At 34.1% G+C, this 220,043-nt stretch overlaps 4 protein-coding genes, 2 long non-coding RNA genes and 4 pseudogenes across 7 annotated transcripts; 9 read left to right on the top strand and 1 right to left on the bottom strand.

Moving 5' to 3' along the window:
• The first annotated feature begins 9,080 nt into the window (after nucleotides 1-9,080).
• On the top strand, nucleotides 9,081-10,161 carry LOC146723488 (uncharacterized). Its single transcript, XR_014924541.1, has 3 exons — nucleotides 9,081-9,351; nucleotides 9,479-9,813; nucleotides 9,887-10,161. It is a non-coding gene; the product is annotated as an uncharacterized LOC146723488 (long non-coding RNA).
• Nucleotides 10,162-17,886: 7,725 nt separating this feature from the next.
• On the top strand, nucleotides 17,887-18,951 carry LOC146723487 (uncharacterized; annotated as a pseudogene).
• A 21,579-nt stretch (nucleotides 18,952-40,530) lies between these two features.
• LOC146723486 (dynein light chain roadblock-type 2-like) lies at nucleotides 40,531-42,427 on the top strand. Its single transcript, XM_085481871.1, has 4 exons — nucleotides 40,531-41,004; nucleotides 41,383-41,538; nucleotides 41,666-42,000; nucleotides 42,074-42,427. Exons 3-4 carry the CDS (start codon nucleotides 41,943-41,945, stop codon nucleotides 42,283-42,285), a joined length of 270 nt encoding a protein of 89 aa, XP_085337997.1. The 5' UTR covers nucleotides 40,531-41,004; nucleotides 41,383-41,538; nucleotides 41,666-41,942; the 3' UTR covers nucleotides 42,286-42,427.
• Nucleotides 42,428-46,389: 3,962 nt separating this feature from the next.
• Nucleotides 46,390-194,809, top strand: LOC114944746 (dynein axonemal heavy chain 12-like). The gene is made up of 10 exons (XM_085481870.1): nucleotides 46,390-46,482; nucleotides 46,680-46,862; nucleotides 47,622-47,995; nucleotides 63,993-64,239; nucleotides 82,247-82,702; nucleotides 118,420-118,630; nucleotides 130,580-130,853; nucleotides 160,985-161,365; nucleotides 168,159-168,252; nucleotides 194,651-194,809. The coding sequence occupies exons 1-10, from the start codon at nucleotides 46,390-46,392 to the stop codon at nucleotides 194,807-194,809; spliced, it is 2,472 nt and encodes an 823-aa protein (XP_085337996.1).
• Nucleotides 83,275-86,368, top strand: LOC146723485 (uncharacterized; annotated as a pseudogene).
• On the top strand, nucleotides 97,468-99,364 carry LOC146723484 (dynein light chain roadblock-type 2-like). Its single transcript, XM_085481873.1, has 4 exons — nucleotides 97,468-97,941; nucleotides 98,320-98,475; nucleotides 98,603-98,937; nucleotides 99,011-99,364. The coding sequence occupies exons 3-4, from the start codon at nucleotides 98,880-98,882 to the stop codon at nucleotides 99,220-99,222; spliced, it is 270 nt and encodes an 89-aa protein (XP_085337999.1). The 5' UTR covers nucleotides 97,468-97,941; nucleotides 98,320-98,475; nucleotides 98,603-98,879; the 3' UTR covers nucleotides 99,223-99,364.
• LOC146723483 (uncharacterized) lies at nucleotides 110,621-111,444 on the bottom strand (annotated as a pseudogene).
• LOC114944747 (uncharacterized) lies at nucleotides 119,671-125,017 on the top strand. Of its 2 annotated transcripts, XR_003822263.2 has the most exons (4): nucleotides 119,671-120,224; nucleotides 120,353-120,561; nucleotides 123,187-123,376; nucleotides 124,357-125,017. It is a non-coding gene; the product is annotated as an uncharacterized LOC114944747 (long non-coding RNA). The 2 variants fall into 2 exon arrangements; XR_003822262.2 differs by having other exon boundaries at nucleotides 123,187-125,017.
• On the top strand, nucleotides 135,571-136,621 carry LOC146723482 (uncharacterized; annotated as a pseudogene).
• On the top strand, nucleotides 189,477-191,557 carry LOC146723481 (uncharacterized). The gene is made up of 2 exons (XM_085481872.1): nucleotides 189,477-190,628; nucleotides 190,732-191,557. Exons 1-2 carry the CDS (start codon nucleotides 189,557-189,559, stop codon nucleotides 190,914-190,916), a joined length of 1,257 nt encoding a protein of 418 aa, XP_085337998.1. The 5' UTR covers nucleotides 189,477-189,556; the 3' UTR covers nucleotides 190,917-191,557.
• Nucleotides 194,810-220,043: the final 25,234 nt, after the last annotated feature.

Here is a 220,043-nt window from a genome sequence, read left to right as displayed (position 1 = left end):
TTCTGTAATAGTTACGTAATTTTATGTCTAAATTTTACGTATCTATTACGTTTAAATTTTATGTATCTATTACATATCATATACAGGCATAATGTTGCTGACATTTCCATCTAAACGTTACTTAATAGTTGACATAACGGTTACCAAAACAGGGAACAACCGTTTTGTATATGATCTGTAAAAGGTACAGAACAGTGTTTATTGGGGTTAACTTGTAATTATAGCCTTTCGGGCTATAACAGGTACACAACCATCTGTTTGCCAGGAATCTTCGGTAAAATAAGGAAAACAAACAAGAGACGTCGGATTGTTCTTCATCATGACAATGCAAGCTCTCACACATCGGCTCAAACAAGAGACTATTTGAGCACTCAAAACATCGAATTGATGGGTCATCCGCCGTACAGCCCTGATTTGGCACCCGATGATTTCTTTTTGTTCCTATCCGTGAAGAATAAACTGCGTAGTCAACGATTTTTATTGCCCGAAGAAGCTATTAAAGCGTTCAAAAATCATGTTTTGGAGATACCTCATTCGAAATGGAATAAATGCTTTGAAAATTGGTTTAATCGTATGCAAAAGTGTATCAATCATTGTGGCGAGTACTTTGAAAAACAATAAAAATATATAAAAAAACTATTAATCTCGGCTCGAATTATTGTGTTACAATAAAAATAAAATCTCGACGGCAATCGGAGCCTATGCGGATGACATGCACAAAATTAATAAATTAAAATGAGATCTCAAGTCAAACTCATTTATTAAATTCTAAACGTTTCGACCCACTTCGGGTCTTCTTCAGTAGCTGCAAAATACAAAGAAACAAAAATAGAAGATAATCGGTACAATCAGAAAATTAAAAAACTCGTATACATACAATCCGCAAATAAATTAAATATCATTCTCCTCCCTATTCAAACCGTCCGGCCGTCGGAGTGTCTCCCTAACGGTGACCATCGTCAGGAAGGAAGCGGAGCAGTGACTCCCTTACCAACACTAATCAACATGGTATAAATTAAACGTAGAACAATTCACAAGAATTAAAAATTAAGAACCGGGAAGAACACTCACCCCGACAGCAAAAACAGAGAGAAGACGATGCTACACGTGACACATCACTCTAACGACTGTGCGGTATTCTACCTCGACACAGTCGATACATATATACGCAAAAAACAAATATAAAAATAAAATATGAAAATAAAAATAAAAATAAAAACAACTAAACTAATCGGCACTCATGTCAAAAGTTTAACAAAAAAACCCGGCTATGTAAAATCACAAAGCTAGATTTTGGTAAATTTTTCTATTAACAGATCAAGATTCTCGTTTAATTTATCAGTGTCGCTATGTAAATTTAAACTATTCCTCTGACGTTTTATGTGGATCATTTCGGATATCAAACGTTTACCTAAAAAAGGCTCCTCGTCTAAGACTTTTACATCCTCCCAATTAAATTCATGGTTCAATAATCTATGTTCCGATATGACTGATAATTGTGACGCGTTTCTTTTTATGTTGTTGCGATGTTCTTTCATCCTAGTTTTCAACAATCTACCCGTCTGCCCTACGTACGACGCATCACAATCCATACAATCAATTTTATAAACTACATTATTATGGAGTTCTCTTGGTAACTTATCCTTGTGTACTTTAATGAATTTACGGAGACTGTTAATTGCTGTATATGATGGAATGACATCCAAATCACGTGTAATGTCCTCGATTCTCTTCGATACATTATTAATATACGGAATATTAAAGTACGAAACTTTTTTCTGCGTTAGAATCTTGTCATTGCATACATTTGCTCTATTGTTATGCAACTTATTATTATAGCGGAAGAACAACTTTTTTAACCGCGCTTGTAATGTATGAAATATCAAATTGAGAGGATAATTATTAGACAAAAGAACTCCAATCGTAGACTCAAAGTTAATTTTATGGAATTTCGGATGAGATAGCCAAAAAACTCTATCTATGAGGCTGATAATGGTGCCTTTTTTATGACAGAGAGGATGCTGCGATTCAAAATTTAAATATCTACCTGAATACGTCGGCTTATGAAACAAATCAAACTCAATGCTCCCATTATTTATAATAATGGTGACATCTAAAAAATTCAATCGGTTGTCAACCCCCTCCTCCATGGTGAACTGCAATCTAGGATGGAAAGAATTGAAAGTGTTTAAAACTATTTTAAGCATGGAGGGTGGGGCCGCCAACGCGATATCGTCAACATATCTAAAATAAAATGGAAATGACAATGGAATCGCAGCAATCGCTCTACTCTCCAAATCTTGCAACGTGATATCCGCAATAATCGGTGAGAGGGGGGAACCCATAGGCGTGCCAAAAGTCTGTTGATAACATACATTATTAAACATAAAATAAGTCGAGTTCATAATAAAACGAATTGCCAATAAAAATTCATCTCGTGGAATAATACACTCTTTTTCAATATACCCCCATCTGTTAATTAAACTATCAATAGCCATATCCAATGGTACGTTGGTGAACAATGATGTAACATCTAGTGAAACTAGCTTCACATCACTATCCACACATAAACCATTTAATTTGTTCACTAATTGGAAACTATCAGAAATAGCCGAATCAGGTTTCGGAATTGCCTTATATATTATCTTATGTAAAAATTTTGCCAAGTAATAAAGAGGTGTATTCCTAGATGACACGATGACACGTAAAGGGCAATTCGGTTTATGCACCTTCGGCAGACCATACGCTCTCGGTAAAACCCCGTCCGTGCAGTTCAGGGATTTATATGTTGTTGAAGAAATAAAATTCTTCGTTTTCCATCTCATTAAAATTCCGTGTAATTGATTAATTAGGTTCCTAGTCGGATCTTTTTTAACAACAGTATAAGTATCCCGGTCAGCCAGCAAATCACACATTTTGTCCATGTACATATCTCTGTTCATTGCAACCGTGATATTACCCTTATCCGCCTTCATAAATAAAATATCGGGATTGTCTTGGATGAATTTACCCATCAATTTGTAAGCCTTACAAAAACTATTTTTTGTGTGAGCTTTTTCTGACATGGAAATATGGAATTTATTTATTATGGGAAAGGCTCTACTTCTGATTGCAGATCGTTTTTCCACAGGGAGTTTAAAAATATTTTGTTCCATATTTTTCAACAACTCTATGGTGGTTTTATCTTTGTCAAATACTGGCAGACAGAAATTCTCTCCTAACCGCAACAAATCTCGAATTTCATACGGTATCGATACGGATGATAAATTTAAAAACCATTTATCTCTTTTGTCAGCAACATCAGGATTTAAAGAAACAAAGGAAGTCGGGCTCAAGGAAACGCTGAGAGACTGAGACGGCCCTGACTCACATGGCCTTGAAGAAAATTCTTTCGTACACGTGTAATAATATTGAATAGGACGGATATTTCTATTATTGAATTTATTTTGTTTATCTAAGAGCCATCTAAATTTATCATCCAGTCGAACCCGCTCCTTATTATAAAAATAATGTAATAATTTGCTTTGCTCACCGAAAAACCCATCACAATAAAACACTGGGAGATCTCTCATGATGTAACGAACGAGTTCGTAAATATCTAATCTGACTTTGTGCTTCTGTCTATGAGCATCATAAATTTCATTTCTTAAAATGTCTTTAATAGTACGTCTTATAATAAATTTGTGTTTCAATAAAAATATATTCACAGCTTAATTATTTGTTTTTGTTCCTATTCCCAAAATATAAATAGTAACCCTCGTATAATCTAAAAATCTCTAAAAACTCACCTTTAAAAAAAGGTAAAAAAGGCGACCAGTTAAGGGCACGCCATTAACAAAAATTATTTATTGCAAACCCATGTAGAATCCTATCCTATTGCAAACCCATGTAGAATTCTATCCTATTGCAAACCCATGTAGAATCCTATAAAAAATTAATCATTGCAAACCCATGTAGAATCCTAGGCAAAATTAACCATTGCAAACCCATGTAGAATCGTACCCATTGCAAACCTATGTGGAATCCTATGAAAAATTAACCATTGCAAACCCATGTAGAATCCTATGAAAAATTAACCATTGCAAACCCATGTAGAATTGTATTAAAAATTATCCATTGCAAACTTATGTAGAATCCTACATTGCAAACCCATGTACAATAGAATTGTATGAAAAATTATCGATTATAAACCCATGTACAATCGTAACAAAAGTAATGAAATAAAAAAAAAATTGCGACAAGTGAAAGTAGAAACTTGTACCAGTGGAAAATTAAAGTTGCAGACATATATATAGTCGTATAATGAATCAGTAAAAATTTAAATTTGCAAATGTAGAATCGTACTATAAAAAAACTTATCTTTTAAAAAAAAAGATAAACAAGATGCCAAGTCCATTAATATAAAATAAAAAGAAATAAAAAAATTGTAGTTAAAAAAACTGGGCGCGCTGCTAAGTTTCAAAATTACAATGCATCTTAAAGTAACATTAATTAATTTAAACACAATACATATTTTAACTGCAATGAGTTTAAAAATAACAATTTAATTTTAATATCATTAGAATATTATTTAGCACCTTAAAGTAACATTAATTAATTTAAACACAAAACATATTTTAACTGCAATGAGTTTAAAAATAACAATTTAATTTTAATATCATTAGAATATTATTTAGCAGCGCGCCCAGTTTTTTTAACTACAATTTTTTTATTTCTTTTTATTTTATATTAATGGACTTGGCATCTTGTTTATCTTTTTTTTTAAAAGATAAGTTTTTTTATAGTACGATTCTACATTTGCAAATTTAAATTTTTACTGATTCATTATACGACTATATATATGTCTGCAACTTTAATTTTCCACTGGTACAAGTTTCTACTTTCACTTGTCGCAATTTTTTTTTTATTTCATTACTTTTGTTACGATTGTACATGGGTTTATAATCGATAATTTTTCATACAATTCTATTGTACATGGGTTTGCAATGTAGGATTCTACATAAGTTTGCAATGGATAATTTTTAATACAATTCTACATGGGTTTGCAATGGTTAATTTTTCATAGGATTCTACATGGGTTTGCAATGGTTAATTTTTCATAGGATTCCACATAGGTTTGCAATGGGTACGATTCTACATGGGTTTGCAATGGTTAATTTTGCCTAGGATTCTACATGAGTTTGCAATGATTAATTTTTCATAGGATTCTACATGGGTTTGCAATAGGATAGGATTCTACATGGGTTTGCAATAAATAATTTTTGTTAATGGCGTGCCCTTAACCGGTCGCCTTTTTTTACCTTTTTTTAAAGGTGAGTTTTTAGAGATTATATCATTCATTTTTGTATATGATATAATAACATTACCGCAATGCCATGACTCTGTGTATGTTTTACTGTTTAGACGTTTTGATGCTTTAATCAAAGATACTTGATTCTATATATATGTTTATACATAATTTAAGAAATATTTTCCATATCTTAAATCATTTCTTTCCTTATTTGCAAACATGTTTCAAATAATATTTGATATCATAGCTTTAAAAGATATGTATTAGAACACGTATTATCATATTAGCACAAATGCGTAATATCATATACGATAAATATAAAATATATTTTATTACTGCATATATTACTTTAATGCAGTTTACTTTATAAAGTAAAGTACTCGTTCAAGTACTCGTTATTTGGATCATATTATTGCTTTATATGATAATATAATTGTGTAAATGATATTTTATTGTACCGTATGATCATATAATTTTAATTGATCAAGTAAAATATAAAAAATATTAATTTAACGTATAAGACGGGCAATAAGAGCCAAATCGCGGATGACAATGCGTTATCCTAACGAAACTAAACTATTTTTTTCGTTAGAATTAAATCCCGGTGCACAAGGCACCACAAATTTTACTTGGACACGGCCAAGATTTTAAAATATGAAATAATCTCATATTTGAGATTTAATTTCAATACCCCTTTAACCTCCCTACGGAGATAAATGAATGCAAGAGAAAAATATAGATCCGAAAGTCGCTGAATCGGGAATCGAACCCGAGACCTTTTGCTTGCCGGGCGACTGCTCTTCCAACTGAGCTATTCAGATCCCTTCCATTCTATACTTTTCTCTGTTATATATATTAATGTTGGTAAACAAACGCCTTTAAGCCAGCGTATATAAATTAAGAGTTTAACAAGACTCTGTAATATAAATATAAATTTAACATATAAGACAGGCAATAAGAGCCAAATCGCGGATGACAATGCGTTATCCTAACGAAACTAAACTATTTTTTTCGTTAGAATTTATATTTAATTATTAAATTTATATTTATATTACAGAGCCTTGTTAAACTCTTAATTTATACACGCTGGCTTAAAGGCGTTTGTTTACCAACATTAATATATATAACAGAGAAAAGTATAGAATCGAAGGGATCTGAATAGCTCAGATGGAAGAGCAGTCGCCCGGCAAGCGAAAGGTCTTGGGTTTGATTCCCGATTTAGCGACTTTCGGATCTATATTTTTCTCTTGCATTCATTTATTTCCGTAGGGGGGTTAAAGGGGTATTGAAATTAAATCTCAAATATGAGATTATTTCATATTTTAAAATCTTGGCCGTGTCCAAGTAAAATTTGTGGTGCCTTGTGCACCGGGATTTAATTCTAACGAAAAAAATAGTTTAGTTTCGTTAGGATAACGCATTGTCATCCGCGATTTGGCTCTTATTGCCCGTCTTATACGTTAAATTTATATTTATATTACAGAGCATTGTTAAACTCTTAATAAAAAATATTTTTCTTATTAAATATATATATATATATATATATATATATATAATTAGACTTAAAAGCTTGATTTGATTTACTAATATTTATCACGAACATCTGTTTAAAAGAGTTATGCCGGAATATAATTCTGTGATATGATCTATATTAATTTGATCAATTTTTTTTAAATAATATAGTAATAAATATTAATAAATATAATAAATATTAATTAATAAATATTAATAGATATTAATAAATTTATAATTTTATAGTATATAAAACTGAAGATATAAAGAAAATGGAATACAAATAAATATTTTTTTCCGTCAAGCTATCACTACATTTTGCACATGTCTAGTGGATTTAGTAATTATCTTAATTATTTCATATCATATTAATATAATCATTTTTGTTATTATATTGACTTTTAATTTAATCATCCCTTTTATGAATCAAAATTTTGCAATGTAAAAAGACGAACATAACGTTGAATAGTAAATCGTAAAAAAATTAAATGTGAACTTGTGTGCATGTATGTGTATTGCTATTTTTCATAAATATTAAAGTGATCACAAATTTTGTTTGTAACAGCTCTTTTCTCAAAACTCGACACATAAGCCTGAATAATACCTTTTTTCAACAATAGAAACTATATTATAGTGAATAAAGAAATACGCAAAAATTTTGTATAATGATATGTATTATGTATTATACATAATTATTCAAAAACGTTTGTTACAACATTTTATACTTTTCCGTCTTAAGAGAATATATATATTTATTAAACAAAGTTGTATATTGTACGTCCTGTTTCCCTTAAAATATCATAGAGATTAATTTAATAATTTTGTCACATTCTGTTGTAATTAAATATTCGTTATTATTAAGTCAATTACAATCGTGGTCATTTTAATATAATTAATTTTCAATTCTCACTCCTTTACAATTGATGCTGATTTTCGTTGGCCTACTGAAATTCTTCATTTCTAAGTGCAGCCAAAAATTTGCCACATATATGCTAGCATGGTTCGGTGATAGCAGAGTGTATACATATTTACTAGTAAAACCTGTAAGTTTTCCCGCATATTTATATTTTGTAGCAATCAAGCAAATATGATCAAATTTCTCAGCAGACAAATTATATTCCTTCAACAATCGTTGATTATTTGCAATGCATGACGTGACCTGATCACGCTGAAAAAATATTAGTTATAAAACAGATGTAGTTCCTATTAGTTAATTATGTATTGCAGAATCATGCAAACGCAGCAAGACTAAAGAATATAATATAATAAATTGAATAATATAATTGTTCAATAAAAAAAAGATACCACTGAATTAATGTTAGCAGAAGGCTCTTGATGTAATTGGACTTGTCTGATGATATTACTTAGTGAATAAAGTTTATTATACATATCTACTGTCGCGAGTTCTAATCTATTTAATATAGAATTAAAATCGAGAGCATTATCGTTTAGCTTTTGCATTTGCTTTATTTGCTTATATACATCTTGGCAAAAATTTGAGTCGATTAGTAGAATATCCATTTCTTCCATACGCGTGGATTCTATATAATTACAACTAATATGTAACATGACATTGTAGGGAATGTAACCTACATACATGTTATATGCAAAGAGGTTACATGTCATCAAATCTGACATCTGATCTGACACATCAAGAGACACGGTAGTGTCTCGCGACCAGTTAAGGGCGTAGCCGAGACACCGTGTATCAAGAGACACGGTAGTGTCTCGCGACCAGTTAAGGGCGTAGCCGAGACACCGTGTATCTTAACGCGAGTCGGACATTTGAGTCTTTATAATATTTCGAATTCTCAATAACGGCTGAAGCAATCGAGTTTATACTAGACTTAATCGATAGATTGAGTTTGAATTATATAATAAAAGTGTCTTTATTTCTGCTCTACGTGATTTGTAAGCAGAGATATATAATTGCAAAGTCGAAATATGAAAAATTTCTTTTAAGAAACGTCCCCGTCATCATTATCATCATCGACCACGCATACATAGTAGTATCGTGCTACACGTATTCACACGTATACAACACATGCGCACACATATATCACACGTACACAACACATGAATAGATGCATGTATTGGAAATGTCCATCTCGCACGTTTTACAACAGACGGCGATAGTTGCCCTCCGCTATATTGACAGCGTGCGGGGTTAGATATTTTCAATTTCAATTTTCAATTTCAATTTTTACATTCAATTTTAATGTTATTATTTGCAAATTTATTGTCATAATAATTTATGTGCAAGTTTACAGTCTGTGATACAAAATCAGATATTTTGCTATTATTTCAATAATATTTCAATTATATAAATGCCTATGTATGAGTATGCATATATTTTTAATAATTTTCTTAATTAGCTTCTATATTTTTTTTAGTTGTACATCAAGCAGGTAGCATTATCAGCTCACTTGTGAGCATGGGTTGGGCAATGGCTAGTTATCATCGCAGCATTCGATTAGCTTAACAAGATAAATCTAATATCAGTGCTATAGGAACTATTTTACAATTTTTCTGGCATTTTCTTATTGCAGGTACATATATATCCAATAATTAATATACAAAATTAAATATTATTCATCACACACTTTGTATCAAAATAATATATTTTTTAAAATTTATTTTAAATTTATTTAATCATTTTTATCATTGTGATTGTAGTGGCAAGGATCTTATTGCTCAGTGTCATTGCAAGCATCTGGCCTGTATATACCATAATATATTGTGTAATACATTGGCTAAGTATGACAATATAGATTTTGATAGATTCCCATGGAATATTGGAATTTTGTCGGACTTACAGTCATCCACCACATATGCAGCCTACAATTAAAGAACGCATTTATTCCATATGATTTGCTTCCGTTATTGGAATATTTAAAATAAAAATTTTATTAATAAATTTCGATGAAATAATTTATAAGAGGTTGAAGAAACTATGAAACAAATTCAGTCTCATAAAAGGGTAGTTGGAACAATAGTGGTGAATGCAGAAGGTATTACATGAGATCATTGACATGATTTACTTGTAGTTGTAAACAAAAATTTATAAAATTATATTTGTTTTAGGTATTCCTATAAAGTCAACATTAGATAATACGACAACAGTTCAATACGCAGGTTTGATAAGTCAATTGTCAGATAAAGCTCGTTCTGTCGTACGTGATTTGAATCCAACAAATGATTTAACTTTCTTGCGCATACGTAGCAAAAAACATAAAATTATGATGGCACCAGATAAAGAATTCATATTAATAGTAGTACAAAATCCAGTTGATTGATATTTAAAAGAAACAAAAATATATTTCAAAGTTAAGATTTATTTTTTTGGTTGTTAATTTAATCTGTATGCTACATTGGATGTTAATATCTATTCAATTAAATAAAGAAAAATAAAAGAATAAAGTTTAAAAATTATACAAAATGCAGTATTTAATTACTAATTTAACAAATTATGAACTTTTAGAGTTTTTTAATAGTGCTTTCTTCTTTGGTAACAATATTATATTTTTAAGTTTGATAATTATGAAAATATGTATATATAATAATTCATGGGATGTTTATTTTTGTATTTAATACAATTATAAATGTACATTTCTCATCAATAAAATATCACAGTATCTTTTTTATAATTTAATTTTAATATTGAGATTGTTTTTATTCAGTGGAAAAAAAAATGTGTAGTTGGTCCCTATTAATTATACATACATATAAGAGTGTCGCACAAATAATTCTATGCAGTCTTTTTAAGATAATATAAAAATACTTATAAATATAATCAATTAAAATACATATAATCAAAATTGTATGTATTAAAATTCAATAGCATATAAAAAAGATTTTTTAAAATTATATATATATAATAAAAATCCAACATTTTATATATATATATATATATATATATAAATATAAATATATATTTATTTATTGTATATCATAAATATATATTTATTTATTTATATTTACCTATCTTTTTTTTATATATATGGTAGAAATACAATGTATGAGTTATTTTATTTTGCAAAATTTTTGAAAGTTAAACTATTAATTACAATGAAATTATTTCATATAATACCGAGATTCTTTTCATAATAAAGATTAAGAGAGAGTTAGATTTTATCATAAGATTTATAAAAGTCATAAGATAAGGTTAATTGCATATTGTATAGTTTATCTCTCATTTTTTAAAGTAAATAAATATCAAAGTTACATTGCTTGAACTGGTGCGTTTGAAGTATGTTGTCTTTTTGAGGGATGCAAGACAATATAGTACAAAAGCATTGCTGTAATTCCCAAGAAAAAGGAAATGATACAAATAATAAAGATTATATTAAAGTACTAAGCCTCTTTAACTGCAGGAGGACAAGCATATTGCCATAATAAATTTGCTGCAATATTTTCAAAAAAGCAGATAACATAGAAAGATAGATGTTTTCAAAATGTTTTGCTATCTACAGCATTGAGATATATAAAAATGTGCACTATGCCAATAACGGAAGCAAATAATATGGAATAAATGCGTTCTTTAATTGTAGGCTGCATATGTGGTGGATGACTGCAAGTCCGACAAAATTCCAATATTCCATGGGAATCTATCAAAATCCATATTGTCATACTTAGCCAATGTATTACACAATATATTATGGTATATACAGGCCAGATGCTTGCAATGACACTGAGCAATAAAATCCTTGCCACTACAATCACAATGATAAAAATGATTAAATAAATTTAAAATAAATTTTTAAAAATATATTATTTTGATACAAATTGTGTGATGAATAATATTTAATTTTGTATATTAATTATTGGATATATATGTACCTAAAATAAGAAAATGCCAGAAAAATTGAATTTGCTTATTTATTTAAAGATGCTTATCATATACAAAAATGAATGATATAATCTCTAAAAACTCACCTTTAAAAAAAGGTAAAAAAAGGCGACCAGTTAAGGGCACGCCATTAACAAAAATTATCCATTGCAAACCCATGTACAATAGAATTGTATGAAAAATTATCGATTATAAACCCATGTACAATCGTAACAAAAGTAATGAAATAAAAAAAAAATTGCGCCAAGTGAAAGTAGAAACTTGTACCAGTGGAAAATTAAAGTTGCAGACATATATAGAGTCGTACAATGAATCAATAAAAATTTAAATTTGCAAATGTAGAATTGTACCATAAAAAAACTTATCTTTTAAAAAAAAAAGATAAACAAGATGCCAAGTCCATGCGCCATGTGAAAAAGTGTTAAACAAAAAAGTATTTTTAAGTAAAAAAATCTATCAATTGACAAAAATTTATGTTCTAAAATTAATATCTCTACAAAAAGTAATGTCCAATTATTGCGCGAATAAATAAACATTTTTATAAAAAATTAAAATTTAAAAACTTATGCATATTTAAAATTAATATAAAATAAAAAGAAATAAAAAATTTTAGTTAAAAAAACTGGGCGCGCTGCAATGAGTTTAAAAGTAACAATTTAATTTTAATATCATTAGAATATTATTTAGCAGCGCGCCCAGTTTTTTTAACTAAAATTTTTTATTTCTTTTTATTTTATATTAATTTTAAATTTGCATAAGTTTTTAAATTTTAATTTTTTATAAAAATGTTTATTTATTCGCGCAATAATTGGACATTACTTTTTGTAGAGATATTAATTTTAGAACATAAATTTTTGTCAATTGATAGATTTTTTTACTTAAAAATACTTTTTTGTTTAACACTTTTTCACATGGCGCATGGACTTGGCATCTTGTTTATCTTTTTTTTTAAAAGATAAGTTTTTTTATGGTACAATTCTACATTTGCAAATTTAAATTTTTATTGTATACCTAACATCATGGATCATGGAGCGACATACTATGGCCGTCTGTTGTAAAACGTGCGAGATGGACATTTCCAATACATGCATCTATTCATGTGTTGTGTACGTGTGATATATGTGTGCGCATGTGTTGTATACGTGTGAATACGTGTAGCACGATACTACTATATTTGCGTGGTCGATGATGACGGGGACGTTTCTTAAAAGAAATTTTTCATATTTCGACTTTGCAATTATATATCTCTGCTTACAAATCACGTAGAGCAGAAATAAAGACACTTTTATTATATAATTCAAACTCAATCTATCGATTAAGTCTAGTATAAACTCGATTGCTTCAGCCGTTATTGAGAATTCGAAATATTATAAAGACTCAAATGTCCGACTCGCGTTAAGATACACGGTGTCTCGGCTACGCCCTTAACTGGTCGCGAGACACTACCGTGTCTCTTGATATCGCCTATTCGCCGACGTGTGTATAATTGTATAAACAACTAAGATTCGATAACGGCTCTGTAATATAAATATAAATTCTAAATCACAAAAAGGCGTAAAGAGCCAAACGCGGATGTTGAAAATAAACCGTGCACAAGGCAACGTATTATTCTCGGTGTACTAACCAAGACTTGAAAATTGAAATAATCTCTTACTTGAGATTTCAATTTGATTATTTCTATATTTCTATAATTCTATATTCTATAATTTTTATATTTTTCTCTTACATTTATTTATTTCCATAGAGGGGTTAAAGGTTTTTGAAATTAAATCTCAAGTAAGAGATGATATCAAATTAAAATCGCAAATAAGAGATTATTTCAATTTTCAAGTCTTGGTTAGTACACCGAGAATAATACGTTGCCTTGTGCACGGTTTATTTTCAACATCCGCGTTTGGCTCTTTACGCCTTCTTGTGATTTAGGATTTATATTTATATTACAGAGCCGTTATCGAATCTTAGTTGTTTATAAAATATAATTTTCAATAAATTTATAATTTTATGTGCATTTCTATTGCAATTCATCAAAATTAGATTAGTACACAACACCCTCACACACACACACACACGCACACACACACGCACGCACGCACACACGACGCACGCACGCACGCACACACGACGCACGCACGCACGCACACGCACGCACACACACACACACACACACACACACACACACACACACACACAATATTGCTTTATCAAATATTAATTAAAAATTTTTGTACAATTAAAATGTTATAATTTTTTCATTACGTTTCCAAAAGAAGTATTTTATATACAGGGTGTCCCGCAATGTAAAGTTCACTGAAACTGTGTTTTCTTAGTGTCATTCTAAGTCGAAAAGTCTTAACACACATATGTTCTAAATTTGATCGTTAAAGTTATAGCAAAAAAAACAAAATTGCATAAAATAAGAACAGTATTATTTATTAAAGATAATATTATTTATTGAACAATAATATTAAATAACTACTACTATAATTAACTACTTTATAAATTGTTCAAAATGACATGATAACTTTTTTTCTCGCACTAGTGCAGTAAAGTAAGGCATATATTGAATCGTTGAGAAATAAGTCACTTTCTGCAAGTTAATTAGTAATCGGAAATCTTTTGCGACAAGCATTACAAAAAATAATTGCTTGCGTTGTTATAGTAAAACGTAAATAATAAATAAATAAGTAATTAATAATTCGATCACAATTTTGACTGGACTTCACCCGTTATCTTGCATAGTGAAAAACACGTAAGAAAAAGAGAAATCGCTGAAATGTTCTTTATTAAGGGAAATAATAACGCTATTAATTTACAAAAGGATACTAACAATCTAAGTAATATCTACGACAAAATAATAAAGGTCGTTTAGTCTCCAATAACTCGTCTAAGAGTCTTGACGTGTTGTCAAACCGACACTATGTTCGTTCTTGACATCTCAGAATTATAATTTTATTTTTAATTTTACAAGTAAGTCTCGCTTCTTTTTCTTTTTATAATTTTGTAATATTGTTAGTAAAGTAATTTAATTTTTTTTTAAATGTATTAATCTCGGTCTATGTATTTCTAGATCACTTGATAAGGACTCAAAGAAAAGTCGAAACGTTGTGATTGAATAAATAATATTTGCCAGTACGGTCGAGAGAAGATTTTTACCTTTTTTAAATTTTGTCTGGCGATTTTCAAATATCTACGTTCTTATTAAATAATATATAAAAATTGTAAATAAATAAGTAAATAATTACTTTTGCATTTTTTTGCTATAACTTTAAAACAACTTTAGGGCAAATGTCTATTAAGATTTTTTGACTTTTAGAATGATACCAAGAATACACAGTTTCAGTATGGACATCACGTTGCGACTACCTATATAGCATTATATAATTTGTCTAAAAAAAGACATCACAGTAAAAAAGCGCTAAGTATACCCAGAAAGCAAAATGTATGGAAATTGCCAACAAATCGGCAACAGATTTCCACAAAAGTTGCTACCAACTTGGCATCTGTTATGTCCGCATTAGGCTTATGATTTGCTAACAAAGCCTGCTGACAGACTCTGACAGCAGATCGACGACAGAAACCGAGCAGGATCTGCTTGGTTTCTGCTGCTAATCTGCCGTCAAATTGTGCGCCGTCAGATCTTGCTCGGTTTCTGTCGCAAATCTGACGTCAAGTCATGTTAGCAGATTCTGCTCGGTATCTGCTGTGGGAGGCTGTTAGCAGGGTCTGCTCGATTTTCAGCACCAATTTGTTGACTTAATCGGTCATAACAACTTCTGTACAAAATTTGTGACTTTTTTGCTGATATAAATTGACAGCAGACGTTTGCATATAATCTGTTTCGACAAACTTGGCTATCTGGGTATCTTTCGCCAACAAGTTCTTTACAAAAATAAATCGGCATAAAAAATATCTCCCCAAAAATTATGTTTATAGCACAGACGTCTATATATAAACTAGACTGCTAACTCCCTCAGTTTTGTTTATGTAAATTGACCACAAAAAGTACGTACAAAAGTCATTCATTTCGCGCATGCGCACTTAATGATTGCGTCATTTTTGCATATGGCAAATACATGTGAAAATCTTAATCTTACTAATTCAATTTGTAGTAATAATTTGTGACAAAAATGTTCTAAAAATTAGAAAAATCAAAGCCATCATGGTATATAATTGTGCTATTTGTATGCGCGACAACATTAAAAATAAAATCGTCTTTTTCAAGTAAGTATTATCGAGTAAAAAAGTACTTATATTGCAATACTTTTGAGAATAAATATAAATATGAATATTTCACCATAAATTGTGAAATAAAATGTTGTAAAATAATATAGATTTCCCACAACTGAACCCATAATACTACCACAATGGATTAAGGCGATTGTTGAAGATTCGTTCTTTAGAGCGAATCCTCGAGGTCGATCGAATCCTCGAGAATGTTTGAAATTCCTCAATGTTTACGCTTAAGAAACATGTGAAACCTGCGTGTACACTAGCCGCTAATTGGCGTGTGTTCATCGCCTGATTTTCTATAATCCAATCGCGACACCGATCGGCAGCCGCCCTACGCGCGCTCCGAAATTCGCGCTGCCCTAGAGTCAGTCTTCGAGAGAGCGAGCGCCGAGCGACATCATTCTCTGTTACGCGACGTACTTAGTTCAAAGCGAAATAAAGAGATTCTTAGCCGATTCAAAACGCGTACATTTATTCGATCTGTGAAACCGGCATCCTTCAACAATCCCTTGTTAAAACTTGTACAGCGGTTAATAAAGAAAATTGGACACCGACAATATCAAGCCGTGTCTGTCAATTACATTTCAAAAATACTGATTTTACAAATGCATCAAAAATATTGAGATTAAAAAAGATGTTATACTATCTCAGAATTTAAATAATGAAAGTATTAATTATTGAGAATAATCGTAAATATATATATACACATATTGCATAATCAATTGCATAAATAAATTAAATTATGAGTAAAATATGTTTCTCTTTCTTTAGATGTTTTAGATTTATATGCAGAGTAATGTACATATATACAGACAGTAACGTAGAGAATCCAACATTGCAAACAGATAAAAAGATTATATATACAGGGTGTCCCAGAATTAATAGTAAAAAAAAATATATTCTACAAGTCAAAATAAGGTAAAATTGTCCTATAAACATATGTCCGGAAATGCACTCCCTCTGAGCTACACCCCCCAAAATTTCCCCAAAAAACTCGAATTTTGCGTACATAGTTTGCGCAAAACTTGCCCATAGGTTGAAGCATAGGGTACAGGTACAGACGTCTTTATTGTTAGGTCGATTATCTCGAAAACGGTTTGTCGTATGAAAAAATCAGAGTCAAAAAATGCTTATTTTTGTATTTTGATAAAAAGTAATAAAAAAAGTGCTAATAATCATATAAAAACACATAAACTAATGATATATTTTGTGCAACCGGCGCGCAAAAAGTCGCCCTTTACGTACATGATGGGATTTTAGAAAAGGCTCCCTTTCCACGCACCGGTCACGCAAAATATCGTAGCCAACATGTGCGGGTCATAAATTTATGAAAAAATCAAAGAATCAAAAAATGCTTATTTTTGTATTTTCCGTCATAAACTGTTAATGTATTTCAAAATTGCATCTACACATAAGTTTTGTCATATTGAAAAGTAGCCCCCACCCCCCAAAAATCCCCTTCGAAATTTTGTTAGAAAATTTTTGACAATAAAAATGAATAAAACGCACAAAAAAATGTGTATGTACCAATTTTCATAAAATTCTAAGTCCAAGTTTAGACAATATACGGAACATTCGAATTTTTGGGAAAACTTGAGGAAGGGGTGTAGCTCAGAAGGGGTGCATTTCCGGACATATGTTTATAGGACAATTTTACCTTATTTTGACTTGTAGAATATACCTATTTTTTTCTACTATCAATTCTGAAACTCTGTATAAGTAAATATACTAAAATAAAATATAAGTAGCTTTACTTATAAAAGCAATGATTTATTTATCTCTATATCTTTTGCCCAATATAATCAGTCTTTGACTATATACCTCTGGACTGCTAATGCCTCATTTTTTCATATAAAAATCGTGATCTAAGATCTCAGCGCCCCCAGGTACCAAATGGCTACGCCAAAAACTAATCGCATGTCCTGAATTTTGTCTGGTTTTGTCTGTGTATTATTTGCACAAGAGAATTTTCAGAGTAAAAAAAAATATAAGTAAAAATAAAAAAATGGTTCGTTATTGTTTTGTTAAATTATGTAATAACACAAGATATAAAGCAAAAGGAGTACAAAATTTTACTTCTGTGCCATTATATAGATAAGTTTTTACTTTTTATTAACCTAACTTTTAAAAAATAATTTTTTTTTAACTCCTATATAATATATGTTTGCATGAAACTCTAGTCTTATATTCATATTTAATTTATATTTATTATTATTATAATTATCTACACAAATAAATATATATTTTTACAAATTTCCAAATAATCCTGAAATTCGAAAGAAATGGCAAGCCTTAATTACTTTGAATGGTCAGGAAAACACTTTAAATGTGCCAAAAACAGCAACAATATGTGCGAAACATTTTGAAGAAAATTGTTTTAAGAAGATTGGTTTATCTTGTGTACGCCTAAAGCCACATTCAATTCTAACAATATTCCCATGTGCAGAAAATAAAAAGTAAATTGAAGAAAAATAAAATAAAATAAAATACAATGAATCCCTTAAAATACAATAAAAGATGTCAAAAAATGTATATGTTATTATTTATATGTGCAGACTAGAAGAAATACAGTCAATTGACAACTGCCATGAAAATAGCGAGCAAGAACAATCGTTACAAATGATGGACGGATCAAACATATCAAAGTAAGAAAAATATTTTGTGAATTGTTCATATAAAATTAAAACAGAAAGTTATATTTTATTTAGCTGTAATACTTATTAAATTATTAAATTTTTTTCAGTGAAGTGCTTGTTCAAACAGTAAATGAACAACATGATACCACAATCACGCTTTTGCCAAAGAGTTTCTCCACTCCAAAAAAGGAAAAAAAATTTGATATCTTGGTGATATTTCCAATAATTTAGTTGAAGAAATGACGCCAACAAAATTAAGACATTCGATTTATTTGCTTAGAAAGACTTGCCAAAAAAAGGATCACAAGATAAAGCGATTGCAATCTCTTGAAAATTGACATAAGAAAAAAATTAAATCGTTGAAAAATTTATTATCAGATTTAAGAAAAAATAATTTACTTTCTTAAAATACCTGTGATGTTATGCAGGTATAAGATTTTTTATTTTAAAAATTAATTGTATATATTTTTTTTATATATTTAATATTATATATAATGAATCTTGTATTTTTGATGTATTTGTAATGGATCATTTTTTATATATTTGTAATCGATTATATTTTTGTATGTATTTTTAATTATATATCTGATTGATTTGTAATGAATTTTTGTGGATTCTTGATTTGTAATAAATATCGTAGAGTTTTTCTGAAGAAAAATTAATTATTAAAGAAATTGAAAAAGGGAAAGTTAATGGACGGTATTCTTCAGAGTTACGGGCGTTTGCGTTAACGTTAAACTTTTATAGTCCGAAAGCATACAATTATGTACGAGAAGTCTATAGAAATAAATTACCAGCTCCGTCTACGATACGATCTTGGTATGCTAACACGAATGGATCTCCTGGTTTTACATAAGAAGCTTTTAATATTTTGAAGAAAAAAGCGAAACTGCTGGAGATAAAAAATATATGCTACTTTGATGATGGACGAAATAGCTATAAGAAAGCAACTTGAATGGAGTCATTCAGAAAAAAGTTTGTTGGTTATATGGATTGCGGAATTGTAATACCAGAACCTGATAATATGCTTTTGGCTAAAAAAAGCATTGGTCTATTTACTAACAGGTCTTAATGAAAAATGGAAAATACCAGTTGCCTACTTTTACATAGATAGTCTAACATCACAAGAACAAACTGAAATTACTCAAAAAATTTAAAATTTTTTAGCTCTGTCAGGAATTTAAGCATTATTGCATTAACATTTAATGGACTTCCAGCAAACATTAAAATGTGCACTGAGTTAAATGCAGATGCATACAACAATAGGCCATACTTCCGACATCCAACGTGTGATCATGACATAGTCATATTTTTTGATGCTGCACATACAAGCTGATACGAGCAGCTTGGGTCACTAAAGGAATTTTATATGATAGCAATTTATGAAAACCCTATAAAATGGGAGTTCATTGAAAACCTAGACCGTTTACAAGAAAATGGCTATTTTCATTTAGCAAATAAAATTAATAATAAACATATCTAATGGCAAAAAAATAAAATGAGCGTAAAGTTAACTGCCCAAACATTAAGTGAAAGCTGTGCAACTGCCTTAGAATTATTAATTAAAGAAGAACACCCGGACTTTTTAGAGTGTGCTCCGACTATTACATTTTCAAGAATGGTCAATAATACATTCAATTGCTTAAATTCTTGAAGCAAGTTTTCGCATGGTTTTAAACGACCATTAAGATCAGACACAGCTTTCGAAAGATTTAATTTTTTTGATAAAGCTATACAATATTTTTCCGATATTAAAATTCATCCTAATGGACAATTGATAACGGAAACTAAATCAAAGACCGGATTTTTAGATTTTATTATTGATTTACAAAATTTGAAAAAAATATATCTAGATTATGTCGAGACAGAATATTTAAAATATATTTTATTATATAAATTCTTTCAAGATCATCTAGAGATATTTTTTCATGCATCTGAGCTATGGGAGGATATAATAATAATCCCAATTGTATCCAATTTACATCAGCTTACAAGCGCCTTTTACATCATAATAAAGTCAAATCGTCAGCAGTGGCAAACTGTATCCCGCTTGATAATACCAGTTTATTGACGATATCTTCAACAAAAATTAAAAAGAGCCCTATTGAACTGAAAGAGGAAGATATTGAAGAAATTGATAATATTGAAAAAATTGATAATATTCCACTTCAATATATTGATTCAAAATGTTGAACAATAATAGAATTATATTTAAAAGTAAAATTGTATTACTTTGGAAAAGAATTAACAAGAAATTTGCATTTAACATATGTAAGAAAAGATTTTACGAAAATTATATTGGTATAGTCTCACTTTTTACTAACGTACCTATCGATTTGGCTCTCGAGAGTGTTTCCAGTAGATGGCAATATATTGAGAATAAGTACAATCTTCCTAAGTCTGAATTTTTTAATGGAGTAAGCCTCGTATTAAATTCTACGTTTTTTACATTCAACAATGTTTTTTATCAATAGTCCTTCGGCACACCAATGGGTTCTCCTTTATCTCCTATCATAGCTGATATAGTACTACAGGACTTGGAAAATAAAGCTCTACAACTATTAAAGTTTAATCCACCCATATACTTTAGATATGTTGATGATATAATAATGGCTGCTCCGTCGGATTCTATAGATCACACTTTGAATGTATTTAATTCCTTTCATGAAAGAATCCAGTTTACTCTTGAGATTCAAGATAATAATAAAATTAATTTTCTCGACTTAACATTGATATTAAAAAATAATTACATTATATACGATTGGTACCATAAAAAAACGTTTTCTGGTAGATATCTGAATTTTCTTTCTTAACATCCGATGAGTCAAAAAAGAGGTACAATAATGGGACTGGTTGATCGAGCCTTTTTATTGTCAGATCCAGAATTTCATAAGAAAAATTTAGAGTTAGTAATTAATTTATTACTTGAAAATAATTATCCTCTGAAATTAATCTTTGACACAATGAATCATAGACTAAAATATTTAATTGAACAACGTAATAATCTTACAAAAAATAATGACCACATTGAAAAAGTCTCGTATTTCTGCATCCCATTCTTACCGACGCTTAGTGAACAATACAGAAACATCGTTAAAGACATGAACGTTAAACTCTCTTTTTACAGTCTTAACAAATTGAATAAATACATAAAAGTACATAAAGATTTTATTCCTAAGTGCTCAAACACCAATGTGATATATAAAATAGATTGTAAAGAGTGTAATGCGTCGTATGTTGGTCAGACTAGTAGGAAATTATCTACTAGAATATCTGAACATCGATCTAATATACACAGGAATGTAAAAAAATCTGTAATCACTGACCATAGATTAAAATATAATCATGAATTTTGTTGGGACGATGTAAAAATACTTGATAAAGAATCACAATATAACAAAAAATTGATTTCAGAAATGATATTTATAAAAAGGCAAAATAACAGCCTCAATTTAAAAACAGATATTGATGGCTTGCCAGTAATATATGACGATATTATGCATAGACTACCTAAGATTTGAAAGTTAAAAAACATAAACAACGAACTATTTTTCTCACTTTGCGGCCGTCTTTTTGAGAGTTTAGAACCATTCGTTATAGCAAGCTTGAGCAATCAACATCTGAAAGCCTTCACGTCAAAGATTTCATCTCACTTGATTCAACTGTAAGTCTATTTTTTATTTCTAATTATCCGCATTGTTAATTTTCGTACATAATGATTTTATAGACATATTAACAATGGCAGTCGAAAATCGCAACCGTCTTCCTAACAGAACAATTAGTGAGAGATCCGTTTCGCGACAATAACATATAATGACGTTTTGAAGAATATTTTATATATAAATAATGCTCATGCTTCACAAATGCGTTGTTTTCGCTTAATTAAAATAAAATATCTTGACACTGTATAGTTTTAGTATAATGACATTTATAAATAATTTATTGTTAAATTTTATTAAATCTCTAATTTTTACTTGTATGCGCTGAAGAAGATTAGAAAAGACAACCGAAACGTTCGAACAAATTTATTTCCGTCTGATATTTAATATTTATGTTATACATCGTTTCACAAATAAATTACTAATTGATAGAATTTAATTAACTCTTATTGCCTTTTAGTTATTGATTAATTTATTAAAGAGCTGTTACAAATTATATTAAAAAAATAAAATTGCAAAAAAAAAAATAAAAAATTTAAGATAAAAATATAATAATCCATAATAAAAATACAAAAATTAAAATATTAAAAATTAAAATTTATAATAAAAATACAAAAATAAATATTCAAAATATAAGAATTATTAAAATTAAAAATAAAGAAAATAAAAATTTCCAATAAAAAAGATATAAAAATAAAAAAATAAATAAGGAACAAGTTAGAGAAAAAAGTGCAAAAATACACCATTTATTTAAATATAAAGTCTATCAATTTTACGAAAAATGTTTACATGAACAATGCAGTTTATCTACTTCGATTACGAAAAGTGTGTTAATTTTAATTAAAAATATTTTATTGTATAATATTCGATTTGACAATGAAATTCTTTTAATTCTTTTAATTCCCAATTTAATATAGACCAATGCCTGATTAATTTATAATATATATTGTAATATAAATTACTTATGGGAAATAGAATTATTAAATATATATATATATATATATATATATATATATATATATATATACATATATATATATATGTATATTATATTATTTAAAAACTGAAATTATAAACGACAAATTGAAATAAATGTAAATACCAATATAATATAATAATAAATAAATTAATTTAAATTTAAAAAAAAAGAGCATATTTATTATTATTTATCATTGTAGAAACATTGTAGAAATTATGACATATTTAATTTGGTAATAACGTTCGAAAAAAACATTAATTCTCGATATCTATAAATTAAACAAGCATATACAATTTGTTATAGAATAACAAATTAAAAAATTTTTTACAGAAACCTAAATGTTTTTAAATAAATTATGTAGAGAATAAAGATAATTGTTGAAATAAAAAGTATCATTTTTTCTTAGAAACTAAATAAAATATTTTTTAAAAAATAATTGAATCACAGGCGTGATTTTAACCAACAGTGTGTTGCTCAATCTTAATCTTGCTTTCTCGAGAGATTATCGAAGACTGATAACGTTTGCGATAGAATATGAAATACATAATAATTGAATCACAGACGTGATTTTAACCAAAAGTGTGTTGCTCAATCTTAATCTTGCTTTCTCGAGAGACTATCGAAGACTGACAACGTTTGCGATACAATATGAAATACGTAAATAAACCTACAAGGTTACATATATCAATTTTTGGCACAATGTATTAACTAAACAAAACTAGTTATTATATTTGTACGTGAGAAATAAAAAATGAAAATAAAAACACGAATGTGTACAGGCCACAATTCTCACATACATATGTATGGTCTTTTTTTTTTTTTTTTTAAGTCAGGAAATTTGCCTAAACCAAACTTCGCGTCCTGACCCTTGAGGGAGAGCCAGGAGGCTTCGTGGTGGATTCCCGTCCGTAGTATCCCGAAGGACTATCGGACGGGGTACCGACCTAAAACCTGACTGAAGCCCCTGGTCATATGGGTATTGTCCACCGCGGAACCGCGTTAGCATTACTTCACGGTGGACACCCGACCGGCGTCCTTTAGGAAGGACACATCCCCCGAGAGGATACTACAGGTATCCCCCCGGAGAGGACATCCCTTGCCCCGAAAGGGCATCGAGGGGAGCCGGGCTACTAGCTCCCCCCGGACTTCCCAGGGTCGACGTGCAATGAGATCGGGGCCCCCACCCCTTTCTCTGCCAACCCGGTAAGTGAGGTGACCGCAGTCACCCACCCACACACAAATAACGTCACAAGACGTTACAAAAGACTAACAGTGCACGACATGTACACAACCACAATCAAAACATAGTAGAGGCCACAGGCCCAGCCCTCTAGGGGCCCACAATAAGGCACTATGGCCAACCACAGTAAAGGTGGGAGGGTTATTACTCCCACCTGTAACAAAAGACAACAAGACAAGGACGACATAAACTTGGCGCGGGTGAAGAGGCCGCGGAGTCACCTCTCGGCAACCTCCCCGGCACTCAATCACCCATCGCCGCAACCTACAACATAAAACTTGGCGGGGCAGGGAGACCACGGAGTCACCTTTCGGCAACCTCCCCAAAACTCCCCGCACCCACCGCTACACTTTACTACAAACAGAGGACAAAACCAACACTAAACATCGGGGGCAGAACTGCAGCCCGGCACGGGGGAGCCACCTCTCCGCGACTTCCCCCGCCCCCGGCTACAGTCTACCCTCGTCCATTCCGGGCTCGCAAGCCCCCCATCGGGGCGCCCCGGAGACTGCGCGCGCTCGGCAGCAGGAGTGCCCCCCCCTGTTCCTCTTAGGAGGGACACGCACACGAGCACAAGCCTTCGACCCACAGCGATGTCCAGAGGGTTTCCCCCTGGACGCACACGAAAGACATCGGGGCGGCGCCACGCAGTTGGCCGCCTTGTGCCCCGAGCCACCACATCGATAACACAAACCGCTGCGATCAGCATCGGCACCACAAACATTGGCCGAGTGGCCAAACTCGTGGCACCGATAACATTGCAAGGGGCGGCGGGCCAGATGAACGACATCTAGCCTTTCCCACCCCCCCGACATCACAATTTTCCCAGCAACAGCGAGCTTTCGCGCCACTCCAGCAGGGCAGCGGACCCACAAAGTACCGAAACCCGACCCAGGGAAGAGTCGGATCTCCCCGGCCCTGAGCTCTTCAGTGCTGCAGCCTCCGTCCAAAGCAACCCTGTTGAGGACCTCCTGACGACTGACAAAAGCCATCATCCCCTTTATACGGATGTCCTCCATCCGTGAGGGGCGGGCAACCCTAATTGTTCCAGATGTCGGGAACACTTCTTCTATTTTACTCGCCAGCACGTCCGCCTTCGCTGACGAGTCTTTACCTCGAACTGACAGCAAAATGCTGCCAGTTATCCCTCTGCGCATGCGCATAGATTTGATCCCTAATTCCTTGACATTAATTTTGGCCTTAGCCTCGGACAAAACCGAGGCATAAGTCCGCTCTTGTTCCCCCCTCCCGACCGTCAGTGAGATCACCGACGCAGAAGGAGGGCGGGGAATTTGACTCCTCTTCTGAGCAGGAGTGCCCGAAGAAAAGATCCTCTTAATAGAGGACCCCCCACGCCTACGATGACGCCTCTTCTTCTTGTTGGAGTCCCCAGGTCCAGAGGCATCCGCCGAAACCTCCACATTAGCGGAGGCAGCGGAGCCCCCAGGCAAGAGGTCACCCGTCTGCACAATTGCGCTTCCACCTCGACTCGCTGCAGGCGCACGCATAGCAACCACTCCCCCCAAAAAAGGAGCAGTCCCAGCCTGCTCCGCAAGTTCCGACCTAATTGAGGTCATCACTGAGATCGATATGTCGTCCCTCAAGTCACTTAAGCGACGGTCCAGAAGGGACGACAAATCGGAAAGCATAATTGGTCGGTCCTCGACCAAAGGACTCGCCAACACCGCAGCCGAGACAGGCGGTGATCCCTCCGAAGAGGGTGGGCGAGGTCTCTTTTTAGCACCCTTATCTTCAAGATAAAACCCTTCAATCTGAGGGATTGCCGAATGAAGAAAACCTATTTTCTCCGTCAATCTATCGACCTCCCGTTCCAGGGCTGAAACACGACCTCTCAGACCCTGGTTTTCACTTCTTAGTGAGTCCATCCTTGGATCCGCCTCCGCAGTTGTTCGGGAAACAGCCTCACTAATAACTCCTCCAAGTTTCCTTGAGGAAATCCGGAGCTCCTCAGCCATGACCTCGCCAAGGCCAGGGAGTCCAGCCACCTTCTCAACTTGGGACACGAACCTTTCACCTAACCTACGAAGCTCAAGAGCGGTGATTCCCCTGAGTTTCTCCGCAAACGCCGCATCCGAAGGGATATTACTCGGGCCCATCGCTGTTAGAGTTGGACCAAAAGAAGGGTCCAGCACTCTTTTTGCGTATTCTAATTTTAACGCCTCATTCATGGCGACATTTAAGCGCTCCCTTTCAGCCGCAAGATTAACGTAATCCCCAGTTGTTTTGGGGCGACCTCTTTTACGTGCAGTGCACTTACCTGCATTTTTCTTCCGCGGGTATTGTTTCCTTCCCGTAAGTGCTCTCTTGTCCTTGGGAGCCCACAATGCATCCCTGTCAGCTCTGCTCACCCTAGCTTCCGGGGAGCTACCCGACAAGACAGAGATAAACGATGGCTCACCAACTTCCAGTTTATCACCGCTACTAACCCCTCTCAGCTTTTCAGGAGAGGGGAGAGGCTGAGAACAGTCACTCTCAATTACTGAGTCACTCACCGACTCAGTGCCCACTTCCTCTGTCGAGCCACTCAGCACGATAGGCTCAAAAGACCGTACGCACTTGTGATAACGACAGAAAGGTGTTCTGTCGCGCACACACTCCCGCAAGAACCCCTCGGCATAATTGGCCAACGTAGTATATTGGCCAATAAACCGAAACCCACGGATCTCTTCATCCAGGAGGAAGCGATAAATATCCTCAGCTAACTCTCTTGGGTCATCGTTCTGCCCCAGGTCTTCCCATATAATGGACAGCTCAATAAGCTGGTCCTCCACCTCGTCGACTAGCTGTTTCGACACTGTAACTTTCCAATCTGCGGACCCAGTCGACAAATCCGCAGACGACCCGTTGCTCAATGACGACGAGGAGGGAGCCAGGCCTACACCCCCCCCACGCCGGTTCCTGGTATCCGATCCCAGGACGATCGCTTCTTTTCCGAAACTATCCATGATACTGAAAAAGAAATTGGTTTTTTCTGTCGGGGGTTTTCCTTCCCCTTAGGAGGTTGCCTTACTCAGCTAACGGGGCCTCCCCCCGGGTGTTATCTTCGGTGTTTTCCTTCACCTAGTGCAGTGGACAAGTCCTTTTTAGGGCCTGCACGCCCATCACGCCCCATTCATCCTTCGCACGCACTCCAGCTCGGGTACCTCGGGATTGCGAAACCCGTACACTACAGGGATGAGTCTGTAGTGCCCCTGAGGGAACATATGTATGGTCTGGCCTATACACATTTGTCTTTTTATTTTTATTTTTTATTTTTCACGTACAAATATAATAACTAGTTTTATTTAATTATCGATACATATATGTATAGAGATGCCAAAGGTCAGAATATCTTTATGACGAGATTCACTATCTTCTTCCCTGAGCACGTTTTATGCATCGAAGACCATCAATTTAGTTTAGTTTTCCACCTCTTCCTCGTCCTCTTCTTGGTCCCCAATAATAATAAGGAGACAATTTGTATAAAAAAATGCATAAAGTTTTCTTCTTGTTGCCTCACTCCTGCTCTTTTTCCTCTTCGTCTAAAATTATTGTCTTTATATATATATATATATATATATATAAATTGTATTACATATATGAATTGAATTATATATAATATATATATGTATTTATATATATAATTCAATTCATATATGTAATTCAATTATATGTATATATATTTAAATATATAATTCAATTCATATATGTAATTCAATTTATATATATATATATATATATACATTTCTTTATCTGATTTTATTTGAAATTTTTATTTTATTTGTTGTATATATTTATTATAAATTAGAAACGTTAATTATCTCTAATTATATCTGCAAATGTCATGTCTTTAAGAGGTACGGAGTCTTTCATTCCTGTCCATGACAGTTTGCGGCATACTTCATCCGTAAGTATTTATTTTAATATATTTTTTATTTTTTGTTGAAATATCGCACCACCTATTGTTGTAATTTTAGTTTTCTGCAATAAAATATTATATATAGTTATATATATATATATATATATAACTATATAATATTTTATATATATATATATATAACTATTTATTATATATATATATATATATATATATATATATATATATATATATATATATACATTTCCGTCTGCAAAAGTCACAAATAATAATATGAAGTATATAAGTGATATATATAAGTGATATATCAGGAGACGCGGTAGTGTCTCCGGCCATGTTCAAATCCTAAAAGACCTTAAAAAAGACACTACAAGTCTCTTATCCTGCACCATCAAAGTCCATCTTTTGGGGGTGTAGAACTATTAAAATATAAAAAATTTTGAATTGCACGTAATATAACCTGAAAGGCGGCATCGCCACGAGTAATTTGAGCCAAGAAGGAATAAAATCGGTCAAGCCGTTCTGGAGATACAAGCGGTCAAAAAGTGACGTTTTTCATAAAAAATGAAGTAACGTCGTCTTCTTCTTCTTCTTCTTCTCTGTCCGCGTCCGCTGACGTCATCAGGATTATATATATATATAATATATATATATAAATCTCTTCTCACCTTTTACTCACACCTCCCTCAACTTCTACCCACCTCTTTCCCTCCCACATCCCGACCCCCGCCCCCACCACCACCCCCACTCCTCTTTCGCCCTAACTCACCCTCTTTCGTCCTATTTTTTCAGTTTTTTCGTTCTCTCTCACCCTCTGTTGTCCTCTTTCACCCTCTTTCGTCCTCTTTTACCATTTTTCGCCTCTTTCGTCCTTTTTCATCCTCTTTCACCCTCTTTTGTCCTCTTTCACCATCTTTCATTCTCTCTCACCCTCTTTCATTCCCTCTCACCCTCTTTCGTCCTCTTTCACTCTCACTCTCTTTCATTCTCTCTCACCCTCTTTCGACCTCTCTCACCCTCTTTCGTCCTCTTTCACTCTCCTTTGTCCTCTCTCACTCTCTTTCATTCTCTCTCACTCTCTCTCACCCTCTTTCACCCTCTTTCGTCCTCTTTCACCCTCTTTCGTCCTCTTTCGTCCTCGTCCTCTTTCGCCCTCTTTCACCCAATTTCGTCCTCTTTCACCCTCTTTCGCCTATCTCGTCTTCTCTGACCCTCATTCGTTCTCTCTCACCCTATCTCCAAAAAATCATAAAAACCTAGATACGATCTTTGATACGACAGATACAGATGATGGTTTCTTTGGCAGAAAACACATTCTCCTGTTTGGGGACTTGTTGCAGCTTCCTCCTGTAAAAGGACAACTTTCGTTTGTTAAAATGTCTCGATCAGAGATTCAGAAGTATTTAGGTACCATGGGTGGATGTGATTTGTGGAGATTGTTCAAGTACGACGAACTTTTTATTAATATGCGACAAAGATGCGACAATACATATCGTAATATACTTTCTAGAATACGAATAGGTTTAGTAACGGATTCTGACATCAATGTTCTTCAGTCTAGAAAAATCAATTTTAAAGAAAGTAGTTGCAACGAAAGATTGAATGAACTTTGCACTTATATGAATCAATTATCAATTGATACAATTTGTTTATTGCCCACGTGTTATTTGTGCAAGGTTTTGAACACAGCAATGCTCGATAAAATCGACAGTGATGAAATTCTACTGATAGCAGAAGATGATGTCGACTGTGCTCCAGCAATGAAAAAAAGGTGCATAAAATTTTAGAAGACAAAGATGATAAAGTGTCTGAAACAGCTGGCATTGAAAGAGTAATAGCGATTAAAATTGGCGCTAAAGTGATGATTCGACGAAACATTGACGTAACTTTGGGACTTGTCAATGGAACGATAGGCAATGTAGTTGCAGTTAATCGCTCTGCTGACGGCAATCGTATTAATTCCATCAAAATAGTTATTCGGATAACAAAGAAATCGCAATAACGAAAGTAGATATTAAATTTGAAGTATTCCACAAATTAGTGGTACATCGGAAACAATTTCTATTGACTCTCAGTTATGGAATAATTATACACAAAAGTCAAGGAATTACATGTAACAATGCAATGATGGATTTAGGAATATGTAGGTTTGTCACGAGTAAGTAAATTGGAAGGCCTACATTTGATAAATTTCAATCCAGCATCAGTTAAAGCAAACTCGAGAGCCATTGTAGAATATAATCGACTGAGATCTATATTCAAATCTGAACTGCCACAAATCAATCCGTCCGAGAAAATGTACGATCGTCGATGGGCTATCCCTAATATCATTGATGATGTGCAGAATTATGATTGTGAGAAACCAGAAAGTATAGTTGGAAAATATATGGCCTTTGCAATAACGATGCTGTTTCGTGTTACGCTAATGTGATATTACAATGTGCGTTTCATTGCGTACGTATTAGGCAACAAATACTGAAAAATAAAGCATCGAATGCATTGACTGATGCCATCTGCGCGTATGGTGAACCCTAAATATTGCAACATTCAAGCGGTTAGAAGATCTGTCGGAAAACGCTTCAAAGAACGAACACAACAAGATGTTTCGGAATTTTTTACGGCTCTAATGTCGACGTATTCCGACATCAATGATGTATTAGAACTCGAATTAAAGCACGTAACATGTTGCTCGAATGTCAAATGTAATTACAATGTAACTAAGCTGGAAAGCAGTAGTTTGCTAATATTACCTATACATTCGACATTAAAAAGGAAAAAAGGTGTCACTCTACAAAGTTTGATTAATGTAGAATTTTCTAAATGGGAAACGATAAACGGCAATTGTAACGAATGTAAGGGTACCGTGTTGAAAAGGAAAACCGTAATCGAATCAACTTTATCCGTCGTAGTAATACAGCTCAATTTATATACTTTTGTAAACGGTGCTTCTAAAAAAATTATCAACAATCGGATTACCGCCGTGCCGACGAGTAATATCACGATTAATGAAAAAAAGTACAAGGTAATAAGCGCTATATTTCACGAAGGTGAAGAAATGAATCGTGGTCACTACACGTGTATGTTGAGAGTTGACACAAAATCGGAATGGTATTACTCTAATGATATGGAAGTGTTCAAGAAAGCATATATATTGTTCTTAGAACAGATTAAATAATGGCGCTGTATAAAGGCTGCCGTAAGCGCCGAAATAAAACATCGGCTGCTCTGGCGCTGTATAAAGGCTGCCGTAAACGCTACATTAAAACATCAACTGTTTTAGTGCTGTATAAAAGTTGCCGTAAGCGCCAAAATAAAATATCGGCTGCTCTGGCGCTTTATAAGAGCTGCTGTAAGCGCTGCATTAAAACGAGTGCAATAAGTTTCTTATTTGACCTAGGCTTCATTTCAAAAAGTATCATCAAGAAAAAAATTATCAGACAGAAATATGTATGTCGTGTTAAAATCGGAGAGACGAAAAAAAATATATGGTTGCGTTCTCACGAGAATGGGCGATGGAGGGGCCCATTCTTTATTTTCAATATTTATACAAGAATATAAATTCATTCTGTTGCAATTGAAATAAATGTGCAATGTATCGTTAAAAGTTATTACAATTATACAAACATTTACATATATGATTAAATATAATTATATATTTTATATATGTACATATATACTATATATATTTCAATTATTTTGAACTGTATTGCATAAATTGTTACTTATACAAAGTTATGTGATAAGAATCGAAAATACATATATTTGTGATACTTGAATTACTAAAAAGTTGCTCTATATATTTGTACTTCAAAAAGTAACTGATATCCTAAAAAAATCATAAAACTGAAAAGGTCAGGCCATGTTCAAAAGAAGGTACTCAAAAATTTAAACCTTTAAAAATTTAAACGATCTAATAATAAATTATCACAAAAAGTAACTGATATGTTATTCAAGGTGCCAGTTCAAAGTGAACATACGTAAAGTGTATATTATCTAAATTTAGTAATAATATATTACAATGAAAAGTAACTGTGATATTTTATTCAAGGTGCAAGTTCAAAGTGTGAACATACGTAAAGTGTATATTATCTAAATTTAGTAATAATATATTACCATGAAAAGTAACTGTGATATTTTATTCAAGGTGCAAGTTTACATTGAACATACATACATATAAGTAAAACTGATTACAATTTGATTCTAGAAAATAAGTGCGATATGTTATTCTTAGTGCACAAAATATAATAGTCGTTTATAGAGATTTGATTTGAAATTCATACTAGCCCGTACAATAAAAAATAATTGCTCGTAATTCCAGAGTACCAATTTGTTAATGACTCAGAAAAATAACATGGCGGCCTGCTCTCAAAAAACTTTCGATGGATAGAATAAATAATTGAAATAAGAGTTGTGAAAATTGTATAAATTAAAAATCTCCAATCTTTTTTTAGTAAAATTTCCTGTTAATGACCATCATTAACCTAGGCAAGGTGGCATATGTGATTGGGATTTAACATTATCAGTAATTTATTGAATAGACAGAGGAAAGTTTTGTTGTATGCATCGGTTCAGTGTTTGAAATAACCATGTACTATCCATATACTGTAAAGCACAAATTCTTCATTTCTATCATAAATAATATTTATTTATTTTAAATAGAAAATAGTGTCTTGCGATCATAAAGAATAGGTTTTGAATAGCAAGGTTTCATTTAACTTACAATTTTCTTCAGAAACACAGAAGAAAAAGGTATTTGTATATAGTTTTGTATATTCACTTCGTTGTGTGTAGAGCTTTTAAAAATACGTTGAATCCTTATTCGAATCTAATCTTCTTCTAATGTAATACATTTCGTACTTCAAATGTTGTAGTAATTATTCTGTAAGAGCTTCGACATTATTTCTAAATGGACATCGAGAAACATCATAGTTTTTTGAGAGCAGGCCGCCATGTTATTTTTCTGAGTCATTAACAAATTGGTACTCTGGAATTACGAGCAATTATTTTTCATTGTACGGGCTAGTATGAATTTCAAATCAAATCTCTATAAACGACTATTATATTTTGTGCACTAAGAATAACATATCGCACTTATTTTCTAGAATCAAATTGTAATCAGTTTTACTTATATGTATGTATGTTTAATGTGAACTTGCACCTTGAATAAAATATCACAGTTACTTTTCATGGTAATATATTATTACTAAATTTAGATAATATACACTTTACGTATGTTCACACTTTGAACTTGCACCTTGAATAAAATATCACAGTTACTTTTCATGGTAATATATTATTACTAAATTTAGATAATATACACTTTACGTATGTTCACTTTGAACTGGCACCTTCAATAACATATCAGTTACTTTTCGTGATAATGTATTATTAGATCGTTTAAATTTTTGAGTACCTTCTTTTGAACATGGCCTGACCTTTTCATTTTTATGATTTTTTTAGGATATATAATATACATATATATTTTTTATATTTTAATCTATATATATATATATATACATATAATTAAATATATATATATAAATAATATATTTTTTTAATATTATATATACATATATATTTCCCAATGTCTATTTGGATCAATAAGACCGCCACATAAAATGAACAAATGTATAAATGAACAAATTAGTGACTATATATATTTTATTTTGCAATTTTTCTGGAATGTTGCTGTAATATTCTCATAAAATAATACAATTATATGTTCTTGTAATGTCTCTAAAATGTTACATTGCAACTTGAAAGATTATAACATTGCTGCAATGTAACTGGAATGTTCAGTGCTGTATGGGTGTATATATATATATATCCTAAAAAAATCATAAAAATGAAAAGGTCAGGCCATGTTCAAAAGAAGGTACTCAAAAATTTAAACGATCTAATAATAAATTATCACGAAAGTAACTGATATGTTATTCAAGGTGCCAGTTCAAAGTGAAACATACGTAAAGTGTATATTATCTAAATTTAGTAATAATATATTATCATGAAAAGTAACTGTAATATTTTATTCAAGGTGCAAGTTCACATTGAATATACATACATATAAGTAAAACTGATTACAATTTGATTCTAGAAAATAAGTGCGATATGTTATTCTTAGTGCACAAAATATAATAGTCGTTTATAGATATTCAATGAAAAATAATTGCTCGTAATTCCAGAGTACTAATTTGTTAATGACTCAGAAAAATAACATGGCGGCCTGCTCTCAAAAAACTTTCGATGGGTAGAATAATAATTAAAATAAAAGTTGTGAAAATTGTATAAATTAAAAACCTCCAATCTTTCTTTAGTAAAATTTCGAATTTTCGTATCAACTTCCGATTTGTGTTATACCGTATTTTCAGGTTGTAAGTTATTGATCAGAAAACTTTGCCTTGTTGCTCGAAACGGGTGTATATTAAGTAAAATTTATAAATGTACAGTTCTCAGGTCAACTACAATAAAGCTATACGCTTAAAAAGTTTACTGATTATTTGTCGTAATATACAATAAAAAATTACATATTAATTATTCAAGATACAAGTGAGAAATAAATATCATTAAAATATACAAAAAAAATTTATCAATTTGACTCTGAAAAGTAAGTGACATGGTTCTCAAGTGCAAGGTTTCATTCGACTTACAATTTTAAACAACAGAAGAAAAAGGTATTTGTATATAGTTTTATATATTTACTTCGTTGTGTGTGTAGAGCTTTTAAAAAATACGTTGAATCCTTATTCTAATCTAATCTTCTTCTAATGTAATACTTTTCGTATTTCAAATGTTGTAGTAATTATTTTGTAAGAGCTTCGACATTATTTCTAAATGGACATCGAGAAACATCATAGTTCTTTGAGAGCAGGCCGCCATGTTATTTTTCTGAGTCATTAACAAATTAGTACTCTGGAATTACGAGCAATTATTTTTCATTGTACGGGCTAGTATGAATTTCAAATCAAATATCTATAAACGACTATTATATTTTGTGCACTAAGAATAACATATCGCACTTATTTTCTAGAATCAAATTGTAATCAGTTTTACTTATATGTATGTATATTCAATGTGAACTTGCACCTTGAATAAAATAGTACAGTTACTTTTCATGATAATATATTATTACTAAATTTAGATAATATACACTTTAATGTTCACTTTGAACTGGCACCTTGAATAACATATCAGTTACTTTTCGTGATAATTTATTATTAGATCGTTTAAATTTTTGAGTACCTTCTTTTGAACATGGCCTGACCTTTTCATTTTTATGATTTTTTTAGGATATCACTTACTTTTTAAAGTACAGATATATAAAGCAGCTTTCTAGTAATTCAAGTATACAAATATATGTATTTTCGATTCTTATCACATAACTTTGTATAAGTAACAATTGTATGCAATACAGTTCAAAATAATTGAAATATATGGTATATATGTACATATATAAAATATATAATTCTTATAGTATACATATAATATTTTATTTAATCATATATGTAAATGTTTGTATAATTGTAATAACTTTTAACGATACATTGCACATTTATTTCAATTGCAACAGAATGAATTTATATTCTTGTATGAATATTGAAAATAAGGAATGGGCCCCTCCATCGCCCATTCTCATTCTCGTGAGAACGCAACCATAATTTTTTCTTCGTCTCTCCGATTTTTAACACGACATACATATTTCTGTCTGATAATTTTTTTCTTGATGATACTTTCTTGAAATGTCATGAAGCCTAGGTCGAATTAGAAACTTATTGCACTCGTTTTAATGCAGCGCTTACAGCAGCTTTTATAAAGCGCCAGAGCAGCCGATATTTTATTTTGGCGCTTACGGCAAACTTTTATACAGCGCTAGACAGTTGAATGTTTTAATGTAGCGTTTACGGCAGTCTTTATACAGCGCCATTATTTAATCTGTTCTAAGAACAATATGTATGCTCCTTGTGCTCCTTTGGGCCATTTTTTTCTTGAACACCTTCCATATCATTAGAGTAATACCATTCCGATTTTGTGTACAAAAGTATATAATTGAGCTGTATATCTACGACGGATAAAGTTGATTCGATTACGGTTTTCTTTTTCAACACGGTGCCCTTACATTCGTTTACAATTGCCGCGTTTCCCATTTAGAAAATTCTACATTAATCAAACTTGGTAGAGTGACACCTTTTTTCCTTTTTAATGTCGAATGTATAGGTAATATTAACAAACTACTGCTTTCCAGCTTAGTTACATTGTAATTACATTTGACATTCGAGCAACATGTTACGTGCTTTAATTCGGAGTTTTAATACATTATTGAGTGTCGGAATACGTCGACATTAGAGCCGTAAAAATTCCGAAACATCTTGTTGTGTTCGTTCTTCGAAGCGTTTTCCGACAGATCTTCTAACCGCTTGAATGTTGCAATATTTACGTTCACCATACGCGCAGATAGCATCAATCAATGCATTCGATGCTTTATTTTTCGTATTTGTGCCTAATGCGTACGCAATTGAAACGCACATTGTAATATTACATTTAGCGTAACACGAAACAGCATATTATTGCAAAGGCCATATATTTCCACGTAACTATACTTTCTGGTTCCTTACATCATAATTCTGCATATCATCATCAATGATATTAGAGATATCCCATCGACGATCGTACATTTCACACCTTTTTCTCGGACGGATTGGATTTGTGGCAGTTTCAGATTTGAATATAGATCTCAGTCGATATATTCTACAATGGCTCTCGTTTGCTTTAAACTGATGCTGGGATTGAAATTTATCAAATGTAGGCCTTCCAATTTACTTAAGTCGTGACAAACCTACATAGGCTGACCATCACTGAATACAGTCGTTCCTAAATCCATCCATTGCATTGTTGCATGTAATTCCTTCGATTATAAATAATTCGACATTCTTTAATTTGTCTCTCAAAGTTTTCAAGACCATGTCTGACAATGGCGTATATTTTGGTGTAGATTCATGACTAACCGGTAGTTGAAAACATTCTATGGATTGTCAGCCATCGATATTGAATGCTGCGATACCCGTGGGGAGCAGATATGGCAGTCGTTTTTTCCAAATTTATTCTGATCCAATGTTAATCGTTTCAATTAGAAAACTACACCCTCGCCACTTACGTACAGTCGCAGAATCTGATTTTTATCTTGTAAAACTTGGCATACTCCATCAAAGACTCTTTTCTGGTCTTTGTTTCAATTGCGACATCATTTGCGATAAATCAATCGGGTCGTCAATCTTACCAAAATCTTCCAGATCTTTCATCACGTCGTCAGCTTCTATCGGATTACAATCAGTTCATCGTCATCGGATTTGTCTCTGTCTGCTGTTTTCAGATCATTTTCCGCGCTTCTCGATTGAGATTCAGCACGTTCTCAAAAAGCTTTCTGTATTGCTTCGAGCCTTTCGTGATATTTCATTGCCTTCGTTAAAACAGACATCTGAATTCGTTAAAGGCATCCCGTGTAAGGTCTCGGAAGGTAACCTGTGAGTTCAACTCAAATCTCTCAATGGTTTGGAAACAGAAGAAGCGAGCGAGCTAAAAGTAATTTTTCGGGCCTCAGTTTTTATATTCAAGTCGATAAAATGGTTAATTAATAACCGTTTTTTTAAAAATAACCCGATGGCCAGATTTGGTAACACTGACTTCGTCATTATTTTGACATCTGTTTGTAATTTTCCCAATCGGCAAATCGTACAATTCAATGATCTAATTCCTGAGGTCTATTTGATAGTAATCATCGATCGTTGACGAACTAAATAATTCGTAGATTTTCCATCGGAGCCTTAAATTTCAATTAATGTTTTAATTTCTATTTCTCACCTCATTACCACGATCCATTTGACCATGGTAATATTCTCGCGTACCGTCAAGGGATTCCCTAATAGTGTATCACGCAGCTTTCTAAAGTACACCGCATTCTCTGTTTTAATGAATGCAATTGCCTGTTTACTTACTTGCCTTTACTGTACCAACTCTTGTTCTTTCCACGTAATCATGTTTTTACAGTTATCGTTTGCTGTATATCTTCCAGCAAACTTTATTTCGTGTGAAGTGTATTTAATTAATTAAATCTCTGCGAAAGATTGAGAAGATGAAGGGATAATTCAAACTATGAAGACATGGTTACATGGAAAAGACAAGAGTTGATACAATAATAAAGACATACATGTATTTGTATCCTGCTGGCATAAGGTTATAGAAGTTGATTGAGATTGAAAAATAATAATGAAAATAATAAAAAAAATAAAGACACATGTATTTGTATCGTGCTGGCATAAAGTTATAAAAGTTGATTGAGATTGAAAAATAATAATAAAAATAATTAAAAAAAGGAAATATTCAATCATCATTTAAAAGCATATTTGAAATCTGTAGAATAAACAGTTTTTGCAAAAAATGTGGAGCATTTGAGCTCTAGTAAGTCTAAAAATAAATGTAAACATCAATTAATAATAACTGATGTTATATATATATTATATATATAAACCAATTTGTTGCAATATTCACTATAAAAGGTTGTAAGGGTAAGATGGCTAAAAGTGAATAATTTAAAAGATAGTTAACATAATTTTACATAAACTGAAATATTTCATAAAATAAAATATTTGCAATATTTCGAAGTTTATGTATGATTATGTAAAAATTATACCTTTACAACTTTTTATAGTAAATATTGCGAGTTAAATCGATTTATATGAGAAAAATTAAGGTAATTCTATTTTGAAAATATAAGTGACCTTTAAATAACCTTGAAAATCGCCGTTTAGGAAAAAGTCTGTGTCAACTTTTTCTTTTTCAAAATCCTGCAACTTTTATCTAAATTTAATAGAAAATGTATAAAAAATGCTCGACATTAGTACACACACACACACACACATATATACACACACACACACACATATGGGTAAATTTATATAAATAGGGTGCTTTAGGAGGAATGATCAGGATTCTAGGATATGATTGTACACATCATTTTAAGCAAAGAAGTTTAGATAAACATGTTTAATAATTGTTCTATTCCGGTCATAAAAATATACAAAAATGAATGATATAATCTCTAAAAACTTACCTTTAAAAAAAGGTAAAAAAAGGCGACCAGTTAAGGGCACGCCATTAACAAAAATTATCCATTGCAAACCCATGTAGAATCCTATCCTATTGCAAACTCATGTAGAATCCTATGAAAAATTAATTATTGCAAACCCATGTAGAATCCTAGGCAAAATTAACCATTGCAAACCCATGTAGAATCGTACCCATTGCAAACCTATGTAGAATCCTATGAAAAATTAACCATTGCAAACTCATGTAGAATTCTATGAAAAATTAACCATTGCAAACCCATGTAGAATTGTATTAAAAATTATCCATTGCAAACTTATGTAGAATCCTACATTGCAAACCCATGTACAATAGAATTGTATAAAAAATTATCGATTATAAACCCATGTACAATCGTAACAAAAGTAATGAAATAAAAAAAAATTGCGCCAAGTGAAAGTAGAAACTTGTACCAGTGGAAAATTAAAGTTGCAGACATATATAGAGTCGTATAATGAATCAGTAAAAATTTAAATTTGCAAATGTAGAATCGTACTATAAAAAAACTTATCTTTTAAAAAAAAAGATAAACAAGATGCCAAGTCCATGCGCCATGTGAAAAAGAAATAAAAAAATTTTAGTTAAAAAAACTGGGAGCGCTGTTAAATAATATTCTAACAATATTAAAATTAAATTGTTACTTTTAAACTCATTACAGTTAAAATATGTTTTGTGTTTAAATTAATTAATGTTACTTTAAGGTGCATTGTAATTTTGAAACTTAGCAGCGCGCCCAGTTTTTTTAACTAAAATTTTTTTATTTCTTTTTCACATGGCGCATGGACTTGGCATCTTGTTTATCTTTTTTTTTAAAAGATAAGTTTTTTTATGGTACGATTCTACATTTGCAAATTTAAATTTTTACTGATTCATTATACGACTCTATATATGTCTGCAACTTTAATTTTCCACTGGTACAAGTTTCTACTTTCACTTGGCGCAATTTTTTTTTTATTTCATTACTTTTGTTACGATTGTACATGGGTTTATAATCGATAATTTTTCATACATTTCTATTGTACATGGGTTTGCAATGTAGGATTCTACATAAGTTTGCAATGGATAATTTTTAATACAATTCTACATGGGTTTGCAATGGTTAATTTTTCATCAAGAGACACGGTAGTGTCTCGCGACCAGTTAAGGGCGTAGCCGAGACACCGTGTATCTTAACGCGAGTCGGACATTTGAGTCTTTATAATATTTCGAATTCTCAATAACGGCTGAAGCAATCGAGTTTATACTAGACTTAATCGATAGATTGAGTTTGAATTATATAATAAAAGTGTCTTTATTTCTGCTCTACGTGATTTGTAAGCAGAGATATATAATTGCAAAGTCGAAATATGAAAAATTTCTTTTAAGAAACGTCCCCGTCATCATTGTCATCATCGACCACGCAAACATAGTAGTATCGTGCTACACGTATTCACACGTATACAACACATGCGCACACATATATCACACGTACACAACACATAAATAGATGCATGTATTGGAAATGTCCATCTCGCACGTTTTACAACAGACGGCGATAGTTGCCCTCCGCTATATTGACAGCGTGCGGGGTTAGATATTTTCAATCAATCAACGTGCGGGGTTAGATATTTTCAATTTCAATTTTTACATTCAATTTTAATGTTATTATTTGCAAATTTATGGTCATAATATTTCAATAATATTTCAATTATATAAATGCCTATGTATGAGTATGCATATATTTTTAATAATAGTTGCCCTCCGCTATATTGACAGCGTGCGGGGTTAGATATTTTCAATTTCAATTTTTACATTCAATTTTAATGTTATTATTTGCAAATTTATTGTCATAATAATTTATGTGCAAGTTTACAGTCTGTGATACAAAATCAGATATTTTGCTATTATTTCAATAATATTTCAATTATATAAATGCCTATGTATGAGTATGCATATATTTTTAATAATTTTCTTAATTAGCTTCTATATTTTTTTCAGTTGTACATCAAGCAGGTAGCATTATCAGCTCACTTGTGAGCATGGGTTGGGCAATGGCTAGTTATCATCGCAGCATTCGATTAGCTTAACAAGATAAATCTAATATCAGTGCTATAGGAACTATTTTACAATTTTTCTGGCATTTTCTTATTGCAGGTACATATATATCCAATAATTAATATACAAAATTAAATATTATTCATCACACACTTTGTATCAAAATAATATATTTTTTTAAATTTATTTTAAATTTATTTAATCATTTTTATCATTGTGATTGTAGTGGCAAGGATCTTATTGCTCAGTGTCATTGCAAGCATCTGGCCTATATATACCATAATATATTGTGTAATACATTGGCTAAGTATGACAATATAGATTTTGATAGATTCCCATGGAATATTGGAATTTTGTCGGACTTACAGTCATCCACCACATATGCAGCCTACAATTAAAGAACGCATTTATTCCATATGATTTGCTTCCGTTATTGGAATATTTAAAATAAAAATTTTATTAATAAATTTCGATGAAATAATTTATAAGAGGTTGAAGAAACTATGAAACAAATTCAGTCTCATAAAAGGGTAGTTGGAACAATAGTGGTGAATGCAGAAGGTATTACATGAGATCATTGACATGATTTACTTGTAGTTGTAAACAAAAATTTATAAAATTATATTTGTTTTAGGTATTCCTATAAAGTCAACATTAGATAATACGACAACAGTTCAATACGCAGGTTTGATAAGTCAATTGTCAGATAAAGCTCGTTCTGTCGTACGTGATTTGAATCCAACAAATGATTTAACTTTCTTGCGCATACGTAGCAAAAAACATAAAATTATGATGGCACCAGATAAAGAATTCATATTAATAGTAGTACAAAATCCAGTTGATTGATATTTAAAAGAAACAAAAATATATTTCAAAGTTAAGATTTATTTTTTTGGTTGTTAATTTAATCTGTATGCTACATTGGATGTTAATATCTATTCAATTAAATAAAGAAAAATAAAAGAATAAAGCTTAAAAATTATACAAAATGCAGTATTTAATTACTAATTTAACAAATTATGAACTTTTAGAGTTTTTTAATAGTGCTTTCTTCTTTGGTAACAATATTATATTTTTAAGTTTGATAATTATGAAAATATGTATATATAGTAATTCATGGCATGTTTATTTTTGTATTTAATACAATTATAAATGTACATTTCTCATCAATAAAATATCACAGTATCTTTTTTATAATTTAATTTTAATATTGAGATTGTTTTTATTCAGTGGAAAAAAAAATGTGTAGTTGGTCCCTATTAATTATACATACATATAAGAGTGTCGCACAAATAATTCTATGCAGTCTTTTTAAGATAATATAAAAATACTTATAAATATAATCAATTAAAATACATATAATCAAAATTGTATGTATTAAAATTCAATAGCATATAAAAAAGATTTTTTAAAATTATATATATATAATAAAAATCCAACATTTTATATATATATATATATATATATATATATATATATAAATATATATTTATTTATTGTATATCATAAATATATATTTATTTATTTATATTTACCTATCTTTTTTTTATATATATGGTAGAAATACAATGTATGAGTTATTTTATTTTGCAAAATTTTTGAAAGTTAAACTATTAATTACAATGAAATTATTTCATATAATACCGAGATTCTTTTCATAATAAAGATTAAGAGAGAGTTAGATTTTATCATAAGATTTATAAAAGTCATAAGATAAGGTTAATTGCATATTGTATAGTTTATCTCTCATTTTTTAAAGTAAATAAATATCAAAGTTACATTGCTTGAACTGGTGCGTTTGAAGTATGTTGTCTTTTTGAGGGATGCAAGACAATATAGTACAAAAGCATTGCTGTAATTCCCAAGAAAAAGGAAATGATACAAATAATAAAGATTATATTAAAGTACTAAGCCTCTTTAACTGCAGGAGGACAAGCATATTGCCATAATAAATTTGCTGCAATATTTTCAAAAAAGCAGATAACATAGAAAGATAGATGTTTTCAAAATGTTTTGCTATCTACAGCATTGAGATATATAAAAATGTGCACTATGCCAATAACGGAAGCAAATAATATGGAATAAATGCGTTCTTTAATTGTAGGCTGCATATGTGGTGGATGACTGCAAGTCCGACAAAATTCCAATATTCCATGGGAATCTATCAAAATCCATATTGTCATACTTAGCCAATGTATTACACAATATATTATGGTATATACAGGCCAGATGCTTGCAATGACACTGAGCAATAAAATCCTTGCCACTACAATCACAATGATAAAAATGATTAAATAAATTTAAAATAAATTTTTAAAAATATATTATTTTGATACAAATTGTGTGATGAATAATATTTAATTTTGTATATTAATTATTGGATATATATGTACCTAAAATAAGAAAATGCCAGAAAAATTGAATTTGCTTATTTATTTAAAGATGCTTATCATATACAAAAATGAATGATATAATCTCTAAAAACTCACCTTTAAAAAAAGGTAAAAAAAGGCGACCAGTTAAGGGCACGCCATTAACAAAAATTATCCATTGCAAACCCATGTACAATAGAATTGTATGAAAAATTATCGATTATAAACCCATGTACAATCGTAACAAAAGTAATGAAATAAAAAAAAAATTGCGCCAAGTGAAAGTAGAAACTTGTACCAGTGGAAAATTAAAGTTGCAGACATATATAGAGTCGTATAATGAATCAATAAAAATTTAAATCTGCAAATGTAGAATTGTACCATAAAAAAACTTATCTTTTAAAAAAAAAGATAAACAAGATGCCAAGTCCATGCGCCATGTGAAAAAGAAATAAAAAAATTTTAGTTAAAAAAACTGGGCGCGCTGCTAAGTTTCAAAATTACAATGCACCTTAAAGTAACATTAATTAATTTAAACACAAAACATATTTTAACTGTAATGAGTTTAAAAGTAACAATTTAATTTTAATATTGTTAGAATATTATTTAGCAGCGCTCCCAGTTTTTTTAACTAAAATTTTTTTATTTCTTTTTCACATGGCGCATGGACTTGGCATCTTGTTTATCTTTTTTTTTAAAAGATAAGTTTTTTTATGGTACGATTCTACATTTGCAAATTTAAATTTTTACTGATTCATTATACGACTCTATATATGTCTGCAACTTTAATTTTCCACTGGTACAAGTTTCTACTTTCACTTGTCGCAATTTTTTTTTTATTTCATTACTTTTGTTACGATTGTACATGGGTTTATAATCGATAATTTTTCATACAATTCTATTGTACATGGGTTTGCAATGGTAGGATTCTACATGAGTTTGCAATGGTTAATTTTTCATAGGATTCTACATAGGTTTGCAATGGGTACGATTCTACATGGGTTTGCAATGGTTAATTTTGCCTAGGATTCTACATGGGTTTGCAATGATTAATTTTTCATAGGATTCTACATGGGTTTGCAATAGGATAGGATTCTACATGGGTTTGCAATGGATAATTTTTGTTAATGGCGTGCCCTTAACTGGTACGGTTCTACATGAGTTTGCAATTTCTAACGTGAAGAGAGATCTCTATAATTATGTATTATTCTACATGTAAGTTTGCAAATTTAAATGTTAATTAGTTTATTACACAATTCTATATATAATCAAACTGAATGCTTAAAACGTCGCTAGTGATATTTAAAATAGGAACAATATATTAAATTTGACCTAAACTAGCCGAAGAAAATTTTTATTCTATTTCCACAACGTTTCGACCATCTGTTTTTGGTCCTTTTCAAGTGAGAAACTAGAATGATACAATTAATTAAGATTAATAAAAATAAACATTTTGATGTAAACGCAAGAAATTAGGATTTACATAACTTCCTTAATAAATTAAGAATTTAACAAGGCTCTGTAATATAAATATAAATATAAATTTAAAGTGTCAAACAGGCAATAAGAGTCAAATCGCGGATGATAGTGCGTTATCCCAACGAAACTAAATTTTTTTGTTAGAATTAAAAACCTGTGCACAAGGCACTAAATTTTACTTGGTCACGGCCTTTTACACGGTTATTGCCTGTTTGACACTTTAAATTTATATTCCTTAATAAAAGTGCAGTTACTTGACACTGTTGTCATTATTAAACAATGTGATTATATCGGAATTTTTGAAACATTTGAAAAAACTTTTGAAAGAAAGAAACCGCATCTTATCGTTATGATAAAATTTTCTTTGGCTAGTTTGGGTCGAATTTATATCGTTCCGATTCTATATATGTTTGCAATTTTAATTTTCCACTGGTACAAGTTTCTACTTTCACTTGGCGCAATTTTTTTATATCATTACTTTGGTAGTAAGATTCTACATGGGTTTGCAATGGGTAATTTTTTGTTATTGGTATGCCGTTAACTGGGCACCTTTTTTACCTTTTTTTTAAAGGTAAGTTTTTAGAGATTTTTATATTATACATTATAAAAGTTTTTAATATATTAATTATACTAATATATATATTAGTTATACTAGTAGTATATAACTTTTTTATTATATCATTTTATTTATTTAATAATAATGTCATTATTACCAAATATATTTGAAGATAAAATAAAAGTATAAAGTATATGAGATCTCAATAGCTCAATGATAAAAGCAGTGATTTCTTTAATTGTAAGCATTTTATTTTATTTTATTTTTTTAGTTTTAATTCAATTATTTATAATCTGAAAAGTATTGGCGAACTCAAGCATTTTATTAAGAATTACTTCTGAATTAGCCAAAGACTGTTGAGATTTTAAAGTACCTTATATATATAATATTTAATAATTATATAAATGAAATCTGCTATGATAAACTGACTGACGAAAAACAATGGAAATTCATCACTATCAATTTTACTAATATAACCCAAAATAGTGTGTAGTATCCAAATACTAAAGATATTACATCCGTAATATCTTTCTCTAAAGTAATATGATAAAGAAATGGTCTTCCATACCAGATATTACGAAGATTGTTTCAGAAGATACAAAATGCTCATCATTACGTGGTTTTACACTTAACAAGGTAAACTAATCATATATATAAACGGCTACATATACATTTGATACCGATATATTTATTGATACATATATGTTTATTGATACATATATTTAAAAATTATATTAATTATTATAAAATAATTACATTTTTTACATGCTACATCTTTTTTATTTTATATTGACATATATAATTTATTCTCTCTCAATGTTTCGGCTTTCAAGTTATGTATTGCGGAGATACAAGATGCTTTGGAAACAGCATCGATAAAAGCTAAAATATGCCATTACGAGAGGTTTAATATCCATTTAATTGACAATGTGTGCAAATTAACAGGATCGCAGAATTTTTATTTCTGTAGAATGAAAAATGCTGCTGAAAAAGTACCTGTTACTGGTTTACTTCCGGTAAAATTATGTTTTAAAGTTTATTATTATTGATTATTTATGATAATTCTATAGTCAAATTATTTGAAATATTATTATATATTGAAAAAGTATAATAATCAATAATTTTAATTAAGTTACAATAATTTTTCTTCTATTCTTTTGGTTTAAAATTAAGATTATTAAATAGAGTTGTTCTACCATCCTTTTAAGAAAAAAAATTTTGTTTTATATTACGGATGTGTGTTATCTATTATATGTAAAAAATTCTTTAACAATTTTTAAAATTATTTAATCAAAATACAAATATATCGTTGTTATAAAATTGACATATAATAATAACACTAAATAGTGAAGAATTTTAAAAAAAGCTTTTAAACAATGTTTGCGTTAATTCTTAAGAAAAAAAATGAAACCTCTTTTTTGTCTATCTATATTTTTTAATGTAAAATATGCCGTAATACAAATATTTTGTTGTTTTAAAAGAATTATTTATTACTCTCTCTAATATAATTATTTTCATATAAAGGTTACTTTCTAAATTATATATTTATATATGTATATTTTTTTGTTATATACAGAATTATTTGAATTATGGAAAATATCTCTCACAATATTTATTTATTTCTTTAATTTTTTTTATTAGCATATTATTTTTATAATATAATTATTCTTGTGAAAAATTCTCATTTATATGATTAATTTATTAAAACTTGAAATTTCTGTCTAAAAACAGCAAACATTAGTTGGTTATTAATAAACACATTTAATATACAATAGGAATGGGAACAAAACATTCGTGAATTGACAAGTCGATTGCAAATATATGGTAAATACAAAGATATTTATGAAGAACAAATGCGAGAGACAAAGGAAAGATATTACAATACAATTCGCGACATGGAGATACGTCGAATAATAGTTATTGAATGTGAAGAAACATGTAATGAAAATTTCGCTATTTTGCCATACAAATATCCCAGTCGCACCGAATTTGCCGTAAGATTTTGTAAGAATCGCTGTGTGTTCTCTAAACAATATTATTTGTCGCATCGACTTATCAGAAGCATTGTTGCAAAGGCGCACCTTCTTCTACCGAAAATATTTTGCAATCTTGGACATTATCGCAGCCTCAATTTCCTCGAAACTGACAAGTATATCAATATATCATATTAATAAAACAAGATGCAAAATTTATTATTTTAATGAACATCTAAATATATACACAGTACAATATAGATTGAAACTCTCAAAAATTTTTTAATATACAGCACAAAAAATACCGGACTATCCAATATTTTAGAAAAGAAGCGTTTCATAAAAAAATGTTTTAAAAATAACATTTAAAAACAATTAATTAAAAAAATTAATTTACTGTTTTGAACGGTTTGACCTTAGATGGCATTACCAAAATTATATCAAGGTTTTCTTGAAATTTTTAAATGGTAACTATCATATTTTTTTAAATAAATCAATTCCTCACAATATTCTGCATAAAAAGTTATAAAGATAGGATGGTCAAAAAGTGAATAGTTTACGAGATATTTTATACTTTAATTTGACATAATCTTACATAAACATATGAAATTTTTTAATGTTGTAAAATATTCATTTTCCGATGATCTTACCTCAATATTTTTATGCACAAAATTATAAAAAGAATCGATTAGTGTAAAGAAAACACATAGTTATTTTTATAAAAAAATATGTAGCTAGTTGCAAATTATACAAATTTTTCGTATAAACAACTATTTGTTTCTTTACATCAATTAATTCCTTTTATTATTTTATGTTTAAAAAAATAAGATCGTCAAAAAATTAATATTTTCTGAGGTATTTTATTTATGTAAAATTAGTGTCAAAATAAAATATCTATAAATTATTTAATTGACTATTTAATCTTTTATAACCCTTATAAATATGGCGAAAAATCAATTTATATAAAAAATTAAATTAATTCAATTTAAAAAAATTTAAATGATCTTCGAAAAGTACTCTTCAGAATAAAGCTAACACTATTATTTGCCCCTCTTCAAATCAAACAACTTTTATTTAAAGTATTTTGTTGTACAATCAAAAATTAAAAAATTTTTGGGAATAGTCAATTAAAATAAGATACCATATTACATATAATTTAGTATATTCCATTTTAATGGAGACAATTACGTGTCTTCTAAACATTATGTCGTACAATAAATTATTTCACACACTAGAGATTTAAGAAAAAAAAAATTATAGTTTTATTATAGTTTAAATTATAGTTTAAAAGTCTATAAATTTTTAAAAATATTTTCTCATAAATAATAATGTTTAGAAGATATAATGTTGTTTCTTTTAATGGAATATCCTGTATACATAATTTTTTGATTATTTAAAATATTTAAAATATTTATCTCTGTAATTGTAAGATTATTAAAATAAAAATATTTATTAATATTAATTATAAAATTTTATAAAAAAATTAATGAATTGTTTTAGCCTCTACATTAATAGCTTCTACATTATTATAGTCTCAACATCGTTTTTAAAAACATTATAATGTAGATTATATATTTTATCTACAAATTTATCTTTTTATGTTTAAATATAACATATATATATATATATATATATATATTATATATGAGGCATTTCATACCAAACCAATGACCTTTTTACCCGACCATTTCTTATTTGCTTAATTTTTTTATCTTTTTGAATCTATTAAAAATAGCTTCCATGAATTTTTTTTTATTTTTATCTTTATTAATTGCCGAGTTATATAAATGTTTCAAATATTTATAACTTGAAGAAAAATAAATATTGATTGATATTTATTCCGGACTCCCCTAAAGGGGCGAGGCATTTTCATAGGGCCGCCAAACCTATTACAATCTTCTTCCCTTCTCTCCTCTCTGTACATATTTACACTATTTACAATCAATACAATTCCTATACAAAAATACATCTCCAGACTCTCTTCCTTTCCTCTCTCTCCCATCCTCCACGACATTTATTCTCATCCTCACTCCTTCTTTTCCTCTGCTATTACTCTCCCAGTTTCCTCCTTTTCCTTTCCTCAGAATGAGATTACCCAGTTGTCGTCTCTCCTTTTTATCCCTCTAACCTCTCTTCTATCTTTTCTCCTTCCACAACTGAAACATACAACCAAACCCTCGTCTCTTCCTCCTTCTCCCACTTTTCCCTGACCTTATCTTTCCCTTCCTCTTTCTATCCCTGCCCTCTATTCCCATTCTCCTACGTACATACATAATCTCTCTCCTCTTTCCATCTCATCTGGCCATTTTGCGACCTCAGAATTTTTCTAAACACCCTACTCCCCTCACTCTCTTTCCTTCCCCTTAACTTTTCTCTTTTTCCCTTAACCTCTTTACCTCTCCTTTCACTTCCTCCTCTTCTTCCCTTTCTCCTTACTCTTCTCGCTCCCATTTCTTCCTTATCCTTTCCTCCTCTCCTTTTTCTCCTCTATATCCCTGTACTCTGACCTATTCTCTTCCACTTCTCCTACTCACCTCCTATTTCTTTTTTCCATTCTCCTCTATCCCTTTTTTCCTCTAGCCTCCCCCTCTCTCTCTCTTCCCCCCTCCCTCACTTCTTCCCTCCCTCTCCCTCTTCTCCCTCCTTCCCTCTCTCCCCCTCTCTCTTTCCTTTTCCTTCTTTTCCTCGGCCGTGCGTCTTTCCCGTGCCATTTGCCACGTGTCCGACTGTTCCACAGCCTATCTCCACATTTACTTTTCTTCCTCCTTTTCCTTTTCTCGTTTCCATCTTCCTTCATTTTCTTCTTTTCTCCTTTTCTTCCATTCTACATCCTTTTCCTTCTCTTGCCGTGCATCTTCCCGTGCCATCTGCCACGTGTCAATTGTTCCACAGCTGAGCCTACCATCTTCACTTTCCTCCTTTTCCTTTATCTACTCGCCTTTTCCTCCACTTTCTCTTTCCTCTTTTCACTCTCTATTATTTCCTTCCACTCACCGCCCACACTCCACCTCATTCACATAAATAAACCTTAACTCTAACTTTTCTCGGAGCACCTCTTGCATCGTCCTTTCCACACGCCGCCATCTTTCCTTCTCTCGAAAAGAAAATATATTGTCATTAATAGAGTGATCATTTTTTATGTCTTTAAATGTATTTTTCAAACAAAATGTTGAAATAATTAAAAAAATAAAATTTAATGGTGTTTTAGTCCATTTTATCCGAAATTTTTTTTTCCTCAATGAGATCCTTTTGATTTTTTTTATAAAAATGTATAACATTTTAGACTTAAAAAAATTTTTTTGAGTTATTGGCGAAAAAGAGATTCAAATATTTTCAATTTTTTGAGATCATTTTTTCGATTTTTTTTCATAAATTGCATTTTTTTGTTGTTTATTCACTATTTTAATTTAAAAAAATTAATATTTACAAAATTAATAAGTACTCATTCCGAAAAAAGTCAGGAAAAAATTCCAATATTTAAAATTTTTAGAGATTTTTGCTATTTTTTCGAAAATAGTGTTTGTCAGATGTTTAGGCTACTCCAATTAAGGAGAATATTCTTAAAATAAAAAGATATTAATACAATCAAACGTCTTATATATATATATATATATTATGTATATACAGGGTGTTTCAAAAAGATCGGAACACTGAAAAGTCTCGAAAAATATACGGTTTACAGAAAAAGATTTCAGACAAAAGTTGTAGAGCTTACAAAAATCTATTTATTGATCTTATGTGTTTGACCTTGGGTGCCGCGGTCAGAATAAGAGCACCTTAAATTTTTTAAATGGAACCCTATATTTTTTATTAGATATTCTTGTAGCTTACCTCGAGAACTTTTCAAAACACTACAATTAAGTTATTTTTTATAAGGTACTTTTCGAGTTACAAAGCTTGAAAGTTACACTTCTGAAAGGCTTGCCGTAATTACAATTCTAACAAATTTAAAAAATGAAGACAAATGGAAAAAAGAATCTGTATGTAAGAGGATGTTGAAGAATATGGAAAAACATTCAGTAATTCAAAAGATCACAACCATGAACAATAATGAAGTTTACGACAAGATTTTTCAGTTGCGATAAATAATTAATTTGTACTGATATCATACAAAACATACAACATTTTTGTACGTCTAATTAGAACTAAATTGTAGAAGCACTTTGAATTTTCAAATGTGACCCCTAACTAATAGGCTTTTATTAGATTTTCGTCTTAATAATATAGTGATTTATTCAGCAACTCATCTTAAACAATATGAGTTCGATTTTTAAATGAACCTTAGGAATACTTGACTCGTAACACGAGATTACACGTCGAAACGTAAAATTATTCCTTTATCCGATTTTTGGAGTAAAAAATAGAGTTTCCCATTTAAATAACGCTAATGTCGGCGGTAAGGTAGTATAATTTTCAAGTCTTGTAACTCGGAAAGTACCTTATAAAATAGTATATTATGTATCAAGTGCGGAAAGTTGACAATTGATCACGAGTGCGGGGGATGGACGCACGAGCCGAAGGCGAGTGCGACCACCCCACACAAGTGAACAATTGGCAATCTGCACGTGATACACATACTATTTTGTATTACAAGTGCAGGCAAAGTGGCTTTGTGCGCGTTTTCTGTGCGCGAGGTGGCCGATCGCACGCCGCCATCTTGCGGCGGCACGGTGCGGGAATAGTCGTGTTCAAAGTCATTGCCCACGGCTTCAGCCGTGGCTCAGCCGTAGGCAATGGCTTTGAACGCGGCTTATTTACTCACCGCGTCGCCGCTAGATGGCGGCGTGGGAAATCGGCCGTTTTCCGCACAGAAAACACGCTCACAAAGTGCTACTTTGCCTGCACGTGTAATACAAAATAACTTAATTATAGTGTTTTAAAAAGCTCTCGAAGTAAGCTATAAGAATATGTAATAAAAAATATAGGGTTATATTTAAGAAATTCAAGATGACCTTAGTCTGACCTTGGTAATTTCGTCCAAAGTCAAACTGATAAGATCAATAAATAGATTTTCTTAAACTACAACTTTTGTTGGAAACTTTTTTCTGTATAATTGTAAACAAAGAAGGGCTATAAGAGCTATTAAACAAAATGCAGTTGTCAGATAATATTAATAAAATTCATTTAAAACGAGAAAATAAAAACATAAGAAATAAACATTTATGCGTAGATAATATTAATAAAATGCATTTAAAACGAGAAAATAAATACATAAGAAATAAACAATTATGCAAACGTTTCGGCTGACATTTCAAGCCTTCTTCAGCGCAATACAAATATTTTAATTATAAATTGAAAAGTAATAATAAATAATAAAGACGGTAATTAACAAAGTCAAGATAATAAATATATGAAGTCAGTTTTTTGTTTCAATACATATGTTGTTAAACAAGTCATGTATAACAACCACCGTTTCTGATACATACTTTGTTCGAGCGAACGCACCATGCAATCACCCATGAGAATAGACTTCCTGATTTACTGATCAAGGGAGATATCTTGATTGAATCCTCTTGATGAAATGTTGTTAAACATTAAATTAAGATCTAAATAAACAATATCCGATTATTCGTTACAGTCTGATAAGTAAAATGCACTGTACACTCACTCAAACAAATCAATTAATGTTTAACAACATTTCATCAAGAGGATTCAATCAAGATATCTCCCTTGATCAGTAAATCAGGAAGTCTATTCTCATGGGTGATTGCATGGTGCGTTCGCTCGAACAAAGTATGTATCAGAAACAGTGGTTGTTATACATGACTTGTTTAACAACATGTGATAATTTCACAAAAGTTTCACGTATCAGATCCGACATCCTTTTAACAAGGTTTTTTTGCAGAGGACAAAACAGAATGTTAAACCATCACAACTCTCAGATCTCAAATGAGAAAATACCTCAGTGTTTTACCCTTCTTATATCAAGATTTGTTTATAAACCCTGATAATTTTGGCAGAGACTCTATAATGTTGTTATATATGTCAGGCAAAAATTCCGTATCAGTTTGTAGATTCAATCCATTAGCTTGTCTTTTTATAAATAACATTTCCGATATTAGTCTTTTATTATAATAAGGTTCTTTATCTAAAATTTTTACTTTACCCCAGTCAAAATCATGGAAGAACTCTAATCTATGATCCGTAACAACCGATTTATTAGAACACTTTCTGTTGATGTGTTTTTTATGTTCCGTTATCCTAGTATTCAATTTTCTGCCAATCTGACCCACATATGAGGCATCACAATTTTTACAGTTAATTTTATATACTACATTAGTATTCGCTCCTTTAGGTATTTTATCTTTATGTGTTTTTATAAATTTCCCTAATTTATTCATGTTTACATACGAGAGTCTAGTGTGAGCTTTTTTTGTAATACCTATCAGTTGTTCTGTAATATTCGGTAAATAAGGTACAGTAAAAAACAAAGAAGAGTTATTTGACTGATTTAGACTGTTGTTTTTAATATTATTTTTAGTATAAAATAGAGTTTTTAGTCTATCGTTAATTATGTCAAATATGAATTTTACAGGATAATTATCATTTATTAAGATAATAATTAATCATTTCTATATTTTTTTGGTAAAATGAAGGATGTGATAATAAAATTACCCTATCAATCAGACCGATGATTGTGCCTCTTTTTTGACATATAGGGTGTTGCGAAAGAAAATTCAAGTACCTTCCAGAGAACGTTGGCTTTCTAAACCAATCACATATAATTTTATTATCTGTAGATATTAACTTGATGTCCAAGAAACTTAAACTATGGTTTTTTCTTCTTTTTCAATAGTGAATTGTATACGTGGGTGTAATGAATTAAAAGTATGTAACGTATGTTCAATATAGTTATTCGGTATTGACAAAATAAGGTCATCTACATATCTATGGAAAAAAACCGGTTTATAGTTAAGTAAACTTAGAGCCTTGGATTCCAAATCTTGTAACACTATATCGGCGACTATGGGGGAAAGAGAGGAACTCATCGGAGTTCCGTAAGTTTGCTTGTATATAGTATCATTAAAAGTAAAAAATGTAAAGTTTAATATTAGACTAATGCCATTCAAAAACTCCGATTTATTGAAATTGCAGTTATCACTAATGAATTGCCATCTCTCCGATAAACCTTCCAGTACTAAGTCTACCGGTATATTAGTGAAAAGTGACACAACATCCAATGAAATTAAACTTGAATTATTTGTTAACTGTAAAGTAGAAAATTTTTCCACTAATTTAAAGCTGTTTTCTGTATAACTACTAGTCTTTGGAATACTTTTTATTAATATCTTGTGTAAAAAAATCTGCTAAATTATACAGTGGTGTGTCAATAGACGAGACGATAACCCTATAGGGACAATTGATTTTGTGCACTTTCGGTAATTCATAAGCTCTAGGAAGATTACCATCACTACACGATAAATACTTGTAAGTATTAAAAGATATAAAACCTTTATTTTTCCATCTCCCTAAAAGATCACGTAGATTGGAAACTATACTATTAGTAGGGTTTTTTCTTATCAAAATGTAAGTGTCTCTGTCTTTAAAAATGTTTTCAACCTCCTCTATATACTTATCTCTGTCCAACGCCACCGTAATATTTCTCTTGTCAGCCTTCGTGATAATAAGATTTGGATTTTCATCTAAAAATTTTTTAGTGTTTATACTCAACTCTAATAATGTTTTATTAAAACCGTTGTCCGGGTATTGGTACTGATTAATCGCATTCACAACATTCCTAGATTTTTCTCTAACAAAAACTCTTTTATCCGGAGGCAGTTTTTTTAGATTATTTTCAAAATATTTTATAAAATCAATAGTTAATTGTACCTTATTATTATTCGGAAGACTAAAGTTCTCACCCAATTGAAGAAGACTAATTATATTGTCCGGTATCGTAGTGTTTGATAAATTAATGAACCAATTATTATTAATTTTAGAAAGATTTGGATTAGAATCTAGAAAAGAATTAGGATCTACATTTACTACAAATTCTTCTCCTTTATCCGTTAAATTCTGTTGTTTATTTACAAAGTTATTTTTCAAACTAGGATTAAAATTGTAACTATTATTTCCTATCTGGTAATAATATTCTATTGTGTTTTTATTATTGTTATTTATATTTTTAGCTTTAGTGGTACAATGATAATTAATTGGTTTAATGAGGAATCTTTTTTGAATTTTTTTAACATAAATTCAAGTTTCTTCTCAAATACATTGCGTCTGTTCATAAAAAAATGAAACAATGATTTGTTTTGACGGTTAAAAAACTCAATGCATACCATCTCTAGAATATAATAATGTATCGAGCTCAATATGCTAATAATATGTGTCTGTGATTTCCTAATAGTGTCATATGTGTCGTCAATTTCTAATTTTAACAGTTTATTACAGAAAATCTCCCTAATGCGATCAAATCTACAAAAAGACCTGTGACTTGTTATACTGTGTTCATAATTTTTAAATATTGAGTATACCCAGCAAACACCGATATATTTTTGTTACATTGCTACAATAAAACGGAATATAACAGGTAATATAACGTGTATGTTACATGTAACATCCATGTTAGTTGTAATTTCCCACTCATAGATGTAACATTTTAATATAACATATATTACATTGTAGTTATATTGTAATTATATACCAAATAGCACATTGATGTATTGATAAGTCAGTGCTATCATGGGATATAATGACAATATAACTACAATGTAATATATGTAATATTAAAAATGTTACATCTATGAGTGGGAAATTACAACTAACATATACGTTACATGTAACATGCTTGAGTATATAACATTTATATATTGTGTTTGCTGGGTATATAATGAGAGTATATGTGTCGGAAAAACATCATGCTTTTTACAATTACGTAAGAAACCAATCATCAATTTACCAACAATAATGGTTTTTTTCATACTTTAACCATAATTTTAACATGTTCATCGCCTCTTGTCCATAAAAATAACTAATATGTGCAAAAAATGAATATTGATAGTCACGCATCTTTCAGCCTAGCGTATATTAAATAAAAATAGTAATTGTAATATTCGGGTATTCTCAATAATCACACAAGTTTCAGGCACAAGTATATACTTTATTTATTGTCCTTCCTGCTTTATGCGTACTGTTGTGCGTTACCCACACTCGCTCGCTCTGCTGCGCATGCGCGTACACTACATCCCTTCTTTATTTTTATTTTTGATAGTACATATGTTTTTAATAGTAGACAATTAAATAATTGAATTGAAATGAGTTTAAGTAAGATAGAATCAACCAATATAAAATTAAATAAGATAAAATAAAATTACATTGCAATAAAGTTATAGTAAGATAGAATAGATTCGTACATTATAATTAGTTCATCTGTATTTCATTTATTATCTCCCATTCTCCATTTACTTTTTTTAGGTGCATAATATTTCTTCTAAACTCTTTACCCGTAGAGTCGTTTTTTATTTTGATATCTCCTCCATTTACTTCTGTTACCGTGTGGGTGGTAGGATTAAAGTTCGAAGTTAGTTTATTCTCTTTATTGATATTTCTTGCATATACCTTTTCTCCTACTTCCAAGTTGTTATCTGCAGCTCTTCTCTTCCGGTCTCCGTATTCTTTTCCTATTTCTTTCATCTCTCTATCCTTGTCTCTTACTTCTTGGTCTGTTATTTTATTTTCAATGTCCATCTTAGCTGGTATTTTGTCTCGAAATTGTCTTTGATAAAATAATTCCGACGGCGATTTCCCTGTTGTAAGATGAGGTGTGCTATTGTACATCATTAAGTATGTAAATATCTGTTCCTTCCAGTCTTTTTTCTCTAGTTGACTAATCTTGAGTCTTTTTAGTATATCTCTATTTTGTCTCTCTACCTCTCCATTCATTTGAGGCCAATATGGTATGGTGTGATATAGCTTAATCCCGCATTCAGTGCAGTATTTTTTAAATGTTTCGCTTGTGAGTTGGTTTCCATTGTCACAAGTTAGAGTCGCGGGAAACCCCAACCGTGAGAAAATTTCTTTCAGGATTTTGATCGTGTCTATTGCCGTTATATTTCTTGTAACTTTTATCTCTTTATATCTACTGTAATAATCTACGATGACTAGTAAGTAATCATTACTGGGCAAGGGGCCCAAAAAATCTAATGCTACATCTATCCATGGCATGCTCGGAAGTTCCCTTCTTCTCATGGGGTTTGGTGGATTAGGGGCAGAGACTAGTGTACACCCTTTGCATGATTTAACCATGTTCTCCGCGTCCTTATCTATTTTCGGCCACCATACTTTCGTTCTAAGTCGATTCTTTATTGCAACTATTCCCGGGTGTCCTTTATGAGCGGCTTCTAATACTCTTTGTCGTAATGGTGGTGGGATGACTATTTTATTGCCTCGTAAAAGAATGTCTTCATTGAAGCATAACTCCGCTTGAAAAATTTTATAGTTTCTAACCGATTCGTCCAGCTGTTGTTATATACGCCATTTTTTACTTTTAGGATTTCTCCGTCGATTGAAGAAGCGGCTTCGATTTCTTTCAGCGGTACTGCGATTGGTGTGCTATATTCGACAATCTGATTTATATAATTTTCGTTTTCAAATGGTTTTAGTGTGTTTGTCTTGCATAATCTTGATAATGGATCCGCGATGTTGGATTTGCCTGGTTGATAAATGACTTTATATTTAAACGCCTGTAGTCTCAAAACCCACCTTTCTATTCTGGCACATGGTTTGGATCTCTGTCCAAATATTATCTCCAGGGGTTTGTGGTCACTAATGAGTTCAAATTCTTTCCTGAAGAGATATATTTTAAAGTGTTCCACTGCCCACACGAGAGCTAGTGCTTCTTTCTCTGTTTGGCAATATCTTTTTTCGCAGTCCGTAAGACTTTTGCTCCCGTATGCTATTATTCTGGGGCCATTGGAATCGATCTGAATGAGTACTGTTCCCAAACCGACTGGGGAAGCATCTGCTATTACTTGCGTTTTATCGTCCGGGTTGTAATAACCAAGCGTTTTTATTTTTGATAGGCTTTCTTTTAGGTCTTGGAACGCTATATTTTGATCTGATGTCCAGTATTTTTGAATATTTGTTGTTTTGTTTAATTTTAAGCGTAGTAATTTCCTGAACGGTTCTGTTAAGGTAGTCAGGTTCGGTATCCATTTACCTACGAAATTCACCAAACCTAAGAAACTCTGGAGCTCTTCGATGGTTGTAGGGCATCGACTGGTTTGTATTACTTTTATGTATTTTCCTAGGGCTTTTATACCTTCCTCCGATAATTCATGTCCTAGAAATTCTACCTTTTTGGTTTTATAAATGCCCTTCCTCTCGTTCAGCAGAACGTCATTTTCCTTCAGGACTTCCAATACTTTTTTCAGCCTTTTATCATGGGAAAGTTCATCTTGTCCGTACACAATTATATCGTCGATGAAGTTTGATGTGCCTTCGCATCCTAGAAGCATTATTTCAAGAACCTTTTGAAATATCTCTGGGGCGCAGGATATCCCAAACATTAGTCTTTTATATCGGAAAAGCCCTTTGCTGGTGCTGAAAGTTGTTATGTACCGAGAATCAGGGTCTATCTCTACTTGATGAAATGCGTTTTTTTTGTCTAATCGGGAGAAATATTTCGCTTGTCTAAAGTTTGGTAGCATCTCGTTCATCGTAGGCAATGGGTGGTTTTCTCTTATTATTGCTTTTTTGGCACGTCGCATGTCGATGCAAATACGTACTTCGCCGTTTTCTTTTAATACAGGTACCATCGGCGATACCCATGGTGAAGGTCCGTGAACCTTTTCAATGATGTCGGAATCCTTCAGTTCCGCCAGTTTTTCGTTAACTTTATTTTCTAAAGGAATCGGTATCCTTCTATATGGTTGGATTACCGGTTTGACGGTTTTGTCTATTGGTATTGTAATTTTGACGTCTTTGAACTTCGGAAGTGGTTGGATGGCGTTTATTTGAAGGCCGATTTGCAGTACCCCTAGCTCGATTGCGGTATTTTTTCCTAGTAGGTTTCGCGTCCCATTGCGAATAACGTAGAAAGTCGCTCTCCGTGGGGAATTATTGGTGTTAATGGTGATATCTGCTTGAAATGATCCAATAATGTCTAAAGGTTTCTTACTTCCATATGGCAGAAGTACTTTATCTGGCTTTTTTATTTGTTGATAAGCCTTTACCTCGTGTTCCTTTAGATATTGCCAGGTCTTATCGGTGATAACATTGCACTTGCTTCCTGAGTCGATTAGCATTTCAATCTTTATTCCTCCCACTAAACAATTTATAACCGAGTCCTCATCCAGATGGAAAATATAGTCTACTTCTTCAGTTTTAGTGTCTTCTTGCTTATGTTTCTTAGGTCTAGTTTCTGTCTTTTTTTCAAATATCTTTTTCTTTTGTTTTGTCCTGCAATATTCTCTGAAGTGGCCAAAGAGATTGCATTTGAGACATCTTTTATCTCTTGCTGGACATCTCTTGTCATACTGTGAATGCTTGTTGCTGCCGCATCTTGAGCAAGTCTCGTCGGCATTCCTATTATTTGCTTGTTTATTTGAACTTTTGTACTTTTTAAAGTCTAATTTGTTGATTTTATTATTATTTCGTTCTTGATGAGTTAAGTCTTTTTTATTAAAGATTTCTAGTTGTCTGCTGACTGCTTCCAACGCGTTTGCTTTACTAATAATCTGGTCGAGTGTCATGTTGTCTCCTGTTGATAGTATTTTTTTCCGTAACTCCGTTGAATTGCATTTCTCTACTATTTGATCTATTAGGTGTTTTTCAATGTTTGTAAACTTACACTTGTTTGCTTGGTTTCTTAATTTGAGTAGGAATTTTTCAAATTTTTCACTCTCTTCTTGTTTTATCAGTCTAAATAGATGTCTTTCATAAACCTTGCTTTGTTTTGGTGAAAAATATTCATCTAATTTATTAAGTGCGACCTTGTAAACGTCTACTCCTTCTGCTTCATCCACGTGTGCTCCTGGTATATTATAATAGATATCCTGTAAAGTTAGTCCTCCGGTGTGTAAAAGCGTTGCTCTTTTATTTGCTGGTTTATCTATGTTCAAAGCTAATAGATATATTTCCAGTGCTCTCTTCCATTTTTCCCAGCGTATACCTACAGAAGCTGGGTCACCGTCACAATCAAAACAATTGAGACTTGTCAGCGTCGAGGCTAGTTGAGCCATTTAGATGATCTGAAATTAAATTTAATATATATTTCTTTTTTTTTCTTCATGGCCCTTTATAGCATTTGCTAACAGATTTCCTTGCGTGGCCCTTGAAATATTGAACCATAAAGAACTTTTGTTCTTGTTGCGTGGCCCTTTAGCATTTGCTAACAGATTTATCTGCGTGGCCCTTGTAATGTCATGATTAAGTAAGCGACAATATTGAAACATAAAGAACCTTTGTTCTTATTGCGTGGCCCTTCAGTTCTTTTGACTGCATGGCCCTTGTCCAGGATTGACATACGTTATACCTGACGGAATTTTTTTTTTTTTTTTTTTTTTTTTTAGTTATAATAATCTCGTCAAGCAACCGTAGTACCCGGAAAGTTTGCACTTTCATGCGTTATTGACATTATTTATGTGCGTGGCCCTTTTGTTACTTGCTGTAATCAATGTGCGTGGCCCTTTGCATACTTGTAATTAATTTATTTCGTAATGTATGATTCATTTAGAAGTAAGTAAAGTCTTCCGGCATTGTCATTTGTATCTATCTTCTAAACTAACTTGTTTTTTATAGCAAATTTATAGACGTCAATTGACAATGCACGGAGGTATTTACTTTACTTTTTTTTTCTTTCCTTTTACCTGTTTATTTACTTCTTGGCACTCAAGTTCTTCTTCCTCGTCGCCACTTGTAATATTCGGGTATTCTCAATAATCACACAAGTTTCAGGCACAAGTATATACTTTATTTATTGTCCTTCCTGCTTTATGCGTACTGTCGTGCGTTACACACACTCGCTCGCTCTGCTGCGCATGCGCGTACACTACAGTAATTAGCTCTGTCAAACTTAATGATTGTAAACAAAGAAGGGCTATAAGAGCTATTAAACAAAATGCAGTTGTCAGATAATATTAATAACATTCATTTAAAACGAGAAAATAAAAACATAAGAAATAAACATTTATGCGTAGATAATATTAATAAAATGCATTTAAAACGAGAAAATAAATACATAAGAAATAAACAATTATGCAAACGTTTCGGCTGACATTTCAAGCCTTCTTCAGCGCAATACAAATATTTTAGTTATAAATTGAAAAGTGATATTTTTTCTGTATATTTTTTTAGATTTTTCAGGGTTTCGATCTTTTTGGGGCACCCTGTATATATATGTGTGTGCGTGCGTGCGTGCGTGCGTGCGTGCGTGTGTGTGTGTGTGTGTGTGTGTGTGTGTGTGTGTGTGTAGATATATATGAGACATTCTTTCTCAACCGGATAGCCTACGCTCCCCAAAATTGGTTTAACTTTCAACAATTGTGCAAGGGCTTAGAATTTAGCTATTTGCACCTACTTTCTGATGAAAATGATTGAAACGCCGGGTGACGTTTTTCAAAAACACCAGTTTTCGTGTTGAGAAAAAATAGGAGCATTCCATGTTAAGTAGGCCACTTTTATTGCAGAAAAGCAACCATTTTTTTATTTTTAACAACTAAATTGTATCCTTTTTACACTAAAATCTAGATGTTCGGAATGTTAATTTTAACGGTTAAAAAATGACATCTTATTCTATCTTGATATCAAATGTCTGCTTAAGAATATGGTATAACTAAAATCGCATAAAATTGATCTGCCATTTTGAATTTTTAACATCTGAACTCGAATTCTGAGAAGAACTCTTTGAATTGTATGCAATTTTTGCGTTCGAAGTCCCAAATCCTTCGTATGAGATTAAACACATAGCTGACATATTAAGATAAAATAAGATGCTATTTTTACCGTAAAAAATAACATTATTTTCCAGGTGTAACTTTTAGGTTTTAATAGAGGGATGTTAAGAATTTTTAGAATTAAATTTAAGAATTAAATGATTAAAAATAAAAAAAAATTGTTTTTTTTTGTAATAAAGGTGGTTCACTTGATATGTTCCATATATAGGTAAGGTTGCAACGGAAAACTTTAAATATTTTTTATCTTGTAATTTATTGAATGTAAAAGGGTACATACTCTCTTACATTAATTAATTTCCTACGTAGTCTCAATGGTGTGCAATACAAGTATTCTAGCGTTTAGTGGATGGATATCTCTAGAAAAGTTTTATTTAAGATTCAAAATATATTAAAATTAAGAAATCATTAAAATAAAATAATTAGTCGACATTTAGCAATTAACTTCAGAAAAAATGTTATAACATAAGGAAAACGCTGTTTTTTGCTATTTTTTGATTTGGGAAATGTTATATTAAAATCCATGTTCTCTTTTTTTAAACTTTTAGTGGTTTCTTAAAGCGGATACATTAATACAATTTTTAAAAGTGTAAAAAAATTTTTAGGTTATAATTTTTCGTGCACAACAAATTAATAAATTATTTTATGTATTTTTTTTTAATAAAACAGCCATTTTGAGGTTGCCATAATGGATTTTTCTAAAATGCCATATGATATTATAAAATAGATATATTAAAGTAATTTTTCCGACCAAGAGAAATTTTTTAGCTAGTTCCCAATTTTGGTCGTAAAGCTGTTCCGGTTGACGCGGAACGTCCCATAAACATATATATATATATATAAAAAACCACTCCTCAACGTTTAAAGTCGACCAGACTGGCAATAATTTATTATGAATAATTATTTGAAATACAACGTTTCGGCTGTCATTGCAGCCCTTTTCAAGTACATCAAATTTAAAACAGTAAATCAACTTCTATGCAAACAACCGACAATGTTAACGCTTGTTTTGATAAACAATGCCAGTCAAATAATTATTCATAATAAATTATTGCCAGTCTGGTCGACTTTAAACGTTGAGGAGTGGTTTTTTATTAATTATTACTGGCAACCTTAAGGATTATTATTTATTATATATATATATATATATATATACCATATATATATAACCTGATATATTAGAATCTCCTGATATATTTGTATAATTAAAAATAAGAATAAAAACCTAAAATTAAATTGATTAAATTAATTAAATTAATTAAATTTAAATGTTTTGCAGATTTTTCGAACTTGTTGAAGCTGATCTGAAAAAGAACATGTATATTATTACCGCTTTATATTATAACAATATTGTACGGTCGGTTTCTCAGCGTCGTTACATCCAAGATGTGCCAGCAAACATTCTAACACGCTTCCTTAAATGCGCTACAACTATTCTCAGTCTACAAATAATCACTCGTGTGATCGACAGCATCGAGCATTTATTGAATGTTCTCGCTGATCAAACGACGATGCCTCTATTAAAGGTATGTTCTCAAAGGGATTTAATTAATATAACTAAATTTTCAATATTCCGCTCGTATAAAATTTAAACAATTAATAGCTTAAATAATAAGCCAGATTAAACAAGCAAACGAAATTTAGATGTAAAATTAATTTGTATAGTAATTGTATATTTACAATAACTTAAATTATGCATTAAGTAATTTAAATTATTGTATATTTACAATAATTTAAATTTACAGTAAAAACTATATACGCCTCACTTGTTGCACTTTAGTTTTTAATGCCACCATTGTTATCTCTTTTACATATGTATATTTTCAATATTTAATAATGTTATATTAATTAAATATACTTAGTTATATACAAAGTGTCCCATTAAAAAAATATGCTTATATATACCAAAAGCGTTGCGTTTCAGAAAAAAATGTTTCAAATAAAAATTGTTCAGCTTTTGGGGGTGAAAAAATTGATGCTATTAATTTTTTCCTAAAGGCCAATTTTCAAGATCATTTAATAGTCACATGTTTTTTTTTTTAAATAGAACCACCTTAAATTTTTATATAAATCGATTCCTCATAATATTTATTCATAATATAGATAAAAAATTATAAAGGTAACAGCCAAAAAGTGAATAGTTTACGAAATATTTTATAATTATTGACAAAATTTCACAGAAACTATGAAGTATCTCGTAAAATATTTATTTTTCGATGATCTTACTTCAATACTCTTATGCACAAAATAACGAGAAGAATCAATTAATGTAAAAGAAACACATAGTTATTTATAAATAAAGTACGTAATTTGCAATCAGCAGCTACGTATTACAAACTACACTCCTCAAAATAAGGAATCAAAAAAAATTTTCTACAAAATAGGCAAATTTTAAATAGATGTAACTTTGTATTAAAAAATAAAAATATAAATTCTAAAAGAGTTTTAAGACTTGAAATTTGAAATCTCTATTTTCGAAAGGTCACAGCTTTTTTAATTTTCTTCAATTCTGATATTTTTTACATACAGAAAACGATAAACTTAACAAAATGGAAAATTTTCTTCTTATTTTGTAGAAGTGTCACATGCACAAAAAGATTTGATTAAATCTTCTTACATTTTTATGTTAAGAGGATGCTGCCGTTGTTCTGTTTTATTGACTTTAAGTTAGGTTCACTTTTTATCGAATGTACAGATTGAAAAATTTTCCACATTGAAAGTACTGATAATAATGAATAAGGAGCGCTGTCCGGCAATTAATTTTTGCTGTTTTGTGCCTCAACATCGATTTCACGCGCAAATATACATACATAATTAATTCAAATACGAATCTTTTAATACAAGCTTTTAATCTCATTTTTATTACTATTAAAGATAGTATTAAGAGTGTTTAAGTTCAGTGCGTTTTTTTCGTTTCTCCCTAATGTATAGATACGTAACTCCCTATAAGATTCCCTCAGTAGGCGAGTCGAGCGCGATTCAGTTCCTTACTGCGCACACGTCGTACGACACAGTCCGAGTTACGAAGCGGATCAGAGAGATTGTTAGGAAGACAAAATAAAGTTCTATACGTGCTTCATATATCGACTTGAGATTTTTTCTCAGCCCATTCACATAATCCAGCTCCAACAAGTTATGGGCCCAGTCGCGGTTTAACTGCGCGGAAAATTGTGTGAACGCGGCGAGAACTTTGTCGGGAAATCGCACGTGGCGAGAAGCGAAAAAGGTCGGCCATTGTTCGAGTGCCGGTGTCAACGTGCAACAAGTGCGCGAGTTAGTAAAACCCGCGATGTCTGTCGGAATCTCGGTAAAGGGTGTGAAGCCTTTTGATGGAACGAATTTCCAGGGCTGGAAAGCACAAATAAACGCATTATTTATCATGAATGATGTTCTGGATATGGTAGATAGCACGAGGGGAGCGCCAGCCGCGGGAGCCGGACACGCGGCCGCGTTGAAAAAAAATGTTAAAGACGATGCGACAGCGAAGTATATAATCCTGTCGAATCGCGACGAAGCCCAACAAGTGTGCGTACTATCGTGCATTTCCGCGAAAGAAATGTGAGACAAACTGTGTTTAATCCACGAGCAAAAGACAGTGACTAACAAGCTGGGTTTGCTAAAGAGGTTCCACGAATATCGGATGAGCGAAGCGGACACGGCGGTACAGCACGTGGCCAGAGTAACAAATATGGCGAGTCAGCTCAAGGACGTCGGCGAAGACGTGTCGGATGCCACAGTAATGGCGAAAATTCTCGCGAGTTGGACCACGAGGTTCAGTACGCTTCAAGTGGCATGGAATTTAGCGTAGATCCCGCACGACAAACTCTTGACAATCTCCAGGAAAGGCTGATTAGAGAGGACGCGAGAATCAAGAACGACGAAGACTCTTCAGAAGCGCTGGCCGCGACGGCCAAAAATCGACGTTTGCAAGGAGCGAAAAGTGCCGGAAACAGGAAGAATGAAAATAAAAAGAAAACGAAGGATATACAGTGTTACAAGTGTCAAGGTATGGGACATTTTGCAAATCAGTGTCGTAATAAGCGGAAGCCTCGTGAAAACGGCGAAAAATCCCGCGACTGCGCATTCGCAGCGGAAACGAATAAAAGTGTGATCGCGTCGAGTTCAAGTAGTGCCAATAACGCTCGTGTACTGTGGACGCAAAGTCAAGTAATGGCCGCCGATCAAAGTGAAGTCTGGCTTATCGACAGCGGTGCATCTAGGCATCTGACTTACCGACGCGACTGGCTAACCGACTACAAGACGGATAAAGCAGGTGCTACGATATCACTCGGTGACAATCAAATCTGCAACGTCGCTGGTGAAGGCATGGTGCAAATCAAAAAATTTATCGACGGCATGTGGCACGACGCGCGAATTGAGAAAGTGCTGCATGTTCCGAAATTGCGCAAGAACTTATTTTCTGTCGGAATGTGTACGAAAAAGGGATTCGAAGTGCAATTTAAGAATAATTGGGTCGAAGTGGTGCGCGATGGTGAAGTGCTCGCGACGGGCATGAAACAGAGTAACGATGTGTATCGTATGTTCTTCAAGGTCGCGAAACAAGGAAGTACCGACGAAGCAAACATAGCCACAACGAATTTAACTGTGTGGCACGAGAGATTGGGACACATCGGGAAGCGCGCGATATGCGAAATGGCCGAAAAAAAACTGGTAAGTGGAGTGTCTATTACCGATAAAGATGACGTTTTCTGCGAACCATGTAAATTGGGGAAATCACACAGGCTGCCGTTCAACAAGAAATTGGAGCGTGATAAGAAGATAAAACCTGGCGAAAAATTGCACTCGGACGTATGCGGGCCAATGTCAACGAATTTGGTAGGAGGCTTGAGGTATTTTTCAATCTTCAAGGATGAAGCGACCGGCTACAGACACGTATACTTCATGAAGAGGAAATCTGAGGTGTACGAGAAATTCAAGATCTTCGAGAAAATGATCGAGAACAAGTTCGGTCGGAAAATGAAAACATTACGCTCGGACAACGGTAAAGAATTCAGCAACAAGGACATAATCAATTATCTCGAGAAACGCGGAATCAAGCAAGAAACGACCGCGCCGTACAACCCTGAGCAGAACGGCAAGGCCGAACGCGAGAATCGAACAATAGTCGAAAGCGCACGCACGATGATAATTGCGAAAAATCTACCGTTGTGTATGTGGGCAGAAGCAGTGAATTGTGCGGTATATATTCTCAATCGGACCGTGGACAAGAGATGCAGTAACGCCGTATGAAGCGTGGACTGGAAAAACCCCAAATTTGAAGCATCTACAAATTTTCGGTTCCGACGTGTACGTACACATTTCCAAACAATTCACGCAGAAATTCGATGCGCGAGCGAGTAAGAAGATCTTCGTTGGATACACGGAGGAATCGACGAACTACCGAGTATATGACCCTGAATCCAAGAAGGTCAGCATAGCACGCAATGTCGTGTTTAACGAAGAAATCGGAGCTCCATCGGTGAGAAAAGATGAGAAGAAAGAAGAAGACGAAATAATTCTACTACGAACGACAGCCGAAAGCGAAAACAGAAACGTGACCGACGCCGAAGAAGAAGTTGACAACAACGAAGAGGAAGAAGAAGAGGACGACGACGAGGCCGAGGAACGAGTGAACGAGCAAGCACAAAAAGTTGCAGTAGTCCTGCAAGATCGCTCGAGAATCAAGACTCCGAGCAGGTACCGGCACGACGCCAACGCCGAGTACATCGCACCGACAACGTATGATGAAGCCACGAATAGTACGGAAGCCCTGCAGTGGAAAGATGCGATTAAAAACGAACTCTTAGCCCACGAGGAGAACAACACATGGCAACTTGTGAAAAGAACGCCGGAAATGAGACTGATTGACTCGAAATGGGTGTTTCGGGTGAAGAAGGATGATGATGGGAAGTCACATCGATTCAAAGCACGTTTGTGTGCGAGAGGATTTCTATAGCGTGAGGGGATCGACTTCAAGGAAACCTTCTCTCCAGTGGTGCGATATGACTCATTGAGAGTATTGCTGGCAATAATAGCATCAAAAGATCTTGAAGTAATGCAGTTTGACGTACAAACTGCATTCCTATACGGAAAACTGGAAGAAACGATATACATGGAAATTTCGGAAGGACTCCAGATAAAAGAAGATCCCAGGAAGGTAGCATGCAAGCTCGAGAGATCTCTCTACGGGCTAAAACAAGCTCCAAGATGTTGGAACCTGAGATTCACCAAGTTTTTGAACGAGTTCAACTTTGAAGAGTGCGAGGCAGACAAGTGCGTGTTCACAGGAAAATTCAAAAATGACACAGTGTATTTAGCAATATTCGTCGACGACGGCCTGGTTGCAACGAGCAATGTAGAGACTCTTAAGATAATAATCCAACGGCTAAGCGAAACGTTTAAGATAACTGTAGAGAATTCAAATGTTTTTGTCGGGCTGCAAATCGAACGCGATAGAGAGCGAAAGACGTTATTAATTCACCAGAGTTCGTATACGCAAAGAATAATTGAAAAATTTGGAATGGCGGACGTAAAAACGGTGAGTGTGCCGGCGGATCCTCACGCAATACTGATCCCAGCCGAAAAGGATGACGATAAATTAAGTAACATGCCATATCGCGAAGCAGTCGGGTCACTAGTCTTCTTGGCGTCCGTATCAAGACCGGACATCGCGTTCGCGGTAAATTCAGTAAGCAAATACTTGTGTAAGCATAACGCAACACACTGGCGAGCGGTAAAAAGAATATTTGCGTATCTTAAAGGCACGATCAATTTCGGTATCAAGTATGTAAGCGGCGGTAGCAAAGTAGCATTAATAGGTTTTTCAAACGCTGACTACGCTGGAGATATCGAAACGAGAAGATCCACAACCGGATACGTTTTCTGTATTGCAAATGGAACTGTCACGTGGTCGTCGCAGCGGCAACGACTGGTGACGCTAAGTACGACGGAAGCCGAATACGTTGCTGCATCTGCAGCAGCGCGAGAAGTAGTATGGATAAGAAAACTGTTGTCGGACATCGGATGTCTCTGTGACAAGCAGATGACTCTATACATCGACAACCAAAGCGCAATCCAACTAGTCAGAAACCCAGTGTTTCACAAAAGGACAAAGCATATAGATGTCCATTTTCATTTTATTCGGGAAAAGGTAAACGGAAAAAAAATTAATGTCAAGTATGTTCAGTCCGAGAATCAACGCGCAGATATATTTACGAAGGCGCTGCCGCGAGATCGTTTTAGAGACATGTGTTCCAAGTTAAATATGGTAATGAGTCACGATAAACGCTCGAACGGCGGTAGTATTAAAGATAGTATTAAGAGTGTTTAAGTTCAGCGCGTTTTTTTTCGTTTCTCCCTAATGTATAGATACGTAACTCCCTATGAGATTCCCTCAGTAGGCGAGTCGAGCGCGATTCAGTTCCTTACTGCGCACACGTCGTACGACACAGTCCGAGTTACGAAGCGGATCAGAGAGATTGTTAGGAAGACAAAATAAAGTTCTATACGTGCTTCATATATCGACTTGAGATTTTTTCTCAGTCCATTCACACAATCCAGCTCCAACAATTACTTCTGTATTATTCTTTCATGTCATCTCTATTAGGAGCGCCATATTTTGTGCACAAATAAACTGCAGAACTTTTGTATTAAATAAGTATTGTTATGAGCTGATGCAAGAGGCCAATAAAAAACTTTTTTTAACTTTTATTGTTTTTTTATACGAAATTACAGCGCTCCCCTTTTATTATTATCAGTACTTTAATTGTGGAGAAGAATTTTTCAATCTGTATAGCCAATAAAAAGGAAAGCCTTTGAATTCAAAGTCGTAAGTAGAGATTTCGAAAGTAGAGATTACAAGTCTTAAAACAGTCATAGGTAGCATCCCCTTAAACTAAATTTATTTCTTTATATTTATAATTTATTTATTAATTATTTTAATAGTTAGTAAATCAATTCATATAATTTGCTATTTTTTAGTATGTAAATTTATAAAAATAGTAACAAAATTATTATTTTTATTTATTACTTATTGTTAATTATTTGTTTATCAAACTTGTTTGTTGAAAAGTTATAATAGTTATGTAACATACCGCTTTCCCGGCACGGCCAAATTCGCTCAATAGAGATCAAGGGTTTGGAAAAAGGTCCGTGAAACACAAGACGCGGCGGTATTTCAAGAAAATAAAAGAAATTTATTTAGAGACGAATGATAGTTACAATGCAAAATAAAAAGAGAGAAAATAGTACAAGATTGATTTATCACATGTAATGCATTCGTATAATATGCTTCGGCGTTTTAATTCGTGGACGCACATTTGCGGCGTACGTCGAAGTTGTCGTGGTTTTTAAATCACCGAGCCTTTAAATACTCGGCTTTGCAGCGTATGTAGTCACGCAAGCGGTGATTGCCAGCCGGTATTTATAACGGGGAAAGTGTCGTGTTGAGAATGGTCATTGGTGATGAAAATTCCCGTCAAAGTCGAGGAACTCCTCACCTCTATAAAAGCAGCAGTGCCGAGGTCTGATAGATCACGGACATTTCCGAAAACTTTCCGATAGGGTACTTCTGATTTTTGCGGTTGTTGTCTGGTAGGGAACTTTGCAGAATTTAGCTGTGTGTAAGCGTGCGGGAACTTCCATCAGAGACTGAGTATGCCCGATCTCCTGGTTTGCTTGCTAGCTAATTATTCCAGAATCTAGTTCAGGTACAAACTCTGGAACGGATCAGGAACCAAAATATTTTTTCTTGCCTAGAGCCACTCGTTTTAAACAGTTCCAGAGCAATCTGTCGATTTTGGCTTTCGGCAAATTTTGTGCGTGTTCGGTTTCTTGGAAGTGCTTTGTCGCTATGCGGCACAGAAATCAAACTCCATATCGCTTAATTTTTATCGCTGTCATCATTAGTTGTTGGTACGATGCCTTTACTATTACAAATATATTTTAATTTTGTTGGTGATTTTTGGGATGTAGAAAACTAAACGTGGTTATATTAACATAAATATTTACTAGGTCGGCTCTGTTTGCCGACTGCTCGTTTCGCGACCACATCAGTAAGTTCTAGCCGATAATATGGAGCGAAACTATTTTATTGGCTACAAAGATTTTCTATTACATTTTAGCATTAAGTGATAATGCAAATGAGAAAATAACACCATGTACAAAAAGAATTTTAAGTTTAACAATGCCACGCTGGTTTTGGTAAATTTAGAAAATAAACTTCGAAGATAGGAATTGGTTTTAGAAATAAAAATTACGCTTATTTTTTCATTTCATACAAATTATGCAAATATTTGTATTAAAAAATTTTATTTTACATGTTTAGATTACAAATTTTTTTCATTGCAAGTCTATGTAAAAGTTTTCTATTAATAATTTCTTTTTCAATAAATGTTTTTAAAACTCTTTCGATCAAAACTATTTAAATGAATGTTTCTATGTATGTGCGAAATTCGGTGTCGATAGATACTTCCGTTACGGAGGAGTAGAGTGTAGACATGTAAAAATCGGAGGTAATTGTAGCAAACCTCCAATTAATTTTTCTGGTTAATTGGAGCAAAGCTCCAATTAATATAACCGATTACAATTAAAAAAGGTATTGCACGAAACTTGACTCGACTAGACTCGACAAGAAAAAAGTACGAAGAAGGGACAGCAGAGACGCGCGCGAGAGGTAAGTATTCTCGATTCGCGTCGCCAGATTCTCTAATGAAGTGAAGTTATACATGTCTCGCCGATGAACCGCTATCTGTAAACGCGGCAACATATTACGGTGCGCGTTATTTTATTGCTCTTCTAAAAGCCATGGAGGGCTTAATCGTTCGAAAAGAGCGCGTAGACACGTCAAGTAATCGGCGACCGTCTCCCCTTCGCCATGCGTGCGACGCATGATTTCATCCCGCAACGCGAATTGGAAATTGGGGTTACCGAAACGCGTACGCCACGCAGCCTCGAATTCCCGCCAAGTTCTCTAACAATTTCTTTCGTTTCGATACCAATAAAGCGCGATATCAGAAAGGAAAAACGGAATGCATTTGAAAATTTCCTCGTCATCAACCGGAACTAACGCGCGGCCTTCTTCTATACGCGCCAAAAACGCTTCCGCATCGCTGTCACATACGCTCGAAAATTTTAAATTTCAGCGGCGCATTATCTGATATGCGTCGCTGACCGATAAAGTACCGCGTACTACGGGGCGCGAACCCGGAGGAACGGATGGTAAATCGAGAATTGGCGGTCTCAAATAAACCGGTGCGCGCAACGGATTCCCGACAATCGCATCCCCAATTCCGGACTCGTGATGATTATCGGGGCACAGGCGAGGGGGCCGAAGGACCGCGCCAGGATCCCCCGGGGTAGGCGTCGTAGGCGGATCTCATCCTAACTGCGTGCAGACCTCGTACTTATTTAACCGGGCCCGCAAAGTCGAAAGGATACCCTCGTTTTTACGGCCGCGCTTTCTAATTCTTCACGTAACTGATCGGCGGTGAGGGTAAAAATCCACTCGCACCCTTTTTCGTTTCCTAAACTCATTGTTCCGAATTTTCTAAACGCGGGTAAGGGGTTAGACAGTTGAATTCCTCCAGACGAAATCACTCGACGAAAATCAATTAATAAATATCGCGTGTTTTCAATAATCAATTTGCGAACGAGACCCTACACTCACGAATCTCGATATTAAGCGAGAAAGCAAAAAAATTATAAGAAAATAGGCTCGAATAATCTCGCAAGGTTGACGCGAAATACCAGCGTAGCGGTCGCAATGCCTAATATTTATTGAAGGCACACCGAAAAACCGTTAATAACACGCGTTCGTTAATAAAATTCCACCGTCCGTGATCCGAAAGCAACACAATATAAAGGGAAAGCAAATACAATACAAATATACAATATCAATATCCCTGAAAGAAAGTGGATTAATAACATATAAGAATCAAAAACAGGCAATATCAATAGCAAGCGAAATATATGCTACACTGTTAATCCTCAAGCCAAATAATCTGAGGAATTTGTGCCCACAGAAATATCCACAAAAAATTCAAGTCACACTCAAAAGAAAATTAAAACGTGAAACAATTAATAATTTACAATATTAGCGCACAAATCGTATAAGCGGTTAATATTGGTGCAAGTTCGCTTAAACTTTTCACTGAAGAGCGCAAAATCGTAAACGGCAATCTTAAAATGTGGGTAAATGCCACTTATAGTTTCAAGCGCAGTAATTGTAAGTGTTAACATTATTGTAAGGTAACTGAAACTCGAATCTGAAGTATCATGAGTAAGACTAGAAAGCATAAGCACAAGTGTAGCGATCACAAAACAGACATAAGTAGAGCAGTAGTATATAATTCGCAACGTAATTCAAAGGATATTTTCACACAAAATATAAATCTCTTAAAGTACTAATCACTGAAACACTTTAACTCTCGTAATAAAAATCTCATGCAATATTATATGAGATCTCATTGTCAGTAAATATTTATTTCCTCCAATAGAAAAAAATTCTGTCGAGTATCAATCTTGCAAAATGTACTTCCGAAAAAGAGAAAATTTCTCATAATTATAAGTCTAAATAATTATAATAAAAGAAATATACGTTTCTTCAAATGTAAATAAATATTTTCAAATATATATGTTTCCGAGTTTAAAGTTCAACAAAAAAAATATATTTGTCACAGAAAATTATAGGCCTCGAAAAAAAGGAAAAAAATAAAAAAAATTATTCTCGAAATATAATTTCTTCAAAAAAGTTTAGCCCAAAAAAAGAATTCAAAAATATATAAACCTATGGAAATCGAAAAATATAAATTTAAAAAAATAATACAAATTTCTCAAAATGCAAAATTTTCAGAGCATAATTATGGCAAAAAATATGTTTTCAAACATGTAAATTGCAAAAAAAATGATCACAGATGAATTATGGCAACATATAAATTTCAAAAAATATATATAAAATTCATAAAGCATCAGAATCGCATAATATAAATTTCAAAAAAAATATATCTTATATACAATAATTATCGAAAAATAGCCAATCTCGAGACCGAACTTCCCGTGAGAATAAAATTTTTCTTTGTGAGCTCCACGTTGGGCGCCAATTTGTAATCGTATATTCTTTATAAAATCGAAGAAAATAATCCACCAAAAATGTAGGGCCGATCTCATTGGTCTACGGCACACCTTCGGCGCGGAAAACAGGAAATTCACGAAAATACAATCTTTCTTGTTGTCTTGGACGCCAGGCGCGGGATTCGCGCCACGCAAAACATTAACAAAGTTAATAATCTCAATTATTCATTCAAATATTCCAAAGTTTTTCGCGACGGCAATACTCAACTCACTCAGAGCGTCAAGGGATAGAGGGAGGAGTTTGAACGGGAGAGAGAAGTGTATTCGAGAGTGGCTATTGAACAATCGTTCGGTTAAATAGTAAAGAGAGTATATTATCCATACGTTGAAAGACAAAAAATAATAGTTGATCAAGTAATATGGAGTTAACAAAAAAAACAAAAGTTTACACATGATATAATAGTTCAGATCCGCGAGCGGATAGCATAAAGACCATAATAATATATGACAAAGAAAATATAAAGAAAATGGAAACGTTACAATATAAGAGTACGGCAAATGTACTGCAAAAATAATATTGATACGCGGCGCGGTGTTTTGGTTCTGCGACTTTGCCACGACCCGACGTAGAGATATCAGGTTTCACGCGGCACATGGGTGTAATTTGTCCTTATGCGTGGCGAATAATTTTAATGCACGAGGCTTAATAAGGTCCGTGCGAAAACAATTAATTCCCGCGATACCAGCACTAAGAAATCTACGTAGTCCGCACTGTTACAATCCCGGAAAACAGAATACAAAACAAATAACGCACTCTAAAATGCCGGACAATCGTACACGCGAAAAAGAATTATTCGTACGCAAAAAAATACAATGACTCAATACGCAACTATACCGTAGTTTATACACTACGCTTACTAGACTCTACGTGACTACAAACAATCAAATTACGACATGCAAGGTATTTATGTTACGACGAAAGTACAAAAATTTCGTTATGACTATCGGCGTATTCGCGGGAGAGGGAGCCACTCTTAATTTATTCGCGAGAGAGAGCACGCAAGCGCCGAGACAAGGATTATACGCGCAACACTCTTAACTTCTCATAAACTCTAAAAAAAAATAATAATTATCCGACTATCACAAACGTTACAAACGTGTCTCTTCCGAATTAGACATGTGAAATCAACGGCTTTACAAATAGGTCCGTTTGTCTCACTAGTATCTTCGTTTCCTGCTCTGCTTTGGCATCCGGGATCAGGGACCTCCGTCTCTCACTACGTTCCGCCAGACAGTGATGAGCGACAGGCCTGCCGGAATCACGCCGATAATAAATTCGTCATTTTCCACGTGAGGCGGTCCTTATCCTGGCAGGGCTGCCGGGCGTCCCGCGGGGCCCCGCGAATTTGATCGTTAATTTGATTCTCTCGCCGTTCCTCCGATTCTTCCGCACTTCTCTCCGGTGTTTCTTCTTGTCAATTTTCACTGAGGTACTTCCTGGCTTTCCGGTCTCTGCGTTTCCTCCGAAATCCTCTTGATCGATTGATTGATCGATCGTTGTTTTTGCAGCAGAAGAGGTCGGGCTAGAGGTAGTGTGTCTCCCACTATTTTCGTCCTCAGGGCTCTCTCATGCGAGAGAGTGGCCATCCCCTTAATGTCTTCGGCGTACCTGCGGAAGAGGGTGTATTTAACGGCGGTATCGGGGTTCTTGGTGTGAGGACCAGTTAAGAAAATCTTTGCATGCGAATATAATTACCGGACGTGATCCGGGATTGGTATCCTCTGCTCAATCTGTAGTCCTTTTCTTCTCTCTTCATTCTTTCCGGTCGAGACACGTAAACAAAATAGAAAAAAAACGCGGAATGGGTGCGAACGCCGCATTTCTTACACAAAAATTTTAACAGGGCGCTTTCTCTCGATTGTGACGCAGACCCCGAATTTCCCGCTTTCTCAGTCGGGCCATTGGTCCTTGTGATGGACAGAAAAAAAATGTCATGTCACAATATATATTATATATATATGGGTCATTCCACATCAAATCGGCTACACCTTCGCCCAAAAATGTATTGAAGTAAATTTAACTTCCAAGGTACCAAAATTTAGCTTGAAGCATCTAGTTTTTTATGCCGTGTGGCGATTTTGCAAAATGTTAAATAATGACCTTGGTTTTGTCAGTTATATAAAATGGTATGTATTTTCTTATTCAAATTTATACTATTTCTTTACAAATGAAGTAAAAAGTTATATTATATATATAGCCATTTTTTTATAATGTATAATAAAGCCGTAATTACTAATAATGTTAAGCCATAATAACACTAATCATTATTACTAATAATGGTAAACCGCGCGTGTGGCGGTTTGCGTAAGCGCACTATGCTTATGGCAAGGCGCTATTCTTTTGCACGCGCCTTTGTTTTTTTCGATCGTTAATAATGAAAATTATTATACATTGTAGATAGAAAGACTCAGGACTTTTTGACTCAGTTTTCCACGAGGAATATTGCTATGTAAATAGTGGGCGCCAATTAAGTGACACCCTGTATATATATATATATAAAAGTTGTAATTTTAAAAAATAAATCTAATTGTAGTAATAATATAATTATAGAACTAAAATCCCACGAGTTTCCGAACCTTTCACAAACATTCAATCAATACTATTTATTCTTCTGGCCGTATGTAAACTCACAACCAACTAAGTCTGTTACATTCAATGTTCTTCGTTTCTAAGTATTCTCCTCCATTTCTTCTTTCCTATCTCCTTTATCCATTTGTCTCTTTTACCCGTCCTCGTTTATCCTTTCCTTTCTTCAACAAATCAAGTAAAAACATCTTTCCTATTCTCTACCCCCCTTCTTCCAAGTCTTCTCTTCTCTCCTACCTTTTTTCCTCCCTCTCTCCCTTTCTCTCCGTTTTATTCTGCCACCGACTAACCATAACAAGCGTCTCTCAATCCCTCCCTCGTCCTATCTTGTTTCCTCCCTAAACCCCCTCTTTCTTCCCTCCCTCTCTTTCACTCCTCCCTTCAGCCTCCTTCCCTCCCCCTTTCTCTCTCCCCTCTCTTTCCTTCTGTCCCCTCTTTCTCTGTTACTCCCTCTCTCTCTCTCCCTCTTTCCTTCCCTTCTATTTCTTTCTATTCTTATTATTGTTTCGTCGCGTCTGGGCCTAATTACGACGCTTTGGGGGTAAAAACATTGAGAGAAATATTGTTTCGTAAGTGTCTGAATAGCTCATTGTTAGTTGGAAGAGCATTCGCCCGGCAAGCGGAAGGTCTCGGATTTGTTTCCCAATTCAGCCGACTCTCGGACCAATATTTTTCTCGCCTATTTCTTTACAGCGGAAGTTAAGAGAGGAACAAGGAGAATTTCTGAGATCCTAACCATAAAATACAAATTCCTTAGTTTCCAAATTTTCTTTCTTAATTTTCGCAATAACATCGCGTTTGTCTATTGGCCGAGATGAAGGAGGTATATATTTTATTATTAATTTTGTTATTCAATTTTGCATAAATTAAGTCAATTTATTCAATTTTTTATAAAAAAGATTTGTATTGCATATAATAAAATCTTAGATAGACATGTTTTACCTTATTGAACATTTGAAACATTTTTGTTGTACAATTAAGGGGATGCCAGATGTCTGTTTTATCGATCGGATGATTATAGATCTTTCTGCACCGTAAACTTTTTATTAGTTTAATAAAATAATAAATGCTTTTCCACAATTAAAGTACGTACAGAAACAAAGTGTGAATCTACCGATTTTATGTTAGGAACAAGAAAAAAATTAAAAAACTAAAATTTCTTTATCAACTTTTTTATCGGGTCAAAAAAATAATTGTTTAATATAAAAGTTCTGCTGTTTAGATATGTGTGGTGCTAACTTATCGGAGTTCGGTCGTCATTCCAGCATCCCCTTAAACTCTTGAGTGTCAATGACGAAAAAATCCGCCCAAATAAAACTGGCCAAAAGTGCTTCATGATGGAAAAATCCGTATATTTTATAACGCCAATAAATCACGTTTGCTGTGCAGCAATTGAACTGATAATGCATACTTTAATGTTTTTGAGGTCGCTGATTATAAATTTAATATCGGATTTTAGAAATTAAAGATTGCGAATCCAATATGGCGGATAATAATTCTTCAAAGTTAGTATAGTTTAAAAATTATTTTATTTTTTAAATACCGTTTTAATGTACAGATAAAACATTTTTTCATACTGACAATCTAAAATTAAACTGATAATTAGCAATACAGAGAATTGAAAAAATGTTTGAGGTTATTATCTGCAACTTTGAATTTTGAAATTCTGACCTTGGATTTCTAATCGGCATCACACAAAACCCCGAAAAAGTGACTCACTTTATAGGAGAGTAGAAATAATTGACCACAACTATTGAAAGTACGAAAAATAGTCAACATGTCACGCCGAAGGATCGTCAAGTTATAATATATTTTTAATAAGCAGATTTACACGACCTTTATAATTTTGTTGTACATGTCGTTTAAGCATTTTGTGAATTTAATAAATGAAATATTACCTAGTTTTGATCAATTATTTCTACTCTCTTATTCTGATAATTAGGATTAATAATTTGGGAATTATTGACTTACTTTATATTTCTAAGTTTATGTCATTGATAGCATCCTTGACACACAAGCGTTTTCTTACCTGACACTCAAGGGATTAAAACATTTTAAAAGTTTTTGGAGATAATTGATTTACACACCTTGTATATATATTGTATTATTATATTTAATTTTTTAATGCAAATTTAAGTATAGTTAAACTTATTGTTAGTAAAGTATGATATTAACTTTAAGTAATTAAAAAATATAATTATTAATATACATATAAAAGGCAATAAGAGCTAATTAAGTTCTTTCATTAATATTTATTTGTGGAAAAAGATTTATAACAAAAATATTAGACAGAAATAAATTCGAACGTTTCGGTTGCCTTTTTCAACCTTCTTCAGCGCATCATTTAAAATTAAAGATGAATAGAAATTAACAATCAATTATTCATAACTGTCAATATAATAAAATTATACAGAAACACAGTTATTCGCATAACTACGTCAAGCTACGAGGTGTGTTCAAAAAGTATCGCGAATTTTGTGTTTTTTCAAAAATTATTTATTTATTCATGAATATCTATTTTGTCCCCTTCAAAGTAATCCCCACCAGATATTATACACTTGTGCCAACGTTTTTTCCAATCCTCGAAGCACTTCAAAAAATCATTTTTTGTGATCTTGTTCAGCTCCTCCTTCGATGCCGTCTTTATCTCCTCAATCGTAGCGTAGCGTCGTCCTTTCATGGGCCTCTTCAGTTTCGGGAACAAGAAAAAGTCACAGGGGGCCAGATCTGGGGAATACGGTGGCTGCGGCATTATTAGTGTGTTGTTTTTGGCCAAAAATTCGCGCACAAGCAACGATTTTTTGGTACGAATTTCGCGGCGACCCGTGTCATGCCCAAATCATTGGTAAAAATCGAATGGCACGAGCCAATCGATATGTTTAGGTCCTCAGCAACTTCTCTAACGGTGATTCGACGATTGACCAATACTATTTTCTTCACTTCATCAATGTTTTCGTCTGTTGTTGACGTGCTCGGGCGTCCGGCACGCTCTTCGTCGTTCACATCTTCTCGGCCCTCGGAAAACATTTTGTACCACCGATAAACGTTGCTTCGGTCCAAGGTAGCTTCACCATATGCCACAGTCAACATTCGGAATGCGTCCGCGCACTTAATTTTGTTTTTCACACAAAATTTGATACAGATTCTTTGATCCATTTTTTGGAATAGGCAAAAATCGAAGACGAGCCAAAACACGTGCAAGCAAAGCAGCTGTCAAAAATTAACTGAACATTCAAAATGGCCGTACTTGTCGGCATAAATGAGAAACATGAGTACCAGCATAACGCCACAAAAAAATCGAAAATCGAATATACGTAACCCGCGGAAATTCAAAATTCGCGATACTTTTTGAACACACCTCGTATTTTTTTAAAAAAACGAAATCAACGCATTTTTAAAGCATAAGCATTTTTATATATTCTATTCCTCGAATCGTCATTCTATGTAATTGTCGCGAAACAGATCTCTCGCTGTTTGGTTAGAAGGTCGGTTGCGAATCTCGATAACAGCAATTATTAATATGTCTATAAAATCATTGTATACGAAAAATTAACATTGAAAGATAAGTAAATTAATAAAAATAGACTTACAATTAAATCAAGTAAGATATTATATTGTGACGTGAAAGCTTTCAGATGTTGATTGCTCGAGGTTACAATAACGAATGATTTTTATCTCTCAGAGAAACGACCACACAACGGAGAAAATAGTTAGTTGTTTATGTTTTTTAACTTTCATATCTTAGGTAGTCTATGTATTATATCGTCATAAATTAGTGGCAAGCTATCAATATCTGTTTTTAAATTAAGACTGTTATTTTGCCTTTTTATGAATATTATCTCTGAAATCAATCTTTTGTTATATTGTGATTCTTTGTCAAGTATTTCTACATCGTTCCAACTAAATTCATGATTATGTTTTAAACTATGGTCAGTGATATCTTTAATGATGTTTCTATATTGTTCAGTGAGTGTTGGTAAGAATGGGATGCAGAAATACGAGACCTTTAAATTTTGGTCATTTTTGTTTGTAAAAATATTCTGTAAGAATATTCAGAGGATAGTTATTTTCGAGTAATATTTTGATTACTAACTCTAAATTTTCTTTGTGAATAAACAACTAACTATTTTCTCCGTATGTATGGTCGTTTCTCTGAGAGATAAAAATCATTCGTTATTGTAACCTCGAGCAATCAACATCTGAAAGCTTTCACGTCACAATATAATATCTTACTCGATTTAATTGTAAGTCTATTTTTATTAATTTACTTATCTTTCAATGTTAATTTTTCGTATACAATGATTTTATAGACATATTAACAATTGCTGTTATCGAGATTCGCAACCGACTTTCTAACCAAACAGTTAGCGAGAGATCTGTTTCGCGACAATTACATAAAATGACAATTCGAGGAATAGAATATATAAAAATGCTCATGCTTTAAAAATGCGTTCATTTCGTTTTTTTAAAAAAATAGCTTGAAGTAGTTTTATGCGAATAACTGTGTTTTTGTATAATTTTATTATATTGACAGTTATGAATAATTGATTGTTAATTTCTATTAATCTTTAATTTTAAATAATGCGCTGAAGAAGGTTGAAAAAGGCAACTGAAACGTTCGAATTTATTTCTGTCTAATATTTTATGTTATAAATCTTTTTCCACAAATAAATATTAATGAAAGAACTTAATTAGCTCTTATTGCCTTTTATATGTATATTAATTTTTAAAGAGCTGTTACAAATTATATATAATTATTAACTTTTTTATAATTTAAATATTAATAATTAAATTTATCTATAAAATTTAATACACAGCTCGAGTTAAGATGTGAAAACAATGATCTGTTCGTGAGTCCACAATTGAAAGAGCTTTACAGCGCATTTCATAACCTCGTAGATAAAATCGCCAATATTGCTTGTCACTTACCGCCGTTGGAATCATGGGTCAAACTTAAAGGAAAACGAAGACAAGAAAGAGAAAAAAGCTTGGCAGATTTTGATACAGCTATAAATGACAACAACATATTTATCTCACTACCTAGTTGGTATCTGGATAAGACTCATCAACGTTTAAATGTGGTTCTGCAAGAATCGTATCGACCTTTAAGTAACTATTTAGAAGAATTACGATTACGCTTTGACTGTGTCATTTATAAGGTAGATCGCGATGCAGTTATTGTTTCAATGAATACCGTAATTGAACACTTCTTCGAGGAATATGTTGCAAAGGTCGAAAACTTCAATGAATTGGTGCGCGTGATAAATAAAATGGTATATATCTTATTATATATTTTATTATTCTTTAGTTATAATTAGTATTAGTAATTGCAGTTTTCTCTGAACATATGCATTTGCAAAACCAAGAGAGGTATTTTGCGCATCTTTATGCGTTTTATGATAAAGTAAAACCTATTATTATTATTATATAATATATTTATGTATATTACTATTATTATACATGTGTGTATACAAACAAATATTTTACTTTTGTGTGTATATAGTAAGGTATTAGACATAACTTTTGAACTATTCTCCATTTTTAAAAAAGACATGTTAAGTCGATTCTCGAAAGTCTCGAAGTGTAGTTGCTTCTCCCATGATGCTAATTGGCTTTTGATTTGTGTTATATTCGTAACATTGAGCGATTGTCATCGCGAAGGTTAACAATTTGACTGTTCTTTAAAATAAAATTAAGTAAAATTGAAGAAATTATTAAATAAAACCAGATAATGGCGCGCGCTTGTGTTCTCTAGTTATTATAAAACAACATAACATTGTTGTTTAGTAAAAATGAAATGTTAAATGTGTAATTTTGAATATCGAGAAACAAAGTGATAATTGAGATGATAAACAAAAAGGAATTTTGGTCGGAAATTCAAAAAAATATACCAAGATACAAAAAGAAGAGGCCACGAGTCGTTCCTGTTTTCACTATACAAGCTCTGCAGGTGACGCGCATAATGAGAAGTGATGAGATATACACGGTGTAAATAAAAAGGTGCACGAAGCATTTTATCAGGTGCAAAACAACAAACTAAATTAAAAAATCCCGAGTCATTTTTTAATCTGAGCTTTTTTGACGCTATAAATTGTTAAAGTTTATCAAATAGCGCGTGGCTATAACAAAAAACAGTCTAGACATCGACTTCCTAGGCGTACTAGTAAGACCTACTAAGGCGGTGCCTCTCGAGTCTTGATGCTCTCCGAGCCCGCGGCTCCTACCTAGTAGACCTTAGTACACTTACTAAGGCGGCATCTACACTGTTTTTTGTTGTAGTCACGCGCTATTTAGCAAACTTTAACAATTTATAGCGTCAAAAATAAAGCTCAGATGAAAAAATGGCTAAGGACTTTTCAATTTAGTTTGTTGTCCTGCATCTAATGGTATGCTTTGTATACCTTTTTTTAGTTAAGGCCTTCTGTATAAAGCTGAACGTAATATGCGATAATACGATGTCAATTTTGATGCAGGAAAATACCATTCCCAGTGAGAAATGATTGGTCGAATCGTCATCGATTCGACGAATTTAACATCAATTCGACAACAAATCGACGTCGATTCAATCATCATTTCTCACTGGGTTCTTCCAAAACCACCACTATGCGGATTGTACAAAAATCGTCGATTTTCCGAAAGTTCTACAAGCGCGAAGTTTTTCCCATTTCCTTGGAAAATGATGGCTATGGTCAGAAAATTATTTGAAAAGTAGATATAAAAAACTTGAATTTTCATTATTGTTTGCCAATGTATTTTGATGGATTAACAGAAACAGAACAACTATATAAGTTTCTGATGGAACAAAGAATATCGGATATGTTGGAAAACGGTAGCCCTAAAATATTACCTGTTCCTCAATTCATTATATCTAGAATATTAAATACTCATTATATCAAAAATAAATTTTATATGAATTAATTTGCGATGTAAAAAAAATATTTGTATTATTATTGAAAAAAATATTTTAGATGCTTTGAACACAAGAATACCTGAGATAATTTGCCACCATAAAAGTACTTCAACGTTTAGTACGTTTAGCAGATTGTGTTGGTGAAACTTTGGTAATATCACTCTCACGTCGCGCTCCCCCAAATTGGGGGCGGGGTCACGGTTCGAAAATTCCCACTTGAGCTGCCATCCCCCGCCTCCGGAGTAAGGATTCGGCATTCATACCGGAAACCCTTACCAAGCGATCCCTCCTAGAAGGGGAGAAATCGCTTCTACGTCAGTAGTGCCCTCCCCCCCGGCACCTAGTGGCGCCAGTAAAAAGGCCGCCGCCTGCCGTATTCCCTCGTGGGAGGAGAGGGGCACGTGCTATAGGAAGTTGTACTTGACCCCCTATGATTACCCATGTTCCTGTGGTCGGGGTACTCTCTTTTATAGAATTTGACACTCGACTTAGGGACATCGTCGAAACCATCTCCAGAGAGAAAGCTTTGGCCGAGCGGGGGCAAGAGCCGTCGGGCCTATCCACCTGACTGTATCCCCCTTGTCCCTCGAATCCCTTTCACGAGATCGAGGGAACCCTTTCGTACCTCGCGGTCTCTTGGTCGAGGAAACGCCTCCGAGCCCCCGGTCGAGCTCTTCCGCTTGGGGAGCAGGGTGTTTACACATCTTAGCCCCCCAAGCAGGTACTCGGACTACCTGAGAGATCCGCGCGTAGCGGACAACAAAGACCCTCCCCCCAGCCACCCAATTGCCCTGTGGCCAGGAACGCCGCAGCGGTCGCTCTTGGCCGGGAGTGAGTTTAAAACCGTACAGTTTATTTATCGCCACTCGTGCTCCAAACACAGGCAGCGGTAACACCGCTCCTCAATTCCTGCGGCGAAGACAGTCCGCCCTCCAGTGGGCGCCGCCACGAAGTTCTCTCTTTACCCCCATGCTATAGAATCTGCTGATCTTGTATTGTTAAGTCTTTCTAATTTTTTAACATAACATTTATATAACATTACATATTATTAGATCCGCCGCAAAAATGTTACGTCCGCCGGAACTAATTCTACAAAGAACCGCTACGATTCGCGTCGCACAATACCGTTTACTCGCGCATCGTAAATTAATCGTGTTCGGTTAAAGAAAGAAAAGACCTTTATTGAAAGAAGATAACAATAAAAATAAATATAATATCGGAAAATGGGAATATTGGACCAAGAGCCGAAATACGTCTGCTCGTGATAGCCGCGGTATTCGAACTCGAAATATGACAGCTGTTGATCAACAATCCTTAGAAACGCCTTGACGACGCGATATTTATTGATCTCACAGAAGACTCGATGTATGCAGACAAATTCAGGGACGCAACGTAACACGGATATAACACTATGTAATATATGCGAACGGCCCAGTTATCATATAATAGCTGGACAATAGTGTTTTTAATGAGATTAATCGATAGCTTGCGTTTAAATTATACAATGAACGTGTCTTTATTAATATTTTATGTGTATTTACTATTTTGAAAGTATTTATTTGCAAAGTTTCAATGTTAAAATTTTTTTATTTAGTACCGTCATCGTTATCTTCGTCACGTTGTCACTATAATACGTATGTACTGTGACGTGGCCTTTTGCGCCCGTCACAAGGGCGGACGCGCCCGGCCGGGAGGAGTCGGAGAGCACTCCGAATTTTTGAACATTTTGCGGGCGAGCGGCAGATTCTTCGCCGACTTGCCACTACTTGGTAACGAGAGTCGAGGTAGTGGGCCAGGTGTACTAGATTGTTTAGGAAGAAGAGGACCCCGAGGAACTAAGGAAGAAAGACCGTGGAGCGTGGGAAACGGAGGTTGCGCGCTCGGCCCGGTGAGTAACCAATATAATAAAGTAATACGAGGTACCGAGTTGCATAAGGGTAAATACTGCCGGAACGATCTTTACAGTCTCGGAGATTCGATCATCAGCAGTCCGCATAAGGGAGGCGCCTGCATCCCTCCACAAGGATGACTACCCCTGAGGGGCCCGTCATCGCGTTTCGAGAGGACCTAGGAATCGTCCGGGACTGATCACCTCGGAACGATCCCCACGGCACCGCAAGGCCGTAACAAGGATCATCCGGCGGTCGTACAAGACGCGAAGGAAGGAACTGCGGTATCACGACTCCCGAGGATTCGAAGTTGGCGGTCGAAGACTCGCGACCGGCAAGAAAAGTAGGAATCAATTCAAGAATCAATCACGGGCCTGACGCGGGGCGCAACGCCGCCACGAAGCATGGCAACCGGGCCAGGGTGGCGCGCGCTGTGACCCCCTCCCCCGGCATAACCACCAACGTACCACCGACCCGAATCAGAATCACTGTTCGACAAACCGATGTCCCTTGAGGAACAAGGAGCATCGACCTCCATCCTGCGGCGACATACTAATTGTAAGGCCACCTCCTCGACCTCACGGTAAGCGCGGAATCGGCCGGGATCCGTGTGTCAATAAAGATTTCTCGCAATACCGAGCTTATGAGCTCGTTGCACATTAATTACCTAGAGTCACCGAGAATCTAGAGTGATGCGCACGGGACTCGCGTCGATAGCCGCGTAATTAATTAATTGAATATTTCTTCGCCTCTCTGAGGGGCATCGAAACGAGTCGACAGTCGCTGTAAAATCGTGAATTCGTTGTGATGTTATATCGAGTCTTTTGTCAATAAACATTGAAAATTGTTATCGCTGGATTAGAGTTAAAAAGGGACGAAGTCCGTTAGAGTATAGCGTTAAAGAGCTGATAATGAGGGAAGGAGAGTATCGATATTAATAGTTTGAGAAATCAGCGATCTCCTTCGAGCTCGACTTTTATATTATACCAGCAAATTATTTTCTTCTCATCACGAATGTGAAATATACAAATTTTTTTTTTACTATATTTAACAAATGTTTGACTTAATATGTCCTTTCCAAGCTTCCGAGGCTAAGCCGTTGTGCGTACTGCTTAATTATCGCGACATTAGTGAGTGGTGCGGTCTGACCGTACCTAGCGCTCAATCTTTTATTGAGAGTAGCAATCGAGGGAACGCGAGAGCGGCACGACAAAGTTGCGCGCTCTCTCTCTCTCTCCTTCTCTCTCTCGCGTAGGGAGAGAACGGAGAGACGGTTGCAGTACATATATATATATACCAAGAAAAAATCTATGTTTTGCCTTTATCCATCAAAAGTGAACCAGCAATAAGCCACATGTTGGGAAACGTGCGAATAGCTGGATCGTAAAGATCATTGCAAAGAAGCGCGGGTACGGGAAGCCAATAAATAAACTGTACGGTTTTAATTCATTCCCGATTTTATTGCTGCTCGGATTGTCTATGCTAAAACACTTTTATATAGGTATAATCTTAAAGAATCTCAACATTTTTGGTCTATCACTCGAAAAATCGCGCCTTGTGGAAGATAGCTTTGGATCGCGATTAGAAAACGGGATAATACCGAGCCTCCGAAGTATGCCTCGCCATCGACCCCCGCCTTAACCCCGCTCCCAGACTTCTCAGTTCACCCGATTGCGAGGGAGGTGCGAGGGATAGACACCCAAAGCACAGAGGTGTCCAAAATAAACATCCCGGTCACGAATCGGGAAAAGTCCTTCGGCTTTGAGCCAAACAGTCTGAGAGTCTTTCCTTTGCTATCCTTTTGATTTAAGAACTCATATTCAAGACGCATCTACTCATAAAATGTAGGCATTGAATTACGTGGCTGTGTCTATAACTTCTCAGTTCATGACACGCAATGTCTATAAATTTTAATTCTGTTCCGTGCTATGTGCACGAAATGACGCACATTTTGGAAAAAATATAAACGTTCTTTTATATTTATATTATAATCCTTTATGAAAAAAGGCGTGTTACCTGGGTGAATTTCGTTTTTATCGAAGTTTTGAAGATTTCTGCGATGCTGATTGGCTGTCTCGATTCACGTTGTGCGTTTATATTCGTAACATTGAGCGGCTGTCTATTATTTTTCGTTCTACATTCGTGCGCGTATTCATACATTTGCTGTCATGCAACCTAATGCTATTGCCAAGAGGACAGCAGAACAGAATGTAAGTAAGCGAATTTCCATTATATACATAATTTTAATTCGCCGAATTTTTATTATGTACATAATTTTAATTCACCGAATTTTTATTGTATACATAATTTTAAATCATTAAATTTCTACCATGTATATAATTTTAATTCATTGAATTACTTTATGTACATAATATTAAATCCCAAATTTCTATGTATATAATGGAAATTCGATAAATTCATATTTTGACAATTGTATATATCAAAAAGTTATTATAGTAATAATTATGTATATTAAATGATTTGGTGTAAATAATTATTAAAATGTGATAATTGTTTATTAATTTTGTGATTAAGTGGTTTTGACTATACAGTTTCTTATTGTTAGTTAGAAAGGAAAATAGAAATTTGGCAAATTAAAATTATGTACATAATAAAAATTCAGTTAATTAAAATTATGTACATAATAAAAATTTAACGAATTAAAATTATTCACATAATAGAAATTCGGATAATTAAAATTATATACATAATAAAAATAAAAAATATTTATGTATAAAATAAAAATTCGACGAACTTCTATTAAGTACATAATTTTTATTCATGAAATTCTATTATGTTTACAATTTTAATTTGTCGAATCAGGAGACGCGGTAGTGTCTCCGGCCATGTTCAAACCCTAAAAGACCTTAAAAGACACTACAAGTCTCCTTATCCTGCACCATCAAAGTCCATTTTTTGGAGGTGTAGAACTACTAAAATATAAAAAATTTTGAATTGCACGTAATATAACCTGAAAGGCGGCATCGCCACGAGTAATTTGAGCCAAGAAAAAATAAAATCGGTCAAGCCGTTCCGGAGATACAAGCGGTCAAAAAGTGACGTTTTTCATGAAAAATGAAGTAACGTCGTCTTCTTCTTCTTCTTCTTCTTCTTCTTCTTCTTCTCTGTCCGCGTATAAATCTCTTCTCACCTTTCACTCACACCTCCCTCAACTTCCACCCACCCCTTTCCCTCCCACATCCCACCCCCACCCCACCCCACTCCCACCCCTCTTTCGCCTCTTTCACCCTCTTTCGTCCTCTCTCACCCTCTTTCGTCCTCTCTCACCCTCTTTCACCCTCTTTCGCCCTCTCTCACCCTCTTTCGTCCTCTTTCACTCTCTGTCATTCTCTCTCACCCTCTTTCACCCTTTATCATTCCCTCTCACCCCCTTTCGTCCTCTTTCACCCTCTTTCGTCCTCTTTCACCCTCTTTCGTCCTCTTTCACCCTCTTTCGTCCTACCTCACCCTCTTTCGTCCTCTCTCACCCTCTTTCACCCTCTTTCGTCCTCTTTCACCCTCTTTCATTCCCTCTCACCCTCTTTCGTCTCTCTTTCACCCTCTTTCGTCCTCTTTCACCCTCTTTCATTCTCTCTCACCCTCTTTCGTCCTCTCCTCACCCTCTTTCATTCTCTCTCATCCTCTTTCACCCTGTTTCGTCTTCTTTCACCCTCTTTCATTCCCTCTCACCCTCTTTCGTCCTCTTTCACCCTCTTTCGTCCTCTTTCACTCTCTTTCGTCCTCTCTCACCCTCTTTCATTCTTTCGTCCTCTTTCACCTTCTTTCACTCTCTTTCGTCCTCTCTCACCCTCTTTCATTCTTTCTCACCCTCTTTCGCCCTCTCTCATCCTCTTTCGACCTCTTTCACACTCTTTTGTCCTCTTTCATCCTCTTTCGTCCTTTTTCACCCTCTTTCGTCCTCTTTCACCCTCTTTCGTTCTCTCTGACCCTCTTTCGACCTCTTTCGTCCTCTTTCACCCTTTTTCGTCTTTTCTCACCCTCTCTTACCTCTTTCACCCTCGTACGTCCTTTCTTACCCTCTTTCGTTCTCTTTCACCCTCTTTCGCCTATCTCGTCTTCTCTTACCCTCATTCGTCCTCTCTCACCCTATCTCCAAAAAATCATAAAAATGAAAAGGTCAAGCCATGTTCAAAAGAAGGTCCTCAAAAATTTAAACCTAGTCTGTACAATAAAAAATAATTACTCGTAATTCCAGAGTTCCAATTTGTTAATATCGAATAATGTATTTGTTTCAAGTAATGGCAGTAGAGTCAAATACATACCTACGTATATGCAGTTTTTGCTGTTAATTGTACTTGAACGAAAAAAATAATTAAATGATTTAAATATAGCACATTTTAAATCAAGAAACTTATATAATCGAACTCTGTTTAGGAAAAGGTAGAACATTTCATTTGCCTCTGCCTTTACAAGAAACATTGGATAAGGTATGTCCTCCGGAAGATTCTATAAATTTGAATCACGAGTTGCACATTCTCGTTCGAGGTATACCCAAGAAATCTAAAGTGGTTTGGGAAAATTTGGTAGATATTAATAAAATGTATAAGGCTTTACAATGGTTGAAAGAAAATAATCCTCATTACTCGAAAATTCGTCTTCCAGAGTTATCTGATAATCTATTAAAGGATAAGTTGCAGGAAACAGAATATAGGATTGTCGATGAGGAAAGCGACAATAACGAAATAAATGAGGTGGTTGAGGAATTACCAGCGTTGAATTTGTACAATGTACAGCAAAACAAAAATAATAATGATCAAACCGTTTTAAAACGTACGGCTTTTCTCACACAAATCACTGAACATTCGGATATTAACGATCAGTATACAATATACCCAATACACGCGAAAAGAATCGATAACAAATCTGCATTAAAGCTTTATCAAATGATGAAAATTGAAGATTTTCCAATGGATAATCGTTATAAATATCTGGATGTCATGTGTTTTGCCTGATTTATATCCTGATGGTGTCAATGGACAACGAGAAGATAGAAACTTTGCATTGCCGGAATATTTATTTATTAGAACACGATTGATGTCGAAACATAGTAGATTCAAGTTGAATCTGCAGTATCTGTTCTTCCTTCTCAATGATGCTAACTACCGACAGTTGAAAAGTGGTATCTATTATACGATGATTGTTACTAACCCACGAGAGAGATACACTGCTGCTAGATACTTGAACGAATTGAAAGGTTACCAATTAGAATCGAATTTAATGAGTATTTTCGCAAAATTGAGAAATACGGATCAATTTTGGCGACAACCGTCCAATAATGTAAAATGCATGACTTTGCATTACGGTCCAGCGACGTGGTTTTTGACTTTGAGTCCTAGTGAATGGAAATGGTCCGATTTGGGTGAATATTTACGAGATATGAATCTCGATAAAGAGAAGTTAGGCATCAGCGAACTAATCGCATACGATCCTGTAAGTACTTCTAGATTCATGTGCAAAAAATTCAAAGCCATGATTGATTTTATTTGTTCGTCCGATAATCCAATAGGAAAGGTTATTCATTACTTCTGGCGACTGGAATATCAACGTAGAAGTATCCAGCACATGCATTGTATGATTTGGATAAAAGATGCTCCAGTATTAGGAAAATTGCCGGATGAAGAAGTTGCTACGTTTATTCAAAAATACGTAACGTGTGAAATTCCAAATGAAAATGTTTCGCCAACATTGTACGATACGGTAATAAGTGATCAGAATCATAAACATAACTCGTATTGCATGCGTACGAAAAAAAACGGAAACTAATATATACAGAAAGTGTCGGTTCGATTTTCCTCGGCCAGTTACTGAGAATTTCGTTTTAAGAGACGTTATCACTTCGATAGTCGGTAGAAAAAATTTACGCAGTAAGTGCAGATTGTACGATCTTCCTCGCAAGTAGTCGGAAAGGTTTATAAATGATTATAATTCGTCTATCAAATTAGTCTGGGAGGGAAATATGGACATACAATTTATTAAAGAAAATTCAGAGTTTTTAAACTCATATTTAACAAAATACACGACAAAGTCGGAAAAATGCAATACAGACTTTGAAGTGATAGATTCGAATAAGTCCTTGGCATCAAAACTGTGGAATTTTGCAATGCGTTCATTAAATAACAGAGAATGCGGTGCTTTAGAAGCTGCGGATACACTATTAGGGAATACCTTGTACGGTACGGATAATGATACCATGGTCAAATGGATCGATGTTAATGAGGTGAGAAATAGAAAAGTTAAAACATTTAATGAAATTAAAGCTCTCGATGAAAATTCTACGAATATTTACTGTTTGTCACTCATTGATGATTACTATCCAAATAGACCTCAGGAATTAGAATCATTGAATTTGTACGATTTTGCCAGATTCTGGGAAATTACGAAACAGATGTCAAATAATGACGAAGTTAAGTGTTACAAACTGGCATCGGGTTTATTTAAAAAAAAAACGAAAAAAGGGTTATTTAATTAACCATTATCGATTTAATATAAAAATTGAGCCCGAAAAATACTTTTACTCGCTGCTTCTTCTGTTCAAACCATGGAGAGATTTGAGTGAACTCAAAGGTACATTCGAGACTTACACGGATGCCTTTAAGAATTCAGAGTCTGTTTTAACGAAGGCAATGAAATATCACGAAAGGCTCGAAGAAATACAGAAAGCTTTTGAGAACGTTGCTGAATTAATCGAGAAGCGTGAAAATGATCTGAAAACAGCAGACAGAGACAAATCCGATGACGATGAACTGGATTGTAATCCGATAGAAGCTGACAACGCGATGAAAGATCTGGAAGATTTTGGTAAGATTGACGACCCGATTGATTTATCGCAAATGATGTCGCAATTGAACAAAGACCACCAGAAAAGAGTCTTTGATGGAGTATGCCAAGTTTTACAAGATAAGAATCAGATTCTGCGACTGTACGTAAGTGGCGAAAGTGGTACAGGGAAAAGTTTTCTAATTGAAACGATTAAACATTGGATCAGAATAAATTTGGAAAAAGCGACTGCCATATCTGCTCCTACGGGTAGCATTCAATATCGATGGCTTGACAATCCATAGAATGTTTCAACTACCGGTTAGTCATGAATCTACACCAAAATATACGCAATTGTCAGACATGGTCTTGAAAACTTTGAGAGACAAATTAAAGAATGTCGAATTATTTATAATCGAAGGAATTACATGTAACAATGCAATGATGGATTTAGGAACGACTGTATTCAGTGATGGTCAAGCCTATGTAGGTTTGTCACGAGTAAGTAAATTGGAAGGCCTACATTTGATAAATTTCAATCCAGCATCAGTTAAAGCAAACTCGAGAGCCATTGTAAAATATAATCGACTGAGATCTATATTCAAATCTGAACTGCCACAAATCAATCCGCCCGAGAAAAAGGTTGTGAAAATGTACGATCGTCGCGATGGGATATCCCTAATATCATTGATGATATGCAGAATTATGATTGTGAGGAACCAGAAAGTATAGTTACGTGGAAAATATATGGCCTTTGCAATAACGATGCTGTTTCGTGTTACGCTAATGTAATATTACAATGTGCGTTTCATTGCGTACGTATTAGGCAACAAATACTGAAAAATAAAGCATCGAATGCATTGATTGATGCTATCTGCGCGTATGGTGAACGTAAATATTGCAACATTCAAACGGTTAGAAGAACTGTCGGAAAACGCTTCAAAGAACGAACACAACAAGATGTTTCGGAATTTTTTACGGCTCTAATGTCGACGTATTCCGACATCAATGATGTATTAAAACTCGAATTAAAGCACGTAACATGTTGCTCGAATGTCAAATGTAATTACAATGTAACTAAGCTGGAAAGCAGTAGTTTGTTAATATTACCTATACATTCGACATTAAAAAGGAAAAAAGGTGTCATTCTACAAAGTTTGATTAATGTAGAATTTTCTAAATGGGAAACGATAAACGGCAATTGTAACGAATGTAAGGGTACCGTGTTGAAAAGGAAAACCGTAATCGAATCAACTTTATCCGTCGTAGTAATACATCTCAATTTATATACTTTTGTAAACGGTGCTTCTAAAAAAATTATCAACAATCGGATTACCGCCGTGCCGACGAGTAATATCACGATTAATAAAAAAAAATACAAGGTAATAAGCGCTATATTTCACGAAGGTGAAGAAATGAATCGTGGTCACTACACGTGTATGTTGAGAGCTGACACAAAATCGGAATGGTATTACTCTAATGATATGGAAGTGTTCAAGAACAAATGGCCCAAAGGAGCACAAGGGGCATACATATTGTTCTTAGAACAGATTAAATAATGGCGCTGTATAAAGGCTGCCGTAAACGCTACATTAAAACATCAACTGTTCTAGTGCTGTATAAAAGTTGCCGTAAGCGCCAAAATAAAATATCGGCTGCTCTGGCGCTTTATAAAAGCTGCTGTAACCGCCATGTTATTTTTCTGAGTCATTAACAAATTGGTACTCTGGAATTACGAGCAATTATTTTTCATTGTACGGGCTAGTATGAATTTCAAATCAAATCTCTATAAACGACTATTATATTTTGTGCACTAAGAATAACATATCGCACTTATTTTCTAGAATCAAATTGTAATCAGTTTTACTTATATGTATGTATATTCAATGCGAACTTGCACCTTGAATAATATATCACAGTTACTTTTCATGGTAATATATTATTACTAAATTTAGATAATATACGCTTTACGTATGTTCACTTTGAACTGGCACCTTGAATAATATATCAGTTACTTTTTGTGATAATTTATTATTAGATCGTTTAAATTTTTGAGTACCTTCTTTTGAACATGGCCTGACCTTTTCATTTTTATGATTTTTTTAGGATTTATATTATGTACATAATTTGTATTCTTGAATTTCTATTATGTTTATAATTTTAATTCGCTGAATTTCTATTATGTACATAATTTTAATGGCCAAATTTCTATTAGGTACAATTTTAGTTATTTACATAATAGAAATACGGGGAATTAAAATTATGTGCATAATAGAAATTTAAGAATTAAAATTATGTACATAATAAAAAATAAAAAATAAAAATTATGTGCATAATAAAAATTTGGTTAAAATTAAAATTAAAATTAAATTGAATTAAAATTAAGTTCGTAATAGAAATTCAGCCAATTAAAATTATGTATATGTATAATAGAAAATCGGGAATTAGAATTATGTTAATAATTTGGCAAATTAAAATTATGTACACTTACGGAGTAAAGTTTCTTTGGCGCGCGCGAAGCGCGCGCTTGTGTTATCTAGTTACTTTTAAAACTAATAGTCTATATACAGGATGTCCGATAATTCGCGAACCACCATTTGGGCAGATAAAGAACGTTACACTGAATAGAAAAGTCTTGTAACATTTTGCGATTTTTGCAATAATTAATAAGATATTAATTGTAAAAGATCAGCCAACCGGCGCCCGGCAGGAGCACGCGACGCGAAGAAGTCTCCTATTGTTACTTGTTACTAGCAAGGAAAGGTACCCAACTGTCACTCTCGGATTGTAATGAAACTTGGCATACTTTTAAAACTATGCGAAATAATAGACACGTACAAGTAAACAAGTATTTTTTTGTATCGGTGGAGAGGCGATTTTAAGGGCAGAAACACCCCCTTGTATGTGTATACGGTATTGTTTACACGTTATAAGTACATTTTTAACGATTTTTTTTAAACTTGGAGGTATTATATGGGGTTTTTTAGGGTCGTAGAATTCGAATCTGTCATAATTTAAAAATACGAATAGGCTGATTAAATAAAGCGCCCATACTTTGTGAGTAAAAGAATTTTTTTTAACGAAATTGAGATGTCAATAAAAATAGACATTTTTTAGTTTTACAGGCTGCTAAATTAAATTTATTAAAAAATTATGAAGATACAAACATTTCGATAATGTATATATACTTTAACGAGTTTTGATTATGATTATATATACATTATCGAATATATATACATTATCGAAATGTTTGTATTTTCATAATTTTTTAATAACTTTAAGTTAACAAAACCTGGAAAACTAAAAAAATGTCCATTTTCATTGACATTTCAATTTCATTAAAAAAATTTCTTTTACTCACAAAGTATGGGCGCCTTATTCAATCAGCCTATTTGTATTTTTAAATTATAATGACAGATTCGAATTCTACGACCCTAAAAAACCCCATATAATACCTTCAAGTTTTATCATCCCGCATACACATACAAGGGGGTGTTTTTGCCCTTAAAATCGCTTCTCCGCCGATACAAAAATACGTGTCTATTATTTTGCATAGTTTTACAAGTGTGCCAAGTTTCATTACAATCCGAGTGACAGTTGGGTACCTTTCCTTGTAGGTTGCGACGTTAATTTGCTACCCTCGAGCACGCCGAGCCCGAGGAGGAAAACGCCGAATTACAATCGGGTGACGAGTACCCGATTGGCGGTACCAGGTATATATATTAAATCTTGCAGTATCCAGAAGTAATAATCGAAATGAATGTAACGGTATCAGCAAATTGAAAGGCATAATAATTGGGCGCCAGGCGCGATTCCGCCTGGCGCCCAAATACTTATAAGGTATAAGATTTCTTCAACAAAAAACGTAAATTTCCCGGCTGCACCCTGCTCAGTATTTGGCAGAGAGGCGCGTTTTGCGAATATGGTTTCAGAGCTTCTAGAGAGGAGGGTTGATTAATTAAAACACAGAGGTTAGATTAATAAAATAGTTAACAATATATGTATTTAACAATGATAAAACAATTACAGAGACAATCATATATATGTGATTGGTTAACAATAATTATTATGCAATTACGGATCGGTATTATTGAAATATTGAATAATATAATGTGTATAAAGAAAAGAATTAGATCAAATAACACGTAAATGTCGATATAACGCGGGACGTGAGAACGATACTTTATCAATTTATCCCTTGGGACATTTCCCCTAGGCCTCACAGAATTTTCCTATAAGTCCGATATCTTACTTGCGATATAAACACAGCCGAACACTATCATAGCGCGCGCAAAGCACATAATCGAATTGGAATGCGGCGTGCGCGCGGAACAATAGACACGTCAGACAAGGATGCCGATATTCTACCGATATCTCTTTCTCATCGACTCCTTTGAATATAATATATATATGTTACAGGACACGATAGCCGTGGAACAGCTCGCAATCAAGAGACACGGTAGTGTCTCGCGACCAGTTAAGGGCGTAGCCGAGACACCGTGTATCTTAACGCGAGTCGGACATTTGAGTCTTTATAATATTTCGAATTCTCAATAACGGCTGAAGCAATCGAGTTTATACTAGACTTAATCGATAGATTGAGTTTGAATTATATAATAAAAGTGTCTTTATTTCTGCTCTACGTGATTTGTAAGCAGAGATATATAATTGCAAAGTCGAAATATGAAAAATTTCTTTTAAGAAACGTCCCCGTCATCATTGTCATCATCGACCACGCAAACATAGTAGTATCGTGCTACACGTATTCACACGTATACAACACATGCGCACACATATATCACACGTACACAACACATAAATAGATGCATGTATTGGAAATGTCCATCTCGCACGTTTTACAACAGACGGCGATAGTTGCCCTCCGCTATATTGACAGCGTGCGGGGTTAGATATTTTCAATCAATCAACGTGCGGGGTTAGATATTTTCAATTTCAATTTTTACATTCAATTTTAATGTTATTATTTGCAAATTTATGGTCTTAATATTTCAATAATATTTCAATTATATAAATGCCTATGTATGAGTATGCATATATTTTTAATAATAGTTGCCCTCCGCTATATTGACAGCGTGCGGGGTTAGATATTTTCAATTTCAATTTTTACATTCAATTTTAATGTTATTATTTGCAAATTTATTGTCATAATAATTTATGTGCAAGTTTACAGTCTGTGATACAAAATCAGATATTTTGCTATTATTTCAATAATATTTCAATTATATAAATGCCTATGTATGAGTATGCATATATTTTTAATAATTTTCTTAATTAGCTTCTATATTTTTTTCAGTTGTACATCAAGCAGGTAGCATTATCAGCTCACTTGTGAGCATGGGTTGGGCAATGGCTAGTTATCATCGCAGCATTCGATTAGCTTAACAAGATAAATCTAATATCAGTGCTATAGGAACTATTTTACAATTTTTCTGGCATTTTCTTATTGCAGGTACATATATATCCAATAATTAATATACAAAATTAAATATTATTCATCACACACTTTGTATCAAAATAATATATTTTTTTAAATTTATTTTAAATTTATTTAATCATTTTTATCATTGTGATTGTAGTGGCAAGGATCTTATTGCTCAGTGTCATTGCAAGCATCTGGCCTATATATACCATAATATATTGTGTAATACATTGGCTAAGTATGACAATATAGATTTTGATAGATTCCCATGGAATATTGGAATTTTGTCGGACTTACAGTCATCCACCACATATGCAGCCTACAATTAAAGAACGCATTTATTCCATATGATTTGCTTCCGTTATTGGAATATTTAAAATAAAAATTTTATTAATAAATTTCGATGAAATAATTTATAAGAGGTTGAAGAAACTATGAAACAAATTCAGTCTCATAAAAGGGTAGTTGGAACAATAGTGGTGAATGCAGAAGGTATTACATGAGATCATTGACATGATTTACTTGTAGTTGTAAACAAAAATTTATAAAATTATATTTGTTTTAGGTATTCCTATAAAGTCAACATTAGATAATACGACAACAGTTCAATACGCAGGTTTGATAAGTCAATTGTCAGATAAAGCTCGTTCTGTCGTACGTGATTTGAATCCAACAAATGATTTAACTTTCTTGCGCATACGTAGCAAAAAACATAAAATTATGATGGCACCAGATAAAGAATTCATATTAATAGTAGTACAAAATCCAGTTGATTGATATTTAAAAGAAACAAAAATATATTTCAAAGTTAAGATTTATTTTTTTGGTTGTTAATTTAATCTGTATGCTACATTGGATGTTAATATCTATTCAATTAAATAAAGAAAAATAAAAGAATAAAGCTTAAAAATTATACAAAATGCAGTATTTAATTACTAATTTAACAAATTATGAACTTTTAGAGTTTTTTAATAGTGCTTTCTTCTTTGGTAACAATATTATATTTTTAAGTTTGATAATTATGAAAATATGTATATATAGTAATTCATGGCATGTTTATTTTTGTATTTAATACAATTATAAATGTACATTTCTCATCAATAAAATATCACAGTATCTTTTTTATAATTTAATTTTAATATTGAGATTGTTTTTATTCAGTGGAAAAAAAAATGTGTAGTTGGTCCCTATTAATTATACATACATATAAGAGTGTCGCACAAATAATTCTATGCAGTCTTTTTAAGATAATATAAAAATACTTATAAATATAATCAATTAAAATACATATAATCAAAATTGTATGTATTAAAATTCAATAGCATATAAAAAAGATTTTTTAAAATTATATATCAATATAATAAAAATCCAACATTTTATATATATATATATATATATATATATATAAATATAAATATATATTTATTTATTGTATATCATAAATATATATTTATTTATTTATATTTACCTATCTTTTTTTTATATATATGGTAGAAATACAATGTATGAGTTATTTTATTTTGCAAAATTTTTGAAAGTTAAACTATTAATTACAATGAAATTATTTCATATAATACCGAGATTCTTTTCATAATAAAGATTAAGAGAGAGTTAGATTTTATCATAAGATTTATAAAAGTCATAAGATAAGGTTAATTGCATATTGTATAGTTTATCTCTCATTTTTTAAAGTAAATAAATATCAAAGTTACATTGCTTGAACTGGTGCGTTTGAAGTATGTTGTCTTTTTGAGGGATGCAAGACAATATAGTACAAAAGCATTGCTGTAATTCCCAAGAAAAAGGAAATGATACAAATAATAAAGATTATATTAAAGTACTAAGCCTCTTTAACTGCAGGAGGACAAGCATATTGCCATAATAAATTTGCTGCAATATTTTCAAAAAAGCAGATAACATAGAAAGATAGATGTTTTCAAAATGTTTTGCTATCTACAGCATTGAGATATATAAAAATGTGCACTATGCCAATAACGGAAGCAAATAATATAGAATAAATGCGTTCTTTAATTGTAGGCTGCATATGTGGTGGATGACTGCAAGTCCGACAAAATTCCAATATTCCATGGGAATCTATCAAAATCCATATTGTCATACTTAGCCAATGTATTACACAATATATTATGGTATATACAGGCCAGATGCTTGCAATGACACTGAGCAATAAAATCCTTGCCACTACAATCACAATGATAAAAATGATTAAATAAATTTAAAATAAATTTTTAAAAATATATTATTTTGATACAAATTGTGTGATGAATAATATTTAATTTTGTATATTAATTATTGGATATATATGTACCTAAAATAAGAAAATGCCAGAAAAATTGAATTTGCTTATTTATTTAAAGATGCTTATCATATACAAAAATGAATGATATAATCTCTAAAAACTCACCTTTAAAAAAAGGTAAAAAAAGGCGACCAGTTAAGGGCACGCCATTAACAAAAATTATCCATTGCAAACCCATGTACAATAGAATTGTATGAAAAATTATCGATTATAAACCCATGTACAATCGTAACAAAAGTAATGAAATAAAAAAAAAATTGCGCCAAGTGAAAGTAGAAACTTGTACCAGTGGAAAATTAAAGTTGCAGACATATATAGAGTCGTATAATGAATCAATAAAAATTTAAATTTGCAAATGTAGAATTGTACCATAAAAAAACTTATCTTTTAAAAAAAAAGATAAACAAGATGCCAAGTCCATGCGCCATGTGAAAAAGTGTTAAACAAAAAAGTATTTTTAAGTAAAAAAATCTATCAATTGACAAAAATTTATGTTCTAAAATTAATATCTCTACAAAAAGTAATGTCCAATTATTGCGCGAATAAATAAACATTTTTATAAAAAATTAAAATTTAAAAACTTATGCAAATTTAAAATTAATATAAAATAAAAAGAAATAAAAAAATTTTAGTTAAAAAAACTGGGCGCGCTGCAATGAGTTTAAAAGTAACAATTTAATTTTAATATCATTAGAATATTATTTAGCAGCGCGCCCAGTTTTTTTAACTAAAATTTTTTTATTTCTTTTTATTTTATATTAATTTTAAATTTGCATAAGTTTTTAAATTTTAATTTTTTATAAAAATGTTTATTTATTCGCGCAATAATTGGACATTACTTTTTGTAGAGATATTAATTTTAGAACATAAATTTTTGTCAATTGATAGATTTTTTTACTTAAAAATACTTTTTTGTTTAACACTTTTTCACATGGCGCATGGACTTGGCATCTTGTTTATCTTTTTTTTTAAAAGTTATGTTTTACATTAATTCACAACATAACTCAGTAATAGAATAATGAACCGACTGAATTCGGTATCGGAACAGTATCGCAAGATTACACAGCCATTTCGCAAATCTCGGGCGACTTTAATACACGACAATTGACTCAATACTTTAATACACTTTAATACACGACAATTGACTCAATACTTTAATACACTTTAATACACGACAATTGACTCGCGAAGAGCGCCTATGCGCATCTTCCGGTTCTCAACGATTTACATGTTCTCACACCAAACATGCAACCGTCTCTCCGGTTTCTCCGTACGAGAGAGAGGGGGAGGGAAAGGGAGAGGGGTGGGAGGGAGGAAGGGGTAGAGAGGGGAAGAGAGGGAGAAAGGGAGAGGAGGGGAGGGAGGGGGGATGGGGAAAAGAGAAAGAGGGAAAAAGAGGGAGGGAGGGGAGAGAGAGGAAGAGAGGAGAAAGAGGGAGAGGGAGGGAGGGAGGGGGAGAGAGAGGGGGGGCTGACGCGCAACATCCTCGTGGAGGGATGCAGGCGCCTTTATTCCTCCTTTTTTCGGGCTGCTAATACTGGACTCTCCGAGGCTGTAGAGACCGTTCCGGCAGTCTTTACCCTTGCGCGACTCGGTGTCGTACGTAACTTTATTATGGGGTTTACTCACCGGGCCGGCCGCGCAACCCCCGCTCCGCACGTGCCGCTTTCTTCCTTAGTTTCTCGGGGTCCTCTTCTCCCTAAAACAATCTGGTTCTCCTGGCCTACCTTCTTGACTCCCGTTACCGAGTGATGACGAATCGACGAAGAATTCGCCGTTCGGCCGCAAGAATACACACAAAAATTCGGAGCGCTCTCTGACCTTTCCCGGTCGGGCGCGTCCGCGCCAAAGGTCACGTTATAAACGCTATGAGATAGACTGGTCTCGCGGTAACTAAAATTTGTGAGAGGAGAGTTTCTCGCTTACAAGACAGTAATTACTTTACAAAAGGCATTATGTAATTTTGCGTATCGATCCCAGCCTAACTCGCACTTATTGTTATGACTTATCTGAGTGGCGGCTTACAGTGTAGTCTTCTTCGGCGGTATCTGCGAGATCGTCCTAAGAAGTCGTTCTCCCTTGTTAACAATGTGCTGAACAATAATCCTCTCCGGGAACGTCCTTCACATTCCACGCCGATTTCTTGCGCATCCCCTTAATATTTGGCTGGCGTGGAGATTGCGTTGATCCTCCCATCCATTCCTGATCACTGTCCCTCTTGTTATCGCTGCAGTAGCCGGGTGGTCGTCTCCCTGGGGTTGCATTTGGCAGGCTGGCCAGGCCGTTCTCCAAATTTCCTCGCGTTGTTCTGGTAAATCCACGGGTTTTTCTACCCATCCTGCAGTACGGGTTCCCGTCTAGATCCGACGCCGACTTCGGTAATCTGGCTAAAAGTAGGCGGTATCAGTGTACATATACGTAATACAGGGGATGGCGTGATCGACAGGAACGCAATACTTGACCTCGACTCCCGAAGGTAGGCCTCCTCGGAGTAGCGGTAGTCGTTCGGGCCTTCATCTTTCTTTCGTGGAATCTTGCTCTACATTTAGAATCTCACCGCACTAAGACAGTCGCTACGGCCTTTGGTGGTCATTCCCTAACTTACAAGAATGTAAAACAGGACAAAACAAAAGTCGATAACGCGGGTTGTTCCCTCCCAACGTGCGAAGGACAACTCTTCAGGACAGTTTTTTACTCGGCCAGGCGATAACCCTTGTGACAGCGCTCACCCAAAAGCGCCACGTTTCAAGATGTGCAGACGAAGCGATGGGAAAAGCGCTTTGTAAGCGCGCTTTGCATTGACAACCTAAGGAGTCACACGCACAGTGCACGCTTCGTTTAATGCGTGTGATTTTTTCTCAGTTGCCAGTATGTAGCGGCCGTGTAAAAATAATATAAATAAATAAATATTAAATAAAGAAAAAATGATTGAAAATGTCTTAATTGATTTGGTATGATGTATCAATCCGCCAGTCTAAACGTAAAACCACACATTAAATATGTACTCATAAAAAACGACTAATACTGGATAATAATTTCTTTATTGAAATCAAAATAACATGACGTTTCGACCTGTGGTTTAGGTCATTTTCAAATGAACTGAAAAAATAATTACATACAACGTTAATATATACTAGTGCAGTAAAATAAGATTAAATCACTAAAAAATGTATGCAAGAAATTCTTACGTAATAATTAAGATGACATAACAAGTACAGCGATGACAAAAAACTTATAACATGTCACAAATAAAAAAATATAAAAATATATAAAATTAAACGTTGTGTCTAAAAAGACGTCTCGTCAGTACAGAGAGTGTTCAAATAATAAAACAAAGGAGGATGTTAAGAAAGGTCGATTTCCCGACTATCGATGGAATCTAAAATTTGAGTTTTATGAGTATCTATGAACCATATAAGATGTAAAAATGATGGCCTTTTTTCCTAGAGCATGGGGAAAGTATTGAAAATATATCAAAACTATTGAAAATGGCGTTATTTGATCGATCTTAAGAGAACTAAATTCGACGACATAAATAAATTTTCAATTAAATCAACTTCTGGTTAAACATTTATCAAATAGTTTTTGAGATCAATAATGTTTTAATATCGAGTTCGCAAAATTGAAGATTGTGAATCTAATATAATAGATCAGTATTGAGAGAAACCTAACATTATTAAAACATTATTGAACTCAAAAACTATTTGATAAGTGTTTAACTAGAAGTTGGTTTGATTGAAAATTCATTCGACCATGTCGTCGACTTTAGTTGCTTTAGATCGATTGAATTTTCAATCAAACCAACTTCTAGTTAAACACTTATCAAATAGTTTTTGAGATCAATAATGTTAGGTTTCTTTCAATACTGATTTATTATATTAGATTCACAATCTTCAATTTTGCGAAGGATATATATATATATAATATGAGGACGTTGTGCGGTGTGCTTCGAAAAAAGTGTGGAAATAAAAGGTGACAGAGGTGAATAAAGGGAAATGTGGGTGGGGTACATGGAGAGGTACTCCAGATACATGGAGAAAGAAGACGAGAAATGAAGACGGATAAAAGGATAGCAAAGATATGCTGTAGAACAGTCGACACGTGGTAAATGACACGAGGGAAATGCACGGCAAAGGAAAGAAAGGAAGATAGAAAGGAAGGAAGGAAGGAAGGAAAAGAGAAAAAGGAAGAGAAGGAAAAGGCGAGTACAAAAGTGGAAGTGAAGGAAAGAGAAAAAAATTGGAAGCAGAGATGGGTCGTGGAACAGTCGGACACGTGGCAGACAGCATGAGAAGACGCACGGCTAAAAGAGGAAGACGAGAGAGAAAAGCAAGCGAGAGAGGAAGAAGAGGAAAAAGGAGCTATAAGGTGTGACGAGTTAATTAAAAGAAGAAAAGAAGGAATAATTAGAGTATGGGAGGGGAAGGGGATAATAGAAAGAAGAATAGAGAGTCGGTAAAAAAGGCAAAAGAGGATGGTAAAGAAAGAAGCGTGATAGTGGCAATAGGAGAGAGAGGGCGCCAGAGATGACGGGAGAAGAACAGGTGGAACACGTGCAAGAAAGGAATGTGCACGTAGAAGATCACGCATGATATGCACATGGCTTATGTGAGGAAGCAAAGGAGGATATAAGTTACGCATTAAGGTGGTGGTATAGAGTTGCGGAAGATAGAAGCAGGTGGAGAGGAAGGAGAGGTGAAGGGAGAGAAAGAAAGAGCGTGAAAGGCGAGAGAAAACAGTAGAGGAAGGAAAATAGCGGAGGAAGGACAGCAAAAGGAAAGTGTGGTTAAGTGCAGTGTCAGAAATCGAGGATTCATTAGAGTTAAAGGAGTCGGAGGATACAGGAGGAGAAGCGGCGAGAGAGAAGAGCAGTGAGGGAGGGAATAAAGAAGGTGTGTGTAGAGAAGGAAGATAGCGAAAAATAAGATCTATGGATGTAAGGAAGAGGTGAAGGAATTGAGTAGGAAAATGGAAAAGGTGGATACGAAGGTGAATAAGATATTAAGGTGGGTGAAGGAGGAGAGAGAGAAGGAAAAGAAAAAGGGGAGAGAAGATAGAGTGGTTAAGCTGATTGAAGTGGTTGAAAAGATGACAGGATGGCTAAAGGAGGAGAGAGAAAAGAAGAGGAAAGAAGAGGGGCAGAGAGGAAAAGGAAGTAAAAAGAAGGAGGAAGAAAAGAGAGAAAGTAGAGGGGAAAGAGAAAGAGGGAAGAAGAGAGACGAAGGGAAGAAAGAGGAAGTGGTGAAGAAAAGAGAAAAAGATGAGGAGAGTAAAGGGGAAGGGGAAGGAAGTGAGGGAGAGAGAAGGATGGCAGTGATGGGAAGAAAAAGTGGAAAGAAGATTGGAAGGACTGAAGAGAAGGAAGAGGAAGAAGAGGAGAAAAAGGAAGAAGAAATGGAAAAAAGGAATAAAGGCAAAAATAGCAGAGAAGAAGAAGGAGTGAGGCGTCTAGGACAAGAGGGTCAAGAAGACAGGATGGAGGAATGGTGAAGAATGGTGAAGTAAGAGAAGGAAGCGAGAGAAGAAGAGAGGAGGAAGAAGGAGGGAAAAAAGGAGGAGGGAAAGGAAAGGAAGAGGAGGATAGAAGAGGAAGAAGGAGCTTGGGGAGAAGAAAAAAAAGGTTTAAGAGAGAAAGATGAGCGAAGGAAGAAGAGAGAGAAAGGAAGAGGTATAAGGATGAGAACAGAGGAAATAAGAAGAGGGGGAGAGTGGAGTCAAGAAAAGAGGAGAAAGAAAAGAGAAGAAAAGTGGAGGAAAAAAGAGAAAAAATGGAGAAAGATTGAAGAAAGGGAGAAGAGAAGAAGAAAAGAGTGGGAGGAGAAAGAAGAAAAAAAAGCGGAGAGGAAGAGGGAAGAACAGAAAAGGAGGAGACGAAGGAAAAGAAGCGTAATATGGAAAGAACTGGAAAGAGAGGACAAGAGGAAAAAAGGGAGCTATTAGAGAGGTTGATGGAGATAGTATTAGATAGAAAGGCAGGAATCGAGGATTCGATGGAGGTGAAGGGGGATGACGGGAAGATGTTGGTCATAGTAGAAATGGAAGAGGAAAGGGATTAGAAAGAGCTTTTGGAAAAAGAAAGAATAATGTGGAGAAGGTGGGAGATAAGGATAGACGAAGATTTAACGAGGGAGGAAAGAAGGATCAGATGGCTAATGATAGAAAGGGCAAGGATAGAAAGGGGAAGGGGAAGGGAAGTAAAAGTTAGAGGAAAAAGAATGTAGATAGATGGGAAGGAAAGAAAGGATAAGGGAGAGTGAGAGAGATAAAAAATAAGTAGGGAAAATGGAAGAAAATAGGTCGAGTCAGAGGTAATAGGAGGGAGAAAAGGGTGAGGGTAAGAGGGCAGGGCTTTAGAATAAAGGGAGAAGATAAGAAGAAAAGAATGGGAGAAAAAGAAGAAAAAAAAGAGCGGAGAGGAAGAGGGAAGAACAGAAAAAAAGGAGACAAAGGAAAAGAAGCGTGATATGGAGAGGACTGGAAGGAGAGGAAAGAAGGGTGCTATTCTAGTGTTTATTGGGTTAATACTAATTGTTAAATCATCGCACGTATCCTTCATTTGTTATCAATTTACATGTGTAACTTTATTTAATAATTTATCATCTTATTTACATAAAACGAAAGACAGTTCACGTTTAGGCGCGACTTGTATTTGAAGGATATACTTTTTGTTAATTACATTATATGTAATATTTAAAATATGTAATATTTTAAAATATAATCAGTAACATAATAAATATTGCATACATAATCATAGTTGTTCTAATTTGCAAAAAAATTAATATTTTTATATATCTAATATTTTTGCAAAGCCTTCAAATATAATTAATGTTTCTTAAGTATATACAGGGTGTCCGGTAACTAACGGACCAACGATTATAAATGGATTCTTTAGTCAATTTGGGAAGGTCATCATTTTTTACAACTTTCTAATATTTGTCATTATGTTCTTTATAACTAAGCCTCAAATTAAAATTTTATTATAGTAAACTCTACCGAAAATTAATTGAAGAATGTAATTGTGTTAGACTTTTAACTCCAAACGTTTAGTTTAGTTAGTTTACGTTTAGCATAGTTAACGTTTAGTTTTCAAAAAATCCATTTTTTTCAATCGCTTATAACTCGAAAATTATTGACTTCTTAACATTTTTGCTAAGGAAAAATTGTCTCCAAATTGACCAGAGAATCCGCCCTTAATCATTGGTCCGTTAGTTACCGGACACCCTGTATGTAAATAATTTTGATAATTATTTAAACTGCATAATATAAATAAACAGTTCACGTTGTTATGCGCGACTAATATCTGAAAGGTATAATTAGAAATTACTAAATTGCACATAAATTTGTAAATAATTAAGCAATGAATAAAATATAATTAAATAATAAAATTAAAAATTTTAATAAAAATTATTTTCAAATATTATCAATGCTTATTATGCCCAGTTTTCTCCATAACATTTTTTTACCTTTCTTAAGGAATCGCTTAGGCTCTCCCGTATCAACGCTGAGATCCGTGATTTCTTCCCTCCTCACCTTTCTTGAGGAATCGCTTAGGCTCTCCCGTATCAACAGCAAGATCCGTGATTTCCTCTCTCCTTATCTTTCTTGAGGAATCGCTTAGGCTCTCCCGTATCAATGGCGAGATCCGCGATTTCTTCTCTCTTCATCTTTCTTGAGGAATCGCTTAGACTCTCCCGTGTCAACGGCGAGATCCGTAATTTCTTCCTTCCTTCCTTTTCTTCAGGAATTGCTTAGGCTCTTCCATGTCTTCTTCAATCTCTTACTCCCGTCCCTCTATTCGCAATAAAGCAAAGTCAAACAATAAAACGAATACTCCAAAAATTATTTGAACTTTTTCTCTTTGCGACAAACTCTTATTATTGTTATTTTTAGTGGAAACTCACTAACCCGAAGCTCACGAGATGGGGCGAAACGCGCGCGGAATCGACGGAACCGCCGTTTAAGGCAAAAAGTGGCTCAAGTTGCAATGATTAGTAAAACATGTATATAAACATAAATTGTAATAACCAATCGAGACACTTAACTCTCTTTTAACAATAACTCTCTCCCCACTACTCCTGATTGAAGGCCTCCGTATTAATGTGTCACCCGTGAAACACACACACCTATGCCACTGTTATGTATATTTGAATAGGATTTAAATATATTTTGTGCAACCGACGCGCGAAAAGTCGCCCTTTACGCACATGATAGGATTTTAGAAAGGGCTCCCTTTCCACGCACCAGTCACACAAAATATCGTAGCCAACATGTGCGGGTCATAAATCGGCCGAGAGTGCGGAAGTTTGGCGCACGAGGCGAAGCCGAGTGTGACAATCCGCACGATCGGTTTTATTTACGATCCCCCGCACTTGTCAGCTAATATACTATTTTATGTATAAATATTTTTTGCTTCGTGATTTTGTAATAAATTTGATAATGAAAATAATAAATATATTGTCTACCTATCAATCTGCACTTATTTAGTTAGATTGAAATAAATTAAATAAACCCTCTTTCGTTCTTTTCCCAACACCAATAATCGCACAAGGTTCCATCCTATGCAAAAGAGGTTAAATTCTCTTGCTAAAAAGGGACCACCGAGTGAACGGGCTGTAAATAAAGTAAAAGTGACCCTTCTGGTCATTGACTTATTTCGGTTCTTCCAGGTTCGCTTGGCTTGAGCAAACGCACCGGTCAGCGTTATTCAAGAAAAATATCGTTACGCCCTTCCTTCGATTGTTATTAATTATTGAGTCTGGACGTAACATAGTCATTAATAATTTTATTTTTTTGAATAATTATAAATAACTTAAAAAACTTCATAATTTTTTAGTGAACAAAAATATAATCGTAATAAATTTTAAAAAATTACGCGAAAAGGTAAAATTATATAATTAATTATATTAATGCAATTAATAATTAAAAATTAATACCTGTATGCAAAATTGATGTAATTTCGAGGCCATCATAGTTTGTTTGATTGCATTGTTGTGGTTGTAGAATAATATTCATTTCTAATTGTGCAAAGTCCTTGCGTATTAACGAATTGAATTCAACATTGACCAATAAAAGCACTTTCAATCTTTCTGTGCAACAATTAGAATATCTTGATATTTCCCGGAACGTTGGATGCTGTATAAATAATTTCCTAAACAAAAAGCCACTTGACAATCTATTAGAATACAATTATTTGATAAAGTACTGTTTGAAAATATTTGCTTTAAAATTTTAGTACGTAATTTATAAGATGATTTACGTACACCATAAGATACCATATCACAAATTAATTTAAAAAATATATTAATAGTGTTGTGTGCCTCGGGTCGGGCACAAGGGGTCGCGCCAAATTAGGATGAGGATCCGGGGCGTCAGAGTTTGGATCGGGGTTATTGTATTAATTCACTTCACGTTCTCACTATTAAAGAGCTTTTATTTGAACTAAACACTTGACGTTATCTTTATTTTCACAATATTACACTTTGTAGTTACTTAACTAGTTGAGCGGAAGCGATTACGTATGACTTTGTGAATCGCGCGCGCGAATGCGATAAGATGTTATAGATCGCACGCGGTTTTACTTAGCGAGGTTACTCTTAATTAACGACTCGAGAGCGACTCTGGATTTATTCGAACGCTAGTTAACGACTCGTCTGATTGCGAGTCGAGAGTTATTCTTGATGTGACTCGGGTGGTTGGTTTAGTTTAACTCGCTCTCTGTTCGTTCCCGAGTTTTTACGTGAACTCAGTTTTTCGTTATTTTGTTTGGAAGGGGTGCCTGGCGACAGGCACCCGATTGGTGAATAGTTTTTGCTTACACGGCTAGATTTTGAGCGCAAAGCTGCTCAAAAGATGAAGCTCTTAGCTTGCGTCTTTGCGATTTCCGGCCCGCTGCTGTATCAGCGGTCTCCTCGCGAAAAGTATAGTAATTCTATATTTTATATCCGCTATATTTATAATTATAGCCTTTCGGGCTATAACAATAGATTCAGTATTAATAAATACTTTAATACATATTATCTTTATCTAAATATGCAGCGATGAAGAGTTGGAAAATACTATCAAAAGCACAAGTATTTGTAAAAAAATAAGGTTTTTTATCATACGTTACTGCTTTTATGTTTATATTACCACCATTTTTTATAATAGGTATCTTACATATATTTTTTTTAATAAAAATTTATTTTCGATACTCTTTCCTTGTAAATATCTGCCTCTGTGTTGCTTTTATGATTTTTGGGTTGTTGCAAGGCCACGATAGCGTAGTAGAAGATAGCTTCTATTCCTCTTGATGTGATTATACTTTGTACGTTACTGTTTTGGTAATTTTTACAAATTCTTTTCTGTACATATCCTTCTCTAATTGGGGTAGAACAGAAATCAAGTGCATGCACATTTTTTAGCATATATATTATAACATTTATGTGCGCCGCTTGGCTGATCTCCATTCGTGCATGCTGGACATTGATCTTCTCTATTTATATCAATCCTATCTAGTGTAATTTCTATATTAGATTCCATTGGCTCATCGTCGTATCTCTTGTATTTTCTTTGTTTTGCTCTTTTTCTTGAGCGTCAATTAGTTTTATACGGCCATTTATAAATTGTACATGTTTCATAACAAAATCATCTACTTGTATCGGTGTTTGTTCCGCTTTTAATATACTACCTAGATAGGAAAGCATGCAGAAAAATTTTCGTATTATTTTAATTTTGAAATGTAATGTATATTGTACTATACTATAACTATAAATTAAAATTCTGAAATCACTGATTCTAATTATTGTATCATGTAGCGATCTTTGTAAAATTGATACTTAAAATATATACTACTATAATTGTAATACTTACAGGAAATATTTAGCACAATTATTGCTGAATATATTTTAGAAATAATAATAATACATGAATTTTAAATCGGCCAATAGAGCCCAAGCGCGAAAAATTAATTCTTCGAAACTGTATCTCTTGGTTTAAGATTATTAAGTTCCATATATAAATTAATCTCGAACTTACATATGGAGAAAAATAGACGAGAAAAATATAGGTCCGAAAAGTTGCTGAAGCGGGAATCGAACCTGCGTCTTTCACTCACACCGAGCGACTGCTCTTACCAAGAATTAATTTTTCGCGCTTGGGCTCTATTGGCCGATTTAAAAGTCATGTACTATTATTATTAATAATACTGAGAGCCGACATATATTTCTTATATATTTTAGAAACTAATGTTGTAATTATTACAAAAATTGCTACAGCATAAAATTGTACAATTATTATGACTCTAGCGAGTAAATAATTTATTCAGCTTCACGACGTTTTGATCATGTGATTGTGGTCCTTATTAAATAAAACACTAAAATATTTTATTACATAAATAATTATTAAAGTACATAAAAAAATTAAAAAAATTTTTTTTAAATAAACATATCAATCAAAACTAAAAACTATACTTACAAAAGAATTCAATTAAAATTAACACATTATTATGTAAATTGTGTCAGTCATATTTCTTAAAACTATATAAGTCAATTAATAAAGCAAAGCGAAACGTTAAACATCATAACCCGTTGAGGGATTGTCAGATTCTAATGTTTTTAAAAAGATTATTTACACGATCTTAATTATTTTAAAAACCACGGAAAAGTGAGCTTTATTGACCAACACTGGCTAGATGCAAGAACCTTTATTACAAAAGAGACGACGTTTTGATCCTAAATTGGATCCTCTTCAGGTTCTTATTTAAAAAACACAAAGAAGTTTGTCATAAAAAATACTTCGTTCCATATTAAACGTATTATTTTGTGTTATATTCAATCTTTCATTATAGATTGACACTATAAGCGTTTAGTTTTTTTTGTGTGTTTTTTAAATAAGAACCTGAAGAGGACCCAATTTAGGGTCGAAACGTCGTCTCTTTTGTAATAAAGATTCTTACATTTAGCCAGTGTTGGTCAATAAAGCTTACTTTTCCGTGGTTTTTAAAATTGGACTGGCAATTACATCTCACTTTTGCTTAATTATTTTGTTATAAACCTCGTTAAGATTCTCTGTATCCTTCTGTAAGTTTATGTTGTTTTTAAGTTTTTAAATATAAAACATTTCGGCTAACCCTCTCTTTCTTAAGTGTTTTTCCGTATATAAAATGTTAAATTTATTCCAATCGAAATTATGTTCAAATTCAGATCGGTGTTTGCTTATAACTAAATGTGAACTATGATGCAATTTAATATTATTACAATGCTCCTTTACCCGTATACTTTTTTTTTTTTTTTTTTTTTTTGCGATCGGCGCAAGGCGGAGGAATGCATTGACGCATACCACAGTGGGGCCGTCCCCACCGGGTTATGTGGGACTCACCTATTCCCGGGGTACTAATTACCCCGGTACTGAGGCATCTCGCCCCGGTTAGTTTCCCCACGTAATCGAGTCATCTCGATGACTCGATTGCCATAGGGATCCCAACCAAGGCAACAGCCTCAGCTAGTCCTACCCACTAAACCTCCGCCCGGGTCCTTAACACAGACCCCTTCTCCGTTTTATTGACATCGGAGGTACTGTTGTCCACATTACTTCCCCGATGCCAACCGGTTACGTCTTTTGACGTTTCCACCCTTCCATTCAAACCTCCATCCACGACAGCCTCGACTATCCCACCCCGAAGCCTACAACTTGCAACTTGCAACTTATTAAAAACCCCTTGGATTCATGCACGACGAGCCACCACCGAGATGTTGACCCTTCGAGCACCGAACCCCCTGTATAGCCCCATACCTTGTTTCTTTGACCCATCCCTTGAAACTTCTCTGCGGACGAAGAGAGAAAATAAGATGACAGAATAAGGGAAAAAAAAGAAGAAAAGAGAGAGAGGAGGAAAGAGAGAAAGAAAGAGAAGAAAGAAAAAGGAGAGAAGGATAGAGAAAGAATTAGAAGATAAAAGAATTCCTGTTGAGAAGACCGTCTTGAACCTGCTACTTAGAGTGTACCTCTAAGTCCTCTCCATTGACCACCCAACTAGGTGTTGAGTGATCCCTCCCTACTAGAGTTGGGTGTTCCAATTAGCGCCTCGCGCGCCTGTCTCTCCCTCTCTCTATTCTCCTTCTCTCGCATCACGCTCCCAGCAAACTGGGACATCGCTTTCCAGGCCTCGTCGCTTGTGCAGATGGCCCGCACCACCCTTTACCCGTATACTAAGATGTCTCTTCGTTTGTCCTGTATATAAAGCGGAGCAATTCTTACAGTCAATTTTTAAAATTATTTTATAAATATTAAAATTTTTTTTCCCAAATGCTGTATTAATTAAAACATTTAATGCTGCATTAATTGAGAAATTACTTTGTATAATGCAGTAGTTACGCCAAATATTTTGCTTTCACAACTTCTGAATGCTTGCAACTTATAATTGCAAAATTTTTTTTTCAACAAAAAATTGCGTTTTGATCCATTACCTTGCAATAATTATTGCGAAATTGTCGTAATAAAAAAAGCAATAATTATGCATTTATCCTGAAAGTTTCCTATCTGAGTAGATAACACAAGCGCGCGCTTTGCGCGCGCCAAACAAATTTTTACTCCGCAAGTGTACATAATTTTAATTCGCCGACTTTCAATTATATACATAACTATAATTCCCAAATTTCTATTATACATATACATAATTTTAATTTGCTGAATTTCTACTATAAACATAATTTTAATTTGCCGTATTTCTTTTATATAAATAATTTTAATTTTTTATCTTCCATTATATTCATAATTTTTTTAAGTTATTAATTTGATGTTTTGGGTCACTTTGTGACGTTCAATTTATTGAGCTTCTTTTATCAACATTCGCGACAAAATCACATATTCTAATTATTTTGCGACCTATGGTTTCTTTGAGATTTTTTATTTTTTCAATGAGTAAATTTTTTTACGCAATAAAAAATTTTGACAAACTGCGGGGCTATGTTGGGGATGATCTTTGCCGAACATGAACAGAAGAATTTGCTGACGAAGTGGTGACCAATAATTTTTATACACCCTGTACATAATAAGCTATACTTGCTGATAATTTTTTTATATTACACGTGCGTGGAAAGTCGCCCATTACGCGCGTATCTTCTATGCGAGAAATAACTAATTTTACACACAAGAAATTTTCCACTCGAAACAGTGCGGTAATATCTCATTCCCGCACAGTATCATTCATTTCCACACAGTTCATTTCCACAGATCACTCTCCTTATTCCCCAATCATTCTGTTTCACTTTCCACTAGAGTCCTTTTATTTCTCACATGTTCTTAACGACATCTTGCAGCGCGAAAACTAACTCTGCAGATAACAGCAGCGATACTTATTGTAAGTTCTTTGACATACGGTAATTGTATAATACGGTCAAATTTTTTACTATTGTTATTATTGTTACAAAGGCTGACAAAGGACAAACGACGGTGATCCTTAATAAAATTGACTATATAGAAAAAATGGAAGCTAAATGACGCGAATCGACTTATAGAAGAATTAATAAAAATTCTGTTAAAAAGTTAACTAACAAAATGCATTCTCTCATTAAGTCTTAGCTCGATAATAAATTGATAGACGTGACTACTTACAATTATTTAAACGTAACTAACGGGAATTTACCACAATGTTACGGGTTGCCGAAAATCCACAAAGTTGACTTTCCACTGCGAATTATAGTATCGAATTTATGTAGCCCGTTATATAATTTGTCGAACTACATCCATAATATACTTAATAATTCTATTAAAAAATCGAGATCGTTTATTAAAGATAGTTGGTCCTTTGCCGAGAATATTAAAAATAAAGTAATTAATGACAATAAAGTACTAGATGTTACTTCCTTATTTACAAATATCCCGAAAGAATTAGTAATTAGCGGAGTAAAAAAGCGTTGGATGAACATCTCAACCAACACGAAATTCAATCTTTCCCAATTTTTATATGTGATTGAGTTTATTATGGATTAGACAAGTTTTGTTTTTAACGGACGGTACTATGAACAGATTTTTGGTAGTCCTATGGGGTCTCCGCTCTCACCCATATTAGCGGATATGGTGATGGACGACTTAGAGACGGATTGCCTGGAAAGGTTGAGTTTCAAAACTTCGCTGTTTTACAAAAATGTCGATGATATTTTCACAATCATCCCATTGAGGGGTGTTGATGAAATTGTGTCGTCTTTTAATGATTATCATTCGAGATTAAAATTTACGCATGAAATTGAAAGTAATAACGCGATTAATTTTTTGAACACTACTGTGATCAGACATAATGGTAGATTGTTAACTGATTGGTTTATGAAACCCACTTGCTCGGGTAGATATATTAATTATTATTCTAATCATCCTTTTAAATACAAAAAGAATACCATTTTTAGTCTTGTTGATCATGCAATTTTATTATCGGACGACTGTTTTCATCAAAAGAACATCTCTAAAGTAAAATCGATATTGACAAATAATTGTTTTCCGTCGGATATTATTAATAAGTTTGTGAATAACAGGTTAAAATTGCATAAGACGCAAAATAATGATGATCGCAATGTGAATAACTCAGTTAGTACAAAATTTGACCGTATTATACAATTACCGTATGTCAAAGAACTTAGTGAGACTGTTTCGAGATTATTACGATTTACTGGCATGCAAAGCGTTTACTGCATACCGAAAAAATTAAATACATTAATTAAACGCGTCAAAGATCCTTTACCTTTAGAAGAAAAAACAGGAGTAGTATATAAAATTAATTGCGCAAATTGTTCCTCATCATATATTGGTCAAACTAAACGACAATTAGGCACACGTATAAAAGAACATTTTAATAATTTTAAAAAGTACACAATAGTAATTACTCAGTCATAAGTAATCATAAATTGGATAATGATCATGATTTCGATTGGTCTGCTCCAGAAATTTTACATCATGAAATACGTAAGTAAACAAGAAATCGCGGAGATGTTTTTTATCAAAAAATTTGACAACACAATTAATTTGCAGAAAGACACGGATAATCTAAATAATGTTTACAAAAAACTAATAAAGGTCGTTTAGTTTGATTAAAATAGTGAGTATATAAGGAGCTCGAAATCGACACGATAACATAGTTATTTTGTTTCATAGTATCATGTTATTATATGATGTCAGATTCTAAGCTCGAATTTTTGTTTTTTAAAAAAAGTTGTAATTTATTGATTTAAGAACATAGGTATGTTTGCGTATTAACGTGTAAAAGTTTGTATAGATTTTATTATTTTTATATTTATTTTTCTAAGAATTGTTAATATTATATTATAGCACTTGATAAGGGCCGAAACCCACGGTCGAAACGTTGTGAATATTCAATAAAATTACTTATTTGCCAGAGTTAGTTGATTGAATTATTACCATTTTTTAATTATCATCTGGTGACTTCATAGTTTTATATCATTAATTTAATTAATTTTTAGTTTTAAGGTATTGTGCTAGTGTATAGGGTAGCTAGAGGTAGTTTTCAAAAATTAAGAGTGGAGCAACAAAATTAGAATTATTGTAAATGGCGAAGAATAAAATCAGTAAAACGTAATTAATTAAAATATCTGATTAATTTGCAACTTCAGAGTATGTTTTCTTAAGGAGATATAGCTTTTAGGGATAGTTCATTAGGGGATTTAAAAATAAAGCAACAAAATCGGGAATAGAGCATTTAATTAGCAACAATTAGTACTAAAAAATGTCGTATTTTTTATTAAAAGAATTTTTTTAATAGCTGTGCTAACTTTTATCTTAAATTAGCACAGTCACTATTTTTTCCAAATCGATTGGAGCAACAAATTAGCAACAAAAGAGCACTAAATTACTACATACATAAATTTTATTCTATTGTGCTAAAGTAGCTGTGTTAGTTTATAGAACGTAGGCTTTCAAAATTATTTGATGTTGTTGGAGTGATTCGTGAGTTACATATTGAAATTCCTGCTCCAGAAGTTTTCTTGCACAATAATTTTTGATTTTTAATGCATTTAATTCGAAAAATAGTCAAAGTTGACTTAATCTATCATGTCAGTTTTTGAACGACCAATAATAATTAATGTAGGGTTTCAAAACGCACCCTTTCTGGTAGTGAACTGCCCCGTAGGGGAGATCCGCTGATAACTGATGATTAAGATATAAGAAAAAATTATTGAGAATGATGTCCTAGACAACATATGTCAAGATCAGTAGAGAAGTATCCTATACTTCGTGATTAATTTTGTTTTTTGTTTTCTTTTTTGAATTTCTCCGTTTCTACTCGTTAAAAAATCCTTCACGGTGTGAATGTGTCCTCTTATGGTTTACACACACACACACACACACACACACACACACACACACACACACACACAAACGCTGTAAGTTTTATCAAATTTGAAAGTAAGGGTTATTCATGTCTTACTTTTATATTAATTTAGTTAATGTTTTATTATTTAATATTATTGGATTTTAGTTAATTCTAATACTTAATTTTTATATGATTATACAAGTTAATCTGTGAACTATAGTATTTCATTTTATTATTAAAGTTTCTTACGTTTTCTTTTTCAAAAGTTTAATTAAATATAAACACACAACTTGTGTCTGCATTTCTGCATGTAATGTATCAAAAGCGATAAGAATAATGCAAACAAAATAATTTTTTGCAGTCCGATAACGAGTATATAGTAACGACGAAATTAAATCAAATTGCCGCAAAACGCAGTCTCGTTGCTTATGCAAATGACCTACGGAAACTCATCATTGACAAAGTAGTCGAGTGTCATTGGACTTATAATCTGGAGATATGTGCTACATTTGAAATGCTGAAAGAACGCGCATTGAATGTTCCACAGACTACAAAAGAATTGTTAGAATTAGGTGAGTTTTTCTACTAATCACACGTTGTGTAGTTTTCCTTTGCACAAATATAATTTTATTAAATTCATATAAAAATTTTTTTTAAATATTTTTGTTTAAATTGATTTTAAGCAAAGTTTGATATTTTTTAATATTCAAATAAAGCAAATAATTTTTTATATATGTATCAAAGCCGTTTATTTACAAATCAATTAATGTTCTCCGGGAGGCAAGTCCCTCGGAGTAGGTACAATTTTACGGCTTACGTTGTGCGCATACAAAAGTAAAAATAAATTCATTAGCGGAGGACTAGCCCCCCCCCCCTCCCTTACCCCGCCACTGAGCACAATGCAGCATGCGTTGGGGGGGGGGGGGGACCTAAACTCCTTAATTTTGCGAGTATAATGAATAGTTATATAGCTAACTGACCGGCTAACTGACCGGGCCGATGTGTATTCAAGAAAAACGCATAGCAAGGATTCCTGGAACAATCATAAATGGTTAAAAGATAAAAGGTGAACCTAGGGACAAGCACTCGATTTCACACGCGACATTCACACTCAAAACTGCCCACACAATCAGAAACAATTAAGCGCACATATACAATTAAATAATTAGATACAAAAACAAAAATAATAATAATAATAAAATTAAAAATAAAAATAATATAAATATAAATAAGCGCATAGATCAAATAAAATATAAAGCGCATAGATACAATTGACGCAAAATAAAATAAAAATAAAAATAAGCGCACAGATAATAAATAAATAAATAAGCGTATTGTGATACAAAAATAAAAATAAAAATAAATACAAAATATGTGGGCAGGACACACGACGTTCACACTCGGTATAAATCAACGCGGAATGCCGCTACTAATTATCATTGGCAGGCTAATACCGGCGAACCGTTCGCGGTGGAATCGCGAGTACCCTGTCAGCGAAGGGATGGGTAAAAGCGGCGTACTGACGCACGCCAGACACATGCTCCACGTAAATGTCCCGTGATCAGCGAATGGTATCCGATACAAGATCAAGGCGGCGCATCAACGAAGCGTACGCGCTGCTAACGCGCAGTACTCGGAACACCGCTTCGTTCATCGGATCCCATGAGTCGAGGGCGCCGACGACGAGGGCCGTCACGATCATGGTCTTACATAGAGATCCTCAAAACGAAATCGAAATTTGAGAATAGGAATTGACTCTCTTCTTGTCCGTGTTTTTAATATTTGGGTTTGCCACTATCGAGTGTGATGCTACTATCGAGGGAAGTATGGAAGCGTAATAACTTGCAATAAAGCATTTGATTTCATTAATGTCTGAATACCATACGTCGTGTTTTGCTGTGGATCTTTCATTAAAAAATTAGTTTAAATGAAACGACGAAGAGGTGTGTAGTATCGCGATGCCAAACTTTAAAAGTGCGAAAAAGAAGTGTTCTGTTTTTATACCTAAAATGCCGTCAGATATTGAAAAACGTGAAAAATGACTAGCTGCAGTTCCTGGCATTACTAAATTAAAGCAATCGTAGTTTGTTTGCGAGAAGCATATTGAGGAGCGGTACATTCTCAGAAAATGAATAAAACAACTCGAATGGTATAATTATTGCTGAAGTAAGTTACTTGCTGTTATTTATATAATTAAATTGGTTATTACACATACTATTTCATCTTGTCTTTGCAAATTGCTAATTTTGAAAATTTTAATTACATTGTTTTAACCCATTTTGTTTTTATTTAAGGTTCCATACAAGCATCCTTGACTCGATGCGTCCGTTGTCGCTCAATATTTGACAATAATGTATCAATTCATTTTGTCAATACTACGATAGAATATTATTTTATTGTTTCTATTCTGAAGTTAGATATTCCAATAGATTGAACATGGATCCAAACTTTTCTGCTTTTCAATCTATTGATGAATAGATGAAGGAGTCATCTTACATACAAAGTATGTATACTTTATTATTTAAAAAAACATTCTATAAACACTAAAACTATGAAAGATTTTTATATTCACAATATATTGCAAAAAACACTGTTTTAGAACACCAAAATAATGAAAAATTTTCATAACCTTTTTCTACAACTTTATATATATATATTGTAACCGTATTTTCTTTATAAGCTCGAAGGAAATAATCCACCGAAAATGTAGGGCCGATCTCATTGGCCTACGGCACACTTTCGGCGCGGAAAGCAGGAAATTCGCGAAAATACAATCTTTCTTGTTGTCTTGAGCGCCAGGCGCGGAATTCGCGCCACACTAAAAATTCACAAAGAGTTAATAATCTCAATTATTCATTGAAACATTCCGAAATTTTCCGTGACGGCCATACTCGACTCGCTCAGAGCGTCAAGGGGTAGAGAGGGGAGTTCGGATGAGAGAGAAAACGGTATTCAAGAGTGGCTATTGAAAAATCGTTCGGTTAAATAGTAAAGAGAGTATATTATCAATATGTTAAAAGACAAAAAATAATAATTGTTCAAGTAATATGGAGTATACAAAAAAAAAACAAAAGTTTACATATGATATAAAAGTTCAGATCCGCGGGCGGATAGATAGCATAAAGATCGCAATAATATATGACAAAGAAAATATAAAGAAAATGAAATAGAAAATGGAATATAATGGAAAATGCAATTACTCAATACACGACTATACTGTAGTTTATACACGATGACTACAAGACTCTACGTGACTACAAACAAACAGGTTACTACATGACAAAAGTACAAGTAAAAGTAAAGAAAATCGCAAGGAATGTCGGCGTATTCGCGGGAGAGAGAGAGAGAGAGGGATAGAGAGAGAGCCTCTTTTAATTTATTCGCGGGACAGAGCACGCGGTCGGCCGGGCGCCGAGACAAGGATTATACGCGCAATACTTTTAACTTCTCATAAACTCTCAAAAAAAGAATAATTAAAATAAGTAATAAAATTAAAAGGCCAACTTAACAAGCTAATTGATTAGATGTTGAAAATTTTTTATTCTACGTCATGAAAATAATACAAATGATAATTAGTAAACGTTTCAACTGTACGACAGTCTTTATCAATACAATTATCTCTTTGCTAACATATCAATAAATTAAATAATTTGGAAAGACAGAACTTATCATACATATAAAATATATAGACTTATGAAAAAACGCAGTATAACACATCATACTTGTTGGCTTGAATTACGGCTGATCGTTCGAATTAGTCGTTAAAGAGCCTAATCTCGAACATCAGATTTCTGTAGTTCTTTTTGAATAAAAGTCTAATTTTGTAATCTATGATGTAATAATATGTAATAAGATTTATGTCGAGACGATAAAACTTCTTTAAAATATTTCTTATTAAAAAACATTATAAACAATGTGTACTTTATACGAGGCAAACCCAATATCTATACTAAAAGAATAATTATTCGACGGCCACGAATGTTACACGTGTGTCTCCCGAATTACATACGCGAAATCAGCGGCTTTACAAATGGGTCCGTTCGTCTTACCGGCATCGTCTCCTGTTCTGTTTCGGCATCCAGGATCGGGGACCTCTGTCTCTCACTACGTTCCGCTGGATCTCCTTACGTCCTGCCTTATCTTGGCAGGGTCGCCGGGCGTCCCGCGGGACCCGCGAATTTGATCATTAATCGATTCCCTCGTCGTTTCTCCGATTCTTCCGCCTATCCTCCCGGTGTTTCTCCTTACAAATTTTGCTGAAGGGCCTCCTGGCCTTCCGGTCTCTGCTATTCTTCCAAAATCCTCGATCGATTGATTGATCGGTCGTATATTTCGCAGCAGGAACGGTCAGGCCAGAGGCAGTGTATCTCCCGCACTTCTCGTCCTCGGGGCTCTCTCGCGCCTCGCAAGAGAGTAGCCATTCCCTTATATTTCCGGATTACCTGCGAAAAAGGGAGTATTTAACGGCGGTATCGTTTTTCTTGTTGTGAGGTGCAATTAGAAACATCTTTGCATGCGAACATAATTACCGGACGTGATCCGGGATTGGTGTCCTCTGCTCAATCCGTAGTTCTCTTCTTCGTTCTTCATCCGTTCCGATCGAGACACGTAACTCTAGGCAAAAGCCGCTCGCAAACGCAAAAAGTCGCTAAACAAACATAAAAGAAAACGCGGGATGGGTGTGAACGTCGCATCTCTTGCACAAAACTCGAAAAATTTTAACAGGGCTCTCTCTCTCTCTCTCTCTCTCTCTCTCTCTCCCGCGAATACGCCGACATTCCTTGCGATTTTCTTTACTTTTACTTGTACTTTTGTCATGTAGTAACCTGTTTGTTTGTAGTCACGTAGAGTCTTGTAGTCATCGTGTATAAACTACAGTATAGTCGTGCATTGAGTAATTGCATTTTCCCCTCTCTCTCTCTCTCTCTCTCGATTGTGAGAGGACGCAGGCCCCCGAATTTCCGCCTTTCCGACCGGGCCAACGGCCTTTGTGACGGACAGAAAAAATGTCACGTTACAATATAAATATTCTCAACTTCTCATAAAATTCAAATTGGCAATAAACCAAATTGGCTTTAAAAATTGTCATTCTCTTTGTCAAAACTAATTCCTTATATTCTTGTTGCAGACGTGAAAAACAATATGTTTCAATGATAGAAAGAGATGTAGTTAATACAGATATACACAAGCTTGAGATTCTTTTACCGATGAAGCTGATATCGAGAAGATTCAGAATCAAAAATTGCAGAATTGGCCAAAAAATTCTACAACGCATGAGAAGAGTTTTGATATTCTTTCAAAAACCAAAATAATCGTTTGTAAGTAATTGTAATTTATGATAAAAAGAAATAATGCAGAATTTACATTGCTTCGATATCCGACGTATGACGTCCGATATCCAATAAGAAAATTTGATTTGTACAGACTTTTTTTGCTAGAAACTCTAGAAATTAAATTGTTTTATATAATATGTATACATATATAATTAAATCGGCCTAAGAGCCAACGCGTGCGAAATTAATTCGTTTCGCGGATTTTTTTAAACATTTGACAAATTGTCAAGATTTAATTGGGAACTGTGTCTCTTGGTTTGAGACTAGCAGTCTCTTTAGTTCTCTTTAAACCTTTTGCATATTATATTTCTAAGATAAATTTTATTCTTTTGTGAAAAGAATTGAATATTGTTAAAATTTTTATTTTACTTTATTTACAACTTAATAGACAGGGCCGTCTTGTTATTAGATCCTATTTGCCAAATATTGCAAAAATATGCCAAAATATTGTAAATTCTATACAAATGTTAATTGACAATGGGTATCCACTGCAATTAATTTTCAAATATATTAACTTAAAGATAAGAAAACTATCCAGGATAAAGTTCATGAATGATATTGGAAATAGTTGTGAAGATATGTCACAAAAACCACAAGAACAGTTTATAGGATTTCCGTACATCAGGGAGCTCTCAGAATTTCTTAAAAAAACTTTTAGATCTACTAACAATAAGTTCTTTCCCGGTTATGGATGCTTTAATAAACTTAATAGATTCATAAAATTGCACAAAAAATTAAATAATAACATTATTACAAAAGAAATTGCAACGATTGTGATGCGTCATATATAGGCCAAACCAAGAGGAAATTAATTACAAGAATTAATGAGCACAAAAGAAATATTAAACAAACATCAAAATTATTAGTCATATCTCAACATATCATAAATTTAAATCATTCTATTAACTGGGAGGGCACTAAAATTTTAGATCATGAAAGTAATTATTTCAAAAGATTAATTTCAGAAACAATTTATATGAAACAACAATGGCTTGAATTATAACGAGGACACAAAATCGTTAGACAAAAATTACTATCCGTTACTTGACACAATCAACAAATCAACAAATTATAAACATATCTCACCTTGATGTTCTACTTATAAAAGATTTAGATTCTGAGAGATCCTTCATAATAATTTAATAACAAATACAGCACAATTAACCATCAAGATATTCTCAAGCTATAAGTTAATGTGAGTATTACAATGACGATATTATTAACAATTTGATGTTTCACTATACGTAAATTTCAATTTACACAGATAAACTATTTATACAGATAAACTACATATTACATAGACAACATTTTCAAATGCTTAATCTCATCTAGATTTGAGAAACATATGGATATTGCGTTTTGACTACGAAGATTATCGACTAAAATATGACTACTGACTTACCGATTTAATTTACTTTATAATTCCATATCAATTCTTTTAATTAATTTTTCGTTTCGTTTCCTTGGCTCTATTGCCCAGCTTAAAAGACAGCATACTTATATTATTTACTTTATAATGTTAAGTTTAATATGATTGAAAAGACACAAGTGAGTGTCGAAACGTTACTATGTATTAATTTGAATTGTATGATTTAGAAATATATATTTATCATTGTCAACTAATAACCGCTCGTCTAAAAACGTCTTATATTACCTCATTGTTTATGCGAGCTATTGTCACTATCATTTATGTTTAATTATCTTTTGAATTTAAGCGATACTTTCTTTCCTAACAATTTAGTTATTTTCTTTTGAATTTAAGTGATACTGCATCTATCTTTATCCTTCTTTTTAAATAAAATATGACATATTTAAGTCTCGCTTAAAGTTAAAATAATGTTAATGCAATCGTGCCTTATAAGAACAAAAATCATGTACGTTTATCTCAGCGCCGATTGGATTAACAAACTATTTAGTTAATTTGTATATATATAATTTACGAAGGTTAATTCAGTTAGTAAGATAATTCAGTTATTTTTCTAATATATTATTGTCATATAAGTTTTATTTGCTGTTTTTCTTTCTCTAATATTAAAGCAATTAGTTTGAAGGTTTAATATGCATGCGCACGAACTATGTGCGTGTGCATACTACTTTCCTCAATCGCTGCGCCATCTTGTGAGCACAAGTCAAAATAATTTTGAGATCAGTAGCGAAGCGAGATTTCACTTGGGTTTGCAACTTTTCTCGCGAAGCGAAGTTCAACGTTTAACCCAAATCTATGTGTCTAGTTTATTGATAGTGGAACCCCCCCCCGCAGGGGGGGGATTTCCAAAGTATGCCTCTATGCATACACTATTTAAAGCAAAATAAGATACCACATAGGTTTAGAATTTTCTATGCAAAGCGAGATTTTACATAAATTTAAAATTTTCCACGCAAAGCGAGTTAATTCAAAAAACTATGATAAGTGCTATTTCAGTTATACCATTAAAAAAAATTTTTAATAAACAATGAGAGATAGCTAAAATCTTTTAGGTGTTATTTAGGATAATGATCTTTACAACACATGTCAAGGTAACAACAGTGTTTCGTTACTCCGTTTAATGCAACATTTGGAGAATTTACTTTTTATGTAAAACTTTGGGACAATGATTCGTTGCGGCTGAAAATTTTGTATATTATGTTGTTTTTGTATCTATCTTCAATACGTAAAAGGGTTACCATAAACTTGAAGTATTCCATTCGGAACAATATCCAAATCTTTTTATGTGAAATATTAAAAAATTGCTTTGATTTGTGTACATATAAAAACTATTTAATGATTAAAAAATGGTAATGATTCAATCGACCAACTCTGGCAAATAAGTAATTTTATTGAATTTTCACAACGTTTCGGCCGTAGGTTTTGGCCCTTATCAAGTGCTGTAATATAACATTAATAATAATTAAAAAAATAAAAATAATAAAATATATAGAAACTTTCACACGTCAATACGCAAACATATCTACGTTCTTAAAACAAAGTAAATCACAACTTTTTTTAAAAAACAAAAATTCGAGCTTAGAATCTGACATCATATAATAACATGATACTATGAAACGAAATAACTATGTTATCGTGTCGATTTCGAGCTCCTTATATACTCACTATTTTAATCAAACTAAACGACCTTTATTAGTTTTTTGTAAACATTATTTAGATTATCCGTGTCTTTCTGCAAATTAATTGTGTTGTCAAATTTTTTGATAAAAAACATCTCCGCGATTTCTTGTTTACTTACGTATTTCTCATGATGTAAAATTTCTGGAGCAGACCAATCGAAATCATGACCATTATCTAATTTATGATTACTTATGACTGACAATGAGTAATTACTATTGTGTACTTTTTAAAATTATTAAAATGTTCTTTTATATGTGTGCCTAATTGTCGTTTAGTTTGACCAATATATGATGAGGAACAATTTGCGCAATTAATTTTATATACTACTCCTGTTTTTTCTTCTAAAGGTAAAGGATCTTTGACGCGTCTAATTAATGTATTTAATTTTTTCGGTATGCAGTAAATGCTTTGCATGCCAGTAAATTGTAACAATCTCGAAACATCCTCACTAAGTTCTTTGACATACGGTAATTGTATAATACGGTCAAATTTTGTACTAATTGAATTATCGTTATCCAGATTACGATCGTCATTATTTCGTGTCTTAAGCAATTTTAACCTGTTATTCACAAACTTATTAATAATATCCGACGGAAAACAATTATTCATCAATATCGATTTTTTTTAGAGATGTTCCTTTGATGAAACCGGTCGTCCGATAATAAAATTGCATGATCAACAAGACTAAAAATGGTATTCTTTTTGTATTTATAAAAGGATGATTAGAATAATAATTAATATATCTACCCGAGCAAGTGGATTTTGTAAACCAATCAGTTAGCAATATACCATTATGTTTGATCACAGTAGTGTTCAAAAAATTAATCGCGTTATCATTTTCAATTTCATGCGTAAATTTTAATCTCGGATGATAATCATTAAAAGACGACACAATTGTGTCCCATATTAGCGGATATGGTGATGGACGACTTAGAGACGGATTGCTTGGAAAGATTAAGTTTCAAAACTTCATTGTTTTATAGATATGTGGATGATATTTTCACGATCATCACAGTGAGGGGTGTTGATAAAATTGTTTATTGTTTCAAATTTCGTTATTAACTTTAAGCGCAACGGAATAATGTGTAAGCAATTTCTAATCGGCGGAATATGTTTGATATTTAAAATTGACTTTTATATTATTAGACTTGTACCTAAGATTTTTATGTTTTAATTTAATGTTTATTTAATTATATTAGCATGTATTGAAAAGGACCGAGTACGGTTGAAACGTTTACCTAAATGTCAATGTAATAAATAATATTAATCTTACCTCTGAAAAAAATTTTTGCTTGTTTAACCTGGCCTTTGATTATTACTTATTACTATTAATTTTTAGTTATTTATTATATTGTTACGTCCTCGCGACGTCTCTTGCGCTGTCTCACAAAAAGATGTCACTCACACTCTCACTCGCGTCCGGAATGAATAAATTCTCGTAATGAGGAAAGGAGTTTTAATGAAACGACCCAATACAATAAAGCAAAGAAATACAATATATAATAGGCCAAAATGCCCATCGGTCTCGTAAGCGTCCGCTCGGTGCGACAGCTAGACCAAATCTAATCATGGCGCCCCAAAACATTTGAACGCCGGTTGTCTATAAACAACCCTCCTAGGAGATGAAAAGGGATGAAGGTGCTCAGGGGATGTAAACCAGGGACGTAACAATATCAATAAATTTCTTCTTTATTACATAAAATACTGCTTTAAGTATATCACTAGTTATTCCTTCTTCCGTACCTTTCTTTTTTGGTAGTTCCATAACAATTTTTTTTAACTTCTCTTTTAACCATCTCAAAATTTTCCCATTATTTCCTCGCTTTCAATAACAAAAATAATTCTTTTACCTGGACTTTCTAATTTATCTCTATCTATAGATTTTACTATGTCATCAATACTTTGTATATAATATAAATTAAATTTATCAGCTATATTGCACCCTTCAGTATTATTTAATATTTCAAAATTTATATTCTCTATTTCCCTTGTACAATTTAATTCGTCTCTTATTATTTCTTTCAAGGTTTTCCACATAGATGTCGAATTTCCCTTGTTATGATCTATCATATTTTCATAATATTCTTTTTTCTTTGTCTTGATTAGTTTAACCACTGCATCTCTTTCTATTTTAAACTGTAATCAATTTTCTTCCGTATCATCATACAACGCTTTATTGTATGCCTCATCCCTTTTAATCGCTGCTTCCTTTATTTCATCCGAAAACCACTTTTTCTTTTCCCATATTTTCGGTATTCTAAATTTTTTCCTAGGTGCTGTAATGTCCAACTCGTTTACTATATTATTAACAAATTTTTTCGCTCTGCACTGACGTTCATATCCTGGCTTTTTTCTAATTTATTTTCCATTAAATTAATAAATTTATTTACATTAAACTCTTTAAAATTCCTAGCACTAAATTTTCTGTATTTATTACTAATTTTATTCGCATTAAGATCAACTTTTAACCACGCATGGTCCGTTATTTTAAGTTCATGAATTATTTGCACTCCTATTTTATTATTAGCGTAAATTAAATCTAGAATTGTTCTACTTGCGTAATTCTCGTCAGTTTATTTACATATTGTTTCATGCCCAAGTTCAACATTGTTTGCAACTTCCTTGTATAAAACAAATCCAACATAATATCTATGTTAAAGTCTCCTATTACTATACATTCTCCTCGTATTATTAATTCTTCTATTATATCCTCCAGAAATCTCACAAAATCACCATGCGATAAACTCGGTGAATGATATATTATTGTTATCACTCCCTTATACAATTTATCTTTTACCTCAATCGCAGCACACCAACAATTCGCTTCTAACTTTTTTTATTAATACTATCTCATATTTAATATCATCCCTTATATATAAAATAACCCCTCGTGTATTTCTGTTTTCAGCATCACATCTAATCATACTATAACCTGGTACGCTTACTTCAAAGTCTTCAATTTCAGCAGTCACTCTGATTTCTGATAACGCTACAAACGCAGGGTTCATTTTCTTCATAATCTGATGCTGTATCTCGTCCTTATGCGTCATCAATTGTCACGTGGAAAATCGTGTCTGGTGCCCATTTAAGTATCATTTCGCGTAATCGTTGGCTGACGTTCTGCTGTGGTACGCGCGGAGCGACCACAATTCTTGTTACCGCGTAACCCATTATTAATAAAATTTCCAATTATTAATTTTTCCTTCTTTTGATGACAACCGCTTGTCGCCTCAGTGTTCCGGGCGTTCAAGAAAAGTCATCACAGTACATAAATACATATGCACACACACACATACACACACGCACGCATGCTTAAACGTTTGTAAATTCAGATGTCTATATTTAACATCACATCTATAATATTGATAATAAATAAAGAATATTTGTCCATTGTGAAATTCATTTTTTTTATTTATTTGTCTAAAAAATAACTAAATTTTATATATTTATATCTATTTTAAGTATAAACGGAAAAAAACAAAAGATAATTTTAAATTTAATTAAAGGTAAAGATGTTAATTTACAAAGCATGTTCTTCTAATCAAACATTAAAAAAGAATACTTTTGTTATACTGTAAGGAGCCGAGAGGTTTTAATAAAAATATAACACTGGTGTAAATTTGATCTTTTAAAAATAAAAGCAATCTTTAATTATTTAAATTATAAGTACTGAGGTTACACAAATTCACACGTTAACAAAGTATATTGCGTGCCATTCTGCGCTCACACCAAAATTACATGTAAACAGTTTTGCGCTTATCGAACTTTCTCTTCACATACTCTCAACTATTGCCGCAATTTCGTTATCCTAATTCGCGTACATGGATAGATAGGTAAGCGGCGGCATACCTTACGTATTTGCGCTCTCTTTTAGGTAGGCTTATATGTGTATATAAATGTATATTTAAACAGGGACGTATCTGTACAAAGACTTAAAACTCGCGCCTACAATACTGAAAATAAGAGGTACAACACTTATACATATCTATTACATTTTTCTGTATAATTATTTTTAAATACTTTTGGTGTATCAAGGTGTATTTTTTTATACTTTAATAATGACAATCGCATTTTTTATGTAGGTCAGTACATGCTAAAGGCAACGTCCACAATGATGATAGAATTACAAGATAAAATAGCCCTCTCTCTTCGTATGATGAGTTTGCTGATTGAGATGACTACTCTGAGCAGGCATCATATTGAATTAAACAGTACAACTGTCCAATGGTTAAAACGTATTAGGTTAATCTTTGAGCGTAATTCAGCAATGTATGAACAAACAAAATTCGATTTAGAAGAAAAACTTCAAGAAGAAGTAGCGATTTTAAACGAACGAGTAGAAGACATGTTCCCTAGGTAAATCATAAAAATTATTTTAATAAGATATTAAGTGGCGCTATAGCGTCACGACGTTAAACGTATAAAAAGCGACTCATTGTGTGATTATGTTTATGACAAATCGTCAAAACTTTATTATAAAAGAGCCTCATTAATTTTGGTCTGAGGGTCGAGAGAGTGAATGTTGCGGATGAGAGAGAGAGAGAGAGAGAGAGAGAGAGAGAGAGAGAGAGAATGTGCGCATGCATGTGTGTGTGCGTGTGTGTATGGGTGCAAGGAATGCATCGTGGCAGAATTAATCCTGACACACGATATCAAATTTGGCGCGCCGATTCGCGCTACTCGCCGGACGTCAACACGTTGCGCGCGTTCCGCGCGCAAAATGCCTTTAGCGGTCGCCCGCCCGTTTACGCGGACGGTTAAAACACAACAGTCGAATCAAAATAGTTTTGTCCTCCGACACTCGAGAAGATTCCATATGTTTATGTTGCAAAATTACAAGTTCGGTAATTTCACATCAGAATCTTCTCGAAGGTCGGCGGGATAAAGCTGTTTCCCGCGCCATTATCCTCACTCGTCTTATCGACATTCGCGCGTGTAGACCGAGATTTTTCTTTTTCTTGATCGTTCATACTTCCTTCGGACAATTAACAAAGAAAGGTGAGATATTGCACTTCCGGCAATATCTGCGTCGATTCTTGTAGTGTTGATGATGCATCGCCTGTGCACTTCTGTATATAATGTATATAGTTCGGTGTAAAATATACTGTATTGGTTACTTTTGTCTTCTTTTCTTTTACGTTTCTTTGTGCCGTGCTCTGTATTCCTCGTGTCCGACACTCACGCACTGCTTCGCACTCCGCGTTGCCGCGAAATCGCACAGTGAACAATTTTTAGAAAGAAATAGTGACATTAGTTTTACACCTCACAAGTTATTTTTTATTTGACATATATTATGCAAGGTGCAACCCTAAGTAGTACTTACAAAATTGTTAACTTTTCATGGGCCTGGTAAATATTTTAATGCGATATATTTAGGTCTAACAGATTCAAAAGTTTGAACTTAATAAAGGGCGACGTCTATTTTCATTCTCAGATCTCAATAGTCGTTTCTGAAGGATTTGACGTGCTGAAACGGAATTCGTTACCCGAATTGTTCTATCACGTCAGATTTTGGAGATATTTTATTCTGTGCACAAAAGTATCTTTTATTCTCACATGTATCTATAGTGTTGCGTCTGCTGGCAATCGGTCACTCACACACTCACTCACGCCCGAAATAAATACACTCGCATAACACAGAAATGATATTTAATATCACAATACCATACACCGTGATGAAATATAATACAATGTACATAAATCTAAGATAATACGGTCGCAAGTCTCAGCTGTCAGAAGAAATGTCCTCACAGGACGACAGCTCAAGAACAAATCCACGATGGCGCCCAAAAACATCTAAAGCTGGGGGTTGTTTATCAACAACCCCTTGACAACACGTTCTCCCAGGAACATTAAGGGGTTGCATTCATAGATTTCGGGGGCTCAGCAAATTCAGGAGCACAACAATAGTATACGTAACGTGTACTATAAATTGTAACCGTTTACTTAATTGAGAAATTCTCAGAGATTTTTATTTATAAAATTCAAACCAATATTAATGATCCACGGCAGGGCAAAACATTGGGCGCCAGGCGCGGGTGTCCGCGCCACGCTGAATACACAATAGAAACACTAAAATTTGTCAAAATCAAATTTTCTCGTGACAACTATAACTCTGCTCTCTCAGAGCGTCAAAAGATAAAGATGGGAGTTTGAATGGGAGAGCATGGTAGAGTGGCTTATTAAAAAATCACAATATGTGATATAAAGGAGAATATATTATCTATAATATAATATAATAGAGAATATATATAATATAATAGAGAATATGGCAAAAGAAAATATCAGATATAGAGTTGAGAGAATATAAGGAAATATATAATCGAGTAAATAGAATATAAAAAATAAAAATAAAATAAAATATAATCACGGAAGTATGTGTGCATTTAGTACAATGTGAGTACGCGGGACGGTGGTTTGGCCTGTGACTTTGTCTTGATCCGTCACGGAGGTATTGGATTCTACGAGGCGCGGGTGTTCGCTTCTCGACCCGCACGGCAAATATAATTAGCGCACGATGCTTATTAAGGCTGTACCGAATTAATTGATTTCCGTGGCGCCAGCGATGAGAAATCTCTCGGAATTTATGGAAGGTTCTTTCTTGAGGAAGGATCCAATATCCCAACAAAAGAAATCGACGACAATCCCGCAAATTAGATTAGCTCGTCGTAGTTAGTCGCTAGGCGTGAACTAATACCTCAGCGCTTACGATACCGCTATTCCATACGCAGTCCTACAATCGAGTGAAAAGAATATAAAATAAAGAGTCGCAATTATAGCAAAAATATTATACACACGGGTAAAAGACAATATATCGAATAGAAAAAATGCGGCCGATCGAGTCAGCGGTACGCAATTACAATCTCCGCAGAATATACGGCGTTACGCATCAATACGAATATACAAACACGGACAGTACTCTATTATTACGACATGCTATGGAACTAGAACACTCAAAATCAAAGTACAAGATACTATTGTATAACCTAATATCGAAGACGGCGGCGTTCACGGGAGAAAGAATTTTCTGAAGAATTTTCAAGGGAGAAGCCACACGGTCGATCGGTCGTCTTTGTAAAAATATTACGCGGAATGTCTATTACGTCTTTCGGAAAACGCGAAATAACTTTTAAAATTAGACAACCTACTCGACGACAAACGGCTTTCCCGAAATCTACTCGCGAAAATTACTAGCTGTACAATGGTTTGTCTCACCGGTTTCGTCTGCGTCGGTTTTGTCGGGACGTTATACTCTCGCTGGGGGCTTTCGTCATTCTCGCCGGACCGAACAGTGATAAGCAGAAGGCCCGCGGAAGTCACGACGATATAATCTTAAATAGAGAGGTCTTCCCTTTAATTTACCATCATATTTGCGGAAGAGAGAAAAATTTAGCGGCGGTTTGTTTTGACCGGTAGAGACGATTAAAAGTTGTGTCGAAAAATATATTTTCCGGACATGATCCTCCGTTGATGGCCTTTGCTCGATCTGCATTCCTTTAATCTTCTTTTAAAGCCTTCATCGGATAAGACACGCCACCCTGAGTACAGACCACTCAAAATATGCAAAATTTTCTCAAATAAAATCCAAAAGTTTCAAGAACGTTTGGAGGATTTTAATGCACAAAATAATCTTACAATACATGCACGGATGCAACTCACAAAATTTTCTTAATATTAAGAAAGCGCGACAACAATGGGAGAGGCGCAACGGTAACCGAATCCCCGAGAGACGAAGCTTTACCAGCAAATGATAACGACGCGTAAAAAATCGCGATCTCGCCGCTTAACCAGGATCGCCCCTATGCTAACACCAAAAATTATGGAAAATAACCTCGAAAGACAGGATAAACCCGCACGCCAACAATTTACACAAAATCGCAATTGGGTCAGAATGGTTGAGACTTAGATTCATAAAGCGGACGTTTTAATTACACGAAAAGATGGGTAGTCTCGCCGGAAGAAGTCCTTTCTGATTTATTTGACAGCCTGGATATCTTTCTCCACGTTCTCAGCAACGTCTGGCCGGGTCGAGCGGTCGCGCCAATCTGTCGGATCTACCTGCTCGCGTTCGGCGAGTCGGGAGTACGCACTCGTTAGCCGAGTTAATTAGGGCTTTTACCGGTTTTTGCGCGACACTGGTGAGTCAGTATGGGGTGTTGTGTGCCTCGGGTAAGGCACAAGGGGTCGCGCCAAATTAGGATGGAAATCCGGGGCGACAGGAGCAGGCTCGGAGTTAACTTGTATATTCACTTGCACTTTTACTCTTTATTAAACAACTTTTACGTATTCAATTGAACACTTGTCGTTGGGTTATTTTAACAATATTGCACCTATTAGTGTAGGTTACTTAAATTAATCTTGCGATAGCAATAATATGTATATATTTATTTAATTCGCGATCTACGCGGGTAAATCTAATTACTTTCTTGATACGCATCTGCGATAAGATGTTATAGATCGCACGCGGTTAGCGTGGTTACTCTTAATTAGCAATTCGATGGCGACTGCCTCAAGCGCGTTTTCTGCTCGACTTATATAATGTCGCTTTTTAGGAGGTTTCTTGATCGGAAGGGGTGCCTGGCAACAGGCCTTCTCGATCAAGAGCCTAAGTGCAAACGAAAGAAATTCAAAGACCTTTTGCTTCGCTTGCACTTTAGGCAATTTCGGTTTCGCGCGTGTCTCGCAGCGTTTGCGTTTCTCGCGCAATCGGCATTCGTCATCAAGCGGATGTAACCTGAGTGGTTATATCATTTAGGGATATAACAGGGGGTTTCAGCATTCCTTGTGACAACGTAATTGTAATTGATTATTTGAGACTTTTTGCAATATTTGCTTATTTTTCCACGTATGGTGCATGGCGGAGAACGATGATCTGCAAAGACTGCTGTAAAAAAACTCAAACTTACTGCCAAACAGTTTAATATGACTATTCCTATCCAGAAGATACAGTCACTTATCATTACTAAAGAAGCGAGAAAATGCAAACTTGCGGTTTACAACCAGAATATTGAGCAAAGTAATGAAGTTAAAGTACCTAGGAGTTGATATTATCAGTAAAAAAACTTTGAAATGGCAGTTTCCAAATTGCATAGAAGCACTTGATAGTCGCCATATGAAAATACAAGCACCGCCATTGCTCAGGATCTCAAGTTTTTATTTAGTGTAGTTCTTATGGCATTATGTGATGCTAATTACAAATTTACGTGGGTTGGTATTGATCAATTCGGTAAATATGTTTTATTCACAAGTTTTTATATACAAAGTAGCATTATTATGTCTTGCTTATAAGGCTGCGTTCCAATATTCACTGCCAGTGCTGAAAATACATAATATACGTGACGTAGATTATAGAATTTCAGTACAGACAGTGAATATCGAAACGCAACCTGAGAAATCTGATTCCTTTGTAGGTTCAATAAGTGATGGTGGCGTATGAAATAAGACAAACTTGACTGCTAACTTAGAAAGTAATGCAGCAGACTTACCAGAACCTATGCCTTTGCCAGCAAGAAATTTTTATTTCCTTATGTTATAGTAGCTGATAAAGCCTTCTCTTTAAAACTCTATTTAATGCGTTCTTTCCCAAGGAGAATAACAAGGAAGACAAATGAGAACGAGTATTTAATTATCAATTATCTAGAGTACGATTATGTATAGAAAACATTTTTGGTATTTTTACCTCTTGTTGGAGGATTCTACACAGAAAAATATATTGCTCAGTAGAGAACGCAGAAAAGATTTGTAAAGCACTTGTCTGTTTGCATAATTTTGCTATGAATGCTAATAATAACCAATATTTTATTCTTAAATGTGCGGAGAATGATGAAGAAATACATCTTGAAAAATGATGGCATGCTATAGGAGTTGCAGAATACTTTAAGGAATTATCAAGAATAGATTCTAATAGAGCTAGAGATCTTTCTTTGGGTTTACGTAATTATTTGAAAGAATACTTCGTGTCACCTACTAGAAATGCTCAAGCACCTTGGCAATTCCAAAGAGCATTGGGAAGAAGAGAGAGAGAGAAGTTCTTTGAGGATAAAGACAAAAGTGGGAAAGAGATGGAGAGGAAGAGGAAGAGGTATATGAGGGAAAAGATAAGAGAGTTAAGGTACAATAAATGATATGGTGAGTTAAAGGGGGAAGAAATACCGGCATATCTGAGGAAAAGATGGGGAGAGAGTAGGTGAAGAAGGGTAGTGAGATTTAGGCTGAATAATGAAATGAGAGTTGCGAAGTATTGGGAGTCAGAGGAAAGGGAGTAGGTGCAGAATATACGGGAGGGGAAAAGAGACATGGGAACATATATTGGGGGAATGTGGGAGGGAGAGGGCAAAAGAAATTGGTGAGAAAGAATGGAGGAGATACTGGAGGAGGAAGGGGAAGAAAAAAAATGAATGAGAGAAATGGAGAGAATAAGGAAAGAGGGAATGGAAGAAACGGAAGAAGAAAAAATTGGTGAGAGGGAAAGGGAGGAAGAATGAATAAAAGTATGAATGTGGAGGTGAGGAACGCATGGAAAACCGGAAGCCAAAGTGAAAAAGCGTTGATAGGAACTGCTCTTTCTCTCTCTTAAACAATTAAGAGAAATGAGATAGTTATAAGTTAGAGATAAGGTATTGGAAGTTAGAGATAAGAGTAGAATTAAAACAAAAGGTGTAAGATCGATAAGGTTCGGGTACGCTCTTATAAAAACGCCTTTAATTCTCAAAAGGATAAAACATCTATCTATTTAAAGTATAACCTTATATAAACATTAAGTCTATTTAAGTTTCATACAATTAAAATAGTATATTGCAATAATATTAAAAAATTAGTACTATACATATAATGTTTATATCACGTAAACAATAATTTAGCCAGTATTTATCTTCCCAGCAAACTATAGCACATAACATAGACGTATATGTAATATAACACGAGTGTCAGGAATATGACATGTAATATTACTTCTATAGGTAAATGTTACATGGTAGTTACGGTTTTATAACAGCCACTTTGAATATATTTATATGTTCGATACATTTCAAATGATATTGCAACATAACTACATAACATAGACATATATATTACATATTTTTCTATATCATGTAATGTAACATAAATGTATAAAATATTTTTCTATGTAATGTAATGTAAAATAAATATATGTTACATATTTCTATATACCATAACTAACATACGATAACATAAACGTGTATGTTAAGTTTATGTTTAAGTTTTAAATGTATTTGAATTTAAAATTCACGAATAATTGTTTTAAAAAACTGTTTTGCGAATAAAAATAAACACACATATACAATATATGTACGTTTGTCTTGTGTATGCGTGCGTGCATGCATGTGTGCGTGTGTGCGCGCGAGGAGGGGGAAGCGAAGAGAGCATCAACGAAAGAGCACAACGAGAGAGACGCACGCGAAAGAGACAAAAATAGCGCAATAATAGGTAACGCTGTGAAGAGAATGCAAAGAGAGATGACGCGAGAGAGACGCACGCGAGAGAGAGAGAGAGAGAGAGAGAGAGAGAGAGAGAGAGAGAGAGAGAGAGAGAGAGAGAGAGAGAGAGATAGCGCGTGAGATTACGCAAGGCGCACGCGATAGGTAACGCAGAGCGTTCACAGGAGAGCGCAAAGAGAGGGAAAGAGGAGCGACAAGATGACGCGAGAGAAAATGATGACAATGTTAATTCTAAGGTGCTTTAATATATGTATATATATTTTTTTTTACTTATATAAGATATACTTATAATTTAAAAGGGAACAAGAGGTAAGAAGAGGGTTTAATCTAAAAATAATTACACAATATATATATATATATATATATATATATATATATATAATATATAAATATTTATTTATAAAGATGTGTGTGTAAATTTAAAATATAAAATATAAATATATAAAATTAATGTAATATAAAATATAAATATATAAAAAATTAATATGATATAAAATATGAATATATAAAAATTAATGTAATATATTTAAAATTTATTCGAAGAAGGGCGGCGCGGGGCGGATCCATGCCTGGCTTCTAAACACAGAAAAAATTTTATTAATTATAATTTAATTACTTTTTAATTTTATTAATTTTAAGAATGATACTTACCAATCTCACAACTGCTCCGGAACTGATTCGGGCGGTGTTGTTTCAGCGTCTGATGTTTCGGAGGATGAATCAGATGACGTATCAGGTGTCGAATTAGTCAATATTTCATATGACCATCCATTTCTATTGTCTTCACCATAACCTTTATTTCTCCAATGCACATAATTAAGCCCGTGATGTAAGCGATGTTTATAACACATTGCACAACTATGCCCAGATAATTTAGAAAATAAACAATATTCATTATACGTGCGCGCTTTTTTTACATAATAATTACGAGCTCTTAGAAATAATGCAAAAGTTTTGCATGAGGTCTCCTTATCCTAAGTTCACGATTTCGCAGAAACTGTACTACTAAAGTTATAGAGTTCGATTCCACAGTCTTAATTGTGTGATGCGATGCAGCATTTCTCATTCTCTCAACATTATAATTAATTATTATTATCAGTGAGATGTAGATACCATTTTTCAAACTTGTTATATGGCATCCTTGACGACATGATTATAGTTTAGTATATGCAGACGGGGCACACACGACACGATACAATTTGATTTAAGGAGCATCTGCAGTAAGAACAAATACTCCCTTCTATTAAAGCATATCTCGCAGTCTCATGCTTTTGTACAGCACGAGCACTTGAATACAAGTTTGCTACGCGTAGGAAGCACGTCGAACAGAATTTAGCACCATACTTATTTTTATAATAAAAAAAATATTACACATTTTTGTTAATTCGGTAAAATCATTGATATCAGTTTGATTTAAATTTCGCACACAGCTATCAATATTTTCACTACAATCACTATCATAATCAGAATCTGCTATGGATACCTCGACGTCTGATTCTTCTTCTTCAATTACAACGTCTTCATCATCCTGGACAATAATCACCTCAATGTCTGATTCTTTTTCAATTATGTCTTTATCATCTTGGGCAATGTCCATCACATCATCATCTTCATCATCTTGGACAATGTCTACTTCCATCACATCATCATCATCTTCAATAACAATAATTTCTTTATTCATTTTCAAGCCTGAACCTGAGCGACTGCCTGAAACTGAGCGACGGGCACATATTATAGTGTCCCTCCCCTCTTAATTTTTTTTATTTCATCTCTCTTGTTCTAACTAGAGCATTATGTCATAGCAAACTCATCATTTCTTTACAGAGCACATTCAAAGAGGCAATTTTGTTGACTATGCATATCAGACAGAAGAAAGAAATAATTTAACACAGATTAACAGTAAAATAATTTATTTGTTAGAAATATTATACAAAATATCATTTATAGCACAAGTTATCAATTTACTGTCTATAAGTGATTCGTTGTCAAACATATTGCTTCCACATATCACCTTTGCGGCATTGCTTGCATCGCAAATATTATCACGTTGTAAAATATTTACAAATTGTTTAAATTTTTCAGTAACAATATGTGTATTTTCACACAACCAGGAATACATATTATCAATACATTTATCGAAATCAAATAAATGTAATAAAGTTGACGGCTTCATATTGTAACGAAGCACCTTTCCCGACGCCACGGATCGGCTCGTCGGTGCCAGGATTCGGGAAGAGGGGAGACTCAGATTTACAATGACACACGGTTGCTCTGGTAAAAGTAGAGTTTATTCGGGGCCACCTTCCTGTGGTTCTCCCGTGATTCAGACCATTATACACAGCCCAGTATAATCGGACGAAACGCGACCAGATGATACAGACGCGTACACGACTTATTGCTAGGATTGACAGATAGAAATATTACGGACGAGACGCGACCAGATTATACGGACGCGGACACGACTTATTGCTAGGATTGACGGATAGAAATATTACGGACGAGACGCGACCAGATTATACGGACGCGGACACGACTTATTGCTAGGATTGACGGATAGAAATATTACGGACGAGACGCGACCAGATTATACGGACGCGGACACGACTTATTGCTAGAGTTTCCAACGCGGACACGCGTACGGGCGCCCTGAGAAGGGCGAGCTCCGTCGGGCGCCGGTGACTTTCAGGTAGGACCCGGTGACCGAGGACGCTCGGCCTGCACGACGAGAACGCTCGTCGGCCGGGGTGATTTACGGACAGGACCCGGTGACCGAGGACGCTCGGCCTGCACGACGAGAACGCTCGTCGGCCGGGGTGATTTACGGACAGGACCCGGTGACCGAGGACGCTCGGCCTGCACGACGAGAACGCTCGTCGGCCGGGGTGAGTTACGGACAGGACCCGGTGACCGAGAACGCTCGGCCTGCACGACGAGAACGCTCGTCGGCCGGGGTGAGTTACGGACAGGACCCGGTGACCGAGAACGCTCGGCCTGCACGACGAGAACGCTCGTCGGCCGGGGTGATTTACGGACAGGACCCGGTGACCGAGGACGCTCGGCCTGCACGACGAGAACGCTCGTCGGCCGGGGTGAGTTACGGACAGGACCCGGTGACCGAGAACGCTCGGCCTGCACGACGAGAACGCTCGTCGGCCGGGGTGAGTTACGGACAGGACCCGGTGACCGAGAACGCTCGGCCTGCACAACGAGAACGCTCGTCGGCCGGGGTGATTTACGGACAGGACCCGGTGACCGAGAACGCTCGGCCTGCACAACGAGAACGCTCGTCGGCCGGGGTGATTTACGGACAGGACCCGGTGACCGAGGACGCTCGGCCTGCACGACGAGAACGCTCGTCGGCCGGGGTGAGTTACGGACAGGACCCGGTGACCGAGAACGCTCGGCCTGCACGACGAGAACGCTCGTCGGCCGGGGTGATTTGGAGTGTGGGAGTTGAGGAGTGATCCCTGAGTACGCTCGAGGGACCAGGACGGGACTGGTGTCGAAGTCTCGGCTGCGCCGCTCTTTATACCCGTCGGCCACCCCACTCTAAGACTAGCTTGGAGGGGGTCGAGTGACGGATGGGGGCGAAAAGGCGGATTCTCAACGTATTCGTGTGGTGGCCCCGAAAGGGGCCGTTTACACGCGCGCGGGCGACTAGTGACGGCTAATCGGGTCGTCACAATATACAAAGAATTATCTGACGATGTAATTTTTATAATTGTTGAATTAGATGTTTTAATCACTTGAAATGTTAGATCTCGAATCCATAGCGGTGTCCCAGTTAGTTGCTCTATGTCCGCTCGTTTCTGCATTAGCAATCTCCACGTTTCAATAGGTAATATTATTTGATTGTCTCGATTATCGCCGAGAGCCAATTCCACATAGGATATTATTCCGACGCTGATTCCAATTTCCAAATATTTATATAATGTCGGGGTTATAGCATATCTTATTCCAAGTATACGAGCCGCACGATGAGATAAAGCGCTAAAAAATTTTATTTAAATTATTTATCACAAAATTGTTTATTTTAAAAATAATTATTTATTAAAAAAATATGAAAACTTACTTGTCACATTTATTCTTGCACAAAATATTGCTGTCTTGTACTCTCTTGTACTCTCGGAACGTAATAATTCATGTTGCTGCAGTCTTTGGTGGAGTACAACCTTTTCATTTAAGTAATCAATGTAATACTAAATTATTTTTTAATAAAAAACCACTCCTCAATGTTTAAAGTCGACCAGACTGGCAATAATTTATTATAAATAATTATTTGAAATACAACAACAACGTTTCGGCTGTCATTGCAGCCCTTTTCAAGTACATCTATAAAAAGTTCAATCAAAATAATTATAATTTAATACACTTATTCGCAACAATTAATTATACATTTAAATACAAAAATGTGTTACATACCAAATTTAAAACAGTAAATCAACTTCTATGCAAACTACCGACAATGTTAACGCTTGTTTTGATGAACAATGTAAGACTGACAGAAGTAAGCACATATTAAATAGATGTTAACTGTTCACAAGAATCTTAGTCACTAAGCGTTAAGAAGATAGAGACGAAACTAAACTACGCGTTGCATCAATAAAAGTGGAATTGATGCTTTGTATACTGTCCCAAAAAAATTGGACACGTTGATAAAAAGAGGTAAAGATGGGATCGAAAACTTAAAAAGAACTGATGTTGTTTATAAAATTGATTGTGCGAATTGCGATTCGGCTTATATAGGACAGACAAAGAGACATTTAGAAACGCGCATTAAAGAACATAGAAATAACATAAAAAAAGACAAGACATTGCATTCTGTCATTAGTTTACATCGGACTTGCAACGATCATGAGTTCCGTTGGGATTCTCCGGTGATTCTGCATGAGGAAAAACAGACAAGAAAAAGAGAAATTGCAGAAATGTTTTACATAAAAAAACAAGGAAAAAGTATTAATTTACAGAAAGATACGGAGAATTTCAGTGGGATTTATGATCGTGTTCTTGACGTTATTTAAGTCGTTTTATATTTATTTACTTTTAATTTTATTTTTATTTTTATATCCACCTATTTATTTATTTTTATTTATTTGACTTTATTATGACGATTTAAATTACGAAAGACACATTTAGTTTCGTCTCTATCTTCTTAACGCTTAGTGACTAAGATTTTTGTGAACAGTTAACATCTATTTAATATGTACTTACTTCTGTCAGTCTTACATTGTTCATTAAAACAAGCGTTAACATTGTCGGTAGTTTGCATAGAAGTTGATTTACTGTTTTAAATTTGGTATGTAACACATTTTTGTATTTAAATGTATAATTAATTGTTGCGAATAAGTGTATTAAATTATAATTATTTTGATTGAACTTTTTATAGATGTACTTGAAAAGGGCTGCAATGACAGCCGAAACGTTGTTGTTGTATTTCAAATAATTATTTATAATAAATTATTGCCAGTCTGGTCGACTTTAAACATTGAGGAGTGGTTTTTTATTAATTATTACTGGCAACCTTAAGGATTATTATTTATTTTATTTTTTAATATTTTAGTTTTATATTGATGCAAAATGCTGATGTAATATTATTTTCAACTAATCAAAGCGCTGATACATGTCTGTTATGACATCATCCTTAGATGAAATCATCATAAAAATGCTACATATCCAAAATTTCAAGCGCTAATGAATCAAAACCGTATGTGACAAAATTATTCGATTTGCAAAAAATGTATCACAAGCGCCAATAAGGCTGCTGTGACATCATCCTCAAATAAAATGTTAGAATTAATGTGAAGGTTAAAATGTGCAAAGTGCAACATATCAAAAATTTCAAGCGCTAATGAATCAAAACCGTACGTGACAAAATTATCCAATTTGCAAAAAAATGTATCACAAGCGCCAATACGGCTGCTGTGACATCCTCAAATGAAATCATCATAAAAATGCAATATATCCAAAATTTCAAGTGTTAATGATCATATAAAAATCATGGCAAAGAGATTTACTCTGTCAGTATCTTTATCAAGGGTTCCACGCATCAAGAGCATCAAAATGAAAGCAAGTTTGTTGGAGCAATCCACAAGAGTGAATTCGATGGAAGAATACATTGTGTGGGAGCAGCGATATAATGAATTTATTGCATCATTGGAAGAACAAAGTCGAATTAAACGTCCACGGTTAGCGATTGGAGCAGAAGCATTGAATTACTTTCGATTACAGAAGAAAAATATATTTCCTTTACTAAAACTGTAAATAGTACTGACAACAATAAAGATTGGAAAGATTTGTAAAATTACGTTTTATAGATTTGTATAAATTTCTCACAACAAGTCTCGACAAATTGGCATCTTTTTTAAATAAAGGCAAACTTCAAATTTTTAAATCACAGTTTTAAAATTTACCAGCTGAAAATTTCAATTTATTAACCCGAAAAGACGTCTTTCCGTACGAATATATAGACTGTGTAGACAAGTTGCAAAATACACATTTACCACCGCGTGAATCATTCTACAGTTCCTTGACCGATGACACAGTATCCGAGAGCGATTGCACGTATGCCAAGAACGTTTGGAAGCGATTCTCCCTTGAAACGCTAGGTGAATATAGCGATCTATATTTGAAAATCAATGTCTTGTTTTTAGCAGATATTTTTGAAAATTTTTGGGATAGTTGTATTAAAAGTTATGGACTCGACCCCGCGTATTATTATAGCCTTCCGGGATATACATGGAATGCCATGTTAAAACAAGCATTACGTTTGAATTATTAACAGACATTGACATGGTCATGTTTATCGAACAGGGTATACGCGGCGATCTAAGTCAATGTTCAGGCAGATATGCACATGCTAATAACAAGTATATGCAATCGTACGACTTATCGAAACCATCATCGTATCTTATGTACTTTGACGTAAATAATTTGTATGGATGGGCAATGTGTCAACCATTGCCTTATGCTGATTTTCGATGAGTCGACGATGTATCTAATTTTGATGTATCATCTATTGCGCTCGATTCACCTACAGGCTATATCCTTGAAGTAGATTTAGAGTATCCTCAACATCTTCACGATACGCACACTAACCTACTGTTTTGCCCGATACGCGACAAACCGCCCGGCAAGCGGCACGATAAGCTTTTCGCGACGCTATACGATAAGAAGCGTTACGTGATACACTACCGCAACCTGCAACAATGCATGCGACATGGCCTTCAGGTTACAAAAATACATCGCGTATTACATTTACTCAATCTTCGTGGCTTCGAAATTATATTGAACTTAATACATAATTTAGAACATAAGCAAAAAAATGATTTTGAAAAAAATTTATATAAACTGATGAATAATGCGATATTTGGCAAGACAATGGAAAATGTGCGTAATCGAGTTGATGTAAAACTCATAACACATTGGGAAGGGAGATACGGTGCAGAGGCAATGATTGCCAAACCAAATTTCCATAGTAGAAGCATCTTTTTAAATAATTTAATTGCTGTAGAATTACGTAAACTTGAAGTAAAATTTTATAAACCAATCTATGTCGGCATGTGTATACTTGACATTTCTAAAACATGTTTATACAAGTTTCATCACAAATACATGTCACCGCTGTATCATGACAAATGCCGGGTAATGTACACCAAAACAGACAGTCTTATATATCACATTGAATGCGAAGACGTGTATGAGAATACAAAGCGCGACGTATGCAAATTTGATACGAGCGATTACGCTGCAAACAATGCGTACGGTATACCGCTAGTGAATAAAAAAGTACCAGGTTTAATGAAAGATGAAAACAACGGCTCGATAATGACTGAATTTGTAGGGCTTAGAGCAAAAATGTACGCTTTGCGAGTAGATGGTAAGAAAGATACAAAAAAAGTCAAAGGTGTCAAGAGTAACGTTGTCGCGAGGACAATAACGTTTGACGATTATATGCGGTGCTTAAATGAAGAGATTGAAATGACGCGTCAGCAGTCTTGCATAAGATCTAAGAATTGATAATATCTAAATTAGCTAAAAATGGTGATCTTTTATTAACAAATAACTGCATCGCGTTCATGTTTGATGAAATTCGATATAAACTCGATGGGGTGGAGATTTATCGCAATAGAAACGTTGGAATAACTTTCACGATGAAAAATTATGTCTCTTTAACAACTGAGAGAGGTAAAATTTTGAAGAATGCTGGATGGGATATGGCACATCATGGAACATGATATTTGTATGTTCAACTTCTGCGTGCCGCTCAACATGTTATTAAGATTTTGCGAAGATTACAAGCGAGCTGATTAACGCTAGGCATGAATTAATTTTGATACGTTCACGCAACGACAACAATTGCCTGTATGGGCATGCGGAAGCTGGTATTGAATTGATCAAGATACAATGGCGTATGCTTCATGTACTATTGAACGAGATCAATAAACTGTCCTTGTTACAAGCATTGGAAAGCGGGCTATTCTTAAACATAAGTTTTTGCTCTTGGGATCTATACAAATTTCCTCTGTTACATAGTACGACCAAACATTTATGGACTGTGAAAACCGCCTCTTAGATGGAAAAGCCGCGATATGTAATCTTTGCACTGCAGACTGGTAAAAAAAATGTTATGATAAAAGATAATACCATATTCGATCATTGTAAATTAACCAACATTAAGCTTTATTTAAATTCAGAATCTTATCCTTACGATAATTTAAATTTAAATTTTGAAAAAAAATAGATTTGCTCTCTTGTTCGACATGTACTCTCGTTTTCGCAAATCTTATTACGGCTGTGATATTAAGAATGTACTAACTCCCTCAAAATTTCGACATAATAGTCCTCTCGCGGTTATTGATTGCTCGCGGCAAAATAAATCCGTCAAAAATTCTACCGTGGATGTGAGAATAGAGTTTGAATGTAAGGAAGATGTACCGGCAAATACTACCGCCTATTGTCTCATCTTGCATGATCATGTTGTCGAATATAGCCCACTGACCAACGTTGTTCGTAAAATCACTTAATCAGCTATTATCCCCTCCTCTGAGATAGTAATATAAAAGATTGAGATTTTAACAATCGACATCAGTCGTCGTACATATTTGATCCAACATTTTGCATAATATGTCTGTACCGACGTTTATAGATTTACAAGGATTTATCTTTAATAAACGGTTTATTATAAAGGAGGTGGCGGTCCTGAGAACAGGATTTATTGTTTCACATTATTTTTTCGCATGTCTCATACCATGGCGCGTGCTCATAAAATCTGAGATGCGCCAAGCCTCATGGTTGACTCAAACATCATCATGGATTGCAATGGGAAGATGGCAACGTTTTATATAGCATGATTGAACGCTTGATTACGGCAGCTATCGTCGGGGTAAATGAAAATTTACAACAAGAAGAAGAGTCCTCTATTGTGTATGTAAAAGGACTCGAAAAGAAAGAATGGCTAGCCGATATAATGGGTGATGCGATAAGCGAATACATTATTGAGACCTTGGATGCTGTTTATGAAGATATTCCTGTATTAAATAAATTAGATCCTCCATATAGTCTACGGTGTAATAAACATGTGAAAAATTGTGCATTACAAAATGTATTCAAATTATTTAATTAATGGTCAAAAAATCGTGATGATTCGCCACATCCTTTTGAATAAATTATTTTTAAATTATTTCTTCCTTCAAATATTATATTCTGCACATGTATTATATTTCCACACGTATCCATATCAATTTCAGTATGCGACATCATTTTTATAATATATTGTTTATTTAATATAGTTAAATGTCGTTCGAATATGGTTGATTATGGTTTGAACGTGGTTTGGAAGTGATTCAATAGACGTTTGAACGTGGTTCGAACATGATTGATCGAGGTTCGATCGATGTTACGACATGATTCAGACGTGGTCAATAGACGTTCGGACGTGGTTTGAACATGGCTGATCGAGGTTCAATCAATGTTAGAACGTGGTTCAGACGTAGTTGATAGACGTTCAGACATGGTTTGAACATGGTTAATTTTAAATATAATTCTTTTTCTTATCATTCTTTGTCTTCTTATCTCAAGTTCAGAGTCAGCATTTATGTTAATTCTTATGTCATGCATCCCCTACTCGTTTTTAATGAGAGCAAGTCTGTCTCTACAATGCTCATCACAAAGTCCTCAACATTTGTCGAGTGTAACCATAAAAAAAATAGATCATGTCTACTACTGAAAATCCGGTGACATCGGTAGTGCAATTTGTGCAAAACCGTGGTCTTGGAATAAAAAGACCTCTTGCAAAATCCTTGCATGAATTTTTACGGGCGAGTGAAAGGGATGCGTTGGAGTCATGTCAATGTAAGAACGGATGCTTTTTAACAAATCCGCAAGCGTGCCCTAACATTGTCGCCTTGGTTGCCTACTAAGACCCCCCCCCTCAGAGGACCTGGGTTAGAACTCTTCTTATATATTTACTTGTGTTTATTTTTATATTTGCAAAATAATTTTTAAAACAATTATTTGTAAATTTTAAATTCAAATATATATATATATATATATATACACTCATACAGTAAAAACAATTAAAAGCATGTTATAAAATCAATGTGATTTTATAAACGGATGAACACAGCTGGATAACAAAAAAAAGGAAATCTTTGAATTAATATAAATATAGTATTTTGTTATATAAGAATACAAAGCTGTATTGAGAGTATCTTACTTCAGGATGATTGAATTAGACTCGTTGAATACATAAATAGATATACATATATATGTATGTGACAAGTTATTAACTCTACAAATAGAAAGGGGGATGTTAAAAAAGTCGATTTCCAGACTATCAATGGAACCTAAAATTCGAGTTCCATGGGTATCTATGAACCATATAAGATGTAAAAATAATGGTCTTTTTTCCTAGAGACCTAGGGAAAGTATTGAAAATCTATCAAAACTATTGAAAATAGCGTCATTCGATCGATCTGAAGATAACTATAAAATCGATGACATGGATGAATTTTTCAATCAAACCAAGTTCTGGTTAAACACTTATCAAATAGTTTTCTAAATCAATTTGCAAAATTCAAGATTGCGGATCCAATATGGTAAATCAGTATTGAGAGAAACTAGATTCGAGGATATAGTACCTCCGAATAAAAGACCTGATTCCACATTCAAATACATTATATTTTTTAGTTTTTTTATTTAAATATTTTGTTTCATTGTTGAATAAAATTCTTTAGTTCTAACATAGAAAATACTATTAATAGTTCTGATATTCTCTATGTTAGAACAAAAGAATTCTATTCAACAATGGAACAAAAATATTTAAATAAAAAAAACTGAAAAATATAATGTATTAGTAATAATAATACATGAATTTTAAATCGGCCAATAGAGCCTAAGCGCGAAAAATTAATTCTTTGGAACTGTATCTCTTGGTTTGAGATTACTAAGTTCCATATATAAAATTCATGTATTATTATTACTAATAATATTGAGAGCCGACATATATTTTTTATCTGATAATGTATTAGGTTGTTTGGTAATGACTTGCCGCTTTTTACATGATTTTCAATGCTTTATTTAATATTGTTAGGGTTAACTGAATTAGATCAAATATGCGCCGTTTTGTTCAATAATTTGTTGCTATTTTGAAGGTAATTTCATTATGCCCCTCTCGTAAAATCCTTTGTCCCTATTGACACAAAACTGAGACAAGTGGTTTTTACAGTACTTTCTTGTGTTAAACTTAATATTACTAATAGAGTTTTGCAGCGCCAAGAAAAGATGGTAATCCGATGGAGCAATGTCAGGACTGTAAGGCGGGTGCTTTAAAACATTCCAACCAAGTTCCCGGAGCTTCTGGCGGGTCGCTAAAGATGTGTGTGGCCTGGCATTGTCCTGATAGAACACAACTCCCTTTTTATTGGCCAATTCTGGCTGCTTTTGGCCGATGGCCACCTTCAACGGTTGTTTGATGTACCGCTCAGAATTAAGTGTTTGGACCGATGGGAGCAGGTTATAGTGGATGATTCCCTTCCAATCCCACCAAACACACAGCAAAACCTTTCTGTCCGTCAATCCTGGCTTGGCCACTGTTTGGGCCGCTTCGTCGGTTCTCGGCCACGATCGTTTGCGAACAACATTCATAGGTGATCCATTTTTCATCGCCAGTCATCATCCGCTTCAAAAACGGCTAATTTTCATTGCGTTTTAGCAATAATTTGCTAATGGAAATGCGGTCAATTAGGTTTTTTTTGGACAACTCGTGTGGCACCCAAATATCCAGCTTTTTTCGTGTATCTGCCTGCTTTCAAATACCTGTGAACGGTTTCAGTGCTTAGCTGGAGCTCCTCCGCGATACTTCTGATGGTCACATGCCGGTCTTCGTAGATTTTTTGGATGATCTTGTCGACATCAGTGGTTATTGGCCGTCCACTGGATACAGGGTCTGTTGTATCGTTTCGCCTGGCTCTAAAACACCGAAACCACTCTTCGGCGGTTCGAATCGCTACAGTATCATCTCCCACAACCGTTAATCTTGCAATGCGATTCACACGCGGTTTTGCTTTGCACGAAGAAAAATGTTAAAACAGTGCAAATTTCAGCATTTAGTGAACTCCATGTTTAAGCGACTGTCAGTTGTGAACAAAAAGTCGAAACTAAATAAATGAGGCATCGTTTTATAGCTAATGTCATTACATTTCAAACGCGATACGGAATTAGCAGATGCTACTTCATTTGAATGCCTCACAACGCTTCAAACTCTATCTAGTAAAAAAGCGGCAAGTCATTACCAAACAACCTAATATTTGAATGTGAAATCAGATCTTTTATTCAGAAGTAACTACATCCTAACATCGAGTTTCTCTCAATACTGATCCACCATATTAAATCCGCAATCTTGAATTTTGCAATTCTCGATATTAAAACATTATCGATCCTTTTTGGCCGAAGCCGCATGAGCAAGTATATATGTTGGTCTGAGATGCAGCAAATTGCCTCGGATCGTTCACCACACAGCCTTGATTTGAGACAATTGCTATCGGTCAGTGAAACAACATACACGCTCAGTTTGGACTTGTTCAAGCACGTATTCGTATTATTAATACTGCCTAATCGCCTTTTTTTCAAATATAATTCTGTTAACTACCAACGCTTTTTAGATAATCAACTCCGATAGATGCGCTATTTCGAGTCTTTCGAGGACTCGCGTCGCAGGCCTCGTTGAGTTCGGCCGTCGCAGTTTCGTCGGAGAGGCTGCGGACGGGTGGAAATTATCCACGGGTTTCCGGACCTTTTCTGCGCCTGTTGACGAGCGCGCTCCTACAGTTCTTGCTTGAGAACCCCCGTCCTCTCGCCTCGCAGCCGTTCTCCAAGTCCTTTTCAGCCGAATTCTTTAGACTGTATTGTTTATGGCTTCAAGGTTGGCCACGGCCAGCCTCATAAATGTTTTTGCCTTTTTGTTTGCTGCTGATTACTTTTTTCGACAATATTAGCTTTCTCTTGCGCGGCAAAGCTCTCAAATAATATAAAATCAAAGAAACAAAAACGCGTTAATAATAAATTTTCGCGGCGCTAAGTCTTTCGGGGTTCTCTCTTTTGCTCTTTCTTGCTCGTACTTTTGGCGCGGCCGCTCGGCTTTTTGCCCCATGATGCACGTGCGTCAGGACGACGACGTCACAATGCATATAGAGTGTCTCTAAAGTCCGACCTGGGCTCTTTATTTTGGAAAATGCTTTAGACACGAAAAAATGTTTTAGACAAAAGTTATAGAACTTGAAAGGGGACAGATAACAAGAATATATAAATTTGACCTTGAGTGATCTATTAAAAGTCAGGTAAAAGTCATTGATGTTTTCTTAAATTGAACTCCCTATTTTTTATTGCATAGTCTTATAACCCTTGTTGAGACGTTTTCGAAACCCTACCTATTTGTATTTTTTGCGCAAGCCGTTCCCAAGATATTAAGCTTTAAAGTCGAGATACCGTCGACATCCGCATTATCCGATGTATACTACAAGGAGATTGCAGGAACGAATATGTACATCATAATGGCCCTAAAAAGCACCGGTTTTGTGTATATGTGTATGTTTTCTCAATCAAAATTCTCTGTTTCCATTTTTCTCGATAGTAAGCTGTAGTGGACGATAGTGGGCAATAATGTTCAAAAGAAGGGGTGGGAAAAAAGAGAGAGGAGGGAGAGAGGAAGAGAGAGAATTTTAATTGAGGAAACATATACACTGTCTCTTTTTTGAGTTGCATAGATACGCTAAAAAGTTATATTATTAATTTAGCTGTAGGTACAAAAATAAGTTAGTTGTAATATCATAATATGACATTATTGACATATTATCTCGCTGCTGTGTGTAGTTATAATCAGCAGCTATATTTTTCACAAAAATTGTTTAAGCTACAATATTAAAACTCATTTTATACAATGCAGTGATTAATAGAATTTAAATTTTCTAGCAGATATTGTTAGAATGTTACTGCTATTATCTATGACAAACGATATTATGTCAGATATTGAAAATAGCGATAGATTTTTATTACATCTAAAAATCTATCTACATCTGTAAAATTTTTTAAGCAGAACATTTCTAAGTTCTGAGGGGTTAAAATTTTTTTTCGGAATTATGCAGTTCAGTTTAAAGTTCCACTTGCACCCCGACGAGTTATATCGATAAGTATTAAAGCGCGAAGCTGTAAAATAAAAAATAAAAAGGTTCTGCCTATTTTTAGTTTAAGGTGAGCCAGCTGTTAGGTTAAAAAATTTGTTTTAATATTTAAGACGATCGGAACTATTGTTATAATGCATCGGGAATTATAGAACTTTTCAAGAATTATAAAATACGATAGTTTAAATGGCATTTTCGCATAATAATATGTGGTGCCACTGAAAGTTGGCATCGCATATTTTTGAGGTGCAATTTTTTATGTATTATCCCGGAACTATTTCTAAATCCTATCAAGAACTGTAGAATTATTTAGGGTGCAAACAGAACTCTTGATAAAACTTCCGATTTTTACAAATGAGATGCCAACTTTACAGTGGTTTCGCCATGCGGCTAATCAAATGCTGCGATCGAACCTTTAAATTTAAAGCAGATAACGTGCTCGCTTAATTTTACTTCTCAGTTTCTCGGAAACTACTGTCTATCTACAACTAATGCTTTAGGTGCAATCTTTTATTTTCTTTACCAATCGCCACATCAAAGCTCATTGAAAAACTTGACAATTGGGGCCCTCAGCACTGGTATATGTGCGTGAAACTGCTGGCATATGTGCGAAAAACAGCGGCTTTGCTAGCATATTAGCCGTATCTCGCGTCACAGTATAAGTATTTAATTATTTATATAGTGCTTGCATGTAGCATCGACATAACAGAGAAACAAGGATGATTTTATCGATCCTTCTCTCTCTACAGTGTCCACATGAGCAATGCAATGGTATTTGTATATATATATATATATATATATACAATATATACGAGGGCAGTCCGATAAGTACTTAGCCTCATCGCCCGATGGTGCCAGTATCGCAAGAGAGTTTTATTATTGTGTAGTACATTCTCGTAGACGGCTACTATCAAAATTTTAGCCGAATCGGACTCGTAGTTTTGTTTTGACCGCGTGTGAAAGCGGGCGTGTCCGCGGATTTTAGAAAAATGAAAAAAGAGCAATATCGGTCGGTGATTCGATTCTTGTTTTTGGAAGGGAAATTGCGCAGCAAAATCAAAGATTCTTCATTTCGACATCTGACGGAAGTCACCATTTTTCGCTAAGCAGCATATAAAAAGCGCCAAATTTGAAATCCTTTATCGAAACTATCTATATAAAAATGTTAATGTAACCTAAGATTATAAACTATTAGAGAACAAGGACAAAGAATTTCGGAAAGGTTTGGAGGAGTGGGACGTGATGGTAACGTTAGAGACATGAGTGGAGGAGAAAGATTGGAAGAAGATTAAAAGATATTTGCCGAAAGGATATAGATGGGGAGTGCAAGGGGCAAGTAGAAATAACAAGAGAAGAAGAGCGATGAAAGGAATGATAATTGGTATAAGGAAAAAAATGGCAGAAAAGGAGAAAAAGATAGAAACCGAAAAGGAGGGCCTTATGGTAGAAAAAGTGAAAATGGGAAAAGAGAGATGGAGGATAGTAGGAGTATATGTAAGAGAAGGAGTAGAAAAAGTGTTAAAGGAAATGGAGCCGTGGACGGAAGAGAAGGAAGAAGGAATATATATATAGAATAATTGGAGGGGACTTTAACGCGAGGACAGGAGAGGAGGAGGGAGAATGAGAAAAGACGAGAGGGAAGGAGATGAGGAAGTAGAAGAGGGTGGAAAAAAGTTAAGGGACAAGTATATCAATACAGAAGCAAGAAAAATGCTAGAGTTTTGGGGGGAAAGAGGATGGAGCATGATGAACGGGAACACAAAAGGAGATGAGGAGGGGGAATGGACGTTTACAGAGGGAAGAGGGAATACGGTAATAGATTATGTGATAAGAAACGAAGACAGCAGAAGGAGAGTGAGAAGTTTAAGGATAGAAGATAAGGTGGATTCGGACCATCACCCAATAGAAATGGAATTGGAAAGGAAAGGGAGAAAGAAGAAAAGAAAACAGCGGAGAGGATGGAGGAGAGGACTATGGAATAAAAAAGGACGCAGGATATTCGAGAAGAAGGTGGGAGAAATAGGGGAAAAAGAGGAAGAAATTGAAGAAGAATGGAGGAGAATGAAAGAGAAATTGAAGGAGGCGTGGAGAGGAACAGAGGAAGAAATGAAGGAAAGAAAGAAGGAGGATGGAGGATAGTGGGATAAGGAATGTAGAGAAGAAAAAAAGGAAGGTAAGGGGGAGCTGAGGAAGTGGAGAAAAGAAGGGGGAGAAGGAGAGGAGTATAGGAGGAAAAGAGGAGAATATAAGAAGTTATGTAAGAGAATAACAAAGGAGAAGAATGAAAGGTGGGAAAGGAGAGCGGCGGAAGTGAAAAGAGAAACGGAGGTGTGGAAAATAGTGAACAAGGACAGGAGGAGGAAACAGGGAATAAATGAGATTGAGATAAGAGAATGGAGAGAATATTTTATGAAGATATTAGGAGTAGAAAAGAGAGTGGTAAAAAAAATGGAGAGGAGAGGAGGGGGAAAGGGAAAAAGAGGAAAGAGATGAAGAAGAGATAAGGAGAGAGGATTGGAGAGAAGCAATAAAAGGTTAAAAGAAGGAAAAGCGGCAGGGATAGATGAAATTCCAAATGAGATATGGAAGTATGGAGAAGGAAGACTAGAGGAGTGGGCACTGGAATTTTGTAATAGAATATGGAGAGAAGAGGGGTGGCCAGAGAGATGGAGGGAAGATGTGATAGTTCCAATAATTAAGAAAACAAGAAAAAAAAGTGGAGGACTACAGTGGAGTGACCTTGATGCCAACACTATATAAAATTTATATGATGGTGCTGGCAGAAAGGATAAGAAAGGAGGTGGAAGAAAAGGGCATAGTGCCAGACAGGATTCAGGAAAAGGATGAAAACGATGGATAATATACAGGATGTCCGGTAATTGTCGCCTCAACCATCGTGTGCAGATAAAGTGAATTAAACCGAATAGGAAAGCCCTCTACCGTTTTGCGATTTTCGCAATAATTATTGAGTTATTAAATAAAAAAAGATCGGTCAATTTACGCGAATAGAAGCGCGCGACGAGAAGAGACGTCCTATTGTAACACGATACACGGCGCGCCGCAAAGCGGAAGGAGGAGCGAACGATGACTGTCTACGAATCGTGTTCGAGAAATCTTCGTGTATCGTGTTACAGTAGGACGTCTCTTCTCGTCGCGCGCTTCTATTCGCGTGGATTGGCCGATCTTTTTTATTTAATAACTCAATAATTATTGCAAAAATTGCAAAACAGTAGAAGACTTTCCTATTCGGTTTAACTCACTTTACCTGCACACGACGGTTGAAGCGACAATTACCGGACACCCTGTATACGTGCTGAACTACATGATAAATAGGCAGTTGGAGAGGAGAGGAAGGATGACGACTATGTTTGTGGATTTGAAGGCGGCTTTTAATTCGGTAGATATTGTCATCTTTTGAAAAATATATTCCGGTTCATAACACCCCTTACATTGCTCTGATAAATTACATTGTTATTCTGATATGTTGGTGTGGCATTCTTATGTACTTTGCGACGACTTTTCTCGCCCCTGGAGCACAGAAGTGGCGAGCAGAGGTCGTTGTCAAAAAAGGAGAATGAATTAGGAATGAATAAGATAATGATATATTCTCTAAATTTAATGGAGGCGATGGAGGAGAGAGATAAGGAAAGGGCTAAGAAAAAGGGTGGAGGAGGTATTGGAAGAAACGAGAGGAAGGGTAAAGATAGGAGGGGAGCTAGGGGAGGTGTTTTGGACAGGAAAAGAAGTAACACAGGGTTGCCCGCTAAGTCCATTACTATTTAATTCTGATAGCGGATTTAGAGGAAAAGATGGGAAAAGTAAAAAGGAGAGGGATAAGGATATGGGAAGAAAAGGTATATACATTGGCATATGCAGATGATATGATGTTAATAGCAGAAGAAGAGGACGAATTGAAGAGTATGATTGAGAGAGATTAGAGGAGTATCTAGGACAGAAGGGAGTAGAATTATATGCAAAAAAGACAAAGATCATGAGGTTCAGGAGAAAAGGAGAAAGATGGAAGAAAAGGGAATGGAAATGGAAAGGGGAAAAGATGGAGAAAGTGAGAGAATTTACGTATTTAGGATATAGAATACAGAGGAATGGGGGTCAGAAAAGGCAGGGGTAAGGAAAGGATAAAAAAGGCAGCGGCAGTGATGGGGCAGATATGGGAAATAAGGAAAAGAATATTTGGGAAAGATTGGGGGAGAAGGCTCTGATTATTTTACAAGTTAGTGTGGACAGTTTTAAGCAATAGAGTAGAAATATGGGGGTGGAAGGAAAGAGAAAAGATGGAAAGGTTAGAGAAAAGATATCTAAGGTAGACGCTAGGGGTAGATAGAAGAACACCAGGATACATGATTAGGGAGGAAGTTCAGAGAGAAAAATTGAGGACGAGGGCAGGTAAGAGAGCGTGGAGTTTCGAGAGGAGGATGGAGGAAGAGAGAGAAAGTGGTTTGGCGAGAAGATGTTGAGAGAAAATGAGGAACAGGGCAAAGGTAAAAAAGGTCAGAATGGGAAAGAGGGAGAGAGGAATTATTCAAAAGAAGAGAATGAAGAATAGAGGAGGTGGAGAAGAGAAGAGGAGATGAAGAGGGATGGTATGGGGAGGTTATAAGAATAGATTTAGAAGAATAAAGGAAGGAAAGAGTGGAGAGAATAGAAAGATCGGAATAAAACAGATGGTATAAGAAGATCAGGGTGGAAGGAGTACCAGAATACTTAAGAAAGGAATGGGGAGAAAACAGATTGAAGAGGGTGGCGAGATTTAGATTGGGAAATGAGATGTTAAGAAATAAATACCAGGAGGATAAGGAAAGGAAGAAATGCAGGGTTTGTGGGGGAGAGAAGGAATCATGAGAACATGTTTGAGAGAGATGTAGGAGGGGTGGAAAAGATGGAGAGAGTTGGCAGGAGGCAATGAGGGAGATTTTAGGAGAAAAGGGAGATGAAGAATGGTGGATGAGGGAGGTAGAAGAGGAGAAAGAGAGAAGGGGAAAGAGAGAAGATAGTAGAATGAGGAAGGAGAAATGAAGGGATAAATTACACGAGGGGAATATAATATAATAAAACAAAAAAAGTTGATAACAGAGGCAAAAGGAAACGGAAATCCCAGGCGGCGTGTGTGTATGTGCGTATATGGGGTCGGGCGGAAGCTAAGGGGAGATGGCCTATGCGAAAGGCGACCTAAAGCAAATGCTCAACCCCTTTTAGAATATAAGTAGGTTAAGGTAGAGTTAAATAGAATAAGTTTAAATGTAGCAAAAGAAAACATAAACAATAAACATAAACATAAACGAGAACTAAAACTATTTTTAATAAACTTTGTAACACTATTATTTCTAGTTTCTATCCCTGTAATTTATTACTAATAACCGTTTTTATCTAGAATTTCTGGGAATTTTACATGTCTTCTTCTATTTAAAGAACTCCTTTAATATTATTTCCTTTAATTCTTCATGCTTTCAAATTTGCGTACACATAGATTAGTATGTACTCTCGACCAAACTAGCAATAATATTTATTTAGAAATCACAACGTTTTGACCATTATATTTGGTCCTTATCAAATGACCTATACAAATATTTGGAAACATTATATAATTTGAATAATAAAAAGTTAAAACAAAACAAAAATCTTTTTTAAAGATTAGTAGAAAGTTTGCAAATAAATTAATACACTTACATGGTTCATTATAATCATAAAAGCAAACTTATCTTGAATTAATACACGTTATACCAGAAAAACAAGTTTTTAACTACTAAACGACCTTTATTATTTTGTCGTAGATATTGTTGAGATTCTCAGTGTCCTTATGTAAATTTATTGTGTTGTTATTTTCTTTATATATAAAACATTTCGGCAATCTCTCTTTTTCTTACATGTTTTTTATTATGTAAAACTTTCGGATGCGACCAATCAAAGTCGTGATTGCAATCTATTTTCTGTTTGCTAATTACTGAGAGATTGCTAGAATGCAATTTTATATTATTAAAATGTTCCTTAATTCGTGTGCTTAAATGTCTTTTTGTCTGTTTTATATATGATACGCTGCAATTGTTACAATTCAACTAGACTATTTAACTTTTTTTGTTTTTTCCCCAATGGGTAAGATGTCCTTACCAAGTTTGATTATTGGTTTAATTTATTTGGAATATAACAATGTTGAAACCTATTGTTTTAAAATTTTTGTATATATTATCAATGCAAAAGGTTTCCGGATGGATGCCGCGTGGTTGAACAGCGTAATGCCGACGTTTCGCAAACGTTGCAGTTTGCATCTTCAGAGCTGAGAGCTCCGATATTGAACCTTCTTAGGTTGTGGTCCTTATATATATTATAGGAGGTTTTTCATCTTACTTATCATTAAACTTAGTGATCTCAAACCAAGAGATACAGTTCCGAATAATTAATTTTTCGTGCTTTGGCTCTGTTGGCCGATTTAAAAAACATATTTATTTTCTATTTTTATTACCGTACGGACGGAAAGCCAATATATTGGTTCTGTAAAGGTCGCTTATTTTTCATAGTTCAACACTATAATAAAGATATAAAATATCTTAGTTCAAATTACAAAAGTTTACGAAAAAATACGCCCGTTCTCTAAAGGTTAAGAGCAGTATGCCAAATAGGGTTTGTTTGATAACTTTTGTTGCGGTTGAGATTGTCGAGATGTTTCAGAATTTCTAGGGCTTCACAATGTTTCCTGGCAAAATAGCTTTGCGAGGAGGTTAGTTTGGTTGCTTTATCGTATTGTACCGAGTGTCCCGTCTCCAATGTTCTGCCAAGGCTGATTGACTAAAATGGCAGTACTTGGCACTCCGTTGGTGTTCCTTAATTCGTGTACTGATCTTTCTCCCAGTTTCTTCTATGTACACTTTTCCGCAGGAGCAAGGAATCCTGTATACACCTGGTGTTTCTAAGTGTGGTCTCCGGTCCTTGGGATTAGGAAGTAGTTGCGCAATCTTATTTTGAGGTTTGGAAATTACTTTGATATTGTGTTGACCCAGGTTCCTGCTAATGCGTCCTGTTGTACCCTAAAGATACGGAAGAATTGTCTATTTTTTATTTTCTTTTTCTTCTTCTTTTTTACTTGATGTACTCATATTTGTAGAACTGGAGATTTTATTTTTCAGCCTTTCAGTTGTTCGATGGATGTTTTTGCTGTTGTATCCATTCTTGGTCAAGACTTGGTTGAGATGTTCTAATTCTTCATTCAGGGAAGTTGGTTCAGAAATTGTTAAGGCTCTGTATATTAATAAACTGATGACGAAATTCTTCTGAGTCGGATGATGATGAGAGGTGGCATGAAGGTAACGGTCCGTATGTGTTGGTTTTCGATAAACCCGATGGCTTAAGATGCCGTCTTCGTTCTTTTTAACTAACACGTCTAGAAAGGGGAACTGATTATTCTGTTCTATTTCTATTGTGAACTGAATACTGCGGTGCTGGGAATTTAGAAAGTCGAGAAATTGAGAGAGTGTTTCTCTGCCATGACTCCAGATGAGAAAGGTGTCATCAACATATCAAAACTATGTAAAGGGTTTGAGAGGTGCGTTTTTTAGGACTTTATTCTCAAAATACTATATCAAAACTGACAAGAATGCCATTACTTTTGTTTTGAGTTTGATAATCCTGCTCACAAAGTCTGTTGAGTTTTTAATGTGGGAATCATTGAGTCCTGTAAGGGTTTGGAGATATTTGACAAGAAACTGAGCTAATTGATAAATGGGTTCTCCGATATTGCTAACAATAGGGCGTAATGGAACTGAATCTTTATGGATTTTTGTATATATTATTCAAGCTTTTTACAAACGGTAAAGCAATGCAATTTTTTATCTCGGATTTGTCCAGAAAACTCGGATAAGATAATAATACCTGGTCATAATAGCAAACTTAAATAGTTCTAGCACTCAGGGGAGACTCATTACAAGGTTCTGCCTATGGAGCCTTTTAATCTTTTTTTGATGTTTTACAATTCTAGCCATGTCTCATTGCTGTTCAGCGGGAGCCCAATTTTCTTCTATAAAACTGGGCATAGTCCTTTGATCGAACAATTTTCGTATCAGCACCTTTAATATTTTCAAAGTCTATATTTTTGAAGATGAAAATTTTTAAAAATAAGTTTTAATATAATATAATAAGATAATTTAAGATAAAGAATAAATTTTTAAGTGAGATTTGTTTTTATTCATTTAATATTACATACAAGAAAAAGTTTTCTTTACATAATTATTTAGTGGAAAATTAATTTTCTAATTAACGTATCAATATCTATTGTACGTCTGATTTTTATCAGCTAGGAAAATTTAAATTAAGTACGTATTTAATCTATTGTAATTATAATAATTTTTAGATTAATTATAATGAGCGATATGGATGATGTCAAACGAATAAAGGAATATATTGAGGATATGCGAAAGATGGTGCGTCAGTTAAAACGTATGGAGCAAACAGCCGAAAAAATAAATGCCGAGGAAGCATTATTTCAATTTCCGCTATCTACATATCCACGTATTAAAGAACTGAAGGAAATTATTTTGCCGTTTTATGCTCTGATTTATCGGAGTTATCAGTGGCAAAGAGATCGCAATGTTTGGTTGGATGGTCCCTTTGAGTATCTTGATGTACAGCATATCGAAGACAAGCTCAATCAATACCTAATTGATTTTACCAAAACTAATAAACAATACAAGACAAGAATCAAAATGCAAATCGCAATCAATTATCCGTACAGGTAATATATGAATTAAATAAAATTTTTTTTTATTTATAAATTTGTGAAGAAATTTAAAATTGATTTTTTTTCAAACTATCAAATAAAATTATTGCTTTTTGTAATTTTTGAATTTACAACATAATTTACTTTAATTTACAACATAATGTACTTTAAATATTTGTATAAATAACACTTAAATTATAAATGTAATTAGAATCATTTTAGTTTATTTAAAAATAATGTATTGTTTTTAATGTAGAATTTTTTAATGTAGAATCTTTTTCTTAAAAAAATTGATTTTACATCAATAATAAAATTTTTAAACAAAAAGTTAATATAATTCTGAGAATATAATTAAATTAAAAAATTATTTCTTGGCAAATTTGCTATATTGGCTCTTTCAGCAATAGATTCTCTATCCTTGTTAAAAAATTATTTTTTGAATAACTAAAAATAATCATTTCTATAGTTATATATTAAATATAATTCCGATTTCAAAATTATTATTCTATCTCTCTCTTGTCATTATTTTGAAAATTGCAATTAAAGTTGTAAGAAAGAGATATTTCAACGTATTTAGTTGTGTTGAATCCACCGTATAATATGTGACTTATTGGAAGGAAGGTGTTCGAAAATCGAACTAAAAAGCACGGATAAATAAAAGAAATTAACCATTTGCATGCATCCCACCATGCATCATGCGTCATGCAATCAAACAATGCTAAATATATTGTAATAAATTAGCACTCGGCCGCTGGAGTATACCGTTACCCCGCGCCTTCATAAGAAAGCGCTCGCGCTATCGCACTTTAACAAAAATAAGCGCTTGCTTTATCTCGCGTGACGAAAACAAAAACACCGCGGTCGCGCGAAAGGAGACATACAAACCTATGCTTAACTAACAAATATAATCGGTTGCTAGAAATAAACAATTACATCGTTTGTTCTAATTGTCCTTTACTGTTTAATAGAATGTTCTATTACTTCTCGAATATTCGCGAATTTCTTGTCTATATAAACCTCCTCTCGCGAGACCGCGCCGCTCTTTCCGTTAGTATACCGACGCGAACAGAGTGCAACTCGCTGCTCTGAAAAGAGATCGCTTGTCTTTTTCGTTCGTACTTTCCGTAGCTTGCGGACTTTTAATTAATTAAATTTTGACTCGGCTCTTCTCTTACGGTTTATGATTTTCAGTGTTATTGTATTCAAATTGTGGTGTTATTATATTAAAATATATATTGTTTTTTCTACGTTACGCTAATGAAGTGAACTTTATTCCGCCTAAGTGTCCGGTTTATTATTCCGCTTCCCGTCTCGTACAGAAGGGGAGGAAAAAATTACATTTTAATCAAAATTAAGTATACTGTTAAAACTTTCAATTCTTGATAGGAATTTGTTGTATCAACTATGATAATATATAATAATAAAATATTCATGATTTTTTTTATTTTAGAGTCTAAAGCAGAGAAGTCTCCAAAGCAGAAAAATTGAGAGACATTGAAAAAGAATTTTATTCGTATTTTATTTTATTTATATATAATAGAATAGAATAGAATAGAACGTTGATTCTATTTCCCCGAGGGGTTTACAGGGCGCTTTTCTTTAAGGTGTGTTCCCCAATCTTTCACAATTTCCTATCTTCCGTTAACACCTGATCATTATGCGACCTCACAAATTTTCTAAACTCGTTATATCCTCATTTTTACACTTTATTCCTCTCGACCAATAGAGCCAAACGCGATGTTATTGCGACAATTAAGAAAGAAAGAAAATTTGGAAACTAAGAAATTTGAATCCTATGGTTGGGATCTCAAAAATTTCCCTTGTTCTTTCTCTTAACATCCCCTGTAAAGAAATAGGCGAGAAAAATATTGGTCCGAAAGTCGGCTGAATCGGGAATCGAACCCGAGACCTTCCGCTTGCCGGGCGACTGCTCTTCCAACTGAGCTATTCAGACACTTACGAATAAATATTTCTCTTAATGTTTATACCCCCCCCCCCCCAAATCGTCGTAATTAGGTCCAGACGCGACGAACAATAATAAGAATACTTTTAAGTCAGCTTTTTAATTTTAAAACCACAATCTACATTTTATTCCTTTCGACCAATAGAGCCAAACACGATGTTATTGCGACAATTAAGAAAGAAAGAAAATTTGGAAACTAAGGAATTTGAATCCTATGGTTGGAATCTCAAAAATTCCTCTTGTTCTGTCTCTTAACATCCCCTGTAAAGAAATAGGCGAGAAAAATATTCGTCCGAAAGTCGGCTGAATCGAAAATCGAACCCGAGATTCGTAAGTGTCTAAATAGCTCAGTTGGAAGAGCAGTCGCCCGACAAGCGGAAGGTCTCGGGTTCGATTCCCGATTCAGCCGACTTTCGGATCAATATTTTTCTTGCCTATTTCTTTACAGGGGATGTTAAGAGAAAGAACAAGGGGAATTTTTGAAATCCCAACCATAGAATTCAAATTCCTTAGTTTCCAAATGTTCTTTCTTTCTTAATTGTCGCAATAACATCGCGTTTGGCTCTATTGGTCAAGAGGAATGAAGTGTAGATTGTGGTTTTAAAATTAAAGAGCTGACTTAAAAGTATTCTTATTATCCTCATATTTTTTCTCTCCCTATGTCTCTTCTTTACCTTCATTTTTTTCACTCTTCTCTAACAAGACCTTGCCTTTTTCCTTCCTCCTTTTCTCTTTCTCTTCCTTTAGTTTAAAAATATACTACTCAACCTATGCTCTTCTCCCCTTCTTCCTAAGCTTCCCTTCCCTCCTTTCTTTCTCCCTTTTTCTCTTTTCTCCTCCCTTGTCTTTTCTTAACTCTTTATTTCCTCTTTTTCTACTTCCTTCTCCCTTCCTTTCCTCTTCCTCTTTCTTCTTTCCTATCCCCTTGCCTTCCTCTGTCCTATGCTTCTCCTCTTATTTTTCCCTATCCTCCTCTCTACCCCCTTTTTCCGATTTCCACTTCACTCCTTGTCCACAAATTTTCATCTCTTTGCACCTACATACTACTTCCTTCTCCATTTCCACCTCTTAACATTACTTAAAATACGGAGTATCAAAATTTCTGTCCTCTTACTCTCCGCCATCTTTTCCGTCCTTCTGAAGTTTATTAACTTACAAGTTTATTTGATTTTCTTTAATATTACATAAGGCATCTTGAATAATTCGATTTTCGCCTTCCACCGATGAATCTCTGAATAAGAAATTGTTATTATTGCAACAATCAATTTGTGAAAGTATTAATCATAATAATCTCGTTATATCCTCATTTTTCAAAATTCTAGTAAAATATTGAGTAACACGTAATAATTGAAGTAACTTTTGCTGCCGAATGTCATATTCTAAATATTCTTCAAATTTCTACTTCTCTTGATTGTTAGACAAAGTTTTTTGATCATGAAAATTATTCCTATGTTTTTGTTGTGAATAATCTTCACAATCTTTATATCGAAATTCATCAAATATAAATGCAATATAGGGGGAATAGAGGAACATTAATACGATTTTTTATGAGATGAAAAAATAACTTTGCAGATAGATTAAGATAAAATTAATAGGTTAAATTTGTAGACTTGTTATTCTTCTTACATGTTTAATTGAATTTTTGCTATAATAATTAATAATAATAATTAATAATAATTAATATAATAATTAATAATGTATGTTATCAACAGACTTTTGGCACGCCTATGGGTTCCCCCCTCTCACCGATTATTGCGGATATCACGTTGCAAGATTTGGAGAGTAGAGCGATTGCTGCGATTCCATTGTCATTTCCATTTTATTTTAGATATGTTGACGATATCGCGTTGGCGGCCCCACCCTCCATGCTTAAAATAGTTTTAAACACTTTCAATTCTTTCCATCCTAGATTGCAGTTCACCATGGAGGAGGGGGTTGACAACCGATTGAATTTTTTAGATGTCACCATTATTATAAATAATGGGAGCATTGAGTTTGATTTGTTTCATAAGCCGACGTATTCAGGTAGATATTTAAATTTTGAATCGCAGCATCCTCTCTGTCATAAAAAAGGCACCATTATCAGCCTCATAGATAGAGTTTTTTGGCTATCTCATCCGAAATTCCATAAAGTTAACTTTGAGTCTATGATTGGAGTTCTTTTGTCTAATAATTATCCTCTCAATTTGATATTTCACACATTACAAGCGCGGTTAAAAAAGTTGTTCTTCCGCTATAATAATAAGTTGCATAACAATAGAGCAAATGTATGCAATGACAAGATTCTAACGCAGAAAAAAGTTTCGTACTTTAATATTCCGTATATTAATAATGTATCGAAGAGAATCGAGGACATTACACGTGATTTGGATGTCATTCCATCATATACAGCAATTAACAGTCTCCGTAAATTCATTAAAGTACACAAGGATAAGTTACCAAGAGAACTCCATAATAATGTAGTTTATAAAATTGATTGTATGGATTGTGATGCGTCGTACGTAGGGCAGACGGGTAGATTGTTGAAAACTAGGATGAAAGAACATCGCAACAACATAAAAAGAAACGCGTCACAATTATCAGTCATATCGGAACATAGATTATTGAACCATGAATTTAATTGGGAGGATGTAAAAGTCTTAGACGAGGAGCCTTTTTTAGGTAAACGTTTGATATCCGAAATGATCCACATAAAACGTCAGAGGAATAGTTTAAATTTACATAGCGACACTGATAAATTAAACGAGAATCTTGATCTGTTAATAGAAAAATTTACCAAAATCTAGCTTTGTGATTTTACATAGCCGGGTTTTTTTGTTAGACTTTTGATATGAGTGCCGATTAGTTTAGTTGTTTTTATTTTTATTTTTATTTTCATATTTTATTTTTATATTTGTTTTTTTGCGTATATATGTATCGACTGTGTCGAGGTAGAATACCGCACAGTCGTTAGAGTGATGTGTCACGTGTAGCATCGTCTTCTCTCTGTTTTTGCTGTCGGGGTGAGTGTTCTTCCCGGTTCTTAATTTTTAATTCTTGTGAATTGTTCTACGTTTAATTTATACCATGTTGATTAGTGTTGGTAAGGGAGTCACTGCTCCGCTTCCTTCCTGACGATGGTCACCGTTAGGGAGACACTCCGACGGCCGGACGGTTTGAATAGGGAGGAGAATAATATTTAATTTATTTGCGGATTGTATGTATACGAGTTTTATAATTTTCTGATTGTACCGATTATCTTCTATTTTTGTTTCTTTGTATTTTGCAGCTACTGAAGAAGACCCGAAGTGGGTCGAAACGTTTAGAATTTAATAAATGAGTTTGACTTGAGATCTCATTTTAATTTATTAATTTTGTGCATGTCATCCGCATAGGCTCCGATTGCCGTCGAGATTTTATTTTTATTGTAACACAATAATTCGAGGCGAGATTAATAGTTTTTTTATATTGAATATAAAAAGACACCTCATTTCAAACTGTACCTAATCGCAGAATGTGCGTGTTTATATATGATCTGATACCTATGTTTAAACCGTTAATGTCCTATTTGTATTATTATTATTTATTGTTCGCTAATTTATCCAAAATATCAAAATAAGACTCGCTGAGTAATTCAGTATCTTTGTTTAAATTTAGCTCATTTTTTTGTTCTTTAATATGTAGCATCTCAGAGATGAGTTTTTTATAAATAATTATTTTTGTTGTCCAGAATCTTTACGTTATCCCAATTAAATGTATGGTGTTTATTTCTTATGTGTTCAAAAATTACTGAATATTTCGTTGAGTCCAACCTGATATTATTTTTATGTTTGTTTAGTCTCGTCTGTAATTGCCTCCTAGTTTGGCTTACATACGATGCATTACAATTATTGCAATTGATTTTATGAACAACATTAAAATTGCATGGATGTTTAATTTTATCAAGTTTTTTGAGACATCTGTATTCTACTATACATTCTGTATTTTTTACCGTGGAGACAATCATTTCTGAGATCCTATTTATATACGGAATGACAACGAATTTTTTATTAACTGATTCCTTTTCTATAATTTCTGTTCCTTCTATGTTTGCTTGTCTTTTTATAATGCTTTTTTTAGATATAAGGTGTTCTATCCAATGATTAATTTTGTTAAAAATCAGATCAAGAGGGTAATCATTGCGTATAAGTATGTTAATGATTAACTCCAAATTTTTATTAAAAAATTGTTAATTTATTAATTTATATATGGAACTTAGTAATCTCAAACCAAGAGATACAGTTCCGAAGAATTAATTTTTCGCGCTTGGGTTCTATTGGCCGATTTAAAAGTTATGTATTATTATTAATAATATTGAGAGCCGACATATATTTCTTAAATATTTATTTTTATTTATAGTTTTGTTTTATTTATCTGACTTTTATTTCTCTTTTAAAAAATTGATACTAATGCGTTGACCTAAATACGTATCGATTTAATCATATGTTGTTCCTTCAAAGTTAACACTACTTGTGGTGATTACGAGAAAATACTTTGTCAAGTTGTATTTAGTTATATTTTATATTAATGTTTTACAAGTTTTCCATGTAGTTTTACAACCATATTTTATCACAACAGGTATTTCATATTTCTTTATTATATCTATTTTTGTAATTGACTGGTTTTTCTTTATGTAGCATAGATTGTATAATTTAATTTGTAGCTTAAAGAGGACTCAATTTGGGGTCAAAACGTTGCATCTTTTTTAATAAAATTTTTTTAATAAAAATTTATCAACATAGCTAGTGTTGGTCAATTTAGCCTACTTCACCTTGAACAATAAAAATATTTAACTAAATATTTTATATATTTATCATTTCTTATTAGTTTTTCAGGATTAATAGATGATCCCGATCCATTCCAGCAACCAGCACCTTTAAAATTATGTCATCAACTGGCAGAAGATGTAAAATGGTTTAAGGTGCTTTTAATATTAATTTGTAATTATAATAATAAATTAATACAAAAAAGTTTTATGTATATAAAAATGTTTGAAAACTTTTTCAAAGACTCTTTTCAAAGAATTTAAAAAAAATTAATTACAAAATTTTAAAATAATTTTATTTTTTAATCTTAATCTCTATTACAATACTTATATTAAAAAAATTAGATAATTTTTTTTATAGATCATTTATTCGGCCTCTCCTCGGGGTTGCCGGGCGTTTTCAAAGGACCGCCAAACCCCCCCCCCCTCTTACAATCTCCTCCTTTTCTCTTCTTTACAATAAACTCTTTACAATCTATTTTCTTTGTACATTTGTCTCCTCTCCCCTTCCTTTCTCTTCCCTTCTGCTTCTCCTCGACAGCTTTCCTCATCCATTTTTCCTCTTTCCTCGTTCGCTCTTTCTCCTTCTCCTCTATTCTCCTTCCGTCTGGATGAATGGTACTTCCCGGCTGTCCTCTCCTTTTGATTATCTCTCCTTCTACTTTCTTTCTTTCTCTTTCCACCTAAAACAACCTCCCTATATCCTCCTCTCGTCCTTCCTTTTCCCTTTTCTTCTTTCTCCCTTTCCCACTCACCTTTCCCCTTTTTCCATACATACAGTTCTCTACTCTTCTTTCTTCTGGCCTTTTGCGACCTTACAAGTTTTTCTAATTCTCTTTACCCCCTACCCTTTTCTCTCTTCCCTTTCCTCTTTTCCCTCTCTATCTATGTCTCCTCCTTTTTCTTTTTCTTCACTATCTTCTCTTCCCTTCTAATTTTCCTTTCCTCCCCTCTCTCCTCCCCTTTCTATTTCCTTCCTTCTTTTTCCCCCTTGCACCCTCTTTTCCTCTACCCCCTTTCCTTTTTAACCTCTCCTTCTCCTCGTTCCACACCCATTCCTCACCTTCTATCCACATCCTTTTCCCGCTTATCACTACCTCTTTCCCTCTACTTCTCTCCCTCCTCGCTCTCTCCATCATTATCCACCTAATTCTCCTTTCCTCTCGTGTCAAAACCTCGTCAACCTCTATTTTTTATCTCCTCCACATTATGCTCCCATTCTCTAATAATTCCCTCTTATCCTCTTATATTCTCCATCTCTACAATAACCATCATTTTCCCATCGTCCCCTTTTACCTCCCATGACCCTACTATACCTGCTTTTCTATCTAACACTATCTCTATCATCCTCTTTCACAGCATCCTCCTCTCCTCCTGGTCTTCTCCATCCAGTTCTCTCCACACAATATTTTTTCTCCTCTTCCATCTCCTTTCCTGCTCCTCCGATCTTTTTTCTACTCTCTCCATCTCCCCCCTCTCTCTCTCTCTCTCTCTCTCCTCGCTCCTTCTTTCTTTTCTCTTCTCTTTCTTCTCTCTTTTTCCACATTTCTTCTCCCCTCTTCCATTTATTTTCCTCCTCACTACTCCTTTCATCTCTTTCCTCTTCATCCGTCCCTCTTCTCACCTTTCCTGTCCTTTCTTCTCTTCTTTTATTCCTCTCTGCTTTTCTTCCTGTCCTTCTGTCTTCTTCTTCCACCTCCGTTCTCTCTTCTCTTTCTCCTCTTTCCTTCCTCTCTTCCGCTCCTTCTCCAACTCCCCATGCTCCTTCTTTTTCCTCTTTTTCTCTCCTCCTCTCCTCTTTTTCTTCTACCTTCTTTTCCCTTCTCCTTTTCTTCTTTTCCTCTCTCTTTTCCTTCTTCTTCTCCACCTCTTCTGTCTCTTTCCTGTTCTCTTCCTCTCTTCACTTCTTTGCTTTCTTCTCTCTTCTTCTTCTTTTCCTCCTGCACTCTTCTTCTTCTCTCCTCTTCTACCTTTCTTTCTTCTCTCCTCTTCTCTCCTCTTCCTCTTGTGTCAAATCTACTTTCCCCTCCTCCTCAGTGCGTTTTTCCTTTGTCCTCTCTTCCTTCTCCTTCTTTTCCTTTTCCTTCTTCATCCCCTCCGTCGTCTCCTCTGCTACTTCACATCTTTTTGCCAACCTGTCTCTCCTCTCCTCCTTCTCTCTCTTCTCTCTCTCTCTTTTCTCACCCACCTCACTATATCCTCCACCATCACAATCACCTTGTCCACCTTTATCTTCAACTCCTTCACCTCCTCTTTGCAATCGCAATTCCTGCTTCGCTCCATTCTTATTCTCCGCTCACCCTCTCCTTAACCCTTCTGCACTACACTTTTCTCTTTCTCGCTTCTTCTTTCCAAACCACCTGTCTCCTTCTCTCTCTTCTCCGCACTTAACCACCTTGTATCTCTCCTCCGCCCTTTCCTTTCTTCTTCCTTCCTTTTCCACTGATCTCTTTTCTTCTTTCCTCTCTCTCCTTTTACTCTTTACTTTCCTTCCTCCTGACTTCTCTCTCCTTCAATCCTCTCGACCTCCGTCTTTTGCGTAACACGTATCTCCTGACTCTCGTATCTACGTATTTTCACCATATGCGCAAGTGCGTATCATACGTAATTATGTGCGTGAAAATTCCTTCTTTGCACGTGTTTCTCCTGCTCTCCCTTACGCCACCTCTGGCGCTCTCTCCCGCCTACTACTACTATTATGTTTCCTTCCTTACCGTCCTCTCCTGCCTGTCTTATCGACCCTCTGCTCTCTTCTCCTCTACTCCTTTCTTCCCTTTTTCCACACAACCTCCTATTCTCTTCTCTCTATTAATTTTTCCGCTCTATTAATCTTTCCGCCCTATATTCTCTTCCCGATTCTTTTTCTCCTTTTCCTCTCTTCTTTTCCTTTCTCTTCCTCCTCCTCTTCTCTCTTCTGGCCGTGCGTCATCTCGTGACATCTGCCACGTGTCCAACTGTTCCACAGCCATCTCCTCCATTTTCTCCTTTCCTTCCTTACTCATCGCTTTTCTCCCGCTGTTCCCTCCTCCAATTCCTCTTTTTCATTCCTCCTTTTCCTTCCTTTTGTTTTCTTCTTTCTTTCTTCTTTCTCCGTGTGTCTCCTGTTCCCATGTGTGTACTGTTCTACAGCTTGTCTTCCTATTTTCTACTCTTTTTGTCATTTATCCTCCACTCATCTCCTTTCTCTTTCTTCTTCACTTTTCTTTACTCCATCCCTCATTCCTCCTCATTCCCACATAATTTCCTTCTCCTCTTTCACCTCTCACAATTCTAATTTTTTCGGAACTCTCACACACGTCCTCTCACTTGCCGCCATCTTTTTTCAATTAGATTATTTATATTTATGTAATTTTTATTGATTATTGAATTAGATTATTTATACTTATATATTAAAAATTATTTTAACTTATAGTATTTTTAAAATATTAATATATATTTTAGCAAAATAAATAAATTAATTATTCAACTTATACACATACACAACATTTATATACATTTAATTTTGATTTTATAAATATATATATTGTATTTCTGTGTGTAGATGTATGTGAACAATGTGTTTAAAAATTAGAAAATTAAAATATTTTAGCAGGAAAAAGTTTTTGAAAAATTAATAAAAATATTTGATATTTTATTTTTAATAAATTTTCGAGATATATGTATTTAAATAATCAATCAAAAAATAGACAGTTGTTTTTATATAAATTATACGTACATTATTAATTTTAATACACATATGACTCATGAACGACTATCTAAACGTAGTCAATCTGTTTATAGCCAGTTTTAAAGTATACATTTAAAAAATATAATAAAAATAAAAATAACATAAAAATTAGAAATTATATTATTACAAATTCAAATAGAAAATAGGTTAATATGAGCCAAGAGCAGAAATTAGGTGCAACAAACTTATTTTAAAATCATTTTTTATTTAATTTGAACGATTTGATTTTTTCTTTGGACTAAAATTATCTTTAACAGATCGATTGACAACAAAATTTCGTATATCTTGATCCATATCTCTGTCTTATGTTTTTGGTAACTTCTTTATCACTTCCAGTTGTTAAGGAAGAATTACGAGTCGTGACAAGAAAAATCCAAAAAATTAACAAATAACTTAGAAAATTAGAAAGGCTATGAGGGTCGACCGCGGATGTATGTGTGTAGAAACCGCAAAATTTTAAATTTTTTCGCAGTTTTTATATAATTGTGCACAAAGCACGAAATACGATTAGCATATTGCTAAGACTTATTTAAGAACATCTCTTATTTAAGATATTAATTCCTAAGTTTCTCCTTTACTCCCCTAAAAATATGTAGGTGAGAACAATATATCGGTTCGAAAAAGTAAGTTGAATTGGGAATCAAACCCGAGTCTTTCGCTTGCCGGGCGGCTGCTCTTACCACTGAGCTATTCAGACACCTTAACGAACTAATATCTTTCTCTTACTTATATGTATACTATTGATAAACAACGCCTTTTTTAGTCGGCGTGAAATGATAAAACTAAAGAAAGGCTTTCTATATTGTTTTGTTCCCGTATTTGTCTGATTCCCCGATTTAATCGATTGCCAAGTACATCGTTCGGCAAGAAGCTTAACGGGGTAGAAGATCGTTTCCTTGCATGTTGCTAAGGGGTTATTATTAATCAACATCTTTGGTTATTTTCTGGCGCCATGTTTCAGATTTGGTCTAGAGCTGTCAACGTACGGACGCATTTTTGACCAGAGATTTACTATCACATCGTCAGCAGATCATGTTTCTCTGCAATTCTTTTCAGGTTTAGTATTTTCACGCTTCACTGCCATTACTGCCATTCTGTCCCAGTGGTCATAGCCAGAACCTAAATTTTATAGAACGTCTCTTGGATCCCATTTGTATGATAGATAAGGCGCATTATCGAGGGTATATAGCAGTTCATTATGAGCAATCCCTTAAGAGAGAGATGCAAATGATTTAAGGTCTTGATAACAGTCTGCATTGGATAGCACGCATGTGACATCTGCAGCTTCCCAATAGCATAATGTCAAGATGTTATTAAAAAAAAAAAATCCTTCTATCCAAACTTTTCCCATGTCATGATCATTTGGAAGCTTCAACTTTCCCTTCAAGCAGGACTTGTACCAAGGTTCATCCTGAAATTCATATCCCTCAACTTTTCCAAACTTGACCTCTCGCTTGTATATTGTAACAGCTTTACAAAAACCAATAACCATACAATATTGTATAAACTCAATGAAGTCCCATGTTAAAGCAGTGTTTGCACTTTGCATATAAATTGAAGTACGCTTAAATAAATGCTTCAAATTATAATCAGAAACCGGGAACGCATAGAACATGTTAGCTAAGTCTAATTGTGTCCATCCTAACACCTCCAGAGACCTTAAAATATCATGTCAATAAATATTCATTGGGATGATTTCTGCTATCAATTGTGTCAAATTTTTTGACTTCATCTAAGTTTATATTTAGCTTTTCTGCTTCTAAGTGCAAGTCATTTTGTAATAATGCTAATGACTGCTTCATACTTCTAGCCAGCTTGTCTGAAAAACAAGTTTTCCCTAGGGTTGTCACTATCCACTCTCTGAGTTTATTAATCACATATGATATTATTTCTCGTATACATTTCCCACTTCCAGTCAGTCTATAGTTGTGTGCATACTTTGCAACGTCTTTTGCTGCTCCGAAACGCCAAGTTCGGACAGGGGAGCGTTCAATTTAAATATTTCAATAATTCACATAATAAAACGTTAAAAATCGGTAACAAAAGAGTTAATTACTCGTACTTCAGTACTTTCGGTAACTCACGATAAAGTTGGGCGCCAAGCGCATGTGAATGCGCCACAATATTAATGAAAACGGTACTTAAGGTAACTCTTCAAAATTCGGCAGTGAGTCGCGGGTCTATAGGAATTTTGGTCTATAGTTGAGAGAGAAGTAGTTAGAGACATACACATGTTGACATGAATAGACATATATATATATATTTCGAACACTTAGGACTAACAATTTTACATGTAATAAATATAGATTGACAATATAATTATATAATGGACATTAACATAGAGGCTAGCGGTATGGAAGAATATAATATAAATATATATGCAAATGTGTCGGTATGACGGAATCGATCTATTAAATTCTCATTAATTATAACAATATTAAATACTTTAAACAATTTTGCGACAATATTATACGAACGGAATTCACAAAGAAAAATCGGTAAACGGTGTGCTGTTCAAATTTATTATCGCGGACACGCGGTATATACAGAGGTCACGTAAATATAATTTAAGACACGACGCGGTATACAAAAAAAAGGTAACAATGAGATAACGGTAATTTCGTAATTCTCACACGATTATCTCGCCGAGTCGAAAATTGAAATATTTAACACACTCGCGGAGCCAACGGCTGCACGCAAATTCCGAAAATCTAATGATCAAATATATAACTACATTTTTTAATTATCCCTTACTTCAACTTCTATGTATTTTTTTATTGGATCTGCTATACCTGCAACCTAGACGCCCCCCTAGGATTGTTTATTAAATACATTGTATTTATGATCTTCATGTAATAGCCTAGCATTCCCATCAGCAAGGTGTTAAACTGTTCGGATAAGTTCTGATCTGGTACAAGATCAATGATTTAGAACATTATTGTAGTGTACATAAGAGTCTTGTGTTCTCTGTGTAAGCCAAGCAATAATATGTGAGAACCCCCAACCACTTAAACCTCTCGGAGTATAAACTGAATTAATTATTGCATAAATATATCTGCCCATAATTACAGAATTAGAGTACATGATTACCTGAATGGCTCGCTGCATTGCCAAATAGTAAGTAGTTATTGGACAGGCACCCTTATTCACTGAAGACCTGACCCTCATCAATCTCTCCGCTAACACCGACGCATACACTTTGTATAATGACGGTGTCAACGTTACCCCCCTATACTCTGAAACCTCCCTTCCCTCTCCCCTCTTCAAAATTGGCACCACCAGCCCCTCACTCCACTCCCCAATCCACCCTTCCCCCTTCCATATCCTATTGCATATCTCCCATACCCACTTCTCTATTCCCTCCCCTCCATATTTCCACACTTCTCCCGGTATCCCATCCACCCCCACCGCCTTTCTTTCCTTTAACCTGCTTATCGCCCTTCTAATTTCTCCCTTTTCTATCTGGTCTTCTCCATCCTATTTCCTCTCATTACTACTCTCGATTCTACCCCCCCTAATAGCTCCCTAAAATATCTGTTCCACTCTTCTATCTCAATCTCTCCTCCCATTCCTCCTTTGCCTTTCCCCCTTTCCCTCCTAACCACCTCCCATACCTGTCCCTCCGTCCTCGCTTCCATTGTCTTCCTCGTCCACTCCTCATTATCCTCCTCTTTCTTCTTCCTACATAATCTCTTGTACTCTTTTTTTCTGTTTCTGTATTCTTCCCCTTTCCCCCCTATCCTCTTCCACCTTTTCAATTCCTTTGCCACCTCCTCCTTCTCTCTTCTACACTCCCTGTCAAACCACCTTCTCTTTTTCTCTCTCCTCTCCTTTCCTTCCCCCTCTTTCCCCTTGTCTAGCACTTCCTGTATCTTCCTTTTCTTCTCTTCCCACTCCCCCTCCACCCCTTCCTCTTCTTGTTCGTCCCTCTGCTTCTCTCATATTTCCCCTATCCTCTCCCTAAATTTCTCCTTTCCCTCCTTTGTCCAGCTCCATCTCCTTTTCCTCTTTATCCCTTTTCCTTCCTCTCCTCCTTTTTTCCCTCTGATCCATATTACCACCGGCATGTGGTCCGAGTCCACCCTGTCTCCTATTTCTAACTTCGTAATTTCCTCTCTAACTTCTTCATTCCCTATCACGTAATCAATTACCGATCTCCTCTTCGGCCCCATATACGTCCACCCCCCTTCCTCATCTCCTGTTTCTCCTCCATTCATTATCGCCCACCCCCTCTCCTCCAACTTTTTCACCAATCTTCTCCCTTCCCCATTTACCTTTGTATCTTTTGATTTTCTCTCCTTTCCCTCTTCTCCCTCATCCTCCCCCATCACTATTCCTCCCCCTTAAATTTCCCGTTCTTGCATTAAAATCCCCCCCTATTATCGTTCTGACCCTGTCTCCCTCCTCCTCCATCCACTCGTTCATCTCCTCTAGTTTCTCCTCCAAATCTCCGTTAATGTACACTCCCACCAACCTCCATCTCTCCCCCTCTCTTTCTATCATCACCTCCAGCATTCCCCCTTTATCGGTTCTACCCTTTCCTTCTATTCTTATCCCTTTTCTCACCCCCGTTATAATTCCACCCATTGCCCTTCCTTTCCTACTCTTTCTCTTCGCGTATTGCACCTCCCACTTAAATCCCCCCGGCATCCTCCCTTTTAATTTTTCCCATCCTTTTTCATCCACCCATGTCTCTAGAAAAAACATTACATCCCATTCCTTTATTGTTTCCCAGAAATCCGCGTCCTTATTTTTTAGACCCGCTACATTCCAATATGCCACCTTCCATCCTTTCCCCCCTCCTCCTTCCTCTTTTCCTTCTTTCCCGCCTCTTTCTATCTCTTTACCTCTCCCTTCTCTCCTCTCTCCCTTTCTCTTTTTCACCCTTCCTTTCCCATTCTTTCCTTTTCCCCCTTTCCCGTCTCCTGTGTTGTCTCCATCTCCTTTCCTTTTATTTTTCCCCCCCTGGTCTCTTCCCTCCTCTCATCCCCTTCTCCCTCTTCCTCTATTTCTTCTTTTATCTCGTCCCACTTCCACCATTTACCCTTCATCCAAATTCTCCCATATCTTACCCATGCTCTCCTTCCCTCTCTCTCTTCCCCTCTTGCCATCTCTCCTAATCTCCACATCATCCTTCTTTCCTTTCACGTTAGATCCTCCTCAATTTTCTCCCCCCTTCCTCTCAATCTTCTTTTTTTTCCATTATTTCGTTTTTAACTCCCATATCGCCCACCCTTACTAATACTGTACTTGTCCCGTCCCTTCTCTCTTCCCCTATTCTTCTCACTTCCTCTACTTGCCCCCTTACCCCTATCTCCTTTAGTAAACTCTGTACCTCCCCTTTCACTCCCCTTCTCCTACCTTAACTCCTTTAATTATAACATTCCTTCTCTTTTCTTCCCTTTCTTTTCTCTCCCATTTCCATTCCATCTTATTAATCCTATCTTTCATCCCCTTAATCTCCTCTCCCATCTCCTCTTTTCCTCTCCCCTCCTTCTTTCCCATCTCTAATTCTTTCATTTTTTCCCCCATCTCCTTAATCCTTTCCATAAACTCCTCTCTTTCCCTCCCCCATCTCTTCTCCCTCTCCTCCATTTCCTTCTTTAACCCTCTTACCTCTTCTCTTATTTCTTCCTGTCCTCTTATTCCCTCCTTAATCTTTTTTCTAATCTCTCTTCTTATCTCCCTCATTTCCTGTATTATCTCTTCCTTCCATTCCCTCCCCATCTCTTTTATCGTCCCCTATCCCTCCTGCCTCCTCTCTTCTTTCTACCTCTAGCGATCTTATCACCTTTTTGCTTCTCCTAAACGCCCACTCTAAATCCCCTATCTCCTCTCTCTCCTTTCTTAATCCTATTTCCTCTAATTCCTCCCTTTTCCTTTTCAACACCTCCTCTGCCGTCCCTGTGCTCCCTCTTCTCTCCCATTTTTCCGCTTTCTTTATTTTTTCTATCTCCTCCATTTCTTTTCTTTCCATCTCTCTTCTATATCTCCTATACTCTATGCCTAATAATTTCCCCAACGATTCGTTCCTCTGCTACTAGTGACTTTTTCCGGACCTACACCTGTCCCCTTTCTCTCCACTCCTTCTACACCTGCTCTCCCCCTTCCTATTTCCTTCCTATCCCCTCGTTCCCCTTACCTATCTTCCTAAACGCTGACTCACTCTTCCTGCCTCACTTCTCTTCCTTCTCACTGCTCTATTCCCTTCTCACCCCACTTACTTGCACTCCCCTTGCATTCCCTATCTCCAGCCTCTCACTCTCTCTCCCCCTTTCTCTCCCTCACACCTCTAATACTTCACTTAGGATCACACACCGACAATCCTTCAACCTTCTACCACGCAACCGGAAACGGAAGTCCGAAACTGTGATTAATATAATACTGTTATTAAATAATTAAATAATGCTATATTCTGAATAGAATAATACTTAATTGAACGAAATGAATGATTTTTGTTTAAATTTATTTTCAGAGTTAAAACATATCTTAATTAACCTTTAGAAAACGGGCGTATTTTTTCGTAAACTTTTGTAATTTGAAGTAAGAATTTTTATATCTTTATTATAGTGTTGTACTATGAAAAATAAGCGACCCTTATAGAGCCAATATATTGGCTTTCCGTGCGGTACGGTAACAAAAATAGAAGAATTTCACAGAACCATTATAAAATTATAATTATCAAAGAGTTCATTTTTTATCTTGGTTTTGAATGAGAAAAATAGCCATTTAAAAAAAATTACGTTATAAAAATATATTTCGAGAATTTCATAGAGTTAAAATAATAATTAATACATAAAAAGGAATTTTTTTATCCGTAATACATATATTTTTTTAAGTTTATTACTAACAATATTACAGAATTACACAAAATAATGCAGTTGAAAAACGAAATGCGATAGATATTTGTTTTAACAAATTTTTTTCATTAAAATATATATAAGGATATCATCAACTGATGTAATCCGTAAAAACTTAAGTTTTTAAATAAAATTTTAATTCGAATTACTAAAAACACCCTTATATAGAATATTTAAAGTGAAAATAGTTTAAAGCCAAAATATTGGTTTCCCGTCCTCTAAAGGTTAACATACAATTATACTTAACATTAGATGTATTATTATTTTGGCAACATTTCTAGTTTAATTCATGAATTTGCATCTATAATACGATACTATATGATTATTGATTATAATACTATTTTACGTTCTATTTTTCCGCGAAATTATCTATAATATAAAAATAGGAAATTTTTCTCAATAAGTCGCTTTCAATGTTCATAAGAAAAAGATTATTGAGTCGATCTTGGCCCATCGATGACCTTAATCGATTTTTTATCAGTTTCAATTTTAAAAAGGCTCTTTTGCTTGTACAATTTGTGGTCATAAGAATGAGATATATTTTTAATACAATGCAAGTATTTGAAAAAATTTTTTGCAGGTCTTTGCTTTTTTAATTATTAACTTCCACACCAGCACACGAATGACGAGAGAACGTTCGGTAAACGATCGAACCTGCACTGTTTTACTGTTCGGAAATAGTTCGGTTATGCCATCACAAGAACGTCCGTTTGACGTTTGCGTTTAGTTAAAAACAGCAATTTTACTGTTTATAATAGTTGTTTATAACAGTAATTTTATTTGTTTATAATAGTATATAATAGTTGACTGATGAGTTTATAAAGGCCGAAGATACTCAATTATTCTGAATGATCTCGGAATGTTTAGGTGACAAACGAGATGATTCGCAAAGTATCTTTGGCGATCGCCGCTCAGCGATTTTCGTTTGGTTGGTTTGGCAAGTGCACGATTACGCGCTTTCTAAACGAAAATTCGTTCACCAAACGTTCGCTCGCCGTTCATGTGCTGGTAGGGTGGTACATTTTAGCCTCAAAATATATCTTTTTCTCCTTGTCTTTATCTTCGTAACTGACATAAACTTTTGTGAAAATTCTTTAAATTGCATAAGTTCAGTTATTAAAACTTCTTCAAGATCATCTTTATATAGTTCTATTATTTTCAAAGCATGTTCTCTAATTTCTTCAAAAGATAAACTGTGTAATCTTCTTAAAAATCCAAAATAACTCAGATTTTTTATAAGCATCAATTCTTTGAGTCAATGACATAACTAGTTGGTCAATTACAGGAACATAGCATTCAATTCGAAATTTTTGAGAGTTTGTAAGTACATTTTCTGTTTGACCATAATCGAGAAGATATGGCCGTACATTCTGTTTGCGTACTCGCTTTTGTTTTTGTTCATACTGGTTATATTCAGATTTTTCTTTGCCTAAGACTTCATAATTATTAGAATTATCACGCACAGACTCAATGAAAAACCTTAAAGATTTCAAGAGCGCAATTGACGTCTTTAGGTCCGAATCACAATTTTGTAATTTAAGGCTAGTTTTATTTATTCTTTTTAATATATTATTCCAAAAGACGATGTAAATATCAGTTTCCAATTTTGTCATGATTTTATATAGTCCGCTTGCTTCATCATTAATCTTTGGTAATTCTAGCAAAACTGTTTTGTACTCTTTGAATCCATTATATACTGATTCCACAGCCGCTGCTCGAGATGCCCATCTTGTTGTACTCATTTTTTTTTTAAATTAACGCGCGATATTTGCTGCCAGATACACTTTGCTTTAATTTTTGAGCAAGTAAGTCGTGACGTTCAGACAATACAGTAAAGAAAACATAAATATTTTCCAAAAAGTTGAAAAATTTTTTTGCTTCCAAACAACATACCATTGCTGCCGTACCAACTAGATTCAAAGAGTGCGCGAAACATGGTATCCATAATGCTAATTGGTTTTCGCGACTTACGAGCGCTTGCAATCCATTATACTGATTACTCATAACCGAGGCATTGTCGTAAGATTGTCCACAGCAATTTTTAATGTTTATATCATGCTTTGTTAAAAATGACATTAATGCATCGAAAATATTTTCAGCTTTATGACCTTTATTTAACATGAATATTAAAAATTGCTCAATCGCTTCGACATTTTCAAGATATTGAATGGTCAAACATAATTAGTCAGTATAACCTACATCAGTTGTCGAATCAACTGATCTAGAGTAATATTTAGATTTCTTTATATTTTCAATTATCTTATTTAATAATCAGTTATTAATTATTTTAATCAGTTCTTCATAAATTTCTGATGAAAGATAATTTACATTACCTTTATTCCGCTGCGCGTATTTAAGTAAATGAACTTTTAAAAAAGTGTATAAAGCTAGTAGTTCAATGGTTCCAAGAAAGTTACCATTATTTGGTGCTCCTAAAATTTCATTGTTTCTCCTTAACGGTAAATTTCTTTTAGCTAAGAATATAATGACATTATGATAATCCTTTCTAGTAAGTTTTTCCAATAATTTTTTTTATTTTCTACCTGTTTTTTAAGAATAAATTTATTACCTCAATTGTTGAAACTCGCATAGTGAAATTATAAACTGCTTCTAAATGAGTTTGCGATTTTTCGTACTCATGCAAACGCGCGTGATCATTTTTCCAATTATAGTATCCCTTACGTGTGAATTGTGTTTGTGTTGTACTAAAAAATTTACAATAAAGCAGTAAAGTTTTCCAGTAATCGGAGAGAAACATAACCACGAACGCTTTACCAAATCTCCATTTTTAATCTTTCTCTTAAACATGGATGCTTAACATTTTTTCGCAATATTTCCATTTTTTTATGTGCGACTTTGAATCTAGCATCCTAGAATCACTATTTTGAATTTTTATGCTTCTTACTTCAATCCAATAATCTACATATTTACTTATTTGCTCACGCTCAGGCCATTCAGAAATATCACAACCAACAAATACCTTTTCTATATTACTATCCTCACATTGACGTTTTTGAGTTATTTTCGAATCAGCCCCTTCAACATCTAGACTAGCTAAATCTTTCATTTTTTCCTCATGACTAGAATCTTTTGGTAAAACGATTTCAAAATTATTTTCATTAGAATGTGGATTAACTGTATGTTTCATTTCTTCCTCGCAACCAGTTTTTTTTTTCAGTAAGTCGATCTTAAAGTTTATATTTATAATAATTAAACATTGAATTTTTCAAATCAATGAAAGATGAATTGAATTATTATGTAGGTTTGATAATTTCGACTAAAAACTTTTCACATACTTGTATTTCAAAATTTTCATTCCGAATCGCTATTGCAATTGAAAGATTTGTTGATATTCCTGTGCTGATCAGTGCAAAGAAATTCTACCATTCGGCGAGTTTGAGATAAAAGTTCTTCAACTTTTTTTGTTTCTTTTTCTTCTCTTTACTTAATTAAACCCAGATTTATAAACACGCTGTAATTTATGTCGATTGGCTGATCTGTCGCTCATGTAACCTATTATTATTATGCAGATGATGAAGATGAATTCTCACTTTTCATCAGCTAGAAAATGTGCATAAAAATTAATTTCTATGTAAATAAAGTAAAATTTATGTACACATTTTATCTCAAAAGTTTATATCCTCACAACAAAAAACAAAAGTTTATATTCTCACAACAAAAAACGTGTACTCACTTGTTACTTATTGTTACATACTCGTATAAGTTAATTTCGTTTGATTCTCGTCTTGTTTGATTTTTGCGATTTTTGTTTTAAAAAATTAATAAAAATTTTTCAAGAATTGCTATGCAATTCAAAATTGAATCACTTTTTTGTCGTATAAAAATATCGATTATCTATCGATCGATACACGGTACAAATATAAGACGCAAACGCAACGGCAACATTATTACAAAAATTGTCTTTCAACTTTTAACGTTATGCTTTTTAAATGGAGAGCAGCCGAGATCGATATGTTATCTGAAGTCGATAAAATAGATGTAGCAGTCAAGCCATCTTCAATATTCCCGCGATTAGACCGCTTTCTAAACTTAGATTACAAACGCAGATCCATATAATAATTTTATGACAAATAATTTTCAATGTGTTAAATTATCAGGATTATTAATTTACAAACAAAAAACAAATAATGAAATGCATCACTTACAAATTTATTTATGAAATATAATTTTTTTTGTTATAAATAAAATTTTTTTTATTGGTTGGTGGGGGCGTATTTTGTGGTGGAAGCCTATAGGCAGTGCCTAGTTTGCCTCTTAGTTAATTCGGCCCTGGGTCCGGTGGTTCACTCCATATTTCACATACGTTCCAATCGTTATCAGTTGGAATATTTTTGTCCATAGCATAGTGGGTCATCTCGTTAAGTACATGTAAATAGATCTCAATAAGCCGATTTACACGGCCGTTTCAAACCATCAGGTTTGGCGCGTTGCTCCGGCACATTGCGCCAAAACGCGCGCTTGAAATGTGCTCTTGGAGTATAATGTGAAAAAGCGCAACATTCCAAGTGCGCGCGCTGAATCTGCAGATTTGGAGCATTCACTTCAAATTTCCAAGTTTTCGCGTGGAGTGTCTGCTAGGCGGACAATTCAATGAAATGCACCACGCTTTGTCAATTGCATTATTTACATCGTGCAGTCGTGACATCGTATTCCTTGAATTTTTTGCACAAAGCCTTTATTTGTATTGAGACAATTTTCACGTTTACAAAACAAGTTCGTAATATGCAGGATTTTTTAAATTTTAGGTTTTATAATTTTTATCGTCTAATTTTAACTTTCACAAATAGAGAAAACTTCTATAAATATCAATAAATTTTTCTAAATTATCTTTGGATCACATTTTGATCACTATGCACAAACTGTTGCATAGTACGTCGATCTATCACATTAAAATGTGTCGAAATAAATGCAAGTTTATATCTACAATCCATACTCGCACGCCGAGAATGCGCAATTGACATTTGTCACAGCGAAGACTTTACACGTACAATTTCCACGCATACCTGGAGTGTACGCTCCAAAATTATGAGAAAAACTGTTAGCGTAAAGTAGCCTAATTGCTAATACACATGTAATAAAAATGTAATTACGCAAGTAAGAGAAAAAAGCATCTCAAGTCTCGAGGTTTTTAAATCTTAGTTAGTTAAGCACTTTTAGCCAAGCGCTTTACAATATGTATTAGCCAATATTCGGTGTTTTTTGCTTAATTTACTATTTTTGTTTAATAAAGAAAAAATTTAATAAGATAATTCAAAGAAGGAGATGAGCTGTTCAAATTAAATACAGAAGAATAAACTTGGAATCGACAAATAGGAGCCACGTAAGGGTAAACAATTAGATAAAATAAATCAATGATGTTAATTGTCCATTCTTTAATATTTAATCGTTCACCTTTACGTGGCTTTTATTTGCCATTTTCAAGTTTATTTTTAAGTTATCAGAGCCTCGTTAAATTGTTATAAATCTAAATACAGAAGATTTCAAATTTTTTATTGCGCCTAATTTCTGCGGTTGGCTTTTATTTGTCAATTTTTTAACTTTTGTATTTTTGTGTTGACCTCTCAATAACTTTGAAAAATAGCAAAAATAATTCTAGGTCACAGGTCATTATGTTTCCCTGAAAATTCTGCAATTTTTATATGGAACATTTTTCTCAAAAATATAAAACCTATTAATCAATTATTAGAAAAAAGCTTACGACCATTTCAATTGATCGGCAAACATCGTTCGTTCCTGTCAAGGTACAGATTTGGATCATTATCCAGTCATATATGTTGGATAAAAGGAGAATACAAGAAAAAGAAAATAGAAATAATGAGATAAAAGAATAAGAGAGATATGTAAAATAAAGAGGTAAGAGAGAAATTCGGAACAAAGATAGAAAAAAAATAAACATAAATAAGAAAGATACTTGTAAAAGAAGATAACAAAATAATTAGAAAGGTGAGATAAACATTGCAGAAAAGTGAAGAAAAGGAAAAAAAAGAAAAAGGAAAAAAGAGAAATAATATCGGGGATGAGAAATGTTTGAAGAAAAAAGAAAAGTGAGATAGGAATTGAAAAGATAACAGGAAAGCGGGAGAAAGGGATAGAAGAACAGAAATACAGAAATTTGTAAAGATTACAAAGAGTTGGTAAAGGAAAATGTTGGGCAATGGTTCTTTTACTGATTAAGCACTCTGTACATTGCAAGATTTCAAGAATTTATTGTTAAATCTTAAGAAACAATTTAAAGAGAATAATCGCAAACGCAAAATAAAACAATATCAACGAATGAAATAAATCGGAATCAGGTTAATCTTTAAACAAACAAAATATATGATAACTGAAAAGGAAAAAACGTACGGAATCGCAGCACTTGGCCAAGTACTCACACGTATGGTTTGCTCGCTCACTAGCTTCAGAAAGAGGAAGGATCCTTTCTCATCTGCACTGCAATACCTATTTCCCTAAACACGCTATCTTCATCCTGGAGTATTCAATTTGTGGGTGAATCAAACGCCGTGAAAATTACATTTCTCAACAGAAAATATAATGGAATGATAAGGAAAAATAGAGAAGGGAAGATGGCGGCGTGCGAGAGGATATTTAAGCGGTGTGCCCCGAGAAATTGTAGAAATATGAAGTAATAGTGGAGATAAAGTAAGAAGAAAAGTGGATAATGTGAGGCAGGTGGAAGAGAAAAAATAAAAGGAAAATGTGAGGAAGCGGAAAAAGGCAGCTATAGGGAGAAAGAGAAGTGAGGTTGTACAGAAAGATAGGCGGAAATGCTGTGGAACAGTCGACACGTGATAAGTGACATGAGAGAGACACACGGCAAAGGAAAGAGAGGAAGGCAGAAAGGAAGAAGAGGAGAGAAGGAAAGGAGAGAAGAGAAAGGAAAAGGAGAGCACAAAAGAGAGGAGAGATTATATGAGAGAGAAAAAGGAGAAAAGAGAGTTGGAGGCTAAAAACGGCTGTAGAACAGTCGGACACGTGACAGGCAGCACGAGAAGACACACGGCCAAGAGAGGAAAAAGAAAGAAAAAAGAAAAAACGGAGAGAGGAGAAAAAGAAGGATAAGAAGGAAAAAGGAAAAGAAATGCAGGGAAATAAAGAGGTAGGAATATAAAGTGGAGGAAATAAGAAGAAAGGTAAAGGGGCGGAGGTGTAGATAAGGGAAGGGGGGAAAGAAAGGAAAGTGAGAAGTCGATAAGGAAGACAGGAGCACGGGTAAAGAAGGAAGCGTGATAGTGGCAGAGAGCGAGAGAGGGCGTTAGAAAAGGGAAGGAATGTGAACAAGTAGAGCACGTGAGCAAAAGGTTTTATCACGCACGTGGCGGCACAGGGAAGTTTCGCACATAGATATACGCTAAAGGCGGAGGTACAAAATAAGACGTAGTGAGAAAGCGAAGGAAGTTAAGAAGGAAAAGAATGAAGGAAAAGAAAGAAGGTGAAAGGAGAGAAAAGAGAAGAAGAAAGGAAGCGGCAGGAAGAGAAGAGCAGAAGGATAAAAGGTGTAGGGAGAGGAGTGAAAAGAGAGAGACAGCAGTAAAGAGAGTGAAAGGGAAGAGGAGATAAGAATAGTGTATAAAGATGGAAGATGACAAAAAGTAAGGGTTGGGCATATAAAGAGAGAATGAAGGAGATAAGAGTAGTGTATAAAGATGGAAGATGAGCAGAGTGGTCGTGGTGGTGGAAGAGTTAGCAGAGTGGAGAAGAAAGAAGAGAGGAAAGATAGGGGTAGAGGAGGACTTAACAAGGGAGGAAAGGAGAATTAGGTGACTAATGCGGGATCGAGATAAGGTGGAAAGGGGAAGAAGAAGGGATGTAGAGGTAAGAGGGGGAAAAATGTGGGCATATATATGAATGGGTAGGAAACGAGGAAAGAGATAGGTTAGAAGAAAAAGGGACAGGAGAAAGCCGTACGGGAACACAGGAAGAGAGGTAAAGGAGATAGAAGAGGGGGGATGAAATACGGGCAGGAGAAAGATAGATAGGGAGAAAGGAAGAAAGAGATGGAGGGAAAAAGGGAGAGAGAAGAGAAGAAGGAAAGAGGGTAGGGGGGAAGGAACTCAGAGAATTGTAAGGTCGCAAAATGGCCAGGCGAGAAAGGAGAGGAAAGAATAATTATGTATGTAATGGGGAAAGGTAAGGGGGAGAAGGAAAAGGGAGAAAGAGTAAAAAAAAGGTTAGGAAAGAGGAAGAAAGGGAGTAGAGAGGTGGTGGAGAAGATTTGTTTGTATGTTAAAGGTTCATGAGAGAGACAGGACAAAGAGAGCGAAGGACTGGGACAGAAGCAGAGATAGGCGGAAGCAGTAGAAAATGGAGAAAAAGGAACAAGAGAAAGGAGAGGACAATAAGAGGGAGGATGAGGAGAGCATAGCTGACGATGGAAATACAGAAGCGGAAAGAGGAAGGAATAGGAAAAGGAGAGACAAAGGTTAAAGAGAGTTAAAAGAAAAGATGGCGGCTGAGAAAAACTATGTCCCGAGGAAAGGATAAGAGAGAGAGGAGGAGAGAAAAAAAGCAGAGGAAGGGGACGAGAACAGCTACCGGAGAAAGTCTGGAGAGAGAGGAGAGAGAAGGAAGATAGAAGATATATGTTTATGTTTGTGTTTCGATTATGTATTATATTGTATATTATTGTATGATGAGTGAAGAGGGGAGATTGTGAGGGGAGTTTGGCGTTCCTCTGAAAACGCCCCGGCATCCTCGAGGGGAGTCCGAAATAAACTTCAATCAATAAGGAAAAATAAAGATTAAACGTAGAAAAAGAAAAGAAGTGAAATGAGTAAAACAAATAAATACATGAAAGAAACACTTCATTGGATTATTAAAGTGAATGGAAAAAAGATTACAAGACAATATATGTCAACGGATGAAAAAAAAAAAGAAAGACAAAGAGTGATGGAGGATATAAAGTAAAAAGAAGTTACAAAAACGATCAACGATCTAACGATAAGATTAAACAAAGCAAGAAGGAAAGACAATATTATGAACAAAATGTGGAACTATGAAGAAAAAGAAATAGAAAGAAGTGTAGAAAATAAACAAGAGATCATAAAAAGAAAGACAATTAATCAAAGAGGTGAAAGTGAAAGAGAAATTATTGCATCAATAAAGGGAGGAAAGGTTGAAAACAAAAGTTGAAGGCGGAAAAGTTTCGAATTATAGAAAAGTTACTCGAATGCTCTGTACAACTGTACAAAATCTACACGTCAATATTAGTAAAGAAGTTGAGATAATAAGTAGAATGGCAGTTAATAATATCGAATAAACAAACAGTGTTTAGGAAGAAATAAAGAGTAATGGACTACATAATACATATATGTCGTATGTTATATGTATGTATAATGTAAAGATATATTGTTAATTCAAAAGAGAGATTGTGAATGGATTTGAAAGCATCATTGATTTTGTAAATAGAGAGATATTGATAAAAGAGCTTTAAGGAAAGGAGGAATAAGAGAAAATTTAATAAAAAAAAAAGAAAAAATGAGAAAATTAATGAACAGGGATAAGGCTGGTATAAGGTTGGTAAAAAAACAAATGAGAAGTTCTGAATAAGATAAGGTTATCCGCTAAATCGTTATTATATGTAATATTTGGCGTAGATTGTGACTGAAGGAAGATAAAGAGAAGTTAATAATATAAGTATGCTGTCTTCTAAGCTGGGCAATAGAGCCAAGGAAACGAAACGAAAAATTAATTAAACGGAACTGTATCTCAATTTGAGATCCCAAAGTTCCACATATAAATTAATTTCGAAACTTACATATGGAGAAATAAGCGAGAAAAATATAGGTCCGAAAAGTCGCTGAAGCGGGAATCGAACCCGCGTCTTTCACTTTCCGGGCGACTGCTCTTACCAACTAACAAGGGACATGTCACAACTGTCCGGAACCGATTTGATTCTCCTTGAAATATGTTGTTAAATACACAAATCTAAAAGACACGTATTTTTTTATACGTGCGCAATTTGAGTTTTAAGGGGTGAAACACCCCTTTAAAGAATAACGGTATTTTTCTTTAGGATCAAATATCTGCTAAACTATAAGAGATATAAAGAAAAAACGTACAACAAATTTTAATGGCTTGAAGAGTACTTTAAAGTTATATGAACAAAAATTTTTTTTTTTTTTTTTTTTTTTAAAAAACCCTCACCACCTAATTTTTTTTTTCAAAATTAAAAATTTTGTTTTACCTAATTTAAAGCTTATTTTTTTCCAAATTCAACCATGTGTAATAAAGTTATGTTACGAAATATCATTTTCGAAAATTAATTATAAACGCTCCCGTATATACGCTCATCCGTGCTATGTGCGTAAGTAATTACCGTCGAACAATAAAATATATAAAAAATGTTTTTGTATAATTCTTATTTATGTTTTCTATGTATTTATAACTGCGTATTGTGTATATTTAGATTTAAAAAAAAATTTTTAAATATAATTAATAAGAATTTTTTAAATATACCCCCTGCTTTCTTATTATTTCTTTAATATTTAATTTCTTCTATAAAAATTAAAAACAATTATATTTTATAATAAAATTATTTTTTAATTGAATCTTGCGAATACCAATGTCGCAATATTTGGCATAAACAAATTTTATATCTTACGTTAAATGAATCATAAGATAAGATTATGTGTACGTGTTCCAGATAAGTTATAATTTTTACAATAAAATCTTTAATACGTTAAAATAAATAATAAAATAAGATTATGTGATGACGTATTTCTGATAAGTTAATATAAATTGTTCATGTAGCAGCATAATTCTCACAGTCGGTGTAGTCTTTTCGTTGTAATAATATCTGTGTAAACTGTTCTTTTATTGCAATAGAAAGCAAAATATAACATCTTTGAATATGATTATCAATCCGCTTAACGTTGTTAGACTTTTATTGGTGTCAATAAATTCAATATATTTAACAGAAACGCCAGTAACTGAAGCAGAAGTGGAATTAAAGGAAAACATTAAAAAAATATTACTGGATAGCGTTTTTCATTATAATGGGGTGGAAGTAACGGAAGAAATATATCTCGATTATGAAGAACCTTATAAATTACATAGTTTTGAAATAATTGAAGATGACGAAGAAGCATGGCATGAAGATAGTTTAAATTCTCATCCTCATTGTTCAAATGATGATACAAATTTTGATAGTTCTTATAAAAGACGAGCTGTTGAGTATTGGCGATTTCGGGACACTGATGAAAACAGTAATGACAGAAAAAGGAATCGTCCTCTAAGAGTAGTACAAAATAAATTTAGAAGAGTTTCATCTGAACGTCAGTTAAGGCGATGGGAAGAACAAATACAATCAGGTGGAAGTCGTACAGAAAAATTATCTTACATCTCCAAATTTACACATGATAAATTTACTGCAGCTGTCGAATCAGGATTCATGGTTCATGATATTGATTTAAAAAGATGGGCTTTACAAGCTCAAGAAGAAATAGGAAATTTAAATCCTATATTTAAAGCATCTCACAGTTGGATAGCAAGATTTAAGAAGTCTCACCGAATTGTTTCAAGAAAAGTTACGAAGTTTGTCACTAGAAGAACATTAGAAGATTCTGCTGATTTGCAAAAATCAGCTGATGATTTTCTGGAAACAGTAAAACCTCTTATTGAACAGTTTGGATCTGAAAATATTTACAATTCAGATCAAAGTGGTTTCCAATTGGAACTTCACTCTGGAAGATCATTGTCTAACCAGGGAGAAAAGAAAGTAGAACGTGTCGTGCAATCCATATCATCAACAACCCATTCATATACGATACAACCAATAATATCCTGTAATGGCAATTTGTTGTCCCCTTTATTTATTGTATTAAAAGAAGCTAATGGTAAATTTGGACCAAGAGTACAAGAAAATTTATTTAAAGCAGAAAATGTTATTGTAAAAGCATCGAAATCTGGTAAAATGACATCAGGTATTTTCCTTTTATAATTACTTTTTTTAACAACCTTATTTTATTTAACAATTTAATAAGAGTCATAAAAAAACTATTAAATTAACATTTATATTTTGTACAGATCATTTTAAAATGTGGTTAGAAGAAGCTTATTTCGCAAACATTGGTCCTAATAGCGTTCTTCTTATCGATTCATGGACTGGACATTGCCCCAATATGATTTCGGATTTAACACCTCCTGGAACACATATTACTACTATGATAATACCGAAAGGAACTACAGGGAAAATGAACCATGAATCCTGATTCGACAGCTGCAGTAAATTTATCATGTGTAAATTTGGAGATGTAAGATAATTTTTCTGTACGACTTCCACCTGATTGTATTTGTTCTTCCCATCGCCTTAACTGACGTTCAGATGAAACTCTTCTAAATTTATTTTGTACTACTCTTAGAGGACGATTCCTTTTTCTGTCATTACTGTTTTCATCAGTGTCCCGAAATCGCCAATACTCAACAGCTCGTCTTTTATAAGAACTATCAAAATTTGTATCATCATTTGAACAATGAGGATGAGAATTTAAACTATCTTCATGCCATGCTTCTTCGTCATCTTCAATTATTTCAAAACTATGTAATTTATAAGGTTCTTCATAATCGAGATATATTTCTTCCGTTACTTCCACCCCATTATAATGAAAAACGCTATCCAGTAATATTTTTTTAATGTTTTCCTTTAATTCCACTTCTGCTTCAGTTACTGGCGTTTCTGTTAAATATATTGAATTTATTGACACCAATAAAAGTCTAACAACGTTAAGCGGATTGATAATCATATTCAAAGATGTTATATTTTGCTTTCTATTGCAATAAAAGAACAGTTTACACAGATATTATTACAACGAAAAGACTACACCGACTGTGAGAATTATGCTGCTACATGAACAATTTATATTAACTTATCAGAAATACGTCATCACATAATCTTATTTTATTATTTATTTTAACGTATTAAAGATTTTATTGTAAAAATTATAACTTATCTGGAACACGTACACATAATCTTATCTTATGATTCATTTAACGTAAGATATAAAATTTGTTTATGCCAAATATTGCGACATTGGTATTCGCAAGATTCAATTAAAAAATAATTTTATTATAAAATATAATTGTTTTTAATTTTTATAGAAGAAATTAAATATTAAAGAAATAATAAGAAAGCAGGGGGTATATTTAAAAAATTCTTATTAATTATATTTAAAAATTTTTTTTTAAATCTAAATATACACAATACGCAGTTATAAATACATAGAAAACATAAATAAGAATTATACAAAAACATTTTTTATATATTTTATTGTTCGACGGTAATTACTTACGCACATAGCACGGATGAGCGTATATACGGGAGCGTTTATAATTAATTTTCGAAAATGATATTTCGTAACATAACTTTATTACACATGGTTGAATTTGGAAAAAAATAAGCTTTAAATTAGGTAAAACAAAATTTTTAATTTTGAAAAAAAAAATTAGGTGGTGAGGGTTTTTTAAAAAAAAAAAAAAAAAAAAAAATTTTTGTTCATATAACTTTAAAGTACTCTTCAAGCCATTAAAATTTGTTGTACGTTTTTTCTTTATATCTCTTATAGTTTAGCAGATATTTGATCCTAAAGAAAAATACCGTTATTCTTTAAAGGGGTGTTTCACCCCTTAAAACTCAAATTGCGCACGTATAAAAAAATACGTGTCTTTTAGATTTGTGTATTTAACAACATATTTCAAGGAGAATCAAATCGGTTCCGGACAGTTGTGACATGTCCCTTGTAAGCTATTCAGACCCTTTCAAAGAGAAGTTAAGTTGTATAAAAAAGTATATTCGCTGGTGTATGCAAATGCCAATGGCGGATGAGGAAAAAATAAAGGCAATAATAATACCAAACTGGAAAGATATCTGATCAAGAAAAGACTAGCTAGAAGTTAATAGAAAGATAAGAATTATGATATTTAGAAAGAATAAGAAAAAAGAAGAAAATAAATTGGAGATAGAAAGAAAAAGGAATAGAGAAAGTGGAGTACGACCATATATTTAAGATATTTGTTTTAGATAAATAGCAGATAAAAAAAGCATATAAAAATAAAATTAGAAAAGCAATGAAAATTGTGGGATAAATGTGAGGATATAGGGAAGAGAAAATGAGAGAAATACATAAAAAATGAATATTGTTGCGTACACAGAACGACTTTGCGATATCTCAAAACGCGCAACGCAACTTACAGACACTCACACTTGCGTCGAGAAATAATTAGCGTATTTAATAAAAGAATTCAGTAACTTTAATATCATAATAACAAGAACACGTTAATAAATATATCGTAAGACGGCATATCCGTTTAGCTATCAATTTCCTCAATATAGCTATCAATTTTCTCAATATGGTTATCAACCAAATTCCCCAAAAGCATCACGCCAGTTGTTATAAAACAAACCCTTTTACAATGATGAACATCCGGAAGCATTTTGGGATTGAAACCCAGGGACATAACAATATTGTTATTTGATAACAATTTTAAGTTATGGAGCAGAGATTTTGATGAAGAAAGAAAGATAAAATAGAGATGATAGAAAAATCTATAAGATGCAAATCTATCTCTAATCTATTTCATTTTAAAATCTATAAGAATCTATATTGTTAATCACGTAAAATTTACTTGCAAATTTTTTTGAAGTTAAAATCTCAATTTTTAATTACATATTCGTGTAGCTTATCTTAAAAACTTGTCAAAACATTATAATAAAGTTGTTTTTCCAATAAGTATTTTTCGAATTATGAGACACACCACTAGGGACGTTATAACGGAATACTTTTCTGTAAATGAAAAATCTCCTACAATATATATAAGGACCACAACCCAAGAAGGCTCAGTATCGGAGCTCTCAGCCCTGAAGATGCAAACTGCAACGTTTGCGAAACGTCGGCATTATGTTGTTCAACCACGCGGCATCCATCCGGAAGCCTTTTTCATTGATGATTCCAATGGCCGCAAAAGTCTCAAAACTAGAATTTACAAAATATTTTGTATTTTATGTAAGCATACTCTAAATTTATACATTATAATTCGAAAAGTACTAAACAAAAAAATATTTTATTAGAGTGTTTTAATAGCTTTCGAAATAAGTTGCAAAAAGTGCAATCAAAAATTAGGAGTAACCGTTTAAAAGTTTCATAGTAATTTTACATGACCTTACTAATGCTATACATATATAGTCAACATTACTATTTGATGCGTCACCTAAAACCCTATAACTTTTAAAACATTTTTTTTCAAAAAGCCTTTATCTTAGAAGTATTTGAGTGTTGCAGGACTTTGGAACACCTTGTATAATATATTACATACTGAAAATTATTTGTGTTAATTATGATAAACAGTTATTATCATCAAGAGGAACACAATAAAATTTTTTATTTCTTTAGAAACATATTATATTTTGACTTTTTTCGTACAAATTATAGTGAGTTCACAGAGAGAACGACTACGCATTTTGTCCGATTCATGCAGATTTTAATCGATTGACCACCCATATTTTCGCTGGAAAAACCCTTCAAAGAAGTACCACACGCTCCCTGGACAGAAAGCGAGAGTTATGTAAGATTTCTTGTTCCTTTTGACCAAGCCACGAATGGTTCGGCCAGTGGGCCCAAGCTGATTGTACTAAAACCCCAGCGGGCATCTATTACGGGCGTTAAGTGATGGCAAGGATGCTGGTATCCTATGCCAACTCGCCAAAAATTTCCCCTCTCCGCTAAATACATATGATCCCCACTCTATTCAAAGCTGCGCGGAGCATGGTCGTTCTCTCCGTGAACGCACTATAAGCGATTATAAAATAATTGAAGCGAAAGTATTATGTTAACTCAATCTATATATATAAAAACAATCTAACTTATTAAAAATAGATGAGTAATCTTTTTTTACTTAAATATTATTTTCCCTGTAACTTTTATTTTATATAGGTTATTTTTCTGTTATACAGCAATATGTTACATTATTAGCTATCTTTCGCAATCCAGCGATGCGACAGCTACATTGGAACAATATGTCGACCATCGCAGGATTTGATTTAACACCGAATGCCGGCACTACATTGAAAAAAATAATCAAGATGAATTTGATGGAAGACTTAGAAAAGTAATGTAAAATCTTATTATTCCTTAATAAACATATAATTTCTTAAATAATAAATTCTAATTCTGATATTAAAATAGTTTTTAATATAATATTTAATATTATATATCAAGCATAGCCAATCTTTTTCGATTCGCGGGCCAGATTCAAAGTTTTTATACTTTCCGCAGGCCATACGTAAACCCAGAATCAATGCTTGCTGAAAAGCTAAAAGAGTGAGAGATAACAAAGATAGACAGACGACGAACAATTTTTTACAAGAAGAAATACTAAATCTGATTTTAATGTTTTTGAATTTTAGTAAAAATTATTTTTTTTAATTTTTTATTTCTCAAAATATTGCCGCAGACCGAATGAAACCACTTCGTGGGCCGCATTCAGTCTGCGGCTTGGCTATGCCGCTGTTATACATGTATCTTAACATTATTTTTTACAATTACGATTTATACAATTTGTAAGCCGGCTTTCCTATCTAGGCATCTACTAGTAATCGAGCGCAGTACGACAATTGTTGATTACTGTTGAATTACTTTAAATATAATAGCAATATCACGCTCCTTGATACATGTATATTGTTCAACTGTTAACAGTAGCTGAGTACTCTAATATATTATCGTTCTTTTTAAATCGTGCTATAAGATGTTTAGAAGGAAGAAGCCTACGACGAAAAATGATAATTTTCGAACTTTATTATTTTTTATGCTATAATAACACTGTTTAATTAAAAATGACTTTTTTCAATTATCGAAATGAGAGTAATCATTTCTTATAGTTTTATGGACGTTGAGTACAAATTACATTTTCAAATTTCTCCATCACGTCACAAGAAATTGAGAAATTTCCATATAAAGTTTAAAAAATTGGTTATTTTCATAAACTTTGTCATATAATTACAATATGTAATGTGTTAGAGAAGTTTAATAGTCATCAAAATAAAGTATGTTGTTGACTTTCAATCCTCAAAAGGAATTTTTTGTGTCGGTTATAATTAATTAGATTTGTGTCCAAATAGTTAAATGAAGTATAATGAGAAAGTTAGCTCTGATTTAGGTAATTAACGCTTTTATAAATTACTTTTAATTATGTTTATTTAAATTTTTATATATTTTTATTAGTTTTTTAGATCACTGAATCCAATGTCAAAATTGTTTAATTCAAAATTGTAGAGTTAGTGGAGGATATTAAAACTAAAAAAATGTTTAAGTTTTTATAAATTTGTAACAATGCCACCCTCTACAACCCTCGTTCCCGACTGATCGTCGGAAGGCTGTGCCCGAAGACAATTAGTTGGACAGAGGAGCAGGTGCGAGAGCGCCCTATAATTCTTTTTGTCATTATTGTCGATAAAACGGCAATTATTACACGGCGGTATAGCGTTATACAGCTCGCAGCCGAGCGCGCCCGACGGCTGACGGATTTGGCCCAATACCGCCGCCGTGCCGCCGAGTACCGTTACTGCGCCGCTGAATTCCGCCGCGGAGATAGATCCGCGGCGGTATAAAAGCTAGATCTAATCCTAGATAGAGGAACTCTGTTTTCCGAATTTGAATGAGCTAGATCTCCGGACCGGTACACAGAGTATGAAGTCGAAGTATATATTAATTGACTAATTAATTATTTGAACTTTATTTATATATGAATAAATGAATATATTCAAATAATTATAAAGATATTGGAATTCTATATTTTTTATTTGCTATTTGAGCAGGAATAATTGGAACTTCTATAAGAATAATTATTTGATTAGAATTAGGATCACCAAATCTTCTTATTAATAACGATCAAATTTACAATTCTATAGTTGCTAGACATGCTTTTATTATAATTTTTTTATAGTTATATCATTTATAATTGGTGGCTTTGGAAATTTTTTAGTACCTTTAATATTAGTAATATATGATATTTTAAATTAGCCAATAGAGCCCAAGCGCGAAAAATTAATTCTTCGGAACTATATCTCTTGGTTTGAGATTACTAAGTTCCATATATAAATTAATCTCAAACTTACGTATGGAGAAAAATAGGCGAAAAAAATATAGATCCGGAAAGTCGCTGAAGCGGGAATCGAACCCGCGTCTTTTACTTTCCGGGCGACTGCTCTTACCAACTAAGCTATTCAGACCCTTTTGATCCTATATTTTTCATTTGCTTTTTTAGTAGATGTTAGTAAATAACGCCATGATTAGGCCCAGGCGTAAATAAAATCAGATAGGAAATATTTTTGCCGCTTCAGCAACTTTTCGGACCTATATTTTTTTCGCCTATTTTTCTCCATATGTAAGTTCAAGATTAATTTATATATGGAACTTAGTAATCTCAAACCAAGAGATACAGTTCCGAAGAATTAATTTTTCGCGCTTGGGCTTTATTGGCCAATTTAAAATATTATATATTATTATTATTATTAATATTGAGAGCCGACAAAAATATTTCCTATCTGACTTTAATATTAAAATCACTAGACATAGCTTACCCCCGTATAAATAATATAACTCTGCCTCTGCTGAGAAATCGCAGTACTCTGAGAAAGATACCGACAATTCGGAAATCAATCTTGTCACCGACAAGAGATAAAAGCGTGCTCCGTTTCTACCGAGATAATTTCAGGGTCGGTTTTCAGTACAGCTCTTTTCTACTTGTCACCGCTGCACCCACTTCTCGAGTGGACCCGCCACTCGTGTTTGCGTTATCGCAACAGCCGGTGCATCCTCCTACCTGCAGAACGGCCGTGACACGCCAATCTTACAAACAAACGCCGCATACCAAAAATTCTCCCGCGAAAGAATTCTTTCGCGCTTCTTGCGCCGCTTAATCTCTCGCAGCAAGACCGATCACTCCCGTGTGGGAGTACGCGTATTGTAAGCGAGCCGCGCTCCGTGACCATATGCGCTCCGCTACGCGTCCGCGATCCGTATTCGGAAAATCCAAATCCGCCGAGAACTAATTTCCATAAAGTTGGTGCGGGGTCCTTTCTTTTAAATACAAATTTGCGATTTCTCCCGAAAAGTTGCCCTGCGACCATTACTCCTACTCGCGCCGAAATTTATATCCGCCTACGCCCGTATTAATGGCGTGTACGAAATGATCGGCCCCGCGTAAACTGACGCAATGTTATTATTTCATGATTAATTATATTGATAAACCGACGTGACTTAATTGTTCCGTGATGTATCATATTATTATATGCGTTTATATTTGTGTCTTTTATATACTCCGTATATTATTTATTATATGCGATTAACCGACGCGACTTAATTATTTTGTAATGTATTATATTAATATATGCGTTTATATTCGGCTCTTTTAGGTACTCTGTATATTCCTTAGATACTCTTTATATTCTTTTATTTACTCTTTTTGTTCTTTTTTTTCTTTTATTTAAATAAATCTTTTATTTTATCAAATAATTTTTATTATCGACTCTCAGTATTAAGACTAATATAAATATGATTTTAAAATCGGCCAATAGAGCCAAGCGTGAAAAATAATTTTTCCGAACTATATCTCTTGGTTTGAGATTACTAAATTCCATATATTAATTAACTTCAGCGACTTTTCGGATCTATATTTTTCTTGCCTATTTTTCCATATTTAAGTTCGAAGTTAATTAATATATGGAATTTAGTAATCTCAAACCAAGAGATACAGTTCCGAAAAATCAATTTTCGCGCTTGGCTCTATTGGCCGATTTTAATATCATATTTATATTATTCTTTTATTTTATATATAACAGTGAAGTTCTGTGAATTTTTTCACGAGCCCTGATCCCGACTGAGTCTTCCGACGCTTGCGAAAAGTGGATGTTACAAATTCAATTCAAAATTTCTCTAGCACGGTCACATATTGTAACTATAATATGACAAAATTCGTGAAAATAACTTTTTTGTTTAACGTTAGTGAGTTGAATAACTTTCTATAAATTGTGACATGATGGAACAATTTGGAAATCGGATTCATATTCAGCGTTCAAAAAAGGTGACTAGATTTGTTCCGATCAATTTTTCTTATTGAACAGTGTAATTACATTAAAATAAAACTAAAAATATTGAACATTAAGAATATATAATTCGGCCTCCCATAAATACAACATATATATCTATATCAGCTTATTGGCCGCGATGTTCTTTGCGTCTATTTAATTTTTTTGTTGGTTTAGGAATAGTATCCTTGATTTGGATCTCTAATTCCTGCAATACCCCCTTAATTTAAACCCCCTGTAAAGCTCCAAGGCGAGAAAAATATTGGTCCAAAAATTCCCGATTCAGCCGACTTTCGGACCAATATTTTTTTCGCCTTGTAGCTTTACAGAGGGTGTAAATTAAGGGGTTATTGCAGGAATTAGATCCAAACCAAGGATACTATTCCTAAACCAACAAAAAATTAATTTTCGTGGACGCAAAGAATATCGCGATATGACCAATAAGCCGATATATATATATATATATATATATATATATATATATATATATATATATATACAATATATATATCGGCTTATTGGCCATATCGCGATATTCTTTGCGTCCACGAAAATTAATTTTTATATATATATACAGGGTGTTTGGTAACAGGTGGGCCAAAATGTAAGGAGTGATTCTACATGATAAAATAAGACGAAAATCAAGAATGACAAAATTGCGTTCGAGACTTTGTTTATTAATTATAAATATTTTACATTTTGCAAAATATACATCAACTGTTACGATGTAAGTTTTTGTATACTTATGCGTCACAGTGTATATTGACGGCGACTCTACCGATGTACCTTACGCGTGCAAGATATCGGCAAATTGCCGTGCGTCAGGCGCCCTTAATGCGAAATTTAAAATATTTATAATTAATAAACGAAGTCTCGGACGCAATTTTGTCATTCTTGATTTTCGTCTTATTTTATCATGTAGAACCACTCCTTACATTTTGGCCCACCTGTTGCCGAACACCCTGTATATATGTTGTAAAAATATTGAATTACAAGATGTGGCAAGAATTGCGAAATACAAATAGAATGAGTCATAGTTCATTCGAAAAGGAAAGTTGAGTACATAAAAAATGTAAAGAAATTTGAGTAAATGGGCCTTAGTTTCTGAGAAATTTGCGGTTAAAATTGGGTACCCGGTATACTGTATATTATTGGGTATATGTATATTATTGGGTATATTGTATGTTAAGTATTGTATATAGCGACAAGTTAACCGAAGCGCCGTGGAGACACGAAATTATAAGACAACAAAAAATTAATTTTCGCTGTCTAACGCCAAACATCCGTGTCGGCTCACATTTATTTCAAGGCAACCCGTTTATTTCAAGTTCAAAAAAATTATAATTGTGTTAAACATATGGAAATATCTACTAAATATGTAAAAATTGTAATTTTGAAGTGTTACAAAAAATAACTAAATATATAAATACAAAATATATATTTAATTATTAAGAGTATTTTTTACAATCGGGGGCTTTGCCCCCCGAACCCCCCGCTGGGGGCTTCGCCCCTTGGACTGCCAAATACTCGTGCGGGTAAACGCACTCGTATTATAGAGGTATCACCCACTCGTGCGGGTAAACGCACTCGTATTCTAGAGATATCATTCACTCGTGCAGGTGGAGCCTTCGATTTGTGCGTCCATCCGCACTCGTCTAATATACGCACATTCTCATTCCCTTAATCCTCATCCCTACATGCACTTGTAATACAAAATACGAGTAGTATGTGTTACACGTACGAAATTTGGCTATTACTCATGAGTGCGCTTATCCGCACTCGTGAGCAATAGTCAACTTTCCGCACTTGTAACACAAATAACTATTGTAGGTAAAATATTGTAGTTTATAAAACGTGAATTAAATTTTTCGAAAAAAAATTGTTCATCAAACTGCGGTGTATCAAACATATGCAATTTCAAGAAACAAATTATTGTTTTTAGATTTAGCACCAAATAAGGAAGATAGAAAAATTTTTTATAATCATGGGTAGCGCGTTAAAGTTGACATTTCGAGCTTTCAAATACTTTTTTAATCTCTTGTCTACAATGATTTTTCACCGAGTTACGACATAATCTCTAAAAAATATAGGGTTTAATAAATTATATATATATATATATATATATATATATATATATATTATATATATATATATATATATATATATATATATATTATATATATATATATATATATATAATGACCAAAAACGAGCTAAAATTAAGCGTGTCTGTGATTTTAATTACATGACATAATATTTCCGTCAATCTCTTTAATCAAATGTGACTAAATATAATGTATAAACGTTTCGACTTACAAATCCTTCTTCAGTATAATACAAATAATTAAAATGCATGATAAAATAAGAAAATATAAAATAAAATTAAAACGCACACATTAATTAAAATAAACCTTGAAGTAAAATAAATCTATTAATGTATTTAATACGAAACGCGAACATTTAAGTCGCCACGCTGCAGTACGAGTACGGAACGATATTTATGTATCTTCCGTTGAGTATGTTGTGTGACCACGAACGTGTTGTAAAAAATGAAGAAACTTCTTCGTTGTATGGCGAGAAGTTGTTTTTTTTTTGTGTCATTTGTTTTAAAAGTTAATATTATGGTTCTAATGACAGAACGTGAAAAACATAACTCAATTAAAGATGAAAAACAATTAATATAGTTAACTTACAATGATGTTAAAATGTTATTTATCATTTATTTTTATCGAAGACCTTTAAATTAATTTATATTTATGTTTTATTCTCGACACTTATTTGACACACATTATCACTCCGTCAGATAACAAGGGAAGTCCTAGACGAGACGTGCTTTTTCTATATTCCGACGTTTTAACATTATTGTAAGTTAACTATATTAATTGTTTTTCATCTTTAATTGAGTTATGTTTTTCACGTTCTGTCATTAGAATCATAATATTAACTTTTGAAACAAGTGACACACAAAAAAGACAACTTCTCGCCATACAACGAGGAAGTTTCTTCATTTTTTACAACACGTTCGTGGTCACGCAACATACTCAAGGGAAGATACATAAATATCGTTTTGTACTCGTTACCAGCGTGGCGACTTAAATGTTCACGTTTTGTATTAAATACATTAATAGATTTATTTCACTTCAAGGTTTATTTCGATTAATATGTGCGTTTTAATTTTATTTTATATTTTCTTATTTTATCGTGCATTTTAATTATTTGTATTTTACTGAAGAAGGCTTTGTAAGTCGAAACGTTTATACATTATATGTAGTCACATTTGATTAAAGAGATTGACGGAAATATTATGTCATTTAATTAAAATCACAGACACCTTTAATTTTAGCTCGTTTTTGGTCATTATATATATATATATATAATTTATTAAGTATTTGCGTTGCATTACACAAGCCTAAAATAAGTTTTTATTTTTTATTTATTGGTTAATATAGAGTTTGCTTCAAAATCGTGTAAATCGGTAAAAAAAATCGTAGAAAACTTTAAAAAAAAAGCAATTTGTATGAAAAATATTGTACTTTCTGAAACGTTAGTCGAATTTTTCGAAAGAAATTTGTTTATCGAATTTTAAGTTGTCAAAAATACAAAATTTTAAGAAACAAAACAGTATGTTCGTTTTTAAAGCATACAATAAGGAAGATTAACAAAATTTCAAAAATTTATTGATTGTGCGTTAAAGGTGAAACTTTGAGCTTAAAACACTTTTTTAATATTTGTCCTACGATGATTTTTCGCAGAGTTTCAACAGTTTGAAAATTGCCTAATTTTTAGGGTTTAAAAAGTGTTCCCTATTTTTTTTTACTACTATATAAATAGTTCGCAATCCAGAAAACAGAAAAATTAATATTCGAAAGGTAACTAATGGTATCCGAATATCGGTATTCACGACAATTCTAAGTATTTGGGCGCCAAACGCGATTCCGCGCGCCACGGTATCAAAATTCTTTCAAAAAACGTAAATTCTCCGGCTACGTCCTGCTCAGTATTTGGCAGAGGGTCCCGGTTCACAGATTTTGTTTTCAGAGGTTTTGGAGAGGAAACTTTAGTAATTAGAACACAGAGATTTGGTTAATAAAAATATATAACAATGTATTTAACAATATTAAGACAGTTACATGGACATATATAGATAAGTGGTTAACAATGGAGTATACATACTGTGGAATAATATAATCGAAATCGTGAACAATGTAATATGTACAAGTAATGAACAATATAATGCAAAAAGAATTAGATCGACAAACATATAAACAGCGATATAATGACGAATACGAAATTATCCCTAGGGACATTTCCCCTAGAGCAGTACAAAGATTTTCATGCAAGTCCGGTATCTCGATCGCGATATAAACAAGGCCAGACGTCTTTGCAGCACGCGCGGAGCATGTGATTGGATCGAAATGCGGCGCGCGCGCAGAACAATAGACCCGAAAAATAAGGATGACGATACTCTACACATATATCTCTCCGCCCCCCAATAATACAATATAATACAATATATATTGCATCAAATGGTATCCGGAGATCGTATAGCCATTATTTGTTTATATATTTATTTATTTATTTACTCCAATCAATGGACATAAAAGTCCCTTTTACAGATTACAAAAAAAGAATATATAATACAAAAAGAAAAAAAAATTAGTCCGTGAATACATAATCAATACAAATAATAATAAGAAACAATTTGTTTAACAATAGTATATTGTGTATCAAGTGCGGAAAGTTGACAATTGGTCACGAGGGCGGGGGATAGACGCACGAGCCGAAGGCGAGTCCGCACTTAATACACACGATATTTTATATTACAAGTGCAGGCAAAGTGGCTTTGTGCGCGTTTTCTGTATGCGAGGTGCCCGATCGCACGCCGCCATCTTGCGACGGCACGGTGCGGGAATAGCCGCGTTCAAAGTCATTGTTCACGGCTGAAGCCGTAGGCAATGACTTTGAACGCGGCTCAGCCTTAGGCAATGGCTTTGAATGCGGCTTATTCACTCACCGCGTCGCCGCTAGATGGCGGCGTGAGAAATCGGCCGCTTTACGCACAGAAAACACGCACACAAAGTGCCACTTTGTCTGCACGTGTAATACAAAGTTATTTGTCATTTCCTCTACACTCCTGAAGAAAAAAATCTTTTTATAGATGAAGAGTTCATATGAAAAAAATCAATATTTTCTGAGACTTTGTTTGCCAACGAGCATAGTCGATCAAGAAGTTTAGATTTGCCATACAAAGTTCGATGAGTATCAATAAAAAATAGCTTATGCCGTCTGAGCGATCTGCCCGGGACGTGCAATCTTACACGTTCCAGGAGCTCCGGACACCCAATCTAAGTTCATAATACTTAAATCATATTCGCAATATTTTGAGATATTAGGAATTGAGTCGCTTTTAGCATACACTAATTCGAAATAATCCGCAACGCAGTTAGCGATGGTTAAGTTGTCCTCGACATGACCACTATCATTTACAATAAAAGAAGGCGACGTAATCGTATTTCTAATGCTGTTCATGAATCCCCAAAATATATTAGCATTCTGAGTTACTGCCAATTCGGTGTTACGCAAATAACTATTCCATGTCTTCCTGGATAAAGCTTTGCATTGAGATCTTAAATTAACAAATCATAAAGTCAGAATATATGTTTGTTTGTTTAAACTTATAATGTGCTTTCTTTTTTTCAATTATAAGAGATATAAGTTCCCCAGAAAACTAATTCGGAAAGCTAGACCTATAAGTAACGTAGGTTAGTACAAAAGAGGAAATTGCATAATTAATATTGTTGAGAGATACGCGTGATCTGGCACTGGCGACGTCGAACTCTTGAGATTGTTAGGAAAGTAATTAGAGGAGAACTTGTCGTGGATATCGATTTATTCTTTACGAACGCTGAGAGACGACTGACTCGTCCGCAGACGGCAAGCCGTGAATTTTGACAAACAGGTATGAAGAGGGGGAACAGTTTTGATAGATTTATAATATCTAATGTACAGATAAAGAGAGAGTGTACACAGAAATGTAGAGGACACATGACTCCTTTGCAATACGAACGCGAAGTCGGCGCGAAAACAACAAAAAGGTGCGCAAATAAGAACGCGGAGAACAGTATCCATAGAATTTAACTCGATAACATTTACAGACAATATTTGCTTGACGTTCGAATTTACCGTTCGTGACTTTACTAAATTTTAGAAGCGAATATTACTAAACATGACGATACAACGTGATCTTAAAATGGATATAATTTTATTACGTTATTGTGTCGAAACAAATATGTTCATTAAAAAATTTTACCGCATTTTCAACATTTTGTTCCTTTAATTCATCATCTCATGATATAGAAGATAAATAATCATTAATCGCCGCATAATTCGCACGCTTAAAGTTTCTTTTTATTGTAGTTAATCTACTTCTGGGCACATAAGCAGCATTAGGCAGAAAAATTTCAAGAGCGGGATGATAATTATCGCAATCAATAAAAGGCTCTATTGCTTGAATTACTGAGATTTTTTTTATATTAGAGAAAATCAAATTAAGAGTATTACCAACAGTATTATATTAATAAAAATTAAATTCATTAAAATAATTAGTTAAAGTATTTGTTTGTCTATTCATGTTGCTATCCTGAGTAATATGATAATACAGGTCGCCATCATGACCATTAGCAAATTTATAATGAGGAAGATTATAATCTCCAGCAATCATAATATCAGTGACCAAAGAGCGTGATATTAAGTCACCAATAACGCGGCAGTGCGACTCATATGAGAACTCGGCGAAATATAAACAATAATGTGTCCATGACCCTGAGTAAATCTGAGGGAACTTTATATGTTTTTTGATTTTTTATTGACGTGAACTTCCACAATCTTCGGCACTCCATCGATATAACGGATGGTTTTATTTTCGCCCGCTTCCAACATTTTTTTCAATCGGGCTCTAAGAGACTCTAAGTAACTCCTCTGCTTTTGAGTCTGGTTGTGTCGGATTTTTACTGGACCGGAATATTTTTTTGCATTATGCAGGATAGATATCGCATCCTGCTGAGAATTAAATGCAACACGTAAAGGTCTGGAATGACCCTGTCGTTTTACTCCCAATCTAGTTGTTTTAAATCTAGGTATATCATTTGGCAGAATTTTTTGCATAATGTTTTTGGCCAAAACATCATCCGAAACATCCGAAACGGCACTCAAATCCAACTCATCCATATTAAAAAAGATAATATTCTTAGATCGACTCTCTCGCTCCGAAAGCTTCTTTAAGATAACCTCTTCATGTACCGGAATAGCCATTGAAAGACCGTCAGAAGTCTCCAATTTGCCAACTCTGTCAGACAGCTGCTGAACATTCTTATTTACCTTTGCTAAGTCTTCCTTAAAACTATCAAGTAACTTCTTTTGAAGACCGGCGAATTGAGAACGAATTTCAGCTCTAATTTCAGATCTTATCATCTCTCTGGTTTTCTCAAGAAAAGAATTGTCGACGACAAAATCACCCTGGTTTAACGGCTGAGAATTGCTTGCAGCACCACACACTAAAATTTACCGCCACGGTGCGGGTATCCTGATCGAGAAATACATCCCGGGTGTGGCGCAAGGCTGCATGTAGAGCAGACCACCGGCTTTACCACGACCGTGCTACAGCCAGCACAGGTTTTTTTCCGTCCATTATTTCAAAAGAATTAAATGTAACGGTATATATGAGAAAGAAGACTCACAGAGAGACAAAATAATAAACACGTCCGTCCTCGACGACAGATACAGCTAGACTGACATTATATCTTACAATTATTAACCGATAACTCTGTAACACCTAAAAGCAAGTGAAATCGAGCTCAGAGCGGTATCGAAGGATCACGCAGTAATTTCACGAATTACGAGCGATTCTCGCAAAGTATCTACGACTAAACGTTAACGTTACTCGCAGAGAGCGTCCGCAAATTCCGGTACCCACGATTAACAACAATCTCTTACACAAAACAATACAATACGATAAACGAAATAACGGACGATATGACTGTCGGACAGTCTCCCTGGAAAGGATACATTCGCGAATTCCGAAAAAAGCCTGGTGTCGGTAACTATAACTCAAGAGAGGAGAGACTCTCGTATAAGGAGATGGTAACTATGTTCAAAAAATATGACAAAGTAACCTTGCATGACGACCCCAACCTAATTCGGACTTATATATATCCTACGACTTATCTGATTGTGAGTGGCGACTTACAATATGTATTTTCGTCTCCTCCTGGTGAGCTCGTGTCCCGGATTAGATGTCCTCTCGGATAGAAGGCTCGCCGAACAGTAACTCTCTTTGAGAGAGTCCTTTGCGTCCCGCGCTGATTCCTTGCGCATCTCTTTGATATTTTGCTGGCATGGGGGTTGCGTGATCCGCTCATCGATTCCTTATTAATAGCTTCCCGTGTTATGGCTGTGTTGTTTGGGTAGTATCTTTCTAGGGGTAGGTCTTGGCAGGCTAGCCAGGCGTTCTCCAAGCCTTTTTTGGGGGTCGTTTCGGTCCCTCTGCAAGATCCTCCACCCATTCCGTGGCATGTGATGGTCCCGTCGGAATTCCGGATAATGTCCGGTAGCTTTGCTGAAAGTAGGCAGGTTCGATAGTGATACAATTGATTATGAGATGGCGTAATCGGCAGGAACGGTATACTTGACTTGGACTTCCTGGAAATCGTCTTCTTGACAGCGGTATCCGTGTGCTTCCTTCTTCTTTCCGTCTCGGTATCTTGTGTAACACAGTTGAAGTGCGCTTCACTCAGACAATTGCTCTACGGTAACCTAATCGCAGTATACAAAAGAAATGCAAAAGCGTGGTGACGTGAGGTTGTTCTCTCCCAGGGGTGAGGGACAACCCTAGGACACTTTTCCTCCTAGGCCAAGCGGTAGCCCTTGTAACGACGCCATGTCACAACACATACAGCATATGCCAAAAGTCTGGAAATGATTGAATATTTCATAAACTATTCATTTGAGAAAAAAATGTTTTAAACAAAAGTTGTAGCGCTATTTACTAGTATAATTAGTTTGATCATAAATGGCAATGCCAAGATCAGAGCAAAAGCATTTTGAATTTTTTAAATAAAATCACTACATTTTTTATATTAATCAATTCCTCGAAATATTTTGCATAAAAAGTTATAAGGGTAAAATGGTCAAAAAGTAAATATTTTACAAGATATTTTATAGTTTATGTGTCAGATTATGTAAAAATAAAATATCAAATATCATAAAATATTCACTTTTTATAGTAAATATTTTCTGTATTTTTAAATTGTTTAAATACGCGCCTTTCAGTTAAATTTTTTGATATATCAGATTTTGCCAATATCTGGATATCTGCTCTTAAAGATGGATCCACACTTGGATTTTCCATTTTTGTGTAAAATTACTTGCGCATGAGAATAAACGGAAACTTCTTCACTGATCAATATACGTGAAAATACTGGAGAAGCCTACGTAAGCCTAACAAAAGAGAAGCTTACAGATTTAATAAGATTTTAAAATCGTATCGTTTGTACGCATGTGCTCAAACCAGTCCAATACTTGTTTTAGGATCTATTCAAACGATACAAAAGTTTGTTTTACTTCTGTCTCACACCTCTAAATTCGAGGCAATGTATAAATAAATAATTTGAAATAAACAGACTATGTGAGTCGACGCGAATGTTTGTGCGTTAGACAGCGAAAATTAATTTTTCACTCTCTTATAATTGTGCACGAGGCACATTTGTTTAACACATTGCTAAGACTATTTAGGAATAAATTTCAATTCAAGATTTTAATTCTTATGTTCTCCTCTGACCCCCCTGAAGAGATGTAGGCGAGAAAAATATATCGATCTAAAAGTCGCTAAATCGGGAATTGAATTCGAGTCTTTTGCTTGCCGAACGATTGTTCTTATTACTAAGCTATTCAGATCCTTCGAACAAATATCTTCCTCTCGCCCTTATATAATAACTATTTGTAAATAACGTCTGTTTCAGTCGTCATCAACTAATAATAATATAAAACTCCGTATATTAGATAACTTAAAATAAACGGGTTGTCTATAAATAAATGTGAACCGACACGGATGTTTGGCGTTAGACAGCGAAAATTAATTTTTCGCTGTTTTATAATTTCGTGTCTCTACGGCGCTTCGATCAACTTGTCGCTATGTACAATACTTAACATATAATATACCTAATAATATACATATACAATAATATACAGTATACCGGATACCCAATTTCAACTGCAAATTTCTCAGAAACTAAGACCCATTTACTCAAATTTTTTTACATTTTTTATGTACTCAACCTTCTCTTTCAAATGAACTATGGCTTATTTCATTTTGTATTTCGGAGTTCTTGGTATTTTCTTGTTAATTATTGAAATTAATTTAAATCGTTAAGGATAACAAATTTAATATAGTTAAGAAAAATAATTTTTTGTAGATATGAAATAATCAATAGCGGTGCGATAAAGGAATTAACGCATGAGCAGTCACTAGCAAAAATGATAAGTGATTGGGAACACGTATTCTTTATTACTATACCGTACAAAGACACACGTGTTTCGATTTTGACACAGTTGGATGATATACTGGCGCTATTGGAGGAACACATAATTAAAGTACAGGCAATGCGAGGATCGGCTTTCATAAAAAATATTGAAAATGAAGTCAAATCCTTTTATGTACTACTTCTTCGCATGCAATCAACAATTGATGAATGGACTAAGGTAGATATTTGTCTTTAAAAATCAAATAAGTAAAATCAAAATTGAATAAATAGGACACACACACACGCACACATGCATGTACATGCAAAATGTAAATATCATCGGATGATCTTTACATAATATATTAATATAAACGGTACTATAATTTTCAAATCTTATAACTCGAAATAACTTAGTAAAAAGAATTTATTAGTGTTTTGAAAAGTTCTACATAGTTTTGACAAGCATAAATAATAATAAGCGTTCTCATTAAAAATTTTAAAATTAATTTTAACACAGTTTTTTTATGGTCATTTCAAGGTCATTATAATCTTCATTTGTTAACATTTTCATTACATATTTTTAATTCTAAAATATTTGTTAGATATATATGTATTATATTGTATACATATATAGGGGAGACTGACAATGAGATAAAGTGGCTGAAAGGAAAAAAAACTATTTTGTATATTAATTTTGCTTTCTCTCTCAAACTTTGCAAAATTGAAGATATTTTCTTTTTCTTTTTAATGGAATGATTACAAAAAATTTTCTATATGCCTGCATGGTGGTCACTTTATCCCAGTCGCTAGGGTAATGTGACCCCTCAAAAATAATTTTGATATAGGTAATATAATTTTGATTAAATAATTATATTTATAATTTGTGAAAACAAGATATTTTAAACATTTTTTATCAAATAATGCATTATCAACTTGATATTGCAAAAAAATTAACAAAATATAGCACTGAAATTTTAGTTGTGTTTTCAGTTTTGTTATTTTGTGCGAGAATGATTTCTAAGCATTTTTGTATTTGCAACAAAATCACGGAATAATGCATTTTTGGTACAAAGCGATTTCCTCAAAAAAAAATCGGGGACCGCTTTACCCCAATCGCTCCATTTTTATAAAAAAAGTAGCTACGGGAAAACTACCATGTAGTATAAAACTGGGTTTTAACAGCACTATTTAGCAATAACTTTGTATAGTATCTCTCTTAATTACAGGATTTACAGTGAAACGAAATAGGAAGATTACCTTATATCAGATCTTTAAAAAATCAAATTTTTAATTTTATTCCTTTTTATCTTATCAGGCATGTTTATATTTCTAATTCTATAGAGGAACTTTTCATTTCAAGTTCATCTAAGTTTAACTTGTTTATTGGTTCATGAGGACGTTCTGGTTGAAATCAACTAGAGCTTCATCGGGCAGTTCAAATGAATCTTTTGTGGCGTCATTTCAAGTCTGACGTCACTTCCAAGTTTTCTTTGATGTAAACTTTAGAAGGAATACTTTTAATTGTACGCTTGGTCAGTTTTAATACTCTTCCAATTTATCTGCCTGGGCGTCCTTTCTGTCCCGTTCGACTTGTTTATTTGTTCAATGGTATAGTGAATCTACCTGTGATCTGAACTTTCACTAAAAATCTTCCATTCCTTGACTTTTCCCTATATCCCTATAATTATATAGGGATATAATTCACTATATCCCTAGAGTATATTATATATCCCTAGTGATATCTATCACTTCTTGTCTTCTAGAATTTAAAAAAATATACTCTTTATTAAGCATGTGCAAATCAGTACTCATGACAAAGTTAACTAGAAATTTCTCTTTTTGAGTTAATATCAGTGCTCCTCCACATTAAATGATGGGAATTAGCATCACAGAATTATATATATTCCTTTCTGCTTTGCATAAGTTAGCAAATCTACAAGGTTCTTTTGAAGAGAGTAATTCTGAGTCATAGGACATGTACACTGACTTTACTGTTAGATACTGGAGCCTTCCCTCGATTAGATTTAATTTCAATCTTATGCCGAGTAAATAGCCATCATTGCATTATAGTAGTAGACAAGCATTTATCCTTTTATTATAATATAGGTCCTTGATTCGTGTTGTAAATTGAATAACTACCTAGGTTTTTGCTGCAGCCTTTGATAAATCATAGTTCTTGAATTAAAAATAAATATTACGAGTAATTTATGAGTCGCCAGTAAAATAAAAATATAAAATGTGTTAATTAACCGACCACAACTGGCAATGTTATTTTTTAGTTATTTATTCAAAATTCAGACAACGTTTCGACCTTAGTTCAGGTCCTTATCAAGTCTACAATCAAAAAGTAATAATTATAAATGTTGATGTATTTATCATTTTTAAAAAATGTGCTTTTTATTAATAATTGATAAATTATTAATAAAAAGCACATTTTTAAAAAATGATAAATACATCAACATTTATAATTATTACTTTTTAATATCAACATTTATAATTATTACTTTTTAATATCAACATTTATAATTATTACTTTTTAATATCAACATTTATAATTATTACTTTTTAATATCAACATTTATAATTATTACTTTTTGATTGTAGATTTGATAAGGACCTGAACTAAAGTCGAAACTTTGTCTGAATTTTGAATAAATAACTAAAAAACAACATTGCCAGTTGTGGTCTGTTTATTAACACATTATATATTTTTATTTTGCTGGCAACTCATAAATTACTCGTAATTTTTATTGCACTTTGGACCGAACAATGGTGCGTACAAGGAGGGATGGTTTCTTTCAAACAATCTTCAAACAATATGGATTAAACCACACAACTTTATTGAAATCATGGATTACTAACAATTATGACATCGAAACAACTTATTTTCTTGCTACGCTGCAGGAGATTCGATATACTTCCATCACACATCAAAAAAATCAAGATAAACATCTACTTTTATAGTAATAGCGTAAACCAAAGTTTGGACGATTATGTTAAACGAACAGGATTTAGATTATTAAACTTTGAAATTAAAGATCTAAATTGTAACTTAAAGTATTTACATTCTAAATTACATTTCATTGAAGAAAGATTATATGGCAGTTTACCACGGTTTTTAATGGATAGATCCTTTGAATCTAATCACCATAAATTACGTAATTTTAATCAAACAAAAAAGTATAATGCTATAAAAAAGTTTAATAATTTAATTCGAAGCAATAGAGTTAATGTTAACCCTTTTAGTATAATTGACATATCAAAATGGGTTAGAAATCTTAGTAATAAAGTTATTCCTGAAAATACTCTAGATTTTTAAGCTTAGGTGAGAAATTTGGCATGCCCGTTTTACAGAATAACAAAGTTGACCGCATTAATACTGTTTTAGATGTTACTAAGAATTTAGAAACTAATTGTTTTAAAATCCCTAAGAACCTTTTAGAATCAACTCGAAACAAAGTTACAAAAGCGGTACATGGATTTCTCAGTAGAAAGAAACACACTAGCTTTATAGATAGACACATCATTAACATCTCGAAGGAATGTAATAAGTTTATACGCGATAATGATGACATTTTTATTACAAAAGCGGATAAAGGATAAACAACGGTAATTTTGGATAGGAAAGATTATATTAAAAAAATGAATGTTTCTCTTAACGATCAATCGACTTATAATAAACTGAAAAAAGATCCAATTAAAAAACTATCTAATAAAATAAATTCTTTAATTAAATCATGGCGTGATAATAAATTGATTGACGACGTAACATATAAAAGACTTAACATCACTGACGGTAATCTTCCACGTGCATACGGTTTACCGAAAATACATAAAGTTAATGTTCCTTTACGAATTATTGTCTCGTCAATTGAGAGTCCAACTTACAATATAGCACATTTTTTGCACAATATTTTAGAAAAGTCAATCTTAAAACCTGCTTCCCACATTAAAGATGTTTGGAGTTTTGTGAATAAAATTAAGAACTTTAATATTGACGATAATGAAATGTTGATTTTATTTGATGTTATTTCTTTGTTCACAAATATTTCTACAGACTTAGTTTTAAAATCAATTGAAAAACGTTGGACGGACATTTCTGGTAACACCAGTTTTAGCTTATCACAATTTTTATATGGAGTTGAAGTTCTTTTAAAGTCTACAAGTTTTTGTTTTAATGATCAATTTTACGAACAGATTCATGGTACCCCAATGGGCTCCCCCCTGTCACCTATTTTGGCTGATTTAGTTATGAACGATCTTGAAACAGAATGTCTAAACTCTCAGCCAATAGAGCCACACGCTCTTGGGATCTCAGTTGGAAGAGCAGTCGCCCGGCAAGCGGAAGGTCTCGGGTTCGATTCCCGATTCAGCCGACTTTCGGACCAATATTTTTCTCGCCTATTTCTTTACAGGGGAAGTTAGGAGAAGGAACAAAGAGGAGTTTCTGAGATCCCAACCATAGGATACAAATTCCTTAGTTTCTAAATTTTCTTTCTTTCTTAATTGTCGCAATAACATCGCGTGTAACTCTATTGGCTGAGAGGAATGGAGTGTAGATCGTGTTTTTAAAAAATTAAGGAGCCGACTTAATATTCTTATTATTGTTTCGATTGTTAAAATATTACATATATGCGGTATTTATTTACTATAATATTTGTTTATAGTATTACTTAATTCTAATACCGCGTGCTTTGACTACGTTTTAATATCGATCTGAATCTTAGTAGTGTGTTGGGTTTATGCACACGTAATTGTTCTGTCTTTTTGTTTTTTTCGAATAATATAAATTATGATAGCTATTGCTACGGTTATGATTATTCCGTTTGTTGCTAGTGTTAAAGTTTCTCTGTCTATCACAATAAATTGGTTCGTGACATTATTATATTGTTGTGGTCCGGAATCAGTAGTGCTACTATTTTATAATGTCATACGTAGGCTTTACTGTTAGTGGGAAACAGAGGATAGTGACAATTTTTTCCTTATCGTAGTACGCGCTTAGAGATATATTATATATTTTTCTATTTCCAACCAGTTCTTAGCGTAGATTGAGAATGGAAAATATAAATCTCGCGGTATTTGTTGTATCGCTTAGTTTACGTTTGCGATTATTATTTCTACTGGCATTAATTTTGACTGTATGGTTCTGTGGTGTATATATGTCAGGTAATTCAACACGTTTTCTGCGTCGCGTATTAATTCGATAATGACCGTGGTAATTATTAGAAAGTCATTAATGCAAAAGATTTCCGGATGGATACCGCGTGGTTGAACAGCGTAATGCCTACATTTCGCAAACGTTGCAGTTTGCATCTTCAGGGCTCCAATATTGAGCCTTCTTGGGTTGTGATCCTTATATATATTATGAAAGATTTTTCATTTACGGAAAAGTATTCCGTTATGACGCCGCCTAGTGGTGTAAGTGCATATTAAGGGCAGTGTGCCAAATAGGGTTTGTTTGATAACCTTTGTCGCGGTTGAGGTTGTCGGGATGTTTCAGAATTTCTAGGGCTTCACGATGTTTTCTGGCGAAATAGCTTTGCGAGGAGGCTAGTCTGGTTCCTTTGTCGTATTGTACCGAGTGTCCCGTTTCTATCCAATATTCTGCCAAGGCTGATTGACTAAAATGGCAGTACTTGGCACTTCGTTGATGTTCATTAATTCGTGTGCTGATCTTTCTCCCTGATACTGACCTTTTGTTTGCGAAACGTCGGCGTTACGCTGTTCAACTACGCAGCATCCATCCGAAAACCTTTTACATTGATAATTCCAATAGCCGCGAAAGTCTCAAAACTAGAATTATTAGAAAGTGTTCGGTAATATCCTCGCGTTCGAAGAAGGTTTGAATTTGATTTTGTAGAATTTTTTGTTTGATAATTTTTTCTTCATGCTTCTATAAATAGCTTGAGCTTATTTATGTGTATGCGTATAGTCTCCCTCCCCCTTTTTTTGTATAATTTACTTCTATTAAAAGTGCATCGTGATATTCATGTAGTATCTGTTTATTTTCTTCTTTCGTGTAATTTTTTGTTTTATCGGCGTTTTCTTTGTCTTTTTCTATTGTATATATGTTTTGCTTTTTTTTTTTTTTTTTTAATCGGTCGCGTCTCGAATTACATTGCGACTTAAAGTGTCAGCGTTTATGTTAGCGCTTCCGGATTTGTGTATTATTTCGTTGTCATATTCTTCCAGTTTGAGTCTCCATCGGATCAGTCTCTTGACCCGGGGTCATTGACATTAAATAACCATATTAATGGTTTATCAGATAAGAAATATTTTTATCGGCTCTCAATATTAATAATAATATAAATATATTTGTTCATTAATTTTATTTATTTTTTTTATTAAAATTTAAATATATTTTAAATCGGCCAATAGAGCCAAAGCGCGAAAAATTAATTCTTCGGACTGTATCTTTTGGTTTGAGATTACTAAGTTTCATATATAAATTAATCTCACTTACATACGGAGGAATAGGCGAGAAAAATATAGGTCCGAAAAGTCGCTGAAACGGGAATCGAACTTTTGTCTTTCCGGGCGACTGCTCTTATCAACTAAGTGAAAGACGCGGGTTCGATTCCCGCTTCAGTGACTTTTCGGACCTATATTTTTCTCGCCTATTTCTTCATATATAAGTTCGAGATTAATGTATATATAGAACTTACAATTAGTAATTTCAAACCAAGAGATACAGTTCCGAAGAATTAATTTTTCGCGCTTTGGCTCTATTGACCGATTTAAAATATCATATTTATATTATTATTAATGCTTTATGATCGAATTTTAAATTTTATACTGTATACGTATGGTCTGAAATGTTTTACGGCCCATACTATCTCTCAAGTAACTCTTAAGCAAGTAACTCTTTTTCGGTTGTATTATAATTTCGTTCGGCTCACGATAAAACTCTGCTGGCGTAAGCAATTGGTCGGTCATTGCCTACCTTTCTTTGTGACAATACTACTCCGATTGCATAGTCAGAAGCGTCAGTGGTCACTATGAATTCTTGTGTGAAATTCGGGTATTGCAATATTGGTGCAGTCATCAATTTCTCTTTTATCGTTTCAAAGGCGTTTTGCTGGTCTGTCGACCACTCAAATTTTTCCGCTTTTTTGTAAGCTTTGTTAGTGGTTTGGCTATCTTCGAAAAATCTTTTATAAATTTCCTATAGTATCCTGTCAGACTGCTATAAAAGACTGTATATCTTTTACTTTTTGTGGCCTCGGAAATTCCTTTATTGCTGTTAGCTTCGATGAGTCTGGAGATATTCCGTTTTCTGAGATTATGTGACCCAGATAAATTACTTCTTTGCGGAAGAATTTGCATTTGTCTGGCTGTAACTTTAAGTTATTTTTTCGAAGTCTCTGTAATACTTCTCTAAGTTGTTTGTTGTAGTTCTCTAGGCTTGCTCCGTATATGACGATATCATCAAGGTAAACTAGGCATTTAAGTTCTTGTATCCCTATGAATATAGAGTTCATTAATCGCTGGAAGGTCGCTGGCGCATTCTTTAATCCAAACGGTATTCGATTGAATTCGTAATGTCCGTAGGGCGTTGAGAAGGCAGTTTTATTTTTATCTCGCTCGTTCATCGGAATTTGATGGTAACCCGACGCCAAGTCCAGCATTGTAAAGTATTTTGCATTCTCTAATTGATCTAATATATTTGTGATATTAGGGATAGGGAAAGAATTGCCTATAGTTAAGTTATTTAATCTCCAAAAGTCTACTACGACTCGTAGCTTAGGTTTTCCGGATGCATCGGCCTTCTTAGATATCACTAGTAGGGGTGCGTTCCATTGGCTCGTACTCGGTTTAATTATTTCGGCTTTTAACATTTCGACGATTTGTCGGTATATTTCGTTTTTATGTTTTTCCGGTAAGCGATAGGGTCTTAGATTTACCGGCGAGACATCGGTGCGTGTGTTTATGTTATGCTCGATAATGGCCGTGTCAATGTTTTTTCTTTTAAATGGAATGTATCATTATATTCCTCGCAGATGCGCAAAAGTGCTTGTTTTTTCTCCGAGTTAAAATGATCGGTTCGTAATAGCTGCCAGACGCGGTCTTTTCGTGGTGTCTTGAGTTTAGTTGATTGCTCTGCTTTTACCATGTTTATCTCGGCTGAAATGTTATATTCGACTTCTTCAAATATTACGGTCGGTGTTGATATTTTGATTTCTTTGCCTGTTGTATTTATTACGCTAACGGGACAAGTAAAATTTGTTGGCTCTACTAATCCGTTGCCGATGTATATCCCAGGAGCAGTTTCTTCCGCTTGAACTATGCCTACTTGGTTTGTATTAGTTATAGCTTGGATAATTGCTTCGCAATGCGGTTTTAATGCTATCCGACCGGGGGGGTCGCAATGGTAATGCGTTTTTTCCTATTTTTAGTTGTGTCTTTTTGAAATCGCAAATGGCGAAGTGTTCCTATAGGAAGTCGAACCCTATAATGCCGTCATTTTCGATCGGCATATTATCTCTTACTACATAAAAAGAATGTTTTATTTGATGATCGCCTATTTGGATTGTGGCATGCATTTTCCCTATTATCTCTATTTTATGTCCGGTTACTCCGGTGAGCGTAATTTTATCTTCGTAAATTAACGTATCGTTTTTTAATTTTTTAAATTTTATTAACAATATGGTCGCGCCTAAATCACATATCATGTTTATCTTTTTGTTTCATACTTCGCGTATGGGTAGAATCACCGGTAATTTCGGCTAATTTGGCGTATTTTCTATATGTGCGACGCGATATTCTAATGCCTTGGTCGGCGGTTTTTTCTGTCATCTCCGCTACTGGCGGACTCAATATTTCCTTTTTGCTCGTTCTTATTTGTCGGCGCGCGGTTTTCCCCTTTGTTATTTTTCAACATTCATTAATACTGTGTCCGGATCTCTCGCATGGCAATATTTAACTAGCGCGTTTACTCGCGCAGGCCTTTTGGGTCTCGGGAGCGCGCGTTGATTGTTATTGCGGCAGTCGCGTTCGTAATGTCCGTACTTTCCACATTTAAAACGTTGTATGCGCGGAGTGTAGACCCTTTTCGGGTATTTTGTTTCGGTTTTTTCTTTGTCTTGGGTCCGGAGTAGTTCAAGGAGTTTTTCTTCTTTGCTCGTGCCGAGTATCGCCTCTTGCAAGGTCCTGTATCGTTGTGCTCTAACGATCATTTTGAGGTTTTGGCGTAATCTGGTTTGGAAATTATTTAATGCTTGTTTCTTAATAATATATTGAATGGCGCGTCTGAACGTGGGGTTGCAGTCTTCTCCCTCAACCATTGAATTGTATAGCTTTATAGCTAGTAAATCGATGCGTTGTTTGAAACCATGAGTGTTTTCTCCAGGTTTTTGTTTCAACAAATTGAATTCTACTTGTAAATTTGCGGTACTGTGCCGTGTTTGATAACAAAGCTCTAATAGCTGTTTGCGTTCTTCATAGGTGTAGATGTCGCGAAATCCTGCATAGCTTTCCCGTCGAGGTTTGTACATAATATTGCTTGTACTAATAATTCTTCGTCTGCAGGGTCTACGTTTTGTACGGCGTATGAGCAAGTGCTTAGGAATTTTTTGAATTTTTCCGGTGACAATCCGTCAAATTCAGGGATCATTATGCGGGCGTCTTTTAATGTTACAATATATAGCGTGAAAACAAGCTACGTCGATTCCTAATATCATTTTCGGATCTTTCTATGTGTACATGGCATTAGGATCGTCATTGCGTGTACTGCGGCGATCCGTGCGTTGGATACCGTCTGTCAGTTCTAGTCTTGCGCGTGACTTACTTCTCTATTTGTGGGGCACGCATTTAGTTCGTGACGTAAGTGGTATAATTTGTTTCGTATTTCGCGGTTCGCTCGTATGAGTTCAACAAGTAGGTCGTTTTGTGGACTGAAAACTGAATGTCCAGCGTCAGCATTATGCGCAGCGGCAATATTATTCATTATTGATCGTACTCTGCCGATGTCTCAATCCAGTCCTTCGGCAGGGACCTCTTGCGGGGGCGGATTTTGCCTCATTTTGTTCTTGCGGCAAATGCCTATGACACTACCGTCTACGGATACAGGGGAATAATTTCTCCTTACTAAAACTCCGTTGTCAGATACGCAGCTCGCGGGTCGTTCTTTCTCGTCTATGTCGCTGGCATTAGGTGGCGCACGTATTCCGCGATGTCTTTGGTGTCGGGGTTAGGATAGTACGCGCCTAAGTTCCAGCGCGCGTTACTACGAATATTCCGATTTTCCAGTTCGGCTATCAATGCGGGGTCTACGGAACGCGGTTGAGTTGGGGAGCAATTAGCTCTGCTCCAGAACCGAGGTCTAAACGTTACGCGTTTTCTGAGTCGCGCCGACATGGGGCAAAACTCCCGTTTTGTAGTTTTGCTCAAAATATTTTTATACTACGCGAGCGTAGTATAAAAAGAGAGTAATTTTTGTTATTGTACAGAATTGTGCTACGTACTTACAACAATATTACGGCTCGCATTTTAATGTATTTGGCTTCAGCGGTTAATGCGGGGGTTCCAGGTTCCTTTGATGCTGTGACGATCTGCAGCTTGGCGGCGATGTCTCGTCCCATACAGTCTCACTGTGCTGTCTCGTCCGTCTTATGGCGTTGGCTTTACACTTGGCGTTCCTTTTTTCACTGTTTTTCTTTTTTACTGACTGCGACAGTTTTCGCGATTGATTTTGTCAACTATTTTTGATTTGGGAAATGTCTTGTCACGCCTTTTTATAATACGAT

This window comes from Nylanderia fulva, unplaced genomic scaffold (assembly GCF_048542155.1).
Source record: "Nylanderia fulva isolate GAGA-0341 unplaced genomic scaffold, ASM4854215v1 Scaffold193, whole genome shotgun sequence".
Classification (NCBI taxonomy): domain Eukaryota; kingdom Metazoa; phylum Arthropoda; class Insecta; order Hymenoptera; family Formicidae; genus Nylanderia; species Nylanderia fulva.
Note: the sequence above shows the minus strand (reverse complement) of the source record. Positions and strands in the feature narration are given on the sequence as shown.

Excerpts from the sequence above, each read along its gene's own strand:
- LOC146723486 (XM_085481871.1), top strand. The coding sequence starts at position 41,943 with ATGAAACAAATTCAGTCTCATAAAAGGGTAGTTGGAACAATAGTGGTG. Across the intron at positions 42,001-42,073 it reads AATAGTGGTGAATGCAGAAG|GTATTCCTATAAAGTCAACA; the intron begins GTATTACATGAG and ends TATTTGTTTTAG.
- LOC114944746 (XM_085481870.1), top strand. The coding sequence starts at position 46,390 with ATGATAAAGAAATGGTCTTCCATACCAGATATTACGAAGATTGTTTCA. Across the intron at positions 46,863-47,621 it reads CTGTTACTGGTTTACTTCCG|GAATGGGAACAAAACATTCG; the intron begins GTAAAATTATGT and ends AATATACAATAG. Across the intron at positions 64,240-82,246 it reads CGACGATGCCTCTATTAAAG|CTCGAGTTAAGATGTGAAAA; the intron begins GTATGTTCTCAA and ends TTTAATACACAG.
- LOC146723484 (XM_085481873.1), top strand. The coding sequence starts at position 98,880 with ATGAAACAAATTCAGTCTCATAAAAGGGTAGTTGGAACAATAGTGGTG. Across the intron at positions 98,938-99,010 it reads AATAGTGGTGAATGCAGAAG|GTATTCCTATAAAGTCAACA; the intron begins GTATTACATGAG and ends TATTTGTTTTAG.
- LOC146723481 (XM_085481872.1), top strand. The coding sequence starts at position 189,557 with ATGATTATCAATCCGCTTAACGTTGTTAGACTTTTATTGGTGTCAATA. Across the intron at positions 190,629-190,731 it reads ATCTGGTAAAATGACATCAG|ATCATTTTAAAATGTGGTTA; the intron begins GTATTTTCCTTT and ends TATTTTGTACAG.